This window comes from Elgaria multicarinata, chromosome 4 (assembly GCF_023053635.1).
Source record: "Elgaria multicarinata webbii isolate HBS135686 ecotype San Diego chromosome 4, rElgMul1.1.pri, whole genome shotgun sequence".
Lineage (NCBI taxonomy): Eukaryota > Metazoa > Chordata > Lepidosauria > Squamata > Anguidae > Elgaria > Elgaria multicarinata.
The window spans coordinates 101,306,101-101,594,458 of NC_086174.1; the positions used below are offsets into that span (position 1 = coordinate 101,306,101).

The window sequence follows — 288,358 nt, forward strand, 5'->3', positions numbered from 1 at the left end:
CAGTCTGGGGAATCTGTGCTACTCAGAAAAAAGGGCAGTCTGCTGGGGAATCCACAGGTTGGATTCATAGAAATCCAAACTCACTTAATTTCCTAAATGCCCCTGCCCCTTTCTCCCCAACCACCAATCATTTCATTGTTTCCTTGCTTTCACATATGTTTCCTCCATTCAAAAAGACTGAAATGCATCCCCTTAAGGTTTAGTTACTCACAGTAAGAGCTTTAAGTTAACCTATGTCGATAATTTGGGTAATAGGCCAAACCATTTTGCCTTTGACCCAACCTTTTTTCCCCTTTGGCCCTATCTACCCAAATGAGGCCCCCAAGAGTTCTCTGGAATTGAATTTGGACTGCAAGAGGTTCAACACTCCCAGTTTATGCTTTTAAACTACTATCTCCTGTCACATCTGGCTGTACAGTTTGCACTACTTGGGCAATATATTTGTTTATCTGAATGAACCAGCAAAGACAACTGTCAGGATCAGGCCTGTTCTCCCCAGTATGGGGTAAGGGGTTTTGGGCCCTGAATCAGACTCAGAATCTGAATCCTGGTTGTGCTTTTTATATTGTATTTTGTATTTGTTTTTAGATTGTTGGTTGTTTTTATGCTCTTCATGATTTTAATTTTTGTGAACTGCCCAGAGAGCTTCAGCTATTGGGCAGTATAAAAATGAAATAAATAAATAAATAAATAAATAAATAAATAAATAAATAAATAAATAAGAAGGAGGAACAGAAGTATACCAGCTAAAACAGGAAGCAGGAAGCAGATTTGCCAAGATTCTTTAGGAGTCAAGAAAGAATCTCCTCAGGAGCTTATTGGACAGAATGCCAAAGGCTCAGGGACCATCCTCCTCCCACCTCTGGGAAGTCCCCTCTGTAGTAGTGAGAGGGGACTTTGGAGTTAAAAGATCCCAGAGTCTGCTGCAGGATCAAGCAGGCAGAGTTGAGAAGAGGTGGGAGGCAGTCCCTAAGGATGCCTCTCCCAAAAGACCCTCCCTGAGGTAAAATGCCAATTGGACAGTGGGGAAACTGCCCAGTTTTAGTTGAAAGGCAACTGACTAGCTTTGTTAGGCTAATTAAGCTTAGAGGATAGCTCGTAGCATTCACACTCCCTTCAGGTGTGAAGAGATGTTTGTTCGTTGAATAAAGCTATGTGGGTTACACAACATACCTTTTTATTGTCTCACATCTAAGTGAGAAGGTTTGGAATCATGATTACAACCACAGGCTAAAGAAAGCACCCTCTCCTTGATACGGTGAGGATTGGATAAGCTGAAACAAAGCAACCAATCCACTAAACTAAAATTGCTGATCTAGAACCATTCTTCCTTCAATGAACAAATTATTTTAAAAGGCATGCAAAGGCATGCACTTTCAGCCTTGATACTGTTTTTTTAAAAAATGCAGCTCTAAAATGAAGTGCTCCATAAATATTTGCGACCAACAGGATGAAGAAATTTAACAAGCTGTGTTCTATAACCTCTGAAACATCAAACTTCTTCCACCACCACCCTTCACTCTGCCTCATGGTAACTCTACTTCCAGCTCATTCATGAACAAAACTACTTCCCTGTGTAAAGTAGTTCCCAAATACCTGCTCAGAAGGCATTTGTTCTCATTGGCAGGTTATAACTTCCCATCCTCGGATTTTTTACAAAATCAACTACTGAAAGATGTCCCTGGAAGTTTGGCAGTAGTGCAGAAACTATCATGTCTAACCCTACTGCCCCTGTTTTGGGAGAAGATGTTTCAGGTAATCAATCAGAATCAGATTCAGTAGAAGATGCAGCGCCAGACACCAGCCAGTTTGTACCAATGGGGGAGAAAATTCTCACGAGCGATTCCCCAGCTAGGAGTCAGCCCTCTCAGAGCTTATCTCCTCAAGGCCATATCCTACACACTCAGTGGGAAGTGAGGTTTCTTCTGGAGCTAATGTTAGGGTCCGCCGGAAGCTGAAACGCACAGTGCGGAAGGAAGGCGTGAGAAAGTCAGTTAGATTATGCCAGAACCTGGCTCTGCACCAGGTTCCCTAAAGTTAAGGGGCGTTTGTGAAGTGGCTTCCTTCTTGAATGGACAATTGTCTTGCTTAGTTTGCATAGTTTTGCCTAGGGGGATATTTCCAAGAGGTTAGACTCTATTCAGGTAGAAGAGAAGTTTGTTGCTTAATAAAAGCTTTGTGGATTACTTAGCAAGCCTCGTCATTTGCCTCCCATCGAAAGCAAGAGTGTTCTGAGAAACACGACAGAAACCAAACTACTCGTGTTATGTAAAGATTGAACACTAGAAATTATCAAAAGAAGAATTTTGTCACAGAAAAACTTCTTGAAGAAATTCTCACAGTCATATCACATTAATGTGAAGTATTAAAGGCTTGCATTATGATGAAAAGGATATAGGGTAGAGATTTTATTATATTAATCAGTACACAAGTACTACAAATAAATAAACAAACAGCAAGATACACAAACAAATCGAGAAATAATACATGCTGTTATTTAATATCATCAGACAAATTGTCTACCAATATGCTCAGAGCACAATCTTATGCATGTTTAGATACATACCCTCCAAAAAAAGTCCCTCAACTCCTAAGCACTCCCCAGCTAGTATGTTTGGGAGTTGAAGGACTTTTTTTTTCTGTCTAAACATGCATAAGAGCCTAATTTGTGACTCGGGTTAGTAGGATGCATGGAGTCCATGCATGCTTACTTAGAAGTAAGTATCTCTGTATTCCAGGTAAGTTAAGTACTGCACTGCAGCCATACAGGCCGATTCTATACACATTTTAACAGAAATAAGTCTTTTTGAGTTTAGTTGGACTTACTCCACAATAAATGTGCATTCTAAAGCTCCAATCTGTAAACTTATTAAAGTGTTATTTAAGCCAATTTAGTCCCATGAATTGTAGTTCATTCTGAGACACTTTAAATCATTCTTTTCAACTTGTACTTCTGATTTTAAAAAAAAAATCTGATTGTACAGAGTTAATTTTAAAACACTTCATTTTATCAATTCCCCATAGCAACTTAAGGGAATAATCACATTACTGTCTGTAGATAGCAGGACTTGGCGAATTGTATTTTTTTTGCTTTGACTCTCCTTCTATCCCAGTCCCTTTCCCCAGCTTTGTAACGCCCAGTTAAACAAACAATGTGTTCCCTTTCATGGTGGAAAACCTGGGCCAATGACACAGCTGAAGCTAAAACTGTTTGAAAGCAAATGAAAGCTTTTGTTGGGATCTGGCTGGAAGTCATTGCTTAGTGGAAGGCGAGAGTGCTCCGGCTTTCACCACAAATACTTTACAAGGCAAGGAACTTTAAAGATGGATGACAGCAAAAACTATTAGAAGATTAATGAGGATCCCTGCAGCCTGGTCTTTTATGGATCGCCGGCTTCTCTTTCATCAGCTATATTTACTGAGCAAGTAAATCTAATGCTAAGAAATATGAAAAGATCTCCCATAATCCTGCTTGAAGCTAAAAGAGCCTAAATAAAAACACCATTCTAGCAACAATAAAAGCCCAATGATTTTTAATTTAAAAAGAAGAAAGAGCAAAAATGAAATAACAATAACAACAACAACCTAACCAGGAAAGGTTTCCTTGTATCTATCAATTTGTTATTTTGCTATCTCCTGCCATGCAGATTTTGAGCTGTCTTTGCTCATTTGTCTATAGAAAAAAAAACATAAGGTGGCTAACCATATTGTAGCATTGATATTTTATTACACAATATGTTAAAGCTATAAGATCGTTAATAAAACTATAATGTTTTTATGATGTACAGTCTTTAACTAGAGATTTTACGATGCAAACTGCATCCTACCACCGTTGCTCAGCAGGTGAGCTGAATCTGTTAAATATATATCTTTAAACATATTAGAGAGTAATAAAAACATATTGTGGGTTTATAACACTAGTGTCTAGATAGTAATAAACCTTTTTGTGAGTAATGGATTACAATACAGGTGCAGGCAATATGTGGTCCATTTTAAAAAAATATATGAATTCCCAAAACTGTTCTGTTTAAGTGTGCTCCCTCAGGCTCACCCTGTAGTGAGATGAGCAATTATGAACAAGAGTGGGCAGAGCTTTTTTTTTTTTTTAAATGTGCTTTCCCACCCAAGAGTTCTCAATTTGTCCATAATTGCTACTACCTTCCCAGTAACCCCCAAACTCCCTTACTGGGTAGCGGCGGCTGCTGTTATAGTAAAGGGAGAACTCGCATTCTTCTTCCCTTTGCTTTGGCCGCTGCTGTAATCTTCTTCCTCTTCATTCTTTATCTTCCTTTTGTTTTTTTACCCAATGTCCACCTACTGTTCTTCCTGGCACCTGGAATTTTGGGAGTGTCATTTTCCCAAGTTAACCCCAAGAGCAAGTAGTGCCCTGGGAAAATCATATTTCCTAGAATTCCAGGTGCTAGGCTTGGGGATAAGACAAAGAAAGTAAGCAAAGCAGAAGAAGGAAGATGAAGAAACAAGAAAATTGTGGGGAGAAAAGGAGAGAGAGAGAGACTCAGGCTGTAGCTAGACCTAAGGTTTATCCCAGGATTGTCCTGAGGTCAAACCTGTTCATCTAAGTGCCACACAGGGCATCCAGCACTCAGGCAGGGATGAACCCGGGATGATCCTGGGATAAACCTTAGGTCTAGCTACGGCCTAATTTCCCTTTCTCTCTCCCTGCTGATAGGATCTGTCTGATCACCAAATCTAGTGCAACAGCAGTAAAAATACTACCTGGAGAAAAACTCAGGGCTTATAATACTTACGTTATTTTAAAGTGAGCATTGCAAGTTTACAATACCTGTATACTGAACAAAAGAATCATGTAATTCAGCTATGTCTCTAATTTTGTTGCACTATCAAGTGTTTCCTTGGTAATCTAGAGCTGAAAACAGAATATAAAAATGGGGTTTGATGCACTATGTACCCTTTTGCATTATGACCATCTTTGGCCTTAAGCCTTTCGGTGCATAAAATGAAGCAATATGTGTCTTGATTGTTACTGAGAAGCTCAGCCACAATGCCTTTTTGAACGCAGGTAGGGAAGTACTTTAGCTTTTGTATTTATGGAACTAGTGGTAGTGGGCCCACTAATTTTTTGTTAAGTCTAGGGACTGAGATCAGTGATTTGTGATGGCTTGAAGAATTGAGCTCATCAGAAAAAAGAAGGGCAGAAAAGCCTATTCATCCAAGATATATAATTTAAGGCATTGGGGAGATGGCTGGCATCAGGATATTTCTGTTGGGGGTGGGGTGGAGGGAAGATCTTCCTCTTGCTTTCTTGGAAACTGGCCTGAAAAGAAGGCCACCCCAGGGGGTGGGGTTGTTGGTCAGTTGGCAACATTTCCAGTGAGTGTCTTAGACTAACTATTGCAGATGTGACTGGTTGTTGTTTTTTGCTGAGAATAAGCCAGTTTTCTTGCCTAGGGGAGGCAAGAATAGATCAAGGAATAGAGCCACAAATTCTGGATTTAATATTGCTCCTCTGTTCATCAGTGTTTAGTTTTGAACCTCATATACATCCCATAGGAGTGTATATTCTCTATGAGAAATTCTCTCCTACAGAGCATAGCTTTCAGTTGATGTGCAGTGATACAAAATTACCAAACAGTGCACTTGTGTGAAAAAAGAAAAGCCTCCTGATATGCTGAAACAAAAATGAAGCCACAATGGGAGAACATTATAATTCAACACACACAACAGGAAAGAGTTACTTCTTTATTCCCACCATCATATACAACATCCATAACCCAAGTTTATCATGTCATCAATACTGAGTTATAGCTTGGATCTCCTACAAGCCCATAAGTATACAACAGTGGGAATGAGGGATCAGATACTTTGCCATTCATATCCAGTAGCTTTTATAACTTTCCCGAACGTGTAACTTTTGGCCCAAGAGTAATAATGCCATCAATAATATCAGCCTTGAAAGCAACATATTTTAAACTTTCTAGCAACAAAAGTTGTTCAAAGGAAGGGAGTTGTTTCCTTGCTTGATTTTCATCAGATTGCATACTATCTTCTTATTATAAAAGGTATAGGTTTATTTGTTTTATAAAAATTAAGAGCTGGTTCTCACACATACACAAATCATAAAGTACAGAATTCCTGAGTCTAAATACACCCCATAAAAAAGAATACCCTGTAAATGTAAAAAACTAGTAATGTGCCTTCAACTCAACTTCGACTTAGAGCGACCCTATCAATCAGTGACATCCAATTACGTTTGTTGTAAACCACCCTATTCAGATCTTGTAACTTCATGTCCATATCTTCCTTTATGGAGTCAATCCATCTCTTGGAGTCAATCCATCTCCTCTTTTCCTCCTACCTTCTACTTTCCCTAGCATTCTTGTCTTTTCTAATGAGTCATTTCTTCTCATTATGTGCAAAGTATGATAGTATCAGTTTCAGCATTTTCGCTTCTAGTGAGAGTTCTGGCATAATTTGTTCTAGAACCCACTTATTCATCTTTTTCACGGTCCACAGTATCCACAAAACTCTCCTCCAACACCAGATTTCAAAGGAGTTGATCTTCCTGCTATCCACCTTTTTATTGTCCAACTTTCACATCCATACATGGAGATTGGAAATACTATGGTCTGAATTATCCTGACTTTGGTTTCCAATGTTGTTTTTACTTTTAAGGATTTTCTCGAGATCTCTCATAGCTGCCCTTCCCAAACCTAACCTTCTTCTGATTTCTTGACTATTGTCTCCATTTTGTTTAATGACTGTGGCAAGATATTGATAATCCTTGACTGCATTGATTTCCTCAATCTCAACTTTAAAATTCAGGAAGAAGGAAATACTAAAATCAAGGGTCTCCAACCTTTTTGGATCCATGGGAACCTTTGGGAATTTGGGAAAGTGCTGAGAGCACCACCACAAAATGACTCCCATGGTGGATGTGGCTAGTCACATAGTGGTTGATGTGGGGGCCTGGCTAGTCAAAAGTGAGCTAAAGACATGGTGGTGGAGGTGGTGGTGGAGAGAAATAGTGAGGCTAGAGGCTGGGAGGAAGGGGGAATATTAAGGCAAAGAGGTAGAAGAAAGAGCCTAGAAGCTAGAAAGGGAAAGAAAACTGCAATAACATTGTCAAAGTTCTTCTTAAAACATTTTAAAGGGGGCAGGAAATGTGGGTGTCATGCAAATCCTGTGGCTGCCATGGTGCCCTTGGCTGCCAATTTGGAGAACCTGACCTAAAACCTCACTCTAACATATTAGCTTTCCATGAATGGGAAGATTTTCTACATTCCAGCATGCTATTCTATACCAGCCATACAAAATTAATTCTGTTCCTTATGAATATATAGGTTCAATGTAAATTTCATTTTATACTACAAGATGTGGTGATGGTGCTAACTTGGACAGCTTTCAAACAGGGTTAGATACATTTGCGTATAATAAGGCTATCCATGTCTACTACTCAGGAAGGTTGTATATAACCTCCAATATCTGAAGCAGTATGCTTCCCCATAGCAGTTGCTGGGGGACACAAGCAGGAAAGCAAAAATGGGACAAGAGAAGCGTTCAAGAAAGGTGCAAAAAGGGGAGAAACGAGTTCTCAAGATGCTGAACTCAGTCGCCACTAATAATCAGTGAAAGACATTTTTGTTGTTAAGAAGAACTCTGCAGACTACTTCCTACAACTCCCTGAGGAAGGCCTAGCAAAAATACAGGCTGAAACGCACCAGGCTTCTCAACCTAATATAAAAAAATTAAAAGTTCAGCATCTTGAGGACACAAGCAGGAAACTGCTATCAGGTTGGCCACTGTGTGTGAACAGAATGGTGGTCTAGATAGGCCTTCAGTCTGATCAGCACACTTTTCTTATGGTATGGAAATGCATACAGCAACTATAACAATAACATCTTTGTTGGACTAGGGCAACTGAGTCATGAGTCTGAACAAAACAAGATCAGTACAAAGCATGCATTATCTGCTATTAATTTGGACCTGAAGTAGAAGGACCATAGTACTTAAACACACCTTTGGTCTTACTGCTAACTTCTATTTTGCTTAGCTCCTCCAGAGTGCAAATCCATGCCCACTTTCATTCAACTGATCCAAATAATCACACTGTTCTGTATTTGTAACACCCCTATTTTCACACCATAGATCACTGCCCCCCACCCTATCACCATTACAATTTGCTGAAAGTTCTGAGGGCTGTACTGTGCACTGCTGTATTCATTTACCATGCAAATGTCTGCCTCCACTGTCTTCCAAAGCATGACATTTTAGTAAACTGACCATAACAGTTTCCTTCGTAGAAACTTTAAGAACTTTAAAGTTAACAAAATATTAGATTTCACGATGGATCTGGTTCTTTTCTTTACAGTACAGCTGCAATTCAAATGCGCAGAAATATTTTCTACTATCAAGATAAGTAGTTTTCAGCAGTTGTGTGCTTATGTATGTGTAGAAGAGTAGCTAGTGCACTCTAGTGCATGTCTGATTATACTAACACATTTTTAAAGACATCCCACCAAAGGCAAAAAAGCCATTAACCAGGGACAGATACCAAAAAATAATAAGAACAGTCCCTGATAAATGGAAATGGGGGAGGGGAAACCTTTTGCCAATATGTCCTAAAGAATCTCTCATTAATAATGGGGGCATTCATTTAATTTTTACTCCCAGTATCCCTAGGCTTCAGGGGACTCAAACAATATGTAGGAACCCAGAAGAAGACATACCAGCTGAAACCCAGGAGGTACACAATGCTTGTTTCAAACAGTCCCCTTCCTGCTCAAGCTGATATAGTCCAAATTTATGTATTTTATAAAAGGCCATCAGCAGCAGCTATATAGAAGTTTTCAGTTTGCTCAATGTATAAGAAAAATCTCAGTTTCTTCTGGTTATTTATTGTTTATAGAGCAGGCTCTTATCAACATGAGGGACTCTGGTTTTAAAATACTAGTTAATCCAGTGATTTGTCCATGTTCTTTTCTTTTGTATTTTCTTTCCCTACATTTCCAGCTACCTCAATATTCATGGGAAGCTGCAGGAGTAGTTGTTTGTTTTTAATATGCACTTAATTGTTGTATTTAAGCAAACTAGCATCCTTCCTTGTTCGGGACCAAATAAAAAAAAAATCCTCATCTAGGTAAAGCCTTGCAATGTAAGATTCTGACTGCTATTAATCACATAATCACTTCTAAGGCCAGCAAATTAACAGTAACACCCTTTAATGTGCAAAGCACATAAAACCAATTAATACACAGCAGTGCAAGTAAATTATTCAGGGGGGCGGGAATCTTCTTCCTTTACAATGTTTTACAGAACCCTGGACAAGGGAAATCTTATACATGTTTACTCAAAATCAAGTCCTACTATGTTCAGTTGGGCTTACTCTCAGGTAATGTCTATAGGATTGGATTCTTACAGTGTATCCTCTGCATGTTTACTCATAGGTATTTCCCAAAATGGGGCTTACTCCCATGTAAGTAAGTATAGAAGTGCAGGGATTTATAACATTCATTTACATACTGATATTCCTATTGAGTTGTTATTATTATACTGCAAAGAATGCTGGGGCAAGAAGGTGGAGGTCCAGGGCTAGAACAGACACTACTGTAAATGTGTGTCTAGCAAATATGCCTTCCATCCATCATCCACCACCCCACCCCTGCCCTTTTTACTCTAAGTATGTGCAGGCCCCCGGTCTGGTTTGGGATCTTAGTGTGGGGTGGGTGGGGGGAGGCTTTTAAGGTCTAAACTGGACCCCTGAACCTACTCTAAGTAAAAATGGAAATACTATATAGCTGCTGGCCACATATTTAAAGTAATGTCGGCTTTGGTCCTTAGTTCTTTTCTCGCCCTGATCTAAATACCTCATGACAATCTTTGCTTCCAATGGCCCCTTCCAAACAACTTGACAAATAAAAAGGACTACAGGTATACACCCTTGCATATAATGTGTAGTTTAGCCCCAACCCTTCATATTAGCCACATTCACACATAACACTAAGTTAGGATTTAGCATGACATGCATGAGCATCTGCAACCCCAAGCAAAGCCTTGGACTTGCCCGTACCTGCTAAGGATGGGCAAATCTGTCAGTTTCGCTTTCTCTTGAATTTGAATTTTTAAAACCTGAAATCCTTTCTCACCTAGATGTAGGGGGGAAATGAAGAAAAATGCTTTTCAAAAATGAAACAAAAGTTTTACCCATTTGCCACCAGCTAAATTCAATAGTGCAGGTATTGCCATCATGGAGATGACCATGATATACCTACCTACCAAATAGCTGTTAAAGAGGAGTCTGGCAGAAAAGAAGTGACAATCCTAATTCAGCTCTAACATGGCTTGAGTACATAGGGATTCAAGACCAGACCTTTAAGAATGAAGTACTCAAAGCCCTGGGCCTGGGTAGATGAATGAACCTGTCACTTTTGGTATCTCCCACAATTTTTTTAAATGTCAGTGGGGAAGTTTATTTCTTTCTTTTGTTATTCACAACATTTATATACCGCTCTGTTATCTAACACAGATTCCAGAGCGGTGAACATAAATATAAACAGTAAAAGAAAGAAGATTTTAAAAAGCAATGTAAAATTATTCAATTTAAAAACAAAGGAGCAGGCTATTCAGTTGGGGAAGGGTTCTCAAAACAGAGATGTTTTCAGGAGGCAACAGATGCAGCCTAGCATTGGTGCCTGCCTGACCTCAAGGGGCAGAGTGTTCCACAAAGTTTGCAAATTTTGGTAATTCTTCATAAATGGAATAAAACACACCCATCTCTACTGCCTGACCCCTATCCTCTTCCCTCAAGGCTGGAAGGACTCCTGCCAAGTTTAGTTTCACTTTCTACAATTCGTGGCTTGTTGTTACATACAAACCAGGTGGTTTAAAACAAATTGCAATCTTAAACAAGACATTGAAAGCCAGTGTAGTTGCCTTGTTTAGTAATTGACTAGAGTTAGATTTAAGCCAGGGTGACTAACACCAAGCCAGGAATCAGGAAAAGTGAAACAAATGTCAACTAGGACCCCACCCATGGCTGCTGGCTGCATAGGAAGACAAGAGAGAGGGGGGTGTTAGACTCATGCACATAATACTAAATCCTGGCTTAGTGTTACATGTAAATTGGCCTGTTAGATCAAACATTACAACATGTCTGTTTCATTTTTTGAAGAGCAATCTTAATGATGAATAACTAATTTCAGCTAATAATTAACTTTTACTTTACAGTAATAAGCTATGGGCATGTAGACAGATTTTTAAGTATAGGGGAAGATTTATGCAAATGCTTCTGTGATTTAAGACCCTCTTAAAACATCCTTTCTAAACACTTCACTTTCTTGTTCACTTTAAATTACCAAAGCACTATATTGTAAAAGTAAGTTGCTTGATTTTATCAGGAATGAGGCATTAGCAGCTATTCCAATTTCCAAAACATAACAATTTTCTACATGTCACTCTCATCAAACTGAATTTCTGTGGGGTGGGGGGCAGGGGATACTAAATGCAAGGATGGCTTAATATGCCACCCTATTGCTAATGTAGAAGACAGTCCCAAACTCAATATAGTTGATTGTATAATGAATATAAATTCTGAAATACACTGGTTGTCTGAAGAAATAAAATGTTATTCATGCAGAGTAAATACTGCTTTTATGGTAGAATTAGTCTGCCTTAATATATTATATTTAGTGATTTATTTCCTTTATATTTATCTCATTCATCTGTCAAGTCATTCAATGCAGAAGCGAGAAAGATAATTTTATACAACTAATGTCAATTCTAACCCTACATGGCTTGAAAGTAAGTCCCTTTAAAACAATGCAATGTACTTCCAAGTAAATCTGTATAAACTGTGCTCTTTTTTAAAACAACAACATGAGTTTGTAGTTTTTGCTGCTGCTTCTTTTTATTAGTGATGTGGGATGCTTATTAATCAGTGTTTAACAATGTAATTACAGCTGTTTTTAGTCACACTAGATAACACAGATGAATAAATGATCCAAAAGTAGTGGTGTGTGTAAAAAGGGTAATGAATTCTTTTCAGAAGCCCATTAATTTAGTAGTAATAAATAAAGAGTATGATGAATTAGAAAAAATTGTGTACTTCCTGAATATCACAATAAAAGTTTCCAAGCATTTAATCATTCTGTTTTCCTTCATTTAGTTCTCTTCCTGTGTCATCATGGGTTGAAAGATGCCTTTCTGATCTGAATTAAGCAGTCCATTTGAAGTTTTATAGCAATTTGTAGATTTACATTGGTACAACTGGTACTGTTGTACAACAGCTTTGCCTACCCCCGATTGTGGCACCACTTTGATGCAAACGAATTACATGTGTTCTGTTAAGGACACCAGCTTCAATGCAGCTCAGCCAAGCCCTGCGCAATTAGCCTTCCCCGTCTCTCTCAACCTCCCTTAACTATGTTGGATTCAATTTGAAAATGACACCATTTCTAGGAAGAAGGAAGCTGCATGAGAAGTAGCCTGATTAATGTGACCCATTGTAGATTGCTAAGTGGGGTTATCACACACATCTGACTTCTTCAATGATGAAAACATCTGCCTCCAAAGGAAAAACTTGTTTTTAAAATGTTGTTGTGGATCCTTTCGACGAACCCCATTCCCATGCAGACCATTAAGCCTTCAAGTATAGCCGGATGCCTACGCTATTAAAACTGCATGGGAGCTCATGTAGCCCATAATACATTCACAAATGAGCAGAAACAGTTTACTTTTAAAATGATGATTCATTTTAATTAAAAGAGGCATTAGGATTCAAGCCTGCTTGCAAGTGTTGTTTTGATTTATCTGTCAATGGATTTATACACCAACTTTCATCAAAAGATTCCAGGGCAGTTTACAAAACTAAAAACAAAATACAATTAACAACAATTCAACATATGGCAGCAATAAAGGAGGAGGAAAACCAAACTTCTGAAAAATTATAAAGCTTTAAAAGGCCAGAGTGAATTAATAGGTCCTCATCTGGCACCAAAATAGTAGCAATGTAGAAGCCAGGCAAGCCTACTGAAGAATGTCTCAGACAGGGTGTCATAGCTGGATGTTCTCTCTCCAGTTGCTATGACAGCATTAGCAGTAACCCCTCTTTTTTCCCCTAATTCTCGATGGATGGTAGGTAACAAATAATGGTTACTTTCTAGTTTCAGGTAGGCACGGTGCACATCTCAAAGGAGCTCTTTATTATTCATTCTTCCATTGTATGACCAAATTTTGGATTTAGGCATGGAAGAAGTGAAACCTGCTGAGTCTTGGCTCAAAGTTAGTCCTATATAATATGTTAGGCTTAGAACAAAAAGTGTGTCCCATAGTCCATAGGTGCTCCCTCCCACAAATCCCAGCATCTGCCACTACCAAACAAGGGATGGAAAAGGGAGGGAAACACTCTAAATATAAGCCCTATGCTTCCTGTCAGAGAAGCCTCATTCCTAGAGTGTCCCTGGAGGGTTGTAGGAAGCCCTGCTTTCTAAAAAGAAAAAAAACATCATTTTTATTGTGAAATTTAAACAATAAAATTTATAAAAAGAATATATATGCTAGAAAGTTGTATTTTCCTGTGTTTGCATTTCATATGTATTCACTGGTATGGATACACAAAAATCTATGTAATGCTTGAAGGTTCCTGCTAGCTTCCTAAGACACTCTGTGTATGCTCTAGGAACCATAGAGCCCATTTTAGAGCATTTTGCCCTCTTCTGAGAGGCAATAGGGTAGGGGTGCTTCAACACCTTGATGCTGTGAAATGGAACAAATGCTTTTGCTACAAGACCAAGATCTGTTGCTGCTGAGGTGAGTGTGGATGGTGTTTGTGGGTTTGCAAGTGTGTGGATTGTTAATAATCTAGAGTTTGCACACATGTGGATTGTCCACACTGGCTTATTAATCACCCATGCTGGTGCCTGACATGTGCTGCCCAATTTCCCTAATTGGGCATGGGTTGTTGTTATGTGCAACCAAGCGAGGGGGGTTCTAGGTGTATGTAACCCTTGTCAGGTAACAGCAAGCTGACTGGTGAGGGTAATTAGGGATATGAGGTGGCATACAGCCTGCACATGCAAAGTTGGTAAACCATGGCTTACTAACCACTGTCATGTCATGTGAATCTACACTGTAAATCTACACAGAGAGATAATGTGTGTGCGTGGTGATTGCCTGAATATGCACATGTGCAGTCCCTGCTACCCCAGTGTGGCCCATGGGGCAGAAAAGGTTGTGCACAGCTGGTTTAGAATATGACAATAGATTATCTTTTTGAAGCTTTTTTTCCCAAAGGCATAGTTCTCTCTCTTGACAGTTAATATAGCTCACTAAAATACCTCCTCAAATATAGATATGCAAAAGAATCAGTGAAACTTAGGCCTTAGCTAGACCTAAGGTTTATCCCGGGATCATCCCAGGGTCATCCCTGTTCATGCAAATGACACACAGGATATCCTGGGAGCAGGCAGGGACAATCCCGGGATAAATGTTAGGTCTAGCTAAGGCCTTAGAAACATTATTAGACTGTTTTTAATCATGAAGTGTAACTGAATACTACTATCTCAGAGAGCACCATCTTACCTTCGTTTTGTCCCCCCACTCTCAACTTGTCTCTCAATCTCAATCTTGTATGTGATGGTTAAGCAAGATGTAGCTATCTGGACAGGGTATTTTGCCAGTCACCACCATATACTGCATCCTGGCCCTCTTTGCCTCAGGCTAAGTAGTTCTTGGATGCACAGACCCCAAAGAACGCCTACATCCTGATAAAATCAAGACCATACCTTATTAAATGGCTATTGAGAGCTCTGAGTCCTTTTGAGACCTCTAATTAGCACAAAACACACCAATCCAGAGACAAGTACATCTCTGTTCAGAAAAGGACTAGAAATTCCCCTCATCACTTGCTACCCTGATTTTTATGTTCTAAGGCTATCATTGGGTTTGGAGGCCTGAACTCTGTTTTCATGACAGTTGCTGTCATGCCAGAGAGGGCTCCTGCTGGCCCCTATTCTGTCCACAACCTCCAGGTTAGGCACTTGCATACCTTTTTCTGGACTTTCCCCTGCTCCTTGAGAGTGGTCAGGTAGCATCTACCATTCTTCTTGACCCTTTCCTTGAGGCCTAGGGTTGGCTGTCTGCTTCTACCATGACCTGTCACAATCTGATTTGATAATGCCCCCCTCAGGCCCTGAAATGTTGGCTCCCCACCATCCTTTTGAATTTACCCTGACACTATGAGACCTGCTTCCTCTGATATGTTTTTGACATATCATGAAGGATAGGTTTTCTCTCTCTCTCTCTCTCTCTCTCTCTCCACCCCCTGCTCTGGGACAGCTTTCAGCAATTTGCCATGCAATTTGCCCGCTATTTCACTTTATTAATAAAGGTTATTTTTGTGGAAAAGATATGACTTTGTCCCTGTAACTTCCTCCAGGATACCTTGCAGGGGCACTCTGCCACCTAGAACGAAGTTCCTAATGGAACCCAAACTGTGAACATGTGTATTTTGTAAAAGAAAAAGTCCTAGTTTCCAGGACAGTCCTTCTTGACTGACACCCACCTGCCCTCTGGCATCAAAGCCATGGCAGCAGAGGAAAGACAGACATTGGAGGACCTAAAAGGCTTATTTCCTGAATGCAGAAAAGTAGGTTTCAAGACATGCATCGAGATGTATGTCCTGAGGAAGCATGTAACAATACAGTTGCATGATGGTTTTAAATTGAGTGCTTTTAAAGATGACCTATAAAGGGTGTTGACAACGTAGTTGCATAAACCCCCACAAACTAGGGCTGGGTGGATGTGTCGAAAATAAACAAAAATACACTTGTTTCTATTGGGATGATGTTGATGTATTGGTGATACATTAAAACTTCAGCAAACCTATTCCCACACCGATGTATTAATGTTACTCCTAGGAGAAGAGATTGGCTTTATGTGTTTTCTTCTTCTTTAGCTCAACCTTGGATTTATTTGGAGTTCCTTCAGCTTCTTCCCCCTTCTAGGGAAGGACCCTAGCTCACTGGATGTGGCCCTTGCAACCAAAAAGGCTGTGCATCCCTGCACTAGATGTCAAAGAGATTATAAATTAATGTCATAAAGTAATGACTAGATCTGAAATACTTCCTGCTATATACAGTACAAAGAGAGCAAGATTCCTTATACAATTCTGCTGTAATTTTCTCCTCCCTTATATTGTAGCCTTTCTGCAGTGTCCAACTCCTCTTCTGAGTGTCCACTGTGATATGGAGAAGGGGGTAGTGATGTTATTTGAGGGGTCCTACACCTTACCACTTGCCATGCAAAATTCAACAGCCTTCTCATCCAGGCCCCTGTGTGCAAGCTATTCATATTCAACTCATTCCCCTTCCCCATTTCATGGAGCCCCATGAGGAGCTGAACCACGTCCTGCTCCCCACTCACATGCTGTGTAATATTTTGGCCTAGGTATTCACAAACATCATAAAGTATAGCACAATGCAAAATGGCTTAAAAAATATCCCATGACCCCACAGCCTCCAATATATGTTATGTAGTCATCTCCAGCACATATCTGAATACCTGTAATGTACAACTGCAAAGGCAAATGGAAGTTAATATGAAGACATTGGAAGAAATTGAAAGCAAGGAAATATATCATATATAAAGAAGTAATAATGCACAAAAATATTGTGCTGGAGAATTGAACAGATGAGTGTGACATCATATTTCAGCTATTTCCCATCTGGGGGCCTTGCTAGACCTGCCGGCTTATGCCGACAGGGAGGCGGGGCCGAGGCGCGCTGATGTTGGCGCGCCTCCCCCAGGCTACCAGATGGCGGACGCGTAGCGACGTCACGTCCCTGCTAGCGTCCGCCATTTTTTATTTTTTTTTAAAGGGGCCGGGTGCGGCCCGAAGACGGCGGACAAGGTAAGTGGTTTTTTTAATTTTTTTTACAGGGGGGGGCAAAGGATCACAGGGTGGGTGGCAGGGTGAGTGGCACGGGGGAAGGCCGGGTGCGATCGCGCCGCGCGTTGCCCGAGCCCGGGCAATGCCTGCGTGCCACCCACCCTGCCACCCACCCTGTGATCCTTCGCCCCCCCCGCCTATGTGCCCGGTATGCGCTGTGCCCGGTCCACAGCTTTTCGCGGCTCCTTGCGAGGAGCCGCGAAAAGCTGCGGAAGTCCCTAGACGTTCCCCAGCTCCGGCCTGAGGCCGGAGCTGGGGAAAAGGCGCGCCATAAGCGAATTTGCTTATGGCGCGTTGGAGGAGGCCAAAGCGCGGCCTGTCTCCGGATTCCCCATCTGGACGCACAGTAGGGAAGCCGGGACAGAAGGCGCGCTAAGGCCTCGTCTAGGAAGGCCCATGGTCACAACAAACTGCCATAACTTTGCTAGCATGTTCCTTCCCCATGATGCTATTATAAGCAACCCCACAGCTGTGTTGCATTCTGGTATATTCTCAATTTGCACTAACAGCATAAACTGTACCTATACTGTCTTGCTTGGGAATTGGATATGACTATTTTGCAAATGTGTACTGAATGCTTAAAACTTAAGAAAAGATAGCACATGCAAAGTAAAGGTATGGCAATATTATTTATTCTGATTATGAAAAGGTACTGCTTTCTGCACTGTAAGCAAAGCTGCATTTTGAAGTTTATCTTTAAAAATTATTGGACGGCAAGTTTGCCATTCCCAAATAGAAGCAGTTCTTATTAAGCTTTCTAAATGCAGTACTATGAGCCCTTTATTTACTTAACACAGACCAAACACCCACACCACACACCCACATATATATGTATATTTGAGAATATATATATATATATATATATATATATATATATATACTGCTGGATGGTGAGGGATAGAATAATTTGAGAGATATAATAACTAATCGCTTTAAAATATATAAAGACAAACTTATATGGAACAGATGCCCTGATGTACAATTGTAGTATATGTATCTAACCAAAAATGAATATATATTTGGAGGAAGGAATAGGAATTGGTTTTGTGGAGGAGGACAGAGCTCACTGTGTGTGGCTTCTGTAGGAGTGATTTGAAGAAAGGGAATGAAGGAGATGTGTAATGGGATGATTTGCTTGGGGAACCTCATTCACAAATCATTACTAAGAAAGGAAGAGTGGGGGGAGGATTTGCTTTAGCATGCAGCAGAAAGAGAATTACAGGAGCAGGGGACATACAGTGTAAGCGAGGAGAAGCAAATGGAGAGGAATGACTCATCTATGAGGAAGCAAAGCTATATGCCAAATGTAAATATGATGTAAACCATTTGTAAATTAGCCCATAGATTATTTTTTAGGTGGGTTAATATAGCCAGGGCAAGTACAGAGAGCAACACGTGGAATGAACATATCAAAGGAATATAATGAATTCATAAATGTATATATCAAATAATGGAAGGAGTTCCATGAAGTAATACAGCACAGTATATGAGGAAGGAATTTTGACTTTTTGTTCTTCAAACTAGCAACATTTTCTGACACATTTTAGTGATGCAAAGGAAGACCATTCTACAAGTATTTCATTCTATCATGTCTGCCTGCCTGCATCTTTATCTTTTAAGTTCAAGTTTTCAGATTGTTTTTTCTGCCATTGACTTAGTAACATTTGCTTTTACTTTAAAATATTTATTTTTATTAATAACTGTCCATACAGATGCACATAAAAATAAAAGCCAGCATGGAGCTTTATTTCTGCAGGTTAAACCTTAGTTTCCCACACACCCACTTTTGCTCTTCAAATGACACAGCAAACATTGATTTCTTGACAGACTACTTTTTCTTTCCCTTTGATTCAATTATAGTTTGTGAAATTATATATTTAAACAACCAGAAGTCCTCTGTTTTCTTTGTTCCAATCATTTGCTTCAAATTCTCAATATTTGCTGTGCAAAGGGGTAAAGGTTGTTTGGTGATGCCACAAGTGTCCAGCCAGTCTGTATGTTCCACAGCCCAAATTCCTAGAACCTGTTCCCTTAAGCCAAACCCTCTGTTGGATTGTACACATGACAACACAATGAGAGAGTGTGGAGAGGCTACTGGTTTTGACTCTTCCTTCATGATTTTTGTGAATCAGCCTGAGAGCTTTGGCTGGGACCATGCTGAGAGTTGTAGGCCCTTTTCCTCTCTAAACATACATAAGATTGCACCTAAGCAACTATAAGTTCTGCTGGTAGAGGGCTTCCGGGAGCCATTTTTATAAGTCACAAATAGCAGTCAGTGTCATTGATTCACTCATCTGTCGCGAGGATGTTCGACTAATAGGTTAGGATAAACATCTGAATGCCCACTGGAGTAATTTGGGAAGCAATCAATCTCTTGAAAGCCAGATTTTCTGTGACTCACTCAATGTAAAAGACTGGACTTGAACTTAATTCCTATCAAAGGTCTGTGTGTATGGTTACTCAGACGTAAGCCCCTTTGTGTTCAGTGAGGCTTTGTGTTCAAGTAAGTATTTGCTTTTTATTTATTCATTTTAATTTATAAATAAATATAATTTAAAATAAAAGGTGTTTTTTTTAAAAAAAACACCCCAAAACAACTCCCATTCTGTGCTAAAATGCCTAGATTTAAAATGCCTGTTGTAAACCGTCCAGAGAGCTTCAGCCATGGGGCGGTATATAAATGTAATAAAATAAATAAATAAATAAATAAAATTGCAATTTACATTACATATTGTCAAAAAAGAGAAATTGCACCAACAAAAAGAGAATGAAAGAAGATAAGCGATTTGTGTTAAATTTGCATGTGCACATTTTATATGTATAGATTTAAATTTAGAAATTCCTATAATATAAATAGAAATACATCTCATCTTAGTGGGTAAGACTGTGGTCATCAGGTGACCTGTGTGCCTTCTCAGTCTGTTGCCCAAATGATAACTGTTCACATTGTAGCCTCTCCGTATTTGGCAGACTACTCCTATTCTGGGTGTGCACTGTGATGTTGTGGGATAGTTACTTTATACCACTTACCATGCAAATTTCAACAGGCCCTTGTGTTGCAAGCTATACATATTCAGTTCACTTCCCTTGCCAATTTGTTTCAATTCATGTTCATGGAGCCCCCATGAAGAGTTGAACCACATCCTGCTTTTCTTTCTTCTGGTTATCTTCAAAACCAGACTTGGACTGGATAGCCCTTCAAATAGAGGACTGTCCCCTGTAAAGTAGGGTGCATGGCCACCCTAAATTACAGGGAAGTGGCAGCCATGTTGTTCTGTTAAGATTTGGATTTGGAGGGATTCAGTCTAGAGGGATTATGGGCTCCATCACACCAGCAATTTAGTGCACTCTTGCCATGCCTGGTGTGCGGATTTGCAGCACGGTACTCACGTGAGGCTGTCTGTCCTGCTACACCCCACCTTTTCCCCAGGCTTTTCCATCTTTTTCTTTTTCTAGAATGCCTAAAATCTGGATTATTTTCCCTAATCTCATTTAATGTGTCCGTGTAGTGCTGTACTCTCACATTTTCCTTTGTTGGGTGTGTGTGCTGTGCTGTGAGTCTTACTGTTGGCTTGAATGGATTGCATCAGGTCCTGGCAGGGAAAAGCAATCTCTTCTAGCAGCTGGCTCCAAGCCTCAATATAAAACTCAAACCTTGCATCCCAGGCTTGAAAGTGTTTGTTTTTTTAATTGTACAATGCCTGAATCTCTGCAGAGACAGGATTGTACTCCCTCGATGCCTCCAAAAAGCCAGACTAAAGGGTCATTCCATTTTTTCCTTGCAGAAAGGCATTGCGGTTGAAGTACACATCTGACAGGACCTGCTTGTATAGCTAATGGAGGGGGGGAGCAACCAATGAACTGGAGGGAGAAAGGGTGGGGTGGGGTGGAGTGGAGTAGAAGAGCAAACAAGTGAAAGAGCAGCATATTCAGGTGAAAGGGACCATAAGCTTGATGCGCTTAAGCATCGGAGGTTTTTTTTTAAAAAGCAGATGCAAAGCAGGGGGAAAATTACGTGTGATGGAGCTCTATATGTGTCAGGCCGTCTTGGGATGAATTCACACACTAAAGGTGCCATCAGTCGGAAAGTTATCAATCCAAATCCTGTGAATGATTTATATTGGCAGATTCTGCTTTTGAATTGCTTTCATACTACAAGAGATATTGGCAGTTTGGAGGTTATCCTCTGAAGAACACAGTTTAGCAAGTGTTTCACATGCATAACATATTGTCCCTTTGTTTCTCATAGGATTTCAATCAAGAGCATTGGGAAAGATTCCTTGAGTGGAAAATGTTACGTGTGAATCTACCCTGTGTCACTGTTAACAATATTCATCTGGATTCTGGCCATTTTAACTGTGCAGAAACTTGCCTAGTGAGAGTAAATGTTCACTTACTAAAAATATCAGTTTCCAAAAGCAGCTTTATGATTTTATTGTTGCGGTTAAACTTTTAATTTGATGGTTTCTGAGCTGTAACCTACAGAGTTATATGGAGCTTCCAGTGGCTTTTTGGCAGGGAATTTTATGGGGAAATTGATGGTTATGGTTTGTTCCCCTTAGGTGTTTGAGTTTACTTGTAAGTAACATTTTCTTTTTTCTGTCTGTTCTTCTTCACAGAAGGTAAATAGCAACTACCCAGCAGGATGAGTCAGGATACATTCTCAAACTTACTGAAAACAAACAAAAAGTGTTAAGAGTATCAATACATATTGGAAATAAAATACTAGAGTCACTCACTGAAAAGGATTTCAAGTTACATGTATATCCCAGAAAGATATGCAAATATGCCAGAACCAGAATTAATTAGATTCCATTTTATCCTTATATCCATAAGACCAAAAACAACAGGAGAAATAAAGTAAATCTTTCAGATTTTGGGCTACACGGTATTATAGTTGTTTGTTGTAATGGTCCTCTTTTTAAAATGTAAATTGTTTTATGTGTTTTAACTTCAGTCCAAGTCATGCTGTGTCTGTGTTTTTGTGTGTTCAGAACAAAATAAGCAAATAATATTTTAGGATCTGGTTCGCACATAACACTAACCTATGTTTCCTTGGAAGGAAATTCTACTACGTCCAATGGAGTTTACTCTTAATTAATATGCAGAGGACTACAATCTTTGGAATGTTAATGAAACTGTATAATAGACATAGATTTATTTATTTATTACATTTCTATACTGCCCAATAGCCAAAGCTCTTGAGCTGTATAGAAATATAGATACAGATATATAATAGGCAATGTTTTGTTATGTTGAAACAAAACCTAAAAGTCTTTAGCCCCACCAGTAGTCCAGTGATGGGAGCCTGTCATGATGGACAGTTGGCTGTAGCTAAGCTAACACAGACCTGATCGGTAACCTAAACAGGTGATCACTAGCACCAGGGTATAAGTATTATAAATAAATGTTTGGGGAGAGGGAAGCATTTAGTTCAATCAGGCTTTTAGAATTAAATAATCAGAAAACACATACAGCATGTGGATCACTGAATTACAAACACACCTAGGTACAGCTTGAGTAACCCCAAAGTCCCCCCTTTTTCTTTTATATATTTTGTGTGATTAACATTACTAAGGACATAAATAAATTAGTAATTACTGAATAAATTACTAGGCCCATGAGTGCTATGCACAGCTTATTAAAGTCAATAGCACCCCGCATCACTATATGGTTTGTAAAGTAAATATTTTGAAATAGAGCTCTATTATTAGGATACAGCACATAAGGAATGAATCTGGTTGCATTTCATTTCAATTAAAAGAAATTATACTTTGCTGGAATAGTGTTTCTCACATTTTGAACTTCCAGATCCCTTCTAAAGTAACCTTCTGAATCAATACCCCAGCATCAGCCAGCTCTTTGATCTGTGAGTACATAGAATCTTTGCACACAGCTGCATGTATGGATTCCACGGCTGTGTGCATAAGGATCTGTGGGCTAGGACATGAATCCGGCACTACAATAAGAAGAGAACTGGAATAGCCTAATCCTGGATATCCTCCCCAACCTGCCAGCATGGGGAGGATCCAAGAATGGAGCAGTTGTGGCTACAAAGTCACCTTTTCTGTGGCTTCCATGGTTGCATAGCAGTTTGGATGCCTGCCATGCTGCTACCTGGAGGGAAGTGTCTCTGGCTCCTGGTGCAATATCATCTGCCCGCTCCACTGTGAGAACCATTGTTCTAACAGAACAAAACCCATATGAGAAAAACCCATGGAAAAGGTGTAGAATAACAACTTGCAAAGTAACCTTTAAATAGTTCTAATTAATTACACCATTGCAGAAACAAGGACACTGGTTTCACTGGGACTTGCTTGGTAGTAAGTATATTTAAGACAGCATTGATAATAATAGTTCAGACCTATTTTCCCTCCCTCATACTTGCATATATATACACACAGAGAAGAGGAAGTGCATGCAGCATAATCAGTAATTGCACTCATACCTGTTATATCAATTGTGCTGTCTATTATATGTTGTAGTCTTGAATTTACTGGGGAAAATGTTTATCTTCTCCTAAATGCATATTAGTTATCCAGCAGCTGAAAGGTAGATATAGCACTTAATTTTAAACCTTCCCTAGGAATTCATTGAAGTCACGTTCGAACTAATTGGAATGCTTGTGTACCTGGAGATTTTGGTTGAAATCTATTATGCCTCAATGCATATTATATATGACACACTAATAGATAAAACATTTTGTGTGTGTATGTTTACATGTTTTATAAATATAAAATCTTTATTTTGCTATTACTTTGATCTTTATTCGAGGAGTCTGTCTATATCTATAAAGAACAAGCACTTTATAAATTTCAGTTATACCATGCCTACATAGAATAATAAAAATACAATGTAACTGCATTCATATACAGATTTCTATTCCCAGCTATGCGAAGGGTTTTAAAAATATTATAGTATATAAACTGGAATTGCAGTTTTCTCTGAGTAACTTCATTTATTTCAAAGATGTAAACAGATATGCCATTTCCAGTATTTCAGTATCACTTAAAAGAGAACCATCTGAAGGTCTGCTTTCATAGAAAAATTCAAAATACATTTTAGAACAAATCCTCTCAAATGTATATGCTAAAATAAATATTACTATGGATTATATTTCAGATAAAGGTAATTTCATATCCCAAGGCTTCAGGCCTTTTTCTTTAAAGTAAGAAACAACAGTTCTTTAACAGCACAACTCTGCCTTGAAGTTGTTGACAAAAATTAGATTTGTTGTGTATTGTATTCAAAACAAAGGGCATTGCTAAGATGCCCAGCACAATCAACTTTAAGATGTTGCTCCCCTTTCTGTTGCTGAGCAAGCATGCTTTGCATCAATGGGCTGAACTTTAAAAAACTGACAACTTTCTTTACTAAAGAAAACAAAATTACTTTTATCTGATTAGATCTTGTTGCTGGTTGTTTCTAAGGTTGGGGAGGGAGAGATGCTGAAGAGCAACGAGACTGATGTTATCATTAAACAGTTTCTTCATAACTCTTGTGGGTGGGCATAGAGGAGAAAATGCTAAAACTGAAAATGTTGCTAATGTTAATATTTTTTACTTTAAAAAAAAAGAATTGAAAAGTAAACAAAAGTTTTAAATTACAACCATCCAAAGGAGATTGTTTCATATTTATAATGGTTGATTCAGAAGCAGAACCAAATGTTTTATTGCAGATGTTTGTAGTCGGCAGAAGATCAAATAGATGGAGCATAGTTTTTATTACATAGTTTTTAATACACAACAATGATATTTCCTTTGTATATTCTTGATGTTTTGTACTCCACCAAGTTTACAATTGCAAAATTCTTTGGGATATTGGTGTGTGGCTATGTTTTGTTTTAAGTTCATGCATGTGCTACACACACTGTAAAATAATTCCCAACTACCATCCAATGTGACTAGGAAAATAATGCATAGAAAAGCAAGAGGCAAGAGGAGATTTGAGGTCAGTATGCTGAATACAAATCCTTCAAGTGTGTGTGTCTGTGTGAATTTTGGGGAAAGTGTGTGTGCGTGTGTGTAGAATGAGGGCAAGAGATAGGGAACAGTTTGTATATACAAAGATAACCCACAGTTTGATTTCAAGGCATTTCAATTCCTCTGACATGGAAACAAAAACTATAAAACCCCACATCACTTTAAAAGATGTGGATTAGATTCTATACTTAAGATAGTTCCTTCAATGTTTGCTGATGCCGCTGAAACTATACATGAACTTAAGCATTTTTTTTAAAAAAAAGTGTGCTTAATACTGAACTTTTATTTTGAAGGAAAAGTAGCCGATCAGCAGCTGTTGCTGATGAGGATAGGAGACCAACAGGAAGGAACTGCTCCCTCCCGCTGCCTTACACCAGACGCTATGGGCGAGGAGGGCTCTCCTGCAAGTCAGGAAGCCTCCTGGAGGAGATGCGCCCTACTCTGAGAGCTGCTGGGGTGGGAAAGGGGGTTGCTTGGTAGGCAACATGCAAGCAAAGGAGGACGGTGGCTGCTCCCACAAATTCTCTTTTGCTCTCCCTCTCTGGGTCTCGTGGCAGGGAGGGTTGGGCCCACAGCGCTTCCTAGATCGAAGAGCAACGAGCCACCTCTGCCTGTTCTTTGTGGGCGGTGCGGACAAGGACTTGGAAGGGCCGGTCACCTCCGCCCCCCTCACTCGCGCAAGTGGGTCTCCCCTCCAGGACGGTACACTGGTGCGAAGCAAACCCATCCCTCCCTGCTGTGCCAGCTGAGGGGGAAAGAGGCAGCGGCAAGGGAGAGGGAGTCGCAGTTGCGGCTGCTTTTTGCAGGAGTTGCTTCCACCTCTGCTCTGCCGTCCTTTCTCTTGGCAGTAAAGGTTGGGCGAGGGGACGATTTCTTCTGCCCCTTGCTCCCTCCATCCCTCTGGAAGGCGCTCCTTGCCAGCGCAGCACAGCGCACCACCACCCCTCTCTCTTTGGGCGGCAAGCGGGGAGGGACTGGGTCCAACAGGACCATTCAGAGACAGCAACTGGAAGGTGCCCCACCTTTGTCTTCTCCTTGGTGGCATAGTGGGAAGGATGAGGCCCCTCACCTCATCCACTCGCTCCCTGGGCCGGATGGTTTGAAGGACTGGGATCATTGGGCCCAGTTCTGATCTCCGTAGAACCCGGAGGGAGAGCACAGGTGAGAGGATGTTGTGATTACTCTTTCCATGACCAACTCGCTAGAGTGCAACACCCGGAGGGAGCGGGCAGGCGGAGAGAGCGGCTTGCACTTTCTCTGTGGAGAGCAGCAGCCCAGTCCTCCCTTTCACTGTGCCCAGAAAGGGTGGGTAAAAGAGCGCGGGGGGACCAGCCAGCGGCTCCTCTTGCTTGCATTCCGTCTCCGGCCAGGGCTCAGAAGAGGAAGTGCCCACTAGCCTGCGGGGTGGCTTCTCGGCTCGGCGGTGGGAGGGTGCTGTGCTGTGCTGAAGGAGAGAGGCAGAGTGACTGATCTCCACATCAGCAACAGCTGGTGATCGGCCGCGTTGCCTTCAAAATAAAAGTAGCTGGACTAACCGCACGTTCTGCGTTTTGCATTTTGACCCTCAGATAGTTCCACTTTGCCTCCTGCAAGCGAGCTCTAAGAAGAATAGAACAACCTGAAGGGGAATCCAGGACCAGCTGCAACCCGACACCTTTCGCCATTCATTGGATAGGATTCTTAGCCCCGCCTCCGGTGCCGGAGCGATTCGTCGCCAAGCCGAGCCTCCAGAATCTGTATTCAGCTTTCTCTTAGGCTGGGCTTATCTGCCAATCATTCTGAAGGACGGTCTGTTCTCCGATGCTTTGGTCCTGCCCCCTGCCCCCCGCCTCCCCCCGCGTCTATCGATATTATTGGAGTGTGGAGCAAGCGGCCGGTCTGCAGTCGGAGACTCGCAGGCAGCAAATACAGAGAGAGAAAAAGCGAATAAGGAAAAGAAGAAAGCAGCCGGGAAGAGCTCTGTGTAAGAGCACTGCGAAATAAAACACAGTGCAGGACAAGCCTTTAAATACCCACCGAGTGGCAGCAGCGGCAGAAGCAGCAACTGCACAGTCTCTCTCTCTGAATATATCTATACCTATATATATATATATATATACACACACACATATATATATATATATATATATATATATGTATGTATATGTAATTAGATATATTTAAACATCTCCAGCTCATGCACCATGGTTTTTCAAAGTAGGCTCCCTTCTTGGATTATTTTATGTTGTATCTGGCTGCTTCGCTTTGTACACACGGGGGAGGCACAGGCTGCAAAAGAAGGTAAGGTGATACCGAAAACAAAGTTTATCTCTCGCTTTCTCGGTTGCAAGGGCTTTTCTTTTTCTTTTTAAAGTGCGTGTGTGTGTGTGTGTTCGAGATTGCAACTGCATGCAGCCTTCCACCCTCTTCCTCCTAACCCAGCAGAGATGGAAGGAGAACGATTGGCACCCTCAGCCGTGATCCGAGTGTCTCCATCTACTTCCTATTGAAGTGAATGAGCACCCATTCAAAGGTGATAACGGATCAGAATTGCGCCCGGATTGTGTCTGTAAGGACGGTGCATTTCGTGTAGAGATTTAGGTTTGCAAGAGACTGCACGTGATGCAAAGACCTGAGATGGTTTAAAGTCTGTGTGTGTGTGTGTGGGGGGGTGATATTCGTAAGGATCACCAGAGGTTGCATATGATTAGGTTGCAACTCATAGCGTTGCTGATATGAGCGATGCAACAGTCCCCCCTTCCCCCCACCTCACAAAATAAAAATGAAAATACCTCCGTGCCGACACTACTGGAGGGGGGGGGCGGGGGAATGAAACGAGCAACCTACTCTAGGACTGCAAAGGAGTTTGGAGACTGACGATGTATCCCAAAGGACAAGATGGGAAGGGGGGCATCCTGTTAGTCATCCATGTCACCTATAACTGCTAATAATAAAGTCTACTTGTTCATTTCGTGCTGGTGGCGTGATCTGCAGTTCTCAAAAGGGCATTCAGTCAGAAAGCAAGAAGTGGAGCAGAGCACATTCGTGTAGAACTATTGGCATCACACATACGGATGTGTATAATGTCGCGTTCTTGTGTGTATACAGTATGCATATATATGCAGAATGTAAATTACCACCACCACCCCGCCACACACTGCTCTCTTTCTCGTGTGTGTGTGTGTGTGTGTGTGTGTGTGTGTGTGTGTGTGTGTAATAGTAATATGTTTCTGTGTAAAGAAAGGAGCTAACATTTCATCGACGTTTTCCTTGAATGGCAATAGAGGATTCGAAAAGCTCATCAATCCAAGATTCATTTTAGAATGCACAGTGATATTCACGAGATGTTTCTCGCTGGGGGTGGTGGGATCTGAGATGCTGTTAATATCTGGGATATGAATTTTAGGGAGAAGATGCCCCCCCCACACACACACTCACTCACTACATACGTCAGGGCTTTTCTCTTTCTGAGCTATTGGCAGGATGAAGTAAAACATGTTTCTGAGCCTCCAGCCGGAATGGTCAGAGAAGGGGGGTCGCTCTCAATTAAAATATCCCCTGTACTTAAGAGAGGAGGGGAAGGGAGGGGAATAGAGATCAAGCGCTCTCCCTCAGTAGGGAATGAAAAGTTTATCCGAAAGGCTAAAACACCGAACAATATGGTGAAAGGTTGAGTCGGGCTAAGCCGAGCACTGCAGGGGGGGCGAGATCTGGGCTGGAAAGCAGCCTGCCTTTTCCATCCGTGGCCCTTACGGAGTGCGTATGGGTGAGGGAGACGGTCTGGAGGAACTGAACCTGTGTGGCACTTGGGTGTACTGCTTATCTGGAGTCGTGCAGTAATTTGTGGATTGACTTTAGATTTCCTTGAGCTGACCGGGGGCGGGGAAGGCGTGCGGATAGCGGGGAATTCTGAGCTCTTGAGTCTGTCGCGTTTGCCTGCGGGCAGGCTGAGAAAACTCGAGCAACTTTTGAAGAAGTCGTCGCCCGTCTCCCCTCCAGGAGCAAGCAATCGCCCCTTCTTCCTGCCCACTTCCTGCTTTCATTCTCCTCGAGGCTATAGGGAGAGTTTGGGCATTTTTTTTTTTTTTTAAAAAAGATGGGTAGCCAACTCATGTGGCAGATAAAGCACGTGTGTGTGAGAGCGAGAAAAAAGAGGCACCCTGTTCTTTCAGTCATCCTGCTGACCTTTGAAAGAGGGCTCGGGTTAAGCGGAGGGTCTCGTGGAAAATTCAGGCTCGCGTCTTTTATTTCAGGGGGCGGTTTTTTCCCCTCACCGGTTGACCGTTTCCCTAATCTAAACGCGAACCCCCCACCCACCGCGGCTGGCCCGGTGATACTCGCGAACAATAAAGGGAAAGGCGCGGAGCTCGTGGGTCTGTGGCGGGACTTGTGAGGGCTCGTTTAGCTGCTTAGCAAGGAGAAGCGCGGGAACCGGCTGCTCCCGCGGTGTCAGCCAGGCAAGAGGGTTCATTAAGCGAGCCGAGAAGGCAGAGGGGAGAAGAGGCTTCAGCGCGCCTCGGTGGAGAAGGGCGGGCGGAGAGGTACCTTGGAGGCGAGATGCCTCTGTGTCTTCCACTCTCCTGCCATACCAAACGCTTTCTCCATGCTATTAGCTGGAAAAGTAGCCAACTGAGGAAGGGAGCCTGAGGGAGGTTCTCGCCCATTTACCCCCCCCCCCTTGGATTAAGGGCAAAGGAGCCTCTTTGATTGGGTTTCTATAGATTTCTCCTTAAATTGCATCACCCCCCCCCCCCCTCCTCCGCCCGTCACTATGTACGGAGCATAGCTCTCAGTGTGTGTGCAAGGCTTCCTTTGGGGTTGAGGCCTGGGCCCTGAAAACTAGTAATAAAGTACCTCTGGCCATGTGCAGAGTGCTACTTCCTCACCACTGACAAATTCCAAAAGGGCAGCCCTATTGGTCTGTTAAAGCACCAGAGTTTTGTGGCACATTAAGACTGCAGTCCTGTACATCGTTTCCTGAGAGGGAGTACAATTGAACTCAGTGTGGCATACTTCTGAATAGATATGTGTAAGATTGCACTTTAAGGTTTCCTGAGGCTTCTTTTTTGTCCTCACTACTGACCACAGTTAGTCCCTGCATAGGGCTAGGGCTTGTATGATCAAAATCAGATGGTATAGCTCACCCTCAAGTTTGGACCAGTCAGATCTGAGTTCCAAACTGGACATAATCATGGGGAGGGAGAATGTGTGCATTTTAGGGGGACATGAGTCACACAACTATTTAGATATTGATATCTATCAAAGGTGTTTTTAGCCTTGTTGTGATTGTGAGATAGTCAGGAGAGAGGAGCTTGGATCTCGTCCGCAGAAATAAAGCATGATAAGCCATAATGGACGAGGCTGCTTTTTACTGCGTGAAAAATCTGAAGTCCCTTATGGGACAAACACCAAAGGTTACTATGGACCAAAAAAAAACACACCCCATGTACCTTAAGAACTAGCTAGTGCTACTTTGATATAGTAGCACTTGCTTTCAAAGGCAAAAGACTGTCTGTCTTACCGTGTCTTTTATTTTTGAGATGCTGATCAATAGGGGTCTGTTTTTTGCAGACAAGTTTGGATTGGCCAATGTGTGTACTATAGATTTCATTAGAGGCCTTTTTAAACAGATTCTTAAAAAAAAAATTCTGTTATCAACCTGGTTTGAGCTGGTTGTTGATTGAAGGCACTTGTTCCTTCAAAAAGTAAAATCTAAACAGACTACTTGGGGAAAAAAGTCCAGAGAAGTTTACATGTGAAGTATAGAATAAAAGTGTTTATCAGCACCTCTGAAATTCTCCCCCTCCCCCCCAAAAAAACCCATTTGCTGTTTATTTAGAACTCTGAATCATAAGTGAGGAGTATTCTCATAATTTTCAAAAAATCAAATTAGCACACACATTAAACTTTATATTTTGCATACTCAAACACAGAATAAAAGTTCTTTTTCACTTTAATTTTGTGTGCAGTATGTTAAAGATTTGAGCACCACTGGGAATGTTTAGGGCAATTAAAGAATTACAACTGCTTTTCAATAGATGCATTGAGATAGACATGCAGGGGTTAAACATGCACTATGGCTTTTTTTAGTTAAGCTTATCAGCATGGACTTTAATTAGCAACCCAATACACAGCACTCTATCAACTCCTGGTTAGGTCCCATTAATAGCTGAAGTCCCTTAGATACTCGGATTAATTAAATAATTAAACGAGAAATGAAGCTATTTCAAATTTGAAAAGAACTTGAACTTCTTCAGTGAGAAAGCACACTGTAAAAGTACAGAAAAATATTGTTTTAAATGATGCTTCTTCAATATGTTTAAGTCCAGGGTTGCAATCCTTTATGCACATGTATTTGGGAGTAAGTGCTATTGAAACTGACAAGACTTTAAATTTGCATACATAGGCATCAGGCTGTATGACTGCAATCCACTTTAGTTAGTTACACTGAAATTAGACATGGTTAGGAGGCTGGTTTGTAAAATTAGGCAACACCTGAAAAATATCCCCCCCCCCAACAGTTCTAAATGTGTTTTTAAAATATATTATATATATGGGGAAGTTTAACCTTGGTTCATGCAAAATATGTGTGCGAGTGTATATTAAGGATCAGTTTCAAATGTTACTGATGGCAATAAATTAATATTTTTTACATCTATGACTATGATCATCCACATACTTGTGCAGAGATTTCAATGGAATTTACTGCTAAGCAACTGTTTAAAGAACTGCAGGCTGTATATTGAGTTATATTAATTAGTTATTTTAAATTGTAAGGTGTTTGCAAAATGTACAGCTGGTTGGCAAAATGTACACTTGTGTAAAACATGTCAAAATAAAAGGATTATATCTGGTTACACTGTTTGGAATAATGATTTAAGTGATTATTTATCTAACTGCTTACAGTTTCAACATTGACCACTAATTTAAGAGGTATTGTGAAAGTATATAATGTGTCAGCAGAGCTTTATGATCATGTTTAATGGTAACCTTATTCAGCAAAATGAGAAAAAAATATTCCCATCCTTCTGTAATTATTGTTTTGTTTATTGGAGTAAGAGAGGGACAAGACTTCTGTTAATGGTAGTACAATACTAGTTTATGTTTATTCCAGTAATTGTGATTTCTTATCAATCTAAAATATGGGAGTATAATCTGTGTTTTGCTGAAGTGGCAGAAAACTCCCATTTAGTTTACTGTCTTAGATATTTTACATCTTAGATATTTTAGAAGATATTTCCTGGGATTAAAGATACATAGCTATTTTAATATTTTATTACATGGTGATGTAATAATGTCTCAATCTAATATGTCTAATATGTGCGTATATTGTTAATAAAAAATAAGTTAATTCAATATATAGTTTTATGAAATCTTCTTTTACATATAATGCTTTGTTTTAGATATACATAAATGTTACTGTTTTTCACATTCCCTAAACTACTTCTCTTACATATCATAATAGTTTGCTATGTATTAAAGGATAAGATAAGTGTATTTAAATGTTAATGTGTTTACATTTTTATTGCGTATGAATTTTCACTTTCATGAAAATGAAAAAGATTTATTAAAAATCATTGCTATTATAAAGAAATTACAGAACACAGATCCCTGTCATTTTCTCATATATATTTTTGCCTTCTATTACATACTAAAATATACTTGAAAAATAAAAGTCATTAGCATTTCACTCTGTTCAATCAGTTGCCTGTGTTAAATTCTTCTTGTATAATTTTTTAAGGAGAAATAATGTAATGCATTTTTTTCCTTATTCAAGTTCATCATGACTCTTTTAATTCTTAAAATAGTTTAACAAAAGGTTTTGTTTTTGTTGTTGTTCTCTTTCAGTAATATTGTTGGACTCTAAAGCACAACAGACAGAGTTGGAATGGATTTCTTCTCCTCCCAATGGGGTAAGCATACCATAAAAATCAATTGAGATAAAGTAAACCCCACAACAATATTAGTAGTTAAAATTAATCCAGTTGCCCACATTTTTTCTAGCAAATTTTACCAGCTATGTAACTTTTAAAATGTTTGAAATTTCTGTTGTGAAAAGTAGCATAGCTCAAATGAAAACTAATTAAAAGGGAACACTCAGTTACTTACCTAACTATCATCCTTTGTGATGAACCCTCAACTTCATATTTTTATTTAAAATCATGTCACTTCTGATGTCTTTATTCTTAGAAGGAGCCTTGCAGCCTGTAATTATTTTGGAAGATGGACTTTGCCTTCATGATTCTGAAAATTTGTATCATATAATACAGTGTTGTGATGTACAATTACAAATGCTGTAATTAAAATGTTTTCAAAACATCTGAAAATTATGTGCATACACTAAATCAAAATTTTAGGCATTTAAAAGCTCTTGTAAATATTGTGGAGCTAAATACAAAATTTGTTGCCACTAAGCATAAATTTGCACACTTATTTTTACTTCTCTTAACAAACTTACCCTAGTACATTTTGAGATCGTACTGATAAATATATTTATTTCATTTTAGAATTAAGCCACTGCCCTTCTGGCTGGAATTTCATATATATATATATATATATATATATATATATATATATTCATGTTTGAAAATGTGAAAAATGCCCATCACATACCTTTTTAGAATCAACACAATGAAAGAATACTGTCATTCTTTTTACATAGGATTCTTTTTTAAGTTGTTCAAACACCCGTAAGCTGGGTTTAAACATTGAAATGAAGTAAGTAATACATCCTCTAAATACTCTCCCTGATGTAGTTTGATTAATTTAAATGGAGTTTATGCTTCCAGAGCACTTTGAGGATAGGATTGCCCATGATTTAGAGTAGTTCTTACTCACACAGGTATTCTCTTTGAATGTCTGTGAATAAAAGTTTGCGCAATCAAGCCTTTAATCCATAGCTTTATACAGAAATCTGGAACCAAAAGAGCGTGAACTGTGAGTGCGGATACAAAAGTGTAACAAATCCTGTAAATAAGAAGAATGAAAACCTGAAAGTATCTTAGTTAAAAAGCGAGATCATAAAATCAAACCAGGCACATGGTGGAGGCAAGTCTAAAGGCTTTCGAAATGTACATAACATGAGCTGAATGCTTAAGATTAGTAATAACTTCAGTATTAGCAATTCACATTGATGGTAGTATTTTAAGAGGAGTGTTGGAAAGAACTATTAGAATTGGAGAGCAGTACATCCTTGAGAATACTACAAGCATGCCCATGTATTATAGAGAGAGAGAAATAAAATGTTGATGAAAATTGGTGAGAATCCATGTGAATGATGGATAGTGCTGTAAAATCCATTGGTAAGTATTGCCTCTATAAAAATTACTTGCATGATCTACCAAATAAAAACATACTTTCTAGATTTATTATGTTTATTTGCTCTATATGTTGGTATCCATAAATTGTCAAAAGCACTGAGAACAAATTTTCAAACATTTCTAGACAACATTTAAGAAAAAAGAGATAGTTTGGGAAGGCTTACTGAAGCTTCTGAAATGTTACCTGAAGAAGCATAAGTGACATTCATTGAAGTTCGAAAGAAGACATTCATATAAACATTTATTTCTATACTTAGAAAATACCTAGCACACTTCTGTAGTAGTTTATATTAATGTCAGAGGTCTTTTGTGTATAATATTTCGAAACTTTTTATCACAAAATAGTTGCTATCCATCCCTACCTTGTGTTACAGGCAGGCAGCAGTTTCTGATTGATTAAATACATCCTGCAAATATGTAAAGGTAAATGCAGTAGTTATTTACTAGTACTCAAACTGAGGGATGGAATTCAACATGTACACAAATATTGTAACTTTTTTGAAGTTTCACTATGAGAATATCTTGGGTATTGTTCTCTCCACCTTCTAATGGCAATGCTGATATTGTGTACTGTTGTAAGCTATGAAATAGTTGAATGCATCCCATGTTAATTCAGTTGGCATATAGGCATCTCATCCCCAAACCAGCTAAGTTGTACTTGGATTTAATTCTGTTCATTCCTATCAACTTCCACTCTGTAGGATAAATCTCAAATTAAAGGGAAGACCAGGAAATGGGATCACTTTAAGGTCACTGAATTTAATTTCACTCTGCTTTAGTGTGTGTTGCCACAGTAGTTCCGTAAGAAGACAGTAAGGATTTAAGTTCTCTTACTTATTTTGCACCTGTGTGAGTATTCAGTGTAGCTGGAAATATACTAACATTTTCTTAATTGTAGATACAAGATTTGTAAGGGGAGTGACCATTGTTCTGTGGAAGAACACATGCTTGCATACTGAAGTTTCAAGGCTGCGTCTAATATCTCCAGTTGAGCAGATCTCATTTAGCAAGGATGGGAAAGACATTTGGCTGCCATTCAGTAGACTGCATTGTGCTAGATAGACCAATGGTCTGATTTGGTATAATGCAGCTTCATATGCTTTCCTTTTTAAAAGGGAATATTATGTTTCAATGGGCAATTAGTTCAGCTCACTAAAGAAACTGTCTGTATATTTCATTAAGCAAACAGGTTGTATCATACATATTGTAACATAAATACTGCAGTACTTTGAAAATTCATTTTTATATTTACAGCTTCTGTGCATTTCAGCATTTACAACCGTAATATATTTTGTGGTAATAAGTTCCAGCATCAGTTCATCGATGTCTGCTTTTCTTAGAGCAGTGGACCAACTCTAAAATGATCTCATTTGCTGTCAAATAGCCTTGTGAACTATTGCGTGCTATATGGCTTTGAGCTAGGTTTCAATCAGAACTAGTCAGAACTCTAAAGGAGCTATCCGAAGTGCTGAACCCTATCCCCATCGGCAAACATATAAGTACTAGTTAATGCTCAGCCGGTCTAAAGGTGGTTAAGCAAGAATCCAGTTTAGTGTTAATCACTGTTCATGTTAATTGTGATGTCAGTGGGGCTATTCATACTAGACAGAAGAAAAGACAGGGAGTGTGTGATCCTGCAACCTGCTCATGATCACTAGTGTTATAGATTGGTCTTTTACAATGAAATGATCTCTCCAGATGTTAAATATTATGGGTCCAGGCTGATCTACACTCAGTGTGAATGTCCACACTTCGTTAATATAGTTAGGCTACAATCATATACAAAATTTCCTGAGAGTAAGTTCCATTAAACTCAGTAGGTCTTACTTCTCAGTAGATATGTATAGAATTGCACTATTAAAAGGTTTGCAGAATCATAGTGAAAACTTTCTAAAATATAATTGAGCTCTAGATGCATATGACTATACTAACTTTTAAATATTTAAAAGTTAAATATTTAACTTCAGGAACAAAACCTGATTATGTGGTTTGTTTACGTTTAGTGTAAAACATTTGTTATTTATTAATAGCAAAGAATTCATGTTCTACCTGGGCAAATTTGAAATACAGACCAAAGCCTTACCTACTTTCCATTTAAATTATTACACTTAATTTAAAAATGAATTATTTTGCTCCAAGTAGTATTAACTCATTTTATGTTGTTGACTTAATAATTGTAGTATAACTTTAACTCAAATAATACTACAAAGTGATGAGTGATCAGAGATAATTGTCTATCATGTCATGCAATTCCAGGAACAAAATTATAAGGAGTTAAGTCTGTCATAGATGAGTTGTCCATTACATGATCTTTCCAATGTGGAATGTGCAAATTTATCATACTCATTTATTACAATCAAAGAACTACCAACCACATTCAGTCAGCTAATTCTTCGCTACTTCTGTGCCAAGTCTCTTCTACTAACACTCAAAATAACTTTATTCTGAAACTGGACACATTAATCACACAAATACTTCTTCCTTTAGAAGAAGTGGAGCTAAATTTTATGATGGTTTTAATTTTTGTGAACCGCCCAGAGAGCTTCGGCTATTGGGCGGTATAAAAATGTAATAAATAAATAAATAAATAAATAATCTGGACTAGGACAGTTGAATGACTCATGTCATGTCATTGGCTTGTAAATGAGAGTACTTATGACCCTAGGTGAATTATAAGTTTAAATCAGAAACTGTTACCTTTGTGGCTTTTTCAATTTATGTAAAACATACCGCTGTTAGGCAGGAATAGTAATGACTCTTTCTATTCATTAGGGTTGAGGACTGTTCGTAGACTTTCCAGTATGCAAAGAAGTAGAACTCTAAGGCTGCAGTCCCAAATAACTAGAAATACATGCTTTGGCCTTCACTTGCTAGCATATATGTACTCTGCATCATACAAAGCCTCACTAAGGCATTGTATTCTTGTGTTGCTGTGGCTTTTTTCCATATGAAGGAACATGCTCTTTATATCTATTAGAAATTCTCCCTGGTACTTCCACTTTGAGCGCTTCTTTACTCATAGTTGGCTGTGGGGAAGCTGCATAGCAGATTACATCTGCAGTATCACAGCTCCCTCTTGTATATTGGTATTATTCTGAAGCCACACAACCAAAATTCCTGTTGACTTGGTGGATTGGAAAGCTCATTAATTCAGGAGTCATTTCATTGACTTGCATGTAATTTCTCTGTATCAAATGGGTTGTGAATCTGTGTCTTCCTTAAATAATATTGTTCCGAGACTATGGCTGGGATCCAGTTAACGGTGCGGGAAGCTTTTGTACACTCAGCAGGGCTTCTAATGGCAGACTTCCTGCTCTGTCTGAGAAACTGATATAGAAAATCAGGGAAACTTGCACATGCCAAACATGCTATTTTTGGAACTTGGCCTGTAGAATGTAATCATAGTTTTCTCTACATGAATGCTTAGGATTCACCCTACAATGGCAAAATTCTGACAGATCTAGATTAGTCATTTAATACAAATGTTTTAAAAACATGTATAGTGTGTTTGAAGTGCTTCACATGCATTACCTTGCAATCTTTAAAACAACCTTGTAAGGTGGGTCAGTATTAATATCACCATATTACAGATAGAGGCTGAGAGAGAGAAAGAATGGCTTGCCCAAGGCTAGCTACTGGGTTTCCAGCAGAGGTGAGATTCAAACCAGGATGCTTAGTCTTTTCCACTAAACTACACCAGTTCTCTGTCTAAAATTGTTTGATTTGACTAGGGTTTGGATCAGAGTGACAATGATTCACTATAGTTTAAAAGTCTTAATATTTTAAAGTTAAAATATAAGTTATTGAGAAATATGTTTTTTTTTAATTTAGCATGCTAAAAGATTCTATATTAATATGGTTAACTATTTCTTTATGTTTTAGTGGGAAGAAATTAGTGGACTGGATGAAAACTACACGCCTATAAGAACATACCAGGTATGCCAAGTCATGGAACCTAATCAGAATAACTGGCTTCGGACTAACTGGATCGCAAAAGGCAATGCACAAAGGATTTTTGTAGAACTAAAATTTACTCTGAGGGACTGTAATAGCCTTCCTGGAGTCCTGGGGACATGTAAAGAAACTTTCAACTTGCATTATTATGAAACAGACTATGACACTGGCAGAAGTATCAGAGAAAACCAGTATGTAAAAATAGATACTATTGCAGCTGATGAAAGCTTTACCCAAGGTGACCTTGGGGAAAGAAAAATGAAACTTAATACAGAGGTGAGAGAAATTGGACCTCTGTCCAAAAAAGGATTCTACCTTGCATTTCAAGATGTAGGTGCCTGCATTGCTTTGGTTTCTGTCAAAGTGTACTACAAGAAGTGCTGGTCCATTATTGAGAACTTAGCTATTTTTCCAGATACAGTGACTGGGTCTGAGTTCTCCTCCCTAGTTGAGGTCCGGGGAACTTGTGTCAGCAGTGCAGAAGAAGAGGCTGAAAACTCTCCGAGAATGCACTGTAGTGCAGAGGGAGAATGGTTAGTACCTATTGGGAAGTGTATCTGCAAAGCTGGTTTCCAGCAAAAAGGGGACACATGCGAACGTAAGTAGAAAATATATTTTATGTATTTTCCTACTGAATATTTTATTTTGTATTCTCACTTTTTTTAAAAAAAGCCTTTTGAATGAAAGTGTTGTATTATTTGTTCCAAATACAATGAGCCTTGGAATTTGTATGCTTCACACTAGCTAGCGTAAATCAATTGCATTCAGGGATAGAAGTCAAGAATTGGATGTTGCATTTTGAAAGGCTATTAAACTGACTACGCAGAGTACAGTTTACCTTTCCTAATGGTGTTGCATGCACAGTGTAAATGCAGTTACAGAATTATATCTTACAAGAAATAGGCCAAAGAGGACATTCTCTACTTAACAGTTCTTCAGAATACCCTTGAGGAAATCATAGCTTGTATGGAAGATACCATTAACAGTTACTTGCTGCTTATTCTGTAGCTTATTTATGGGAAACTATACATAAAGTTTCTAAAACGAGTATGATGCATTTGTGATCAGCAGCTGAAAAGCAGTTTGAGATGTAGCACAGGGTTGGCAAGTGTGGGTGTAGGAGAAGCTGAGGTTTAGAAATAAAATGTCTCACCATACATAGTTTCATCTACACTGGATCTGAGACCTTTATCTATAAAAGAACTATAGGGTTTGATTTAATGTACAAGTTTCCAGAAAGCAAACACATTGCATTTTCTTTCTGCAAGTTTTACACAGATAGCTTTTGTACAGTGTTGAAGTGATACTGACTTTGGAACTTTACAGGACAGAACAAGTCTTTCAGCATTGAAGAATAAAAGAAAGAGCTTGTGCGTTAACTAGGGAAAACTCATTAAAAATTGTAATGTGAAAATTACTCATGCAAATCAGTCCAATGTACTATGCCATGGTTCTGATAGAAATATTAAAGTGCTTTATGTCTATCAAATCATTATCCATTGATTTTTTTGATTTTTTAAAAATGACTTTATAATAGTACTAACTTTCTTCAGAAGCATTGGAGAAAATAAAATGTTAAAAACTAAAGCTTGTTGAGAGAGGCCTGTGTTGAATAATTAGAACTCAAATAAATTGTTTATTAAACAGGCTTCTTAATTTCAGACCTCAGTAATGTTGACAGAGGCTTTTAATGATAACTTGCACTTGAGTGTCTCTCTGTGTTCATTTTGCAAGAATGCTTCTCAGGACTGGCCTTCTGCCAAAGGAACTGCTAAGAGAATATGCTATGTTGGAAGTGATCCAGGTTTTCATTTTATATGGTTTTATTTTTCTTCCTCCCCACCTCTTCTTTTTAAAAATGATCTAGGTAAAAGTTTCAAAATAAAGCATTACTCCATATTACAATTATCTACATTTGAGGAAGCCTAAGACATGATAGCTAGCTGGGTACTAACCATATTAAAAATGTAAGATGTTTGATGTAAAAGGACATGTTTTACTTCAGTTTACTTCAGTGCTTCAGTCTGATACTAGTAAGATTTTTCTGCTGTAAAAGCTGGAGTGATCAACTATTCAGTGACTTAAAATATAGTTGGAATAGTGATATGTTCACTTTGACAGAAACTGAACACTGTGTCATTAATACAATTAGCTATTTTGTTACTGTCAGACTTTGTAGCATGACGAACAGAAGCAGACTTGATATGTGATGCTTTAGCCTGTGGCTTTAATTGTTCTGTCTTTGTGTGTGTTATTGACTATAACTTCATAATGGATTTGATTCAGGGATAAATCCCTAAAAATGAGTGTTTGCACTGCAATCCAGACTCTGGTATACAGAATACACTGGCCCTGATCCATAGACCTTTAAGTTCAGGAAGATCTGACACCAAGATGGGCATGGTCAGCACTAACTACACAAATCACCTGTTTTGGCGAACAAGTCTGGGGTTTGGATTTAGTCTCTTCCCCTCTCTTGTAATGGCTAATTGATGCCATAGGTTTGATGCTGTGAAATGTGCAAATAGTCCCAGACGAGGGGATCTAGCTATGGGAACTTGCTTTGGGCATGTGGTTGGTGGTCTGTTTGGGTTTTTGGCATACATGGATTCACATAAGGGATCTTGCTTTAGTGTGTAACTTCCCCTTGCTGAATTGGGCTAATTATGTAAATAGAAGTCTGATTTCAGTGGAATTTAAGTTAATATTGTGCTTAGGAACACTGCACAATAACTCATATTTAAGAAAATAAAGAATCCTGCTGGATCAGACCAAAGGCCTACCTAGCCAACATTCTGTTCCCACAGTTGCCAGCTGGTTTCTGCAACTGGCATTCAGAGGCATAATGCCTCTGATAGTGAGTAATTAACATCTTGACATTATAATCATAAACACACTTTCTGGAGAGTAAGTCCAATTGAACACAGTTAGATTTACTTCTGAGTAAGTATGCTTAATATTCTGTAAAGGCCAAATGACAACAATTCTTGTCAACAGAAATGATATTTTCTATTAAATCAAAATCTTTAAGCAAAATATATATTACTTATACCTTGTGAGTTGTTTGTTCCTCTGCACTTTTTGCACTATACTCATTAAGCCTTTAGGAATTAGTTCTTTGCATAGCCAAATCTGTGTAAGCTAAATCGAGGCAGATATTTAGATGAGCACCAAATAGCTGGGGTGGAGGGGTAAAAATAAAAATATCTCTGGTCCTGTAAATTTTGAGGAGGGGTTGGCTCTTCCTACTTTACAAAGTTGCCGAGAATAGGTTTCTTAAAAGTTTTTTAAAACATGGGTATTGAACCTGAGGCATATGGAACAAATCTACCCCACGTGTGATCCCAATATCAGCCATACGAGGTTCCCCAGATGGCCACACACCCTTTCTCCTGACTGTCAATTGTTAAATATTTTTCTGGCTTTTGCACACTTTCCCCCATTCTAAAAGGTCAAAATGCCTTTCTTAAGGCTCTGTTACTGGAATCAAGATACTTAAGATAAAATGTGCTGGTATTTTGGGCCCCACCCTTTGTCTCTGGCCTTACCTCTTTTTTTGCCTTCAGCCTTACACACCATTGGAATATGGCCCCAGAGAGCTTCTCTGAAGTAGAGCTTTGATCCCTGGGCTGAAAGTCATTTTAAACAAACAAAAAACAAAAAACACCTGGTGTAAAAAAACTTCAAACTTGCCAACCATGATCAGCCGTTAGTGAGCCTTATGAATTCCTTTTGGTGGTGGTGGTGGTTTTTCCTTTGCCTGATCATCATCATCATTATGACTTTGCATGGTGATCTCATACAGGAAGGAGAACAGAGCTGGAAGAATGTCAAGTGGTTGCAATGATGCTCACTGGCCGCTGATCAAGGCTAGTGAGAACTAGTGAGGCATTTTAAAGTATGTATTAAAAACCCTACTCTGAACCACCTCATCTGTGTCGTTCGGTAATCCAACCCTTCCCCAGTTTATTAGACATTTGCCTGCCCAACACAAAACATCAACTATTCTCTCTATTTTACCTGTGGGTGGGGGAGAATGGCCCCATGAAAATGGAGAGAGAAAATTGGCCCAGTACTACATAAATGCCTGATGACAGCAGACAATAGTTTTTTTGTGGATGATTATTTTGACTTGAATCGATCTATTAATTGGAGCAAACAATTTGCATATTATCAATATAGGTCCCTTTGTGGGTACTTCCATGCATATACCTCTGCTGTATAATAAAGAAACAAATTCAGACTTGGAGGAACACCCTAAGAGAGACTTTCTCACTGGCTAAATTCTCATTCTGATATACAAATAATGTATGTTTCTTCTTTAAACAGAAACTATTTTCAGGTTAAAATGAATGAGGGTTTTTTGGTGGGGGGGGGCATTAAGAAGTGCCGATATAATCTATATTCCATATGTTCTGTGTTATTTAAAAAGGGAAATAATATCCATTTGCTCACACATAGCTATATAATATTTCATGTGCTAGGAAATGGTTCACAGTGTGTATGAAATATATATGAAAATTAATCTGGCATTGTGTTTGAAACTTCAGACTTCTAGTGCAAGCAAAACTAGCCCACTCTTCTATTTAACTGTTTCATATTACTATAAAACCATCATCCAAAACATTTAAAATAAGAGTAATAGGAGTCTTTGTGTCATATGGCTGTGCGTGATGTGTGTGAGACTTAATTAATTTGCTGTACAGTACCCAGTCAATGTGACATTCTGGTGTTTTGATCTGAACTATTACAATTACAGATCATACTGTTAAATCCTGACTTACAGAACCATCCTAAGTGCCAGATCTGCTGGCTGGTGTGTATTAGGATGGGGTCCAGCTGCCTTCCTGCTGGTGAAGAGGCGTTTTGCTGACAGGGAGTGTCTGTCCATCTCAATATCTGAGTTCTGCCTGCAGAAAGTTTGCAGAAAGCTACTGTGAACTGTTCCCATCAGCAGTTGCTGGCATAAAGCCCCCAAATGGGCTATTTCAGAAACAGATGTAGCTGCATCTGGAGTCCCGGAGAGGTCCCAGGAATGGGCTCCTCAGTTATGTCAGCCTCGAGTTTTAAATTTTCCCTCCATTGTTTTCAATGGGGAATTTGTTTTTGTTTTTTAGAAAAGAAAAGAAACTATACTAGGCAGAAAAGCATGGGAAAGCCTCCTACCACTACATTCCTGACCTGATTGTCCCAAGCTGGCAGGGTTTGGGCACCAGCTTGATTTCCTGTCCATTTAGGATTACCCTATTATACACCTTTCAATTTAAATATGGCTTAGCAGATTCTAGCTAATGTAGATATTAGTGTTAAACTGAGACCTGCTAGATATTTCAGGCAAAAAAGTAATTAATTTGTTTAAGATGATACTATACTTCATCTCACACATTTAAGGGCTAGCATTGTAATTCGGATGGAGAAGCAGGTGAAACCGCATTCCCTGCTCAACACATATATATATATGAGGTGGACAGTCCAACTGGAGGATACATGGAGGTGGTTCTTTCCAATCAAGAAGTGGAAGGCTCTGCATATATGTGGTAGAGGGGAAGCACAAGTGCCCAATCCTTGACATGTAAATTGCAGTGCTTGGCTCAGTCAATGTGTAAACAATGTCTATGGCTCTAAATAAGATGCATGGGACTAATTTTACAGATCTGGAAATCTCTTCACCTGATATAGAATCACAGAATAGCAGAGTTGGAAGGGGCCTGCAAGGCCATCGAGTCCAACCCCCTGCTCAATGCAGGAATCCACCCTAAAGCATCCCTGACAGATGGTTGTCCAGCTGCCTCTTGAAGGCCTCTAGTGTGAGAGAGCCCACAACCTCCCTAGGTAACTGATATGGATGACTAGGTAACAGATCTTCTAGATCTGACATCTTAAGAGAAAGTGACATATACAAAGAATACCTTGAACAAATTTAATGTCATATGAGATGTCTTTCTGGAGTATGTTGACTTGTCAATATTGTCCCCCAAACACCAGTTGCTATGAGCTGGTAATCTGCCCATCATTTTGCCATCCCCTCTTTCCTTTCATCTGGTTACTTAACCTCCTTGTTACCTAATTGAAAATCGAACACTGGATTTTCAATAATTTCTCAGAGTTCTGGTTTTGTAATGACAGTCACATAATTTTATCAAACGCCTTTTTTCCTCCCTAATAATTGCACACCACTCAGAAGAACAGTGTATCTGCCCTTCAAAAAACTAGGTTTCTGTTATAAGTTCAATAATAATAATATAAAATAGTAAAATATGTTGCATTATTACAATAGTATCTAAAATCTTCCTTTACTATTGTTCGTTGTTGATAACAATCTTAATAAAATATTGATTTAAAAACCTTCTCTATACCTCTGAGGTCAGAACTGCATGTACCTTGGCAATAACAAAGCCAAACGTGTTTTTGCTGAGATAACGTCTGTATGTGTGGAAGGGAGAGGCTGCTTGTAGAGGATTGGTAGGCAGGAGGAGGATTTAGACTCTTCTGCATCTGCCAATACTCTGTAATACTGACCTGCCTTATAGATGTTATAAGGATTATTAAGATAATGCATGTAAAGCACTTTTGTTTAAAGTGAATGCTAAATAACTGAATTGGAATATATTAATGCATTGTCTCATATCATGACCATGAAACTTGATTGCTCGTTTCAGTATTGAAATTTGATTCAACAGGCATTAATCTAGAAGTGAATGATATATGGGAGCTTCAGAGACCGGCGATATCTACCAATGACTGTTTATCATGCCAGAATCTGTATCATTTACATGTACTGCATTTCCCACTACACAGAGAAATGTCCAGAATGTATATTTCCAACTAAAGAAGGGACTTTTTAAAATTTTATTTGCAATGATAACAAAACAATGATAACAAAACAAAATAGGTGGGGAGAGAACAACAAACAACAAAGTAAATAAATCACAAAACAGCATATCTATTCACAATAACTTTTCAAACACCATTATTTTAAAAGAAAAGATGAAAAAAAAGATTTGACACTTCTGTTTCGAATATACTTTATTTATTTATTTATTTATTTATTACATTTTTATACCGCCCAATAGCCAAAACTCTCTGGGCGGTTCACAAAAATTAAAACCATGAAAAGCATAAAATATACAGGAATCTTTATATTTAAGCATTCAGATGAAACTGATGACTATAGGATATACATTAAAATGCAGCAAGTTCAGTATTGACTTAAGAGCATTGAAAGAAAGGTGGTGGGTATCCTTCCAAGCTTGAAGTATGAGTCTCTTTGCTACTTTCAGGGCTCTCAAAGTCCACTTTGGCTGACCATCTGTTAATCTCTGCATTGTATAAATATAATTTTAAAACCATATGGACCTCTGCAATTATCACAGATTTTTTTTCCAACAAAATTTATAGAGGCAGTAATTTCCAACTAGAAATTACACAAGTCATATGTGTCAACGATGCACTGTCCACAATACAATACCACCATTCAGCAAAGCTAGCCAGCTTCTTTTTAACAAACCTCTGAGGTATCCAGTAAACTAATTTTTGTTGGATCAGCCTCAGTTTTTAATCTACATAAATAGGGATGGGTGAACTCACCCGCATCTGATTCGGCGGATGCTCACCCTGTTGGCCTTGCTCGCCAGGCTGCACAAACTTCTTTTGAGGCTCTGCTCGGCCTGGCAAGCGCTCAGCGGCTCGCCGCCCTCACTGCTGAAATCCTACACTCTCCCCGCCCGCTGTGACAATGGCAGCTGCCATTGATGCAGTGGGAATGTTCAAAAATTTCGGAAGATGGTGTTTTTGGAGATTGAAGAAATTGTGGAAATGAAGATAGAACGAACACCAAAAGTTGCATTACTGTCACTATTTGAAGATTTAAAATGTAAAAAGGAAATCAAGGAATTGATAACGAATTTGCTGACTGCAGCAAGATTGATTGTAGCTAGGAACTGGAAGATTCAAGGGGAATATTCTATTGAAGAATGGTATAAAGAAGTATGGGATATAGCTATTAATGATAAATTGACATGTAATATTAAATGGAGAAGAGGTTTAGCTAAATCAAATGATTTTGAAGGAATTTGGAAACAGTTCCTAATATTTGTGTTTTCTAAAGGAAGTGGGAAACCACCAGCAGAAGAAAGTATGAGATTTTGGAATCAGGAATGAGATCCCGAGGTGGGGGGTGCACTTGTATGTTAATTTTGATTATGTTATTTAGATAAGATATTATGTATTCAACATTTCAATATTATGTAGTATGTTATGTTTTTTTTTATTTCTTTTTGTGATAATGTAAATGTGTATGTTTAAGTATTGTAGGAAAAAAATAAAAATTTATAAAAAATAAAAAATAAAAATTGATGCAGTGGGGGGGAAGTGCACAATTTGTGGAGCCTCCATTGTGCTCCACTGTTTCCACTGCAGCCATAATGGCCCCAATTATGCAAAGGTAAAGGTGCAAATGCTCCGTTTGCACCTTTATCGTTGCGTAAATGAGGCCACCATTGATACAGCAGGGGGAATGTGCAATTTCGACAGTGTCAAATGCACTTGACTGGGTCGGTGGGGGTCCGACTTGGGAGTCCATCAGATTCCCGGATTCAGTCGGGTGCTCGCGACATTCCTATACATACGGAAGCTAAGGGAAAAGAAGGGGATTTTCAGTGCTTCGTTAAGAGAAATGCCTGAAAACATACATTTGGAATTGCATTCACATCTGATGCAAGCGCATTGTGTCCTGGCACTGGGAGAAACAGGAAGTTTGCAGGAGCTAAAGCTGCTGTGAAAGAACAGAGACCCCCGGGAGCAAGGCTGGCTCAAGTATTGAAGGAACTAAATTTACATATATCACTATCACACTGCTTTAAAGGTTCTCGTAAGATAGTGAAAAATGTTGGGTGCTTTGTATGTATGGTTCTATATCTCTGCATGCGTGTGTATATCTCTGCGTGTATAAAGAATGGTGAAGGCATATAGAAATGCCAGAACACATACACTCAAAAGCAGAAAGGAAGGTAGAAAGAGAAGCTGGGGGAGGGAGCAGAGAAAACCAAGGTAGGACACTCTAAGTATTCAATGCATGAAACGAGTGGACAATAAAAGATTTATGAGACGAATATTTGCATGATTGGGCGAAACATTCCAAACCTCATGTGCCAGTGAGAGATGGAATCATGCACTCGCTTTCACCCAGCTGTCAGTCCATTTGTATTGATTAGCTCAGGAATTCTAATACAGTCTCCTTTTACCTGAGAAACCATGGAAATCGTGCTCTCTTTGATCTTTATCTGGGCCTGAAGCTACTCTTATATTTATTGCCACTTAAGACTATAGTGTAAAAATCAATTATTGCTCCGTCACTTTTAGCATTAATAATGCATGTTCTTAATGTTTTCCCTCCATTGTGAAAGCCCTCATCTAGAATGGTAGCCTAGTTGATTAAAACCAATAAGATGTTCATAGAATGTGGACATGTAGTCATTAAGCTTGAAAAGTTATGAATTAAACTATTTCAAATTAATGTGCTGAAATGAGACAAAATTGAATTTCTCTAAGTGGCTTACTGAATGGTTGTAGCTGCTTCTCAGAAATTGAGACTATTTTTATTTTATATTTGACATCAGCTTTTATTCCCTAAACACTGAAGCTTATTTTTACATCTTTTCTATGGGACTTTTTGTTATTTAATTAGACAAACACAAACTGAAATTACAGTGAAAATTCAAGTAAAACATAAAAGTTTTTTTTAAAGTTATTTCACAGAATTTAAAGTAGCCATCTGCTGTAAGCGGTATGAAAATTCTTCAGTTATAATTTTGTTACATTCAAGGAATGGGTAAAATTATATACAGATCACAGCATTTCTAGTACTATAGCCTCAAAGAGATGCAGTAGTATTTACTGTTTTTTGTGAAGCAATTATTTGTTTTTGTGAACCGCCCAGAGAACTTTGGCTATTGGGTGGTATAGAAATGCAATAAATAAATAAATAAATAAATATTTATTGCATTTTTCTGCTAGTGCAGCTCAGTTCTTATAGATACATAGGGTCTAGTCAGCCCTGTTTTTAACATGATACTCTGATTATGGGCCCATTCAGAAGAAACCTTAAACCATGGCTTTAACTATGGTGTTTAAGCCAGAAAGCCAGGCTGTGTTCAGAAGACACTTTAAACCATAACTTCAACCACTATGAAGAAGGCTTTTTGCTTTATTCACCGTGGTTAAAACCATAGTTTAAGGTGTCTTCTGAACATGCCATAGTAGCAGACCATGTCAGGGCTCGCCGCTCTGACCAAGTTACTCCACTTCTGAAATCTCTTCATTGGCTTCCAATTCACCTCAGAGTACAATATAAACTTCTCCTGTTGACCTACAAAGCTTTTCACAGTCTACCTCCTTCCTATCTTTCCTCTCTCATCTCACACTATTGCCCGGCTCGTGCTCTTCGCTTTTCAGATGCCATGTTTCTTACCTGCCCAAGGGTCTCTACTTCTCTTGCTCAGCTTCGTCCATTTTCTTCTGCTGCCCCTTATGCCTGGAATGCTCTTCCAGAACATTTGCAAACTACAAGTTCAATCACAGTTTTTAAAGCTCAGCTAAAAACTTTTCTTTTTTCTAAAGCTTTTAGAACTTGATTTTGATCTTACTTTCATACTGTAAGTTTTACTCTACCCTGTGCCTGTTTGGTGTATTCTCTTCCCCTTCTTATTGTTTTATTACGCTTCTATTAGAATGTAAGCCTATGCGGCAGGGTTTTGCTATTTTATTGTTTTACTCTGTACAGCACCATGTACACTGTTGGTGCTATATAAATAATAATAATAATAATAATCTTACCTACATTATCCAAAATTCTGATTCACAAGCTACTTAAATCAAAGTACACTGATGTAATAATCGGATAGAATCTTTGGAGTGGGAAAGGAGCCATAACTGGATTTAACAAGCTGTGGCTTGCAGAAGGTAGGCTACAAGTTTGATACTGCAATGCTAACTAGAGGGCAGCATCCAGTGGGGCTGCTCCGCCTCTGCTGGTTCTGTTGCGCTTGTGGGATGTCGTGTAATGGGGCTTTTGTGTGTCTAAAAATAATTCTAGAAATGAGTGAAAACACCCATTTCTGGATAGTACAAATCAACAGAGCTCCCTTCTGTGAGCTTTGGTGACCTGCCCCATTCTGGAAATGAGTGTGTCTGCTCATTTCAGAATTTTAAAAAATAATAATCCGAAAGCTCTGTTGTGTGAATGGACACTCAGGCATAATAAGATGCTACATTTACTAGTGATTAAAACCTATTGAACACAGTGGGACTAGGATTGCACTGCATATCTAATTCCTTAGATGGACAAGTGGTCTAAACAATCTGTAGTTTAATAGGCATCATTGCTACATGAGCTATTTGAAACCACCGTAAAGTTGGAGGAGCAATAAACCCTGCCCTGGTAGATAGCAGGTGCAAGGCAGACATCAGCAATTGTGGCATGGTACTAGGTTTCTTGTTTTCAGCTGTGATGCCCGTATGCCTTTAAGAAAACACAAAGCATTCATTAAAATTCAGTAGGTGTGATACTGCTTGTTGCCAGTCAAAAATGGAGTCTAGGTGAATACTGAGTTGATTGATGGTCATATTCTGAGAAAATATACACAAACAAGCTGCTTAGGTAACTTGAGCACATGAAACCAATGTAGCATAAGCTCAAAGATCCTCTCTGCAAGATCTTATTCTTAATCTAATAAAGTTGCAGCCCATTAAACCTCATTTTATGATCTCTACATCTTCTTTCTGACTCCTGGGGCAAAATGCAGAAGCCATTTGATAATTTTTGTTCAGCAACCATCAAGAACAAATGAAGCAGCTACTACAAAGGCCAAGCACTCTAAGATACCACAATATCATTAAAAAAAACATTACCAGTATCTTTAGAATCATGGGACTAATGTGCACGTCTTAAAAGTACACCTTCAAAAAAGAAGCCCCACTTAACAGAAAGCAAATTTAGCATTCCATTGTGCCAGCTAATAATTAACTGGCTGATGGGATTTATAGCCATATTCCACCTGCATGCTTGATGTCTAAATTCTTAAGTGAGATATCAAATATCATCCCAGTCTCCTCTGTTATGGATCAAATATTCCTTTCTCAAACATTTAATCCTTGTACTCTGCATAGTATTTGCTCTTAGTCATGTATGGGTTTTTGTTTGTGCAGAGAAAGGACTCTTATTTGTCTGCTTGATACCTATCAGTTTCTCCAGAGGTCCTCAAATTGTAGCTGGCCTTGGTTGCTAAGCATTAATAGCCAGCACAAATATGTTAAAAGCGTATGTTAGCATATACAGAGTGGCTTTCTTTTACTGCTGAACAACTAAACTTCTCCCCACACAGATTTAAGTAGCAGGTCTTATATGATGAGTATGGCTTCCAAGTAGGCCTATTTGATTCTCTTTCCTCAAGAAATTAAATATTTTGCTTTTGTTACTTCAAGAGATAGCTATGCATGGTACCCATGACGAGCCATTTTTTATGAGATATTAAAAAACGATTACACTGGATTAATTCTCAAATGTTATATCTGCAACAGCTTTAGAGGAAACTGTTGTACAATGAATACAATATGACTGATAACATACTCTGTGTGACTAATGCAGATTATTTCCCCCCTTTAAAACTTTAATCATCCGCCATGCACTGGGGTATACTAATAGATAGGAATGTATGAGAAATTAGTTTCAGTACATTTTTTTTAATCAGGATTGACCAAATACACACCTTCCAGACCAAACATGGACTCAAACACCATGCATGGTCAAGGTCTATATTTCCAACTTCGTAATGTGATTTGTGGAACCCTCCAACAATGTATTTGACAGCATGAGTACATTTGAAAAATGTGCATGAAAGAAGGTTTACTTTTGAAAATGTGCACAAGCATGCTTTAATCAATAGAAGAAAAAGAATGCATACATTTCAAAGATGTTCATATTTGGAAATATGCATGAAGTCTCATGCAAAAAGAAAATAACAAAGATCACAATTTGATACGAACACGAGATGAAACAAGCTTCAGTGTTGAATATGGAGAACTTTTGACAAACTCAAGTTCTTTTTGTTTACATATCCCTTACTACTACTACTACTATATTTATTTGTTACCTGCCTCTCCCTCTGGATCAAGGTGGGGTACAACACAAATAATAAAGTAGACAGTATCTTTTGAGAGCATACAGGTACCTTGTTCTTATGATCAAGGTCAACTTGTCCATCTTCCATATGATTAAGATTTTTTTTTCTTTGGTTAACATTAAGAACATAAGTTGAACCCTGCTAAGTTAGACTGGGCCTATCTCTTGGGTGGGCAAAATGCAGCCTATGGGCTGTAAGCAGCTCCCGCCACTAAAATTGCTGTGGCCGAAGTATAAAAGAAAATAACCAGTAGTTTGCTGTTTAAATTTGGTGGTGCAAAATTTTGTTGGCAAAAAAGGGTCTATTTAACTTTAAAAGAAAGTTCAACAAGCCCTTGTTTGCTGTTGCATTTCAACAGCAAACTGCTGGTACTTTTCGTGTCCCTGTAGCTGCACAGAGTTTAGCAGCACAGGACAGGAGTGCAGCATGTGGTGAGTGTCTGGGGGCAAAATTGCCCCTCCTCATCCCTGGAAATTGCCCACCCTTGGCCTATCTAGTCAAGTGTTTTGTTTCTAGAATAGCCAACAAGATGCCTATCAGAAGACCACAAGCAGGACGTGAGTGCAATAGAACCATTGCTGCTGTGCAGGGAGGAGTTCCAGGCACTTAAGATGGATTGGGGTGTAAATTCCATTTGATAGAAAACAGGATGGGTTGGATCCAGTAAAAGCCTGTGGGTGCAAAGGGTCCTTCTGTCAGTGGGAGATTTTTAATTCAGTGGAGCCTTTACACTGGCTAAACAGGGGAGACATGGTGCGAGTTCATACTTCACATGAAGCCAACCTGTAAGTAGATCGGTTGATCGCTTGCTGTCCTAACAAACCATCGGGCACTCTGTGGCTTGCCATGGCTTGTTCCCCCCTCCTCAGTCCCCTTGCAGCTCCTAGCATGTATCCCAGAAGCCTTTGTGGCAGAACTCCTTGTTTCTTTGATCCATATGTCAGCATCCATTCTGCAGTTGGTTTGCTGGGGTTGCTGGGTTACAAGGGAAACTTCACCTGACAGCCAATGATATTATCTGTTTTGAGCTCTTATGAATGTGGTAATGTGTGTATTTGTTTTCCTTTTATTTTTCGTGTTGTGCAGGAATGCTAGACCACCTGTCCTCTTGGCAATGACCTTGTCAATGTTCAAGCACATCTGCCCCAAAAGATCCTTATCCTGCAGTAAGGATATGGTAGGAGGAAACTGCAGTACGATTTCACAATATCCCACCCTACTAAGACCTGTGTTGTATTTCCTGGTTCTGTCATGATAGACATTTGCTGCTGCTGAATGAATGAATGAATAGGCAGCTGCCTGTTTAGAGTTCAAAAGGAAATGGGTGGGAGAAGGGAAGAAAACAGATAAGTGCGTCTGAGCTCAGTAGCTAAGTTCCTTTTGGGACTGGGGTAAGAGATGGACAGAACCTGATTCTTAGCAGCAGTTAGCAGCTTGGAGTATTTGAGAAACAAAGAAGGAAAGATCCCTACAGTCAACAAAGCGACTGGACTCTCTGGGTGAGGAGAAAAAGAAAGTAAGGTCAGAAAAGGGCTAGCAAATTTCAACTAAAACTAAGCTAGCATATAATAACTCTCTGTACATAATTTGAACAAGTTTTAGAATGTGAATCCAAAAGCTGCAGTCATGCCAGCAAAATATCAGGGAAATGTCAGGATACGCAACTGCCTTAGTTACCCCAAGAAAGCTGTTTCAGTCTTTAGACCACCTACCTATTTTATACTTATTTAAAATACTCCCTCAGAAGGAAAGCATGTAAAGTGTTGTGAAATACTCAGAAACGATAGAAATGGCAAAGATGCAGTTTTGATTGCGAGATTTAAATGTATAGTTGCCATGGTGACAGTGCTTGTGGTACACCTGAGTTTATTGGCATGAGTTGTCTGATGTAAAAAATGTATTTGTAATTAGATTGCTAATGAATTAATAATAATTTGTTACCCCGGTCTAGCAGTGAAGATAACAACTTCTGCACATGGTTTCCCCTGCTGAATCAGGAACTGTGCATGCAGATTGGAAGCAGGTGCCCCACCCCATGGTAATACACATTTGGATGTGAAGCTTTCAATGCAGCCACCATTTGCATCACATACATTCACATTCCCTTCCACATTGTGGTGCTGATAAATGTCACCAAAGATTGACTTGGGTTGCATGTTGTTGTTCGTGAATATGTCTGTATGTGATCCAGTGTTTGATAAAGCACCTTTTCCTAGTGTTCAAAGCCCTTTATGACCCTGTTCAGACAACATGCTAAACCATGGTGGTTAAGCACTTTGAGCTAAACATTATGGCTTAGTGTGTGGTGTAAACCATGAATTAGTGTGTTGTGTGAACCATGCCTAACTATTGTGGCTACATAACCACGGTTTAAACATGCTCACTAACCATTGTTGTAAAAGGATTAGCACCCTAACCATGCCTTAGCATGTTGTTTGGACAGGCCCTGTCAGTGTTCCTTACAACAACCGTGTAAGGAGGACCAGTACTATTAAATTCATGTTAAGAAGGTCACTGAAGCATAAGGGGGATGCCTAAAGCCAGTGAGTTTATGGTCAAGTGGAGATTTGAATCTTTGACCATGAGTTTAGAATTCATAATCTTAACCACTACATTACACCAACAATCACTTATGGCAAAAACGGGAAAGAAATCAGTGACCCTGTTGAAATGACATGTTAAGCCATGGTAGTTAAGCATTATGAGCTAAACGTGTCTTAGTGTGTTATATGCACTATGACTTAGTGTGTCATGTAACCATTCCTAACCTGGGGGCTACATAACCATGGCTTAAACATGCTTACTTACCATTTGTTGCAAAAGGGTTAGTGGCCTAACCATGGTTTAGTTTGTTGTCTGAACAGGCCCAGTGGGACATAAACAAATATATCTTCAAAGTACTTAACTTTGCATTATCAAGGCCATAGTTTTTATTATTTATATAGCACTGTCAATTTACATAATTTTAATAGTGGGGTTGTATCTCATAGGAAGAACCATACCCCAGTAGTCCTACATACATTGCATACAGAAGGTCTTAGGTTCAAATTGTGTCATCTCTAGTTCATTTTAAGTTAGCAGGGCTTGAAAATTCTCTACCTTGTGCATGCTTAACTAGCAAGGACTTCTAAAGGGGAAAAAAATTAAACTACACAGTAGTATGTTGTTGTTGTTGTTATTATTATTATTATTATTATTATTATTATTATTAAATACTTGAACATACATCAATACAATAAAACAACAACAACACAATACATAAGTTTTAGATAACCTTAATAACATATATTCTAACTTAATCTGTTAACATAATCATACTTAACATAAAAGTGCACCCCCCACCACGGGATCTTATTCCTGTTTCCAAAATCTCATTGTTTCTTCTGGAGGTGCTTTCCCACGTGCATTTTCTGTGTGTGTACATGTGTGTGTCACACATGCACACACACATTCTCTCTCTCTCTCTCTCTCTCTCTCTCTCTCACACACACACACACACACACACACACACTCTTTGTGTATGTGTATGTGTAGAGTCACATTCCATGACATTAAGAAGCCTACACTGAGTGACAGAAAATCTTGGAATTCTGATAATACCAGTGCAGGGAAGTGTTATATTCAAGCTTCACGCAAGAAGCATCATGAACTCTAACAAAATGTATGGCTCATCTGGGGGCAGGAGGCTACTGTTACAAGCCACAATAGATTGAACTGGGCTCAATGGACCAGAGGTGTGACTCAGTATAATACCACTTTCTGTGTTCTACATTAGTAAAAATACTGGATTGGATACAAACTAAATTAATTGAACTTACTGTAGTTCCCATTGAAATCAAAGGGTCTTATGTCATGACTGATTTGTCCCATTGATTTTTTAATGAAACTGAAGTTCAATTAAATCTAGACTCAACTTACTCTTTTCTGTTCCAAGGTTCTTATAAACAGATTTTGACAGTACGATAGATTAACGAAGGGAAGGAAGGGAGAGACAACTATTATAAGGGTTAATATACAGAAATGCAGCTATACATATTTAGATACCAGTTTGGTTGGAGGTAAGGACTAAGGGAAGTATGCATGGTAGGAGATCTGAGAGCCAAATGATATCTTTAATCATTTATGGGTTTTTTTTTAAAAAAAAGCTACTTAAATGGGACACTTGTGTGTTGTTGTTTTTTTGGTGTTTTTTTTAAAAAGAAGCTGTTGGGCCCCAATTTGGGCTCCTGTGTTGTGTTTACTGCCAAAAATCACAAACCCAGCTGCTTTTTGCCATCAAAACTGCTATTTTCAGAGAACAGAGTCTTTGGGGACAAATAGCATCTGGGAAAGGCAGCTTTTATCAGGAAACTGGCCTGGCTCCCCAATCTGGATAAGGAACTTATTTTTCTTCAAAATAAATGGGGTGAATTTAAAAATGCATTTGAAAAAGTGTGAATAATGTAATGGTAGTTTTGCTTTGACTGAGACAGATTGCTTAAGTACCATTAAAGTTAGAGAGACTGAAGTGGCATAACTTGGTAGAGGATTGCAACCAGGATCCACAATGTTTTGTTGTATGTATTTAACAGCATGGATTCATTGCTGTGTGTTAGAATTACAAACAGTTGCACACTGAGGATCATGTCACACAGATGGCATAGTTTGAGCAGAGTTTGTAAGGAACAGACATTGATTTTCAATGGGCATTCAAACTTGGCTGAGAACATTATTTTTATAAGATTTTTTTCTAGCGTATAGTATACATGGAAAGAAAAAGCACATTTCCATTTTCACATCAGATCTTGACAATTCTATAATGTAAGAATAATTAATTATTTGTATTTAATCTTAGGAAAGAAATTCCATTCATTATTCATTAACATTGAGTAGATAGCATACTACTAGATGCCAGTCAGAAATGGAGTCTAGGAGAATATTGACATTGATTGATGGACATGCTCTGAGACTAAGCACATACAGTTTATTTAGGTCATTTGAGCATGAGGCCAGTGCAGCATAGCTCCGAAGATTAGAAAATAATCCTTTGCCTGAGCTATCCCAGGATATGTGAAATTTGCTTGAAACTAGAGTTGGCTAAAACCATTCTCATCCATTAAGAAGAGTGTCTGCCTTGATCTACTAAATATAATTAGGGTTATTTTTCCACGAACTTAGTATTTACACAGAAAATGTAATGTTTGAGTGTTAGAGGCATATTACTTAACAACAGACTTTTTCATACTCGTGCTATACCTTTCTAAAGCAGAAAAAGATTGGAATCAGATACTGGTAATATGCACAGCACATATTTTATTATGGTTTATATTTAAGCAGCAAATTGATCTACTGGCAGGCAACTTTCTTTCCACCGTTGCCTTTGGAAAGAGATAAAGTCTGTGAGCACCCTGCTGTCATCACGGAACTTTCCTTTCCATACATCATTGTAGGTGGCTTTGGGCATACTAACCTATCAATTAAGGATCCCTCAGGATCAGTTTATTGTGCCTTGAATGAAGTTGCACCTCTTGAGACAGCCTCTACTGTGCTTTGGGGCTGATCACTCTGTGAACATCGGTAGAAATCACCCAGTGACAGGCTACAGCTGGTCATTCATTTCCATGCTCATCAAGGAGCAAATACTTTCATATATCAGGCATGGACCACAGAACCCCTCCTGGGCTGCTTTGGGATTGAAATTCCTCACTGCCACAAATTCCTGATTTAGAAACATTGCTTTGTCATAGTAGATCAAGAACTATGTTATGAACATGCTAGAGATTTATAGGCTATAATTTAGTCCATCTATTCTTATGTGGATAATTAATCTTCAGTAACTCTCTACGTAGCCTAGATTACTTTTGTCTTTCCCAATTAATTCCGTTCTTCTGCATCATGCATTCAGCAATGGAAATGGAACAGTTTGCTGGTGTAATAATTTCAAAACCTTTCCTTTTGTTTTTAAAATAATTTCCTGGCAGAACGTTAACAGTGTTACTGCTTTAGAATGTGTCGGTTCCCCCACCCCACCCTGTTCTGTCCCAGCTACTAATGTAGCAGTATACCGAACAGTCTAAGCCAACAGCTTCTCCCCCCCCCTCTTAGAAATTTCTTGGAATCCATTGGTATGCTTTGATCTACCATTTGGGAATCATTGTGCTAAAGTTTAAGGAAGGCATGTAATAGTAGCCCCATGATGTCACCTTTTTCTGGTAATTTCGATATTCTTCTCCGTTAGGATAAAGTTATAATAATAAGAGTGAAAGTCAACCTCACATTCCAAGAGTTGGATCTCAGTTGACATAGTCTCATTTTAATTTATTTTTTATGTGAATATGGTTGGGATCCAAAAGTAGACTAGACTTGGGCAAGAGACTTGTGCTCGTTTATTTGGATTTTTTAAATGTTTTTCTTTGAACAGCTGATGCCCAATGCTGTTATCACAAACTCCTTTTAAAACTCCCCTCAGTTCCAGAATGAGGGGAGCCAAGAGTCTACAGTCATCTGGGAGTCACAGAACGGGTTTTCCTTACTCTTTGGATCCTGACCATGGGCATTGTCCCTGCATTAGCATTTATGTAAATTAACCAAGTGAACTAATAGCTTATGGATGCCATCAATGGCATTATTTTTGATTTTTTTTTAGTATTATATAAAACTGTAGATTTTATTAAAGAAAGAACGAAAACCTGCTTAATATAGGGTCAATCAATCTTATTTATTCCGTTTATTATTGTCCATGCTGACTGGTGGGAGCTTCTTTGGGTCTTAGGGGTACAGCCTTTTCTAGCCATGCTATCCAAGACCTTTTTTGAAGTGATGTTAGGATTTAATCTGTGTCCTTATATGCAAAGCATACACTCTAACCCAGAGTTACCACCCTTCCTTTTTATTACCTTTGAGTAAGTAATGCTTATGAATTGCTTGCCTCCCTTGGACAGCTTGCATTATTCATACAAATGATAATCCTTTAGTTTAGTGGAGAGTTGGCACATTTATAATAATTATCTGTCAGAAGGTAAAAGTGCAAGGACCTGATCTTGCAACCTTTCCTCAGACAAAAATTCCAACAAGCTTAAATGACAGATTGCCTGAAAGGTGCCGCATTAGCGTGTTTTTAAGTGCCCCAGAGAGTTTTAAAATATATTTTTATGTTTGTATTTTGCATTTCATTCTCTGAAGAGTGTACATATTTTAGGTTACACTCACATTGATTATGGTATATACTAACTAAACTACAGATTATTTACAGTGGCTAAACTGCATGTAGTTTGAGAAAATGGTTCTAATCGAAGTAAAGGATTAATTTCATTGTGATTTTTTCTTTCATACTCATCTGCCAATGGTATGGATATATACATATATGTTGTTATGCATTAACACACTGCTAATGAATAACGTGGGGGGTGAGAAGGAAGAGATTTTGAGGGTTGGAAAAGTGATTAGATCCTGTTACACATCCAGTTGGGGGTATGATGAGATCTGTATTGATTAAGAATTGAGCTATTCCCCAATTTAGGGGGCCAGTAGTTTGGTATTAGCCAATCTAAACCAATTGAGCAAGCGGTGGGGGAGCTCACCCATCATTATGTTTATGCGTTTACTTGTTCTCCCTAACACTTTATGACCACTTTAGTTACCTGCCACTCTACAGTTCTTCCGATGTGTCTGCATTTACTACGTCGCCACCATATGTTTCTATAGTGGCAACATAGATAAGGACATTTGTCGACATATACTCCAAATCAAAGCACAGTTGATGATCAAGGGCTGCATATGTATACTACAGTGAAATGTATGTATGGCAACAAGGAATTGCAGTATCTTTAGTTGGGATAATGATTTAAGTGTGTTTTCTGTCATTTGCAGCCACATATTATTTGATCTCTTTGAGTTCTCATATCTTGATTACTTCTGTAACAACAGGGTACCTGAATAGGATCAAGAGGAATATTTTGTGTGTTTAGATATTGACATCTCAACATCTCCCTTTACAAAGTGGAACCTTTTGGTGAATCAATAGGCAAGTGCAGGAAAACAAGACTACCACCATCATTTTTTAAAGCTGTCTTATGTGTGAGCTGTACAGTTCCTAAGGTAGCCCAAGATATTCAGGATCCTGAACCTGCCAGTTCCTGGGTTAATGCTAAATGACCAACCCTAGAAAACAGCAGGAGAAAGCTATTTCAGCTGCCCTGGAAATGGTTTTGAAAAAGGATGCATATTAAAAATGAAATTAATTTAGAAATGTAGCAAAACATATTGTAAAGGTGGTTTTTTTAATGTAGCAAGAATCATACCCGAACTGTATAGCTCAGTAGTTAAGCCGCGGCCCCATTCCTGAATGCCTCATTTTCATTTTACCATGTTTATCATAATTTAATATTCTCAGCACACAGATATTTGAATCCAGCTTTCATTTCCTAATTTATCATGGATATGATTGAGTTCCTCCACTGAATTAAATGCTGTATCAAAGCAGTGTTTTAGTATTTCATGGGAATGTTTCCTTGCCTGAACAAGCAAATAATATTATTGTTCTGTGTTGATAAAACTGATGACAATCCTGAACTCTCTGGGTGAAATCCAGAATTGATAGAACTGTACCCACAAGTGGAATGGATAATCCTTCCCCCTGCAGCCCTAAAGCCCCCACCCTCAAAAAACCCTGCCTTAGAAAGATAGGGGATCCTCAGGCAATTTAGGAGGGGGGTGTATGCGAGACTACAGGGAAGGAGAGGACAGGAAAAATCTGTTGCATGAACATAAGTACACTCATAAAGTATTGAATGTAGCTTTCTTATCCAGTCCCTGTCTGTTGTGGAACAACTGGGTTTGGGTTACATAAATAAAAGTTCGTTACTTGCTGCTGCTTCTACTTTTTCTTTAAAAACAAAATCTTTCAGCATAGTAAATCTCTTTTGGGGTTACCCCTGATACACATTGAGTAGTGTTTGCTTCTCGTTTTTTTTTGGGGGGGGGAGGGGGAATGCTCTTCAGTTGAGAAACATTAGATGAGCTACAAAAGGGCTAAATTCTGCAGTCAAGCCACATATTAGTTTCCTCAAAATGCCATTGGGAAACTGAGATAAATGGTGCAGCATTTTCTGTGTTGACATGATGTTCGCCTGTCCGATTGCATCCTTCCCAACAGACAGCGGTGAAGCAATTACAAAATAAAAAGACATCTGTGCCAAGGTTTGGCTAGCCAAAGAGGGCAAACTCTTGTGTTTAAAAGGTATAGAATCCAATCGATGAAAATGTCTGGACCTGTTAGTACCAATAAAGCTGAAGGCCACTGGGAAACTCAGAGAGGGTCTTTTGTTGTAGAGATAGAAAAGAGGCCCAAACGGTGACACTTAGGGAGGAATGGGGTCAGCCAGTACGATCATCCATCTTCCTCAGTGGCAGCTTTCTGTCAGCTTCTAACCCTGCTCAGCAGAGGATCTAAACCTCTATTGTTGACACCAGCCAATTCTCAGCCAAGTGTAAATGAAGTTAATATTCACTGACCTTATGCATAGCCAATGAAGGCCCTCAGTGTCATCTTGGAAATAATGTTATCTGACACTTCAAAAGCAAACGCTGGCAGGTTGTTTGTGTATTTTTTTTTCTTTGAGTGTATTTTTTCTTCTTCTTCTTTTTTGGTGCCCGTGCAGAGCTCCATTGTTCAGCTATCACACTATTCCCCACCTACACCCCCCAGATTTATATTATCCGCCAAGAGGATATTTTTACTTTAGATCAACATAAGTACTTTTGGCCAGTTATGTTACAAAGACATATGTTACTAAATGATCAGTGTGAGTTGACTTTATTTAGATTAGCTACATATATAAAAAGAAGACACATCCTTTCCACCTTTTGTTGAACTAACAACATTTTTCAATGAAAAAACAACCTGGTTTAAAATGCCAGAAATAAACAAAAGCATCAAATTTGGGAGAGGAAAGTTGTTTAGGCGACAATGCTATGTATACATCATAGGGAGAAAGCTTCATTGAACACAATGGGACTTACTTTGAGAGAAAAGATGCATGGGATGACACTATAAATAAAGTGAAGGTGCAGTCCTATGGGTTGTGCACTCATGATGCAGAAGACTCTAAACTTGTTGGCTTCAATATATCCAATACTCTGCTGAGCTGCTGCTGGAGCAATGAAAGCCATTTTCCCCTCTCCGTCCTCTTGTGGTGAGGAGTTGGACTAAGGCTGGAGAGGCCATAGAACTCCTCATATTATGTCTGCTCCCTGCCCATCAGCATGCCACTTTCTGATCTCTCTGAAGTTGGTTTTCCAAACTTCTGAAGCACCTGGTGCAGTTCTTCTGAGGAAGCTACAAGAGGAAGGAGGTAGGATTGGATTCCAGAGTTCTGAGGCGGTTTCTAGGCCTTAGAGAAGGGGAGCTCTGAAGATCCCTCGCATGCTCTCTAGGGATTATCTGACTGCTATAAACCAAATAGGGCAATTTCCAGGCACTATTCAAAGTGTTTCAGAACCCTTCTCTGGGTTCCTTCACCATTGGAAGGGAGGTGTGTGGTGATTTGAGATAGGGCTTTTTGGTGGTACTGCTCTGCCTTTGGAATTCACTCCCTAGGGTGGCACTAAACTTGATCTCTTTCCAGCACCAGATAAAAGTCTTTTTATTTTCACAGGTCTTTTATAGTTCTTGGTTTAACTTTGTTTTATGCTGGTTGTTGGTTGCTCTGCTGCCTACTTGTGTGTGTGGAGGTTTTTTTTGGTAAGACAGAAAAACGTTGATTATCCACCTTGGAGATTGCATAGCCACTTGGACAATTGCAATTTACATTAAACCAACAATAGGTTAAATTCACTCACTTTTTTATTATTGTTTTCTTGGTGTTATTGTAGATGTGATTTTCACTGTAAATCACTCCGGGATTCATTTTGGGATTGAAGATATAAAATTGAATAATTTTATTGTATAAGCTGAAATAAGAAATAATCCTTGTGGTGTTAGGATAAATCTCAGCTGTGCTTTAGAAGCAGTTGGCAGCACGCCTTCGTAGAAGAGATGAACACTGCTGTCACTTACTACATTCATTTTCAATAAATGTCTCTAACCAACCACTCTCCTGTGTCAGACATATTTACCTTATGAGAGGCTATAAGTCACTCCTTATAGACCCTTATACAGTTTATCTGAGTGGCCTTAGTCACTAAGGGATTGGAGACTGACCAGAATCCTTATATATGCTACCTGGAAATCCCCAGTAGAAAGGCAGAACATAAATGTAATAAACTAAAGGAATCAGGTTTACATATAAGCATGAGCACTAATTTAATGAGTTTCTGTTAACATTGAACTGTATGGGAAGAATCAGAAAATTTGGATATCTGAAGCTTGATCAGGTAATGGGAACTGGGGAGCAGTTTCAAGATGATTTATCATTATATAGTGTCTTATCAGTAAGCAAAAATCAAGTTGACCAAACTTATCACAGCTACCCATGATTTTTTATATATATATGGAGCTGTACAAACTGATGGATAGTTTTGGCATGGAGTAAGGTATAATTGTTGATTTGGGAGTGACAGAAGTGAACTTGTAAGGTGGATGATGTGATTATTTGACATGTTGGATAATATGCTGAGAATGACCAGAACAGATCTGCATCTAATTCACATCACTCATACTAGATGTGAATATAAACAGCCCATAGAAATTTTGGAAAGTCTATATTGATTTTTCTTCACTTCATCAGACTTGTTTATTTGTACTTATTAAAGGCATGAACATGTTTTCTGTAACTACAGATTTATTCAGACAGCAGATAATCAGATACATTTTTTCATTATATTAATTCAAGTCAGATGTGATAGAGTGGGTCTGATCAAGTTTCTGAATGTAAAGATATGAAATAAATGAACGATTAAAAACAAAGAAAATATTTATAGCTGCATTAATATTAGTTAAACATGTACAGATAATAATGAAACAATTAAAAATCCCACAATTAAAAGGCATTCAGGGATTTTGCATAATAACAAGATTAACAAAAGCAACACAAAAATAATAAATGATAGTGTAGTATCAGCAACAGTATTTGTGTAGCCCTTGTTTTAAGACTAAGACTACATGCAAGTCATGTGGAGTTGCATGCATCTTTTAAAAATTATAAATAACAGCTGCTGGGGGTCTGCTTAGCATCAAGACTATGGTGCTTAGGGAACAGATTTTAAACTTTTCTTTTTGTGTTACAATCCCAACAAAATATTTTGCCATATTTTCCAAAACAGCACTATGCTATCCACAGCCACTGTGATTGATCTTTGTGCAGCCATGCCTCAGTTTGATGTGAAATAACTCCTGGAAAATGCAGGAATAGTTTAAGCATCTTGGGGAAACAGTGGTAAACATGTAGTGAAAATAATTCCGAGATAAAGAAGTACTAGTTCTTTATTTGATAGAATAGTTGGGTAGAACTCTCTGTTCAAAGGCAGTGTATTCCATTATCAACAGAGGGGATTGCAGTACCCTAAAGACTAATTGGTATAAGCTATCGTAGACCATACTCTGTTATGTGGTACAAAGGTAAATGCAGATGCAACAACAATTATTGTGGCCCAAACTTTACTATATCACTAAGTCCACTAAGAATAATAGGAGATAGTCCAAATAATGGAACTAGTTACAGATAGACAGGACACTTTATTTCTGGTCTGTGTCAGTTTCACATACATTCAATCCTATGTCCATTCCATTCTGTTTTCTTTGCTTCTTTTTAGACTGCATGACAATTCATATTTAAAGGAGCACACATGTTCTCCCCTAAAATATACATTTTGTAGAAATTTCTCCTCTAAAAGTAGACATTTCTTATACACCTTTTTTGAGCAAAGGAATGCACTGATAAAAATCAGAAGGATAACTGTGTTGTCTTTTATTTGTTTATTTATTTGTTACATTTCTGCCCAATAGATGTAGCTCTCTGGGCAATTAAAACTATAAAATACAGCATAACATATTCAATAAAATTTTAAACATTTAAAACTACAATATAAAATAGAAGTAAAAAAAAACCCACCAAAATAAAACCTAGCAGCAATATAAATATTTCAAATACAGTAACCTGTTGATTGTCTTACTATGATTTTAATTTTTGTGAACCGCCCAGAGAGCTTCGGCTATTGGGCGGTATAGAAATGTAATAAATAAATAAATAAATAAATAGATTTAAAACAACAGAAACTGAAAGATTAAAATGTGTGGGACAATTTACCTGGCGCCAGAAATTACAACAGGTGAGCCTGTGGGAAGCTCATTCCACAATCAGGGTGCTACAACAGAAAAGGCCCTCATTTATTAACCCGGACATTCAAATTAGTTTAGTCCTCTTATAAAAATATGGACTGAATGAAATTATCCAGCATCTCTTTACAAATAAAAGTATTTAGGATTTCGGTACCAGCTTAAAATCCCATATAGCATGATTGTTCTCCACATTGTTGATGCTAAATACACATTAAATAGCAGTCTGTTAAGATCCTGTTCATTAGGCCAGTGGTTTCAATTAATAGGTAATATGACAGACAAGAACTGTCACATAGACGATGGAGGAAATTTGTATTTTTTGTTTCTCAAGAGGCTAGGAGTTAAACCAATGGATTAAAATTTCAAGAAAGGGGATTTCAACTAGACATAAGAAGCACTTCTTGATGGTTTGAGCCGTTTGACAGTAGAACACGCTGCCTTGGAAGGTGGTGGACTCTCTTTTATTGGAGGTTTTGAAACAGAAGTTGGATGGGCATCTAACAGAAAATGGATATCCTGGACTAGTCCTTTGAGATCCCTTTTAACTATATGATTTCACATTTCATTTTTATTTATTTATTTTATATAATAAATTGTTACCCCTCCATAGAAGAAAACATTCAAATCAGCTTACAAAATATAAAAACAATAAGTAATAATTAAAACACATTAACAAATTAAAAGGAGCAGAAAAACAAACAGACAGAAACAAAAGTCAGTAAATAAAATTAAGCTACAGCGGAGTCAAATACTTGTTGAAAGAAAAATGTTTTCATTTGCAAGCAGAATACAGATAAAAAGAAAAAGAGGATCTAACTGCTTGGGGCAGGGAGGTCCACATACCCAGCTCTGCCACCAAGAAAGCCCTCTTTGGCATTACCATGAACCATGTCCCTGAAGGCAGTGGTACATGCAAGAAGGTCACAGGCACAGATCTTTAAGGAGGGGCAAGTACAGATGAGAGGAGATGGTCTTTCAAGTAAACTAGTTAGGGCTTTAAAGGTAAATGCCAGCACCTTGCACTTGGAAACAAACTGGCAGCCAATCCAGCTGATACAATAAAATGTTTATGTGGTCCCAGCACTTCATCCCAGTCAAAATTCTAACAGCATCATTCTGCACTACTTGGAAAGCTCATTAGAGTAATCCAATAGTGAAGTAACGAATACTTGAAGGGTTCTGGCCAGGTCTGACCCTGCCAGGAACCAACACAGTAGCATACCAGCCGAAGCTGAGTAAAAGGATTTCTGGCACATTGATTTACCTCTTTACGAACCACTATATATTGTAGAAAAATTCTAGAACTGTTATAGGGTGCCCACCTAATTCATGCAGGGTGATAGGCCTGTTGAGCCTCACTGTTGCTGTAGATAACAAGTGGGGAATGTCTTTTCTATGAAGGGCTGCTGACCCATGGGAAAAGTCTATTGGAGGCTGGAGTAGAGGGTGGATGGAGCCGCAGACCCCCCACCCCCCTACTGGGCCTCCTGCCTTCTGCTTTTTTCTCCTCTCCCTTCTCAGGTACCAAGGCAAGCCATGGGGATGCCTGTCTGACTGGAAGAGAATATAGTAGCAAACAAGGAGTGCCTTGTCATCAGTGCTGTTGTCAGGGCCATCCTGGATAGCCTGCCTCATTTTCTGGTGGAAGGTTCTAAGATTCCTGAGCATGCCAATGCTGCAAGCTGAATCCCAGCCTCAGGCTGGAAGTTCCCCACCCCAGCCATACACTAAGACTGACCTAGAACAGAGCCAACACACACGTGTGGCTGCCCATTGCAGGAGAAGATTGATGCAAGTTGAGGGAAGGTTGTCCACTATTACCAATCTTCTAATTAATGAGCATCTAGCCTCTCATCCATCAACCTAGAATGGATGAAGATGGAATTGTGGCAATGAGACTTGCTGGTAAGTGACCTAAGAGAATTGGGAAAGGTATTTTTGCCTGCCATGTGTTCCTAATCCTCATAGTGGCCATCTTAAAACCTAGCTGCTGACTAGAGCATTATGGTGCACTATAAAGGCATAGAATATTGTTTTATATCTGAAGATTGCTTTTGTCAGTGTTTCTGAAAAGGGGAAAAAGTTATTGAATTCCATCACAGAGTACTTGATTCATTTCCTGCTTTCAATATTGAATAGGTATTTTGCTTTTTGTGTTCATGTTTACAAAATGTTACTCTTTTTGATAGGCCAGGAACCAAACAAGTGATCCTCAAATAATCTAAATGGAAAGTGTTTGGTTAAAGGTACACCTCTATTTGTTTTCCCTGTAAAGAAAAGTCAGCAGACAGGTTCTTTGTACTAAATGTCAGCAGAAGATTCATTACACCAGTAGTGACATCTCTAGCTGTGAATTGTGGGTTTCTGAGGAGGTGGCTGCTTTTTCTTTGTAGCTGTCGAAGGGAAAAAAATAAGCCTGGCATTATCAACAGCTGTTTTAGTATTGTCACTCTGTCCAGCTTTAACATTGTCATTCTGTCCAGTGCAGAGTCAAGCAAAAGATCATGGAGGGAATGGGAAGATAAAACCTCATGTAGAGTTAGCATGACTTTTCTCCTGATTAATCTCATTTGTAGTGGGGCAAGATTGTAGGAGGAAAACTTTGACCCACTTCTGTTATTCAGAACAATAGATAATTTTCACCTCCTCTTCATCTGGGTCTCTGTAGAAAAAGTCTGTATGGATTGGAGTTCATGGGTATTGCATTGTCAGCATAGCTGTGATCTTCTCTGACAGTTACATCAGTGGGGATCAGGAAGGGGGAAAATGAAATTAAAGCATGAAAAATTGCTTTGTTCTCTAGAGTTCTAGAAAACGGATTTTGAAACTCTTCTGTGCAATCTTCAGCACATCTGCAGATAATTAAATTTATAAAGAATAAACATCAAAATTGTATTTGAAAAATTTAATATTGCAGGGAGAAAAGGCAAAACAAAATCAATTGAAAGTGTAGATAGAATATTTTATGGTGAGTAGCCTGCATCATTCAATAAAAAGGCAGATTACGTGACTAATAAAGAATCACCTTGGAGCCAGCAATTAAGCTGTGTGTGTACACCAGTTTGCTATAGGGATTAGAGTTGAACAGATAGCCCATCAATAACGTAACTGAAATAAGTTAAACCAAAGATATGGAAAACAGAAAAGTACTTTGATGGATATTAGTGTTAAAAGGTAGGCCTTAACTTTTAATTCTTGTTTACATGCATTCACCCTGTTTCGTAACTATAATTAAATTATGATGCTTTGATAATTTTCTGCACTTTCAGGGATTCTAACATTTCTATTCAAAACATATTACTTGGAACCTGGTCCCATTAATTTCTATAAGATTTGCTTCCCAGAAATAAATTAGAATGTTCAGGTACATTTAGAGGATCACTACCCTCTATGAATTACTACTGTGTCCTACTATAGGCATTATTTGTTAGTCATATCTCCAAAGCAGTTGATGATGAAAGCCATACGCTAGTTTGTGTTAATTTAGAAAGGTTGTGTTAATTTAGAGAGGTTATGGTCGTTCTCTGTAGCCTGATTTAAATATGCCAAGAGTGCAAACAGCCTTAGTTGTGTAGCATTAAATTTGCCTAGAATTAGGTCTAAAATGGGCTCTTGGCGCATATGTGAGCAGTATTAGCAGATCATTTCTCAGATAGTAATGTTGCTGAAATTCTAATTATCTGGTTTAGTAAACACATTTTATCAACTTGTGGTCTAAGTTCTTCCCTGATTCAGAACATTAAATGAAATTCTGTGTATGTGTGGTCAGCATTCAACAGACCGGGCACCCGAAGCCAAATTATCATATAAGAAGCTCTCATTTATTTTTGTAGAACTACATGATGTTCAACAGCAGTCCCCAACCTTTTTGACACCAGGGATCAGTTTCGTGGAAGACAATTTTTCAGCGGACCGGGTGGAAGGTGTTGAGGGGATGGTTTTGGAATGATTCAAGCACATTACATTTATTGTGCACTTTATTTCTATTCTCATTACATTGTAATATATAATGAAATAATTTTACAACTCACCATAATACAGAATCAGTGGGAGCCCTGAGCTTGTTTTCCTGCAACTAGACGGTCCCATCTGGGGGTGATGGGAGACAGTGACACCTGAAGTGTGTTGCTTATGTTCAGTCTACCCCATAATCTCGTTTTGGTTGTTGTCAATGCAGAAATCGCATTGTTGTCAATGAGAATGTGGCCCAGTTCCTAACAGGTCACGGACCGGTAACGGTCCGTGGCTCAAGGACCCCTGATGTACAAAGCCAGCTGAACTGAAGGCACAGGCACAGAAGTTCTTTAATTCCAATGCCTTACTTTTGATAAAAGTTCTGTTGATTGCTGTGACCTTGCAGCCCTTTGTTTAGTTCTTCTCTATTTCAACCAGTTCTCTTGAACGTTTCTTGTAAATATTTTATGCAGTTGCTGCCTCCCATACAGATTTTAAAGTGTTTGTTTTTCTGGGTGAGTTTATTTAAGAGGAGGCAGATGAAGTAACGCTCTACTATGGATGATATTGTAGAATGGATATATGGCAATTGAAACCAAACTACAATCCCAGGGCACAATTCAATAATGCACATGCGTGTGACCATCAGCATGCATGCACATGCTGGAAGAAAACTCTGAGAAACATATGAGCTTTTCCTGGAAAGCATTGAAAGTACCTAATAAATAAATATTAAACAGATTCTGTATTGAGCTGGGAGGAGTTTGTCCATCACTACATAAGATCATGTATCACTAGGCTAATCCTGCAGGTGAGGCAACCCTGAAAATAATGGAACAACTGTACACCAGCTTCAGTGTGATTTGGTTGGGTTAAACTGTTAATTGTCTGCAACTGTAGGGAGCAATCCTATATATACATACCTGGAAATAAGTCCTGTTGAACTCCATGGGGCTTACCTCTGAATAGACCTGTATACCATTGTGTGGTTAGATGATTATTTATAGAACACTTTAAGTGTTTTTGCTTTCACAAATTTTGCAGCTTCAGGACAGTTTCTGACGAAGTAAATCACAGCACTGAAATCTGGGCATAATGTTGCCCAGTTCATTGTCTGGGTGAAAGGAGTTTATTATTATTTATTATTATTATTTATTTATATAGCACCATCAATGTACATTGTGCTGCACAGCGTAAAACAGTAAATAGCAAGACCCTGCCGCAGAGGAGCACATGTAGCTACTCTCTGGTTTTAAAGTTACGAGGACAGTGGACCTCAATGCTCATAAGAAATCATTCGGTCAGGGCAATACTTTCATCTGAATCTTTTTGGGAGCGGGTTAAATAAGGGGGAACAAACAGTTTTGGATTCTTGTGTATCACAGCATTTCTGTAAATCAAATGAGCTACCTTGATTTCTCTTTCTGTATATCATACAGAATTTATGGGAATATATCCTGCAATCTTCCCATCTACGTATTTTGTTTAGAGGTAAGTAGGATCAATGTGACCAAAGCTCTCTGCTTGCTTTGATCCTGCAATCTGGCATTGTGTCCCAGAAACTTAACCTAGGGAAAAAGGTTAAATTCGGAAAAAGGAAACAATAGTGGGCAATTCCAGGAGCCAGAGAAGGTTTTCCAACAGGGGATTGAGACTGAGTGTACTGACTCTCTCGTGGGAAACTTGATGTGTGGTATCTGAGTTCCAGGCCTACTTCCAGTGTCCCATGAGATATGACACTCTACCAGGGCATTGAACTGCCTACCTCTGCCTTCCCCCACCCTGCCCAAGATGGGTTTCTAGACCTTAGGCTATGGAAATGGAAATATATTCAGGGATTGTGCTTTGTGAAGGCCTTAAGCTATTTTGGTGAGCACACTCATCAGGATTCGAATATTCACAAAGGCTCAACCTATTTCAGAGGGAGCAGCAATATGCTTGTGGAGCCATAGAGATTTTTTGCCCTAAAAATGAAGGGTACAACGTTCCTTGTCACCTGAAATCAGGTTCTCCACAGTACACATCATTTGATCCAGTAAAATGTCTGTTTTGTTTCTGTATTCTAAACCTGTGTCTGACAATTGGAGATAAATCCTCTGTTGTACAGAAAGGATAACAAATCTCCAACAAAAGGACATTTATAGATGTGCTGTAGTTTTCCCCCCCTTGATTAAGCAAGACAGTAGCTTTGTCTTCATTTTAGTAAAGTAGAACTTGGAGAGGATTCTATCAATTATTTTTCACTGCACGTTCCTCATGTAATTTGAGTAGCTGTCTTGTGACTATCACTTATTATTTTTCTATGTACACTTTCATAATATTTCTAGGTTTAGAGGCTGAAACTTGTATGGAAAACCATTTCCCCCCTTTTAATTTCCAACATGTTTTGTGTGGTTTATTATTGTTAGAATTGCACTGTTTTACATTTTATCTTACTGATAATGAAACAGATGTATGTCTACAGAAATATGAGGCACTTTTTCATTACACCAAAACCCTGCATATAAGGAGCGAAGCGGTATGCAGCTTTCATTGCAAACATGGAAATAAAGTAACTTGTTTTACAATTGAATCCACAACCTTAATTGTCAGGTTCTACGTTATGAATACAGTGCTTGAAATTGTATTCATTGCTCTAAAAATAATATCCCTTCTACCTGGTAAGATTTGTGTGTGTGTCTAAGACATAGATGTTTTTAATATGCTTGATCCTTTCCTCTTTTTTTTTATTGTACATACCAAAGAGTAAGAAGAAGAGTCTATTAAATATGATTCATTGTCCACATAGGGAAAATGAGAAATTCACTCCGTTGAGATTTTTTTTTTTAGCTTTACCCAATTTGTATTTCCTGGACCCGAGTACAGATCTAAACAGAGTTTGTGGACAGAAATCTCCACATTTCTGAACTGAATGAATTCTACCAAACAAAAATGCATTCAATAGCGTGCACAGTCAAATAATGCACACAAATATATTTCCAAAATGTTCACAAACATGCTTCAGTCAGTGGATACATGCATCCAAAACTTAATAAGTTTAAAATACATTCAAAATGTATATGCTAATGTGTACGTCAATGTGTATATTACAACAAATGTTATGAATTTCCATATGGATTTAATAAAAAATAGCACAAGCATGTTTGAAAATGGGACAGTGACCAAAAACTGATATTCTCAGTAAAGCCAAGATTAAGTATCTATATAAATGTTTACACAAACATTTTGAAAAATCATTAAGAATTTGGGTTTTACTTACATTGGTGCTTTCAAATATAGCAGGGTACTACTTTGGAGTAATAGAAGCTCCCTCAAGACCCTCAAATTTTAAACATAGCCATAGCTGTGATTAAACGATGAACTTGAAAATATATTAGAGTTAGCAGCTAACAGATTTACTTCGTCTGGATGTATAACAAAAAGAAGTCTCTCTCACACACACACACACTCACACACACTCACACTCTAAAGCCAAAATGAGGGACTAGCCTATCCTTTCCCAAACTTGAGTGTCCAGATGTTGTTGGCTGCAAAATGGTACAAGAATGTGTGCTGAGGACAGAATATAGGATGGGTGGTTTGCAAGGGGAGTTCAGTAGTTGCAACATAATGGCTTTTGGCTACTTTGTGAGACTGTGGCCCTTTCTACACTTAAAGATTATCCCAAGAAAATAGAGGGATCATCCCTGTGTGCTCCTGGAATCCTCTGTGTGTTATTTGCATGCATAGGGATGATCCTGGGACAATCTCGGGGGAAAAGGCAGGTGTAGAAATTCCCCCCCGTTTTTGGAGAAGCAGCAAGGACATAACTAGATGTGACATTAGCAATTCAATTAGGAAGCCTGTCGTTTTTCAAATAAAATACCTAGTGCAGGGCATCCCAATAGTAATCAGCACCACAGCATGTGGGGAGGGGAGATTTCCCTCCCTAGCCACTTTCAGTATAATATTCTCCCATATGGAAATTAGCATTAGGAAAAAAATTCCCATGGGTGTTGATGAAATGTTGGTTTACATGATTGTGCCATATGCAGAGTTTATTGCCACAGTGTGTATTCTATTTACACATGTGAGGGCCAGACTAAACATTTCACTCAGGAACTTGTATGGCTTCTCCAGCATTGGGAAAAGTGGAGAATAAGTGGAAAGGTTTGGAGAACAAAGTAGGTACCTAATCATATTATTATTATTATTATTATTATTATTATTATTATTATTATTATTATTACTCTCCAAGACTGGCTCCATATCATCCAGATATATGTACTTGGGAATAACCTCCCTACCACCCCACAGAATAATAGCTAGTGGGCAAAGTGTCAAACACCTGTCTTTTGTCCATTGAGATCTTTCAGAGACTGTGTTTTGGTTTTTGAGAGTAAACTGGATGTTTTACTCATCAGTGTATAATGTCTATTTTGGCCCTGAGTCATTTGCACATCTGAGTTCCTGTGTTTTAAATGTAACCCCCACACATTAGTCCCTCTTTCGGATAAATGGCAATTAATTTCATATTGTTCTTTAAGTATTAATACATAGATCTGATTTGCATGACATAGCAGGTATTAACCACAGTGCAGCCACCATTTTGAATATGGAACCTTCAATTGGGGAAATCATGGGTTGCAGTGTGTCCTGCAAACCAAGCTATTGGGGGTTAAACAACCCACACTTAATCCTTAATTAATAGTTGGGTGAAGTGTCAGTTGTTTAACCCTTGATTAACCTACGATGGCCAGTTTCACATGACATGCCACAACCCATAATAGCATAATGGTGGCTACAGGTATTGGGGCTAATCATGGGTTAATTAACCCATCATAAGCCTCCATGTCATGTGAACTGGTCCATAGGCAACAAGATAATTAGCTCAGATCTGTGTGAGGATACTGGGACTTCAATTTTTCTAGGGAAAAAAATCCTAGAATTTTAAAGCAAAGAATCTAAAAGTCACCTTAAAGATTAGTGTGCAAAGTAGATGGTTAGCTATGGATAAATCCATGGCCACAAGGAGTGGGAGAAATGAATAGCAACTGAGGTTGAGCCACATTTTAATGGTTGTGACTTCACACAAATTAGGGGATTTATGAAATTAGGAGAAATTAGAGATTCTAGGAAAATTAAGATTAAGAGGTATTATGTATTTCATGGCATGCCAAGCAAAATTCCAAGGGAGTTTTATGTACCTTGGAAAACATGTTTAGGTTTTATAACTTTTTTGAAATGGGAAACAAAGAATTTTTTTGAGCTGTTTTCCGTAATGGATTTTGTCTTATTTGCTTACACACACACACACACGCACACACACATTTGCTTGCCACAGGATGGAGAAAAATGGATGAGGAAGCAATCTTTAATTTAATTATTAAAACAGCAAATAACTTTTTTTAATGTACTTTCTCTCTGAGTGAAAAAGCATTCCTGATGCTGCAGAAAGGTAACCCATTTTAAACTCATTAAAAACACATTGTATGTTTATTCTCACTACGATGTGCTAATAGCACTTTGAGCTATTAGTGAGCGTCTGTTGTGCATTTGCAATAAGTTGCGTTGCTGGGTCAGCATGTGCATTGCTGTCTTGTGATAAATGAGTGGTATTAACATACTAGAGCATAAGTAAATTAAAAATAGCTTAGGATATCAGCTTTTTATTGTATATTTCAGCTATTTCCTCCTCTGGCTAAAATTATGAGCCAAGTGTTAAATAATTTATGACTTCACATTTACAAATAGGGTTACATTATATCGATCTGGTTGCAATCTGGAGCCTTAATGTGGATACATTCTTAGTCCTTCAGGGTGTTTTGAAATAGTACTGACATACCTGAGAATCAGACCCTGTTTCTGTTGCATAAATCTAGTATAGATCTATATAGGCTTGAGGTGGGGGTGGGGGTGGGAATGAGAGAACCCCTGCCCCCTGAGATCTCAAATGAATAATTGGAAATTCAGGGGAAATTGGAAAACGACATAATCAATGTCGACTGTTGTAATCTGGAGCCCAATGCACTTCCTCTTTACGTTTCACAACAACAACAACAAACCTATAAAACTATTTTGCCTTTTAGAATGACGAGAGAAATAATGTCAAAAGCAATGTTACAATATATAGTGATTGCAAGTCTTAGAAGATTCTAAGGAAGTAATATTATTGATGATACACTTATTGTGCAGCTGAATTGTTGAACAAGCAACAGTGTTGGGACTTGAAATTGGAAAATACTTTCAGCATTGCTGAAATATTCAGGTATTTTGGGCAGGATTGAATCTTTGGCCTTAGCTAGACCTAAGGTTTATCCTGGAATTGTCCCGGGGTCATTCCTGTTCATGTAGATGACACACAGGATATCCCGGGAGCAGACAGGGATGATTCCGGGATAAACCTTAGGTCTAGCTAAGGCCTGAGAGTCTCCCAAGCATATTGTCCCTGCAATGTGGTAATAAGGCCTCTTTCTTTTCACTTGCCTCAATCTTCAGTATCAGGTGAAAGTAACTGTTAAATGTTTGAAAATTTTGAAAGTATACACATAAAACCAAACAAAGAACTAAGTTAAGGAAATTCACTAAAGAATTGCTGTATTATTTAAGTAATTCAGGGTGCAGCAACCCCACCGGGTGTATTGTTCTACTAAAACAAAATTCTTTGTACATTTTGATTTAATGAATATACCTAAATCATACAAGCTCATGTATTTAAGTTCTATGTACTGTAGTAGGTATGATACAGTGATTTCACATTCTTGTACATGCTGCTTGATCGCTCTCACTTGGCTCTACCTAGAAGCAGGAGTGGCTAAATGAAATGTGGACCTTCCATCTGTGGTTTGTTTATTGTGACATGCAAACCAGGAACTCTGGCTTGTCTCTCCCCAGGTATGTCAGAGTTATGAGTCATAGTGTATTCTTGGCTTATGACTCCGGCTTGCATAGAAGAGACAAACCAGAGCTCCTGGTACATATATTACAAAACCCAGAAGATTTTAGAATTGTTTAGAATTATGGCTAATTGTGACCTGTGATTGCAGTCAATGTCTTAGAGTCAGAGAAAGTCATGCATAAGTTCCATTGACTTCAGTAGGGATGGTAAGTCATATCTAGCTCTTCCTGGAATGAGGCAATTATGTTTCATTACATATCTCCTGTTTATTAATGGTAGGCATTCACATGTTCCCATTTCAGTAGTTCAAAGCTTCAGTTTGATTCCAGTTGTATGGCTGTGTTAACCCCCCTTTCTTTTTTAAGGAAAAGAGCAATCTTGTTGATTGTTTCACAGTTGGACAGGCTATTTTTCTTGTAACCTCATAAAATTCTTCAACAACAAATTGTAATGCCAGAAGCAGATCATGACTTAAGGTGTTGAGTAACAGCATGGTAAAAAAACTTCCAAGTGTTTTAATCCTGTTTATGCAAATTTATTTATTCTAATGCATCATTGAAGGTGTGTGTTAAAAGTTTTTTTAAAAAAATGAACTAGTTTTAACTTTTGCAAAATATTAAGTGCTGTTAAAGGAAAACATGCACAACGTAATTTGCCATGTCAAATTTTGTAGACATGAACAATGCATAGAACACTTGCCAATACGTTCATGAGTCAGCCTTTCTTTACTTCCAAAGTGTTTTCCATAGAAACAGGAGAAGCGAACTTAATAAGAGGCATAGCTTTACTTAGCTGCCGTGCAGAAGGTTATCTATTGTGAAGGATGGACTTCTGAATGAAACATTTGTCTCCAGCTTCCTTGTAATCTGCAGTACGGCTGAGCTTCTTAGTTAGGTTGGAATAATGTGCCGATTTTTGTGAGGATAAAGAGAAATTTACCCCTCCCCCTCCCTTTTCACTTCTTGATGCTGTGTTTCCTTAGATTTCACAATACCTGGCTGGTTTTAGCAGCTCTGATTTCAGCATATCACTTTCCTTGGCTGAAGTATAAAAACTGATATGCTCTACACACTGATCAAGAATACTTAGGAAACATGGTCCAAGGGTGAGCGCTGTTTAACTAGTAGCACATGATGCTTCCTTCACATCACTTTTTATTTCAGTGTCTTTTTAGGCACTATGTATGTGTCCTCGTATGGCTTTGTAAGTCTCTATGCTAGCCAAATACAGGGACAAATCCAGTAGGCAAGGTAGTTAAGCAGGCAAATGGTCAAACAGAAAGATCTGGTATGAGATCAGGCTAAGGCAGGAGTGTCAAGGTACAGACAGTGGTTAAACACAGTATTACCAGGCAAGTAGGTGGTTTCCAGAAGAGAGGTCTGAGACACAGTCAAGGTTGAAACATGGGAGAGTAGTCGAGTAGAAGCACAACCCAAAAAGCAGAGTCAAGCAAGAGTTCAGAGGACAGTAGCACAGCCCGGTCAGGGAAACTGAATACAAGGCACTAGGACCTGAGATAAAATGTTGTTCCAGCAGCCATTAGATAGCCATGCTGGACCTTCCAGAGCCCAGGACTAAGCTGTATCATGTCAGAGGCTTGCATAAGAAGTCCTGCATGAGGATGGCTCTACTAATGAGGAGCCCTTTTCAACAAGCAGGCACTCCTTCGCCTGACTACTGTCCTATTCTGAATCTTAAGGCACCTGCATTCTCAATAGCTAAGTGGTGGCTCAGCACCACCTTCAGCCTCAGAACCTGAGCTCTTCCATGTCTGTTTCTGTTTCAAGCTTCACCATCACCTGTCCCCTTTTTAGGCACTAGAATTCAATATTGAAGTCAGTGTGGTGTAGTGGCTAGAATGTTGGACTGGGAGTCGGGAGATCCAGGTTCTAGACCCCACTCAGCCGTGGAAGCTCACTGGGTGACTTTGGGCCAGTCACAGACTCTCAGCCCAGCCTACCTCACAGGGTTGTTGTTGTGAGGATAGAAATGGAGAGAAGGATTATGTACGCCGCCTTGGGTTCCTTGAAGGAAAAAAGGTGGGATATAAATGCAATAAATAAATAAATATGCCTTCAGGCCTCACCCCTGAGAGGCCAGGGCTATCTTGGTCTTCTGGGGCAACCTGTTCCCTGAGGACATCTGGGCTGAAGCTCTTCCTTTGATAATCCTCCAGAAGATTAATGACAGTATGTAAGGTTGCACAGGAAATAGATGTTAGGGAGGGGACAGTGCTTCTGTTTTTCTTTAAAATGCATGCTGTTATACATGGATTGGAGGTAATATTTTAACTTTCTGCCTGGTGATGTTTGCCCTGTCCTGGACGGGGTTGCACTCTCCCTAAAGTATCGGGTCCATAGTTTGGGGGTGCTCTTGGATCCAGAACTGTCACTTGAGGCACAGGTGAACTCAGTGGCAAAGAGCACCTTTTATCAGCTTAGGCTGATATACCAACTGCGCCCTTATCTGGACAAAGATAGCCTAGCTACAGTTATCCATGCTCTGATAGCCTCTCGTTTGGATTACTGCAATGCACTATACGTGGGGCTGCTGAAAACGGTCTGGAAACTTCAACTGGTACAAAACAGGGCAGCCCGTTTACTAACAGGGAGTGGCCAACGAGACCACATCACGCCAGTCCTTTTCCAGCTTCATTGGCTGCCAGTCCAGGTCCGATTCAAAGTGCTGGCATTAACATTTAAAGCCCTAAATGGCTTGGGGCCAGGCTATCTGAAGGAATGCCTCCTCCTGTATGTACCTGCCCGGACCCTAAGGTCATCCTCAGGGGTCCTTCTCCGCAAGCCCCTGCCAAAGGAAGTGAGGCAGGTGGCTACCAGGAGGAGGGCCTTCTCTGCTGTGGCACCCCGGCTGTGGAATGAGCTCCCTGAGGAGGTTCGTTTGGCATCTACGTTATATGCTTTTAGACGCCAGGTGACGACCTTTTTATTCTCCCAGCATTTTAACAGTCTATAAATAAATTTTAACTTGGTGTTTTAAATTTGTAACTTTGCATTGCTGCCGTTTTTATCTGGTTGAGCTTTTATATTGTATTTTATATTATGGCTTTATACTGTTGTTTTATACTTGTTTTTAATTTTTGTGAACCGCCCAGAGAGCTCCGGCTATTGGGCGGTATAGAAATGTAATAAATAAATAAATAAATAAATAAATAAAATAAATCATTCAGGTTTTACATACTATTTGTATGTTATCCTTTGAAAACTCCATTGCTAATTTCAAGCCTTGAACAAATCACAGTGGGTTCTATCTAGTGATCTGCCAGCAGAACAGATGGCGCTACTGGGATGGGTTCTGCAGCACCCTGTGTCCTTTCTAATCTTTCCAGTAGGGTTGGAGACCCCCCCCCCCAGAGCAGATTTGGGGGCTACATGGGGCAGGATCCAACAGTGGCCCTGTGCATGTGGCCAGCTCTGTCATTTCTGGTCCACATGCTCCTACTGCTTGCGGCAGCAATGTAGCAGTTGTGGGCAGTAACCCCTGAAATGAATGGAAATGTTCATTTGTGGAAGGGGTAGGTTCTGCTTGTGTTGTAGGGGCCATTTGCAGACTGGTAATGGTGGGGCTGCCTGCATGTGGACTGGGATTATCAGAGCTGGCTGTGCTCTTAAGGCTACCATTGGATCCTGCTCATGGTGTGCAGGCGTAAGGAGAACATGGGGAATGCTTGATGCCCAAGTGGAAGTCCGTTCGTGTGATGTTGGATGTAGCTCAATATTGTGTAATAATGGTATATAAGCATAAAAGTGCTCTTTCCCTCCTCCCCACCCCCAGATATGTACCGAATCTGATAAATAAATATGCAAGGGCAACGCTAAGGCCAGTCAATACAATAAGCAGGAAAATATTTCTACTGAATAAAGCTTAAATCGTTTTAGAAGCTTTTAGTAGGCAAAGGGAAAATGTGTATTTGTGAGATCTCCTCCCAAGTTATTGCGCATATCAAGATTTATACATATAATAAACATATGGGACAGACAGATTCTTGTGGTAGTTAGGGACACGTTGAGATTCTGTTTTTAAGTTGACATTGCGACAGTGAAATATCCAGCTGTAAATTAGAGTGGAATGTGATTCAAGCCTAGTAAAGAATGTCTTCCAAGTACTTCTATCTTCTCCTATGTAAAGAGTAAGGCTGGATCTACAGTAGCAGCAGAATGATGGCAGTGTACTCGGGTGGTATGTATCACTTCAAAACGCAAGTTGGGATGTCCTCTCTTTGAATGCTTCCCTTTGTGAAAAGCTCCCTGCAAGTAGAAAAATAAGGAGCAGGCTCAGCTTGCTTCTTGGTGTGGTTGTTTTCTATACAGTGGAAGTTTCTGAGATTAGTGAACATTAAATAATGGTACCAATACAATGGTTCTTTGTTCAATATATAGACTGAGCAAAAATTCTATTTCAGTTTGGCTATCCTATATTGTATGGCAGAGACTGAATGTACTACTCTGCCACTACAGATAGGTGATTTTTGCTGTTATTATTAGATGGTGTCATTTAATAGCATCACCAGGTAGAAGGTTGGCTGGGCCAACATGGTCCACTTGGTGCAGGTGTTGCACCTGGATAGTGCCCAATATTGGCAGATTAAGTTGCTGTTGGTGTGGCAACATAAGCAGAGGTGGTAGTTATTTTCATGTAGCATTAAAATTAGATGCCTGGGTGTGTTTTTTTTGCTGCCTATGTATGATCAACAGAGTTTGCAGCAGGGAGTAGTCATTTCTAAAAAAACATAGTTATGTTACCTGAGTGATGTGATCACATTTTCTTTCCACGCCACTCTAGTAATATTTGAATATTTGAAGCAGGCAAATGATTTGCATGTCATTCGAGAGCCACCCTTTGCTGGAAGCCAGATCATCCCCCCCACCCCACATAAATATATATTCTCCCTGTTTCAGACTCTGATAGAACAAGCAGAACTGGCAACTATTGTTCCTGTAGCTTAAGAACTGGTCTTCATACAAGAAACATGGATCATAAGGAGCATGGAAATTATGTCTTTGTAAATGGAAGGAAAAAGACTTTCTTAGAAATACAGCGAAATTTTGGAGATGTGTTATGAAATGTTGGTGGAAATCCAGAAAATTTCAAACTTCATTTGACACAGAAGCTAGAAAATTTATATCAGAAACAGTCTATGTGCTTTTGTTTTGTCGGTTACTATTTTTGAGAAAGTGGTCTCTAGAAAAAATGGAAGATATTGTGCTTGAATTAATTCAATCTTACTATTTATTTCTTAGTTTTTCTTGTCAAACATATGTAACATTCAGATCAAATATGAAAATGATGACATATGCCACTCTGTTTAGAAAGACAGTGGGAGTAAATAATGCTTTATTGCAGTTACTGCAAGAATTCTTCTTTCCTGACAGGCTTCTTCTTTTCAGTGGTGTAGATGACTAGAAAGAAAGAAAGAAAGAAAGAAAGAACCCCTCCAAGAAGTTGTGCTCATATGTTTTTAACCTTAAGTCATTTCACTTGTTCCGATGTTAACACCAGAGTAAGATTCTGGTAGATAGTTCCTCTGCTGGGTGTTCTTTTACCTCTAATGAATTAATTGTACTTAGTTTTTCTTTGTGATAGTCTTGTTCCCAGTTAAGAGATGAATGCAGCAGGCACCTCTCAGTGTAACAACTAAGGGGTAAAGCACAGTATGAACATGGAGTGAATATCCTTTCAAGCTATCTGGATCTAAATCAAAGTGACAGGGAGCTGAAGGTGCACCTTTTGAAAGAATATGTCTTTCCTTTCTTATAAGGTATTAAGATATTCAAAGAAGTTGCAAAGCAGTTTCCAAAAAAAAAAAAAGTGCTTAAAAGCTTTCTTCAGCAACTAAATGTCGAGCATCGGCTGGCCACTGTTGGAATGCTACACTAGATAGATCTTTGATCCGATCCAGCAGGGCTCTTCTTATGTTTTGAAAGTAATGGAATGTACGCAAGTAAAGTAGGCCAGCAGAATTCGTGAACTATCTAGTTGAATGCAGACTTCCATCCAAGCTCGATCCCTGCCCATCCGGAACGGCTTGGGGAGGGGTTGCGAGGGGGAAAAGGAGCCACAAATAGGAGCGTACGCACGGCACGCGTTCAGCATTGTGTGGGGGTGGAGCCAAGGCTACAAAAGGCTCACCTCACGCGGCTCTCAGACTCTTCATTTTCTGGCCCCACCCTCCCTCCCTATCCACTAGTATGGGAATAGCCAGTTACCTTCTTTGAAGTGTGGGGCAGAGTAGGAATTTTCCCTGTTATTTACTAATGTTCAGGTTTTCGCCTACTCCATACTGGATTTAATCATAAAATGGAGGATAAATAGGTCAATTGCTGAGTGGAAGGCTTGTGCAGGAATTTTGGGAATTGAGAATAGGGACAGTGAACACTCCGGCATCTTTATGGTGATTGGCAATCCAGAGATCCTGCTCCTCAGGGGCTCTGCAGCTTTCGTGTTAGGATGGTTTTCCTTTGGGTAGGCTGACCATATTTTGGAAACCAAAAAGGAGGACAATATGGCCCCCTCAAGGAGGGGTGCCCACCCCAACATGCCCACCCCCAAGGCGGGGTCACCTTGACATGCCTGGCCTCCTTGGTCACATGTCTAATGCTAATGCTAATGCTAATACACCTTACAATTAAAACAAAACTGTTCTACATAATACGTTAATATTAAAATCACTGAAATAAAGAACAAGTAAGGCATTCAATGTATCAGAAATTAACATTTATTTTTAGTTGCTGTACAAATTTTATGACTTTTCTTTCTCCCAATGTGCCCTAGAATAGTGACTGGGACTTAAGTTAATCCTGACTAGCTTAAGTCACATTAATTCCTTATCACTCACATTAAAAGCTCAGAAACTGCTCTCTAGTTTGAAGTAGAAGAAACAGCTTCTTCTTCTTCTTCTTTTTTTAAAGGTTCTTAATTAAGGGTGCAATCTGATGTATGTTTAGACAGAAAGGCATCCTACAACTCCCAATATACCCCAAGAAGTCATGTTGGCTGAGGATGCTGGGAGTTGTAGGCTTTTCGTCTGTCTAAACATACATAGAATTGAACCTTAGTTATCTTACATGTTCAAAGAGATCTTTCTGAATAAATGTTTCCGAAATAATTTAGAGAAGCTATGAGGTGTCTGTTCCTAACAGAAAAGGGAGATGATAGATTTCTTTTTAAGACACTTAAAACAATATATAAAAATTAAAAACCAGAAAAAAACACAGTTCTGGTCATCGCTTCTAAAATGTTATTGTAGAGATGGAAAAGAAGCAAACAATCAAGGGGCTGGAGCAACTCCTCTATGAGGGAAGGTTACAACATTTGGGACTGTTTAACTTAGAGATAGAGATGTATAAAATGATGCCAGGTATGGAAAAAGTGGATAGGAGACTTTCTCTCTCTCTTTCATAATACTAGAATACAATGGATTCAGTGGGGCTACACTGAAGCCAGCCTCACACGACCCCCCCCCTTACACAAGGGGACAACTCTGAAGCCCCTGAACAGAGAACCAGGGAGGCCAGGCTGGGAGGGGTCCTACGTCCACCGACTCCCGAGTCACCCCAGCACCACTGCAAGCCGAACGGGGCTGCAAAGGCTGGAGAATCCCACCCACGCTGCCGAGAGGGAAGAAGCCCTTTTGCTTTCAGTGGGAAGAGTGGTCTGATCTTGAGTGCGGCCCCGATTCTACATAGAAATGAGCTCGGCTGCCTTTGTGTGCATGTGGGGAGGTGGCGCTGGAGTCAAGGGGGCTGCAGCCACTCGGCCCGATCCTAGTGTCCAGTGGGGCTTCCAGGTAGAGAGTGGGGGAGCTAGTTAAGGGGATATTTAGAGTCACGTAATGAGGGCAGGGGACTCCACATGTACAAGAAAGCCCTGCCGGGAGGCCCTGCCCCCCAAAAAAGAGAAGGGAAGCAAGCCCGCAGAGACCCAAGCTCGTGTGGGCTGCAATGCAACTCGGCCGGGAGGGAGGGAGGGAGGGAGCAAGTGGGCCCGCAACCCGGCTGCCACCTTGCCTACTATTTCGTGCCCCAATGGCCTCCTCCTTCTCCTCCGATGCTTCTGCTGCCTCCTCATCCATCCGCATCGTCTTCAAAGAAGCTGCCTCCACCCGCCGCTTCTTCGAGGCCGAAGCTGAAGTCACAGCCTCATCCTCCTTCTCCTTCTCGCTGAAGCCGCTGCCTGCTCGCCTCTGCCACGCACACAGGACTGGAGTGAACGCGCCCCCCGCCTTCCCTGTTGTCTCAGATCTTGCGAGACTCATGAGAGTTGGGACTTCCTTGGGAATGACAAGCCAGAACGATGCTTGTGAGGCCAGAATGACTCTTGTGAGCTGGAAAAACAAACGGACATGAGCTGCGGGGGAGTCCATTTCCCAGTAAATAGACCCTGAGCCCCAGTTGCTCCAGACTTGCACCGTTTCGGAGGAGGTCTCCGGAATTTTCCTGGCAGTCTGGTCACCATACCTTTGGGGGACCTTCTTGTCTCATCTACCCAGAGCTTTGCATCCCTGAGTGGGGATGATGCTGGTCTCACTAAACACTCAAGTGTAGTTGGGAAAAGGCGCTGGGTCACCCGACCACTGTATTCAACTCAGTGGCTCACGCTGATTGGCAGGCTAGTTACCTGGAGACAAACAAGCTAGATTCTTGCACGTTCATGCACAGACCCATGGAGGGGTGAATTTCCTGGTTTAAATAAAGAGACCCTAGTTTTATACCAAAGCTCTGGTGTCTGCGTTTTATTTCTATGGCTTCCTTCTCCACTTGCAAATATGACTGCCACATGGTTTCGTTGCTTCCTCGCAACTGAAAAAGCAACAGGAAAGGTGTGAGGCACCTGGTAGTCATGTGTTTTGCTTGTTGGCTCATCAGTTGTGCAGGGCAGGACTTGGATAAAAACTATAATTAGGTCTATGATGGTGTAATACTTGTGATATTATAAATAGGGATTTGTATGCTAAGTGAGTAAGTGTTTTGACCACAGAATAACCCTTTGCCACTCAGAGCACACATGCAAAAATATGTGGAGATGTGTAGGACAGTGTTAGCTCTCTAGTATGCAAAATGAAAACCCAGGAGAAACATCCACAACAGAGAAGATACTCACCAGAAATAGCTGGTTGGTTAGTTGGTTGAAGATTGGCTGCTTACTTTGGTCAGTGGAACACCTGAATGTTTTCTCTCTCTCTTAAATATAAACATGCAAACGAACAAAACACATGTTACAAAACCAGTCACAAATAAAACAAACAAACAAACATAGACATGGAAGTTTGTCTTAACAACTAGCATTTCTTTCCTTAAGGATAGCCCCTTCTCCTCCAGTCAAAAACCAGGCCAAGGTCTTGCTGGTCTCCAGTAGGGGGGAAGGTAGCCCAGATCTTTCAGAATGGCTCTGCCTCCTGGCAGACAAAATGGGGCTTTGGTGAGCTCTGTGCTCACTGCATTTTTCATTACATGTTTGCTGGTTTTCTCACCCCCATCTGACATGGATTAGTTTAGGGTGGGGTGGGTGCCTTCACATAGTGAACACAGGGAGCACAGGATCAGCCATGTCTCCAGTCCCAAACCTCACTGGGCCTTGTGGGGGCACATTTTTGCACCATCTTTCGATTGGGCCTATTGCTGCAGTTCCATTGCTGCAGTCCAGCCTGAGGACACTGGGGCCCTAACGCCTCCTCTTCTTGAGGGATGGGTGAGTAGAGGCCACCACAGCAAGTAATGATGCTCTCTTAACCACCCAGTGGGATGGTCATAGAGCAGGAACTCCAGGAGCTGCGTTGGGAAGAGAAATGGCAAGTATGACAATGGGGGTGGTGGTGGTAAGTTGCTGCTTTGCCGCAACAAACCCAGTAATGCCAATTTAAGTGAGGAAACGGCCTACCTGGAGTTTCTCCAGTGGATGAAAGCCCTGATTGCCAAGGAGGTGAGGGGAGCCTTCTGTACAGGAGCCAGAGAAGGAACCAGAAATCTAAGTGCATTAACAGCCTCTCTAAAGTTGGTTTAAGCCAAAACACTGAAGAATCCAAGAGCAAACTCCTACACTTAGCACAGAAGATGACACAGGAGGAACAAATGGAACTAATGTTTCTTGCACAGCTATAAGAGCTCATGGTGTCATGTCAGGTCAGGAGACTGCAATGACTTTTGCTTCATTTTCAGTCATAGATCACTAGATGCAAGCAATGTGAACACTCAGTGCTGATCCAGATACTGAGTTAGCTAAGTTGGAGGTATTGTGGTGGCTGGACCTGATCAGTTGGCCAGAGGAGTGCTCATCCCAGCAGGGTCACCATTATAGTAGACACCAGTCTCTGAATGGGGTGCACACACAGAGTACAAAGTGATACAGGGAACCTGACCAAAAATAGAGTCAAAGAGGAGCATCAACCTGTTGGAAGTTTGGGCCATCAAATTGGTGCTATTAGCCTTCTAAGGACACATAAGGGGGCTACACATATTAAAAAAGGTGGACAACATGTCAGAAAAGACCTTCACGAATAATCAAGGGGAGGGCAAAATTGAGTACCTTACTCAAGGAACCTGTGGAAATCGTGACATGGACAGATGAAAATTTGACCTAGATTAAAGCTGAACTTGGATTAGGGGAAATTGAATCATGTAGCTGACTGGTTAGTTGAACGGCAATTCAGGAAGTGGCATGGAGACCCCACCCACAAGTGTTTCATCAGCTAGTCAGTCACTTCATAATCCTGAAGGTAGACTGTTCGCTGCCCCTCAAAACACAAAGCTGCCTTTGTTCATGACATGGCAACTGGAGTGGTGGGACTGATATATGTTTTTCCACCATAGCATCTCCTAATGAAGCTTCTCCAGAGGATCAAGGATCTACAGGCCACAGTAGTTGTAGTGGTTCCATTTTGGCAGCACTGCCCCTGTTTAACATGTCAATAGAGGAGCACTAGAGACTCCTGTACAGGGAGGATCTGTTATTTCAGGGACCAGTGTTTCATCCACAACCTCACGTTATACCTGACAGCCTGGCGGCTGAGTAGCAATGTCTCTGGGCCCTAGACTATTCGGAAGGTGTTCTTAAGACCTTATTAGTTTCCCATAGAAAAAAAGTGGGTTGTCAGGTATTTCGTAGGTAACAATACATGGCTAGCAGCATGCATTCATCTTGGTGGTTAACAAATCATGGAGGCTGTTGTGCAATTTGCTTTCATGAAATTGCCTATGCCTTGCATTGATTAAGTCTTACACCAATTATAGATGGTCCTGTATTTGTTTTAATTTCATTCTCTGAGGTAAACATGGTGTCTTGCTGTATAACACTGCACATTTAAATCTCTCTTTGTCAATATGACTATAAATTCCTCTGCCCTCTGATGTATTTTCTTTATCAATAGGTTATTTCATTTAGTCATTGACTAGAAGAATCACAATTTGTACAGTTTATTGCAATGTACACCTCCTCTTTCACCCCAACGTTCCTCTAGAAAGTACCAAAGTAGCCCTTTAAAGAAATCCCGAAATAGGAAAGCCAGTGCGATGTAGCCATCAGTCTACTGGAATCTAATTATGGAAATATGGGTTCAAATTCCCTCGCTGTCATGGAGCTTGCCAGGTAACCATGGGGCAGTCAATTTTTCCCAGCCTAGCTTTTGCAGGGATATTATGAGAATAAAATGAGACAACCCAAGTGTCCTGAATTCATGGAGGAAGGATAGGATATTAGCAAGTGTGATGATATTTTTTTAAAAAATGGCTGACCATTGGGCACAATGGTATTTACTTCTGAATAAACATGCATAGAATTCTACAGCACAATATGCAAACATAATCACTGTAAAAAGGATGGTAAGGAGTGGAAGTTCTTACATTATTACCCCCAAACCATCTGGCCCCATCCCATAAAAATGGGAAAAGCAAATGTTCATCTAACTGTAGTATAATTATTTTTTTCCACTGTAACTATATTAAAGACAATTGCTTCTGATGCGCTGTCTGGAATATTTCCAGTTATTCAACTCCAGAACTTTATGTTAGTATTATTTTTAATCACTTGAGAAAGATGTGGCTATGCTTATTTATCTTTCCTAACCATGCACATTATGCCTTGGTTATTTATGGCTAAGCCCTTCTTATAGATGTTTTGAGTATAAAATGTTTTGCTTATTCAGACACATTTACAAATACATTTTTCTTATCAGATTCTTGTTGAACACACCAGGGTACGTACGGTTTAAGTATGAAAATAAGCAAAATTTGAAAATCTTATTTGACCTATTCCACCTGGACTCCATCTGTGATTGTTCTGTCTTCACAATCTGTCATCTGTTTTTCCTCCGTGTGTTCTTCATCATTTCAGATGGGTGCTTTACTACGCCACCCCTTCCCCCTCCGTGTTATACTTAGTGGAAAGTGACATTGCCAAATCCTCAAGTTCAGCCAGGCAGATTTGATACACTATCAGCTGAGATACAGTTCTGATGATCAGGGTGTGCAATTAGCAGAGACAGCTTCATTTCACAGTGCAGTGACTCTTGCTTTACTACTTGGAACTGCAGAGTTATGAGATTCGGGGAGTATCCCCTCCTAGAAAAACTTCCAGCAAATAAACCTGTCATACAGATATCAACATTTCCCTTACCTCAACCATACAGAACCTCCTCTTGTTCAGGCTTTATTTAACCTCTTTTTTCCAGTACTATATTAAACTATTTTATTTCAGCATCTTTTTAAACAGGAAGTAAATAAATTTAATACCCACCCACCCCATTTCTCATTGAACTACATTATGGATTTCTTCTCACATTTTTCAGTTTATACTCTGTTTACAGTCTTTAAATTTAGTGAAATAATGGAGCTCTTGTTTTTTTAATAGACAGTGAGCACTGGTGGCATAGTGGCTGGCATAGTTACCTTTCATATAATTGCCTGACTGTCAGCCCATACTATCCCTCTTTTTTTGAGAGCTGTTCTGGTGTAGCAAGTAAGAAGGTGATGCAGGATTCTGGGAAGTCCTTCACTGAAATTTTGCTTTAGCCATGAAGCCCCAGGGTGACTTCAGGCAAGCCACCAAATCTCGGTTTCGCATCCCACCTGAAACATAATCATAATAATACTGAGATAATGCCTGGTGAACACTCTAAAATGTATAATATAGCAGTAGTAGTATTTTATTGACGATCTAATAAAAGAGGAAATTGTTTTAAAACTTCATTTAACTTGGAATAAATTATAAAGAGCTGTTACTCTAGGAATAGGCAGATATGTCGTCCCTTTCCCCAGACTTCCTTCTTTTTTCACTTACATTTCTGTTCTGTTTTCATGGAGGTTTCCTTTACAGAAGAAAAAATTGTGTATTTTTTTTCTTTTTGCACATTTTTCAAATTTCTCCCATAGACTAAAGTGTATTTGTGTGCATTTTAGAAAATGCATAGTGGTTTCCTCCCACATTTTTCAAATGTGTGCATGTTGTGGATAGAGCAAGAAGTGAGAAAATAATGACACAGACACCAGAGCTTGGGGATAACTAGGGCCTCTTTATTTAAATTGGGTAACTCACCCCTCCCTGGATCTGCATGAGAGTGCAGGAATCCTGTGTACTCCTGTGTCCAGGCTACTAGCCTGCTTTTTAACAAAACCTTTGATGGCTATATTCATCAAGCCTGTATATAGTTTTAATTGTTTTAATTGGTTTTACTGTTTTTAAATTCTGTACTGGTTTTAGCTTATTAATGGTTTAATTTGTTTTTAGCTGTTTATATTTATTGTTATGATTTTATTTGTACACCAGATGAAACCTGACTCCTTTCTTAAGCTACATGTGTGTGTTTGTGGGGAACCCGTGTCACCCCTGCCTGGAGCCAAATAACTCCAAGTAGGTGAGACAGTGAGGTCTCCAAAGGGAAGCCATATCCTGGGTCGAGAGCCCCACAGCCCCCGATGACCAGGCCTCTGAACCTGCCAATCACTATAAAGGTGCCCAACGAGTGCTCACCAACCTCATCTAATATCCTAAGATTTCCGCACAACCCTGCCAACGAATCAACCCACCGTCAACTAATTTAAGTTCCAGTATGGAGTAGGCAAAAAACCTGTAAACTGGCACCAATCTGTGGCAGGTAAAATTCCTACTCAGCCCCTTCCCCCCCACACACACACACACATAAAGGGGGTGACTGGCTAATCCCATACTAGATAAGGGTGGGAGTCAGAAAATGAAAGAGGCTTGTCTTTATAGGCTAACCCCGTCCATGCTTCACGTTGCATACATGTGCCAGAAGGCACGTGTATCATCCATTCCTCTCTCCCCCCCACCTGCCTGTAACAGCCTGCTCCCACCATAGCTATACTGGCAGGGCAGGAAAAAGTCTTGTCAAGTGTATTTCTTCCCTTCATGGATCACATCACAAGTCAGAAAATGTATAGATTTCCAGCTACAAATTGCATACACTTTCGGTCCCTGCAGATCAGGTAAATCCAATAATAATAATAATAATAATAATAATAATAATAATAATAATAATATAACTTGGTTGAGTGAATTTCTCACCCATCGTTATGTAACCCACATTGTTTTACATAAGTTCATTATGTAAATGAACTCCTCCTCCTCCCTCCCAATCCTCTTTCCTTTTGTGTCATGTCTTTTAGATTGTAAGCCTGTGGGCAGGGACTGTCAAGAAATACTTTTGTAAGCCGCCATGAGAGCCTTTTTTGGCTGAATGGCGGCATAAAAATCCTTAAATAAATAAATAAAATAAATTATCCCTAGAAATCCCACAGAAACATGTTCTCATGCTTAACTTTCAGTATGTGAAGACTTCATTTGAAGCCAGTGACACACATACATGCACAATGGAATGGTGTTGTTGTTTTTAATGACCTTATAACTGTACTATATCTGATTGTCATTTCGTACAGTTTCATTGACAGCTATATATAATATATCAGCTCCAAGTCTGAGATTGTCTTCAAATGAAGTGAGGTGGGTACATGCAAAGATGGAGGTCTTTTCTGTTGTGGCACCCTGGTATGGATTAACCTCTCCAGAGAAGCTTGGTTGGCACTTTCAGTGCCAGGTGAGGATGTTATTTTCCCATGTATTATAGACTAAGAGAGTACCTATGGGTTGTGCCTAGGGTACTTGTAAGCTCCAAACTGAGGGAATTATGAGTATCTAATGCATAGAGGAACTCCAAACTGGGAGAATTATGAATATCCAGTCCTCATAAGTCTTCCACTTTGGCCACCCTGCAGTTGTTCCTAAATGCTCAGTTTTGAGCGTCTACCTTGGCAGCTTCAGAGTGGGAGGTGGAAGGCCATGCATCGCATAGGAAGCTATCTAAAGCAACTTCTGGGTCTCCTCCTCTCCCCACCCCCAGGAACGCCCTGTGTTTGCTCTCTCCGTACTCAGTTTTATGAGCATGGAGAGGCAGCCACTGTTGTTCACTCCGCACTGGCTGCGAAGGGGAAATTGCTGGGAGCATGGTTTCCTAGCTCCAAGCTCAGAGTGCTGTCTGTGAGCTGGGAGCCAGAAAATCCTATGTCCCCCAGATTCCTCCCTATGTTTCTGTTGTTTTTAAATCTATTACTGTATTTGAATTGTTTATACTGCTGCTGGGTTTTATTTTTGTTTTTATTTTGGTTTTATACTATAGTTTTAAACTTGTAAAATTTATATTATGTTTTATGTTGTTGTACTTTATGGTTTTATTGTTATGGACTGCCCAGAGGGCTTGGGCTATTGGGCAGGATAGAGATGTAATAAATAAATAAGTAAATGAAACATACAATGAAATTTTGGGTTATATTTTTCTTTTCTACCTTTTGGATAAAAGCTTGTTGGAGCAGCTAGAGCAAATCAGTATCCAAAGGAAACACATATCTGATATTAAATTATTCTAATTAAATTTCAGTCGGAAAGCCTATATAGATGTCAATTTCTGTCTAATATTACGCATAAGCCCTCCAGATTTATTTCTTGCTGGGTTGCCATTACATATCTCTAGAGAATTTTTTATTTTTTTAAAAAAAACTAATTCAAATATATTACAATATCTCTTAAAACATTGTTTTACCCTACTGATTTTTATTCAACAGGCCACTTTAGGACTGAATTACACTTATCATGTTCTTACTAGTTTACATGAAATAGTTGTCTTCCTGCCATGTATGGGGCCCAGTTCAGATGTAATGGTCATACCTTTGTTTACCTCTTAGAGATGAACTTTGAGCTCATAGTTTTAAAGTGTGTTTCTAATCCTGGTTTGGAGGCAAACCGTTGTTTGGTTGTTACATGTGAGCTGATCCTTAGTTTAGTTGAGTCATATGGTCTCTGTCCACCACTCTGCTGCTAAGATCAGGGTCTTGCTATTTACTGTTTTACTCTGTACAGCACCATGTACATTGATGGTGCTATATAAATTAATAATAATAATAATAATAATAATAATAATAATAATAATAATTGGCCTGCCGCTCTGACCATGTCACTCCACTTCTGAAATCTCTTCATTGGCTTCCAATCCACTCCAGAATCCAATATAAACTTCTCCTGTTGACCTTCAAAGCTTTTCACGGTCTAGCTCCTGCCTATCTTTCCTCTCTCATCTCACACTATTGCCCCGCTCGTGCTCTCCGCTCCTCTGATGCCATGCTTCTCGCCTGCCCAAGGACCTCCACTTCCCTTACTCGGCTTCGTCCTTTTTCTGCTGCTGCCCCTTACGCCTGGAACGCTCTTCCAGAACACTTGAGAACTACCAACTCAATCACAGCTTTTAAAACTCAGCTAAAAACTTTTCTTTTCCCTATAGCTTTTAAATATTGAGTTTGTTCTGACTCTATACTGTTAGCTTCACCCTACCCGGTGCCTGTTTACCCTACCCTGTGCCTGTTTGCATTCTCTTTCCCTCCTTATTGTTTACTACAACTTTATTAGATTGTAAGCCTATGCGGCAGGGTCTTGCTATTTACTGTGTAATCTGTACAGCACCATGTACATTGATGGTGCTATATAAATAAATAAATAAATAAATAATAATAATAATAATAATAATAATATGGGCTTTCAGGTGAACCAAGTTCTGTCATGGAGAAAAAAAGATTGGCATATCCTAATTTTCTCTTTTGTTCATGTATTACATATGTCTGTGTGTTTGCGCTAGCGACCACTTGTGCAACGGTCAGGTTAGTGGAGCTTGCAGAAGAGAACTCTATAAGCCTGTCCGGTTTCTGCTCATTCCTGGAGTTATTTTTAGCAGTGGAAAAGCCCTGTTGCTTATGTGGTTGTTCCCGCAAGTAGAGCAGAATGAGCAGAGGCGGAACAGTCCTGTTGGATGCTAGCCTTGGTGATTTGAATTTAACCATGTTGGTTTGCATGATTTGGTAGATGATCAAACTAAAAGGTAATATTTAATGAAATGAATTGAGATAGGAGTAGCACATAAGCACTGTAGAAGGAGATTTCTCGATCCGGAGGGAGAGGCGGGTAACAAATGAAATGATGATGATGATGTTTCAAATTAAAAGTAAAATGAGGCTTCTTTAAGTTTGGGCACTTTTCCTTTGTGTGAACAATAGAGAGTGAGCAAATCTTGAGAAACTTTAGGAATACATATGACAGTCAGGGTATTATTGGGTGGGGAAAGTAACAAATCTGAGAGATTCTTGACAGGCAACAGCAGACATTGAGCTGGTGATGGTATGCAAGCAGAGGACAGTCCTATTTGAAGATGTCATTCACACTATTGCTGCAGAACCATTAAAAGTCTTGTGTTTACTTTGGCTAACCACACAATGTAATTCTTTGATGGAAGCACACATAGTCTTTAGACACTATTGCAGTTTAAAAGAAACATTTGCAAGATAAAGTAAATATATTTTAAAGCTAGGCATTTATCACTGCATAGTAGTTAGACAAATAAAACACAGCAGTCTGAAACCCTTATACATACCACAACTATATATTAGGTGCCATGGAATATGTAACAGATGTCATCTTTGACTGTAGAAAAATATTATATTGTCCAACGTAGTCATGTTCACTGAGAATTATAATATAAAAGGTGGTGTAGGATCATGAAAGCTCTGTTTCCACCTGCATTTTCCCCTAGTTCTTTCTACCCAATGTTGAAATTTGATCTTAGACTTTTTTGATATAATATTCTCTTTTCATTATAACCAAATCTTGAATCTGTGCTGGTTCTAAAAATGTCCATGCTAGTGTATAATTTTATGGATTAATCTATGTATTCACTTTATCAATAACCTTTCCTTAAAAATATCTTAAAGTAACAGAATATAATTAAAAATGTGTCAAATGAAAGTCAGATATGTAAGGTTCTTAAAGAAAAGATCCATCAGTAAGTACAGAAAAATCAACATGAAGAACATCATTAAAATCAGACTATAGCTAATACAATAATTAAACCAGTGAATGCTCTTCCCCTGCCTCCCACAATGTGCTTTAAAACAGAATATCTGCTAGAATCGTGTGTTCTACAGCTAATCAAAAATTTGCATTCCTGGTTTCTCCTTAATGCATTATAATACTCACAAATCTTTAATCATTGCACCATCTTTTCCATCCACTGTGTATGTTTATTTTAAGTGTGAAAAATGTTACATATCAATGATGGGAGGTCTGGATTTGAGGCTGTCGTAATTATTCCCACTGAGACACTGTCAGTAGGATTAAAATGAAGATTCTGGATCTGTCCATCCAAGATGAGGTCAGCAACATTAGCAATGGGAGAACTGTTTCTGCGAACTGTGCTTTCAGTTCTGAATTACAAAACTTTAGGCATTAATATGATACAGATATCTAAAAGCTGCCATGGCAAAAAAACAAAACAAAAAGCCCAGACTCTTCCAAATGAGCTAAAATGTCCAATGGCAGTAGAAAATATTATAATAAAATTGAAGGCCCAGCAATATCTGACCTGTCTTAAGCTATTTTTTTGGATTAATCATCTAAATCAGCAGGCACATAGACTTATAGGTACACAACAATCTATTTACATTTTATTATTACTAAGTTCTTTGCAGCTGTATAACTGTATCAATGAAACAACTGCACAAGCACCCAAGTCATTCCTGAGGAGTACTGTCTTCAATATCTAAATTAGGCACCCTAGCAAGAAAAATTAAGGCAACATCCACTGTTTAGCCACTGCCTACAGGGGGTGGGGAGAATATTAGCTCAACTCAGAAATGCTCACATGAAATAATTTCTCTAATTCAGACATGGATACCCAGGTTCGTAATATCATGATGAGCAACTGGCCATGTTACACCACAACTTACTTTTCAGTTGCTCGTGCAATTGTTTTTAGTTATTCAGATTTGTTCAGAAATGCACACATATGTAGCTTTCTTTCTCCAGTAGTACGCTGTCTGCAGTATTTTATTTATTTATTTATTTATTACATTTTTATACCGCCCAATAGCCGAAGTTCTCTGGGCGGTTCACAAAAATTAAAACCATAATAAAACAACCAACAGGTTAAAAACACAAATACAAAATACAGTATAAAAAGCACAACCAGGATAAAACCACGCAGCAAAAATTGATATAAGATTAAAATGCAGAGTTAGAACAGTAAAATTTAAATTTAAGTTAAAATTAAGTGTTAAAATACTGAGGGAATAAAAAGGTCTTCAGCTGGCGACGAAAGGAGTACAGTGTAGGCGCAAGGCAGACCTCTCTGGGGAGCTCATTCCACAGCCGGGGTGCCACAGTGGAGAACGCCCTCCTCCTAGTAGCCATCTGCCTCACTTCCTTTGGCAGGGGCTCACGGAGAAGGACCCCTGTAGATGATCTTAAGGTCCGGGCAGGTACATATGGGAGGAGGAGTTCCTTGTATACTACCAGGTCATCTTCACTCAAAACCCTTTGCGGGCAGGGAGTTGGAGCAAGTGGGAAGGCAGCTTTGTGTGCTGTGTACAGAGTCACAACTCTATCTCTCTATCTCTTTTCCCCCACCCCCTCAGTTTGGCACTTCCATTTGACTAAATGTCAAGCATCACAAAGAGATGGAAATGGGGAACTGGCTTGTGTATGTATGTATATGTATGTATGTGTATGTATGTATACACACACACACACACAAGCAGAGATTTGTGAAATGCAGAGAAGATATTGCCTCCTTGAATTCCTTTCAGAGGGAAGGGAGATTGAGACCCCAACTACTGGTTGAAGTGTGTGTGTGTAAATTTGACTTTCAGTTTACTGCAGACTTGCCCGTTCTTACTAGTGGTATTTTAAACTTGAACAGGAAGCCTCATTGTCCTTCTTAAAGGATTTTTGCTGTGTATGTGTATTACCATAGATTCAAGGAAGGTGCACATTCTCTAAGAAATATTCTTTGTCCTTGAGATCCTTTCAGTGGTAAAGGAACAATCCCTGTTTCCTGTGGGGATAAAAGATTTAGGTTCTTCTTTTACAAAAGATTATTGTCTCAGTAATGCAAGGGGATCCCAAAAAGTTTCCAATGAAAAGGGAGCGATCCTTTTAAGAAGACAGGCATTCAGAACCTGTTCTCCTTTTCACGAGTCTCGTCTTGCGTAGGCTGATCAGGACATCAGTCTGGAGTCCCGGTCAGCCTACATAATTCTTCCTGAGAGTTTATGCTCAATTTCTCAGGATCAAAGGCTTATGCTCATGTAGATAGGACAATTTGCTAGGGGGGAAAGAGAAATGTGCCCATATAATGCTCATCCTAGGTAGTTTACTTCCACCCCCAGTTATTTGTGGGCAAAGATAGATGCTCTACCATTTGTATAGATTCTTTTTCTGCCCAACTGCCAGATTCCCCATCTTTTATGTCCACATGCTTGTGTCCACAAGAGGCCACCATGCAAATGGGCCTGAGCCTATCCCCTGCCCCTGATAATGCCTGTGTCTGAGGTGAGGGTCAGGCTCCCTCTTCAGCTGTTTTCCAGATTACATTGCATTTGCTTTTTTCCATATAGTACTCAACAGGAGCCTGTGAGATCCGATCCAACCCTTTCCTGCATACCCCATTTGCATATTTCTGCCCATAATTCTATTTCTTGGAGTTTATTAAACTTACAGCTTGGGTGCCTCTTCCAGCCACAGTCTATTATAGCTTGAGAATTTGACATGAGTATAATCCAGGGATATGTAATCCAGAAGTAATCCATTGATGGATATAAAATAAATGAGTTGAATAGAATACATCACTTCAGACTGCAAGTAAAGGAACCATATTTTTAATGCTCCTACTTAAAAGTTTTCCTGCAAATAGAAACTTGCACAAGAGACATGTGGAGGATCGGTGGATGAGCTAGAATCTCATAAGGTCATAGGAATCTGCTTTATACCGAGCCAGACCATTGGCCACGTAGTTCAGTATTGTTTACTGTACGATGACAGGCAGTGGTTTTTCAGCATTTTGGACAGGAGCATTCCCCAACCCTCCCTGGATGAGCTTTCAAAAATGTTATTACCCACCTTCATTCTGAAGTAGGATGGGACACTCTGTCACCTGAAGATGCATCCCAAGGCAAGTACAGATCCCGCTTGAAGAAATAGTTACCCCGAACAAGGAGGAATAAATTCAAATCCTCTGCACCCATCTTTTTTTTAAAGCAAGTGATAGGCATTTACGTTGACAGTGATTTGCATTGTAAATGTGTTGTGTTATGTGTTCACCACATGAAATTGTGTTGTGCACCTTGATCTTGACTTTACATTTTTCTTTGCAAGAAAGCAAGCAGTTTGATAATCATAAACTCACTAGTCCTAAGGGTCATATTCTCAGATGTATTAAACATATATCTCTCTGGAGACTTTGAATGTACAATAGCCATCTAAATGGTGGTTTTGCCTTTGCTAATCTAACCCAGGGGTGCTTTCACACTCTGCATTTGAAATCAGGTCAAAATAACCCGACCTGTCACATGAAAGGGCTAAGTGAGCTGTTTACATATGGTTCCATTGAGCTTGCTGAACAGAGCGTTTTAGTGAGAATTGTTGATACAGTCAGTGGTTCTGGATGTGAAACATGTAATGTGACAAGAAGCATGTAATCTTCTCTCTGAACCGTGTCCCTCTTCACTCATTGTTCCTCAAACTACACTTAAATCAAAATCACATCCTCCTGGCTCGCCACATACATGTAAAATAACAGACTATTTACTTTACCTCAGTGTCAGTTCATAGAGCACAGCAAGATGGTTTCTGATTTGGATTCAAAGAATGGCTTATTTTTAGGTGACGCAAAGATCTGACTCGGTTTCATATGAAGGCTGTTACATAGAAGCTACACGAAGGGTTGTGGTATAGAAGAGCACAAAGCGTTTTCTCTACTGCTGCAGAGTTCAGGACTAGACCTAATGGGTTTAAGTTACGAGAAAGTGGGTAACGTAAACCCATTCTCACTTGAGCATTGGGAGAAAAGTGAGATTGCTGTAGCTCTGGATTTTCTGCACTGAGCAAGGGTTTGGACTAGATGGCCTACAAGGCCCCCTCCAACTCTGCGATTCTTTGCTGACTGTTTGGGTTGGGGCTAAAACAGTCATTACTAAGTCCTAGGGTTAGGATGAGTCCATTGTGTGAGAAAATTTGCCTCATAAGTGGCAAGTTGCTAGCGCAAATAAAGTCTTTAGCACTGTTGAAAACCAATTATCCTTTGCTTCCCTAGGTACAAGCCTTAGGCACAAGTTTGTTTCCTTAGGCACAAGCCCCATTAAAGTTCTTGAAGATGTATGTTTAGGATAAATATTTGTAGAGACTTCTTATTGCTTATGTTAGTTTGGGGTGTGCAAATTGATGTGTTACTGGAATGAAATAACTTGAAGTTATGCAGGCAGTGCAGAATATGTCTAAACAAATGTTCAGAATATTGGTGTCACTTACCTTAGGACAGCTGTAATTCCTGAAAACACTTGAATACATTCTAAAGGACTAGGACATTTGGTGGATAAAAACAACCATCATATTCAAGGAACTATTTGTTATAGCCCTCCATACTATGCAGTGAATTACAGGGGTATTGTTGTGAAATATTCTCTTAGAAAATGCCTATGAACGTTATAACTAGTCCACTCACTGGAGCAGATGCTGTATATCTTTCTTTAGTGATATTTTTGTACACGAAAGACAACTGTCCATGGGCTTTGAAATGGAATAAAGGCGAGATCTACACCGAGCAGGATATGACACTTTGAAAATGGTTTGAAAACTGTATATGGAGGGTGTCCCGGGCCCCAAAAGTTGTCACTACTGTTATAAACCATTTTAAAGTAGTAGTGTCGATCCTGCCAAAGTTAGATTCTTACTCTGGTTGCATTTTTCTTTACAGTCAGTAAAGGACAAGACTGTCCTTAAAATGAAGAGAGCTGAACCCTACTTGTTATTTCATAATTTCAGGCATCCTTCTGCTGTGATTCACTTGCAATTTGCTGGGCTTACATAAATTATGTATTCACAGTGCGCATAACACTGGGTTTGTTTTACAATTTGATTTAACAACTTAAATGATTGCAACATTTTCAGACTTCAGTCAGAAGCAGATTTTCTATTTAAAGTGAAGAGTGTAATTTCCAAGCACACTTTGACAAAAGTTTCATCTACTGACCCAGAGTAATGGATCTTATGCGTCTTCATTCAGAAGTAGGTCCCACTTTCTTCAATAGGATTTTTTTTCAAAGGAAGTAACCCTAGGCTGTTGCTTTAATGTGGAAGTCCTTTAAAAATGAATGGCTTCTACACAATTTGTGTATAAGCCAACCACTTTTGTGGTCCTTTCTGTCAATAGGTTCCATAGAAATAAATTCATTTGGGATTCCTGAAGACTGTTGCAATAGGATTTTCAGCAAGGAAATGTATAAATATACATTTTAGGGCCTATGGATTGGACTGGAATCCAGATGAGCACTTTTACTCCATCTTCCATTGTAAATTAACTTTGGAAAAAAAGTTCCTCTTAGACGTGCATGAGGCAAAAAAAAGAGTCTGTGTGTTTTACATAATCTGAAATTAGCCCTTTATCTGGGCATTTCTAGCATACCCTATGTAGTTTTAAACAGAGAAATCTTGTGTATGTCTATTCAGCTGTAAGTCCCATTGGGGCCCCTTTACAAAATGTTGCAGTATATCTCTGGAGTGTGTGTGTTATCTGAGCCTCTAGCTGGCTGACAATATTAACAGTAGACTGCATTGCAGGGCTGTTCCATGCTACTGTCTCAAAACACAGTCTTAAAACAGTGACCTACAGTGCATACTTTCTTTAGCATTATCTATCTTAGTAAAGTGTCTGTCTTACATGCAGACACTCAGGGAATCTAAATGGAGAGAGGGAAGGTAGGAAAAGCTTACTGTCATTTCCCCCCATTAACTTGCAGTTTCTCCCCAGCCACCCACCCCGCCATCCTTATCCCAAACTCTGTTTCAGTCATGACTGGCATGTACATACTCCTTTTGCCAAGAGCCAAAAATATGCCCATCTCTAAAGGACAGTGTACAAGTGCTAGCCGTGACGAGGTGTGCAAGTGTGGGAAACTGTTTGTGTTGGTTGAGTCAACACAAGAAGAGACAATTCACTTTCTGCACAGGCTGATTACCTTGAGGTGAGCTCTCATTTCCCTTCCAAAACAACCTCGGGAAAGGAAAGGATTAAAAGGCAGTGCACTGTCTCTAACTTCAATTCTTAACCCCATTGGTAAATTCCCCTGGAAGCTCTCCTGAATGGTAATATATAAATATTTTACATAAATACATACATACGTGTTTGCCTCAGGGGCACCAGGAAGATGAACTCCTTTCCCTTCTGTGGAAACAATGGGAGCAGGGGGGAAACAAACCATTCAAAATTTATGGGAGGAGTAGTGCATCTCTGTGTGTCTCCCTGTGTGTATGAATACATATATGGGTGTATATCTTTATTTGTATTTATGCACATATCCTAATGGATATGTGAAGCTTCCTGAAATATATAACACTGGATGTGAATATTTCTGTATATATTTATTGAATGTGCACTCCTTGTTTCAGTTAAAGTTTCCATGGTGGCTAACAAAAACATAATACTGAAATCAATAAAATCAAAACTCTAACTCTATATTAAAACAACATAAAAATAAAGCAACATAATAAAACAACAGTAATAAAAACAGCTGTAGTCAAACAGGAATAATCAAAAAAGATAATAAAACAGCAATGATAGCATTAATAGCTGCACTTGTCTATTATATATTAATATTAGTATCCTGGATTCAGGAAGGGCAAGAGGAAAGGGTACTAACTATCAGATTCAGATTTAAATATTAGTAAATATTTGAAAAACTGAAAGAGATACTAGTGAGTATTTGTCAGTGTCCTGGGTGTGATTGTCAGCATGGACTTTGCATAGCTGAAAAGTAGGGAAATATATCTGTTTATACACATTTGTTTATACACATTTATACACATTCACAAAATTAATTTTGGATTATCAGCATTGCCGTATGAAATCTGACATTCACGACGATTTGGGCAGTCACGGTTGAATGACTCCATAAAAAAGGAAGGCATTACTGTGGCTATTTAGGCAACTTAGGTAACAATATATTCCTGTCTGCCTAGTATAGTTCCCCATACAGATGCATTTAGGGGAGGGGATACTGTACAGTGGAAGAACTGCTGCTTATTATTAAGTATTATTTAGTTATTAAGTATTATCGCATGTAATAATATCCTGGGAGTTGTAGGACTTTTTTCTATCGAATCATGCATAGGATTTCACACTCATAGTAGCAGGATACAATGAATGCCAGAACTTCTTACGATGCATATTATCATGGAATAGTGGTCTTTTCATTCAGCGTAGGAAGACAGCAGACTAAAGAAAGCTCCAAATATAGAGTGCTGGATATACGAAACATTTCGTAAATAGACGTGAAACCCTAGATAAGAGCTGACTTGCAAGAAATTTTCAAAGTAATGATGCTACAGTCTTAGACTGTGATAGTTGCTTAGCTACACATTCCAGATTCACTTCCTTTCATAACCTTAAAACCAAACCTACTTTTTTAAATAAAAAAAGGAAAGAAAATAAACAAAAGGCATTGGGTTAAGGTAGGCTATCTATATGTGGTTTATTTATGAAAGGATATGGTGGGATATCTTTATGTTAGCATCTATCATTCTTTTCTTATTGTATTGCAAACTTAAAAATTAAAATCATACAATTTGCAAATAGGAAAAATAACCCATAACCCTAATCTCTTTCCTTTGAACAAGAAAAATAAGGGAAAGTAACAGGTGACCGGATCTACACTACGACTTTAAAGTGCTTTAAAGCGCTTTATAACAGTTTTGAAAATGGTATATGGAGTGTGTCCTGGGCCCCAATAGTTGGGCTCAACGCCGGAGCAGCCTGTGCATTTCTCTTGCACTTTTCTTATAACCTAATAACCTAAGCTATAACAGAAGACAATTGTTTTGTCACTCACCTGTTGTTTTGATTGCTTTGTAATTAATTAATGTATATATGTAATATTATTTCAACTAGCTAGCACTGTTGACCTAACAGCAAATGCTAACTGCAGAAATGTCAACTACAGATTAGTTAGACACATTTCATAGAAGAACCACTCTGTTTCAGAACACAGAATGATAATATTCTTACAACCTAAGCGTAATATGATGACAGTAGTTAACTCTATTTGGTAGAACAGCTAGAGAACCATCCCTTGTGTGCTGACATTTGATGCTCCCTATTACAACAGCAGCAGCGAGCTCTTACTAAAAGCCCAGTCCTGTCCCAGCACAGATCTACTCAAGATAGGATGTGTTCCTAGTGATACTACCTAGTATTTTTATATGTCAGTTTTGCCAAATGCACAAAGCATTTAATGTACATTATTTTGGTCCTTACAGAAACGTCATAAGCTAGTATATTATGAGAAGGAATCATGTGATATTCCTATATTATGATCAGGAAACAGTTTAAGAAAGGGTAGCTTGCCTAAGGAGAGCTGTAGTTCACTGCAGAGCTGACATTTGAGCCAGAGACTTCCAGTTCATAGTTCATGCCCTTAATAGCTACTTTTACTGGAGTAAAATCTTTCAAGATATGAATGACTACTAAAGTTCATATTCAGAACATTTATTATATGTTTTGTACATACCTGAAATCAAGATCCCCTTAAAACACAGCCATGTTGAAAAACAGTATCTGTTTGTTTCATTTTCCCTTAGCCTGTGGCCGTGGATTCTATAAATCATCTTCTCAAGATTTGCAGTGCTCCCGCTGTCCTATGCACAGTTTTTCAGACAGGGAAGGATCTTCGCGATGTGATTGTGAAGACAGCTACTACAGAGCACCTACTGATCCACCATATGTCGCATGTACAAGTGAGTTATTCATGAATATAATCACAAAGTATGTTGTTTCGGCAGTCACAGGCGCAGCCATTCGTAAGGTGTGCACTCTCTCTCTCTCTAATACCCTATGTATAAGTGTAGAAGTGTTTGCAAATGGAAGTTATCACCGAGCAGCAAAGTAAGCAGAAAATATGGAATCTACATAAACATAATTTCTATGTTCCCCAACATACCCAGGAGAAGAGACTGAGTAAACACATCACCAGTAACAATTGAAGGAATTAGAATATGGTTCTCCTACGGTTATTTGCATTGTCACGTGGCTAATGTGATTCAGCAACAAATGAATAATGTGAAATGAATTTTAAAAAATTGTCTTAGTATGGAGTCGGATTGAAATGTAATGGGATCTGGCATAGTATTCCATCTGTAAATAGAATCACCTGTATAGATTGGTGGTTCAAATAATGACTTTTTGCAACTCCCCCAAAGCCAAAGCTCTTCTCAAATACATTTATAAATCACATCAAAACTGATTATGGAATATCTAAAAGCATTCTGTTGCATGTATTTTAGAAAGGCACAAAAATCCAACTGGAAGTATTCTGTATGAGTCAGCATTAGAGGTGCATTAACTTAGCCCTTTAATTGCACAGAAGAAAAGCTGCTAAAACTAGGTGTAGTAAATACACAGAGAATGGCTATCCTTTTTCTTTAATGGAATATAAATAAAGCTTAGTGTCAAGTGAGTTCAAGTAGGCTTTTGGTAGCTTGTAGTAAATATAATGAAAAGTTTATGTCTTGGCAAGGTAATTTGCCTAGGTAATTAAAATGTGCTAAATTTTCCCTGCTGATTTTTCTTTCAATCTCCACCCCCACCCTGTTTTTGTGTTTGTGTTTAACAAAGGACCTCCATCTGCACCACAGAACCTTATTTTTAATATTAACCAAACTACTGTGAGTTTGGAATGGAGCCCTCCTGCTGATAATGGAGGAAGAACCGACGTGACCTACAGGGTATTGTGCAAGAGGTGCAGCTGGGAACAGGGCGAATGTGTTCCCTGTGGGAGCAATGTTGGATATATGCCCCAGCAAACTGGATTAGCAGACAACTATGTCACCATCATGGACCTGTTAGCGCATGCTAACTATACTTTTGAAGTTGAAGCTGTAAATGGCGTTTCTGACTTAAGCCGCTCCCAGAGGCTTTTTGCAGCTGTTACTGTTACCACTGGTCAAGCAGGTAAGTAATCAAATTCTAGGATTTTGGACTCCATGCAACAGAGGTGTTGCAAACTATATTTGTCAACAGGCTAAAGTGAGGCACAGCTTACCACACATGCCTGTAATAGCCCTTTCAACACCTCCTTTCAACAGTCTTTTCTTAGTGCAACATTGTGGTGATGCTGGTGGTACCGGTGTCCTTTAGAATGGAACATGTAGAGCTATGGTTAGCTTCCCTGTAGGTTGTCGCAAGATCATCAATGGCTTCTGCTACTGTCGTACTTCAGATAGTGAGGCTGGATTGCAGTGCCAGCACAAAAGCGAGAACTGTTCTATGGCGCTGCACAATATAGGACTGAGCTGTTGCATACTATATAGATACAAACACAAGCACTTTGAAACCCCATTGATTTTAATGTGTGAGTTAAGGATATGCTTAAATCTCCCGCAATTGGACGTCAGTGTGCTTTATGTTCGTTGGATTGTCTTCTTTTTTTATAGTGCCAATAACCTAGTATTTTCAAACTCTAACATGGAAAATTCCTACGTGTCTACATTTAATTTGGAAGCGGTTTAAATTCTCTGTTGGAATATTGAGTTACTTAGTGCCTTCAGTAGTCACATCCATCTCCCAAGTTTATGCTTTCAAGCTATTTAATGTTTTGAGATACTTGATGATGAGATTTAGTGAGAATGTGACAATTATTCTTTGTTTCTTATATTTATGATAATCTGACAGGTGAAATGTCAGGGAAAATAAAATCAAACTAGCATATTACCCAAGGGGGAAAATGTGTTTTAGTAATTTTGCATGTTGAAGTAGGAAGTTTGCCATTCAGGAATGTGAAATGATGAATTGCTTGTTGATAAAACGATGGTCTGGCAGGTTTGTGCTACATTTTGCATTGTATTGTTGGTACCAAAGAGGCTAGTAACTGCAACAGGCCACCTGAGTTTTAAGCAAAATCCTTTAAACAGTGAAGTATTAAATGTTTCTGGGATTCAGGTGAATAACTCTTGGCTGGGGAAATTAGAGAATGCTCAGCGGTTGTTTTCAAAATGCTGATTATTAAGGGACATATACAATAAGCACAACCATGCATGAACGTCTGTAGAGGTCTCGGCTATGTTCTTTTTCTTCCTTCCCCATTTCTCATCAGCCTGTGGTCAGGCACATGTGCATTGCAATATACCAGGTATTGCTGGCTGGAATATCACATATGCAACTCACATATTTAGACTGAAATGGCCTACTGCTCCACAAGGCCACATGTGCAGGAAATGGATTGTGCTCAATGTTGTTAATACTTCTGTATTTTTGTATCACATGATATGACTGCTTAGAATGAATATTTTTACTGCAAATATTTATTCTAGTAAATGAAAACGTTCATGATACCGCTGTCACTAAACAGTTTATTCAAAGTATAAGCAAACATCGTTGTTTATTTCTCAGATGTAGGAACAGACATGGAGGGTTGATGCACATTGATACTTTACAGACTTTCCAACAATTTTGGGATAAAAATCCCACACTTCTTCACAGACATTAGAATGAAGAATATTAGAAAAATGTTATTAGACAGATATGTCAACTTAAACTAGAATCTGTTTATTCATAGTAGTTGTATGTTTAAAATGTCCTTTTGTTTTAGCTTTTTAAAAATTAAGGACTATATCCAGGAGGAGGAGCATGTATCATGCCTGAATGTTCTAGTCCTGGACTTCTTAAAAAAATGAAATGCTCAGTGTAGTGTTTTATCTATTTACCAAACACAGTTTCTCAGTATATTGGTGAAGAGAGCGAAACTATTTTCTTTCAGCTGTGCCTAGGCTGTCCACGTAAGAAACATTGCACCTGAACTATTTATTTATCACTATGGGCAGTATCCAATGATGATACACAGCACAAAACAATGCTAGCATACTGTCATCAGCACTTCCTATGCAAAGGGGGAAAACAGTGATTTGCCATGAAATGCAGTGGCAAAGTGTTGCTTTCCCCCTTTGTCTAGCAAGCACTAACGTTGCGTGAGTGGAGTGCGTAAATAAAGAGACGACACACAGAAAATGGATTTAAAATAAGGGTCACTTTTATTGAACATTCTGCAAGAGGTGGAGGCCTAAGTGGGCATCCTATCTTGGCCATCCATCTGGCTTTAAAGGGATCCGGCGAGACATTCGTAGCCAGAGAGGTGTGGCCTCTATTCCACCACCCCTCTGGCTTCCCCATAATGGGGTTGGTAGGCCTTCCGGTGTCGCTCCCCCCGTGTTACAAAACTCCTGGTGAATAAGAAAGGTTGGCCTCAGGGGTAAGCCTTATCTCATCAGCTGTTGCCACAAGGCTCCCAGCTGTGAGCCTCAGGCGTTACCCCTCACCACTAATGGTGCCAAAGAATGCTCACCATTCCTATGCTCGCCCACAATGCCTGCAAATAACCTCCAAATCAAAATTGTGACCAGAAACAGCAGATTTACCTAATTATTACTCCCCTGTTGTCTCGCAGTGTGAAGTAGGCGAAAAAACTCATAGCCAACTTAGGATATGAGCAAAAAATTCCTACTTGGCCCCCAAACAGGCAACCGGTGAACCCACATTGCCTACAAGGGTGGGAGGGAGGGAAACTTGCGCCGAAGAGAGCTTGGGAGGGGCAGAGTGCTTTATATCCTTGTGCTGCCTCCTCCCCCGTCGAGTGGCCCCACTAGGGATGCTCCAATGGCTTGCCTCCATGCCGCGTCTCTCCGCCCCCACCCGCAACGGCCCCCGCACATCCATGTGCCAGGGTGTGGTGGATAGGCAAACGTTGCACTACTGTTGCTTTACGCTAGTGCAATGTCATTAGTGCTAGTGCTGTGACAACATTGGATATTGCCTAATATTTAAAAATTGCTTTTGTGCCCAAAAGACCCCACAGCGATGTACAACTTTAAACAAAACCATAAAATAAAGAATAGAATAAGCCATCCATAAAACATCCTGAGAGTGGAATAAGGGCTTAAAACAGATCCATGCCCAACTTAAATAAGAACAGCCATGCTGAATCAGACCAAGGGTCCATCTAGTGCCGTATTCTGTTCAACCAGCTGTCGATCAGGGACCCACAAGCAGGACACGGTGCAACAACAGCCACCCCACAATCCATGTTCCCCAGCACCTGGTGTATATATGCTTACTGCTTCTGATACTGATAGCCTTCTCCTCCAGACTTTACAGGCTCCCTAAAGTTAACCAAATATTGGCACAGAAAAAGGCCCTGCATTTTGTTCTCTTCTTCTGCTATGATTCCCTGCTGGCATCCCTGATCAATATAAAAGATAAATTAACAGTGCAATAATATGCACGTCTTCTCAGAAGTAAGGCCATTAAATTTAATAGGGCTTATTCGTGTGTGTGTGGCGGGGGCTGGGTGGACCTGTACCAAACATAAGATAAAGAGCTTGATTATTTGAGATAAAATTTGCAGACTTTAATACACGTTTTGCACAAACAGGTACCAGTCTCAGAAACAGAGGTGTGTGTAGAATAATATATATATATTAAAACTAATAACAGTTCTATATTGCCTTCCAGCTTTTAGTCACCAGTATTGAAATTTAAGATAGGCAACTGGCATTATATATATATATATATATATATATATATATATATATATATATATAATGCTGGAGAGCTTAGTCGTTGTGTACAAAGCATTCTAAGCCAGGATTATTAATTTTTTTAAAATCTCTGACGGAATCAAAGGCAAGAGTCAGAATATTTGTCTACATTTGCATGAGCCTCACTTACCAACCTTTTCCTTATAGTCAGTAGGCTCACCCACACTTATGGAGTAAATAACATACTAATTTCTTGGCGAATTGCACAACTGAAGATCAGCTGCAAAAAGCCAGCTTGTTTTATGTTTTTTCATCCTGCCACCAGTTTCACTATAGCTAATGCTAATGTGGAAGTTTATAATTCTGCCAAAATGTTTAGAGTATATCATGTCCAATTCTTTTTCTAGGGATTATGAATAAGTCTAGATTTATAAGAAGAAGTTACTGCTTTTGTTAATAAGAAAATATTTCACAGAGAAGTTTTAACCTTAGTGTGGAGGGCGGGGTAGGGGTAGGGGTGTGTATGGACCTGTACCAAACATAAGATAATGATATTGATTATGATATTGATTATGATTATGATATTGGATATATTGGATATTGGATATGATTATGATATTGGATATATTTTCTAATTCTTCACCCACTAATTCAAGATTGTTCCTACAGTAAATACAAATCCTCCGGTATCTATCATTATATGGAAATTATTAATATCGTGAACTGCATTGACAGACTAGAAGTTTTACTGTGTAGTCGCCACACAATTCAGACGTCTTGTTTTTACTGACTATAATTTAGAACTCGAACACTACAGGTCCCACTGTACAAACAAAGCACAGTGTAGAGCTGCTTGCCTGATGTTATTTCCATTCCCTAGGTCAACTGCCTTCCGCAGCCTGGTGCCCTCCAGATGTATTGGACTACAACTCGCATCACCCCAGCCAACATGGCAGAACACCAGTTTGCAGAAGGCTGCTCTACACAGTATAGCATCAGCCACAACTGTGGTATTTTAATTCAGACACCTCTTACGCCATAGATAGGACAAATCATGGTTTTTGAATCTGCTTTATGCCATAGTTTCTGATTCTGGTTTGCCAGCCGGTCACAAACATTAAGGCATAGTTAAGCTTCCTTAAGCATGGCTCTGTACGAGTCTTCCCCCCACCTTTTCCTTTGCCAATTGACACTACTTTAATTAAATGGCTAGCAAATAGATGGACAGCACTGAGAGGCTTACATAAATCCATGCTGTCAGTGCCTCAGACTGCCATATGGTGAAAATAATTTGACTCCTCAATGAACTAAGCTAATCAAGTGGACTTGATGATACAGCCATTCTGTGGCATGCACGTTGATACCTAGAGACAGTGGGCCTGTTCAGACGACATGCTAAACCATGGTTAGGCCACTAACCCTTTTGTACAAATAGTTAGTGAGTGTATTTAAACCGGGGTTATGTAGCCACCATGGTTAGGAACCACTAAGTCATGGTTCACACAACATGCTAAGCCATAATGTTTAGCTCAAAATGCTTAGTGTGTCGTCTGAATAGGGTCAGTGTGGCCTGAGAAGTACAGAGGAATCCTAAGTGAGGTGGGAGAGTTGGCTGCTTCCAGAGTGTGTCCTGCTCCATTAAGGGGACTTACGCCACCTACTCTTGGTGGGAACATTGCCACTGGTAGCTTTCTGCAAGTGGAATTGGGCCACAGAGCAGATGGAGCTCTTTTCTTGCTTGTGGCGTTCCTCTTTGCCATTGGAGCACATCCTAATCATACACTCCAGATAGGAGATCTGTGTGTGTTAGGATTGTTCTGCTTGACATGATAGAGACTGGGGATTCTTCACTTTCTTTTTACTGTTTGGTTTACTGTTTGTGCTACAGGAAACTCTTTTCATCCCTTTCAGGAGACATGAGAAGTAGTAATAATGTTCCAGGAAGCCTTTCCTTAGTGACCAGCCACAGTTCACTTTGCTTCTTTAAAATCTATTTTAAAGTGTTTTATTCTGTTTTTATTTTATTTTATCTTGTACACCGCTCCAAAACTTTGAATGGGGAGCGGTATGTAAAGATTGTAAATAAATTAATTAAATAAATAATGTGAGGTTGTCTGGGAGGGGGGCGGAAATCAGCTGTGACTAATTTACCACAAACCCAAAGACATATCTTGCCAGAGTAGCACAGAGGTTACAGACTACCTACCACATTTCTTTTCTGGTGTTGCTCCAAGAGATGCAGCTTGTCTGCACTTTGTATCTTCCATCCTGCTCAAGGCCAATGCAGTCTATATGGAAGTCCAGCAGTAATTTCAGCTGTGTGTGGATGGGCTAGAAATTGTTCACTCCTGGTCACCTGTTGAGGCATGTGAATGGAGGTTTTGTGAGGATTTCTGTCAGTCTAGTGTGCTTGTTAAACTTGTTTTTAGGTATGCAAGGACAGGGTGCTAAAGAAAATTACAGCCATTTGTAAATTCTGTACTGCTTCTCAGCTTTCTAGCCTGTTCTATTAAAATACTGCTTCCCTGGGAAAAAGACATTGAACATTTCTGGTAAGTCTTTTGCTCAATATAAAAATGCAATTGACCCCTGAATTCTTTTTTAAAAAATAAATAAATAAAAATAAATACAAGATTGGAAGTGTTTTCCTTTAAAGAACATAAAGACCTCAAGAATGAAAACTATTTTTTGTGTTATTATGTAGCACAAAACAGTTTTGTCATATAATTGGTAGCCTCTACAGCTAAGAGAAGAGGAAATGCTTTAGGAGAAATGATTGATGACTATAATTGAGTATAAAAAGACTGGGAATTCAATAGAGAGCCTTGCTTCTTTTCTTTTCTTTTTAAAATAAAGTTTACTGTAGAGGAGAGAAATTTTAGCCTTATTTATAGCTGTGTAAACTGGAGTTCATGTTGTTCTTATTTGTGACTATGTTCTGTGCAAAAATGGTTATTTTATGTAGTCAGACATTTTAGATGTGTGTGGATGTGAGTGACCATATTCTGTACTGGATCAGTCATCTTGCAGTGAAGTTTTTCTAGGTTCTGTTTCAGTGTATTCATTCTTTGAGGTTGCATTCATAAAATGCAAATCATTGTGTAAAGATAGCATCAAATTATTTAGATAAAAAGGGGAAGGGCTATAGAGTATGCATGATTCATTCATCCTCTTTTGTTCTGCCTACACAACATCAAACCCTAAGAAGGCAAAGAAACCAAATCAGAAAAGGGAAAAATAATGCCAAATCATCTGAGAATTGGAGGGCAGATGGCAGATTATTAAGATCAAATCATTTGTCATTTTGGAATAAAATGGGGGAGGAGATGTATGTAACACAATAATTAACACAGCAGGGCCACATTGCCAGGCTTCATAATATAATTATTTATTGTTGTGCTATAATTGAAGTTGAAATTAGTATGTAACATTGCACAGGTTGTAGCAAAAGTTCATGTCAATTTTGTTCATTTATTTAGTCACCTATACACCAACATTTGAAAGGAAGTGGTCAGAAGTGCAAATTACACATTATGTTAAGGGTAATTTTACAACTTCCTAAGATTATTATTATTATTATTATTATTTATTTATATAGCACCATCAATGTACATGGTGCTGTACAGATAACACAGTAAATAACAAGACCCTGCCGCATAGGCTTACAATCTAATAAGTTGTAGTAAACAATAAAGAGGGAAGGAGAATGCAAACAGGCACAGGGAAGTGTAAACAGGCACAGGGTAGGGCAAAACCAACAGTGTAAAGTCAGAACAAACTCAATATTTGAAGGCTATAGGGAAAAGAAAAGTTTTGAGCTGAGTCTTAAAAGCAGTGATTGAGTTTGTAGTTCTCAAGTGTTCTGGAAGAGCGTTCCAGGCGTAAGGGGCAGCAGAAGAAAAAGGACGAAGCCGAGTAAGGGAAGTGGAGGTCCTTGGGCAGGCGAGAAGCGCTTGCCATGGATAGTAAGCCACTTGATATCCAATGTAAATGCTAGTTCAGAACTTCCTATATGCAGTTTGCTTAAGAATTTTATTCTCCCTCTCCAATTGTACAATTGCGAGAGAACTGATAAATGTATCTGGTGTTAAAAGCAAGAGAGATTTTAGAGACTTTTGTACAGGGTGGTCATGTGTCCTTTTTTATTTTATTTTACAAAGTACGTTCTTCTATTTGAAGGTTTGTCAGTCATCTCTTTGAAGGTTCCCTTTGTTTGCAGAGTTGTCATCCAAGCCTGGTTTAAAGGTGAAGAATTATTAAGAAGGTAGAGTAGGGTTCTTGAAGTTGCACATCAACACCTGGGCCAGATCTACACCAAGCAGGATACGACACTTTGAAAATGGTTTGAAAACTGTATTCGTCACTACTATTATAAACCATTTTAAAGCAGTGGATAAGATCCTGCCCTGGACTGCAGACTGAGCAAGCACACAGGTGACAAACTGGTCACAAATTTTCCTCTCTATGATAAGATATACTGTGTTTCTGTTGAAATTACATGGTTTCTCCCCCTGAATTTGCTTCGATTGTTACATGCAATTTTTATGCCAATCTGTCCTCTTTTGTCTTTTTTTTATGATGCACTTCCCTTTCTTTGGCAATGTGTAACTGGCCACCTTAACTTGATAGGAAAATATGAAAGGAATTTTAATACCATTTCTGAATTGAAAACAACTTATGCCATCAGTCAGTGATTTCTTAAACTTGTACAAAACAAAATAAGCATATATAATGGTGCGAGCAATCACCATTCAACAACCTAACTGGGTATTAATACTCAGTTACTGTGATACTGTGATGGCAACTAGTAGACAGATATGGGTGTTTATGTGTGGATCAATCTTTTTTGCCACCATATGTCCAGAAATAAGGTTGCAGAAGCGAAGGGGGGCTACATCCAGCAGTAGTAGTAATCAGTGCTTTTGTGTTGCGTACGCACCACTAAGGTCCAACACTGTCAATAATAAAGTGTTTATAAACAACCTATAATATCACAGCAGTTCATTCAGTTGGAGGGCATACATTTAGGTGACTTGGAAACATTATTAACACTATAAAATTCAGAAAGAAAGTTAAAAAAATTCAAAGGAAGTAAAGAGCTATAAAATGGGTTTGAATAATGTATCAAAGTCGGCCAGCTTTTCCCACCCTTTTATTTCTGCATTTCCACATATGTCTCTCAAGGCTGAAGGTTGTACAGAGTATGTCTGCGTATTATATGCAAAAATCTTCAGTTTCAAAAGCAAACAACAATATTTTTGTGAACCACTGAGAGAGCTTCCGCTGTAGAAGAGGTATTGAAATGTAATAAATAAATACTTGCCAGAAACTTTTTTTATTTTACTGTATACTATTAACCATTTCCACATTTTAAAATACTAGAAATAAATAAAAGTATTTCCACATCAATGGATGGAGCTCCGGTTATTGGGCAGTATAAAAATGTAATAAATAAATATATAAATAAATATATTATACAGAGTGTTTTTTGTTGAGCCTATTCTATCACTTGATTCATAGACTGTTTTATACTAGTATAGACCAAATAAAGTTATTTGCCCCCTATGTCAGATTAATATATAAGGTATCAGACAGGTTTTATACCTGAGTTAAATCTGAATCTAAATACAGTCACTGTTTTGTCTCCATGAAACAAGCATCACATAAAAAATAAGTGTGTTCATTTAAGCAGTTATAGGAACACTTTAAGATTCAGCAATATAGGTTATATTGCTTGGTCTGTAAAGAAGAAAAGTGTACATCATATAGGAATGAACACATCTGTCGATTTTGGTTTCTTTCAGTTTCTCCTTTTTCAGATCTTTAGTTCTTTTTGTCACAAACATTGAGGTTTTTTTAGGTCTACATGAACATTTGTACTCCTTTTCAAATGCATTCTCCTAATGACATATATTTTCATATGCGATCTTGCCTAACACACCTTTTCTTCAAGCAATTTTATTAATATAATGTGTTTTGAAATTTATTTCCCCCGATACATGCACATTAATGTGCACTTCTCCCTAATATACACATTTTTAAAACATTTTTAATTGGTGAACTCCATTTCTCCAGTTTGGAGAAGTGAAAAATTGGAAGGATAAATGTGTTTCATTTCATGTATTGGTTTGAAAGTGCAAAATTAATTTCTCCTTCATTCCTAATGCCATGAAAGAAATGCGTTTCAAACCATGTTCAGCTGTCTTTTAAAAATGTCTTTCTTTTGCCTTCTATACTGAGACAGACACATCTATCAAAGATACTTTCTTTTTAAAAAAACCCACTTTACAACTAAGACTGGGAGTCTGCATGACCACAACAAGAACTGTGTGATACACAGATTTAACTGTGTGAATCAAAATGCTAGTAATTAGACTTGTATTCATTTGAGTATTTTTTATAAAAATGTTCTACTCATCATGGTTCAGAGGAAACACATTTAAAATAAAGAAATATCTATATGGAAAGGAAAGTCAAAATCACCTTTCTGTGTTTGTGTGACTTTCATTTATGATCTGTTATAAATAGTATAAGCCCATTTTAATTTTCATGATTTAGGCTGTAATCCTACACATTCTTTCCTGGGAATGCATCCAACTGAGCATTGGGTTGCATGGTTAAAGCGGCATTTTGAGAAGCTGTTTTTCTTTCTTTCTTGAGCAGTAACAATGCAACATGGGAGAATAGCTCTTTCTGAAATGCAACATATCCCACTATGTTGGACCTGCTGGAGAAATTTGAGACATACTAAAAGGAGTTCGGATTTCTAGGAATCTGACCTGCAGAATCTGCTGCAGGCTGGCCCCCTCAAGAATCTGTGGACTTTTGGATATATTTATTTATTTTACTTTCCCCCAAATCACAGAAATCTATTCATAGGAAAATATGCAAATTTTCCTGGATATATGCCATCCTGGAAAATATACGCAGGTTAAAGTTGAATGGAATGGAGGACAATACGCTAAATGTTATATACTAACGTTAATTAAATTCTTACAAACCTTCTTATGAACTTATTTATGTATTTATCTCCATAACGGGGGTGGGGGGGAATCAAATCCATATGTGAATGGATGCCAGAACAAATGACACTGCACAATCCACAAAACTCATGCTGGATGGATTTCACAAAATACTTATTTATTTATTACATTTCTATACCACCCAATAGCCGGAGCTCTCTGGGTGGTTCACAAATATTAAAAACATTAAAAGTATAAAACAACAGTATAAAACCATAATATAAAATACAATATAAAAGCTCAACCATATAAAAACAGCAGCAATGCAAAATTACAAATTTAAAACACCAAGTTAATTTTTTTTATAGACTGTTAAAATGCTGGGAGAATTAAAAGGTCTTCACCTGGTGTCTAAAAGCATATAATGTAGGTGCCAAGCGAACCTCCTTAGGGAGCTCATTCCACAGCCGGGGTGCCACAGCAGAGAAGGCCCTCCTCCTGGTAGCCACCTGCCTCACCTCCTTTGGCAGGGGCTCGCGGAGAAGGACCCCTGAGGATGACCTTAGGGCCCGGGCAGGTACATACGGGAAGAGGCGTTCCTTCAGATAGCCTGGCCCCAAGCCATTTAGGGCTTTAAATGTTAATACCAGCACTTTGAATTAGGCCCTAAAAGCACTAAAATATTTTTCAACTCTGGGTTGCTGACTGATTTTTTAAAAAAACAAAACTGAATCTGTTTGTAATAACACAGCAAAAAGATAATGTTTTTACTCGTCCCTGTTACTGTAAGGTTATATAAAATCCTCAGTATTATTCTGTATAATTTGATAAAAAGCTCACAGCTGCTTTTTGATAAGCAAATGGGCAATATTGAAGTGAAATTTATTTCAGTATGTGCATTAAGTTCTCTGATATCTACATAGCTCCTCCTAAGCATTTTTTTTAAAATTATCATATACGTTGGAGAGGAGCATGCAATGACATTTTTAATATAGGGCCATGAAAGAGAGTTACGTAAAAAACACACATTTAAACATATTTGGATATTCTAGAAAAAATATATTTAGAGTCAGTCTCAGCTCCTAAAATGCTGAGGGGGCCATCTGCAGAAAGGGTGTTGACGTCAGACTAAGGAAATGGTTTCTTCCACAAAGGCACCTGGGATATGTCCCAGTGGCCAGCAGGAGGACTGAGGGGAACTGAAGGAGGAAGCAAGCCATGCAAGCCACAGAGTGCCCACTCATCTATGGGGTTAGCAACCAACCCATGATGTCTTTGAACTTGTCCTAACCCTGCATAGTTATTCTGTTCTTTTAAAAGTATTTCTTTCCTTCCCCTCACTCCCATTTGTGTTTCCTTCATTAGTCCTTATAAAATTCATCTTTTCTCCATTACACAAAACAATATACCTGTTAGTTTCCAGAGAGTTAAATTAGAGTAGTATAGTATAGCACGCAGGAGATATATTTAGGTCCGCTCAGAAGGGCTTGTCAGCCTTTGAAATGCATACTTTATTGGACAATGCTGTGAGGTCTGTGTTTTAAAATGTCTATTTCTGTGCACTGTACCATATTAATCACCTATTGATAAAGTCACAAAGTATATCAATATGGCATACTTCTGCAGCAGACTGCTCCCACGCTCTGAAGAAAAAAATAACAACAACCAACTCTGTGAACAATTTGCTGAGGTAGCTGTAAATTGTCAGTAGTATTTGGTATCCTGTGTTCCGTATTTAATGCTAACATAGTAAATGTTGATTATCTTATTTTTTGCTTCATTAGTGATGAATGAGAGCAGATTTGATGTAGACAAGCAGTCTGGTGGAATGATGCAAAGCCGTCTATGAAAACATCTGTACAACTCCACCAGTGCAGTAAATTATTGCTACAAGCAAAAGACATTGATCCAAGAGGATCATTAACAGCTTTAGCCAACTGATCCAAGTAATAGGGTAAATGAAAGAGCATTATCAAGTTCTAAACTTTTAAAAGCTGTCAGTTATAATTGCTAAATCATTGTCACTACTATGTATCCATATGCTACATTATACTTAAATCCACTTTCTTCTACTGTAAGCACGAAATAAATAAATAAATATCAATTAAGTAGTAAAATCCACGGTGTGGAGGGATATCCAATGACCCTGCACTCCATTTACTAGGAGGTCAGTCACAAAGGGAGAGATAATTGCTGCAAGGCAGCAAAATTAATCCAGTATGAGCAAGAAAGGATGATATATGTCCTGTGACAAAGTACGTGACAGAGATGTACGTACAAACTAGTAGGTTCTTTTCTTGGAAAGGATACAAGGACAAGAGAAGGAGACCTGTGCAAAACAATTAGCATGGCTTCAGAGTGAGCAGTTCTTAATTATCCATAGCATGTCGACATGAGATAATTAGAGTTTCAATTTTAACAATATTTGGTGATTAACTATAGTAGAACACGAAAGAGCAAGCATAAAGTGAATTGTTTGGTCTAAGTGTTACATAATGGCAGTTGTATATTAACACTAATCATAAGAACATAAAAAAAGAGCCATGCTGGATCTAGGCCAGTGTTCCACTCACACGGTGGTGAACTGATTGCCTGTGGGAAACTCACAAGTAGGACAGTAGCGCAATAGCACCTTCCCCTTGAACTGTTATTTATTTATTGCATTTCTATACTGCCCAATACCCAAAGCTCTCTGGGCGGTTCACAAAAATTAAAACAATTCAAAGAATAAAACAACAATATAAAAACATAATATAAAATAAAATATAATAGCAAAACCAGGAGGTATTCAAAGGTATTGGTACTGGAGGTAGTATATAGCCATCATGACTAGTAACCCTTGATAACCTTATTCTCCAATTCACAGTAATAATATGCCACGATGGCAATCCTGCTGACCTTCGAAATACTCAAATGTATAGAAGTGAAGTTGTAAGAAATATCTTTACCAATAATCCAAAGTAACATTTTCACAAATTCATTTCTGTTGTCCATCAGGAAGTGTGCATGTGAAACATGGTTATCTGACATCTTTTCTAGTAGCATCTGTGTTTCATGGATTGCTATCCCAGAAGATCCACCAACCTTCAGTCTGTGTAGTCACTATAATCAAAGATTGAATAATTTGCTTGAACATATGGTTATTTGGTTTCCAGACTACATATCTTTTATTTAGGCTGGTCGGATTAAGCATGAGGTGAAGCGAAGGGAAATTCTGACAGTGCATCTAAAGCTATGTGTAATGGAATTAAAGGAATTCTTCAGCAAAAACAAATTTACATCTTTTATATTGTCCTTTTCATGTGAATTTCTAGAAAATATTTGGGCACTTATACAAGTTTGGATTCAGTGAATAAATATTTGCTCATATTGTCATCTTGTTTTGAAATTATTGTTGTCAGTAGTTTAGAATTCCTGAAAGTAAACAACCAGAAAGGAGAAAGCTTGTAAGGTTTTTCTCTTGGAAAGGATGTACTGTAATGTTAGTGTAAAGGGTCTTTGCAGACTTAATATCTTTCTTTGGTCAAACTCTCAAAATAGCTGAAGTGATAAATATAATTTAACACAGTTGGCTATTCTATGACAACTGAACAAATTGACTATAAAGTTCAGTGACACACAAGAATTTATACTGAAATATTTATTGTCCAGTTTGTTAAAGGTAATGTTGTTGTGTCCTTTCCAGCATACAACAAATAACAGCCACCAAGTAACATGTTTTATTGGTTCACAAGATGTCGAGGCTTATTTCAGAGCTTGATTGTGGTTGCTTTTCTGAATAAGTAATTCTTTGTACAGGATTGATGCCTCCATGGTAGAGATCAGGAGTGTAGTGGAATTGTGTATATCACATCAGCATAATCTCATTTCTCTCTCTTCAGCATAAATTCCCCTCATATCTTAAACATGCTATGGGATAGAATTATAGAATAGTAGAGTTGGAAGGGGCCTATAAGGCCATCGAGTCCAACCCCTCGCTCAATGCAGGAATCCACCCTAAAGCATACCTGACAGATGGCTCTTGAATGCCTCTAGTGTGGGAGAGCCCACAACCTCCCTAGGGAACTGGTTCCATTGTCATACTGCTCTAAAGGTCAGGAAGTTTTTCCTGATGTGCAGCTGGAATTTGGCTTCCTATAACTTGAGCCCATTATTCCGTGTCCTGCACTCTGGGAGGATTGAGAAGAGGTCCTGGCCCTTTTCTGTGTGACATCCTATGTCATCACTGATGATGACCATGGTGCAACAGCAGTTACCTGAGTTACACTCCCTTGGAACTCCATAGAAAGTAGCTCTTCATTCTTTTCTGTACCTGGCAAATTGACATGTCATGGGTATAACTAGTTTCAATGCACTATCTCTTTATGCGTGCATGTATGTGTGTGTTAATGTTAAAGAGGGGGGAAATGACAACATAGATATGAAGCAATCTGAAAGACACAGATATTCATCTAAAAGAGATAAAGCAATTTTCTGTTAGCAGGACCTGTAACAGAAATGCTGCACTGTGGACCCCTTCTATTGAACCTTCCAGACAGGCAGGCAGGCCTTCTCTCAGAACACTACATTCTGTCCCCAATCCTGAAATGGTCAGTGTTCTGTGGCTGCTGGTCATGCTCAGTCTTCATGGGGCCATTGGGGGCTTTTCCTTTCTGTTTCTGCTTCTGCAAACTTTCTGCTAACTCTGGGCATGCTGAGACTTTCCTCTTCTTTCTCAGTAGCTCAGTTTTGGTTTCATAGCTGTCTTAACTCAGCACCTAAGTTCACTATTAGTATATAGGATTTTCAACCTGACCCTAAGCTCTGATGTCCAACGTAATGTAGGTTTAGGCTTGATGCTACATGTGACCCTGATTCTACATTCAGGCAATAGGAAGCAGTGGGTTAAACCCAACATCATACCAGTGGATGTCCACTACTGCAACAGGTTTTCCTCTGTTCTGCCCCATGCAGCCCTTTCTGTACCATCTGAAAATCAGCTCTGGCATGTTTCCCAGCTGTGCGGAGGAGAATTTGAAGATGTGCAGGGGTTTATGGAGGGGAGGGGGATTTCCTCTCCCCATTTTACTGATTGCTTTGGATATAACCCAGTGGCATTCTGAGGATTTAAACTGTGTTGTTCAAATATTATACTTTGTTTTTAAAGGATGTGTGTATGTGTCATTTTAATTGGATATTCATCCTTGAAGTATATGTATTAAATGGTGGCCTATAATGTATTGCATAAATATATTTTAGGAAGAGTTTTATGAGCAAGAGAATAGGTTTACAGTGGGATCATGATGGACAGCTGTTGGTTCCTTTTGCAAAATTATAGGGTCAGTTAGAAGAACATAATTTCCATAGTGCATTTTTTATGCAGAGCAAAACCAATATATTGTTTTATACTGTTGTTTTTATATTTTTGATGGTTTTAAAGTTCATATACTTTTTAACGTTCACTGTTTTTAACTTCTGTAAATCACCCAGAGAGCTTCAGCTGTAGGACGGTATATAATTGTTCAAGTGTAGCACAGGTGCATGATTGTCACTGAAGATGATTCTGAAATTCTCCACATCTTAAGTTCTCAGATTTAAACGTAAGAAACAGACCTTGTCACACGACTGGTGCATCTAGCTGATTAGTCCATCTAGCTCTGTATTATCTATGTTGACGTCAGCAGCTCTTCAGGATTTCAATTTGGTCCTTCCCAGCCTTGTAGAAACCAAAAATTGCACCTGGTCATCCTCCTTTCAAAGCATGTGCGCTACTACTTAAATATAGTCCTTTCCTATTGATTTTAAATATCTGATATAGTTTTTGAGTGATTCTGCTACATTAGTAATCCTCAATTCCTCTGTTTTTGATTTCAGACTGCTTTGTGAGGGAGTCATAGTTTTTACTGCATGTTTTGTTTTGTGTCTCTCACCGGTAACCAGTGTGCACCAACTTACATAAGCACTGATTTTACCATAGTGCAAAAGGCATTTTGACATAATTGCATCAGACTTCCTTTCATTTTGAAATATAATCAATTTAACCATTTGCTCGTGTGCTGATTAAATCGCAGTGAATTCCTATGGGACTTCAGTGGGACTTATCTCCAGGTTAAGTGTGTATAGAATTGCAGCCATAATGGGGTTACTCTTCAGAGCATAAAAAGGAATCACAGCACAGTAGTGCAATCTAGGCAGCTCTTAGCACTACTAATCAAAAGACATTCTGCAACTATTGTGGTGAGTGGAGGCAAGACAGCGTTGTTTGCTCCAGTCCCCTCCCAGCCCTGTGGCACCACCCTTAACTGGCCTATAACAGGCTAACATGTCTCCCTCTTGGCCCCACCCACAATGGGCCCCCCATGCCCAGGCTATGCCGGGCGTGGCAGGATGGCATTTTCATCTTTTCCTCTTCAACATTTTTTTTTTGTTTCTTTTTTGTGGAAAGAAAAAAGATGTAAAAAGTGGTGGGAAACACAGAAGGGTAATAGTTGTTGTCTGGACCCCCATAACATTTTGTGAATGGGGCAAGGGGACTGCACAATAAAAGCCTTGCCTCAAAACACCTCAGGATTGGATTTTTGTTTTTTGGTGGGTTTTTTTTTTTTGCACTAATGTAATCAAATTGGTTAATTTTTAAAAGAAAAAATGACATGTTACCCTGCAGTCAGCATTTATTAAAATAGTGTAGAGTGAAACAGAAGAGCAGGGTCTTCTTCAGAGCCAGTGTGATTTGCAATCTCATTCGTCTGAAATGATTGAATTTGCTCACATCTTGACTGCCATTCCTGAGGAAATTCCGGCTGTTCTCATCTGGTGTCATTTCATGTCCACCTAGTCACGACAACTATGAGGACTATGGAAAATGGCTTCTTCCTGCCTTGTTTTTCTCATACAGTGCCATAGTAAGTTTTGAAGGCATGCTAATTGAGGTTTCTCAGGCCTATCTTGAAATGCTGTTAACTATGCCTGTATCTCATTATTCCCCATCACTCTCTAATGCCATGACATCACTGAGTATGACAAAGCAGTGCATAGAGGTTCCTAGCTTCCAGTTTCCCAATTTATCAAAATTTTAATGAAATTTGGAGCAGGGTGAATCCAAGTTCAAAACTCTAATGGGAGGTTTAAAAGCAGCCCTAACATCTACTTATTGTGTTTACTCAAGTTGGCTTTTTTGCTGCTAAGCTAAGGCTTGATTGACAGCCCACTGAAATCAGATTCCCTAAGAATGTTTTGTTGTTTAAGACCTGTCTGCCATATACCCAAATGGTATACTATTGTTACTGCTGTGACAGTTTTAATTTTAGATGGAATTATTGTGATCCAAACAGGTAAAAACAAGATACCCATCAAATGAAACCAAAACCAGAAACAACTGGAACAATTGACTGTTTTACACTGGCTTTTTTCTTCACACAGTCTGCTGTTGTTACTGTCATAAGGAGGAAACACTCTCTGTGCTGCAACCTGTGAGCTATCATGGCTTGCAATTACAGAAGTTGTGTATTGTAGGGTGACCATATGAAAAGGAGGACAGGGCTCCTGTATCTTTAACAGTTATATTGAAAAGGGAATTTCAGCAGGTGCTAATTGTATATATGGAGAACCTGGTGAAATTTCCTCTTCATCATAGCATTTAAAGCTGCAGGTGCCCTGCCCTCTTTTAAATCTGGTCACTCTAGTATAGCTCCTGCAACTTTAACTGTTGTGATGAAGAGGGAATTTCACCAGGTTCTCCATATATACAAATGACACCTGATGAAATTCCCTTGTCTATACAACAAAGATACAGGAGCCCTGTCCTCCTTTTCATATAGTCACCCTATGTATTGTCCACTTCAGTATCCTTCAATACTAAACCATTTAAAAAGGCATATTTCCACTAACATACCCATTTACCTAAATGTTTCAGACTTTATCATCTTCTAGACAAAACTAAACACATGGTTACTTCAAGATCCCAGAACTTAGCTAGTTCACAGACCAGAAAACCAGGTATTTTTTAAAAAAACCGTCCCTAAGTGCAGCCTCCTTTTCCCATAAGCCGCAATATAAAATGTACTGAATTGGCATATGAGTGTCTAAGTGCATTAATGCCAAGAAGTATCTACTAGGACCTCAATTAATCTTGTAACTTAAATTCATGGAGGAGAGGGCAAGTTTATATATGGGAATTTTCAGAAGTTTTTTTCGTGCCCATCAAGAAGCTAAAATGAAGTTATATTAAAAATAACAATTCTGCAACTAGGGATATATGGAATATACTACATTTTAAATTACTTTTCCCAAAACGTTTTCCTTTGGATGCAATGGAGCTTAATTTTGAGTGGACATGTCTAGGATTGCACTGTTAAAGATATTAGTCTGACATTTAATTTGATCTGAAACACATATATGCTTCAGTATGTTGTTTGTATGATAATTCATAATTTGACTCCTCCCTCCACAGTCTATACCACTTGTTTCATACATTTAATAAATTAATTAATTTCTAACATATTCAGATGGTGTTGTAATTCATTTTAAATGCCAGCTGACATAGTGACCATTGCCAACACAACATGCAGCAATGAATTAATAATACATTTAAGTCAATTAGCAATGAATAAGATAATTATGGATGTACGAAGAAGTGATCTCTGAAGCATTGCTTTAAGAGGGTGCGTGGATTTCTTTTTCCATTGTCTCTTCAAGCCTGTTATAATAGGGGTAGGGAGAGGAGCAATTCAGCACATGGTATACCATGGCATTTCAGCAAAGTTTGGCCCAGGAATTGCATTTTTGAAGACTTTGGTGATTGGTGTTCACCTCATCTCTCCTCTGCACTCATACCTGTACTGCTTCTCTGATTGATATATTATAGTTTCCATTCTTTTCCCAAACAATTTCAACAATGCACCCAAATTTTTGAGTTTGCCCACTATTTGATTCTGTTTGTGTTAAATTTAATGAAATTTGATCTGCATAAAGGGAATCCGCTATCTGTTCCCTCCTCCCAAAATTCCCTTGCTTAGGAGATAAAGTTAAAACTTTAAGGCTGTTAAAAGTTTTGGGTTAGGAACATAAGCCTCTTAAAACATTAAAATGATTACTTGTAGAAATACTTTTAAAGAAATTACCCCAGGGGCCAAAGTTGAATAAATATCTGTTGACCTTACTCTGCTTTGGAATGGGCAAAATACTGCAATCTCCTGGACTGCTTATTCACTCAAGGTTTGGCATTTAAAACAAATAAATGAATGAATAAAATGCTTTTAATGATTAAACAAAGATTTACACAAACCCATTATTCAAGGTGCTGGTCTTAACCTATAAAGCCTTACACGGCTTGGGACCACAATACCTGATGGAATGCCTCTTCTTACATGAACCTACCCGTACACTGCGCTCAACATCTAAGGTCCTCCTCTGAGTGCCTTCTCCGAGGGAAGCTTGGAGGATGGCAACAAGGGAGAGGGCCTTTTCAATGGGGGCCCCTCAATTATGGAGTGATCTCCTCGACGAGGCTCACCTGGCACCAACATTGTAATCTTTTCGGTGCCAGGTCAAGCCTTTTCTCTTCTCCCAGGCATTTAACAACATATTCTGAGTTTGTTTTTAACGGCCCCCAGAACTGTTGTTTTTATGCTTTTAATGGTTTAAAATTTTGTATACTTTTTAATGTTCACTGTTTTTAACTTTTGTAAACCGCCCAGAGAACTTTGGCTATGGGGCGGTATATAAATATAATAAATATATAAATACAAATATAATCATACGTCTGAACACCAAATAATTAAATTAGAGCAGTCAAAATATAAAATAGGTTTTTCACACAAATTATATCATCAGTCCACAGGCACAAAATTAACAATGCTGTTTGGCACTGCCCAATTCCACTGCCTTGTTTTCTCTAGATTAAATAGCTTGCTGTGCCATGACCATTAGAACTCCCAGTTGGGCACAGTTACTGCTCAGAGATAGACAGGTGCTCCAGCAGCGAAAGACAGCTTGCCCAGTCCCTCCCTTGTACTCAGCTTGTGGTCTCGGGAAAGCCACTTTTCTCTTAGTTGAACTATTTTGCTTTCTGCAAAATGGATGTTACATAGTTTGTGATCTTCAGCTCTATCTCATTCAGTGCTCTTTTCTGACTAGCCATCCAAACGTTACTAAAAATCTTAGAATCAAGGCATGAACACATCAATATGCCCCTGTATCTGATATTCCCACTAAATTGGTTTCCAGTATCTGGCATTTTGAAGGTCTGTTTCTGAATGTCAATATGTTGGATCCATTTAGCTATGTCTGTAAGAGGGTTTATCTGGATAAAGCTGGAATAAGGCAGGTAGGTTGAGGAGCATAGAATGGATGAAAAGAACTAGTGGGAATGCCTTGACAAGATGGAGCTGTAGCCTCTGCCTTTTGTATTGCACCACCTGCCCCTGGAGTCTATAAGGAATTCACACTGAATTTAGGAAGGTATTCTCAGTAATAATGATAATGTGAAGTTCTTCTGCCCCTTTTAACCCAATGCATGACCCTTATGGATTACTAAATGCCATAATACCATTATGGCATTTTTAAAAACAAACAAATGAGGAGGCAAGTCTGAAATCTACAAGCCAATTTCTTCCACCTTAGATGCCTTTTTGTTTTGTAGGCATTGTCTCTCTCTTGGAAGTAAAATGACAATCTTTTATTTTGCCTTCCAATACTGCAAAGGGAGTAAGATAGAAACACAGCATTCATAGCTATAGTTACTATAGTCTCTAAAGAGGTAAGTCCTGCCTGAAGTTAACCTGTGACTTTTTTTTAAGCCTTTTGATTTATCTGTCACCTGATCCATCAGCAATGAATAATTTTCATGGAAGGTGCACTTTAATTACATTCCCATTTGACTTGCATTATCATGCCTATCTAGGTAATTAATCTCACCAAGTATCCAATTTCGGCCTTTATTGCTGGCAGGCCAGCCTCTTGAATTATGTGTGCTTGAATGGGTATTTGGTCTATTTTAAGCTAAACACACCATGAGACAATTTTTAGGGTCTCCAGTTCCCCCTCCCTGACACACACACACACACACATTAAAATGTGACCCTTACTTTAGAGTGATGTGGTTGATTACCTTATTTTGTTTGACTACCCAGCATTTTTAGAATATGTGGTTAAGGGCAGAAGTTCACAAAGTTACTGAAACAGATAAATTGCAAAAGTAGCAAAAAGTGGTATATGGCTTGAAGAAGTAGCTGGAAGACAACCATGAGTCAAGTTACTAGTGGAAGGGGGATATTTGTTGTGTGAATTTAGTGTTTGCAAAAACACTAGTGTTTTTTAGTGTTTGCAATATGACTCAAGAAAAGCATAATCTGCCTTTTGTTTCAATGGGTCTTGTGCAGGAGAAATTCTCAGAGAAGCGTGCCCCTAGTATGATGCGAGTTACATTATCATTCCTGCTACCACTCTGAAATTATAAGTCACAAGTATGTTGAATTTAGAGTTTCACTTACTCTGTGGGGATTAAAAAATAGCATTAAAAATGTAGAGTTGAAGCCGCATATTAGCTCACATGTTAAGAATCTTGTAGAGAAGATTATTATTCTTTCTTATTCTGTAGTCTTTTAAAGGATTCCAGCTAAGGTCGTCAATAATTAAGCTTATGACAAGGAGAACACTGTGGAGGAAATAAAGAACTGTATGGGAGAAAAATTAGAAACATAATTAGAGCCTTCATGTACTTTAAGAGAAGAAAAATATATATGTGCATTGAAATAAAGTGTTTGCTTCCTTGGAAATAATAAAAGAGTGACTTAAACTACTTAGCTTAAACTGAGTTCCTTGCTTCTGAAAGACTTAGTTTTCTTTTGTGTCAGCATTGCTGCCAGATCCTGCAAGTATTTTTTTAACAGTGTAATCTAATACATGCCTACTCAAAAGTAAGTCCAACTGTGTTTAATGGTACTTACTGCCAGGTAAGTGATATAGGATTGCAGCCTAATTATTTTACTTTTTTTTTTAAAGAAAGCATTTTAGGTTTGAATATATATTTTAAAACTAAAGTTCACTTCATCACATATAAGGTAAGATGAGGACAAAATAACTGTTCTATAGGTTCTCAGAGGCAGAACCTGCACTACTGCTTTAAAATAGTTTATAACAGCAGTGACAACTGTTGGGGCCCAGGACACACTCCGTATAATACAGTTTCCAAACCGTTTTCAAAGTGTCATATCCTGTTTGGTGTAGATCTGACCATATCAACTTTACCTATTCTAGCATTCTCTTTCCAGCAGTAACTAATCAGTTAGTTCTGAGAAATATTGTAAGCAGGACCTGAAGATAAAGTCTCTCTTTTGTTGTTTGTCCCATGCTCCGAAATACTACCTCTGAATATGGAGAGACAACTTAGTAGTCTTAGCTAATAACTGCTCATAGTTGTATGGTCTATAGATATGTCTAATTGTATTTAAAAACCTATATAAGCTAGTAGTTATTACCATATCTTGGAACAATGAATCTTATAAGTTAATTGTCTTTCATGTGAAATATTATCCTTATTCATAAGTTCAAGAGAACATGTGAGGCTCCAAGTGTGTACTTGGATGTAACCTTACACACTGCCTCTGCTCCCTATGTTTCCGTGTACACGCTCCCCATGTCTGTACAGTCCTTACTGTGTTGAATAGTAAGGTCTTCTCAAGCGTTCCAGTTGTGTTCTCTTGAACACAAGTAGAACTTTCACCATGATTGGGAACCCTGATGAAGAAGAATTCCTGATCACAGAGAGTTCTACTTTCATGCAAGATCATGAGTTCTACTTGCAGTTATGAAAGATGGGGTGGGGGAGAATAGTTTGAAGTTCTTCTTCTACAACAGTCATAATTTTGAAAACTACTAACTACTAACTAATATGTACACATTTTGTAATGTACACATTTTATAATGATTAAACTATAAAGGAGCATAATTGGAAGTTAATAGATCATGGCGATAACCATGAAGAGATTAAATGCTTTGATTATGATTTAACATTTATTACTAAACGTTATATACCACTTTCTACAGAGGTGTCATATAGCGAATGTAAAATATATCACTCAACAATAAGTTATAATATGAAACAACACAATAATAGAAATGTTAATCAATGGTAAAACTGTACTGTGTGCTACAGACCTGGCTGGGCTACACTTCAGGGAAAGTCTGTATGAAGAGATGGGTCTTAAGAAGATGCCTAAACGTGAGAAGAGTAGAGGCCTGCCTGATGTGGTAAAGCATTTCAGAGGGTGGGTTCTGCGAAAGCCTTAACAAGAAACTTAAGGAAGCTCAGCCATTATGTTTCTAAAACATTTTGTCCACAGTAAGCTAAATTCCTGTCCCTTATCTGAAAATATCAGATAGCTTCAGAAACAAAACATAAATGCTGGTGGGAACCATGATGCCATGGATACTGCAATGCAGACAAGCTGTATAGGAAGGGAAAAGGAACAATGGTGTAGTCTCTATAGCCTGGCTCAGATGTAACATTAAACCATGTGTTAACGTTAGGGGAATGAGTCTTGATCTCACATGCCCTCCCCTCCTTTCTTGTCCTTAATGCATACAAGGAGGGGGGTTGAAAGCTTCCACTTCACTTTAGAAATAACCATATTTATCTGTGATGTTAAAATTCAGGAAACTGTGGTTTGTTCTAATGGTGGTTATTTTACCATATTTAGAACAATCAATGGGGTTGAAAGCTTCCACTTCACTTTAGAACTAACCATATTTATCTGTGATGTTAAAATTCAGGAAACTGTGGTTTGTTCTAATGGTGGTTATTTTACCATATTTAGAACAATCAATGGTTCTTTGCTTTCAGGTTTCATGGGGAATTGTTGTTAGTTCCAGAGTGAAAGCTTTTGACTGGATCCTCTTCCACATGAAGGAGGAAGTGGAATGAGGGGAAAGTGTACAAGCATGTTCCCATTTGAATAAGACCTATCTGTGATCCTGTGCTGTTTTCCTTACCATATTTAGCTTTTAACCAGAATTTATATACATGATGAAACTGCTTTGCAATTTCTGGCTAGAGCTTGTTGAGATACATGTTTATTATTTAGTATTCACACATAACTCTAGTCTATGGTTAATTGAAGAAAAGGAAAGGGGAGCTTGATCAGGAAGGAAGAAGCCTGACCAATAGGTGTTTTTCCCCCTTTAAGGAGTAGCAGGACCACCACCCCCTGCACACATTACACACATATACCATAAACTGTTTTTGAAAATTCACCTTTTCAAGAGACTATACACTGTTCCAGAAGCACAAAATTTAGAGACATAACTTGAAGCTAATTGCGTGAGTCTTTGGATTAAACCATAGCACCCAGATCAGCATATAGTTTTGCTAGAGGACCACATTAACAAAGGAATAAGGAGGTGACAGGTTATGCATTTATGTCCACTATTGAACTGCTGCCGTGGGTTATGGCTACAGATAAAACTTCTTCACGCCTTTCTCTTACCTATGAGTTAACAACTTGTTAGGGTAGCCATCAGGGAAGGAGACAGATTTGGCTCAGGAATCATCAGTTGCTTACACCTAGCCTAGGAGTCTATTATCTTTGTCCCACACTTCAGAGTCTTTGCGCAATAATGCAACTTTTAAAGGTCACATCAGTGGTGGTTTCTGTGGATTGATGCAGGAGATGGAAACTTCATATCTTCGCGTCTTCATATCTGCTGATCTTGTTTTAAATCCCAGCTTGCAAAAATACCTATTTAAGCAACTGCAACATTTGAGTTCAGTTTTGTGAACATTGTTTTGTAGGAAGCCCCATCAAAGGAAGTTGTAATGCCACCAACAGATGCTGAGAAAATCAAACTTAATATGCAGCTGAACAGCACTGTGTTCACAAAATCTTAGTATTTGCTCAATAACTGAGTGAAGCATATGTTAATGCAGCGAGCCCTAAAAGTAATGGCAGGAGAAAACAACAACAACAATGAACAAACAACTAACAACAACCAGAACTTCATAGCATACCTTATGCCATTGTCATAGGCACAGTGGATGGTGCAGAGCCAGGCACAGATGGAGGCTAAGCTGACTTGCTGAATAGTTTAAAACAAATGTATAGTTTTCCAAATTTGAACAATTTTCAGTAATGAGCACTGAGAAATGAATGAGAAGCATTGCTCCATCTAGTTGATGATAAGGAAAAGGCATGACATAGGGCAAGTTGCTCTTGTTCAAATCTCTCCTTCCCGAAATTCTCCATATATTTGTGGTGCTATTTGGAAGGGTTGCATTTTCCATTTGTGAAAGAAGAAACCTCCACGGTATGAAATTTTACCTACTTCTTTAGTTATAGAAGTAATAAGCCATTCCCAGGGTCTTGTTATTTCAAGCATCTTGAAATTGAAAAGAGACATTGAAATAACAATTGAACCCATTTACACACACACACACACATACAAATTTGTACACGTACTTTTTTGGAGTTTGAAAAAAAATGTTCAGCACTGCTAGTAAATGTTCTTCCAATTCTCTCTTTAAGACACAACAGTCTTTCATCCTCGACAAATGTTCTTGTCTGAGGTTTATTATCTTCATTTCTTGTAGTCATATTTACATGTATTTTGATTGTTCATTTTGCAACCCATGTTCTTCCAAGATTTGTTAGTTACGTTATCACAGTATTAGTCCCCTATTATCATGTTATATTTTTAATACTACCTATTTAATTTATGTTATTCTAAATACCTAACTGCTACAAGCATGTAACCCCAACTTTTTATTTATATGACTACAATATTAATATATATTACCTCGCAGGGAACATAAACTGAAACCTTCACTGCTACCAAACCCACAATTTAGTAATTGTGTTATGTAAAAGTCATTAGACTTCAATTAAATGAAAAGCAAAAAAAAATCATTCAGTATTTTTTTAAAAAGAAAACCCAGCAACATCAAAATACTGCCACTCTGCTAAATATGGTGAATTAGATTACAAGTACTTGGTGTGAAAAGATGTTGTATATTTTTATTAATTTTACACCGTATCACAACGTGGCTTCATTGTATCCTATGTAACAGAGCAATATTTTGCATTCTTTTATACTGAGAAGCACTGCTGAACTGTCAGTTTTCTAGCTTCAAACCATACATCACAGCTGAGGAGAACAATGCACTTTGTACTGTTACAGTGTTTACTAGTGAAGGTGGGAATATTTTAATCCCAGATGGATCATCAGGGAGCACTATGAATTCACATTAGGTTTTTCACCTTGAATGCCATGCTTTAATATCAGTCCTTCCATTTTGCCCAATTTTATTAACCAACAAACATTATTAAAAAATTTAAAAGACTGAAAATGTTTCAAGATATTAAAAATTCATCATAAACATTCTGATTACGTTAACTAGAAGTGAAGAAAAGGGCAACTAACATGATCAACGGGCTGTAGCATCTCCCCTGTGAGGGACATTTACAAATGCTCAGATTGTTTAGCTTGGAAAAAAGGAGGCTAAGGAGAGTCTTGATAGAGGTGTGCAAAATTATGCATGGTGTGGAGAATCTGGATAAGGGGATATTTTTCTCCTTCTCCCAAAATACTAGAACCCGGGGTCATCCCATGAAACTGAGTGGTGAGAGATTTGGGTCAGATAAAAGGAAGTACTTCTCCACATAGTGCATAGTTAAACTATGGAATTCACTACCACAAGATGTAGTGATGGCCACCAATTTAGATGGCTTTAAAAGCGACTTGGATAAATTTCTGGAGTAGAAGGCTATCAATGGCTACTAGTCCTAATGGCTATGTGCTACGTGCAGTATGAGGCAGTGAGCCTATATACACCAGTTGCTGAGGAATATGGGCAGGAGGGTGCTGTTGCACAGTGACTGCTTGTTGGTCCCTGGTTGACATTTGGTTGACTACTATGTTGGCCTGGATGGACCTTTGGTCTGATTCAGCATGACTGTTCTTATGTTCTTAACTATTCTAATATACAATGAGATTCTTTTAAATCACTTTCTAAACTTTATCAAATGTGTGTTTAACCTTAAAGTATCCAAGGCTGTCTTTAACCTGCCCTCAGTTTAGTGCCCCAATGGACTTTTGATTTGTAACACCAGGGATGTTGGACCTCTTTCATCCTGATGGCTGAATTCCAATTTAGAGAAGCTCTTGGAGGCCTCATTCCAGTGGTGGGTGTGGCTGAAGGCAAAAAGGGGTGGGGTCAAAGGCAAAAGGGCAGGGCAATTTTTTTAAGCATATTTCTTAACTTACTGCAAGCTTTTACTGCAAGTAACTATGCCTTGGGGGAGAGATTCCAACCTTTAAGAATGGGGGGGGGGGGGAACTGCACAACAGCCAAGAAATCACCAAACAATCTGGAAAAAAAACTGGATTTCGCCCCCATGCTTGGGGTGAATTTTGGAATTCACACCCACTCACACATGCACACAATAAATAAATGTGTGGATATAGTATGTATTTATTTTATTTTTTAAAAAAATGCCTTTCTATTTGAGAGCATTCATGATGTATTTTTCTTATTGTCAGTAAAGTTATGAAAATAAGAGGTCTTTAGAACTAAGAGCACATTCAGACTATATGTACTTACCATTCTAATAATTTATGAAAGCTTCTTTGTGAGATTTGCCTGAAAAACAGTAAATAAATACCCTGAATAAATTAAATAATAAATAAATATGAATGAATGAATCTTTATTGCTTGTTAGCCAACTAGGCCATTCCCAAACAAATAAAATAGTGGCAAAATAACATATTAACATAATAACATAATAGCATATCCATACTCCATCACACCACAATCAGATGAATAATACAAGCTAATAATATGAAACTGATAGTAGGCTCAATTGCAGTACCAGTGCAATTGATGGTGCTATATAAATAAATAATAATAATAATAATAATACCAGTACTGGCCCGCAAGTAATCTCAGATTGGTAAAATTTAATCCTATATGGCAAACAGAAGCTTCCGTACCTCCAGCGCCCGCTGTACAAATGTTTGTCTTGCAGTTCTTTCAAAGATTCTTACCACATACATTTTAGCTTAAGAAGCAAACAAGGATTGTAGCTGGAGAGCTATGATGCACCCAAAGACTGCCAAGTACTTATGGAATGTCCCATTCTCTTCATCTCTCTTTAAGAAAAATAGGGCTAAGTGAATGGAATGCTGTCCGACATGGATTGTAAGGTCCAAACTGGGAGACACCACATTTATTTTAATGTGGGAGTCCCTGTACACAGCATTTGGATCGCAGGGTCAGAGAGATTCCACATTCAAATAAATTCCCCAGTTCAGTATATGACTCCACAAAAAAAGGGGCTGCTTTCTTGCTGTGCGTGGTATGTGTGTATATGTTTATGATGACTAGGGAACAAGCATGTCATCCCAAGACCATCTACCAGTCTCGCAGGCGCTGGGTACAAGCATCCCTTCAACAGGTCCTTTATATGTGGCACACAAATCTCCAGAAAGTATATTAAGAAACAATTTTAGATTTATATTAACCTTTTTCTAGATTATAATGTCATCATTTCATATCAAAGCATATGAAATCACATTGATAAAATCCAAGGAATCAAAGCTTGATTATTACAATGGAAAAAACCATTGTGTTTAATTTTTATATAGGAGTTTGAAAGCATGACTTACACTCTAGGAAGTTTGCAGCAAAATTTAGAAATAGCTTGCCTGGTAACAGATTGTGCATTAAACTAGAGCCTTTTGATTGTCCACAGTACAGTGAACTACTATATATTACAAAAAGTTTCAAAATAAATATAAGTTGGGTATAAATGTTGCATATTCAATACCGTATTTCTTCGATTGTAAGACACCATCGATTGTAAGACGCACATTAATTTCAGTACCACCAACAGAAAAAAATCCCTAAGAAACACCCGCGATTCTAAGACGCACCCCATTTTTAGAGATGTTTATATGGGGGAAAAAGTGCATCTTAGAATCGAAGAAATAGGGTAGTTGTAGATTGGCCAGAGTAAAAGGGGCTGTGTCTCATACATGACCTTGATAAGATGTATATGCAATTGGCAGGTGTATTGTTCATGTGATCTATGGCTAGTCTTTTAAAAATGGATTATTTTGAGCTAACAAAGGGGATCTTGAGATTAGGGATTCATATCATCATCATATAACTTACTCTGTAGCAGAACTAAGTTACCAGATCATTTTTAAAGATACTGACCTTGATTTCAATTGTCATCATGGATAAGTCGTATTATAGTCGTGACTTCATAACCTTTTGCAATTGTTTTAATCCTCCATCTACCACTGTTGATTATAAAAGTGTGATGAGCATAATAAGTGATACTTCCATGCAGATGCTACTTTATCTGCATACTGATCTGGTAAGTTTCCAGATAATAACATCAATAAACACCAGGGGACATATTATAATTATGTTGTATGAGTTTCTCACTAGCAGCTTTTACTGATATTGAGTGGGGATAGGGAAACTCACAACGTGATGACACTGCATCACATGGTGTTTGTAAATGCAAAGTTTGAAATGTATTAGATCCAAGCAGCTGAGACGCAGGTAAAGTAATTCTGGACCAGCTCTCCATAATGCCTTTGATGTGCCAGGGCTGCACTTGCTGATCATTTATAATACACTGCTAGTGAAAGGGTAACTTGTGGTTGCATAACTACTAAACCTCTACATGCTCTCCATCCTTCATTTTTAGCTGACACAAGCCAATTGTTTGATGACATTTTTCTTAAAGCCTACGCTCCAGGAGAGAAGATGGAAGAAGATACTTTTACAGTTACTGTGCATTTTATGGAGCTGCAGTGTTTTGAAATTAAGTTCACCAAATTATCTTTCCTGCTGCCAGACATGTGAGCTCTACATAGTCTAACTTTTATAGGCCAGCTGTTGAACAACTACAGCTTCTTGTTTGAGTGGATCTACAGAGCCATGCAACAGCAAGGCTGCTTCCTTCTGATCTGCCACACACACCAGCCCCATTTATTCTTCTCTTAGGCCTTAGCTAGACCTAAGGTTTATCCCAGGATCGTCCCTGTTCATGTAAATGACACACAGGATATCCCGGGAGCAGGCAGGGACGACTCTGGGATGATCCTGGGATAAACCTTAGGTCTAGCTAAGGCCTTAGAGTCCTCAGGTATGTTAAGGAGAAATACTTAGAATTCCTGTGTCTCCAGTTTAGCACATATGACATGTCTCCAGTATGATGAGAAAAGTTTGCAACAGCTTGAAAATATTGAGCTCATGCCATTTGAGTGACCTGTTACGTTAAGAGAGGCGATAGACCTAGAAGATAATTTGACATGTGTGCCGGTTTTGTACATGTAAAAAAGATCAGTGTGGTGAACGGGGAGAGATAGTATGCAGTGAGAAACATAAAGCAAACAATAGAAGCTTGATGCAGAATACTTCCCCCACCCTCAATTGGTTCTATTAATACTAGGAAATCTCCCACGAGGAAGAGAAATATCTGTCAGAAATAACTTCACCTGCCCTGCGTAAAGCATTTATAAGTCTACATTTTCAGACAATGAAAACCAAATTTAGAGAGGGAAGACACAAAAATATCCTCAGAGAACACCGTCTTTGTATCTGCAGCTGCCAGGTAATAGAGGATACTATACACTTATATTGTAAGCTTTACAAAATCCCCAGAGATAAACACCTAACAAGATACCCGGCCTCGATTGCTAATTTCACAGATATGGATAAAATAATATACCTTCTCTCTAATACAACCAAGTCCATCATGCTAAATCTGGCAAGGTTCGCTGCCAAAGCAGCAAGAATCAGGGAAGCTCTAGAGCAGTGGTTCTCAACCTTCCTAATGCCGCGACCCTTTAATACAGTTCCTCATGTTGTGGTGACCCCCAACCATAAAATTATTTTCGTTCTTCTCTACACAATCCATTGTCATGGGATGGTTTGCTAATAATGAGAATAATACATAACAATAGCTTTAATAATGCAAAAGATGATACATGACATAGTTCAGTCAATACAGTTTCCTAAGACCATCGGAAATATGTGTTTTCCGATGGTCTTAGGCGACCCCTGTGAAAGGGTCGTTCGACCCCCAAAGGGGTCCCGACCCACAGGTTGAGAACCGCTGCTCTAGAGGGTTTGGACGATACCGGAGAAAGGAGGTTTATAATCCCATAAATTACTTTGGTTATGTATATGTCTTCTATTCTGCTCTATTATGTAAGATGTAATTACGAACTTTGGCTAAAACCTACTTTGGTTGCCTCAATAAACTTTGATTGTTAATACTAGGAAATCTCACCTTGTAGAAGTTTATGTTCCCAGCTCCTGGTAAGGTTTCAATTGTGTGTTTGAAGAGAGTTGGGAATAGGGAACTGGCAGGGATGAAAGGGATTGAGTATTTATTTTTCATTTCCCAGTTCCCCCTTCCCAAACTACTTTTCCAAGCACAAAAATGGCTGTTAGGCTACTGGTACATGTGTTTGATTATACATGCATATGTATTTATCCTAGGATTGGATAATGAGCTCATGCTTATGCCAACTAATTATCAAATGGTTATGACAGTGGGGCCAGAACTGGTGCTCTGGCTAAATGACCCCAAATGCAGTTTTTTCTGTGTTTCATTCTGTCTTGTTTTCCACATGCTACTAGTTTGGTGCTAAAGCAGCAAGCAAGGGACAAAATCCCCTTGCAGATGTATTCTGAACCAATATTGTGTTTAATTATAGTTATTAATTACATCCTTCCCTCACTCTTTCTTTCTTTCTTTCTTTCTTTCTTTCTTTCTTTCTTTCTTTTCTGTACCACCCAGCAACTGAAGCTCTCTGGGCAGTTGACAACAATTCAAACCACAAAATACATCATAAAATAAAGTACAAAATATGACCATTTAAAACTACAGTATAAAATACAACCCAGAATAAAGTCTAGGAGCAATGCAGAGATTTAAAATGCAATATCAGATTGAAAACAACAGAGCTAAAAGACTAATCTGGGAAAATAAAAAGATCTTCACCTTTGACAGGGGTTCATGGAGAAGGACCATTGAAGATCATCTTACAGTCCGGGCTGTTACATATGGGAGGAGACAATCCCGCAGGTAACCTGGCCCCAAGCTGTTTAGTGCTTTGCATGTTAATACTAGCATTTTGAATTGGGCCCTGGAATGGACTGGTGACCAGTGCAGATGCAAAAATACTAGAATAATATGATCACAGTTAACAGTCTTGCTGCTCTGTTTTGGACCAGCTGAAGTTTCTGGACAGTTTTCAAAGGCAATCCCATGTATAACATATTTCAATAACGCAGATGAAAGGTTATTAGAGCATGGATAACTGTAGCTAGCCTACCTCTGTCCAGATAAGGGTATAGTTGGTATATCAGCCTAAGGTGCTCTGTGCCACCGAGTCTACCTGTGCCTCGAGTTCTAGTTCTAGATCCAACTACGAACCTGATCCTTTAGGGGGGAATGCAACCCCCTCTAGAACAGGTTGATCAGGACTCAGCCAGGCAGATGAACCACCTACTAACAGTACCTCTGTCTTGTCTGGATTGAGTTTCAGTTTATTGGCCCTCATCCAGTCCATTACCATGCCCAGGCACTGATTTGTCTTTAAAACAGAATGGAATTTTAAAATCGATTGACTTGAGTTAGTGTTTTTATTATTATTAACCATAACTATTACAATCAAAGGGCACAGGGGTGGGGGTGGGGAAGAATCACAAAAATCAAGGTAGATGAAACAGTAATGATAAGTTTACTGATATCATTCAAATTACTATAAATCTTTCTTTGACATTGTTTGGTCTTGATGATTTATTATTTCCTCTTCCCACCCCATTAATAAGAGATATTTTCTGGTGTACATAGCCATAAATAAAAGAAGGTCTACATGAAAGTGAAACAATACTTCTTTAGTATTGCCAATATTATGACAGAGAACATTTTAGTTTAATATTACTTACATTTTAGTCTTAAGATGAAAGAGTACCTGCAACATTGGCAATTCAGGCCTGGTCTGCACATGTCGCATGTATTACTTGATTTCTCTACTCCAAGGGTGGGGAACCTATGGCTCTCCAGATGTTATTGGACTCTGTCTTCTATCATCCATGACCATGCTGGCTAGGATTGATTGGAGTTTGAGTGCAACAACATTTGGAGGGCCTCAGATTTCCCCATTCCTAATCTACCCTGATGACTGGCAGTGGAATATGTGACCTAACTCCACTGGAAAGTTTCACATTGTGTTTAAGGTGCTGTGATACAATAATAATAATAATAATAATAATAATAGTAATAATAATAATAATAATAATAATAATAATAATAATAATTTATTTATTTATTTATTGCATTTTTATACCTCCCAATAGCTGAAGCTCTGTGATTACTTATTCATGTATGTACATCATCACTTGACCTTTCAGTCATTAGGTGATGAATAAGCTTGTGTAAATCAGTCTTAGTTTTGTGGGATTTACAATTTTTGCTAAGCTTTCAGTTAAAAAAAGTGTATATACTTGCTGATGATATAACACTCATGTTGTTCCTCTGGCTTTGTTCACAAATATAGATCTCTCAAAATGTAGAATCAATTGAACCTTTTGACTTCTTCTTCTTACAAATATGAAAAGAAAAACACTTGCCTTTCAGGCAGAAGTATGTTTAACCGTTTACAATAAGACTTCAGACAAGAACAACTGTTGAATACCAATGTGTTTAACAATAACTCCTTTGTTAGTGTATACTAGAAGTGTTCAGTTTAATCTTGTAATGTTAAAAAAATATTGGACAACGTTCCTTTTCTAGCAGTCTCAAGGCTTATTCTCACTGATGTCTCAGCAGGCAGCACTTGTGGTATTGAATAAATCTGGATGGGCTTCCAGCCATGTGTGCCATGTGCCGATGTCACGTGAAGCCTGAATGCACTTGCAAACTGAGTGTAGATTGGCCTTATGCATAGAGTTGCAGGAGTAGTTTTTGACTGCTTACAGTGACATATATGTAATATATGTAATACATAAAATACATGCAAAAAGTCGATCTGTACTACATTTTGTGTATGACATCAATATTCATGTAATTGTTCATTATTTGGCACTCCTGTCTTAAAGTTAACACAGATCAGTGCCAGAGGATACACACACAATTACACACAGCGACATCCACACCCACACCCACATGTATTGAAATAGACAAGCTTTCCTTGACAGGCAGGAGGCATTTTTTCCAGTTGTGATGTTTTGAGAGTGTTTTTTAATGAGAGGGCTGTAGGATATATAAGTAGAGAACCTCCGTTTCTTAAGGCACAAACGAGAGGATGGCTTTTTCATTCCCTGCAGCAACTGGGTTCTCACCAGGGCACATGTTCTGTGATTCAATGTACTTTTAAACTGGCCAATGAAGTTCTCTGAGCAGTGTACAATACGTTAAATGTGACCTAGATCTCACTGAGATGATAAAGCTGTGTCTGGAGGTGCAGACTCTCGTTATTAAATGCTCCTTTTACAAATAAATAATTTATGCCAATAAATAAATGAAAATTATCATGTCAGAGAAATGGCTAGGTTAGAATCCCTCTTTCTAAGTTTGCATTTTCTTTCAGCATTTTCTGTATTGAGGAGCATTCAGTCATGTGTACCTCTAGTCTGAAATGGTGTAGTCCAGACACTTTTTTGCCATCCCAAAATCTGAGATAAGTATCTCCACAGTCAAAATGAAATCTTCATGTTCTGTATGTCATGTAACAGTCACTGATGATGGTATATTCCCTCTTGAGGGCACTAGTGGGACACACTGCTTTGCTGATGGCAATGAAGAAATTTAAGTCAAGATGGGCCTGAAGCTTTGTATGGTGTGTTCATCTGTCCATTCAAACCTAAGAAAGTACTACTCATGCTTTGATTCCTTTCCCCTGCATCATTCAAAACAGCCATTTACCCTCCCCATCTATCTCAATTTTTCCTATGGATTTATGGCAACAATAGATTTGACCAAGTATTTCACAGTTGATTGCTGTTTGATTCAACACACTTATCCTTTGACCTATTCTTGGCCGTGAAGGCTGCAGTGAAGCAACAATGACCCTATGGCTTCGGCCCTCAGCTGAGCATGTTTTCCACTCTGGAGTTAAACTGGCACATTCCTAAAAGAGGAGTGCTACAGCCGTTTTTGTGACAAAGACATGGCAAAGGAGAAGGCATAATTACTATTTATGACATTGAAATAAAATCAGCATACATTCTGGCCACAGCTAGACCTAAGGTTTATCCTGGGATCATCCAGGGTTCGCCCCTGCCTGAGCACTGGATCCCCTGTGTGTCACCTAGATGAACAGGTTGGACCCCTGGATGATCCAGGGATAAACCTTAGGTCTAGCTATGGCCATAAAATGTATGTACATTTGGTCCCCAAAACCATGAGATTGGTATAGTTATAATGTTATAATAACTGATAGTTTTAATCAATTATAGTGGTGCTGCTAGCCATAGACCTTGAGACAGATGTGTGGGAGGGCAGTGTTTGTATGTTGCTACCTCCGATTGCCCACCCCTTGCCCAAGAAAGCTGGGTGCCTTCCCCGAGATTGCCTCCCCTTTTCCCTCTCATCTCGCTTGCCCATGGTGTGGCATTATAAGAGGTAGGCCTAAAAACTCACCTATTTCCTGATAACAGTAATTCTCCTCAGGTAGAGGAGCTGGTTTTGCTCAGAAACTTTTGCTTTTTTTGTGGCTGCAAAACCTTTCTTTTGGGCAATTACTGAGTCTTATGCAATTTAAATTGACTCTGGCGCAGTAGCCTGGGTCATCACTCCAGTCTTCAGTAGCTTTTCTTTTGTTTGCTGTTACTACTTTAAAGGAAATCAGTATTAGTTAAAGGAGGAGGAGTGTTCTCCGACACCCAGACATAGCTGGAAAGACCATCTCTTCACAAAGGGGGAGGAATTGTGAAAAAGGTAAGGAAAGGACATGTTCACTTTATCCTGCAACTATTCTTATTCTTCCAGTTACTGTTCCTGGCCCTTGTTCCTGACCCGTGCATTCTTAGTTAAGATTCAATAGGAAAAAAAGCATTCTACCATTATATAAAGGGTAATCGGGTGTGTGTGTGTTGGTCATTCTAACATTCATAAAATCAAAAATGTTTCAGACATCTTCCTGAAATTGACATGTGCCAGAAAGAAATGCCTATTTTACATCACCTGAACATTTCAACAAGATTGGTTAAAGACTGAGGGAGAAAGGGCTGTTAACAGGGGGGGGGGGGGGAACCACTTGGTCACACAAAAGTATTTCTGAAAAAGTATTGGCAACCATTTCCGCTCACCTCTGGCCGGGCCAGGATAGCCACCACGTGTTAACCATTGCCATTTCCGGACTCCCTTTCTACTCTACCAGGTGGAATGGATTTTTCTTTTTAAAAAATTCAATTTAGTGTTTGTTTTTTTTAAAAAATGTTATTGTTAATGAAAGCCTATTGAAACTCATAACACAACACTCAGAATGTTGAGGATGAGGATATAGAACACTGTTCCCCATCCTGCTGCCCTCCAGATATTTGAGATTACAAGTCCCAGCATTCCTGACCATGGAAACATACTGACTTGCAATGATGGGAGTTGTAGTCCAACACCTTTGGAGGGCACCAGCTTGGGGAAGGGCTACTCTAAACAAAAAAAGAGAAGTAGGTGGCCCTAAGTTATTCATCATCACTTTTCCACAACCCCACAGTTACCTCTACATATCATATTCTCCATCCTGCCCTCGTGGTTTATCTGCTTTGGGAGAATGAGAATTTCACTTGCACTTTCTGCCTCCTTAGGGAGGATGTGGTGTTAAAGACTTGTGAGCCTTAACTCCCAGTTTCCCTGCTTTTTGGTGCTTGGTTGAAAGCTCTAGAGCCTTAACATTGTTTTGTAAACCATAGGTTTTTTGTTTAATAAATATATTTATTCTCTCCCTACTCCAAGTGGAAGTTGCCTTTTTGAACAGTTCCCCAGTTTTGTTTTTAAGGAACATTCCTTCCAAAACTATGCTCCATCTCTTTCCTCATTGTTTTCTTTCTGCACTAAAAGTACAACTAAGATTAAAATAAAAGATGATGAAGGAAAGCTTTTATTTGGGAGAAAACTAAAACCAAAATAAGGAAACAAAACAACAACACACCTTTCTTTTAGATTTATTAGTTTTGTCCTTTCTTTTTTAGAAGAATGTCCCTTCATGGAGTGTGCTGCTGTTTCTAGATGCGGGAGGCATACACATACAAACAAAAAGTGTGACATCTTACACATCTTTCTGGATGCTTTCTTATTTTACAGTTGTGCAGGGAGTTGTTGCAAATTTTGTGGTGGTGCTCAGAAGCCAGCAGAATGTTGGTGCAAACATGTATGTGTGACATGAGGGAAGAAGTAATCTTGTTTACAGCAGCTATGGGAGCAGATACTTATTGGCTATTTGCTAATTGTGAAATTCTCCAGGAAACATCATGAGGATTAGGGCCCTCTTTCTCCCCCACCCTCATCCCTCCCCAATCCTGTCTCACACAGAAGACATGTTCATCCTGTTGTGCCATATTTTGTTCCAGCTCCTGCTTGCTCAGTTAGCATGAAGTTCCCTTATGCCTAATGGAGATCATGAGATCCTTCCAAAGAGGTAGGAGTAATGGTTTGGAGCAGCAGCAGTGGATTACTTCATGCTATCTAAAGATGGGTGGGGGAGACCATATATAACTCCTCCACTGATCAATAATCAGGATTTTGTTTTATCTGCCATTGGCTATTTTAGTCTAAGGGATACATCTTGAAGATTTTCATGTACTTTGATCTAGAGAGACATGGAGCTATAGCACAGAGGTGGGCAACTTGCAGAGAACTGGGGGTCAATTTCTTTCCCCCTAGAAGCCACCTGAGGCCACACCCTACTGCCAGATGGAAGCTCTGTGGATTGGTGGTTCCCGAGTCCAGGAATAGGGTAAGCGACCGATCCTGAATGGGGTTGCACCCCCTCTGAAGGAGCAGGTGCATCGCTTGGGAGTAGTACTAGATCTGTCCTTGTCTTTGGAAGCCCAGGTAGACTCCAGGGCCTGGAGTACTTGGGGCCAGCTTGAGCTGATCCACTTGCTATGGCCTTTCCTGGACAAGGACAACCTAGCCACAGTAGTGCATGCTCTGGTAACTTTCCAATTAGACTACTGCAATGCACTCTATGTGGGGCTTCCCTCGAAGACAACTCAGAAGTTGCAGTTAGTGCAAAATGAAGCAGCTAGATTGCTGTCCAGAACATCATGTAAAGACTGTATTACACCAGTCTTAAAGGAATTGCACTGGCTGACTATACACTTCCGATTGGAATTCAAGGTGTTAGTGATGACATTTAAAGCCCTAAACAGTTTGGGAACTCGAGGGAGCGCTTCTACCTATATATGCCTGCCCGAGATTTGAGATCTTTTGGAGGAGTCCTCATCTGCATCCCACCAACAAGAGACATACATTATGGTGGGACATGGGAGAGGGCTTTCTCTGTTGTGGCACCCCGGTTGTCAAATGCCTTCCCCCTGGAGGCCTGACTAGCACCAACATTGGCCTTGGTTTGGCGCTGAGTTAAAACATGGCTTTATCAAAGCTTTTGAGGGCTAAATTTGCCTAAAAGCTGCACATAGTTTTAATTGTTTTATTGCTTTTAAATTTTCTACTGGTTTTAGCTTGTTAATAATTTAGCACATTTTTAACTATATTTATTATTTTTTGTTTTGTTTTATACTGTATAAATTGATCTTATGTGTATGCCGCACTAAGATCCCGATGATATGGGATGGGATACAACTGTATAAATATATAAATAAATAAATAAAATTGTGCTGCCGCATTGGCATGTTGACCATCCCAACTACAGAAGCTGAGAGATATTTTGCCCCAAAGCCACAATTTTCAGAAAAGTTTCGAAGTTTTTGTGTGCCATGATAAAACTGTTTAAATCTGTAGACAACTACTTGGAACAAGAGATTCCTTGAATGTATTCCTTCTCACTGAACACTCCTGCAGATGGGAGGGAGAAAGGTCATTTTATTTTATTTTTGGCCAATTCCCACTGCATATGCACACAACTTTTTCTATTATTATTTTCTAATGTTTAACTTCTGTCTTTTGACTCTGATATCTTCTCTATTTCAGCTCTGTGTCTATTTTTTTTTAATTTAAGGTAAGCTACAGAAATAATTAGATAGATTTTTAAAATACTTTTTTTTTAAGGAACAGAATTCTCCAAGAATACCTGAGGGTTTATATTTCATTTGCTGAAAGCCACCTAAAACAAACCCTTTCCCCCCACCCCCTTTCCCCAGTAGATTTGGTGTGAAAATATTTAGTTGGACAGATGGAGCTACATCTGGCAATGTATATGTTTAACACGTTAGCTGGCATTTAGCTACATAAAAAAATCAAAAACAAACCACCAGACTTGAAACATGCTAAAGAGCAGCTATCGTTGCAGACTGAGGTAACTTTATTTGATCATTCAGAAAGATTTTTTTTTAAAAAAAAATCAAAGTAAAAGTAATTAAAAGTATAATAGATAACTCCTGCTTTTACTGTATAGAAATGTGTACAATTAAAATCTTGAAAAGGGGATCATTACTCACTTTCCCTTAAAGATGCACAAAGTGAAGGCACAGCATAAAGTTATTTTTTTTACCAGCAGCCATTCCAGAAGACTCTATGGAGGAACATGAGGGAGAAGCAGGGCCATCCCATCCTCCCTGCCTAAAGAAGTATTTTCCTCTCTTCCCTCCTTATTTCTTGTTCCTTGTGTGTCATACCTTTTAATATGGTAAGCTTGTGGGCAGGGAACACCTTGTTTAATTGATTATATGTAAGCCTCTCTGGAGCCGTTTTGGCTGAGGTGCAGTCTAAAAATACCTCAAACAAAAGAGGAATATTATCCACTTTCTCTTAAAGATCCACATATGCTATTATCATAGCAAATAATATTAATGGATTTTTTTTAAAAAAAAAAGTTTGGACAAAATATGTTTGTAAAAATATCTCTCTTTTTTTAAAAAGACATTGTTTCTCCATGGAGCTCACAGTAGCATTCAATCTCCCAATCAGATTCTGGTTAGGCCTGGAGTAGACTTATTTAGACTACAGTCTTATATACACTTAAATACTTATCTGAGTGTTGTTAATTTCTCAGGTAGAATTACATCATGAACTAGCTGATTGTTATTTTGTTGTTGTTGTTGTTGTTGTTGTTGTTGTTGTTGTTGTTGTTATATATACCCCAACTTTCTATAAAATATTAATTATTTCTTTGGAGGTAGCAAAATGCCCATCGAAAAAGAAAGTGGAACCTCCATTTTCAGAGACAGTACTCTGAGAGTACTGGAGAATTAATCACATGAGATAGCTACATCAGAGGTTTCGTTGCCTGAGGCAGAAAATCCATATAGTGCTCTCCCTGCTGATAAAAATATAGCAGCTGCCTTTCAAAGGTACCATAAATGTACTGCTGGAGGCACTACACTTTAGCCTGCCTGATAATAGGTCCTGGCTGTCATCACCTGTTTGTGAACCTGCTTGCAACATCTGTTTAAGTTGGTTGAGCAAACCCTTAGAAGGAAGCACCCAATATCAGGGGCTGCTGAGTATCCAATGCCCTCTTGAGCTGTAGTCAGCAGGGCAGGAGGAGTAACGGAAGTGATTTTCAGCTCTCTGTCCTCCTTTGTCTGCTTCCCTCCCTCTAGACAGACCTCTCAGCATGTCTAGAGGAGGTGTGCTGCCAGGGATGGGGGAGTGACTGGAAGTGCCATAGGATTTTTTACATCCTGGCCTCTCCCTTCCCCGTTTAGCAGAATTCCCCCTTGAAGACTTCTCCCAGATACTCCAAGGCCGCATCTGAGACCTCGGAAAGCAGCTTCTGGTGGTAATTTTGCAGCAGCTCCAAGGGGGCAGGGGGGACAATGGGTTTGTGTAGTCCCCCTCCCAAAGTCATAACAGTGTCTATGACTTTGGGAGGGGGGATCCAAACAATCCTATGATCCCTGGGATGCTCTCCAGGGACCATGGGATTTCTCTCTTCATATGACAGATCTGTTGCATAAACAGCACGTGGAAGGGGCAAGAGAATCACACACACTCCCATCCTAAACCTTCATGAGTTCAGCCTATCCCCTGAATATAACCTGTGTGGAGTCAGGAGTGCTGCAAAACACTATTTTCCCTCCTTATGTTTAGTGCACTCAGATCTGCCGTGTGAAGTAGTGTACAATATTGAACAATTTTGATTTGACTCTGCATAGAAATTTTTATTTTCTTATGTATGTTGTTCTTTGCCTGGTGTTCTAGAGTTAGGCTTATATTTATGGATTGGAATTGAAGTTCCATTTCCAATATATCTTCTTAATTCGTTTAGATTATTTGTTTATTTAGATATTTCTTTTACCCTTCACAGTGTCAAGCAGACATAAAGCACCCATTCCCATAAAAAGAACTAAGAAAAAAAGGGGGGCAAGATTCAATGAATATGCATGAATCGGACTCATTTTCTGAGCTATAGCTATCACTATCAGGGCCTTGATAGACCTACCTGGGAATCCGTGCTGGAGGAGGGGTAAAAGCGGGCTATCCTGCAGAGGCCCCACCCCTCACGGTCCATACATCCTGCGGCCCATCCTGGCTCTGAAGGGGGGGCGGTGCGCGAGATTGTTGCGGATGTGGTGCTGTCGGCACGAGCACAGGACGCGGTGCAACACCGGCCGCATTTCCGGGATTTTTTTCTTCCGTGGTGCGATTTGCGCAAGTGTGAAAGACTGCAATCCGCGGTGGTTTGGCGGCGGCCACACACTTTTCCGTTCATCCATTCGTGCGCAAAGCGGTGCAGTTGGTTTTTTTAAAAAAGACCCAGCGCCACGCCACTCTCACAGCTGTGGACAGGGTGCTAATGGCGGAGTAGGTCCGGCTGAAAATGCTGGCCACTCCCCTTAGCATGCCTTCTGCCTGACTGCTGACCTCACCGGGAACCATGCTGACCTCAAATCTCACCACACCTCCACCACCTGTATCGACATTAGCGTGCGCCGGCAGGAAATACTGGGCTTAAAGGGGTTTCGGAAAAACCGCCACAACAGAGGTTTCAGCTCACAATGAGCACGGATGGTGGTGAACATCATGTGGCCCTCTAACGATGACGCCGGTATGTATCGCACAATAAAGCCTCATCTAGCAAGGCCCTCAGTTTCAGTCTCTGCTTCAGTGGCAGTGCCCCCTGGAGGCAGTAATACATCTTGCTCTTGCATTTGAGAGTTGTAGTCTCAATTTGAAACCTAGGACTTGCTAGTCCTCGGTGCACAGAAATTGTAATAATTTGATACTATACATAGTTTTTAGAAATCATTTGGAGAAGTAAATATATGAACACGTTATCTTAAATATTTAATTCATCATGCTAAAATAAAACATTCTTAACTTTTTGGCACCAGGTCAAGACTTTTCTCCCAGGCTTTTAACAATATGTGATGAGCCTGGGTCTGATTTTTTAGGCTCATAGTTTTTTTTTAAGTTGTTATAGCAGTTTTAAATGTATGTGTATATTGTATGTTTTTGTAGTTTTAATATTTATATTTTATTTTTAAGTGTCTTAATTTAATTTAAACCACACAGAGAGCTTCGGCTATGGGGCAGTATACAAATGCAATAAATAAATAGCACTTTTTTCAATTTTTTTTGGGGGGAGAACCCCAAAAAAGATTTCAGGAAAAATCGGGAAAAACATTTCCCCCTGAATTTTTCCAGTTTTATCTGGGCCTTCACATCTCTAGTTACAGGGAAGTGGTTACTCATCTACTGCCACAGAGTGTCTTCCAGTGCCCCAAAAGAACCTCTGATATGAGGTCTAATCTATGTTCTGTTGCGTTTATCCCTAATCTTTTTCCATTTCCCCTCTAGCCATCGTTCCATCTGTTTTATCTCCATATAACAATGACATGGGCTTTTGCACATGGGATTTAGAATTGCCAAGTGTGCCAATCATTGGGGTGAGCTCACCATTCCAGAAACACATTAGGGTGTTTACAGAGTCACCAGTAATACCAGCCAATGAATTCACGAGGATAATCTAGAAACAAATAGGATCCATTAGTACTGAGGATCAGACCGTACAAACATATCTTTCTATCCTTGCAGGAATCAAAGACCACACAATTTTTTTAACTTAATTAAAGATAAAAGAACAATTGCCATGACAAAATAATAAATTTAAACTTGTCCTCAACCTAGGGGTGCACAAGGAATTTGTTTAGTATAAATTCCAAAGAAAACTCACCTAATCAGCACCTCCTACACTAATATACAGATTGGAATGTAGCTCTCTGCAATTCACACTTGAATGAATTTTACAAGGTGGTCTGAGGGCTGACTTGGGAAAAATGTATTTTCCTCCCACAGATAATAGCCACTCCAAGTGGTTAAAAAGCCTGGCTGCTGCCATGCAGCTCAAAAATGGGAACTGCAAATGTCCCTGGAAGAAATTGAATGTGGTGATGTTCTATCCCTCCTAGAGACATTGTACAGAAAAACAGATGGCTGCCCAAGTCCCTGGGAAGAACAGCACATCAACACGTAACATGGATATTGAAGTCCCTAAGTATCAATAAACTTGGGGTCTCCAACTCCAAACCCCAAACCACTTCTGTCTGCTCAGTCAGAGACTTTCCTATGTAGCACTTGGAAGATATGCTACACTTACTCATTCTCAGAGGCAAGGAATTTGTGCATTCATTTGTGTAATGTCCACTGCAGGTCTAAGGGGGCGTTTATTCAGAGGTTCAATGTGCAGTCAGAGAATCTGTTCCAAAGTGAAGAATAGCTGCTTCTTAAATGAGGAAATTACCTCAAATGCTCATTAAAGTCCAAAACCATAGATGCCATTCCCCCCACTCAAAAAACATGCAGAAACTTTTGTTATGGCTTGGTTATTATACCCACTCCCTAGCACATGGGCCAGTCTACTAATTCTCATAAAATGAACTAAAAGATAAAGAAAGACAGAGATTGGGGAAATTAGCATTTGCCAAATTTGAAGCGGGAAGTGGCACTATGGAAATATGAGAGCAGGAGATTAGACGGCTGTGGGACCAAAGGAGCTCAGGCGGTCATGCCAATGGTGAACCATTGGGACGGAAATGGATAGATTTAGGAGGAAGGGAGAATAAATCAAGTAGGAACATCTATAATTACTTTACTTCAGAAGGCAGGGAATCCAGAGGACTTCATTTCCTGGCTGGTTCCCAAAAGTTAGAAAAGTACTGTGGCACAGGTTACTGTCAGGTTTTCAGCTTTAGTAGAAAAAAAGGGGGGGAAGGACCATAAGCCTTTCTATACTTAGTTGCTCTGAACATAACCTATATGAAATCAGGAACACTGCAAAACACCACTTTCTCATGCCCATTCCCATTTGCGATCGCTGCTCACTTTGTGCAAAAGGAAAACTTGCACAAACCGAACAGCAATCAAACTTGCCAAATTTCCTAATTTGAGAAAATTCCCTCCATCGACTAAAGCAAGACTGATTCTCAGTCTATTGAGGAAATTTGCATGAATTCAGAAATTTGGCAAGCAAAAATGAAATTCTCATTCATCTCTAATAATGTCAAAGCCAACCAGACTCTTGGTTATTCTCAGGCCTCAAGCACACGAGTAGGAGGGATACCCAAGCAGAACTGCTTCCTGAACTCCAAGTCAGTTTTAGTATTTGAAAAAAGGGATTCAGTAGTCAGAGCCATGTTGGAACAGAACAACGGCAATAATAGTTTCGTTCTGGAGAAGTTCAGGGAGGTTCTTTGTGCCTTGATTGATTTTAAACCAGCTAGCTATACAGAGCAGCACAGAGCAGCACAGTATTCAAAACAAAGGTGCTCAGGTGGTGTTTGATCTTGCTTGCATGTTTTGAACACTTCATGATTGTTTCAGTTTTTCAGGCCAGGTTCTGGACTGGCTGATTCAAAGGTATCTACGTGGGTCAGTCACCTGGGTGGTGGCATGGTGATTAGGGAAACATTTGCGTATATTTATGTTACAGGGAGCAATTCCCTTTAAACAAGGAGGAAACATGTACACACTGTGGCTCCTGTGTGTCTGGACATCCAGAACCTTACTCATGATGTTCATGGGAGCTTTCCATCCTACTCCTTCCAGAACCAAAATGGATTCTTGAACCAAGTTGTTGGGATAATGCAAATTGAATACGTAAAATGCAATATATGTATGAAAAAGCCAGCATGTATGAATCCTCTTCGTAAGAAATGAAGACATACATCCCAGTTTTTCTCTAAAGACTCATATGTGCTCAAGATGTTTGAACAGTTTGCATCTTTTTGGAAAATGTTAATAGAATGTTTCAAAATGTTCAGCAACATTTTTGAACAGTAGAAACTGGAGGAAAAAATGAAAAAGAGTAAAACATTTCTCTCTCAGTGGGTTCCAGCCTAGCAATTCTTATATTATCCTCATTTTATAAGACTATTGTAGGAAGTACGGTATCCCAGCAGTTCCCACAGTGGATTAGGTATTACACAGACTATGAAAAATACAGGATGAGTGCTGGGAAAACGACGTATCCATGCAACTGAAGTGCTTCCTTGAAGGAAGATTCTGGGTCCCCCGTAACTAATGACTAACCATTGTACATTTATTGTGATAAAAATGATAATCTGGAGGTGCCCCCAAGCCTTGTTCAATTTGTAATGCTTTCCTTTGTGGTCTGTTGTACAAAGCACAGGTGTCTTCCTTCTATACCAACGCATGCCAATACAACTCAACTTGATGTAAAAGTCTGAAGATTATCTTCATGGAAAGCTATAGTCAAACCTAGGCAGGGATATTGATTTAACCACAGTTACCTGCCTGTGTCTTGTCTTTACTACAATGGTATATCATGAGACTTATCTTCGGTGAACTATGTCTTTCCCCATTGTAGATCTTCCACTTGTTGCCACAAATACAAGAGACAGAGACAAGTGACTCTCCAGGCACCTACAAAGGCAACATCATAAATGGCGGGGTTTAAATCAGATATACAGCTTGAAGTTGGATGACCAAACAATTCCTTTTCCATTCTGACACTGTATAAATTACACCCTGTGTCGCGGGTGTAATTCAAGCACACTGAGACTTTAACCTCTCCTATTCCCCCCACTCCTCAATAAAAAGACACATGTACAAAATACACACTAAAGTTCTGAAAGACTTGCATCATGATCCTCAGATGAACTAATTGACTTTAAATCCCATTTTAAAACTCCCTTAGCAAGGCTTCAGTGTGGCGGCCAGGATCTCTTACAATTTTAATCTAACTGTACCACATTTAGAAAGAAATGTCTTTTTTCATCCTCTAACAGTTTACTTTTTGAGTTTCCGGCTGCTTTGTATTTATTACATCTGTATCCCAACCAGAGAGCTCTGAATAGCACTTTTTATCTTCATAACAATAATATGTGGTAGGTTAGACTGAGACACAGTGAGTTCTCTAGGCCCACCCAGTAAGCTACAAACCTACATTTTCACATCCAAGTCCAACAGAGTAGACACTATGCACCACACTGGCTTTTGCATGTAGCAAGCTTCTTCATTTCCTTGTATAATAAACCACATTTTTACAGTTTCCTGCAAAAATGAATGTACTGTTTGCCCTTGAGTACAGTCTTGTTTATCTAAGTGGCCTTAGGATATCCAGTTTTAATAGGGTTCTATTGACATAAAACTTCATCTCGCAGGCACACCATGAATTTGGGTAACAACTAGGATTTTTAACATGAATTGTTGCAAGTCTTGGCTTGCTTCCCATTAGGAACTATCTACTTCCTGTTCAAGTTAATGTAAAATCTCTTATTCATTTTATTGGTTCTGGCAGCTGCCCTGTCACTAACTCACTGAGAAGAAGATCCACTAGGAAGGCAGGGAGTAGAGAAGGGAGGGAAAGCTATGATGAAATGAGAAAGGAACAGAAGTCTGCTTCATGATCCCTAACATTTACCCCTTTTCTTTCTTCTACTATGGAGAAGAAGGTCAACATTAAAAAAAAAGAGGTTCGACACTGGAATTTAAAAAAAATATACATTAAATGTATTTATGATGAATATGAAATCTGTGCCTCTGAGCATGTGCAGTGTCTCACTGTTAAGTAACTAGATCTCAACCATCCATATTTAGGAGCAAGGCTTTTAGGTAAGAGCTGTTCTATTGTTGTGCAGGGTATTGTTGCAGCTGTTTCTGTTGTTGTTTCTGTTGCAGGCATATTTGCAGGCCTCTTCTTTTTCTTCATCATGACATTTCTCTCTAGTACTGAATAAACTGTGGGTTGTTGGGTGGTTTTTTTGGTAAAATATGGTGTCACAAACAAATGTCATTCTCTGTTAAATCTTTAGAACACAATTATTTTTAACAATATCACGTGGAATGTTTTCAAAGCACTACTCTGTTCTTCAGGAACTTTTTGGACTCTTATGTTTAATTTTTGTTCATCAAGCCTATATTCCTATATTTGTCTTTTAGCTATTAATTGCAATGTCAGGATTGATTACTAGTTTTAGGCCATGCCGGTTCCAGAGCACTAAACATTTATGCAACCATGGGCACAATCCCATTGATTGTACTCCTCATAGATGGAAGCCTCCAATCTCAGAGGCCTCCAAAAATATTATGACTGCTGCTAGAAGGGCAAGATGACCAATGAAGGTGATTTCACCTCTCTTTCCTCCTCCCTCACCACCCCACTCAGTAGACGGGTTTTGAGCCTCTCTAGCTCACTTCCTCATGGTGGGTGTTTACAGGCGATGGAGAGGACATAGGATTCTGTGGATCCTGGCCTCTCTTTTCCCGCTCTCTTCTCTGCCCATAGGAACTCTCCTTTTTTAATCTCCATGAGGTCATCCAAGGTCATTATTGGAAAGTTCTTTAAGTGGAAGATGCAAGAGGTGGGAGAGAAGCTGGGGGAAAGATCTGATGTTGGATTCCCCTTTTTGAAGTTGGTGAAAAGTCTACAGCCCTTGGGAAGGAGGATCCAAAATATCCTATGGTCCCTGGGACAGTTTAAGATTTTGTACAATTTTGTTTTCAAATTAATGTGTATATAGTTATTTAGCATATTGTTAGATAAGCATGATGTGAAAAGGGTTGTATTTTTAAAAGATTTTTTCTGCGTATATCAATAATTGAACTACTGTAGAAAAATCTAGAAAACCTCTACATGTGTACCTGATAAAGCCCTGTATTATGAAGCCTGGTAAATTCTAAAATATATTTGTAGAATGTGAACGAGAATTTCTCCCCAACGCTGTGAAATTGCAGTTGACTGCTTTGTGTTATAATAGCTGTGCTGTTTTAATGTAAACCAATAAAACTGCTCTTCAACCAGTTTGTATACCATGGTGAGGTAATGTTCACGTTCCAAAATACTTTCATCAAATGAGAGAAAAGAAGTGTTTTATTAGTGAATGCACAATAATTATTTTTAGTGAGCTGCCATTTATTATAGACATATTTGTTTCTCTTCTATCATTCTATAAGTCATCAGCACAGAAACAGGTAATAATGCAAGTATGGCCAGATATATTTTGTCCACTCCAACTGCATTGTTGTCATATTTTGTGAATGTCAACCAATTACACTAAAGATTTTAGGTATCAGGTCAAAATCCTTTAATCAAATGGAGGAATGATCAGATGGTAGCTGATGGGCAGTGATAGCTTGTGCAGAGATTTGCTGGCAAAGTATCATAATCCACTGCTGAGAACTACTATATGGTGGAGGCAACCTGATGGCCTTACAACAGTGGGCACAAGATAGTGGCAGTGACTCAGTTGCTGCTACTTCAGTTTTGTGCAAGTCTGTGACTGTTGAGTAGACAGAAAGACATCTATGCAGATGTTTTTCTGAATCCATGCAGCATAGAAACATTGTTGAGAAGTTCCATAATACTGATAAGATAAAGACTTTATGATCTTTCTTGCACTTCCAAGTCTGATGTTTGGAAGAACTGTGCTAAGTATTATTAATTCCTGGGAGCAAATGAGATAAATTTTGGCCAAAAAAAAAAATTGGGACATTGGCCAGGTTTTGACAGTGAGGCAATGGCTGAATAGGAATTAAATCTGAGATTAACCCAGTTTCTTAATTCTTGAACTGTTCGGTCAGTTTTAGATAGTACTTGAACCTGCTGTTGCATGTAGTGGAAGAACTTGGGCAAGGAAACCCCTAGTCCTGTATTGGTTGCCATTTGTATCCAGTCTTAAAGGAAGCACTGTTTTCTCATTCATATGTGTGCTTTGCTTTCAAGATGGCAACTAGAAATGTTCTATGTCTTCTTTAGAAGAGCATCACTGAATTTCCTATTTTTCTTGTTCAAATAGTTTAAACCTCATTTGTTCTTTCGTCTGTTCGACTTTCTTGTCACACCTTTGTGTCAAGAGACGTGAAATAAGGAAGAGAATGGAGTCAAAGCAGCAACTTCTCAACCTCAGTGTATTCACAGAGTATGAATGTTTGTTCTGTGCCTATGAGACATCTCTATTTCTTTCCAGTTGGAATTTAGCATAACCCATCAGATACTTTTATTGTCTCTTCTAAGCAGCAGGCAAGTATGGCTGGCACACTCTCCCTCTGTCTCTTGGGGAATGTTGAGTAGACAGATCCCATAATAATCACCTCCCTCTCAATTATTTCTAATGCAAGCCAAGGAATCGAAGACTTACACATGAATATCTGAAAAAATCAATCTTATACTCATAGTTGAAATTTCATTCCTTTTACAGTCTTAATTCCCCTATTTGCAATCATGACCATTGCTGTGGATTTCCTGAAGTACACTTGCCTAAAGTTCTATCTAGCTTTCTATATTTGAAAAGCAAAAGGTGAATGTTTTTCACAGCACTGTGGTGTTTTGCAGCTCTGAATAGATTTCTGTTAAAGTTACACCCAGTGTGGTTTCTTGAGTAGACTAGGACTCAGGAGGTCCAGATTCTAGTCAACACTTGGCCATGAAATTCACTGGGTGACTTTGGGCCAGTCACTGACTCTTTGCTTAACCTTCATTTAACTTAACAGGGTTGATGTGAAGATGAAATGGACAGGAGGAGAACCATGTAAGCCACCTTAGGTTCCTTCCAAGAAGGGAAAAGGTGGGATATAATCATCATCATCATCATCATCATCATCATCATCATCATCGCAAAAAGAATACAATGATCTTGCATGGGAAATGGATCCCAAACTCCAAAAAGTGGTTTTTCAGGCTTGTACTGTATGCAGCAGAAGAATCAGCAGGTGGAGGAGAAACTTAAATTATCCTCACCCAGCTGTTACCCTATCAAAAGCTGTGGCACCAGGTTCCTCTGGGTAAACAGGTTTTGCTTTGGAGAAGGGTTAGTACCGGTTCTTCAATGCCTGAGGTCTTCTCCATTCCCAGGTTGATTAATCCCACCTTCACCCCCAAGATAGACTCTAAATCCATTAATAAAACTGACAGGGGGGAAGCAACAGGGGGAGCATTTGAAGGAGAGAATAAGATACATGCATGGGAAAGATTGATATGAAAGTGAAGTAAAGTTCACTTTACTTCAATAAATGCAGATTTGAGAACACAGATTTGGCAGCGTAGCAATGGATGTCCAAACAGAAGCTTCCTATGGTCATGATGGGGTGTCATCATTTGCATGAAAAAAGTGAACCAAGTGTCCTGAGGAGATACTAACTCCTCACAATACTCCCAGGCCATGAGGAGCCATAGATTCATTGGCAACATTATTATGGCTTCAAACATATTACCTGAAGAAACAATATAAGTTGTGAAGTATGTCATTTTAACTAGGGCTGTTATTAGGAATGTGTGAATCAGGAAAGCCCGATCTCATTGATTTTCTCCATTTTCTAAGTCCATATTAGGTTGTAAACCTCCCTGCCCCCTCCTGCCTCACAAAAATTTCTACATATCTCAGTAGACATTTTTCTCCCAATGACTAAACCGTGTATACATGTATTTTTAAAATGTACACTTTCTTCAAACACAATTTTTTGTTGCCCTAATTGCATTACAAACTCAAAAATGTATGGACTTTTGATCCCAAATTGTGCTTGAATCCACATTTGGTTTTGGGAAATGCATATTGGATAAATTCTGGTCAAAAGAGAACTTAAATGAACTTCTTCCCTATGTGTAACCATTTTAGTTGGTAGCTTAATCAATGAAAACTTCAATTGATTCATTTCGGAATACACATTTTAAGCTGTGATTATGTAAATTAATGAAACAAGTGCCTATTCTTTATATCCTATTTTGGTTCTAGTGTATTAAGAAATAAGAACATAAGAGCCCTGCTGGATCAGACTGAAGTTCCATCTAGTCCAGCACTTTGTTTACACAGTGGCCAACCAGTTGTTGACCAGGGACCAACAAAGCAGGACATGGTGCAACAGCACCCTCCCACCCATGTTCCCCAGCAAGTGGTTCACACAGGCTTACTGCCTCGGATACTGGAGGTTGCACATAACCATCAGGGGTAGTAGCCATTGATAGCCTTCTCCTCCAGGAATTTATCGAAGCCCCTTTTAAAGCCACCCAAACTGGTGGCCATCACTACATCTTGTAGTGAATTCCATAATTTAACTATGTGCTGTGTGAAGAATCATAGAATCATAGAATAGGGGCCTACAAGGCCATCGAGTCCAACCCTCTGCTCAATGCAGGAATCCACCCTAAAGCATCCCTGACAGATGCTTGTCCAGCTGCCTCTTGAAGGCCTCTAGTGTGGGAGAGCCCTCAACCTCCCTAGGTAACTGATTCCATTGTCGTACTGCTCTAACAGTCAGGAAGTTTTTCCTGATGTCCAGCTGGAATCTGGCTTCCTTTAACTTGAGCCCATTATTCCGTGTCCTGCACTCTGGGTGGATTGAGAAGAGTTCCTGGCCCTCCTCTGTGTTCCTTGTATTAGTACCTGTATAAGTACTTCCTTGTATAAGTACTTCCTTGTATTTGTCCTGAATCTCCCACCAATCAGCTTCATGGGATGACCCCGGGTTCTATTAATAGAGAATGAATGGGACAGTATTAAGACTGGGCTGAAATACCCATTTCACTGGACATTCACTCTTCATGAAGGCAGGGATTCCTGCTTTTGGGGAGAGAGGAGGGGGTTGGCTTACCTTATTTTTACCAGGTGGCCTTATTTGTGGTCTTTTGTTTATTTCCTCTTTAATATGTTTTTAAAAATGTTTCACTGCTCATAGTGGCAAAAGGGCTTCCTGGAGCTCCTCCCAATGTTTTACCCAGGCAAGAAGGCCCATGGGAGGGAAGGCACCTGTTTTTTACAAGTTAAAGAGAAAATAAACCAAATAACTTGAAGCTACCTCATAAAAATGAGGCAAGTGATCTTCATCCTCTAAACAATTAAAATGTGAGAGAAATTCTCCTATGTCCAATGTTCAGGATCATTCCACTCCTATTCCTCAAACTGCTGAAAAAAGCTGCATTGAAATTTTCAGCCCAATTCTAAAAAAACGAATCAGCTTTTCTTGGTAGCTTTTTTTTATTAAATTGGGAGATACTTTACACTTTCTTTAGTATTTCAGAATGAGTGTTACACTGAGTTTTGGAGAATATGTAAATACACTTAAATTTTATTATTTATTTATTCATTTATTTATAATACTTAGATTGCATTTAATATAATAAAATTCCTAAGTGGTTCGCATATAATTTTAAAATTCTACATTTTTAAAAAGCTTTCAGATACCTTGTACTGATTGTAAAGGAGTTTAATTAGTTGTGAGCCATGCTTGTCTCTCCAGATGAATTCCTTCCAAATGACAATTATTTAAAGATTTTTTTAAAAAAAAATCTGCTGCATTATTATTGTTTATGTGAGAAAAGAACACCACCAAACATATTATTTATATATCCTTTTTCTTACTGTAATGTGTTTAACAGGCTTTTTACTGTACATCACACATTCTTCAATGTATAATTTTTCCCCCATTAAACATTCACTGCAAACTAATTTTATATACAACAATATCTGGCATTTACTGTTCAGAAATACCATAGTTATAATCAAAACAATTTTGCCTTTATACTCATTTGTCCATCATTCCTAGGCAAATATAGCAATTTAATGGGCGGAACAGCATGATTACTTCTCAAATTGTTTGCAATATGTCAAACTTTCCATTATAAAAGGGCCTTTCCTCCTGTTAAATTAACTGAACATTCAGTAAACTTTCACAGCTTGTGTTCTGTATACTCTCTTGGACCTCCATGCCAAAGTATCTGTGCACTACTTCATAGATTACAATTTCATACGACAGCCCACCAATCTGTGTGATTGCAAGAGGGGAAATATGTCACATATGTTAATCTCCATGTAGGAAAGTATAAAATGGCCCCAGCTTATTATTCAGAAGTATTCTTCCAGTTTTACAGACTGAAAAAAAAGATTGGGAAGTTTCCAATACTGTCCCTGATCCTCCACTGTTTCTCTTACATCTGCAGGACCCCCCCCCCATGCATCAGTAACTAGCACTTCCTAAAGTAACCCTGGAAATGATTTGAAACACATGTTTCTGAAACAGGAATGGTCAGTGGATTTCCCTTCTGCGAGCTCTGCTGGCATCCCCCATTCAAGAAACAAGTGTTTTGGATCATTTCCAATTGTTTTGGAAACTGCTAGCTTGCTGCCGTGCTATTGGTGGATTTTGTTGGTGCGTGGGCGGCATTGGATACTGCCCAATGCATCCGGTATAAATGTACAATGGAAATTCTACTTACCTTGGTGTCAAGTTTTGGGGAGTTCCTTTTAAAAAGTTCTAGTAGAAATCACTGATGAGGGGGAATGCACAGTGCTACTCCAAGAAGAAAGTTTGGAAGAAGGAGGGCAACAAGGAAAGCTGTTGTTCCTTTCAGAATTCGACATACTTGAGTTCTAGGGATCCATTGGTAATAGACCAGTATGAATCAGAGAGCAGATAACATGTTAATTAAGGGCCAGAAGTAAAATAGCCAGTCCTGCTTAGGAAAGTTCAATCCTATTAACTGCCTTGCTGATGAGCAACGGTGGGCCATGGCTGTCTCCTGCCACCAAAATTGGGACAGTTTTCCTGATTCAGTGTTTCTACGACAACAAGCTGCTAGTGAAACAAGTGTTGATAAGAAGGTTCATATTAGAATAGGGATGGTATTATTATCTGGTTATACCTAGACTTTATGGGCTTATAATGAACCCAGCAGGCTGATTTTAAGCAAAATAGGAGTGCCTGTAATGCATTTCTACTGGCTAAAATAAATTGGTTTCAAGTCACACCTTCAAGCTTCTGCAACTGTGCATCTTAACAAGCCTTTAATGGTTTGAATAGTTCATTAGAGTCAATAGCATATCATCTTTCTGATTATGTAGCTCATAAAATACACTGGGAAGCTCGGAATTTGAAGTAATAAGTATTTGAATATAGATAGAACATTAATTTTGGTGCCATTTCAGAAAATCACTCCTATTCAGAAGGCACAGAAGTATTTGCTTAACATTAAGTGTTTCCCCCCTCCATAGGGAATAGATTAAACACAAGCACAAGTGATTTGCTGAACTGGCACATTTAAATGCCAGGTTGGCAGCTCAAACCAAGTCAGTTCCATTGAAATCAGGGGGTGGGGAGTAGGTTTTACCCACGTGTGTGTGCTTGTGTGTATATACAGGATAACATGTTATAATTAAATATACTTTGTGTTTTGTTTCCATGCCTCTAAGTTACATTGCATTCATATTTTTGAAGTCTTGTGGGACTGAAGGAGGTTCTAGTGGCTACGTAGGCAGGGAGCTGATGTTTACTTAGACCAGGTCTGGCCAAAGATTTTAAACATAAGAAACACATATTTAACACTGACATGGTTCAGATGATTATCATAGGCTAAACAAGCCTGCATTGTTTATCATAGGCTAAACAAGCCTGCATTGTGGATTCCTGCATTGAGCAGGGGGTTGGACTCGATGGCCTTTTAGCCCCCTTCCAACTCTACTATTCTATGATTCTATGATTCTAAGCCACTGTGGCTTTTGAGGCCATGGCATGTGTGTGGTGTAATTTGCATAATCACCTGCCTAGCCACAGCTTCTCATGTCATCCAAACCCAGGCGGCAAGGCTTATTTGAGGGGGAAACAACCCTCATATAATCCATGGGCTGTTGTTATTAATTCCCTCCGCAATCATATCCACAAATCTCCTCAGCTCCTGCTTCTTTTCAGTACCACTAATTCTGGTCTAACTCCTCAAGAAACTGTTGCTCTATCTCTCTGTCTCTCAGCCCTAGGCCTTGAAACATATGTACTTCCTTATTTCAAGTTCCTACAGGCCATGCTCTAGTTTGGATCTTCATGGGGGGGTGTTATTATAAGGATGTAACTGAATAAGAGACGGGAAGGGAAAACCTTCGTTGCTACCTTAGCAGACATGTTCAAAGGGACTTCTTTTTTAAATCTGGAATTGCTCTGGAGACACATTTTGGTCATTACCCCTATCTCTGTCACCTGTCATCTCTGTCAAGAGGTAGTCCCTGTGAAATATACAGTACCATGCAAGTAATGAAGTCTTCAGGACGCCAACGTAAAATGTTGTACAAGCAATTGGTTCAAATTTTATGGATCCAAAACATTTACACGGGTCTTTACCTGATGAGATAACTCTGCAACTATGAATGTAGAGCTTTTTTATTTCTATGTTTTAATGATTGATATTTGGAGTTTGTGCTTTAAAATGACAATGATTAAATTAAAAGCTTAAAGATACCCCCCTTTTCTTTTTTTTAGCAAAACAGATTTACCTAGGTCAGAGGGCAAAATGGAAATAAGATAAAAGTTTGGTGTGGAAAAGTGGGTAAGAATCTCTAAACGGATTTTTTTGCAAGTTATATACTTATAGGAAGAACTTTTTTTTCTATAGCTATTAAATTTGTAGAGGTCAGCCATAACCTCTCCTAATTTCATTCATAGTGCTGCACATATATTCACAGTAAGCCTCATATCCTCATCAGTCAGCTCTGTATATCCACAAAAAGTGTCCTTGATTTTAACAGTTGTAGTCAAACACTCCTTTATAAATCAGCTCTCTCAATTTTGCAATTAGCATTTCAGTGAAAGTTATGTAATTAGCTTCATGCAGAAAATGGTGTTTCCAGAAATAATCTTTCAGAAACTACATCTTCTTTCACTTTATTCATACTTTTAAACTCTCACTTATATATCTATATCTATAAAATTGAAGCTTTGCTAATTGTAATCTCTAGCAAGGGAAAACGAGGAAAATGATCTTGCCAAGTGTTCCTCTTGTGGAATGGTGACTGAGTTATAAAGCTACTTTCAAACTGACTTCATTGATGAATTTGGAGCAGATCACATTCTTCTGAATTTATTGCAGATTAGACTTGATTAATCCGCAGCCCAGCATTCTACCGGCTATAAGCTTTATGGCTTGCAGGCAGATTAGTTTTGGCTTAGTTTTGAGGGGAATGGAAGTCACATTTTTCTTTCTAAAACACACTGTTAATAAATGGCAGTCCTTTGACAGGTCTTTTGCAGGCTTTATTGAAACCTCTCACACTCGCCAGAACAGGTGATAAAGGGAATCTTTTGAGTGCAGTTATGAAAGCTACTGAGAAGGTACTTTTCAGCTGCATTAAAAGCTCGGTTGGGTTAGATCCTGAGCTGGAGCTTTGAGTTATCAGGTAGCACATCACTCAATCGTGATTAATCCTCAAAGACTTCGACATGGTGACCATTTTCATGTGAAATAAAGAGTACTTTGTCTGTATGGTACCCCTTCAACTTTGTGTGTGTGTCGCCAAACCTACTTTCTCATCTGTCTACTAAAACAATGCAATTAGAAGACTTCTGTCTCTGTCTCTTTTTTTAGAAGAACAAATGGTGATAGGCAACAAAAAAGAGGTCATCCACATTTATAAGAAATTCAAGAGCAAAGTAGAGGCTCATTTTCATAAAGATACAAATGGCTCTCTCCTGCTTTCTGAAATGCTTAACTATAACTGCTTTTCAAAATGCATAAATCAGCACTCCAGACAGGATCTTGTACAGGATAAGGTCTGTGGATTAGCATGAATGAGCCCAAAGAGACAAATTCATTAAAGGGGCACAGAAGTGCCTTTTTCGTTAAGTCAAGGGTAGGGTAGGGTAGGGGGGGGGGAAGGTTCTGCCATTATAATCCACAAAAACTATGAGTTTATAAAACTGACCCCTGTTGAGCTAGTAACTTAGATCTAAGAATCCTTAATCTACATGGTAAAGTTTACAATTGTGCTGAATTTTGAACTGATCCAATAAATACTGGTACAGGTATAGGTAGTGTTACTAAATTTTGTGTGGGTAAACCATTTACTCTGATATTTGTTTTAATACTTGATACCTGGCACTGACTGTTCAGTAGCAGATGGAGCTGTTGCCTTGTCCCTGCGGTCTGCCCATTTCCTTGAATCCCTAGGCTATGATATAATGAGTCCCAATGTTTAATTCAAGGGAGTTTGGAAAACCTTTGTAGCAAAGTTAGGTAAAGAATGAATTGGGTCTTCGAAGAAGGCTTCTCAGAATAAATTTTGAATAAAAATACTAGTGAAAAGTTTCAAACACTCACCCAACAATTAGATCAAATTCCTAGCCTTTCTTTGGCCGTGACAAAATTCTTCTTGGTGGCAAAGAAGACTGGCTGAGTGATAAATTGATATTACTGTCTCAAGTATTTCCCTTGTGAGGGTTATCATGGGTTGTTGATGTTATCTAGTATTGTTTTGTATTGCATCTGTACTTTTGCTCCTTTATACTGCAACAATAACTGAATCTGTAACACTTTTCATTTGGGTCTATTCAGCATAAAATAAAATAAATACAAATGCTGAAAAATAGTCATAGTTGCTTCAAGTTGCAACTATGTTATCAAGTTATCAAGTTGCTTCTCCATCTCCACTGTTTCTCTTTCCAAAACCAACAGGGCAAAATTTCATTTAGTGCTCATAAACTTGGATGCATAGGGTATTGCAGGAATGGAAGGTGAAATAAGGAGATGAGACAAGAAGTTGGATTTAAATAGGGTCACATTTATTCACTTTGGCAAAGGAAGATGGAGGCCTAGGTGGGCATCCTCTCTTGGCCAACATCTTGGCCATAATTGGAATCGGGAGAGCCATTCATATCCTGTCAGGTGACATGTGTATATTGCCACCAGCCAGGATTCCTCTTGAGGGGTAGGTAGGCCTTCCGATGTCACTCCCCATCAGGTTGCAAAACTCTGAGTGAGTAAAGTCGGCCTCAGAAGCAAACTTTATCCCATTATCTGGCGCCGCAAGACTTCCAGATGAGGGCCTCAGGTGTTATCAATCACCACAATGGTGCCTAAGAATGTTCACCAGCCTTATCCTTGCTCCTGATGCCCACACACCTGCCCCGATTAAATGCGACCAAATTCAAACAATTAGCCTACTTAATATTCCCCATTGTCTTACAATGTGAAGTACAAAGAAAGTACACCCTCTTGGAATTGTATGATTTTATATAACAGGACATAATAACAATCATCTGTTCCTTAGCAGGTCTAAAAATTAAGTAAATACAACCTCAGATAAACAACAACACATGACATATTACACCGTGTCATGATTTATTTAACAGAAATAAAGCCAAAATGGAGAAGCCATGTGTGAAAAAGTAAGTACACCCTTACTGCTTCCATAGGAATTAAGATGCTAAGTAGCAGACAGGTGCTGCTAACCAAATGCCCATAATTAATTGATCATCAGCAAGTATGACCACCTCTATAAAAGCCAAAGTTTTTTTCAGTTTGCTGGTCTGGAGCATCCAGGTGTGTGTTAACATAATGCAAGGAGGAAAGACATCAGCAATGATCTTAGAGAAGCAATTGCTGCTGCCCATCAATCTGGGAAGGGTTATAAGGCCATTTCCAAACAATTTAAAGTCCACCATTCTACAGTGAGAAAGATTATTCAAAAGTGGAAAACATTCAAGACTGTTGCCAATCTTCCCAGGAGAGGATGTCCCAGCAAAATCACTCCAAGGTCAGACCGTGCAATGCTCAGAGAAATTGCAAAAAACCCAAGAGTTACATCTCAAACTCTATAGGTGTCAGTGAGCATGTTAAATGTTAAAGTTCATGACAGTACAATTAGAAAAAGACTAAACAAGTATGGTTTGTTTGGAAGGGTTGCCAGGAGAAAGCCTCTTCTCTCTAAAAAGAACGTGGCAGCACGGCTTAGGTTTGCAAAATTGCATCTGAACAAACTGCAAGACTTCTGGAACAATGTCCTTTGGACAGACGAGACCAAAGTGGAGATGTTTGGCCATAATGCACAGCGCCACATTTGGCGAAAATCAAACACAGCATATCAGCACAAAAACCTCATACCAACTGTCAAGCACGGTGGTGGAAGGATGATGATTTGGGCTTGTTTTGCAGCCACAGGACCTGGGAACCTTGCAGTCATTGAGTCGACCATGAACTCCTCTGCATACCAAAGTATTCTAGAGTCAAATGTGAGGCCATCTGCCCGACAGCTAAAGCTTGGCCGAAATTGGGTCATGCAACAGGACAATGATCCCAAGCACACCAGCAAATCTACAACAGAATGGCTGAAAAAGAAAGAATCAAGGTGTTGCAATGGCCCAGTCAAAGTCCAGACCTCAACCCGATTGAAATGCTGTGGCGGGACCTTAAGAGAGCTGTGCATGAACAAATGCCCTCAAACCTCAATGAACTGAAGCAACGTTGTAAAGAAGAGTGGGCCAAAATTCCTCCACAGCGATGTGAGAGACTGATAAAGTCATACAGAAAACGATTACTTCAAGTTATTGCTGCTAAAGGTGGTTCTACAAGCTATTGAAGCATAAGGTGTACTTACTTTTTCACACATGGCTTCTCCATTTTGGCTTTATTTCTGTTAAATAAATCATGACACGGTGTAATATGTCATGTGTTGTTGTTCATCTGAAGTTGTATTTACCTAATTTTTAGACCTGCTAAGGAACAGATGATTGTTATTATGTCCTAATATGTAAAATCATACAATTCCAATAGGGTGTACTTTCTTTTTCACACGACTGTAGGGGCGGGGGGGAACCCAATCGTAAGTGATTGGGAGCGAAAAAAATCCTACTTAGCCCCCCTAAGGGCAACCAGCAAACCCACACTATCTACATGGGGGAGGGAGAGAGCTGCAAAGCGAAGAAAAGACCAGGAGGGGCGACAACCCTTAAGTAGGTTATTAGCCCCTCCCAACCCCCAGTGGCACCACCGGGAGGCCACCAATGGTGAGCCACCACGCGTCCCTTCGCCCACACCTGCAATTGCCTCCACACACCCAGGCAAGCCGGGTGTAGTCATAAGGCCTGTATCTAGAGTTGAATGGAGGCACCTCATGGAACTCTGCTGAAGCAAGCAGTGGAGAGGGTTGAGAAAGTCCTGTTTCATGCCCTGCCTTTTGTTCATGCAGCTCTGGATACCAGCTATAGTACATGTATTCACTAGCATTGATAGCTGCATGATCTGCCTTTCTTCCCCTCTCTCTAAGGACATCTTCTTGTTGCCCTCAGTACCTGGTCTCTACGACAGCAGTGCTGCTGAGCCTTTTTCAGCCGAAGGATTGAATCCTGTTTTGGAGATTCTCTTGGGAGTTGCATTCCAGGGATGGGCAGGGCCGAAGGCAAAAGGAGTGGAGCCCAAAATACTGGCACATTTTAGCTTAGAACGCTTACTGCCGTCAACTAAGCCTTAGGAGAAACATTTTCATTATTAGAATGGAGAGAAAACTGCTGCAACAACAACAACAACAACAACAACAACAACAAAAGCCAGGAAATAACCAAACAATTGGTGTCTGGGGAGTAGTGTCAGGGAAAAGGGGATGGGCCCATGGAAAGGGGTGGTGGTCCCCATCTGGGCAACCCTGAAGAACCAGATTGGGACACCAGGTGGGCCAGATTTGACTTTAGGGCCTAAGGTTCAGCAATGCTGTTCTACAAGTTCCCTTTAAAAAAATATTTTAGAGGGGGAAATGCATTTGTAATTAAATATTACCCTCCTGAACACAATTTAGAATAACAGAGTATATAAATTATCAAATAAACATCAAGGAAATAAATTGCAATGACCCGGAACAGTAGATGGTATCATGAAGGTTTGTTTGGGTGCATGCACAATGGAATTCAGTACATAATATATATCCTGTAAACAGTAGAGTATTTTGTATTTCTAGTTAGCTGAGTCGACTGCATTTAGAATTGAGAGCCATTTAAAATCATAATTAAATCTGGGATTAGCTGTAGCTTTTAAAAGATAAAATACTTGTTCCATACTTTATATTTCCAAAAGATAGTCATCATACTCATATAGCGGAAGGCTATTTCTCTCCTCCACCACCCCTACACACACACACACACACACACACACACACACACACATTTTGCTATGGTTTGGAACTTCACCAGTATTAAAATAAGGTCAGTCAGTGCCCTCCTTATCTGTGCTATTGTTTCTGGTCTATGACACTCAACAAGTCTGTCATGGGGTCAAAGTGCCTTAAATATTCTCCACACTTATTAATGTGTGCAAGTATCCTTGCCCAATATCTTTGTATCTTAGGTCTGCTTCACCAGCAGTGAATATACAAGTCTGTGACACCACAACTTTGGAGCAACAGATTGTGAGTTGCTTGTTTATAAATTAATTTTTATGAGCTGTTAGATGCCATCTTGTTACCAATTTAAAAGTGAGCTCCCTAATATTCAGGGCTGTGGTTTAGAAAATCCTCTTGTTTTACATCACATCACAGGCTTCTTATTCCACATCAGTCTATAAATCTCTATGCCATTTTTCTATGCAAGAGTTCCTTCAAGTTTGAAATTTCAGGGAAATTAATATGCTTAGGGTATCCAGCTGTATTTTCTAAAGTGCTTGAAAACTGGTTAATTGATGGATACCATCTTCCCAGATGAAAGGACCAACTGCTATACTTGCAAATGTAAACCCTTCTCTTTATCTTGCAATCTCTGTGCAGACATCATCCCAGCTTTGTTCACAACATCACAGAATCTAGTGAGATGAGCTTGTATCCATATCCTAAATGACTCGGGATCTTTCCCTGGAGAGAAGAAAGCTTCAGTTTGTAGATCATATCATTATGATCCCAACATGGTAAATGTTATATCCCTTTGGCGCATTTATAGCTCGTAGGACACACAATGACATTAGTTGCGGTATTGTGGATATTGTGGAATAAAAAGCAGGAAATTACACTACATTAGTGGTATATAGAATGTGCAATGTGCACAAATCAGTCGTGTAGATCTAGCCTGGATATATAATTTGGGGCTAGAAAATTGCAAAACTTGTCAGAAATTATCAATGAGATTTTTAAGTGGGTCTCAATTTCTTTGTCATCCATATCAGTTATTCTAATGTGTGACTTATTCACAAACATTCGTTTTATATTTGATCAGCTGTTTGACTGAATAGATTCTACATAATGAAGTATTCTCTGTAAGTAAGAAGCCTTTTAATGTACATCTGCAAATCTGGAGCTCTCCTTCATAACAGTGAAATTTCTGATTCTTAGAAGGTAATCTGGAGCATTTGTTATTCCAAATAAAGATATATGTTTTTTTAAAAAAAACACCTGCCACCTATGGATTGTATAGCAGGAATGCATCGTGGGCAAGGTTTGAAAATAGAATAAAACCTTTGGAAAGATATCCTCATGACATTGACTTGTACAAACCACAACAGGTTTAGTTTGCTCCAACCTTGTAAATCGTGGTTAGTACATCAGAACAGTTTATCATAAATGTATCAGAATAGTTCATCCATATTAGATATAAAATAAAAATAGGGTTTGGATGTATTGCTGTTCTTGTTTAGTGATAGGCACAAACTCTGATTTTGATTGATTTACCTTAAAACAAGATATTTTGCCTTAATGGTCTATTACCTCCTGGAGAGCCAATCAGGTGATGCTAGGTGAAGTCAAATAGTGTCATTGGAAAAACAGTCCTATTTGATGCTAGGTACCACTGGTAGCAGGTCTTCTCCAAAAGGGTCAATAGAGTGGGGAGTCAGGGAGAAAGAGAAAAGCCCTGTTGAATTTCTCATTTAAATGGAAATTCATCTGGCTTAAAATTATTTATTTTAAGCTGGAGCTAAAGGTCATAGGCCCAGTAGAGCCTTGATTGCCCAGTGGAAGCCTAGTCTAAACAGCATGCCTTGTACCAGTTTATGGAGATGGGCTCCCTTCATGTGATCAGTGGCCTGGTCTGCACTGGATGATAACACTGCTTAATGAAAGACTTTGAATTTTGCAATAATGCTTTATATTTACAGTTCTGTGAACATTGGCAGTTATATAGGTCCCTGAGATGAAGCAATCATGGGCCGAATCTACACTACTGCTTTAAAGCGCTTTATAACAGTTATAAAGCGCTTTAACTGCTTTAAAGCGCTATAAAACTGTTATAAAGCGCTTTAAAGCAATAGTGTAGATCCGTCCATGGACATACTTGGCAGAAGCACTAATAATATTAGTTAATCTAGAACATGAGAAGACCTTAGAATCTTTGTTTTAAAAAGAGGTAGGGCGGTAGGAATCCACTAGTGTGCTATCTCTCAGGCTTAGGTATTATCACCACATACTCTTCTCATCAAGCAGGGAGTAATTCCTTCCTACAAGACTGTTAAAAACAGCTGCAGGTATTATTTTTGGAATGCTGTTTTATGTACCTTGACAAGCAGATTAGATTACACCTTCCATTTGGCAGGATAAATAATATAGCATATGGAATAAACCTTAGTTACAAATTGCCTCAGTTGAATTATCAATTTCAGGCCTCATGTAAAAGATTTAACCTCTATCATAAATGGATATACACAAAGTGGCTGACTAAGAGGATCCACCTATGAGCCATTCGGCTGGTTCACACAACCCGTGACTTGTTAACCACCCTGTGCATGCCAGTCACATCCCATCCCAATTTACATAATTACCCTCACTGGGCATAGCTTCTCATGTTGTCTGAACCCAGCAAGGGTGGCTCGTTGTGGTGGTTAACTAACCACACAGAACCCATGGCCTGCTGTAGGGTTGTGGTGGGGCTTGCAAACCACCCCAACAAGCCATCCTCGCTGGTTTCAGATGATAGGAGGCTTGAATTGACAACCTGGCACCCACAGGTGCCACAATCCACCATGTGGTGATCATGTGAATCAGGTTATTGTAAATGCTTTCCAGCATCCATGGAACAATATTTTAATTCAGTACTGCACTGCTAGGGCTACAGTCCTGCACATAGTCAGACATACAGTAACTGTATTCTAAGTCAATAGAATTATGCCCTTATGATGCTGAGCAGGACAGTAGCCCTGGGCCAGATAAACACCTCATGCCATAGCAATATAATCACTTCATGGTGCTGCTGTATCACCCTTGTGCATTTATACTTCGTAGCTCACACAATGACATCTCTTGCAGTATTTTGGATAGTGCGGAATAAAACACAGTAAATAACACTAGGAAAGCAGTATACAGGATGCATAGGGCTCATCTACACCAAGCAGGATATTACACTATGAAAGCGGTATAAAGCAGTAGTGTGGCTCCTGCCTTTTATATACTGCTTTCATAGTGCAATATCCTGCTTGGTCTAGATAAGCCCATAATGTGCCCCAACAGTTAGTGCACTTCAATACTGATGAAAAGCACTGGTGTAGATCCTGGGATTATAATATTGATGTGATTACTGGCTAATCAGCTGTTTTTTGACTTGGTGGGTCACAAACTATGAAAGACTGATTTAAATTAAAAGCAGGACTATACCTTTAGGCACAGGCCTGCTGTACATTAGAGGAATACTATGATGACATTACAACCCATAGTCAACCAGGAAAAATTACCCCACTTACTATACTGTATAAACCACTTAGTTTCCTGGCATTATTCTGTACCTACCTCCAGGATCACAGTATATCATTTGTCCATGTTTGTGCCTAAAGGTATAGTCCTGCTTTTAATTTAAATCAGGCTTCCATAGTTTGTGACCCACCAAGTCAAAAACAGCTGATTAGCCAGCAATCACATCAATATTATAATTCATATTTAGTAGGGAAGAATCTCTGATTTCCCTCTCCCCACTATTTTGTGGCTGGTTTTTTAATACAGTCTGACTGATTGTAAAATAATATGCAGCAAAAAATTATACAAGTAAGATAACATAAGGCGGCCCATGCACATTTAGGTTGTTCCAATACACACAGAAATTGTGTGTATTGGAATCCCAGGATGCAGTATCATTAACAACTTGATCCAAAACCCTGAACTGAAACAGATCTGTGCTGTTTCTAGGGCTGACGGAAATGCAGGGAGATTCACTGCACTGCGTGGGTATATATGTGAACCAATTAGTGTTGCAACTGGAACACTGATCTTAGGAGACTTTTCTTTTTCTGAATTTATTTTAGCTAGATGTTTGCTTAGGTGAAATACTAGGGCTGTGCAAGCTTCAGCTTCAGCTTTGGATTTCTGAAGCTTTGGCAGCCATTTTATGAAGAATCCGTCATTTAGAACACAGCCCCAGTCCGAAGTGGGGAAACAGCCAGCAACTCCCAACATGCATTACTAGGGAGGGCTGGACTTACTGGGGTCTAGAAACGGTGGGCACTTGTGGCCTCGCCACTGCCCTCATGATTGTCCACCTGCGCAAGTCCCTGGATGGGTCACCACATGTTCCTCCTGCTTCTCCTAAGAGCTGCCCACTTCTCCTTGCTGCTAGTAAAGGCTGGACTCCCAAAAGCGGGAGACTGAGTGTATTTTCCCTATTATAGACATCTTTGTGTGCATTTGCTGGATTTGTGAACTGAATTGCAAAATTCTGAAAAGACATATCACTGTGTGCCAGTCTGGAAATACGAAACGGCTAAATTCACATTCAAATGCAAACCAAACCAATTTCTCACCCATCCCAACTGATGGAAGCCTTCCGTCAGCAAAGGGCCACTTGTTGGATTTCATTGTCACCTTTGTTCTTATTGGAGCAGAAGCCGATCCCAAAAGAGTTAACATTTTCTGCAGCGGCAAAATTCCATTTCCAAACAGCTGTAGTGATCACATATCACTGATGTGAAGCTTTGGGGTCAGAAAAGCTTTATTTTATATGATCCCTAGAGTAGCTGCAGTATGTTATTCGGAGCCTTAAACTGATTATATGTGCATTTAGGAGGCTGGGGGCATAACAGCTTCTTACGGTAGACCACAGAAATAATCTTGGACTCCTTTTTCTGGTCAAGTCACCAATGTTTATTGCAGAAGTAATTACCAATGGAATATTCTCACAATAATAGCTCATTGTTTTCCTCCAAACAATCACTGCTCATACCTATACTTTTTGGCAACAACAAGAGAACCAGGAGGAATTTAAGCAGAAACATGTTTTGAAATGAAGTTTTTTGGCTCTTGATAATCTCGATGGTTGATTATAGTGTTGCAGAACTGTATAACTGCAGTATATTTCATATTTTAAACTGTAGCTGAATGTATTATTTAACACATCTTTAAAAAGCTGTTTTGTTGCCTTCATGATTGCAGTCATGATTGTATCCTGTAGTAGAAAGATAATGACTATCCCCATAGTTCAATGATTTATTACAAGCAATATGGCCACAATCCAGTTTCAGTTAAAAAATTTTTTTAAAAAAAATGCTTAATCCTTCCATTGTAATCCATGCGGTCCTCAAATTTAAAAGGATCCCACCTTCTCTGTACAGATGAATGAAACACATTATAGGTGTGCAGAGCTCTCTGACATTCTTGCAGACAACTTTCATGGTCAGTTATGCAGGACTGAGCATGAGTCCTGCATAACTCCTGAACTCACTTCAGCCTCTGATTTGTTTGCATGCTCAGGAACTGAATTGCAAGTCAAAGTAAATTAAAAGACAGCTAACCTGTGGCATGACAATGTGTGTTCAAATTGCCTCTTTTTACTCCCAGGATGCATACTATGTTGTAGCAGGATTATTCTGTCTGGAGTTTACAATTCCATAGACAAAAGTAATGACCTGTGAGAGCCAAACTACATGCTGTCTTAGTTCAGTAAAAGCAAATTATATGCTTTTTTGAATATTTAAATAGCAAGGTGGGTGGGTGTGGAATAAAGATCAGGTCCACTGCAGAGAGGGTGAGAATAGAATAAACATCTCTGATCCTAATTCCACCCCCCCCCAGCTACTATTTAAACTTTAAAAATTAACCATGTTGATTTCATTCACCCAATGTATGTAAGATCAGAAGGGTTTATGGCTCAAATAGTCTTCCATTTTACTTTAGGGAGGGAAGTTCACAAAGTGCATAGTTAAACTGTAGAATACCGTGCTTAATGTTGTTTAATATGGTTTTACTGCTTTCTTGACTTCACGTATTATTATTTCTATATTGTTGTACATTGCCTTGGTAACATTTGTGGAAAGGAGATATATAAATAGTATAAATAAATAAATTCTGTACCACAAGATGTAGTAATAGCTGACAATTGGGACAGCTTTTGAAGGGCATTAGAAAAAAAAATCATGGAGTTTAAGGCCATCAGTGGCTACTAGTTATGAGGGCTGTAGATTACCTGCAGTATCAGACTCAGTATGCCTAGTTGCTGGGAGTGGGAGTTGCTATTGCATTTGTGGCCTGCTTGTGACTTTCCATTAGGGCATCTGGTTGGCTACTGCGAGAACAGAATGCTGCACTAGATAGGCCTTTTGTTGATACAGAATGCCTCTTCTTCTTCTTCTTCTTCTTCTTCTTCTTCTTCTTCTTCTTCTTCTTCTTCTTCTTCTTCTTCTTCTTCTTCCTTTTTTCTGTATTTCTCTTTATGGGTTCTTTCAGTGCAGGTTGACTTTGCTCATAGATCTTTTTACGTAGCCACCTGAACTGAATCTAGATTTTTACAACTTCTCTTTAAAATCTCAGAGCAATCTATAACTGGCCTCCATTTAAGGGGGCTATCTGTGTGCTATGCTCTGTGTGACCTTTCTTCCCTTTTTTGTTGTTTTTCTGGTAAAAGATTATTTGAATCCCTGACTGGAGGAATCTCTGGGGACTCACGAGTCACAGCAACTGGCTCATTGCTTACTGTGCCATGGGAACTCATGCAGTGGAGGTGCTGTGGTGTTGTTGTGTGTGGGGTGGGACTGGAATTGCCCCAAATCGGTTAAGATCTGTGCACCTGATTCCCCCTTCTTCAACACAAATTCTCACACTATTTGGTATTTCTCTCTTAACCCCTAGAGAAACATTTAAGGGTGAATACAAGGGGCTGCAGAGAGAAGGAACTAAAGGTAAAGGTCAGTTGCACAAAGCTGTTTTCTGCTAGCACGGTATTGGATACAACCCTTAAACTTTGCTTTACTTTACTACTTGCTTGTATTTTCTATTGCAAAACTTCATTGAGGGTAGAATCAAAGGAAATAATCATTCAATCGCAATTCATGCTTTTTCCTCTTCAGACAAACTGGCACAAACTAGGTAGAGTTCCACTTTGTTCTAGCCACTTGAGAGGTATCCGTTTCAGGGGTAGGAAAACTGGTGCTCTTCAAATGTTTTAGACTACGACTCCCATAATCCCGTACCATTCGCCATGTTAACTGGGGTGGTAAGAAATGTAGTCCAAAACTTTTGGAGGGCAGAGTATCTACGCCAAATCATGGAATTCAGTGGAGACTCAGGGGAACATTTATATGTGCATTTATTTATTTATTTATTTGTAATATAAGAAGGGCCAAAGGTCTCTTCTTCAGTACTGTAGTTCTATATTCTCTGATGTTGCAATTCACATTATGGGAGGGCAGGATTTTTGTTATGGCAGATAAATTTGACATGGTTGCTGACTTTTTTGGTCAAGTAACTGATATATTGAATTTGGAATATTTCCAGGTTTTCCCCTGGGGAAAAATGCCTGTACTGTGAAACAAAGCTACACAACTTCCCAAAGTATATAATTATTTTTAGCCAAGCAAGTTCATCTCTGGTTTTGTATTTCTTTGTTCATCCTATTTCCTGCTTTTCAAATGTTAGCAATGTATGTGTCACAACAAATATGCACAATTTAGTGAATGTTGATATTTGTATATGAATACTGACAATCCCAAGTGAATGTTGCAAAGGCCTAGAAAGAGATAAATATTTCTTACTTTTTGTGCATACACAAGCAAAAGTTGACAGTGAAATTAAGATGACTCAATATTCATTAGGTTGTTTGTTGTTTTGGCATTCACAAGATTAATCTAAAGTTGCCACATTCATATGTGAATGTAATATTCAGCAGATTTCTAACATTCAGTATCACATATATAACCCTAGTCTTGTAAGAAATGTCTTCTCATTATATTAATAAATATGTGAAAGCTTTGTGGTCAATAATTTTAAACCTTCATTGTTCCATGTGTCTCCAAAGCACACCACATTAGTTGTGATTGTTTTTTGTTAGAAAAACATTTTAGAACAAAATGGATGAAAAACATTCCATTCATGGCTGAATTTTATCAGATTGGCAAACAAACAAGGTCTAAAACAAAATGAGCCAATATGTACTGCATAGGAGCACATTTCACTATCACCACCGCACAGGATGTCTGGATTAAATAATATGCCAGTACTCCTGTGGTTTTTGTCAGACAAGGCTTGAGCTATTGAAAATCCAGACACAAAACAGGGATAAAACAGAACCTTTTTAAAATAAGAAAGCTGGACTGGCTAATTCCATACAAAAAGATAGGTTTTAAAGAAACAGATAAAAGGTGAGGTGGGGTGGGGTGGGGTTTGGGGAAAAGCATGCTATTTAAAAGTTTTGAGTTGTTAAAGAAAGGAGAGAAAGACAGACTGACTGCCGGACAGAGAATACAGACTTAAAAGAACAACTGCCATAGGAAGTAACGAAACAAAGTTAAACAGATTGATAAAGGGGATTCTCAAAAAGTAATGAAGAATGCAAAATACATGTTGCTAAAGTATTATGGCTGAAATCATAGTGCATCAAGCACTTCTAAGTTATGGTTTAATCAGTGGGAAACATAAACAGTTGATTACATATTTCTCATTTAAATCAATTGGACTTAAGTGCTTAACTATGAGTGGATCATATAATTCAGGGGAGAAGGTAGAACAGTATCTTCTGGTAGTTTGTTGGAAGATTTGCAGTAGATCATGAAAGGGTTCCAACTCCCTATCGTTTAGTAGCAGCAGCAGCAGCAGCAGCAGCAACAAAAAGGTGGGGCTTTGTGAATTAGGCTGCCGGGATCTAGATAGCCTGGGAGGAATACCAAGAGTGGATTGGCGTATGAAAGACTACAAGGGCTGTTCAGTACTAGAGCAAATACCCTGTTCCTTAACTCTTAAGGGAATCTCCTTTCCTTTCCAGAACCTGAACCCATGCCAAAGCCATTACTTTACCCCTGGTGGACCTCAGGGTTCTAATTAATTAATTAATTAATTAAATAAATAAATATTAGATCTAGTAAGCCTCAATTTGCCCATCTCTTATTTAAATGATCCTATCTCAATCTAGTTCTTCCTTTCTTATGATTAAAAATGTGTATTACATGGTTTGCCATGTTTCTGGCAAGTTATTAGTATGAATCATCTTTTTCCTTTAATTTTTTTGAATACACTTTATTAACAACACAGGAAAAAATATATACATGAACACTCGGAACTCGTTTTAGAACTTAATAAGAAGTTTCTATTGTGATTGACACAAATGGACCTTTCTACCATTAATGGTGCAATCTCTTACTTACTCAGAGTCCCATGAAGTTGAATCCTCTAGTATTTAGGATTCACCACATATGATGTTATCCCAGAACTACAGCGCTGAAGGGAAGCATGCTGTGGCCTCTGCCATTGGCCAAGGGACCAAGGACTTTTGGAAGTCTGCTCCTGTTGCTTCTCTTTCTTCCCTTTTCATTTTGTGTTCTGTCTTTTAAAGTGTAAGTTGGGGACAGGGACTGTTTGCTAGACCAGGCTACATCCTGGGCTGAAACCTGGAATCACCCCTGTGCGTCCAGATGACGCACAGCGGATCCCGGGCTCAGGGAGGGATCAACCCTCCCTGACCCCGGGATATAGCCTACCCCTTTAAGCCCACTTTTTCCCACAGTCTCGGGATGAGCCCGAGACCATGAGCGTGTAGCCCATTCCACAACTTTTCCCAGCTCCGCGTAATTACTCGTGCATAGCCAGGAGAAGCCACGCATGGGGCACAGCGCTCCCCAGGAGTGCTGCACCCATCAAGGGCAGGGTGGGGGGAGTGAGGAAATCTATTTGTAAAAACAAAAAACAAAAAACTTACCTTTCGTCGTTCGTGCGTTCCTGTGCAGCCAGCCCTTTAAACCTAAAAAAAAATGGCGGACATGACAAGTCTTTCCTTTAGTTCATCGTGCCTGACATGTAGACTAGGGTGACAGCCCGCGATAGTCGCATCGCGGGCTCTCCCCTCCTCTCACCTGGATTTTAAGGTAGGTCTAGCAAAGGCCTAAGTTACTATTGATCTTTGTAAACCAATTTGGGAGCCCCTCCCCTTTTTTTGGTCAAAAAGCCGATGATGATGATGATGAAATGCTGGCATTGAAACAAAATAAGTTCATCTCAATACATTTATTTATTTTCAGGTTCAATTCAATGCATCACTATTGCTTATAACTGGTTGGGAGCTAGGGTATCTAAATGACTTCTTTCTTCCACATGAAACTGCCCACACATTGCACTTGTCATCAGGGGCCTTGTTTCACATCCTGTTGGTGTAGCAGGTTTGTTGGCAAGGATTTGGAGAAGGGCCCTTTCACTTGTGGCGTCATCTTTCCTGTACCTTTTTATTTGAAGGAGAAGGAAGTTTTTCACAGGGTAGAAGCCTGTCTTTCTTACTACTGGAGCATTTATCTTCTCCGTTAAATGGTTGGACTAAGACTAATGTAGTTAAGTAATGGGACACATGATATAGTGAAGAAAATGAACCACTGGTCTTATAGGAATCACAAGAATGGGGAAAAGGCAGCAAGAACCAGACAGGTCATTCAGCATATCTTGTTTTCATTTGAAAGAAAGAGAAATCCTGAACAGATCCTTCATCCAGCTTTCACAGAAAGACTCCCACTGCATTACGACTGGATTTAGATCAGACATTTTTCAGTAATGACGTTCAAAAGATTGATTATTTACCCTGAAACACTCCTTCAGTGTGTTGTAGCCCCATTTTCTAGGACTCTGAAAAGAGTAAAGGAGATTTAGTGGTTGGATTAGAAAGAGTGGTGCAACTTTAATCGAAAATAGAATTGCTGCCACAGCATGGATAACTAGTGAGACTTTGGCAGTGATGAGTTCCTTCCTTCTTAAGAAATTGTAACCCTTTTGAGCCTCCCTTCACTTTCATGATTAATGGACTCATTAGAAGAGTGGTTTGTTCTATTTGTTATATCTAAGATTTACAGAGTTGTGGTGCAAAAGTGTCATTAAATAGATTATTCTCCATTCCAGCTTTTAAAACCGCATTACTAGATTTTTTTTAAAAAAAGAATTTGAAATAGTGTTTGCATTTGCTTTATTGATATTTTCTTCCAGTAGCTTATATCTCTTTGTGGAAAGGCTTTAAAATTTAACTGTCTAAGGTGTTACATACTTTCCCTAATTAGAAGTTCATAGGAAGCCTAACAACACCTGACATTTCTGAATATAAAAGCTATTTTTTAAATATTTTTTTTAATGAGGTAGGATTTGGGGGGGATGTTCACAGAAAAAGGCAAAAAAGTAACTGTGAACTGAAATAAAAATATAGAATTTATAAAGCTGGATGCTAAGTAACAGATGTCTTGGATGCTTGCTTATTTATTTTTGCCTACAATGCCATCAATGTACTAGGTTTCACTTTAGCCTCATTCTTTTATGTTTCATAAGCAAAAAAAGACAGATAACTTCTCCCAAGAACTTTAGAATTCACATTTCACTGGAGAAAGACAGCAGAGAGTTAATACTATCAAAGAATAAATATAAGCAAATGTAGTTGCATATCTTAAACTTGGTTACAGATTAGAGATGAGGTTTAAGGAATTAAACCAAAGGTTTAATGATAAACCTAAGATGTTTATACCAGTATTAATACCTCCTTCCGGTGAAATACATACAACAAGCTCTCTGTTCTTACTAGCACTTAAGGCATTAAATAGAACTAGTGCTTTAAAAAAAATCTTTAGGCACTAATCATATAATTTCTTAAATGCTTAGATTATAAACAAGGATCAATGTGATAAATATAAAAATAGACTTGTAAAGAGGATGTTGGCACTTTCATGTACCTCGATACATGCATGTACAACGTGCACTGACATTCCATGTAACCATTGTGATGGTGATTTTTTTTATGGCATTATGTCTCAGAAAGCTTCGACAATCCGAATAGTTGTGAGATTGTGATGGTGGTGGTTATATAGAAGGGCACTTTTAAAAGAGAAGTGTTTGAGATGGAGAGACAGAAACTAGTCACCCAATAAAGACATATGAACACAACAAATTGTAAAGCAGTTGGAACCTGATTTACTAGGCCTCTTTCCCCACAAGCAAAAAGACATTTCTGTTTCTCCACAAAGACTATTAGTCATTGCTAGTGCTCTACAGAAATAGCCCACCGAGTATCATGGCTGTTTTTCTTCACAGGTTGTGAAAATGGAGGTCATATTTCCAGTGTTGGGGAGAGGATGTGCAGTGGAATTCAACCCTTGCTTTAAGTGATGGTGGTGGGAGCAGCTTCCTCTGGCTCTTTCAAACCTGATTTCGCCACTTCCTCTACCTGCAGTAGCAGCAAAGTAGTTCAACCTTTGACAGCCACTATTTTCTTTACCTCAAAATGGCTCTGATGCAAAATGATCCTAATGGGCCTTCAGGGCCACTTGGGGAGCGAAATTTGGTGGCCACCACAAAACATGGAGAATGTCATTACCACCCACCAGCCCAGAATGCTGCAGAATAACACTACATCTAGATCATTTGAGGGTTAAGTAAATGGCAGTTAGGCCACCAAAAGCAAAGCATTCAGCATAGCTTTTTACCAGCACATTCAGAACGTTGTGGGGGGAGAACACCACACAACGATTTTAAATGTTTGCAGGAAAGTGCAAATGAGCACACTTTTAGGGCGATAGTACTTATTTTTAATGAGGTGGCAAGGGTGGTTGATCCTTTTTCTCAGTACTAGAAAAAGCTAAGGTGCGGCTGCTGATCACTATAAAAATCTGGGCAGAATGTCTCTGGAAATAACTATACATGATAATACCATTCCTGGAGGGATTTCTGTACAGATTTTTATAGTGACTAGCAATGAGCTGCTGAGCACAGCTGAGCGGCCATTGGACTAGCTGCTTAGGGTTCCCCCCTCCAGTACAATAAAAGGAGGGGGGAGAACAACCATTGTTGTCTCCTAATTGTTAAAAGTAAGTGCCACCCCTCCAAAAGTATGTAGACTTTTGCCGCCACCTCAATAGTTGCAACATCCCCCCACTTCACAATGAAGGTTAGGGGGAGTGTTTCTCAGTTGTAAAATAAAGGTGTTAAACAACAACAACAACAACCGGAAGCCACTCATTCCACCGCAGCTTAAGATACAAGTTTGATGCAAGCCCACCTCAATTTTGGGATCATAAGTTCACTGCTGCAAGGATTGTCCAAATGATACATTGTGGCAGTGCTTAAGCCACTCTTAGAGCTTTTCCATATGGGGCTTATATCGTGGGACCAATACTGTTTGTTAATTGGATCTATTGGCTGCATGGAATGACAGTATTGCAATATAATTGCACCCCTCCTAGCTTGGGGGTTCTTTTAGAACCATCATTGTCACTTGAGGCTCAGGTGACCTCAGTGGCCCAGCTACGCCCCTATCTAGACAGGGATAACCTGGCTTCAGTTGTCCATGCTCTGGTAACCTCCAAGTTAGATTACTGCAATGTGCTCTACGTAGGGCTGCCTTTGAAGACGGTTCGGAAGCTGCAGCTCGTGCAAAATGCAGCAGCCAGACTGATTTCAGGAACCAGAAGGTTTAACCATATAACGCCTGCTCTGGTCCGCTTGCACTGGCTGCCTGTATGTTTCCGAGCCCAATTCAAGGTGCTGGTCTTGACCTATAAAGCCTTACACGGCTTGGGACCACAATACCTGACGGAACGCCTCTCCCGACGTGAATATACCCAGTCACTATGTTCAACATCTAAGGTCCTCCTCCGGGTGCCTACTCCGAGAGAGGCTCGGAGTGTGGCAATGAGGGATAGGGCCTTTTCGGTGGTGGCCCCCAGACTGTGGAATGATCTCCCTGATGAGGCTCACCTGGCACCAACACTACTATCTTTCCGGCGCCAGGTTAAGACTTTCCTCTTTGCCCGGGCATATGGCGGCACATCCTAATTACCCACATGTTTAGTTTTTAATCGGTTTTTAATGCTTTATGTGTGTATGTACTGTGTTTTAGAGTTTTAAATTTTGTATTCTTGTTTTTATCTCAATTTTAGAATTTCTGTGAACCGCCCAGAGAGCCCTGGCTATGGGAGCGGTATATAAGTATAATAAATAAATAAATAAATAAATAATCATAGTGCAGTCTAGTGGCTGTAAAATGAAACATATAGAAACATATAGAACTTGCTGAGAAAGGGGTTTCCTTGATTCAAACCATGTGTATGCCCATGTAAAGGAGCTGATCTTAATCCTGCAAAGAATCCAGAAGCAGAAAGCCTTGGTTAAGATGTGGGATTTCAGCCTCGTGAGATAAACTCCAGTATCACTAGAGGTTTACTGCTTTGAAATGTGTCTGGAATTATGCATACTGGTCCAACTAGTCCAACTAGGTCCAACTGTGGCCTTAGCTAGACCTAAGGGTTTATCCCGGGATTGTCCCAGGGTCATCCCTGTTCATGTAAATGACACACAGGATATCCCGGGAGCAGGCAGACGATCCCAGGATAAACCTTAGGTCTAGCTAAGGCCAGTGTTTAGCAAGGAATAAATCCGGCACAAACAGGAATATGAGGGCAAAGAAGATAGTTTCTCAGTACTTTCCATTTACAAGCTGCCACTGTGAACCCTATAAAACTGGAAGGAAGGATTTCAAATTAATTCTCTCTTTTTCTTTACCAGGGTGTCAGTTTCCTTGATACTGAATAAAGGCTTATGGTTTAATGCTGTGCCTGTACTTAGCTCTAGCATTCATTTATTATTATTATTATTATTATTATTATTATTATTATTATTAATTATTTATTTATTTATTTATTTAAATGAATTCAGTCAATCCATCCCTGAACATATTAGTATATACTTTTAAAAGCTGACAATATCAATTGTTTTGCAATAATAATGTATTTAACATTAACTATCAGAGTTTAGGAGTAGCCCAAAGAACTGTTTTGTTTCTTAGCTTCACATCGTTGAAAGCTAATACTCCGGATCTTTAAAAACACACACACACACACACACACACAAAACCACCTAATAGTACTAATCTCTTTAGACAAAAGAAGGAAATTGCTGTTTAAATTTCTTTTCCTTTTTGGAGTATGAAACTAATTAAAAACAGAATGGCTGGTTAAACACATGGATAAACATGACACGTTCGTGAACAATCAATATGGGTTTTGTAAAGGGACATTTATAAAGGAAATACATATTAAAAGATTCATCAATAGTATTTCAGTGAAACTCTGGTCCAATGTCTCCAAATTAGATAATCTCTAGACAAGGATGTAATTTTATTTGAATTTTAAAAAAGTATGACAAAGCATATTGCTCCAGACTTCTTTGTGGAATAAATATTTTTGAGTTTAATCCTTAGACCAGATTGTAATTGCAGTTGTATAAAAAATGTGATACTTTTTTTTGTACGCATCATGCTTATTAGATAGATGCTAAATAGTTTCTTAGTACAGACCTATAAGTGGACCATAAGATTCATAAACAATATGTGTAAAGAAAAATCATTTAACCACTAATTGAGTACTATAAAATTGAACTCACGCAGCCCTTAGAATTCAATTCAGATATTAAAAAGCACTGAGCACGGTCTACACATTGCAACTTCTCTGATAATCCCCTTCTCCCAGTACAGCTGCATCAGTGATAGGATGACTCATGCCCTAAAATAAGTAATTAGGGAGTGGAAAGGACTAAATCAGAAGAGAATGTAGCAAATACCGTTCGAACACCTCCATGGTATGTCTCAAACCTAGCAAAGTGCCCTTTATGGATATTTGAGGAAGTCTGATTTTCTTCTGTCCTAACTCAAATCTAAGGACTAATATTGTAGAGCTTGAACATTAGCATAGTTTATTTTGTTTAAATAGAGGTTTAGTTGAATTGATACTAGTATGTCAAGTAGCTGCTGAAAAGTATGTCATTTGAATTGGCATACCTACGGGCTGCATATCTTAATTTTATATCAAAATATGGTCCACACATATCTGTGGTGAATTTTTAAATACTTTTCGATATTGAGATATTTTATGGAACTGATTGTAATTGCTGTGACGACAATTATGGCAGCCTTTGCTCTCGATTTTGCTTTGGAACTGTATTACGGGATCTTACCCTTTTCTACTTATCATCGGCTCCAATAGATAAGGTGATCAGTAAAATAAGAATTCTGTAAGGTTAAATGGAAACCAGGGGTGTGTGTTGTTCTAAACTTAATAAAATCGGGACTGAAAGACCAAGGAAAAGCGTAGGTGCATGGAAGGCATCAGCCCTAGCTTCCGATTTCCTGGCTTTTTGGAGGTTGGTCCAAGGAGAGAAAGCCTACTGGTCTTTTAAAGCGGCAGGTTTTTTGATGATGGATAGAGATAGAGATCTAGAGCAGTGGTTCTCAACCTGGGGCGCTCCAGATGTGTTGGACTGCATCTCCCAGAATGCCCCAGCCAGAGCTGGCTGGGGCATTCTGGGAGTTGTAGTCCAACACATCTGGAGCGCCCCAGGTTGAGAAAGGCTGATCTAGAGGAATGTGCACGTAGGAGCAGACTGCTCTTGAGCTGCAATGCGTAAGAGTAAATGTGACTCTGCGTCCGTGTGCATACCCATATCTAGCCAAGCAGTGTATGTTAGAAATTGTTAGCTTTGGCAACACTTACTCTTGCTGGTTCATCCCTGGCCGATGGCTGGTTGGCCACTGTGTGAACAGAGTGCTGGACTAGATGGACCCTTGGTCTGATCCAGCATGGCAATTCTTATGTTCTTACTCTGTTTTTGTGCTTAGGATAAAGTATTATTGCAGCACATGCACACTCATACACCTAAACTTAGTTGGAGCTGTCAGAGGTGATTACACTATTTGTTCAGTGCAGTGCCAAAGATAAAGCATCCAGAGATTCAACCCTGAAAACTGCACATGAAGTACTTTTTTGTACTCTGTTTCTAATCCAGCAGGAGATCTACACATGAAAGTCTTCTGTGAACTCATGATTGGACTAAAAAAACCCACAAACCTGGATTCAGGGCAGATGCTACTTCATTTGCTGCTTGCCCACTTCCCTTCTGCAGTCACTCAATGTGTCAGCATAATAATTTCTTTTCACATATTGCCCTTTGCTTTTTTATTCATATTTAAGAACATGAAGAATTAATTTTGAAGTGCTTCAGTGTCTGGAACATTGAGAACAGTGGGTCTGTGTGGGAGGTAAACCAAGACTGTTTAAACTAGTTATCATTTCTGTCTTTCATACTTGTGAATTCTAGGCAATCTGTGAAAGTTGTAGACAAAATTACTTACAAAAATAACATAATCATTCCCTGATAAAAAATTAATATGATTTTGAAAAATGGTTGAGTAGGAGTATTAATGATGAGCGCTTTGTGATTGGTTACAATAATTAAATTTTTTAATGATGTGGAAATGCTTCACAAGTCATGCATTAGTGAGAAGTGAAACAACGTATGAAAATAGCATTTTGTATGTCAGATTCTATACTGATATGTAGCTGTGACTGCACAGAAGTCAATGGCGTTACCTGATGTAACACAGAAAATCAGAATCAACCCCTTTTCTTTTAGGGAACTAATCAGAAAACAAAATGGTTTTTTAATGCGTCCAATTGACGCTTTCTTTAATAATGCTTATAATGGCAGCTTTGATATAAAGTACTTACCCAATAAATTAACCTTTGGGTAGACGTTTTGTAGTTGTCATCATATCTATGTTAGGCTACATTACTGCAACCAATAAGATGTGGGTATAATTTCCAAGTAGGCCAAATCGCTTTGATAACAATCCAATACACGGTCAGATGTATTTAAAGCTGTAATCCTAAACAGATTTTTAAATCATTCTGATTGGACTCAGTAGGACTTGATGAGGAGCAAACTGACTAGTCTGACTGAAATTAACAGGATTTGGAACCCTGTCCTAAGATGCTAAACTTTGCTTTCAACATGTCCTAGGAAGGTCCACATCCCTGGGCTAGGTTCAGCTGTCATAACAGCATGATGGTTTCTGGGATAGGAAGGACGCAGGACCCTGGCCAGCCTCAACTGAGGGCCCAACAAAACGTTCCTTTAATAACGTGTAGCTGAGCTGTGTGTAATTGTCTCCCCTATTCTTCTGCAAGCACACATGGCGACAATTAAGATCAGGGCCATGATGCTTGAGGAGAAGAGGGTTTGAGCTTCCTCCCCACCCAGCCCCATTTTCATCTCAAAATTTCATTTGATCCTCAAAGCATAAGATTGTTTCAGATGCTTTGTTGAGCCAGTTGAAGGTCTAGCATAATGTTACAAAATAAGATGAGAGGCTTGAGGCAGAAACAACCAAAAGTTTTAAATAATACCTTTACTTAATATTAACAGGCATCTTCTTGTTACAGCTAAAGCAGAGACAGTAAGTAGAAAAAGTAAAACCAAAACCATACAGAAAGGGCTACACAGGAAAAGAGAGGTTGCGGGAGAGAAACAAATAGGGATCCCAGTTCCCTATTCCCACATATATTAATGTGAAAATTAATATATTTTCTCTTTGAAACCACTTATTTTCTCTCCATACAATGGGTTTTAACTGTTGCTTATTTCAACACCATGAACAGAAGGGCTACCAAGATCCAGCAGTGACTTTATGCTGCAGGAAGAGGGTAGGGTGGTGATTTTCTCCAGTTCTCCTGCCCCTCAGTGCCACCTCCCCGGCTATTCCAGACGGTCTCCCACTCCCTGGAACAAATTGGAAGGTGGCCATGGGAGCTTTGGTGGAAAGCGGGAAACTGAGAAAATGACCAACCTGTCACCTTCCTCCTGTGCCAACAGATACCCCCCTTGATCCAATCTTGTGATTATATCCACTATCATCCTGTTGCCTCTAGATGTTTGTAAGCAAGGTCTGAAGGTGATGGTCAGGCCATGTTGTTTTCATGAGAATCTGCTATTCAGAGATATATCACCCCAATACGTGGAATTTCCATTTAATTTTTATGACTGTTGTATTTAGGACTACCCTGGCAGGCAACACCAGATAGTCCTCTGCTTCCCTTGCACAAGCCAGTCTGCTTGTAGATGTGATACGTAGGAGCCATAGGATCAGCTTTTTAAGGTGATAGCAGTAACATTACAAATGTGGTAACAAGATTGCGACCTGACTTAAGTTTTCCCTGCTTAATTTGTTTCTGTTTAAAAGAGTAAGTACATTTTACAAACTAATATATATGGTTCAATAATGAGCAGAGATCGTTACGTACAAGTTCATTGTAAGCATTCAGAATAAGACAATTGTGTACACGAGTGCTTTCTTAGTCTTCTTGCATAATAAATATTATTTATTTAAATTTTTTTAAAAAACAACTTTTTGAAAATTATCCTACAAACGCTTAGGGCTTTTGCTTAATATCTTTTTGATGATACCATTATAATAACTATTTCCTTAATGATAACTACTTTTGATAGCTATTTCCTGTCCTGGTGGAGAGAGCCGTACAGTAACAGACTGATGCTGATTGTTGTGAACAGGGTAGCATGGTCAATACATACATCAACGTCTAGGAGGTACAGCCAGCCAACATGTTCTTAGAAGCTCCTTCATGCATTCAGTGATCTGGTTCGCACAAACAACCCATGGTTTGCTAACCATGGGTTGTTTGTGAGTGTGCTGGAGTGAGCGAGCATGCTGGTTCCTGCCAGCTCGCCCACCTCCACCTGCAATTAACAACCTACTTTGTTCCTGTATTGTTTTGTGATGTTCAGACTCAGAAACCCTAGGCTTTTTAGGGGTTAAACAACTCAAGTTAGCCCATGGTTCGTTGTTGGGTGCTTTTGTGTCCACCCGCCAATTACTGGGTTAACAACAGTTAACTGTGATGGGCAAAGTGGTTCAGTATCTACAGGTATTGAATGACTGAAGAGAGTTTAATTGTCCCCTTGATCGCAGCTATAAGAACAATTTGCATACTTCTTATTCAGACACATAAGCAATAGTAACAGGACAAATTTTGTTACTACTGAAATCAGAATGATTATTCCTATAATAAACGTTTCATTCTTGGAGGTAATTGTCTCACTGTCTGGCACCTAATATCAAATTCATCCTATTTATTTTGATTTGTCTTGTATTAGGGAGGAAGGGTGAGACAAACCAATTGGTGTAAACTTTGAAGTTGTTTATGCGTTACAGTGTCTTCAGGAGTTCCACATGAAGGTGTTACAGGCAGCTATCAGCACTATTACAGGGCAATAAAGAACTTGATCCAGCAGCATAGTGAGCACATAGGCCTTGATCCTTACACAGAAGTTGAGATTAAAAACATTTGAGTAATCTCACTGATTTTTATGCCATTTCTCAGCAAGGTTCGGGCATGTGCTGATTTGCCTTGTGAGATTTGTGGCAAGTGTTGCATCTGCAAAGCTCTGATTAAATTTCACAGTTATTTGGAAACAATTTAGAAGTGTTCATACTAATTGATATTGTAGTTCCTGCCAAAAAAATATAACCTTGAACATGGCAATTTCAGCAACTCTCTTGCATAGCACTAATTATTACTTTTTGTTGACACCTGGATGGGCTATTTATACAACTTGCACTTAATATTTGAGTGTATATTTGTCTTGCTGTTAATTTGCTTTTCCTGTCATTCAGATCTAGTTTATTTCAGGCCCAGCCAAGAATAAATAAATGAATATACTTTCTTAGGAGGCTGAAATTTATTGAAGCATCCCTTGGGCATCTTTCTGTAATAAACCTAATCACTGCGCTGTGCAGCTTGTAAAAGCTGTGGTTTTATTCACCAAGAGTCATATTTCAGTGCAGCAAATACCGATCATGTTGGTAGACAAGTTTAAGACTGGGTGGTAACACAGCACAGTGAAATAGTGGCATGTATTAAGTCCCCCCCCCACATGACTAACATCCTTAAAGTTGACATCATCTTGTAACTGTGTAGATAGGAGCAACAAATTCAATTACAGAAAGCTGTCTCTGTCATTACACCTGTCCACTTCCGCAGGAAAAGATTTGTAAATTGTGCTTTATCTTTCCATCCCATAAATCTTGTGACCATAATTGACACTTGTCATGGAAGATGGATGGTGAAAGAAAAAGGATGGAACGTAAATGAGTAAACTCACCAGGGCAAAGTAGATCTGCTTGGGGGCAGGCAGGTAGTTAGAATCTTCAGCTCTTATGGGATAGAATTTGAATTCTGAGAGATCTCATTTGAAGAGCTCTAAATTGGACACATACCCATGTGCACAAGAGAATTGCTGGGTAAGTTAATTTTTACCATTCTTCACACATTTGAAAGTACTGGGTTTGTGCCTGACACGTCAGGATGAATTTAAGTTTCTGATGCATGAGCTGTCAATGTCATCAGAGTTAATATTGTCACTTCTGATGTGATTCAAGATCAGTTCACTGCTGATACCCCTGTTGACTGGTTTGGAAGAAGCAGAGCACAGAAATGACAATAACATCTGTATCAAGTGCCAAGCAAAAAACAAACAACGCTTTTCTAAAATGTTTCTAGGTATTTGCTGTAACTGAAAACATGATAGCTGTTTCTTTCACGCAAAAATACTTTTACTTCTTCCTTCCTTTCTTTTTGTAATATTTTCTCCCAAACTTTTGTAATTGATTCATACTTCCCACTTCTAGAGCTGTTAAACACAAACTGGAAATGAATGTGACAGAGAGAATATACAGTGGAGTAAATTAGCATATATTTTAAAAAATTCAATATTGAGTAAGGTCTTTACATGCACATTTTAATAAGGTTTATGCTAAAATGATCCAGTTACCCAAATGAAATGGAAAAGTAGAAGTGCTTTTTGTGTGTGTTCAGATTCTACAAGCCTTCAGTTCTAACCTTGTATTTCCCCGCACTTGATTTGAAATATATTCAAGCAGCTAGTGTCACCAATCCTCCCCTAGGAAATGCAGGTAATTTAAGAGCTTTCCAACCACAAAAACAATGACAGAAAGCTGTATTGAGTAGTGCAGTCAAGTATTCCTGGAGTAGCTCACTTTTTGCCACTTAGTGCTTCAGTCCCTAAGTAGTTCACAGTATGCTGGTCACTTCTCTCACCAAATCTTACAGTGCATTTGAAGCAGTGTAAGGTTTATGAGCCAGAAAATAAAGTTTGCATAAAAGAAAGTTATCTCTTTTTTAGGAAGTTAGTGGTAGAACTACCAACTCATTTGGGTCTGTTTCTGGCATGCTATAGATCAGGGTTGGGCAGAAAGTAGATTTCCAGATGTTTGGGATTTCAACTCCCAGCATTGGCCATGCTGGCAAGGGGCTTCTAGCAATTGAAATCCAAAACATCTGGAGATGTATGTTTTCTCCACCTCCACTGTAGCTCATAAACCTTGTGGGGAATTTCTTCACCACTGATCTAGACCAATAGATTTATTACTTCTTAATAACCTTTAATCATAGGATTCTTTGACATGTGGTAACTTAAACAAAATGCATTTTAGTGACACAGAGAGACCTACACATTTTTCCAGCTGTGTAAAAATAATTCACTTTGAGAACTTTTGCCACTTCTCCTGCCATCATTTTTTTTATGGATTGTTGAAACCGATCCTGTCACCTTAAACTAAACATTTCAAATGAATCCAGTTGCAATGTAGTAAACACATGGTTTTGTTTGTCACCACATGTTCTAGGATATTACTTTTTTAAAAAAAAAAAAACCTTGAAGAGGTGGGTCTTTTCCATGGACCTTCACTGGTTGGGAATCATAGGGTATATCTCAAATAAGACTTGCACTGGTTTAAGAATGGGAAGCCTTGGGAAGATCATTCCCAATAACTCACCACACTACAATTCAAAGAATTTATGGGTGAAGCTATGATAGTTAATCTGGCCTGATTGATAAAGAATGTATAGGCCATACTGATTTTTCTCTCTCCATTGGGTCCAGCTTCATCCTGCTATTGCAATGTAAATGAAAGATATGCCTATCTGTGAATCACCCCCATATGTTTCACCTCCATCACATTTCGGCTTTCTGTCTTTTTGCAGTTTTATAACACTACATAATATGTGTTTATTAATTGTAGTGTTCATCCATCACTTCTTTTTAAAATCAATTTTAAAGTGTTGCAAAACCATTCCAGGATGGGCAGGGGCTGAAATGTGGGAGAAAACGGCTGAGGAACTGTCTTTTGCGGACTCCTTTTATGTAAGGTTGCATTATGCTTCTTTAGCACCAGAAACAGCTCTGCACTCTTGCTGATATATAGGAAACTCCCCCTTCTCCACTTTCAATTTTCTAGCTTTCATTGTTTTGTTTTATTCTGGACTTGGCTTAAATGAAAGTGGAAAGCATTTCATTTTGCATCAGTCTCTGTGCTTCGTAAATTTCATTTTGCACTGAGAGAAATTATGGGGCTCTCAGTTCCATTATGCACCTTGCACTTTTTGCTTTGTTCCCCCCGCCCCAGTGAGTATATCAGTTAAAAGCAAGATTGGCTAATGTGAAATTTATTTATTTATTTATTTATTTAAATGAAAAGCTCACAACATTTCATAGAAAACTAAGTTCAAATTCCACCCGTTTTCTGGGTATTCCTGTTTATTCTTCATAGCTAATACTATTATGAGTATTTTTGTATGTGACTAGTGTAAAGAACATGCTGTTTTTTCCTAATACCTTGCTATTACACTTTTTATTTTGATCCTTCAGTTTTAATTTTGCTTTCAGCTTGAACTGAAAATGATGACAAGTTGGGAAACCATACAATATGAAGCTGTTATCAGTAAAGTTCAGCAGAATCATATTTACCTATGGTTAAGATGCTTAAACAATTCTCCACATACGGAATTGTGTTTAAAAAACAAAAGAAATAATTACCATGTCTGGTCATTTGCATTATATCTAGGGCTGATGGCTTTCCTCACTGTGTAGCGCATGATCCTGTCTGTAGCTGCTTAGAAGAGGGACCTATGCCCTTCTCCCCCTAAGGAAGCATTATGGTAGAAGAAGCTGCATCCGCCAAAAGTCTCACCATTAAAAACATAAGCACCATCTATGTCAAAATTAGAGGCTTCCCGTTCCTGGCATCAGGAATGTATGGTCCTCATATTTATGAGAGGCTTATATAAGACAAAAGATGACATCAAGGAAAGGTATAGAATACGTTTGATTTGTACACTGCAGGCAGAGTTCACATGTCATCTGTATGCATAATATGTTTAATAACACATCCTGTGTTGTAAATAAAGAGAGATGTCCCTGCACTGAAGTACTGTCCTTTCCCTAGATACTAGAAATCTTTTTCAGCAATCCCTGTGGCTTCTGATATTTCATCAGACATTGCACATGTACTATCTAGCTTAAGTCCATAGTTGTAACTGCAAAAAAATCCTTGCTCTTTGGGAAAAAAGGAAAAGAGAGCTGAGATTCTCAGGAATCTGAATTCTGTACTTGATACCACATTCCTTTTTGCTGACTGGAAGACTGGAGTGGCAGCAGCTACACAATTTGACAATTCCTGCATTTTCTCAGATATGCTCTTTCCCTCTCTCTCTCACACACCCACACACACCCACACACCCACCCACACACACACAATTAATGTAATCCTTTGGTCAAGCTTGGTTGTGTGTACTGTGAAAGTTAGCCTTGAAAAGGAACATTCTGCCCACTGCTGGAAAGAGTTTCCTTCTGGTCTCTTAAGTACTAGAGAGATTTGCTGAGGTTTTGTCACTTGAAATGCCTGCTAGAATTACATTTAGAGAGACATACATAAGATGGATGGTTGCTGCTATTGCATTAGGCTGCAGCTGGGTTACATACCTGAAGCTCAGTCTGATTCCCTTCAGTATCAGGGTGAAGCTAGATGTGATGGTGGCAGGCAGCACCACGTGCTTGAAACATAGAAGTCTCCCAGCCATATAGAAAACAGGGTGCTGGAGGTCAAGTTTCAATAATGCAATATGCTTAACCTTCCTCTTCCCAAGTGACTTTTTGCAAGCTGAGCTCACTTCAGGTATCAGGGCTTAGTTTAAAAATGTAGTGCCTTGGAAGACAGACTGCATGAAGGTAAGCTATAGTGGAGGTTTTCACCCGCACAAACCTTTAGCTGCCATAAGCAGACAAACATCACACCTTGCCTTTCCAAGTGCCTGGGCCAGTTCCAAATTTTAAACACAGTGGGAAGTGTCTAAAAGGGCCGCTGTGCTTACAGTATTGACGTAGTATTATCGTAAGCGATCTCTAGCACAGCAACAATCATGTAAGCGGGCATGACGGGTTTCCCCAAATACTGCCCACTGGATTGACACGTTTTGTTCATGTCAGCCCCCTGTTCAGAGCCATAGGTACAGCCTGGGTTTTGGGGGATGTGTGTGTTTTACTTGTGGTTCGTGGATGTTTATTGGAAAATGAGAGTCATCTTTTTAATTTCATTCCCAAAGGAGCCGTTAATTTTGTTTTCTTCTTATTTGAAAATAATACTTGATGGAACATTTGGAAGAGATGGTGGCCCCATTCAGAAGACACCACGGTTTAAACACACTCACTAACCATTTACTTCAAAAAAAGGTTAGAGGCCGAACCATGGCCTAGTTGTCTGAACAGGCCGTATATATCAGAATGCACAGCTCAAATTGTGGCAATATGGAACCAGTACAAACACTGGTAACCTAACCTCATTAGGAAATGGGCCTGTTTGGAAGCTAACCTGTGATGTAGGGCTTCAACTTTGTTTGCATTGAATAGATGGCATAAAGCATCTATTCAAGCATCATAAACAACAGTTTCCTATCTAAATAGGGATTTTTACAAAATAGTTTTAAAAAACAATGCCTTTGCTAACATGATTGTCCTGTTTGGGGCTGCAGTCCTTAGCACTCTTAGGCCTTAGCTAGACCAGGCTATATCCCAGGGCGAACCCCGGGATCATCCCTGTGTGTCCAGATGACGCACAGGGGATCCCGGGATCAGGAAAGGATCATCCCTCCCTTTCCCGGGATATAGCCCTCCCCTTTGGGCCTGCTTTTTCCACGGTCTTGGGCTGAGCCTGACACCGCAGAACGTCTGGCCCATTTACACGGCTTGACCCCGCTCCACGTGATTACTTATGCAGCATGGGGGCGCTGCACCCATCAAGTTTAGGGTGGGGGGAGCAGGGAAACCAAATTAAATTTAAAAAAAGACTTACCTTTAGTGCACGAGCGTGTGTGTGCTACGTCCTCTTTAAAAAATTAAAAAATGGCAGGCGCGACGCCTCTCTTCCTGAGGTCATCGCGCCTTACGTGTAAACAGGGCAGAGATCTCACGTTAATCCCAACATGAGATCTCCCCTCCTCTGCTCTGGAACAAAAGGTAGGTCTAGCTAAGGCCTTAGTTGGAACTGTGCTTCTTTGAAACCAATGTGAATTATTGCCAAATTAACCTAGAAGTGGAGTACCACAGTGATATTTTGAGAGCTTTCAATTTAGAGGGAATAATTTAAAAAAGGCAGGGGCCAAAGCTCAGTGGTAGAACACACACTTTGCAGGCAGTAGGGCCTACGATTTCAAGTACATGGGCAGGGAGAAATCTTTGCCTGAAATCTTGAAAGACAACCATTTGGAGTACACCCCAATGCTAAGCATACTTCCTTGTGAGACTGTCACATTTATTTCAGATAAACCTACTTACAAATAACCATGCTTATGATCTCAGTCTACACTGCGGTAAGATACAAATAAGGCAAACTGAATTCAGGGGTGATGTTTTCCAGTTTGGAAGAGGGATAGGGTATGGTTGTTCTTTCCTTTGTGTTAACGTTAAGAATTATGTATTGGTCTTCATGAAGCAGCCTGTCAAATATCAGCCAGTCTATTTAAACTATTCTAATCCATAGAGGAAGTGTGAAGTTTTCTCATGTTGTTTGGCAATCACATCCAAGGACAGTATAATCCTCCAGACTTCCATTTGCCAGATGGATTAAATTATTCCATTTGTTGAGTGAAGAAACCAGCCAAGTGGGAGTTTCCTTTGCAATTGTGGGCTGTATTATCACAGCAATACTTGTGGTGGGGTATGAGGAAGAAGAAAATTCAGAGCAAATTATAAATGTGTGCCTCGTTTCTGAGCACACATTTTTCTGTCCTTTTCATAAACACTCATACACACCCACCCACCCACACACCAAAGAATACTTCCTTCAGTGCAGTGACTCCTTAATGATGTATCACTTCAAGTAAAATCCGCTCATTATAACAAAGATCTGTAAAAGACTTAGAGGTTTATAGATCATGCAAGGTCCTGCAATAGCAAATCTTTGGGGATAGTCCTCATAGGAGGAAGTTATCAGAATGGAAAGGGGGCAGATCTTTCCTTTCCTTCTTGTATCTTTTCATGGCAAAGTAGAGGTAATGCTTATGAAACCAGGAGGTAATTCTTGTTCTGGTGGGTAATACTTGTTACTCCTGAAGAAAGAGATTCCTTTGTTACAGGAGTTGTTGAACACTGACAATACTGTGCATTTGTAAAAAAAAAAGAAAGCAAATTGGGCAGGTCTCATGACTTCCCTTAATCTCCAACTGCGAAAAATGAAGACTTTTGCTATGTTTTCTAATTTCTGATAAAAGCATGACTCTGTTTTTTGTTATCTTCTTACAAGGGTCTCTGGCGAGCCAATTCATCATAATAAATGCTTTTACCTAAAGCTTTCCACCCTGACTTCATAAAATGCAATAAAATCACAAAAAATACACTTTAAAAGTAACTTGTTTAAAAGGTGCAAACTTATTCCTCTAAAAGCACATGAACCATTAAAAAAAATCAGGAGAATGTTGAAGGTGAACAAGAAGAAGCGAGAGAGAGAGAGAGAGAGAGATTTTATATACAATATTTATAAACTGCTCCCATCCAAAAGATTTCAGAGTGAGGAGCAACATATAGAATAAAAGAATCAAAATAGAATAAAAAAGACCACATTAAAAATTACATTTGTGAAAGAATAAAGTTGTTATAAAACAGAAAGAGGGAGAAAGCCCTACCGTGAAAATGGCCCTTCTATTTGCCAGTTTAAGGAACAATGTCAGGATCTCAAGAAGGACTAAGAATCTGAGCACCAATAGTCTCAAGGTGATTTCCACCAACTCCCCGCAGGACTCAGGCTGGAACTATATATTACAAGAACAAGAGGGGATAATCTATCTATCTATCTATAATATTTTTATTATTTGGATTTTATAACACATACAATAATAATGCTACATCAACTTAATATACCACAATAATGAAATTAAAAAATAACTTATTGAAATAATATAATACTGTCTTGTGCACCCCACCCCTGGGACCCTTATTCTCCTTTCCAAAATTGTAATGTATCCTAAGACAGTTTACTCCCTTTCCCTTTTTCTAATACAAATTTAACAAATGGACTCCAAACCTCATCAAAGTCATTTCGCTTCAGTAATCCTCTCTTAACTTTAATACTGCTCGTGAGTCTGTCATTAATAGCTATATCTCAAACTTCTTTATACCAGTCTTCTATTTGATAATCCCTTTGTTCCTTTATATACAGATATAAAGTAAAAATAATAAAATGAGATCTGTCCCCTGAATATGAAAATGCCCATGCCAGTCTAGGTGCTGATGCCAGGCCTGTTTGCCACTGCCCTGATCACTTGTCACTCTCCGGGTGGTCATTTGAGGATTACCTGGGCTGTGGGGTTCTGGACCTTGGCCCCAAGGTTCAGTTCCAGCTGCATCACTGGTCTGAATCCTTTGAGATTCAGTCAGTCTTTGAGTAATCAGTCAGGGTAAGCAGTACTTAGCTAGATGGACCCAGTTGTTTATCCAGGAATAAGATAGCGTCAAGTAACAGACACATGCCCATCACCAAAACAGCAGCCCAGCTTCTCCTCTAGTAGCCCCCAGTAATGCAAAACACATGACACAGCATTCACAGAAAACAATAAATCAGAATTACAAAGTGAGCCCCAGTTCGGAACCAGCACTTCGCATTTTTTTGCTGATGAGTTCATCGCTGGTGAGTTCCTGGCTTCTTTAGCCACTCCCACTGGTGGGAGGAGCCAAATGGGAGTGATTGGGCAGCATCCACATTGCTTGTGAATGATAAGCCAGGAATTCTCCAGAATTCTGTTTTAGTGTTTTGTGTGAACACAGCCAATGACTTAGTACTTTGAGTTTTCTCACCTCTGCTTCAATACATCATCTCCTGCCTGTGGAACTGAGGAAATACACAGGTCACATCACGTATTTGATGCAGGGTGTCTGTTTTCAGTGGCAGCTGTATAGTTCCCATAATATTTGTCCCTGGTCTCTCGAGAATTTGGAGAGATTCCAGCCTAGTTCTCACAAACAGTGGACTGTCTGGACTGTGAACTGCTTGAGATAGCGAGTGAAGAATCTCATGACTGAATACTCCTTCAGTTAAAAAAAAAGAAAGAAAAATGTTCCCTCTATGTAGAAAGCTAACATGTCAATGGATAGGGCCATTGTCCTTGTTAATTCGTTTTCTACCTGCATGGAAGATTTTTCTTTGGTTTTTGTTTCTTCTTCTTCTACTACTACTACTACTACTACTATGAAGGAGCATTCAATAATGTGAAGTGTTGTGCAGACCAGGCATAGATTTATCACTGCATTTGCTGTTTGTGGCAGCTAAACATTCATCATTTTTGAGTAAAAGACAGGTTTAAATAGTGGGATAGAACCTTTAATTGATTGATTAGTTATATGGCTCAGTTAAAAAAACCTTTTTATTGACTAAAAGGCATTCTTGATTAATTGGGAAACACTTTAAAAATGATAATTGGTTTTACTCTAACTACTTAAAAACTGCAAATTGCAGGCCCCGTCTTAGAATAGGCATTTCCCCTTGACTGTCACAAGCTCCTTTTCAGACTTTTGCTCTGCATGTTACCACTTTAGCTGTATTACAGGTGAACACTTGCACTGCGTTATAACCCAGATGCCAGTTTATTGGCATCTGGAATGTCCTCATATTTTAACTAGTACTGAGGCAAACATGATCATTAAAAGAAAAATGCAAGTAGGTTTGCAGCTAAAGCAGCTTTCAATTTTTCGGCGCAGTGTACGCTTTGCTTTCAAACATGCATTATTGGCAGTACATGAGGGATATGAGTTTGAGGTGGGATTAGACATGATATGGGTCTGAAGGATAACGTTATTTTTGTCTCCTTACACGTTCATTTTTCTTTTAAGTGTTGTTGAAACATGTGTAATAAATATTTGGTCTACTAGTTTACCGCAGGAGATAAATCTGAAAGCATATTTTCCTGGTTTAATTAGAATTCATTTGCTTAATTGTCATTCTGATCCCATCAATTGCTGTTTTGCACTAACTTGAACAATGCTGCCTTTTGCTGTTTGCACTTTAATTTAGATTTCTATTATGGTTTATGAGCAGTAATAAGGCCCTGCTTGAATATTCATTAGCTTTTGAATGGTGGACTAAGGGAAAGGTGCTTTCTCTTACCTTAATAGCAGTGGCACAGCGTGAAACTGATCAGTAGTGACACTTGATTGGTGACATCCAGCACATTTGCTCGTTGTTTATTGACACCTCTTCTCCAAACAGCTCCCTCGCAAGTGAGCGGCGTAATGAAAGAGAAAGTGTTGCAAAGGAGTGTGGAGCTTTCCTGGCAGGAACCCGAACATCCCAATGGAGTCATCACGGAATATGAAATCAAGTATTATGAGAAAGTAAGCACTACTACTTCTTCCCATCATATCATTCTACTCTGCAATGGGCAACACTGTGTGCAGACTGGATGCTTTCCTTTTGGGCTGCATCATTTCTTGCCTTTTTTTCTTTTTCTATCCTTCCTATTTGTTTCCTTTCTTCTCATAATATAGATCCTGTGGATCTTGATATAGACATTAGGATTATGAAGTTAGAACCCCAGATTAATCAACTAAAGCATCCAGTCGGATTAATCAATTGCAGCTTCAATTGAGTAATCAGTTCAAATGTGGGCGATTAATCCACTAAAATATTTAATTGGTGACAGTCCTAATTATATCATATGGACTTTATTAGCACCTAGCTACTAGATCAAGAGATTTAGGATTAATCCTGATGCAATGGTTTTCCAATAAACTCTATGGAAGAAAACCCATAGAAAATTCTTGCGCAGAAAAAAGTCTTGTTGGCTAGTGACTAGATTCCTGCCTTCTCTTTCTCATAGATGTTTCCTGCAAAATCATTTGTGTTTGTTGCCTGTATTCCTTGATGTATAGCACTTAGAACAGTTCTTTATTAGGGCTGTGCAAGGTTTGGGCCTCAGATTCGAAGTTTGAATCATGGAGGCCATGTTCTGGTGGATCCACATCCATCCTTCTTCCCGGCGCAATTGCATCCTTCCCGGCTTCCCTGCGAGATCGCTAATCCACGAGAGTGCCGGCCACACTACTGCTTTATAGTGGTATTGAAGTGCATTGACAACTGTTGGGGCCCATTGACACGTATCATATACCGCTTTCATACCGCTTTCATAGAGTTATAGCCTGCTTGGTATGTCTCCTGCCTCTTATATACCGCTTTCATACTGCTTTCATAGTGCTGTATCCTGCTTGGTGTAGATCGGGCCCACAATAGCTTTTCTACATACCTTCCAGTTTGAATGGAATTTCTTTTCAAGTTATTTTTGCCCATTCTGTATTTTCAGAACTGTTCTCCTAAGTCATTATGGAGTATCTGATACATTTACTTCACAGGATTCTAAGCTGCTTAATAAATTGCAGCATAAACATGCATGTGTATACTTGCAAATATGTCTCAATGTTGGAGTGAAATTACTATAATATTTCGCACAGGGCTTTAGTTGTAGCATGTCACATTATTTGCACTCACATAAACAACCTGGGGACCTCCAGATGTTTAGGACTACTATTCCCATAATATCTGACCATGTTATCTGGGGCTTATGGTAGTTGGGAGTTCAAAACATCTGGAGTGCATCACGTTGCCTACCCCTGAATTACAGTAGAACAGTAAGTGTTATTAAATAAAACCTTTGGGCTGAAAGAGTGTTTTGTAAATTAATATACTGTAATTTTGACAAGAGGAAATGAATATGTAAAAATCCCTTTTAAATGTCCCCATTGTGGAGGATTCTTGCCCAGTTTGGAAACTTGAGAGGGCTTGCACATCACTTTTGCTATGAAGTCGTTCATAGCCAAATTACAATAGATTATTTCCCACTAATTACTGGTAGTTTTTCCTTTACTTTCCCCTTATTCTTTTCATTTTTTCTGCATTTTGAAATATTTGGTTAATTAAGAAACGTACAACAAATTGTTCTTTAACATCCTAACACAAAACACAATTTGACTCACAGTGTCTTAAAATAAAAATGCAGTTAGCCAAATCTATGTCGTTTTAAACAACCGGTGTCTATTGTTGTCAGCTCTTAACAGAATAAAAATGTTATGTGAGCAATTAAGTTTGTAACAGTTTGTTGTTAGATATTTTGTAAGAATAAATTAGTGTCTAAATAGGACACTATGTAGGACATGTTTTAATTTCCCATCCACTACTAATATTGAAGCATTTCTTCTAGAGAAGATCTATACTTCAAAGTTTTATAACACCTTGTCATAGCTTTCCCTAACAAATCTTCAGAATTATAGTTGATGGGATTCTAAGAATTTTCCATTAGACTAGAGATTAGGGATGGTCAAATCTGTCAATTAAATTTCTCATCCCCACCCCCAATCTTAAATCCTTTCCACCCTATTACCACATTAATTTGTGATTTATTTATTTTTAAAAAACTGTACAAGATTTGTTTGCCATTTTCATGCACATTTCTCCTGTATGCATTTTTGTACATATTTTTGCAAGTTAATTTTCTCCATAACAAATGCATTTTTGTATGTTATTTCTCCTAATGTACACATGTATTTCCCCCTAATTTATTTATTATATTTATATTCCACCTTTTTTCCTCCAGGGAACCCAAGATGGTGTACATAACCCCCTTCCTCCTCTCCATTCTATCCTCACAACAACAACCCTGTGAGGGAGATTGGGCTGAGAGTCTGTGACTGGCCCAAAGACACCCAGTGAGCTTCCATACCCCAACGGGGACTAGAACCCGGATCTCCCAACTCTTAGTCAAACACTGTAGTCACTACACCACACTGGCACGCTGTGTAAAGTTTTTGATTGGAGAACTGTAGGGTAAAAATTGGAGAACTGCAAACACAAAGGATTTATTTATTTATTTATTTATTACATTTTAGCTCTCTGGGCGGTTCACAAATCACAGAGGATAACTGCAGTTTGGTTCACATACTGGTTTGTGAAGTGAAAATTAGATTCACATTAAAATGTGAACCAGACCGATATTTCCCCATCCCTGCTAGAGATACTTTCACACACACATACACAGAATTGCAATTCCCAGGGATCCCTGAAAAGAGAGAATGGTAGTAAACCAGTTTCAATATACAGCGTGGATATGGTTTGAGTTTCTGTACCCAGTGAATGGTTTAATTTAGACAGAATAAAGCATGAGCAAAATCTGATAACTTCAGGCAAAGTTCACTGTGAAGTTCGTCTTTGCAAGCCCCATTGAAATGAATGGAAGTACTCTTGTGTAATTTCCATTCATTTCAGCCAGCGTGCAGAGCATCACTTCCCAGAGAATTTGTTCCTAGAATTTGCTTAAGTAATTTGTGATTTAGCCCTCTATTAATTTTATTTCGTATGTAATTGTTATGGAAGATTAAAATAGTCACCTTTCACCAGTCTGTAAATCACATTGACATACATAGCCAAATGCACGCAGAGCTCGTCTCCTTTTCAGTTGCCCTATTCACAGGAATGCGCACAAGTATCTGCTGTTTCTGCAGCTGTTGGTGTCAGAGGACAGGGTTGGGGAAGAAATTCATTTGGTTCGCATTTTGAACTTACCTAATTTTGTGCTTTTAAAACAATAGGTGAGCTAAAAAAATCAATTATTCTTCAAAATTCCCTTTAAATTATTCCCTGAATTTTGCAAGGGAGTGTTCTACTTTAAAAAAAATGTGTACAAAAATGCATAGATTGATGAAAACTGCACACAAAAGTGAGAATATTAGTAAAAATAACATCAATAATGTTTTATATTAGGAAAATTGCTAGAAAATGTATATTAGGGGAAATTGGGCACAAAAAAATGCATTTATTGGGACAAGCACTCACAAAAATGCGTATAGAATTTCCTTTAAAAATAATTCAGAATTTAGGGCAAACCAAATTTAAGATTGGAAAACGAGAAACAAATGTGCAATGAAGTTCCAGAATCCAGAAAGAACAGGGTCATATAGAATGAGCTTTATTTTATTTCTATTCTGCTTAGCTGAAAAAAACAAACAATTGCTATGATCTTACGAAAGAGCCTCTTTGAGAGAGAGAGAGAGAGAGAGAAGGAATAAGGGAAATAAATTTCTAGATATGACTTACTATGTTATTCATAAACTGAAATAATACAATATTTGCACCAATTGATAATCAAGCATCAAGCAGCAGAAGCTGAGGTATAAGACAATCAAACACAAAAAGGCAATGACTTTTACCTCCTGAATTTTACGAGCAGCACCATGTGCTTCCCATTTACATTTTATGTTATTTTAAGAACCCCTCAATGAAATGACATTACATTGTAATGCTCCACAGAGTATGCTACATTCTTTTATGTGGGGGTGAGGGGAAACTACCCTTCATAGCAAATGGAAACAGAATGCCAAGAGCAGTTGTCAAGTGCTGATATAGAGCAAAACTGAAATCTGAATTTTAAACATAGCCAATTATTTATATTTGTGTTTCTAGGACCAAAGGGAGAGGACATATTCAACAGTGAAAACAAAGGCCACCTCTGCTTCGGTGAATAATCTGAAACCAGGAACTGTATATGTTTTCCAGATTCGTGCATTTACTGCCGCCGGCTATGGAAATTATAGCCCTAGACTAGATGTTGCTACACTAGAGGAAGCCACAGGTAAACTTTGCTTATATCTTATTGTAATTAATATCATCAATGAAAATGAAAGCACTATAGCAAGGCATATTTTCATAAGGAGACTTGGGAAGGTGCTTGGGGAGTCCCCTGATCAAGTTTTTATGCGTCTCATTTACATGTGCATCTTATTTCTTAGGCAACTCTTCCCTTTTTAGATAGAGCAACAGTGACATTTGTGAGCTTCTCGTTTAAATCAGCTGACAGTGGAGGGAAGTGGAGTAAGTGGGTTATTTGGGGCCTTTCCAGATAGTTTTGTTTCTTTAATGTCCCTCTCTCATAACCTTTAAAGCACATTCTGGCTCTTGCTTCTCTTCCTCTTTGATATATTTGCGCCCACAGAGCAATACGATTGACTGAGCCATTGTTAAAGTCTCAGTTGAGCTGGAATTATCTGTTATGGTTGCTTTATTGTCATCAATGAAACCAGTGGTCCCTAGTCATGTTTTCTTCTTCCTTAAGAGGGAAGGGCCATCACTCAGTAATAAAGCATATATGCTTTGTGATCACAAGACTTCTGGATCAATCTCTGGCATCTGCAGTACAAAAGAATTTAAGAACATAAGAAAAGCCATTCTGGATCAGACCAAGGGCGTTACTAGACGAGGCCTTAGCGCGCTTTCTGACCCGGTTTCCCTGCTGTGCGTCCAGATGACGCACAGGGGAATCCGGAGGCAGGCCGCGCTGAGGCCTGGTCTAATGCACCAGGTGCGCTTTTTCCCCAGCTCCGGCCTCAGGCCGGGGCTGGGGGAAGTGTGGTGACTTCCGCAGCTTTTCGCGGCTCCTCGCTTTGCAAGGAGCCGCGAAAAGCCACGGACCTGCCTGGCACAGCGCTCATAGGAGTGCTGTGCCCATCGGCGGGGGGGGGGGGGAAGAGACGGGAGGGCGAAGGATGGCAGGGTGGGTGGCACGGGGCAGGGCGGGTGAGATCGCGCCGCCCAAGCAAGCAGCCGAGCGGTTGCTTGCTTAGGCTGCACGCGGCGCGATCTAACCCGCCCTCCCCCATGCCACCCACCCAGCCATCCTTCCCCCCCCCCCGGTAAAAATAACCAAAACAACCGGACTTACCAGTCCGACGTCTTCGGGCCGCACCCGGCCCCTTTAACAACAACAACAACAAATGGCGGACGCCGCAGGGACGCGACGTCCCTGCGTGTCGTGCGTCAGGAAGCCTGGGGGAGATGCGCTAACGGAAGCCGGCAGGTCTAGCAAAGCCCCAAGAGTTCATCTAGTCCAGCACTCTGTTCACACAGCGGCCAACCAGCTGTCGAACCAGGGACCAACAAGCAGGACATAGTACAACAGCTCCCTCCCACCCATGTTCCCCAGCAACTAATGTATATAGGCTAGGCTTTCTACCTCTGATACTGGAGGTAACACATAGCCATCCAAACTAGTAGCCATTTATAACTTTCTCGTCCAGGAATCTATCCAACTTCTTTTTAAAGCCATCCAAATTGGTGGCCATCACTACATCCTGTGGTAGTGAATTCCATAGTTCAATTATGCATTGCTTGACAACTTGGACAACAGCTGCTAGTTAAGATAGACAATACTGAACTAGATGGACCAATATTCTGAGCAGTATGACACAAACTAATCACTTATTTCTGTGTAAACATCACTAAGCATTTATAGAACTTTCCTTAGGAACAGCTGAGGCTTCCTCGAAAGTATGTACCAATTGCACCAATTGGGCTGACAAAATCATAAAACACTGCCTTAATCCTCTTCAGTTTCAGGACAGTTATTGCAATATCTAATGTAACAACGTTTTACTAGTATTGGGCAATTCTGGTAATGGTAAGAGTTGACACTGAACACAGATTTGACCTCTTCCATTATATTTGTGTTCATGTGTGAACATTGTTAATGTAGGAGCAGAAGAATCTATTTTCAAATGCAATGTACATGCCATGCAATGCAGGTTTTGCATTTGAATTGCTGATATGGGAAATAACGAAAACTGCTTTAAGCATCATGTGTGACAAAAAGCCTAAGAATGTGCAGACATCAGGACACAGAAGGACCATCTGTGGAACAGGGAAATGAATAAAGAACAGACACAGATGTTAGAAATTTAGAATTAAAATAGACCATAACTTTAATTAACAAGAATGGCATGTATTCAACAGGCTTAAAACTAAGACCTGTTGAATACATGCCATTCAACAGGTGGAGGGCAGAAATGACATTCTCTAGGGAAAGTGGCCTGGCTAGCCAGCTACATTGTTTCCCTTGCAACTATGGCTCAAGCCTGAGCTACCTACTGAGTTGGTAGTCCTCTTGTTCAACAGTGATGAACCGGTGAGCAACTGGGTGAGACAGCAACCCCTCTCTAGAACCTCTCAGCTTTGAGTATTTGTCTCTTGCTAACCTTTTTCTATGTGGACATGAATTTCCTGGATACCTTCCCAAGCCACATGGGGACTTTTTCCATGTCCACACTGGTCTATCTGCCCAAGTTGTGACATAGGGCTCATCTACATCAAGCAGGATATTCCACTATGAAAGCAGTATGAAAGTGGTATATAAAAGGCTGGAGCCACACTACTGCTTTATAGCGGTATTGAAGTGCAGTGACAACTGTTGGAGCTCATTGATACATACCACATACTGCTTTCATAACACTTTCTTAGCTTTATATTCTGTTTGGTGTAGATGTGTCATGGGCCCCAACAGTTTGTCAGTGCACTTCAGTACGACTGTAAAGCAGTAGTGTAGATCCTGCAATGCACTTCAATACCACTATAAAGCAGTAGTGTGGCTCCGGCCTTTTATATACTGCTTTCTTCGTGGAATATCCTGCTTGGTGTAGATGAGCCCATATACAACAGTTAAATATAGCTACTTCGCCTAAATTGAGCCAGATGTATGATATATCCGCTAAGAAAAGGCATCCCAGGGAAGGTAAAAAAACATACCCAACCTTCTATCAAGGTTGATAGAAAAATTTCTCCCCCAACCCTGCACAGAGTAACCAGGCAGAGGCCAGGGTGACTGAATTGCAGAGGGTGCTGGGCTGCTTGCACTGCCTGACTTGCTGAACTGGCCTTATACAAAGGGAGGAACAGGCCGTACGTAGGCCTGTTTTCCACCTCTTGCCAGAGGTCTCTCGATTTAAGAGCCATGTGGATCCATCTAGTCCAGCATTCCGTTCACACAGTGAACGATCAGCTGCTTATCAGGAATCCATAAGCAGGACACAAGTGCAGCAGCATCCTCACCACACATTTTCCCACGCAGCTGGTGTACATAGGCTTACTGCCTCTGCTACTTTTTCTACGCTCCTGGGCTATTGCAAGGTTTCAGGCCAGCTGATTCCTTAAGCATCACAAGCAAGGCCAAAATGAGTGCTTCCTTTTCACTGCAATCACCCACACTAGAAACTAATCTGTAACAACAAGATTCAATTCTTCACTGGAAATCTGCGTAAACTTTATTTATTTTTAATTATACCAATACAGTGCAAAATAACAACTTTTCTGGAAGCTTTTTATTTTAACACTCCTCTTTGTTCTCATATGAATCATGCATCATGAGTTATTTCGCCTGACGTCAGTAACACGGCTTCTGGGTCCAGAACCTTAGCTATTATATCTTAGCATAGTAAATAATGTACAGATACTGGAGATATTCAAGCATAGTTTTCATAATTTATTTATTTAACTCCATCATGTTCCAGACTTTTCAATAATGAAAAAATTCAGAGTGGAAAAGCAAAATTCTGTTTAGAATGTTTTTATATGTGGCTAACATGTGGGTTAGGAAAAAAAGGCTTACCCACATTTAGCACGTCTGTCTTCAACTTCTGTTAATACGTAATATATTTATGAACACAATATATTAATATGTACGTTATTCTAGGATTGTCTTGAGTTTATATAATCCACTGTAGCTCCTAATGGGAACAGAATGTAAGCAATAGCAAAAGTTACAATGTTAAAGGTGATAAAAAGAAATCAACATTCTTGCATGCAGAGAGAGATATTTTTTGTGACTTGAAGAATTGGGAAGTAATTAATAACTACTTTTAAAAAAGAGAAGAAAGTAAACTTATACTTTAATCCTCTGTGTCTCGCTCAGAAATAAGTCCCGTTGAGTTCAGTGGGTCTTACCTAGGATTGCCTAGGATTATTACCTAGGATTCTGACTTTTATACTGTTAGTTTTACTCTACCCTGTGCCTGTTTGGTGCATTCTCTTCCCCTCCTTATTGTTTTATTATGATTTTATTAGAATGTAAGCCAAGTCTTGCTATTTTATTGTTTTACTCTGTACAGCACCATGTACATTGATGGCGCTATATAAATAAATAATAATAATAATAATTGCAGCTTTAATGTGTACCTGTTCACCCATATAAATACTTTTACTGTTCTTGAAACCTATGCTAAGATAGCTACCTTTTTCGTGTGCCTTTAACAGTTGCAGTGGCTGGCAAAGAGCCAGTAGGCACTGTTTCCTGACATGAAAGTGCAGTGATGTGATGGCAATGTTACACATGTTGAATTTGTGTGCTTGTCATACAGTAGTTAGGCACGCAACTTTCGTCAGGATAAAGCAGCAAATCTGGTTCTTGTTTACTGATATTTAATATGTATCCTGCATTTTCAGTAAGAAAAGGTGGAACCTGTATACCAAAGGTGCGAAACTGATGGCCTTCCAAATTGTCTGGCCAACAACTCCCATCAGCCCTAGTGAGACTAGCCAGTGGTGAGGGGATCATGGGAGTTGTAGGCCAAAACATCCGGAAAGCCACACATTTCCCACCCCTGTTGTGAATATATCCAACAGTTTCTAAATGATTACAAGCTTCTGTTTAAGAATTATATGTTAAAATTGGTCTTTAACATTTCTCTAATTCTCTTTTCTTTTTTCTCTGTTGACAGCCACTGCCGTCTCCAGTGAACAGAATCCAGTAATAATCATAGCTGTGGTAGCTGTGGCAGGCACTATCATTCTGGTCTTCATGGTCTTTGGCTTTATCATCGGACGAAGGTACTGTTTTCAAGCATCAAGACAGTTTAAACCTATGGGGTGTTTTTTTACATTGAAAACCATATTATTGGCTTTTTGACTCTGAACAATGTCTGATTAAAAGCTTCTAACTTTTTATATTACATTATATTATATTTATTACATTTCTAATCCATCCAATAATTAATGTTCTTTATATAGATTACAAACAATTAAAAACCATAGAACAGTTAAGACTATAAAGTACAATAAAATATTTAAAGAATAAAATACAGAATAATATAATACAATACAAAACAACAAACTGCACAGGAATTGATAAACAGCCATAAAAATCCAGAACTAATAGCCATATTCTTCGTTTTATCGATAGTGATATTACTAAAATATGGCACGGATAGTCAGTGAACCTTATGCCAGTGGAGGCATTGCTTATTTAAACTGTTTCACGGACTCCATAATAATATTGATGAATAAGGCCGGGGTCTAAACAGTCATGTACAGTATTGTGCAAGTGCACCAGGGCTTTTCTGGTGCAGACCGTCTTTCCCCTCCTCAAGGAAGCTTCTGAGAATCCAAGGACCTCTGTATAGGCATAATATAGGTCATGGCTAGGCCAGGCCTATATCCTGGGATTGCCCCTATTCATTTAAATGACACACAAGGGATCCAGGGACGACCCCTGGATGATCCCAGGATATAGGCCTGGTTTTGCCATGGCCTTAGTGCAGGACATGCTGGAGGGGATGGGGGAAGGTCAGCACTTCCCCATGTGCACATGGAATACTTTCTTCTTGTGGATTGGAAGTAGACTAACACATAAGTAGTTGCTGAAATGCGCTGTTCTTCACCCACACAGACAAAACCCTCCTGAGAGATTCTCTTTCACCATTTGTTAATGGACTGTAACCACAGTGAATTAAAACTTACAGGGAATTTAGGCATATACCTAACATTCATTTCATATTTATAATAGTAGAGCTTTCACTATATGTTTGCGTGTTGGGGTTGGGCGTTATTTTCATTTTTAGTAAAACTGTCCTTTTTTTATTTCTTTTTTTTTGTTCTCTCTCTCTCTCTTTTGCAGGCATTGTGGCTATAGCAAAGCTGATCAAGAAGGAGATGAAGAACTTTACTTTCATTGTAAGTGTTTTGCTGTTATTTCCCCCAGGAATTTCCAGACCAATTATAATGCATTGGGACTGGCAGTAATAGAATAGAGACAATACTAAAACAACATTCTTGGAGAGGAACAACTATAATAAATTTTAAAATGCTGTGTAAACAGCAAGTGTGAAGTTAAAAACTGTAAAAGAAGTATGACCTCTTCCAAAAGGACACAGAATAAAATCAACATTGTTCACACCACAGATTTTATTGCTGTACATTTGTGTGATATATGGTTGTTTTCCAACCCCCAACCCCCATTTTCCTTTGGTTGCTTTTGAATAAGTGTTTCACAATATCCTAATGGTCCCTCATGAGATATTATGATGGATAGTTGTTGGCCCAATTGCAAGTCTCTGAGTTTGAAAGTTCCTTAGTCCTGAGGGTTCCACAGTCACCTAGGCTTAACATAATTCAGTAGAAAAAAGCCCTACCTTTCATAATTTGTTTCAGTGACTAGCCAATCTGATATTTATAAGAATATATGGTATAGGAAATCATTCAGTCACTCAATTAAAATTTTATTGAAGTCTTGCGATTTATCAATCAGATTTTTTAGTGGATAAAACCAGCATTATATTATATAAAAAGAGATATTTGTGAACATATTTAAAGAAGATAACAGAAATAATGTACATCCTGAATGTGATCCTTTGTAGTTACTCATGCATTTTCTGTATCACATTAAATGAATCTCATTCAGATATAACTGTGGACAGAACTTGTAGTTATTGAGTACATAGGGGGACACAATTACAGACATGTAACTGAAACTGAAGAGTTGTGAATGCCAATATGTGTGCAGCTATTGAAATCAGTGGGAACATTCTTACTGATGTGTACATCCTCGTATTGCACCACAGGCCAGAAATAGTTGCATACAACATCAGGCTTGCACTCCAAATGCTATGCTCAGTGAACTCAGCTATGCCAGTTCAGCAGAGGAGGCAAGGAGGATGGGCAGCCCCAATCCAGGTCCTCTTTCACCCTGAAGTTGATCACTACTCATGGTGTCAATTCTCTTTTATCTTGAATTCACCTCTATGTGCTTAATTAGGGTTCCCTCTCCCACTGTGGTCTTAGATTTTCTCAAAAAACACTCTGCATGTAAAAACCTGTTTCTGCATACAGATCCCCTTGGCTTGATTACAGTAATTGGCTCAGAAATCAGAATGTGTTATTGAATGAAGGGTCTGGTTTTCTCCAATTAAAAAAAATCCAAACTTAAATGCTGTGGACAATAATCCCGCAAGACATGCCTTAAGTGCAAACATGCCTTCGTTTCCTTTTTGCATTTTTTCTATTTTTGGTTCCAGCAGGTCCCACAGCACTTTCTGATGCTAATCTGATTCAATAAAAAAATCATTGCAAATGCCATTCACAAGGATTTCAATTTAAATCAATTCAGATCTACTCTTTAAATGTGGTTAATTAATTAACTGATCGATTAATACACATTATTCAAACAACACTTGGTAAAAACAAACACACAAAAATCTTTAAAATCCCCATTGTGCCTCCAAAGAAGAATGTGTCCACTAGTTAAAAGAAGTTCATCTAATCATTATGGGCAGTACCTAATGTTGCTGTTGCCCTCCCGCTGGTTCCGTTGCGCTTGCAGGACTCACTGCTTGCACAATAGGATATAGCACCTCCAACATTAATCATGGACACTGGTGGAAATGCTCATTTCCAGAACAGCACAGGTCAGCGGAGCGTCCTTCTGCTTTTTGCTCATTTACAGTTGCTACAGGTTGTACTGTGGGTGGCGGGTCCCGTTAGCAAAGAGACAGGCTTATAAATTACCCTGTGAGTTTAATCTAGCTTCTTTCTGGAAGCCAGAACATTCTGTGAGTGGAGTTCCACTCACAATGCTCTTACTGGCAGAAAAGGAGGAAAGCCAATCCTCATCTATTCCCCTCTCTCTCTGCAGCTTCTGGTGCCTCTCCAGAGCAGAATGCGGGAGATGGGGGATGTAGGGGACTGCAGGAGGAGGGAGGAATTGAAGAAGACCTGTGTCTCCTCCATTCCATAGTGGGAATCCTCTATTGGATCAGAAGCCCCCTATGAGCTGAAGGAGATACGGTGATTTAAGGTTTCAGCTGGAGATCCTTAGATTGCTTTGAATTTCACTACAGAGGGTCCCGTGGCTTTCTTGAGTGGCCTTTTAGGGATGTACTAGAAACCGGAGACCTGAAACGTGGGTGCACCAAAATTCACTCCCTACCCTTTGGATTGCTATTCCTTCCTTACCTGTAGTTAGTTTTACTGTTAAGTTCCTCATAATGCACTTATGACCTGGGTGTCATGAATCTAAGCTTTTCATTGTTGCTCACTGAACAAAATGACTGAATTGTCAAATGAAATGCAGTGGATCTGAGAACCTGCTTGACTGATAATACCAGTGTCAGGTTTCATACAATGCCATGTCACGATGTAACAGGAAAGCCATTCAATACACTCAAGGGAAAGTTCTCACGAAGGCTAAATACAGCCTTATCAATTTAGTGTGGCGTGCAATTGGATGCCTTCTGTCCCTTCAGTGACAGAAGGCATCCATGAGTGGAATGGGAACAATTTTTGGTGATTACCCTTCCTATCTCCCCCAGTTCGCAGCACCTAAATCTGCTCCAGAATGTTAGGAGATCTTCCAGAAGAGTTTGTGAGGTGATATTGGGGGGAGGGGCCCGCATGCAGGACAGACAACTGCAGAAAATGGTTTCTTCCCTGTTCCTTTGGCAGGTGCCTTCCACCAGCAGAGGGGAAAAACACAAATTGCACATTTAATATCAGTAGAGTATACCAGGGAATATTTCTTGCCATACAGGCAATAACAGTCTTTGCCACCATATCGTCATAGTAGTTTTAGTGGCCAGATCTATACTACTAATTTAAAGCGCTTTATAACAATTTTGACAACTGTATACGGAGTATGTTTGGGGCCCCAACAGTTGTCAAAACTGTTATAAAGTGCTTTAAATCAGTAGTGTAGATCCTGCCAAAGTCACTGGTTATCAGTATTCTGTTTTTAATCCAGTAAATTTTATTCTTGTATTAAAAACAGTATTTTTAATCATAGAAGTTTTATTCTAGTGGTTCCTCCATGTTCCTCTGTGTTAAGTCATAGCAAGAGTTTTAGGTTTGACTTTTCCTACTCTCAGAAATAAAAACAGCCTGAGTTCATTTATTTTCCCCAAGTTAGGCATGCCAGTACTTAAATCACGGGATGGAATCCATTTGGTTTCCTTCCACTGATAGAAGGCATCCATCACATTTTTTAGTGATTGCTTGCCTCCATGCAGCCTCGGCACTACCACCACTTAAAAAAAATGCCCTGGAAGACTGGGGCACGTCTAGAGCAGACCGCCGGGGTGGGGGGGGGGGGGGAGAGAATTACTGAAACGCCTGCCCTTCCCTGTTCCACTGACGGAAGCCAACCATCCTTGGAGGGAAACCACTTGGATTCTGTCCATTGCATTCAAGTATGGCTTGAAAGCATTCCTCTTTAGTCTAGCCTTGCAGAACAAATAGCAAATCGTAATGGGAATCAGGATGATCACATTATGAGTGTTGCTTGTTTTCAAAATAAAGCAATTGCAAATATCCCACTATAGAAATGGAGCTGCTCAGAGGGAGTGGGAGCCTTTATAACATGGTCTCATTTTAGTTATAGCGAGGATCTTCACATCTTTAAAATACTTTTAAGTTCTTTTAAACATTCCCTGCCGGGTAATGTCTGAGAAGGAAATGAAATTAATTGTTTTTCCTTTTACGCTTGTCTATAGGGAAAGGGAAAGTGCTAGCTGAAGAATGCCTCTCCCCAGCATGATGTATTTTTAGATGATACGTTTCAGGGAAAATGTAAATAGGTTAACAGCCTAGCCTTAATAGTCAGAAACTGAAATTGAAAATAACACTTCATTCCTTCATTGTATTCCTTTCGAGAAATCTAGTTATCCAATATCGAGGGAAGTTTAAAATCTGTCAGAAAAGATTACCTACCATGAAGCCTACCACAAAGTCTTATGATTTTTTCCTTTTTATCAGACTGTTTCCCCCCAGAACTCTTAGATAGAAAGCATAGCATTTAATTTGATATGATCATTGTTTCCAGGGAGAAATTAAACACCGTGCTATAGTCACCAGCTATTTCCAATTTTGCATCCTTTTGTTCCTGTGATGTAGAGGCAATTTTTTTATATGCTAAAAATGTTAGACTGGATTTTCACAATAACCTGAAAGAGCAACCTTTTAACTAGCTCCCAGAGCAATAGATTTAACAGAATGTCCAGTCTTCCCTTTCAATTCCCTTCAACTTTCAATAACCCCAAGTGCTACATCTTTAAAGGTATAAACACAATGGAAGAGTTTAGTCAACCAATTACAATTTACATTTTGTTTCCTCCTACCATTTTCTTTTAACAATGTATTTGAATCTGAGGCAGCACTACTTTATGTTAGTATGCCAAGAAAGCTTTGGCCTGTCAAAATGTTTTATGACAGCTTGAATAAAGTAACATCAGAGACCCATTTGAGATTCACAAGGTTACCTCCAATCCAGGCCCCTTATCACAAGCGCAAGAAGATGGCTCATTCTCCATCTGCTTGCTTGAAAGCACAATATAGAGGTTAACCTATTGTTTTCAGCTCTCTTTCCCTTCTGGTTATGGACGTAAATAAAAAATGAGCACTTATCAGCTCCAGAAGCTGAGCCATTATCATTACGATTAGCACTGAATCTATTGAAAAGTGCAGTGCAGCAAAATTAACCTCTGGGGAAGATCTGAAATAATTTCTTACAGATCCTGAGTATGCCCATTCAGCTCAGAGGACGACTTCCCATAGCAGTATTTTGAAAAACAACAGTTACTGCATTTGCAATGCATGAAATACCAGCTTAATATGTCAGATGTGACTATTCCATTAAGAGCTTACTGGAAAGTGATGGAAGCTGTGTCTCAAATCAGCTTCTTGTTTGCCCTGCGCCTTCCTGATCTGGCGGGTGTGTTGTCTGATACACAACACGCTTTGTAGTGCTGCTTCTCACATTCTATTTTTTTCCCCCAAATACAAGCATACTTACAAGTAGGTATATTGTGAATGTACATTCCCCCCCACACACTTCTCTAGATACATAAATAACAGCCCAATTTCTCATCAGACTAATGTGCATGCCTGGGAAGGACGGCAGAATTTCGTTCAGAACTTGCCAAATTCACACTTCCCAAATCAATATGAACCAGAACGCAGTTAGCCTTCAGTATTTGTACTTCTCAAAATTTAGTGAGGCAGTTCTCCAAACAACAACAAAATGCATAAAAAGATGTGTATATAAAGGGAAAGTGCATTTGCTACATTTGGGGGAAATACACATGTACACAAGTGTATATTAGTGGTTAAAAGGCACAAACCACATTATATTAATAAAATCTACTTGAAAAAAGTACATACATTAGACCAAATTAAAGTATTAGACAAAAATACATATATTAGATAAACCTGAGTACAAAAGTTTAGGGAAATGCACACAAAAGTGTCTACTATTTTTTATCCAGACTTAAAAAGAAAACGACACAATGAATTTAAAATGAGATACTGAAAGAAATTGAAATTAGCAGATTGTCCATGCCTAAACTCCACCAGTTGACAGATGGGGAAGCTTGCATAGATTCCCTACAGTATTGGTTTGCACATTTCCCTATTCACTAGTGCACTCACAGTTACATAAGATACGATTGAATTTTGTGGCTCAACAATAAAGCAAACAAAAGAGAGAAATTCCAAAGCCCAATACATGGCTATATATCTTATTTGGCTGTCAGAGACAAATACAGACTATTTGTATACATCTCCTTAATACTCCTATCATGTTTAGGGTACACAACTGTTGGTGTGTAATTTGTTGGATATTGAAGAAGTTGATAATGTACAGAAAGTCAAACAATGGTATGATTAGAAACAGTGTTTCCATTGAGGCAGGACTATGAAATAACATAAGGCAGTGATCAGCAACTGGAACATCCAGGCCGCCAAATCAGTATCACCTGTTGGCCCTCCCAGTTGCCAACCTAGGGGAAATGGAAATGTGTAGTGTGTGGTGAATATGGCAACAGAACTTATTCTGGGGAAGGAGGAAGTTGGGGCCTTTATTATTCATTCCTCATCAGACTGGTCAACCTGTTGACTAATTCCAGACCATGAAAGAAAGGGAATGTGTAAATGTATCCTGAGGAATACCAGATTGCCTTATTCAACTGGGGTGCTTTCAGATGAGTCTTCCACTATGCAATTGCCCTGTCTCACTTATGGAATTTTATGGGAGCGTCCAGACGACAACATCTTCCATTTGTAATGATCCAGGGCTTTCCCACCACTTCTTTCGTCCTTTTTCCTACCATGGAAAAACTGTTAAGGAGGAAAAGAAGAAATAGCTTCACAATGCCTTTTGATTGGTAATGCTTGGAGCCAGCCATTGAAAGCCAGCCATGGTTTGGTGGGAGCTTCACTGATCTAGGGAGTACTGTGCGTAATGAAATTCCGGGGCTGGCTGCACAATAAGTGCTTTGCTTCATCACAGTCATGCTTTCTTACATCATTACAGTTAAATTTCCAGGCACCAAAACCTACATTGACCCTGAAACCTACGAGGATCCAAATAGAGCTGTCCATCAATTCGCCAAGGAGTTAGATGCCTCCTGTATTAAAATAGAACGTGTGATTGGTGCAGGTAAGCTGGCTATGGCTTCCTTATACAATTCTTCCATTTAGTCAGGATCGAAACTCATATATCATGATGACAGGCAAATAATTATATCTCGCGCATGGAGCTTTTTGCCTGTACCAGCATGGTTAGAAGCAATGAATCTTCACTTGCTCATAAATGTAAAATAAATAAATAAGCAACCCAGTGGTCCCAAACGTGTGTGCGTGTGTATGTGTGTGTTTCCACTTAGGAAAATTAAAATGTTACTGCATTTTATAAATGCAAATATTTGTTTTCCTTCTTACATATTATTGAGAGAAGGAAGTGCATTTGAGTTTAAATCCTGAACGTGATATATTTGTGTAAATATTTCTGTTAAACGCCAATGGTGGGGTTACTTATGTGTAAGTGTAAAGGATCAACCATTGAAGTCAGGTCACGTTTGTTATAACTAGGAGTTGTTTTTATAGAGCAAGCTTTTCATAGGGACTATTCTTATGCCATTTTAACATATTTCATTGCTACAAGAAGTCCTTGTCTCGGCATTTGTGTGTGATGGTAATTGTCCTGTCATTACATTGCTTTTCTTCCTTTTTCCGCATACTTAGGCAGTGGGGTTGGTGCTCTGGAAACTTGTTTCCATTTGTTTGCATTAATAAGATACGTGACATTTTTATTACACTACTTCATGTAGTGAAATTAAGTATCCATGGGCAAGAAAAATATCAAGTACCTGTGACTCCTGGTGGAAACATTCTGTGATTTCCTGTTTTATGTTGTGCTTTTAGAGTCCTATTTTTCTTTAAATCACCCTTACAACAGTGTGACAAGTGCTGCAAATTATGCACAATAGTTCTTCATTAAAAAGAAGATTAGATTGTAAGCCTATGCGGCAGGGCCTTGCTATTTACTGTTTTACTCTGTACAGCACCATGTACATTGATGGTGCTATATAAATAAATAATAATAAGAAGAAGTGGCAATCACTATTTAAAAGCTGACGTGAAACACTTACAGATCAATCTTATGTGTGTTTACCTGGAAGTAATTTCTTGTCAATTCAATGGGGCTTATTCTGAAGTCAGTGACCTGGTTTCCACATCACCCTAAGTCACAGTGGGTTGTTCTCGTGGGGAATTGCAGGGTGACCTAGACATCTGAACCCAGATCAGTTTTTCTGTTGTGCATTGTTTTTGCAAGCAAGCCACCTTGAGAACCCATGGCGTGCAGTGGGGTTGTTTAAGGTGGCTTGTTTTCAGGGTGGCTTGTTGTGACTTCTGAACCTGGCAAGGGGATTTCATCATTGGTTGTCAAGAACGGTTAGAGAGCCGCCAGGCAAGAACAGCAAATTCCCCTGTCAGTCCTCACTATCTCGTTACTGCTGCCACCATTCTTCCTCATCCCTTCTTAATGCCCTTTGCCCCAGGATGATTTTTTAATTATTTTTTGTAGAAAACATGAAGGAAGGACCCTAGAGAGTGTCCCAATCACGTTCGCAATTCCCCCCCCCCTTTTTGCAATTTTGTGTAATTTCCCTCAGAATTTTACTGCTCTGCCTTGAAATTTACGTACTTTCCCCCTCCATTTTATTACTCTGTCATGAAATAGGAATACATTTAGCAATCCACTTCATTTGTCAGTCTTGAAATTCGCATATCTTTACACGGTCAGTGCCACTCTGTCTTGAAATTTGCATCTGATTAGTGATCCCACTCTCTGCACTGTAACCCTCATGTACATCTGACAGCTTGCAATGGAGAAGAGTGAAGGAAAGGGACAAGCAGGAACGGAACTGAAAGCAGCTGGTGGCTGCAGGGTAGAAGGAGCTTTAAGGGTGGGTGTTATTACTTCAGTAGAATGTGAAGCAGTCTTTTAGAGAGAGAGAGAAAGAGTTCTCTAGCAATGGAAGTGCCAGGTGGAAGATGAAATTGACAAGGACATCGACAAAAAGTGGATATGGCTGTGCTGGCCTCAGTGGTGGACAGGCACAGTCTTGCATTCCTGCACAAGACCCCTAATAGTTTGCAAACACATTCTCAAGTTCATAAGGGCTCAGAAACTGAAATCCCTTTGGCAATCTGATGCAGGGGCGGTGAGGTTTCGCTCGTGAAACAGTAATCCCAATGGACCAATTGCAGAAAGGGTGCTTATGTAGGGAATGGGGAAATGAGGGTTTCTGCCACAAAGGGCTCTGGGATACATGCTGGTAGGGACTAAAGGGGGAAAAAGCCACAGCAACCCACCTACCATAGCTTATTCTCAGAGTGTATAGGCTTGCAGCCTGAGCAAATATGAATGATGCACTAACACTAAATTTGATGCACTAACTCATACAGAATCCTCTTGTAACATTTATTTAACTTTGGCTATTGGGCAGCAGAGAAATGAAATAAATAAATATTGATTACATTTCTATACCACTCAATAACCGAAGCTCTCTGGCCAGTTCACAAAAATTAAAACCACAAAATACAGCACGAACTACAATATAAAGTATAATGGCTTAAAACTGCAGCATAAAAATGCAACCAAAGTAAAAACCTAGCAGCAGTGCAGAGATTTAAAATGCAATAACAAGTTTAAAACAGCAAAGATAAAAACTGAGATACTAGAAATGTTTGGGAAAATAAAAACCTCTTCACCTGGCGATCCTCTCTAGGAAGCTCATTCCATAAACGGGGTGCCACAGCAGAAAAGGCCATTTGCCTTACATCTTTTGGCAGGAGTTTATGGTCTTTCCATTGAAATTAGTGGAGTTTCTTATTGATGCCCCAGTCCTACATTTGAACGAGGATATCTGCCTACAGTGCTAGCGTACCACCATGCTGTGTGATGCTGTGCTGGAATCATATTTTAAATTCCCCATCTAGGCGTTTATGTGCAGGAGCAATTTAAAGAAAGCTCAGGGTATCACAGATATTCAGAGTCTGAACCTTTAAGCCTTGCTACGTACATTCACCAAAGGCCAGGATTATAATAGTTCACCATGCAGGTAAACTTCCGATGTGAGTTGGACTCTCCATGGAAACAGGAGACATAAAGGCCGTTCCATTGTTGTTTTGAAGGACGGTTGCTGGGAAAGTGGAGATGTGGTTCCCCGGTGGAGGGTTGGTTTTTGCCCAGCAGTTTTACAGGGGAAGTTCTTCAAAGCAGCCCACTGTACAGAGAAATGCAAACAGGTCTCTACTGCTTGAAAGGTTGCCCTTGAGAAAAGTGAGCAAATTGAGATTGCTTCAGAAATTGACCAGAAAACTTCCCAATTTGGTGTGGGGGAATGGCTTGGATCATTTCTGAGCCAATCTGACATGAGCCAGGGGGATTTGCCCCTATGTAGTCGATAGTAAACAATACCACCTTGGTAGGCGAAGATTGTGCAAAATCCTCAAATCACAGCAAGTGTTCACAGGCTTAGAACTTCACTGAGATAATAGGTGTGTGTGCATGGTTAAAGCAGTTGGAGGCCGCATGAGACAACAGCCTTATATTAACAACCTCAGTTTCCTCTTCTTTTGAAAACTGACCTAAATTCAGATTTAGTTGGATTTTTAAAAACAAAATTAATTTTCCAATTGGGTAAATGAAAGTAAACTCAGGACACTGTGGCAAACAGACAGTCAAATCTAGATGTACCAGTGCCTTTGATGATGCAGCATAAGTGTTCATAGTGGGCTTATTTCTGGTTCAGTTCAGGGATCATATTTACCAAAGCAGTTAGAGAACAAAGTGGCCCAGGCTGACAAAGAGAAAAAGTAATATCTGTACCACAGTTTTCTATCAAATATAAAATATCTGTGTAACTGACAGACAGACAAGTGCATCAAAATATTCCTCTGCTATTGTGGTGCAATTGGCTGTGGAGTAAAAAAGCCCTCAGTTCTTTGAATGGTTGATGTGCATGTTTGATGAAGGCACTGTAATTTTGTTCTTTTTCTGCTGACATGTTCATGATACCACCTATTTTGCACAGCTGTTGCTATCTGTCTTCCTAACTATTGTCTCTGTTAGGTGCATGCCTAAGGTTTTTATAGCGTTCTCAGCTTGCTGCAGAATAGGCTAAAATGTGATCATTTTGGACCCGAGATTGCCAAAGTTAAGTACTTCTATATTCCTTTGATTTCAGTGGACAATGCTAACAAAGCACTTGCTTAAATATTTTCCATTAAAATCACTGGAACTTTTGCAACACTATCTTATCCATGTCTACTCAGAAGTAAGTAGAATATACCGAGAATTATTCCCAGGTACATTGGTATAAGATTGTAGCCGTAAGGTGCTTCACTTTCATTGGGTTTTGCATGGGGTGGGGAGCGAGATTGGTGGCAATTGGTGGGTGGATTTCCACCCAGGACAGTTCCAATGGGCCAGATGTTGTCAGGCGGTGGGTGCATCTCTTCTGAAGCCCCTTCTCCTGAAACCCTGCTCTCTGACATATTTCTGACCCTTTCCCCTACCTCTGTGACAGAGAAGCCCAGACCAATTGTTTCATCCATGGAGACAGCCACAAAGCAATGGCTCAATACCCCTCTCTACATGGAGAAAACAATTTAGCTAGCATCTGGAGGAGCACCTCTTCCAGGTACTGGCTGAATGCACAGCCAGTTTCATTTCTCCACCTTCTTCCAAACACCTGCTGAGTAGCTTCTCGAGACACCATCTGAATGCACAGCCTGCTTAGCTTCTGCCTCACCTTCCTGGATCAAGGGAAGGTGAAGGAGGAGTGAAGCAGTCCTTGGTGTTCCTTGAGACACCAACTGGGTCCCAAGTTAGTTCATGGCTTCCCCCGCCCCTTCCCCAATCAGAGAAGGTGAGAGAAGAATGAACCCAACTGATCTGCGGACTTGAGTTGCTCCTTGAGGCTGCCGCACAGTTGCTGTCCCCCCTCATCTCCCTTCTCAGAGTGGAGAGGGCCTCACGTCCTCTGTGGGCCAAATGGAGTGGCCTGGTGGGCCAAATTTGTCCCGTGGCCTAGAGGCTCACCCTCCAGGGCTTTTAACCTTCTTGATTTGATCCACATCTAGCATAGGAATAACTGGTAGCAGTCAGTTGTCATAGAAATGTATAAGGCTGGATTCTGGTGTTATATCAGTGTGAACTACCGTACTTAGTAAGCCATATGTTTTCCATTCCAGGAGAGTTTGGTGAAGTATGCAGTGGGCGCCTAAAGCTTCCAGGGAAAAGAGATGTTGCAGTGGCCATTAAAACCTTAAAAGTGGGCTATACCGAAAAGCAAAGGAGGGATTTTCTTTGTGAAGCAAGCATCATGGGACAATTTGACCACCCCAATGTTGTTCATTTAGAAGGGGTTGTTACCAGAGGTAAGTCAGTACCAAATCTGACCTTCAGACAACATTCTAAACGATTGTAAACTGCTATAAAGTTTCCATAGTCAGAGATTCAAAAGAGATAGATGCGCTCTGGAGATTAATGGATTTTTCTCCTGATGCGTAACTAACTAAAGCAATGTTTAGTTTATGCTACAACTTGAGAGTCATGCATGATGAAAAGATGAAGAATTTTACAATATAGAGAGAGATATTCCTAGTTCCATTTAGTCTCAGATACTATGTAGGAAGATAAGGTTTCTTATGGCCTTTCGTATTATCGGAAGTGTCATTTTCCCAGAGACCCAGGCCTTAGCTAGACCTAAGGTTTATCCCGGGATCATCCCGGGGTCAAATCTGTTCATCTAAGTGACACACAGGGGATCCAGGGATCAGGCAGGGACGACTCCTGGACGATCCTGGGATAAATCTTAGGTCTAGCTAAGGCCCTACTCACACAGCAGGAGTCTGCAGAACACATTGACATTTTGATTTCTATTGTTTAATTTTGTGAATCATGACCATATTCTGCACACAGACATTTAAGGACTTATTAGATCTCAGTCACTATGTTGGGAGCTTCAGGAGTACTCAATCCTCAGCCCTTCAAAGGAACAACATATGTTTTACTAGGGACGGGGAGACCTAGTCTGTACAGATTATGATTTCTTTAAACAAAATGTGCCTCCTTTTTTTTCTTATTCTTTCTTTTTCTTTTCCGCCTCCTCCTTCCTCTTTTTCTTCTTTTTTTAGGGAAACCAGTCATGATTGTAATAGAATACATGGAGAATGGAGCACTGGATGCATTTCTCAGGGTGAGTGAGTGCCGGAGGGAAACATATATAGCACTTCAAAAATAATATATATATGCTACCAATTTAGCATAATAAAACATTTTCAGTGTAAAATGAGAGCACGCCAAACATTAAGAGATCTCTGAATGGTCTCAGTAAAATCAGATTAAAAATTAGAAGACCAGACGGGATCAAACAAAAACATCTTTGGCCATCTAAGTGGTCCAATGTGGGACAGATATTGTGGTTTTGATTACCATCATAGACTGAGACCTGAAGCCATATTGCAGGCACACATGCTTCAAAATCGTATTTGTATCTTTTCAGCGTTGTAGAAAAGAAAGTTTCCATAAATTAAGTGCAGCAGTAATTCAGAAATGAAGGAAGCCCTTTAAGAAAAAAGTCCCTACATTAGCTTTTGCTAAAGGTTTTTTTTACAACTTTTTGTGTCAATTTACCGCTTTTGGTAGACAACTTGCAAAACACTACCAATGCAAAAAAGGGCAATAATTATATTAGGATCTGTAAGCTAAATCTACTTCATGGATCCCAAAAGTATAATATTGGCAGCATATCTTCTTTTCCCTGTATCCCTCCATCTGCTGCTTCCTTGGAATGTGATCCTACACTTCTGGAGTGTGTCTGTGGGCATGCACATGTATGAATAAGTGAATGGGGTTGGTTTTGTAGATCCCTATGGTTTCATCCCTATGATTAGAATATCCCTAGCATCACGGGACACTGCCATGGGGAAGTGGCTTCCAGTCCCATACCACATGGGGTGCCAATACAGGAAAGGGGACAGACATATATTGGGTTGTTGAATATGAGACAGACTTTAGCTGCACCACAGCAAATCACAACCACACTGATGGGGTATGGATTCCAGGGGGTTGAAATTAGCCATAGAGCCCCTAAAGTTGACCAGTTCTGATTTTAAAAGGAAACATAGGGCATGTCTACACCCTGCCTATATCCCGGAAGCAGGCTGGGACGATCCCTCCATTTGCCTGGGATAATCCTTAAGTGTAGAAAGGGCCAATTATCCCAGGAAAATGGAGGGATCGTCCCCGCCTGCTCCTAGGATCCCCTGTGTGTCATTTGGATGCACAGCAATGATCCCTGGACAATCCCTGGAAAAAAGGCAGGTGTCGAAATGGCCATAGAATTTTCTGCCCTTTCCCTCCCCCATATCTTGTTGCATGTAAACTCTGTCTCTTTCTAGTTTTAGACAGTTCTTCAGGTTTGCAAAACCATATGTGTTTCTGTCATTCATGGGTGGGTGGGTGGGTGGATGGATACATGCACATTGTTTATATAGACATCTTTTGTCCTTAATGCTTTCCATAATGCTAATAGCCACTATATTGATTGCTCCAGCAGGGGCATTCTACCATCAAGCTGGCACATTTCTTCACCCTTATGGAAGCCATTTAGTGTGAACTAGGATTTACCCATATGCAATCATACACAAATTTGCCTGCTCATATCCATCTGCTGAAAAAAGAAGAAGTGGTGTACAGATTACAAGGGGGAGGACTACAGATGGATGTGTCTAAGCCCTGATGGGCAAGTCCTACATGGATTGTGGGAGGAGATTCATGCATGAGACTGAGGTTTAGGCCAATGCCATGCTGCAAGTGGAATATATAGGTCAGGCTCTGTGTGGACCCTAAACTGCAGAGAAATTAAAAATGTTTAATTCCTTCCTTCTTAACTGCTCCAAGAAGTATTCATCCCCTTCTGTCTTCACTTCAGAAACATGATGGACAATTTACAGTAATTCAACTGGTGGGAATGTTGAGAGGAATTGCTGCAGGAATGAGATACCTGGCTGATATGGGATATGTGCACAGGGACTTAGCAGCACGAAACATTCTAGTCAACAGCAATCTTGTTTGTAAAGTATCAGACTTTGGCCTCTCCAGAGTTATAGAAGATGACCCAGAAGCTGTCTACACTACAACAGTAAGTTGTATATGAAAAAAGACACACTCCACTCAAGTACATTGTTGCACACTTCTGACTTTCCTGAGCGGTGAGAGGTTCCAGGACTTTAGAAAAGGGAGCACTGAGTTTTATGACATTTATTTGTAATATTTGCTCTTTTAGAAACATAGAAGTAAAGTAGAACAACTGAATATATTCGCATGTCAAGCTACTTGTAGAGCATAAATGGAGGCATGCAGCATGCACAATCCTGCCATGCTACATCTCAGATCTGAAGAGGAAGGTACACTGCAACCCAAGGTGTCTTCAGTCAACTGTCACCTCTTTCTCACACTGCTGTGGAATTGATGGAAGGGGAAGCAAACTGTTTTTAAAATAGCTTTTCTTTGCGTATTCTACATTATCCAACGATGTTTTTGCACTTGCACATTCTTGCAATGCTGGTTGGAACCTGTAGTGTTGGGGGCAGGCAAGAGTGCATTGCCTAAGATCTTGTTTTTGAGCATCTTGAGTCCAAATGCTGGAAAGTGGAGGCAGCTATGGAAGTATCGCCACCAGGCAGCGGGAACAGCGGCATGTAATCTCCATTCACACACCTCCAAAGTTTTTTATTTTTTATTTTATTACATTTATATCCTGCCTTTTTTCCTCTAAGGATCCCAAGGCAGCATACATAACCCTCCTCGTCTCCATGTTATCCTCACAACAACAACCTTGTGAAGTAGGTTGGGCTGAGAGTCGGTGACTGGCCCAAAGTCACCCAGAAGGTTTCCATGGCCATGTGGGAACTAGAACCTGGATCTCCCAACTCCCAGTCCAACACCTTAGCCACTACACCATGTGAAAAGAGAACCTAATGTTGGGGAGTGGTATAATAAATGGGAATTAACGATATAAAAATGGGAATTATAGAAGACATGGGGCATTGGAAAGCTACCCTGCAGTCACCGCCTGAAGCAATAGGGATACTAAGACTGGACTAGAATACAGCTATCAGAAGAAAAAAGACATCCTTTCATTGAGACTGAATGAGAGGTTAAAGTAATCAAGTTCTGAGCAGGTGCCAACAGCAGCTCCTGGCCTTGCTAGTGTCTGACTGCTCAATCTCAAAATTAGGACAATTGGGTTGGAATATTTCCTTATAAACTAAGTAAGAGTTTCAGGGCAAAGATGCCTGAGTCATAATAAAAATGAGTATTACGAGAATTGAACATTCACATTGCATGCCTGTTATTTGCAAATTTTGTTAGGAAGCTCATCACTGCACAATACAACATCTGGAGAATGTTCAGCAGTGCTCAGTGAAGGTTGATAATGTCATTGGCCCACATCTGCACTGATTACTGCTGGCTGCTCTCCAAGTGCTACGACATGGCACAGGCACAACACAATCCCAGCCTACTTCCTCAGTGCTGACTGTATTTTCACATGCTTTCTGGGCTGCAGAAAACTAGCATGCGAAGGCTAAGACTAAACTACAACCTTCTCCCTGACATGCTACTTTTTGATGCACAGGAGAGAAAGAAATGTTTAAATATGTGATCACTGAAGTGGTACAATCCTGTAATAGCTTTACCATGTGATTCTACAGATCTTATAGCTTGACTTTGCAGAAATATAACTGGTGAGAACGTGCGAAGTGTAAAGGAAAAACGTAGTTACAGAATAATTCCTCACTTTTAATGTTCCTTCACGATTGCAAGATGAACATCTAGCATTCACACTATCCATTCACACTTTCATGTGCAGATTTTTTATTTATTTGTTGTTACATTTCTAATCCGTCTAGTAAATAATATTCTCTAGGTGGATTACAATTTTTTTTTAAAAAAAACTAAAATACCACAGAACTGTTAAAATATAACATATAATACAAATATTTAAAAGAATAAAATATAATGCAAAACAAGAAACAGCACAGGAATTGAGATGATGATCATGATCATAGAATCATAGAATAGCAGAGTCGGAAGGGGCCTACAAGGCCATCGAGTCCAACCCCCTGCTCAATGCAGGAATCCACCCTAAAGCATCCCTGACAGATGGTTGTCCAGCTGCCTCTTCAAGGCCTCTAGTGTGGGAGAGCCCACAACCTCCCTAGGTAACTGGTTCCATTGTATTACTGCTCTAACAGTCAGGAAGTGATGATGATGATGAAAGTTTGATTCAGAAACTTTGTTTCTCTAGGGTGGCAAAATACCAGTAAGATGGACAGCTCCAGAGGCCATACAGTATCGCAAGTTTACATCAGCAAGTGATGTATGGAGTTACGGAATAGTTATGTGGGAAGTAATGTCTTATGGAGAAAGGCCTTACTGGGACATGTCAAATCAAGATGTAAGTTCTAAAAATACAATGATTATCTCCTTATTGTGTATAATGTACAGATCTGAATATGCAGAATGTATGAATAAAATGGATTGGGTATTTTCCCCCTGTAGGAATACATCTGAATACCTTAAGCAGAACTAATACTTTGCATTATAAAAGAATATATATATATATATATATATATATATATGACAGTGTATACTGATTATTAATCCAAATGCACAAAATCTGGGTATTTAAAATATGCTCTTGTAATAAGTACTGGCCCTGCCACTTTTCTGATCTTTAATTGCTTAGTAACTGGCTAGAGCAAATTCATGAAAAAGCATACACAGGTGATTTAAAAAATAAATTAGTATACAAAGAGCTGTGTGGTCTGTGTATATAGTGGGGCTTTTCAGCTCTTCTTCATATATGCTTTAAAAAGTCACACCTGAAAGAGTGATACCAAATCAGTCTTATGGCTGATCCATGTCACCTTGAAGTGTGTTCATTCGTAAATCTATGCTATCCTACTTCTGCATTATTCTGCAATTTTAAAAACTCCACATGAAACTTCATCTTTAAATATATATTCATAGACATATTTTATCTCACTAAGCATTTAAAAATGTATTTTATCTGAAAATATGCATTGCTCAAGCTAATAACTGCATCACAAAATTTGGAGAAGGGTGAAATCTGAAGAACTATGTACAGGAGTTACTGTTCCTCAAGCATCCCTGTCATGGAGGTTAGAGGACCTCTGAAGCAGTACAGGGGGCTTCAGCTGGGAAGGCAGCTCAACAATGGCATGTGAAGAAGCACTTCACGCTTTGTCCATAGGTCATTTTGGATCCCTACCGTTGTACAAAAGCCCACATATTCTCCTTAATACCTAATATAATTACAAAACTCTGAAAAAACAAGCACATGAATCACAATAACTTTGCTGAAAAGTTAAAAGAGAGAGGGCATGTCTATACCATGCATATATCCCAGGGTCATCTCTAGGTTGTTCCTGTGCATCCAAATGACGCACAGGGGATCCCGGGTTCAACCAGGATGACCAGAGACTTTCCCCAGGATAACTGGGACCGTGGATTTCGTGGTTTTTCTGTGGTCCCAGTACAACCCCTGTTGTTACATATTATCTTTAAACAAAATAATATAATCCTCCTACTGAAGGCAGGGTAGAAGGGTGGGGGATACTTTCAAAAGATAACATATAACATGGTGTGCATGTTCATTCTAGGTGTTAAGCTCAGTCTGTCATTTTCTTCTTACAAAATGGAAGGGGGAAAACATGTTGTCATCCCCCTGCTCTTGCTTTCGGCCTCAGACTTGTCAGGTGCAGAATGAGAGTTGGTTTTATGGCACCCAATCTAGCTCTTACAAAAGCATATGTAAGCTCTGTCTTGTGCATGGATGTCCCGTGCACAAGACAGATTTGTTAACCCTTAACAAATCCCTGAGAACAAATGGTGTGTATTTGTTGAGTAGATTTATCCCTCTAGAACAGTTCTCAATTTTGGCTCAATAAACCCTCAAATCTATAGACAAAATAGTTTATTGTCACTTAGAACTGTAACTGCAGGCTGTCACACAATATTTCTTTCATGTTGAAAGGTCATCATAAGTTTAGTTTTCCTACAGTTTTAGCGTGGTCTTGTGAAAGACCTACTATGTAGTAAAATCACTGCTTGCCATATGAGCTTTTTTGTTTTCCTTTTGCCAAGACATGGTAAGTAGCAGTTTACTTTGTGTTCACAGGATAGCTTCAACATGAGAGAATTCTAGGAATTAGGAAGGTGACTCTTCCTATGTCAGAAATTATTTTTTGAATCAGCCCTATGGCAACTCTCCCCTACCCCACATCCACACTTTGAATGGCATTGCTCATTTTCACCAGTGTGTAATAGTCTGGGACGTGGGCAGCTGGGAGCGCAGACTGAGTGCCAGGACCCAGGAGAGCAAAGGTGTACAAAGGTGTACAAAAGCTGTTAGAATAGAGTGGTTTACTGGTATAACCACAACATGACAGGAGCAATAGGCAGGGGCAAGGTTCTGTAGGCAATCCAGTGGCAGAGACCAGAGTCCAACAGGGCCCATGGTAGATACAAGTGCAGGGCTGATCAAGGGTAAGGTCAAACTTGGTCCAGAAGCCAGGGCACAGTCCAAGGTTCTAATAGTAAGGCATGGCAGAGGCAAGAGTATAGTCCACAGTCAGGAACAAACAAGGAACCAAGCACCACAGGAACAATGTTGCTGTGGCAAATGCTGGAGTCACAATGTGGGTCTTAAATAGTCCTGACTCTAGCTGCTCCCAGCTGCACCAAATTACCCAATCATGAACTGCTGCTGGCCAGGGCCTGAGTTCTGCCCTGAGCACTCTGCAGTAGAGCAGCCCTTTGAGCTCCGGCCTGGATCCTGAAAGCACTCATCACTAGTACCTGATCCTGACACAGTGGGACAATTGAGTTGGGGTCTTTGTTTCTCATAGTATACATTGTGATGACCATAACAGAATTCCCTGTTTCCACAGGGAAACAAACCAAAATATTGATTGATTGATTGATTGATTGATTGCATTTCTATACTGCCCAATAGCCGAAGCTATTAACTCTGGCCTCATTTGGTCAATTGGTTTCAGGGAATCTAGTCAGCAAAGGGAAGGCAAGCTATTCTCCATATTACAGAATAGGGATTTATTTATTACATTTTTATACCGCCCAATAGCCAAAGCTACGGTGAAGGGAGGTCCATACTCTATTACAGTGGCCCAGACAAATCAAATACTATGGGGAATGGAGTTAGAGAGTTATGTAGTTCTCTTAGTTAGTAGTTTTATTTGTTTGTTTGTTTATTAACTTTATATACTGCCCCATAGCCGAAGCTCTCTGGGCAGTTTACAAAAGTTATAAACAGTGAACATTAAAAAGTATACAAAACTTAAAACCATCAAAAATAGAAAAACAACAGTATAAAACAACAGTATCCATTTAAACAGTTGCTCAAATTCTATATTGTGGCCTACCTTATACTGCAAAACCTAAAATCTAGGGTTTAAGGATACATTTCCATCAATCTATAACATAGATTAAATTCCGTTCACACAATGGCCAATCAGCTGCCCATGGGAAAGTCACAACTGGGACATGAGTACAACAGCACTCTCCCAGCCAATTTCTCCAGTATGCCTTATAAAGGCATACTGCCTCAGATACTGAAGGTAAGGTTTAGCTATTGATAGCCTTATCAGCTTCATCGTGTGACCAAAGGTTCTAGTATTATTCTAGAATTCTACTATTTTGCATTTCATGCAAAATGAAAAGTATTATAAAAACACATAATGACTTAAATTATGAAGTCAAATAATAAATATATTATTCAGTATTGGGCTGAACCTAAATACTTTTGTGTCAGTGGAGCAAAGTTGTTTTTGTATATTATAAGAACTTGCATCATCATAGTTGCAGCTGAGTTCCACATGGAATCTACATTGTACATTGTAGATGTATACTGTGGAATTACCACAAAATGAAGGTGATTGCTTTTGACATAACTATCTATAAATTACCTTCCGTGTTTCTCCCTATGACTTTTCATATTTAGAGAGTCCTTGAATTGTTTCAGGAAGGATGGGAAACATGGGCTTATTTGTGGCACAGGGATGTTATTCAATAACTTTCCCACTGTTTAACCAACAACATTGGCAAATATTTATTCACTCATTTGCCTCTGACTTCCACCCATTAGAGGGGTAGTATATGATTAGGGCAATTACTTGATAAACTTTGGGCCTGGGTTCCTCTGCCCCACGCACCTCACTATACATAGGCAATTTCGGTGTAATTTGTGCGTTTACCCTTAGTGTGGAATAATGTCTATTTTGGTTCCCATTTTTCTGTCATTTTATAATATGTGGAAATCAAAATGTAGTTACCAAGTGAAATTTTATTTCCTTCTGAACATGTCTTTGTGTGCAAATAACTACTTGGGAAAATAATGCCATTTCTCTGTAAATATTCTTAAGATTGAGTGATGGACATTGAAGGATGGGGTGTGTGTGTGTGTGCGTGCGCGCATGTTTTAAATCTACTATATAAAATCTAAATGATGAGTCAGTTTGGCAGAGTGCAAAGTTGTTAATATTTGACAGGTCTCAGTGTCAGAGATTTCATGGACTGTCAAAATATGGGCAAACAAGTCCTTGGGGCAGAGAAAGAGAAATATTTACATTCCCTAGACACCCAGTAGAGTTTCATTCCTTTTGACACCTTCCTTCTGTACTAAATTCAAACATAAAAGGTGTCTGACAGGAATATAAGATGCCTCAAAGCAACACTTACCTATCTTTCAAAAAATGCTAAGGAAAGAACTATTAGAAAGGGGCAACTCTGACAAAATCAGTATTTTCATATTTCTTGCTGAAGTTTTGCATTGCACTTAAGGTATTTGCTTGTCCCGTAAATAGATAAATAGAGAAGATAGTTTTGTTTTCAGATTCTATTTCTTACAGCAACATGGAGAACAATAGACCAGTTATATTCTAATAAGCACATAAATAAAGCATTTTCTACTTGCTGAAAAAGAGCTTTAATTATTTTAGTGTACAGTGCATGTTTATCTACTGCTTTGCAAAACAAACAAACAAAAGACAAATCAGAAAACAAATGAAAAACAAGTGAAGATAACCACAAGGCACAACAGACATTGAACTTATGGGGGTTCATACCTGTTCTGTTTTAAAACCCAAAATCTGCACGTGAAATCGTTTACAGTTAAAATGAACTTGAAGTAATATACACGTCTTACTGTTAGCTGGGTTGAAAATTTCTAGCTAGGTAATAGACAGGTAGATTACATTGGCTTTCACAAAAATAATTTCTTGAAGGGAAAAACTAAACCTGTTCAATTAGCAGAAACAAATTGAAACATTATTTTCTCTTTTCTTAAGTCTTTGAAGGTTTGTAATTTAAAAGAACATTTTCTTAAGTCTTTGAAGGTTTGTAATTTAAAAGAACATATTGAACCCTTAGCTTTTAACATTTTAAATTTATTGTATGCTTATTGTATTTTTATGGTTTTAACTGTGCACTGCCCAGAGAACATTGCTATCGTGCAGTATAAAAATATAATGAATAAATAAATAAATCCTCAGCATTTCCTAATAATATAAATTTTGCTCATGTAAGTCCACTAAAGATTTAATGAAGCGGTTTGCACTGGAATATGTAGTGTTATTAACTCAGGCCTTTGCTAGACCAGGCTATATCCCGGGCTGATACCTGGAATCATCCCTGTGCATCCAGATGACACACAGGGGATCCCGGGATCAGGGAGAGATAATTCCTCCCTTGCCCTGGGATACAGGCCTACCCTTTGGCCCTGGTTTTTCCTGTGGTCTCTGGCTGAGCCCAAGACCGCGAACATGTGGCCCTTTTCTGCGGCTTTACCCGGCTCCTCATGATTACTCGCGCGGAGCTGGGAGCCGCGCACGGGGTGCAGTGCTACTCAGGAGCACTGCGCTCCTCAGGGTTAGGGGGGAGTGGGGAAATCTTTTCTTTTTTTAAAAAAAAAAAGACTCACTGTTTGTCGCTGGAGCGCTCCTGTCCCTTTAAAAATAAAAAATGGCGGGCGCAACGCCACTCTTCTTGAGGTTGTCGCACCTTGCGTGTAAACGAGGTCTCCCCTCCTCTCCCCAGAACAACAGGTAGGTCTAGCTAAGGCCTCAGACGTAAACTATGTTCTTTCAATCAAAACCCAGTATTGGCTTAGCACAATAATATTAGCTGCAATTTGGATCATTTGTATTCACCAATATATACCAAGTAGCAAATGGAGTGAATCGGTAGAAGTGAATAGGATAGAAATTCATCAGCTATAGGAAAGCTTTATCTGTGCTAGGTGCATGAAAGATAAGAGCAGCCTTTCTAAACCATACCACTGCCAAATCCTAAGGGGGTTAAACAGAAGGAATGTTCTAAATCCCGATCATTTTATTGTATTCTTGCTTTATTGTATCAAATGTTTTTCTGTGTTATACTTGTGTGCTTTGTGTTTCTATTGTGATGACCATTGGCTATAAACAATAAAAACTTGAGTTGAACTATAGATATCTACCTATGTGAACCTGATGTGATGTTTAACATAGACTAGAGAGATCTATGTTCAGTTCTTCTGCTGCACTTGCTTGAGTTTTTATCCAATCCGCACGCACACCTAAGAGGCTTCACTTTTATTTAAAAATATTCTTAAAATACATTCACTCCTTAATGCAGAGTATTTTCTCGAATAAAATCAAATGATGTGAAAAGTGAAGCTCCAGATCGTTTCTTCATTTCCTCTGTAGTTGTTGCCTGTCTCCATCGTTTGGCTTTGATATTAAATGTTAGGACATTGCAGTCATACCTAAACCTGCCCATTTGAAAGTCTGTTTTGATGTTACAAGTTGGGGGACACTTGGCTCAGCAAACCTACAAGCAAGAAGAATCTTGAAATTGTTGTAGATCATAAGCTGAATACGACCCAATAGTGTGATGTGGCTGTAAAAAAAGCAAACGCTATTTTGGGCTGTATTAATAGAAGTATAGCTTCCAAATTGCGTGAAGTACTGGTTCCCCTCTATTCTGCACTGGTTAAGCCTCATCTTGAGTATTGTGTCCAGTTCTGGGCTCCACAATTCAAGAAGGATTCAGACAAGCTGGAGAGATTCAGAGGAGGGCAATGAGGATGATCAGGGTTCTGGAAACAAAGCACTATCAAGAGAGCCCTATCACTGAAAGAACTGGGCAAGTTTAGCCTTGAGAAGAGAAGGCTGAAGGGAGGCATGATAGCACTCTTCAAATACTTGAAAGGTTGTCACACAGAGGAGGACCAGGATCTCTTCTTGATCATGATTTGATTGGATTTATTACATTTATATACCGCCCCATAGCTGAAGCTCTCTGGGCAGTTTACAAAAGTTAAAACCAGTGAATATTAAAAATTATACAAAATTTAAAACCATCAAAAACATAAAACAGTGTAAAAACAACGGTATCCATTAAAAAACAACAGTTCTGGGGTCCGTTAAACAAACAAACTTAGTGTTGTTAAATCCCAGAGTGCAGGACACAGACTAATGGGCTCAAGTTACAGAAAGCCAGATCCTGGCCCGAACGTCAGGAAAAACTTCCTGACTGTAGGATTAGTAGGACAATAGAACCAATTACCTAGAGGCATTCAAGATGCAGCTGGACAACCATCTGTCAGGGATGCTTTAAGGTGGATTCCTGCATTGAGCAGGGGGTTGAACTCAATGGCCTTATAGGCCCCTTCCAACTCTACTATTCTATGATGCTATGTGTTTGGAGCCTAGGTTTGAAAGCCGTCTAAAACTTTTTTTCTTTTTCTTTTATTTATTTTTTATTTTATTATTTAATTACATTTATATACCGCCCCACAGCCGAAGCTCTCTGGGCGGTTTACAACATTTAAAAATAGTAAACATTAAAAGTATACAATTTAAACACACACACACACACACACACACACATAAAAACAGTATAAAAACAACAGTATCCATTTAAAAACAACAATTGTGGGGTCCATTAAAACCAAACTTAACGTTGTTAAATGCTGTTAAAATGCTGTTAAAAATGCCTGGGAGAAGAGAAAAGTCTTGACCTGGCGCCGAAAAGATAACAATGTTGGCGCCAGGCGAGCCTCATCGGGGAGATCATTCCACAGTCGGGGGGCCACCACTGAAAAGGCCCTCTCCCTTGTTGCCATCCTCCGAGCTTCCCTCGGAGTAGGCACTCGGAGGAGGACCTTAGATGTTGAGCGCAGTGTACGGGTAGGTTCATGTCGGGAGAGGTGTTCCATCAGGTATTGTGGTCCCAAGCCATGTAGGGCTTTATAGGTTAAGACCAGCACCTTGAATTGGGCTCGGAAGCATATAGGCAGCCAATGCAAGCGGGCCAGAATCGGTGTTACATGCTCAAACCTCCCTGTTCCAGCTATCAATCTGGCCGCCGCATTTTGCACAAGCTGCAGTTTCCGGACCGTCTTCAAAGGCAGCCCCATGTAGAGGGCATTGCAGTAATCTAATTTGGAAGTTACCAGAGTATGGACAACTGAAGCTAGGTTATCCCTGTCCAGATAGGGGCGTAGCTGGGCCACCAACCGAAGTTGGTAGAAAGCACTCCGTGCCACCGAGGCCACCTGAGCCTCAAGTGACAAAGATGGTTCTAGGAGAACCCCCAAGCTACGAACCTGCTCCTTCAGGGGGAGTGCAACCCCATCCAGAACCGGTTGAACACCCCCCATCCGATCAGAGGAACCACCCACCAGCAGCATCTCAGTCTTGTCTGGATTGAGCCTCAGTTTATTAGCCCTCATCCAGTCCATTGTCGCAGCCAAGCACCGGTTCAGCACATCCACAGCCACACCTGATGAGGATGAAAAGGAGCAGTAGAGCTGCGTGTTGTCAGCGTACTGATGACAGGCACTATTATCCTTGGCCCTTTTCTTTTTTGTTCTGTTTGGGTTTTGATACCAAGATGAGATATTCTTCCAGCGTCAACTTTCTTGTGGACATATTTTGGATTTTTAATCGTTTGAGACCAATCAGTCAAATAATTGCTTTACAATTAGGCATTTCATTTTTTATTTTTTTTGCTCTGGTGTGTAATTTCTGTAGTAATTCTGTGGAGCGTTCACATTTTATTGATAAGTGTCTGAGTTTAAATTTCACTGTAATAATACTCTCTTTTTTGGACTGATGAACAGTTGTGTTGATTGTATCTTATAGTGGCTTTATTTATTTTAAATAACAAGAATTTATTACTCACAAGAATCAATAAGGCTGCTTACAATGAGATAAAGATATCAATACAAAATTAATCTTTTTTCACCATCTATTTTGCAATACCTGCTCTAACATGAATTCCCAAGCAATTTATACTAGTACCACTCCATGCTCCCCCTTTTGTGTGAGTGGGTTTGTGTTTCAATCCTATTAACCCCACTTACAATTTTGTTTAAAATACAAAAAAAAAAAAACACTCATCTTTAAATCTGGGTCTGTCTGTTTTTATTCTTGTTGTCTGCTATCGAAAATTCAAGTTCCTTGACCGACCCACCCACCCCTTTGTTGGTTGGTGTGTGTGTGTGTTTAAAGTCTACTCTCTCTCTCTCTCTCTCTCTCTCTCTCTCTCTCTCTCTCTATATATATATATATATATATATATATATGGAGTAGACGATAGAGAGAGAGAGAGAGAGAGAATGGAATTGGTGCTGCTCCTGGCTCTGGCTGTTGAGGGAGAGGTGTTTTTAGTCCCCACCCCCAAATTAGGTTCAGACTATTCTCTGCTGTCGCCGCTGCTGCTGGTCCTTCCGGATCATGTTCACAATTGCCATTGATGATAATGGAGTGGTTTCCCCACAAGTAATCCGGTGGTGTAGAGAGACAGACCCCCTCCAAAAATTGAGGTGGGGAATCACCTCATTGGAGGGCTGCTCCAAATTTCGGGGTGAAGACCCGCTCTGCCCACCCCTAGTATGTATTATAATCATATAACACACACTCACACCAAATTGCTACCAGCTATTATTTAACATGGCAGCTTTATTTCCTATGACTAATCGAAGAAGAAGAAGAAGAAGAAGAAGAAGAAGAAGAAGAAGAAGAAGAAGAAGAAGAAGAAGAAGAAGAAGAAGAAGAAGACGACTGATGGTGGTTTTTTCTACAAACTGCTGTGAAAGAGAGTGTCCTGTGCTACCCTTTAGGAACAAGCACTCTTCCATAGCAATTCTAGTGATGATATTTTCTGTCAATGTCGGTATACTTCAAATCCCCACCCCCATCCTCAATGTTTTAAGACTTTATTAGCACATTTCTCCCCAATGTGTTTTCTTAGTCTGTCCTAGGGGTTAGAGCAGTTTCCTATTATTTTTCTCACTCCATGTTCCTATCTTTTACTTCAATCCCAAATGGGCTCTGTTAGGAAGTGAAACAGTGGGTGTAATTCTTCCTACATACATTGGGTCCTCCTGCCCCATATCACAACATTCCACCTTTTCTTGTTAATATCAGACTTTCTTTCTACTGATTCAGTCAGATATGACCCAGCCAAACGGTGCTTACTCGTGTCACATTGCATTCAAGTTTAGTTTTGCTTGTTGTCAGGTTGAATATTATGGGAGGGTGATTTTCTTTTCTTCTTCTTTTAAGTACCTTTATGTTGTCCACACACTTTCAGTTAATTTTTCTTGCATAGAATGCACAAATAAATGCCTAAACCTCTGTCAATTTAAAGGCTGCTTGTTTCCCTGTTTAAAAAAAAAAAGGTGGGGCGGAATCCTATTGGGCAAAGAGCAACTCATGTATCAATTTATCAGTTGCACCCTTGGTGAATTTAATTGCTGTTCCCTGCTGCTGATTTGACTAGGTAATGCAACCATGTTCTCAGCATACACCACAAAATAATCTGTTTAATAAGCATGGAAAATAAAAACAAGTTTATTATGCAGCAACATGAATGCACGTGTCAAAACAACAGGTTCTGTTTGAAAGATACATTTCATAAAGCTTTGATTGCTTAATTTGGCTGCTTGATTCTTCATGGGCTGTAAGAATTCAAAACAATGTTGTTTTGGCTATTAGGTTATAAAAGCAATCGAAGAAGGCTATCGCTTGCCAGCACCCATGGACTGCCCAGCAGGCCTTCACCAGCTGATGCTAGACTGCTGGCAGAAAGAGCGTGCAGAAAGGCCAAAGTTTGAACAGATAGTGGGCATTTTGGACAAGATGATTCGGAACCCAAACAGCTTGAAAACTCCTTTGGGAACCTGTAGCAGGTAAGTTACTGATTATATTTCTAAGTTGTAGACTAAATTTCTAGGCTGTATTTTCTTTTCCATCCAGCTGCTGTTATCTGTCATGGGGAGGGGTGTGTGTACAGGCATCCTGTGTTTTAAGATGTTTATACAAAGGTAAAACAGAAGATAATCTATGCTGCGTTGTACGTAGTTTGTCATATAGCCAAAAGGAACTGTGAAGGAAATCTAAACAGGGTCCGTGTTTTGAAAGAAATAATTAGAAGTGACCACTCCTACTTAAGAATTTGCCAGAGTTATTTGTTCTTATTTGTTCTTTAGCCCAAAGCAGCATACATTAAAAACAATGCATGCAAATCATTACCATCCAATAAAAGAAGTTATAAATATTTCAATTGCCTTAAAATGCAAGTGATTAAAGAAGAGGTAGATGTGCTAAAATAAGCTTGGATGATACTGATCACTTGCAATCTTTCCAATGTGCTTCTATCCTGGCTTTGGACAGAAGCTGCCATGATTACTCCAGCGCATAATCTACGTCGGGAGATGGACAAGGGACTATATCCTTGACGATGGTTCTCACCCTCTCAGTAGCTTTTGAAATAATCAGCCATGGAATCCTTATGGGCCTAGTTGGGCTGTGGCTGTGGCAAGCACTGTGCTGTGTTGGCTCTGGTCCTGTCTAGAGGCAAGGCCCTAGCAATGCTGGAAGACTACTTGTCCTTTCCTCGTGGCATTTGGTTTACAATGTGCCACCTGGATCAAGGCTGTTTGGATCAAGGCTCATCTCTTATGTGAATGACTATAGATTCAAGCCTATTCTGCAGGGATAAGAAACGGCACACTGGTTCAAACAAGATACAATTATCTTTATTTCATTGCCAATATATAGCAAGTACTCTGTTTTCCCAAGCCTTTTCATTGTTTAAAGCAGTGTACTAATTGATAGGGTCCCCCCTCCTTGTTCTAAGACAGCCTTCCCCAACCTGGTGCCTTCCAAATGTGTTGGACTTCAATCCCCATGCTGGCTGGGGGTGATGGGATTTGTAGTCCAGCACATATGGAGAACACCACATTGGAGAAAGCTGTTCTAAAAGCTGAAGGATGTTTTAAAACCCTTAAGGTGCTTGCAATTGCAGACTGTTGTGTCCTATTCCTTTCAGGAAATAAAAATGCTCTCCAGTGTATTATTATTATTGTTGTTGTTGTTGTTGTTGTTGTTGTTATTATTATATAACAGGTTCGTGTTTCCCTCCAAATCTAGACCAATCAGCCCTCTTCTGGACCAAAACACCCCTGATTTCACAACGTTTTGCTCAGTAGGAGAATGGTTGCAAGCTATCAAGATGGAAAGATATAAGGATAACTTTTCAGCTGCAGGTTACAATAACCTTGAGACAGTGGCCAGGATGACTATTGAGTAAGTGAACTGTGGGCCTGTGATTTTAAAACAGAATGCAACACCTAGCATCCTGATCTTTTAAATATAAGTAACTTAAATGATACTCAAAATGATACTCAACAGCAAGTATAGGAGGTGGTGGGCACTGATAGTAGAAGAGCAATCATGTTTTTATTTTTGTTTTAGAGGCTCTGTGGTAACCAGCAATTTATAAAACAAACCATAAATGAGTACTCTGGAAAATTACACAAAATGGATGTGTCCAGTGGAGGGTTTGGCTGAGTGGAAAGTGCTTCTGCTCACACAAGTCAAGGCACATAATTATCACCAGTTGCCCTTAAGTCTTCTGCACTATACCCCATTCTGTTCTGCAGGGTCCCCTGACACTCAGCACTTGGGGGCGGGATTGTGAGATCAGCCAAAACCAGGTGCTCTAACATGCATGAGCAGATGTGCTTTTTGCAACGGCAAGGCTATCATTCCAATTAGATACAACCCAATATTAAAATTCATGGAACTTCCGTATCCTCTGCTCCCCACTGCAGAGGACTTTTTGGAGATTTGGAGGGCATACAGGAGGCTTTAGCAGAAAAGGAGATGACGTGGAAGTCCTATTCCAGTAGCAGAATCTTTCCATGGGCAGAGAAATGATTCTGGATCCAACCCACTGGGTTTGAATACACACTTGCTCCTCTGCAAATCCTTCTATTTGCAGAATGAACTAAGATCCAGGGGAGGCTTACCTCTGGAAGTGGGCAGGTGGCTTCCCAACACCACCACTCCAATTTCCTCTTCTCCCTGCAGCCTCAGAACAAATGTCTGGAATACTGTGGATGCTCATACTGGGGGCTACAGGGAGAAGGGGCAACTGGAGAAGATCACCCCCCAGGCCCTTCCTCAAGCTCCAGTTGAACTGCGCTGAGCACAAGTCTTGATCCAATCCATTGTTTAAAAATAAGGGAAAGTAGATGCACCAAAAAGGAACCAAGAAGAGCCTTACAAACCTCTTGTAGCAGGGTCCTCTCTAGACCTGCACAAAATCATCAGGAGTGCCAGTCCTGTCCATACTCCTTAGCAGCAGAGAAGTTACCAGAATTTAGGGTTGCTCTCAACGCCAGTACCTCTCTAACAGATAATTGCTAAGGATTATGCTCCCTAATCTGCTTCTCCCATGCGACAGCCACACACATCACAGGGGACCTGCAATTTAAAATGACCTGACCTGAGGGTCCTGAGTTATCCCAGGCTTCAATCCTATACCCACTTACTTGAGAGTAAGCCTCATTGAAATCAGCGGGACTTACCGTCTGAGTAGACATGTCTAGGATTGTGCTGCCAGTCTCTCAGACAAACTATAAATGGACCACTACCTTAAGTGGCATCATTCCCTCAGGGCAAAATTCATATGATCTCCTTTGAGGTCTCCTGTGACACACCTGAACACCTATGACACTTTCTGAACCAATAGTAGCAATTCTAAATGATGTTTTCATCCATTTGGCCTCACTATGCTCTACATCCACAGAGAGGATGAAGCATTTTAAATCATAAAACGGCTGCCGGTAAAACCAGACATACCCATACCTGACATCCCAGGTGTGCAAAATGTCGCCTGTTCTACAAATTTTGCTGTGATTTCTTTTCAGTTCCTGAACACTGTCTGTCAAATGCCTAAACTTGGACCTTTTTTTCTTCCCCCCTTTCCCCCTCCCTAGTGATATCATGAGCTTAGGCATCACATTGGTTGGCCACCAAAAGAAAATCATGAGCAGCATTCAGACTATGAGAGCACAAATGTTACATTTGCACGGCACTGGCATCCAAGTGTGATAGACGTTTCTCCCTTATGAGGGAGGTGACAGACTCCAGAGAACAGTGCCGGCCTTCGTCTACATGAAGTGCTGCTGGAAAACACATGGATTTTCTGGGTCCTTCCTGCAGACAACAGAAGGCCCACAAGAAGCACCTACAGACTTGAACTCCTAAGTGCCACCAGAAAGTTACTTAAAAAGGGAAAATGGATCCACCGATGGCGGCAACGAAAGCAGTGACAATAAACAAAGTACTACCTGAAACACCTATGAACACCTTGAACTCTCTAACCTCCTTTTTATCTAATGGACTTTTTAAAATGTACATAAGGGATTTTAAAAATAAAGAAAGAATATATTTGTCAGAAAAAAAATCATGATATTATTGTTAAAGACAACAAAATATTTTCCTTAAACCTTTGATTTCAAACTCCCTTTTGTTTTTGTTTTTAAAGAAATCAGTTGTGTTTCTTCTCCATTAGACCTTCTTTTAGTGTGACATTTATATCTTTGGACCTTCTTAGTGCTAAGCATAAGACACATGATTACACTGGGGGCTTTTGAAAGATTGTATGAGTTTCTAAAGACACTAGAAGTGTAACTGCAAAATGTGTGTGAGGCTGGCTACTGGGTCGGGGTGAAGCAGGGTTAGGGTAGGGTTTTCTTTATGAAGTTTACTTTAGTCTGTTAATTCCACACCACATTGATGTGGTTTGCTAATTGGCAGAAAATCAGGAAAAAAAGATGTTGCCAAGAGTTCTGATATTTTTGAAAATAATTTTATATGACTAATCATATGATCTCTTTAAACAGGAAATGAATAAAATGGAGAACCTAGCAATAATGTTCCCTAAACAAACAAAAAATCCTAGGCACTTTTAAAGAAATGGTTTGAAAGATGACTTTAGTAGTTTGCCTGGGTTAAATGGAAGCTGTACATCTGCAACTTTAAACTTGTTTAAACCCCTTTCACTGATTGATTGTAGGTGTATCAAAAAAACAGGTACAGTACTGTAGTGTTGCCTAGCCTTTTAATCAGAGCACATTGGGTGTTTATTGGTGTGTGTGTGTGTGTGTATGTGTGTGTGTGTGTGTGAGAGAGAGTGTGTTTCAATATTTCATATTAGAAGGTCTAGGAGAAATAACTGGCAAGTGGTCAATATGAGATTAAATTGAATGTAGTCCCTCTTGCAAAAATAAAGCTATAGGAGTGCAATCCAGAGAAAGGTAGGCATACCTACATCTCACTTACATTAAAAAGAAATTAGCATTTGACTGTGCTTAAATTCCACTCATTTCAACGGAGACTTCATCCCAGTTCATATGTTGCCACTTTCTGGTAGAGTCGCGAGCATGCAGATTTATCTGACATCCTTTCATCATACGGATTACCTTACATATGGTGGCACCTGGGCCCAAAAACCCAGTTGAACCTGCAGCCAGTTTACATAATTTCCCTTCTCTTTTCCAAAACAAAATAACTGTGTTCATTGTGGGAACCTACTTTGTATGTGAGGTTGTTTGCTGGAGTCGTTAGCTCTTCTATGACCTGAACTGGAGCACTGCCACCACTAACATATGATGTGGTATAAACTAACTAACTTTCTCTGGATTGCACCTTTGGGGGCCCTGCCCAGTCCAAACAGAGAAAGTAAAGCCCACTTTGGATTCGCTGAAATCAATGTTATTTGAGAGCTTAATTATGCTAGGAAGCCCCAGTGATTTTATTGGGACCAAGTAGGCCTAACTTTCTTTGGATTGCATTCCTCCTGTTCAAGCCCTAGTAACATGACTGAGAGGTGAGCAACAGCTGTGGGGCTTGCACAGAAGATGTTCCTATCAGATGGTGCCTTTGGATTTTCTATTAGAGCTATAGAGTGTAAGGCAAGTGGCAATTCAGAATTTCAATGTTGTTTTGGGGTTTTTTTACAAGCTGCTCTAGACACACGCGTTCATTCAAGACTTCTGACTGAAAAAGTAGCTATTGCGTGAGAGAACTCTTTTTAAAAAAAAAAAAAAAAAAAGCAAAACGGTTTTAATTTAATATATGCATACTTGAGTTGAGTGAAATGTAGAACTACCATAAGCAATAACGAAGTGTGTTGCAGGAATATATACAAAACAGGTGATTAATGCTGTCAAAAATATCATGAAAATCGTGAGCTACCCCAGCAGTGAATAGCTGTACTTCCAAAGAGAACTGGGCGGCTCCTTTTGGTTTTCATAGAGAAAGATCCCAGGGATCATTCATATAAATTAAGTCTTGTTTGATAATGTGGGCATCCACAATATATATAGATATATAAATAATCCTGTAAATATTCCTTTGTAAAACTTGTACATTTTATTTATACTGTCTTGTTTTGTACACACATTCCTGTGCAGTGAGCTCTGAATACATTGAAAATGCACTATATTTTTCTATTTTACTTACAGAGCATCACACACGCACACACACACACAAGAACATTTTTCAGCACTACATAATGTGTTTTCCCACATTTAGGACCAAAGATAGCGAGAGAAAACTCAAATAGATCATTTGCCCTCCCTCCATTTTTTTTCCTTTTAGAGCACTGTACAGTGTTATATTTGTCATTTTATTTATTTGTTTGGTTAGAAAAATCATTTTGATTATACTAATTTTTCTTCTTTTCCCCTTTGTAAAAGAAATCTGTAAAAAAAGGCAAACAAACAAAAAAACTTTGAATTAACATAATCCCATTATATAGACACTTCCATTTGTAATCTTTGTAATAGACTGTAAATATATTTTTGGAAATATAACAGTGTGAATAAGGGTTATTTTTCATTGTCTGTCTATATAGCAGTCACAGCACTTTATAGTCACAATTCCTCCATAATCCTTGGAAGTATTTAAATTTTAGGCAAATCTGTTGATTTATTATTAAATTGTGAGTAGAAATTGGGCTCCTGTACACAGTTGAATTGTAAAATCAGTTAGCTCAAAGTGTTTGTATCAAAATAACATTCTGTAGACGTGTCACATGGAAATTAAGTACCACTTAAGTGCCACAGCAGATTCATACTTGGACCCATCTAGGACAATGCACTCACGGAATCTGCACAGGTATCCCTGACTACATGAGAAAGCACATGTGATGTGATGTGGTGTGGTGTATGCTTTCCTTGAATCTGAAAAAAGAAAAACTATTCAGATGACAGCTGCACATAGTGCACCCAGTCAGATTGCCAGCAGTAATGCCAATCACATGTTTGGGAGCAGAAATAGAGAAGTGGATAGGGAGGAGCCATAGTTCAGTGGCAGAGTACATGCTTTGCAGGTTCAATGCCAGCATCTCCAGGTAAGGCTAGGAAAAACTCCTTCCCGAAACCCTGGAGAGCCACTGCCAGTCAGTGTCAACAATGCTGGGCTAGGTGGACCAGTGGTCTGACTCAGTAGAAGGCTGCTTCCTGTATTCCTATGTAATGCGGCTTTCCATTCTCCCCATGCCACAGAGATGATTGGTGCTATTGTTGACAGCTGGACGGGTCCTGAATGGAGCATTTCAGGCAGAGGAAAACATGCTCAGAAGCTCACGGTTTTGCTCACAGATAGTTGGACTGGTGCCTAAGGCTGTAGCTCTAATCTCGCTGAATTTGATTGCAACACTTCCAATGACTTTAATTGGTTTAGCTTGTGCCATTAACTTTCAGATTCATGTCCCTAGTTATCTCTCTATAACCTCATACAGAGATTTAGAAGCTAATAGGTTTTGCTTTTTGTGTGTTTGTGCAAAAGAAAATCACATGGGTGCAATGCAGCTTGGTGAAAATAAGTACATTTACTGGAAATGAACAAATATATAAGCTTGAACGTTATGCGTATTATAATGCTTCATCTTCTGGATCTAGGGAGAGTACGTACAAATGAGATTGAGCTTCTGCATGGACATCCCCTACTTGATTGGGAACTGAACTCCCAAATGGGTGCTATGAACAGTGTATATCTGCTCAGAACCCAGAGGGGATCTACACAGAGTCGTCGGGGCGCCCTGAAAGCACTTGCGTGCGTCTCCAGGGCGACCTGAAACTCCTAGTGTAGATACCTGTAGATACCTGTCCAGAAGAGGAGGAGGAGGAGGAGGAGGAGGAGGAGGAGGAGGCGAAAAGTTCCCAGGGCTCCTGTCAGATGCGAGGGTGCCTAGAGCGTCCTTGCTGCCACCACTCACCTCCCCGCCGGCCTCCTCCTCCTCCTCCTCCTCCTCCTCCTCCTCCGCCTCTTCTGGACAGGTATCTACAGGTATCTGCACTAGGAGTTTTGGGGTGCCCTGGAGACGCACGCAAGCGCCTTCAGGGTGCCCTGACGACTCTGTGTAGATCCCCTCCCAGTCTCCCTAAACGGGTTACAAGTCCTTTAGTGTGTGGCTCAGCATACCTAACAAATCTCTGGGGCAGCATGAGAGGTCATAACTATATACTCAAATGGTCAACATTTAAGCATTCCTTTTTCTTTAAAAACACTTTAAAGTATGCAATAATTTAGCCTAAAATCTCAATGTGGAATCTTTAAGAGAATTTCCCCAAAGGCCTGGTAGCTATGTATGCCAGAATTCCAATGAATATTAGGAAGATATGGAGGCCTATTGTTATGATGTGTTTGTTTTTAAATTCCAAATGTGAGAGTGCTTCACATACACAGTTTCCTCCATAGTTAATAGGAGCTTTGAAGCACAAGGGATGGCATATGACTCAGAATTCCTGGAGAAAGGATAGAACATGCTTTATTTCTAACATTTATAAGCTGCTCTTCATCCACAAGGGATTCCAGGGTAATGTACATAAGATTTTAAAAAATTTAATATGTATACCATACATATTAGAAGACAAATTAAAATAATAATTCTATTTGCAACACTTTCTTCTGACTGGATTGCATCTAATGCACAGTTTGTAATCTTGTATACCTTCCACGTGGCCAGGCATGGGATGAGGTTATGCCTAGGTATCATGAACCCTGTGAGCTAAACACTCCTGTGAAAGTCTCTTGCTGTGCCTTGAAAACACATTGCCACCAGGTGTTCAAATGTATTGGTGTATAAACAAGAGCTGGGTGCTTATGTTGAGAACATCATAGTTACTATTCTCAGGGCACTTGAGCGAACATACAAACCAGGTAACCTGTTGTGAGTCCACTCCAGAACTTGAATGAAGCAAGGGCCTGAAAACAACAGGAAAAGTACATGTAGAGAACATACATTTTGCACAACGTCAGAATAAAGAGAAGGTTGAAGCATGTATTTGTAGACCCCCATCCCCACAAATTGACCTAGGGTTGACATTGCTCAGAATTGAATGATTTCCATGTTTACATTGGAAAATGAAATATGATATAGCTCTTGCTGCTAACTTCATTTCTTCCCCACCCTACCTCTTTTTTGTTGCACAGGAGTCTTCAGAACTGAAAGTCTTACATTTATCGTATTAAGTTCTATTTATTCCTTTGTTACATATAAATCCTGCCCTTATTCTAAGGAGAAATGTTTTAACTGGGACTGTGCTGGATTTTTCTATATATTTATATTTATTTTCGACCACAAAAAGAAATGTTATCCCAAAATTGTGGGAAGGGGTGAGAAGTTTGCAGAAATTCCTCAGTGTTTAGGGCTTCCATGCTTACCTCGCTGTAAGGAGATGGTGGGGGGAGGGACACTCTAAGCGTAGATACATCCGTTGCTGGGGAACATGGGTGGGAGGATGCTGTTGCGCTGTAAGTTCCTGGTCAACAGCTGGTTGGCCACTGTGCGAACAGACTGCTGGACTAGAATGTCCCTTGGTCTGATCCAGCAGGGCTTCTCTTATGGTCTTATTTTACCACTTTTCTCCCATTATGTGCTTTGCAGCCCCCTGGCTGCTTGTGCTTCCTGGAAAGCCCCTGGAGCGGAGGTGGCAGAAGTTAGCTCTCCAGATGTTTTGAACCTCAACTTCCAGAAAATCCTCCCTGAAGCTGGAAGTTGAAGCCCAAAGCATCTGGAGAACTATTTTCTGCTCACCCATGCCCTAGAAGACTTAACCATAACTTTCTCCCTTGGGGAGGATACAGTGTTGCTGCCTGATGGGTGCCTGAAAGCTGCGTGAAAAGGAGGAGTTGTTGTTAAAAGGACTTCCAACAACAACAAAACGAAATAAAAATATCCCACTCAGCTTTTCAGGTAGTCAACAGGCAGCAGCAATGGAAAGCCCTAAGGAAGGAAGTCCTGTTTAAGTTCTCTAAGGCAATGGTCTTCAACTGGTCCAGGCCTGAGACCCACCTCAGACTCCCAATATGCAACATGGGATCTACTTTCACAATTGCCCAAGATGGCAGCAACATCTTTGCCATGAACCATCTGGCCTGATCTTGCACCTCACTTACTGTCTGCTCTCGCAACCCACTGGTTGAAGAGCACTGCTCTAGTGGAGTTTTCAGAATGCTTAAACAGAAGGAGATGCTGCAAGGACAGAACGGGATAAACACTGTAAACTAGTAAAGAGCATCCACCTCTTTAGACTAATGTAAGCACTGAAGCCCTACATACTAAGAAATACCTCTGATATTCTCAAAATCCCTATGAAAGAGCAGAGAAAGGACTTCCTCTTTCACAGGAAAACAAAGGGGCTGTGAAAGGGCAGGTTGGATTTCAGCACAGCACTAGTTTTAACCTCACAAAATAGATAGGCTAAGAGCTAGTGATTTGTCGAAGGCCTGTCTATATTATTTATTTAAAATGTTTTTATGCCATGCTTCAGTTCATAATTTCCTTGGTCTAATAATAAAAAACACAATAATAACTAATAAAGGGGGGGGGGGACAAGAAACTGCTTAAGTCCAAACATTTAAAAGAGGGGAGTTGGAACCAAAGCTCATAAATAAAATTCATCAGCTTGCCGTCTTTAGCATTTTGTTATTAAGATTTCTTCAATGTGTGTGCTATTTTGCTTTTGAATTATCGGCTGTCTTTGGACTATCCATTGCCCCTCAGTTTCCAAGTTTGTATTTACAATTATGGGTTCTTAATCAGTTTTTGGTTGTTGTTATTTTTAAAAACATATTGTCAATATGCTAACTTTTGCATTCGAATGACCAACATGACTTGATGGACAGGTCATAAGAGATACATATAGTATTTGCCATGACAAGTCTTATTAAGGCCGCTAAGAGAATTTTGATAAGACTGTGAACCACCCTGACATATTCCACTTATATTTTGCTCTGTCACAGTGACTTGTGATTCCTGGTCACAAGCAGCCAGTTAAAACAGATCTTACAATATTTCTGAAATATGTTTGTGTCTGGACTTGGGCAAATCTCTAGGCAACGGATATGCCAATACGTCCTTGTTCTAACCAGAAATATAGACAGTAAAGTTAAGAGAGCACTTTTAATGAACCTCAAGATCAAGGAATTTTTACAGTAGTCTAGCCAAAGGTGTTACGTGTACTAGCTAATGCACATGTGCCCAATTGGCTGGCACCCTGAATACATTAAAGGAACTTTTAACTAAGCTTCTATACAACACTTGAAAGTGGACACCCCTGATGATAGAAGAATTTGGAAGTCTAAGGCTCTAGGCTAGACCAGGCCTATATCCCAGGATTGTCCCGGGATCATCCCTGTGTATCCGAATGACACACAGGAGATCCCGGGAGCAGGCAGGGATGACCCCTCTATTTGCCTGGGATAATCCTTAGGTCTAACTAAGGCCTAAGGCAAGGGCTTTGAAATAATAATGTACTATTAATTAGGTATTATAACACAGGAAAAGTTACAGTTAATCATAGAATCATAGAATAGCAGAGTTGGAAGGGGCCTACAAGGCCATCGAGTCCAACCCCCTGCTCAATGCAGGAATCCACCCTAAAGCATCCCTGACAGATGTTAGTCCAGCTGCCTCTTGAATGCCTCAAGTTTGGGAGAGCCCACAACCTCCCTAGGTTGAAAGGTAAAAAGGTACTTAAAAGGTATTTGAATACCTTTTAAGGTATTCAAATCAGAACTGGCATTTACAGGGCTAACAACAGAATACCATTGATGTTAGTAGTCCTAGCAAGTATAGCTACATCAGTGGCTAACAGAACAGGTACTCTATGATTTCCTGGACAGGGTCTACACTACAGCTTTAATACTGTTCATAGCAGTAGTGACAACTGTTGGGTCCCAGGACACACTCCATACGCAGTTTCCAAAACGTTTTCAAAGTGTCATATCCTGCTTGATGTTGATCTGGCCCTAATGAGAGGGTGCGTTAATATGTCCAAAGATGGGAAAGAGGAGGGGATGAAAGGAAAAAAATGGACATAGTTATGATCCAATCGGGTGATTTTTGTGAGGCGATGTTGTAAATGAGGGAGTTGTGGGGTGATATAGATAGTGGGATAAAAGTGGGTTTTAGAGTGTGAAAAGTTCACAGCTTGATGTGAGAGGGGAAGAGATTTGAGGGTGTGGGGAAAGGAGTAATAGGTGGGGGGAAGTATCAGTCGCAGTAAAGAGAAACATGGGGAGACAGTGGGTTTATTTAAGCTTCAAATTCAGAGTGTGCACAAGCCTATATTTTTGAGAGCCTTTATGTTCAGGTTACTGAGAAAGGAGATGCTGCACCAAAGGATTTGGGACTGAGATGTTAGGCTCAAAGTAGTCAAATCTCCCATGGAAGCAACAAAAGTCTAGTAGAGGAGGCTGTGACAAGGTCGGGGGGTGGGGGAAGCAGAGTAGCCAACTTCCATCTGGTCAACTGACCAGCTGAGCTTGGTCAACACTGTGCTTTTTATTGGTATTGAAGTGTACTGATAATTGGAGCACATTACATTCCATATGCTGCTTTTCTAGCATTATTCCCTGCGTTTTATTCTATAATATTCAAGATACCACAACAGAAGTCATTGTGTGTGCAACAAGGTATCAGTGCACAAGAGGGACGTAGCGTCATCATAATGGGATTGTATCTCTGGCTCCACTCTGTATCCATAATACAGACAAATGCGTATTATTCCTATCTTAATTTAAGTAAAGGCAATGAAGATGTCCCCATTCCCAGTATCTATTCTGTCCGGTGATTAGAATGCTATGAGTTTTAAACCGTGGCAGTCAAGGATGACACTACTGGATGCCTAGTGGCAAGTTTTGATGGGAAGGAAAAGAATGGTCTTGAACGTAGTCCCAGTCAAACACCTGAGATTACAGGGAGGCAGGATCTCAGAAGTTACCTCAAGGAAACAAAGCCAGGAATGAGGGAAAGATTTTTCCATAGAGAAAAGTGTTCGAAAAACTGGGCTAAGTTTCTCTGTAGCTCTCTCTTTCTGAAGCTAAAATAGAACCCTTTCATGGCAGTCCAGTTCTGATACCATATTGGGATTTGAGCACTTGGCAACAAAGTGTTATGAAGGCATGAATGACAATAACTAGGCCTAAATCTGAGAGGAGAGGCTACAAGTGGAATTTAATGTTAATGCCTATACTCCAGGCATCTAAGAAAACAAATGTGGAAGAAGTAGAAACCTGGAGCATTCAGTTGTAGTAAAGGTGCTGTGGGGGAGAGGCAAGGATAGGTCAGCCTCAGTATTTTTCCCACTAAATGGGGAAAAAAAATATTTATAGCCCCATCAAACATTTAGGATCTCAGTGTCTGAAGGATTTCATCACATGCATGCTTGACTGCTAGACGATATAATTGGATGCAGGAAGGAAAGAAATAATATATAGGGTTTTATGTGAAACCTTCAATACCTTGCATGATTTTCTTTTAAATAAATAAATAAAGGCCTTTGAAGAAGAATCCAAGGTTTCAGTAATTCTGTGACATGAGTTGCAATCCCCCCGCCCAAAAAAGTAAGCAAACCTCAGTCCCATGGAAATCCCTAACTGAAGTCCCATTGGCTTCTGGGGGACTGAAATGCATTTTAAATTCTGTAGATAATATCCATCCTCATCATCCAGTAGCCCCATTGTTAGTTTTCAGTGCTATACACAAGTGTAATGGATAATCCTGGAGAGACTGGAGTGCCTAGTAGCTCCCCAGGCTATTCATACACTGTGAAGGTCATGTCAAGTAGTACTTCACTTTTTTTCCTTCACAAGGAACAAAGAGCAACAAACCTGGCAGCATACTGTGAGAAATTGTCATCAGGTTCAATTTATATTTTTCTTTATTTAAAATTACTTTTTCTTGGGCTTCTCAAGCAGAGGCATTCAATGTTGTTGTTGGCTGGTTGTTCCTTTTTATTACTGTCCCCCCGCCACCCACCCACCACCAAAAAAACACCACCAAAAAATCCTGGTCCATTCTTTTCTTATGTGTTTGATTGCCTATATATTCACTGAGGACATTCATGATCACTACTGTAAAATAAATACATAAACAATGAAAGCATTTAATCAGTCTACTGAAAACCAGGGTCTAATGCATGCATGAACCAGCATTGATCCAATGAATTAATTTGGTGAAGTCCAAAGAAAGCATTCCTACGTCCCATTTGTTATGCGATGAAAGCTATAGCCCTCTGGGACCAGGCTAGTTAAGTTTTTCTAAAAACAACAACAACAACAACACAAAACTTCTATTTTCCCAACCCTAATGTCTCTCACCAGCAATCCAGTATTAGATTAGGCAGGTACATTTGGCAGGATACACTTTGGCAGGCAACTGCACAGAAACCTAGCAAAATGTGCAGCCTACTGCACTGTATCTGTAAGGACATGTTGGGAGGAGGATCACTAATCCAGTACTGGAATTAACAGAGCATAAAACATAGCCAGTCACTGGAGCCTGCAGGGAACTTTTGTGGCCAAGAGTTTCCCTGTGTTCCTTAGGTTAGATCCATGATTGTGCTATTGCAAATGGAGACTACTGCTTTAGGAATGGGATTTCTGTGTTCCCTCCTTCACCCCTACACCCTCCAGCCCCCCCACTCCAAATCTGACATGATGCTGAATCCAACCCTTGTCTCTTCTGCAACTTCGATGGTATAAGTTTGGTTGCTGTAGTGGTAAATCTCTCCTGCTTGATAAAATGATGTATCTGGCTCTGGGTGCTGCATGGTCCTCTCCATGCCTGGAATTTTCCCTACCACTCATGAGGGTATATGAGAGGGTGGAGGGGGATGATCTCACGGTTTTATGATTGTGAGATCATCCCCCTCGTCTACACCCGGCGTGCGATATCCCAGGAGGAAGAGGACGTCGCGCCCACCATTTTGGACTTCTTTTAACTCAAGATGAGGCTCCACGGGAAAAAAACCAAAACACCTCTCGCTCCCCCCACACCCCAAATGGGCACGGAGCTCCTGAAGAACTTTGTGCCTGGGTCCTTGCAGTTACTCGCAAGGAGCCGGGACCAAACCGTGATGGTGGGCCACACGTCCCACAGTCTCATGATTATCCCAAGACCACAGGAAAAATTGGAACTAAAGGATAGGGCAATATCCCGGGGCAAGGGAGGGATCATTCCTCCCTGCTCCCAGGATGCCCTGTGCATCATGTGGATGCACAGGGATGATCCCCAGGATATCGCCCCATCTAGACATGCTTCTAGAATGATTGTCAGCTCAATGTGTGAATTGTCGCCATAGAAAAAGACTGTGATTGAGCTGCCACCTGGTGATATGAGAAAGGGCTGTGGCTCAGTGTTAGAGCACATGCTTTGCGTATAGAAGGTCTCCATTCAATCCCTGGCATCCCCAGGGACATCCCCAGGAGAAAACTCTAGTCTGAAACCCTGGAAAGCTACTGCTTGTCAGTGAAGACAATACTGAGCTACATGGACCAGCTTCTCATGTTCCTATGAAAAAATGGTGGTTAATCTTTGATGGTCCATTCACATAGGCAGTCATCATCACTTGATGCAAATCAACTAGTGATTTGGAAAAGGATTTGCAAACAACAGAACTCTCTCTCTTGTTTGCAAATGAATGCTGAAAGGACTTTGGTGAATGTCCAATTCTGTTCAGAAAGCTCCAAGTGCAATTTATTGCATTTGTGCATTGCATTTACTGGTGAAATTAAATGGTTACTTGCAGCATCTGACAAACTGGCCATTGCCTAAATTAATGGAATGAGCTCAGCAAAATACATATTTGATGTAGACTGAAAATGAATTTAATTCTTCACATTTTAAAATCAGAATCAACACATGAGAGAGAGAGAGAGAGAGAGAGAGACAGAGAGAGGCCAATGCTGACTATTCATAGCACTGCTGGCAGTTCTTTGTCTTCTGAACTGTTCAGTGTCCCAGCCTTAGACAAGCCTGAGGTTTGCAGGGTCATGGCTGTCTCCAGCAGCATGGAAGAGAGAGGAGGGGTGGGTGGGAGGAGGGTTGCATCAGTGCAATCCCATTCCCACCCATCACATATGCACTCTACATCCTGTTGGTGTTCTAAACAGCTCTTTTGTCCTCCCTCATCCACTTCCTTTCCCTCTTCCTCCCTCCTTCTCTTGCATGCTCTGCTTTCACTTTTGCACAAACCACAGTTTGCCATCTCATTGCAAGCCAACAAACTATGACTTGAGCTTTGCCTCCAAAACAGAATTGCAAACCATAATTTGATGATGGCTTGCAATATTTGTTTGGAAGGCAAGGACAAACCATAGTTTGCCAGTTTGATGCGAAAGAGGAAATAATGAATTGAGATGAGGTGGAGACAAAGGGGGAATTAGGTGAAAAGGGGAGGGAAGGAAGAAGCACATGAGCACATGGCTCCTTCCTGAAAACCCCAGACCATGGTTTGGTATTATGTGAATCCAGTGCAATGTAATGGAGTAGGACTACAACTACTATAATCCCTGACTATTGGTCATGCTGGCTCAGACTGAGAGGAGTTATTGTCCAAATCCCTGAAGGGCACCACATTGCCTTACTCTAAGGTATGGGAACATGCTAAGGCAATGAGCATTACTACTACTACTACTACTACTACTACTAACAACAACAACATATTTATTTGTTACCTGCCTCTCCCTCCGGATCGAGGCAGGGTACAACACAAATGCAAACACCATAAAATACATATAATTAAAACATTTAAAACTAATACATTATTAAAAGCAGCACATTATTAAAAGGCATCTGAAAATTTGATCTATTAAATTAGTATACACAGCCACTAACAACTATAATCCGGACTCCTTATTTCCATGTGGTAATAAGTTGTATACTCGTTGACAAGCAAGTCCTTGTTTCTTTCAGTGACACGTTGGAGGGTATGAAACGTTCTGTTGCAATGGGTACACTGAGAGATAGCAACTGGCTCAAGGCCACAATGAGTTCCATGACTGAGTAGGGAGATTTAGGTGTCCTGCAAAAACCCTCACTACTAAACACTGGGCCAGAACATCAAAGGATAGAACAGCATCAAGCATATAGAGCTTATATAGAGCATATATAGTTGGTACTGAAGCACACATTGCAGATTAAGAATTTATTTCTAATAAATCAGATTCCACTAGGAATTAGTTAACAGCATGAGTATTCTGGTGAACTTAAAGTTAACCAGAGAGTGGTAAATCTTAGAAGCAATTCTGGGCACTTGCATATTTTTGGACTGAGAAGAAGTCATAAAAAGCCAGCCAACGATTACTTTCAAACAAGAATAGTTGTTTGCCTTGTGCAGTCTTGCATTCAGCTCAGAATATAAGCATGTGTAATGACATTTCCTTTGGAAAACAATAGCTTGGCCAGGGGTCTTTTGCTCTCATTTTTTTCTTTTTAATGAGTCTGATGAAAGTTGAAAGAGTTTGGAAAAATCCACAGCATATAGAGTAAGCGAATTATATAAGAAACAAAGACAATCATCCAACTTCTGCCCTTAGTAGTAAAATTTTGTAACGAGCACAATAAGGTGAATGGAAAAAGAAATCTGAAACAGAACTGAATGGCATTTGGGGCTGCAACTCTATACCTACTTACCTAGTAGTAAACCTCATTGAACTCAACGGGTCACTCTGAATAGACATATGTAGGCTTGTACTGTTAATATAATAACAATTTAATGGTGTTTTAAGATTTATTGTAATCCATCCTGATAATGTATTTGAACTGTTGAGTATAAATCTAAATAAGAGTAATACATCAATCAATTGCTAACTTCACATTTCACACAAACAGAAGTACATAAGGACAGAAGAAGAGCCCTGCTGTATCAGACCATGGGTCCATCTGGTCCACCATTCTGTTCACACAGTGGCCAACCACCTGCCCACGGGAAAACCACAAGCAAGACAGGATTGCATCAGCACCCTTCTGATCATGTCCCCCAGGAACTGGTGTACATAGGTTTACTTTCTCTGATACCGGAGTTACTATATTTACTTTTGTGTAATTAAGCCCCAGTGTTATTTTTTTCATGTAAAGTTTCTCTGAGAACGGAGTAAAGAAGAGGGCAGAACAGAGCACCTGAACTTTTCCTTGCTCTCTGATTCTCTAATCCAAATCACCCCTAAAGGGTAAGCTATATGTTATCTTTAATAGGTAGCTTGCAGTTACACCAGTGTTTCTTCCCCCCCTTTCTCAAATGTAAGTGGAGACAAAGCCCACAGGGGACCCAATCCAGGAGAGGTCAAAGGGTAGAAGCCGGATTTGGCTCAGTTCACCCACACTTGGATTTGAATAAGTAAAAAGCTACCTATTGCTATCGTGTGAAGAACAGAACTGACTTCAGTTCTGTAAGATTGAGGCCGTAGCTAGACCTACATTTTATCCCAGGATCATCCCAGGGTCATCCCTGTTCACGTAAATGACACACAGGGGATCCCGGGAGCAGGCAGGACAACCCCGGGATGATCTTGGGATAAACCTTAGGTCTAGCTAAGGCCTGAGAGGCTATGTCGTAGCTGATTTGGTGTGGAGAAATCGCTGGCAGAGAAAGGGTTAAGCACCACCTCTCTCCTCTGCTGCTGCTATCCGCTAAATTTCCTGTTCCAGAAACAGCTTTTCATTTGAAAACACAACATCAGAACTGAGTTAAATTCATCCCAGAACTGTTTGCAACCTGCTTGGCTTTTTAAAATGCAAGCATAAATGTAAAATTGTGAATTCAGGGTTGCACTCAAAAGCTTTTTATAACTGGAGAGGCAAAGTAGCAAATATTTCACAGGCAGGGAACACTAGGTGGGCTTTTAGCACACATAAAATGTACACCTTCCAAAAGTGAAGGGCATAATTTTGAAGGTTATGAGATGGCAAGACCTTCTAGCCAATATCACAGAACGTCTTAAAAACTTGAAAAGTGAAAACATTAAGCTTAGCGAATTGCACGAGTAAGAGCCAATAAAGTACGCAGGATTTGGGAAGAGAATGTGAAGGTATTTCTAACGTCAAGCTCTCCATTACAGAATCTTATCAGGCAGAGCTTTTAAAACTTGTAGTGAGATCAGAAAGTTCCAAGAGTTTGGGGTGGAGGAAAGAGGGAGCACAGGGAAGGTGTTAAACAAAGAGACATTATTAATAAAATCTGGCTAATTACTTATAAGTGAAGTTGATTTGGTATTATGATTTTATTCCTCATGCCAGAATGTGACTTGTCGAAGAGACTAAGGGCCTTGCTAGACCTACCGGGTGTTCCGTCGTTGAGGAGCGGTGAAAGCGGATTTTCCCGTTCAGCCGTGACGCCTCATGATCCACACCTGCCTTCGATTTGTGGCAGAAGTTTGCGCCGGTTGTGCTGCTGCCGCCGCGAGCACGGTTGCGCAGCCACACCGGCCTGATTGCCGCGGCTTTTTTTTTCGCTCGCTGCACGGTTTGCGCACGTCCGAAAGACCGCAAACTTGCGCAGCCGTCAGCGATGCCGCCGCCAGCCCTGGCGGCGGCAGCGGCGGCAGTGCCAGTGCCAGCTGAAGTGCTCCTGGTGCTGTTGAGGGTCAACATTGATGCGCTCACTTGCTGATGGGGGTCGTGGCGGGTGTCATATGACCCGAGGTCAATCGTCTGCATGGGCACTCTGTGCCTACATCTCCCATCATGCCTCTGAGGTGTCGGCGGCGATGACCGCCTCTGTGCCCTGTGCCCCATCCCAAGGAGCCAACCCACATCTGGCCGTAGCCATGGCAGCAGCCCACAAACAGCTCTGCCCTCTGCCAGCCTGGTACCCACACTAACAGGCAGCGTACAGCACCGCCATTATGCGGCCACGGTAGCTGCCCACCGCAAGGATTCACCAGCCACTTTTCCGGTCCTCCGGTCCTGCGCAAACTGTCACTGGGGAAATAAAAAAAACCCCACTAGAACAGGCGCACATCCCCCACCCATCCCCCACACACCCCAGCAGCACACTAGCCACTTTTCCATTCCTCCGTTCCTGCGCAAACTGTCACTGGGGGAATAAAAAAAAAAAGCCGCTCCGCCGCGCTGCCCCAGCTGGCGGACTGCGCGCAAATGGCGGAGGCGGCTTGACCGAAGCCGCTGACCACTCCCCCTTAGCACGCCTTTTCCTGCCCAGTGCGGACCGCAGTGACCTCACATCCTCCCACACGTACTCCGAATTACCGCGGGACGGCAGGAAAAGGCGCCCTAAAACTCACTTTTTTAAAGTCGGGAGAAAGAGGCTTCACCGCAGGATAACGGCGGATCCTCGTGAACGTCATCTGGAAGCCTCGACGTGACTGCGGAAGGTAACGCGCGCTAGAGCCTCGTCTAGTAACGCCCTAAATTGAGACAGATGGGAGAGCAACTTATTCAAGTAGATTTGAAAAGACATGAAAGGGAAATAGTTGTGTGTGTGTTTTACAGTAAAAGGCATGAAAGTAAAATGCCAGCCTTGATGCTATTTGCTCTCAGTGGAGTATAGATGGGATTCCAGAGACTTGTCTAATGAGAGCAGATTTCCTTGCTAATGGTATGCGGAGCGAGCACAGCAACAGCTTGATTAGGATGGTCAGAAGTTCAAAACGATATGGAGTATCGTGCTTTATAGGCAGCAAAATAAGAGGGAGGGTTTTGATAGGGCTGGGTTCGATGCACATAGCGAAATACGCAGGAGATAAACAAAACTGAGTGGGCCTAAAATACTGTCAGCTAAATAATACAGATGATGCTTTTTCATGAATCAAAGTGTGTGGATCACCCTGAGCTGAAGGCCTGGCTGAAGAAAGAGATTAGCCCTGGGGCAAATCATACCTCACTCTTTGCAGGGAAAGAGTCACCATTTGGAGGCTTTTGCCTTCACTTTTTTTTTTAAAAAATAAAAAATAGGAAAGCAATCCTGACCTGTATTCGTGTCTGCAAGCTGTGGTAAATTAGGGTGCAGACAAAGACATTGAAATGGAATCATAGGTGATGCTGTTGAGTTGCCCCTAGGCCTTGCAAGGAGGTAGTTTGGCCTATATCATTTCAACAAGATTTTCTTTGAATCTGCACTGCTTTTTTTCTTTTTTAATAAAGGGATAGCTACAGTAGTGTCTGTCCCTTGTAATTTATTTCTATTTTTCACAGGCTCCACCACTTCCCAGAGAGAGGGCACCTTATCACACTGATCATGCTTTTGTCACTTAAAAGCTTGACTACTGTAACATCTTCTATGTTGGGACCACAGTTCCGTGTGAATCCTCAGCCAGTGGTATTTAAATCAGGCTCTGTTCACATTCCATCTGTGTGGGAGATAGAACTATAGCTGACAAAAGCATGGCCTTTTCAAGGATGTCTCTGAGATTTTTGGGATCACCCCGCCCCACCTCATGTGGAGATTAACCTCCTTACTTGCCTTCAGATAGGGCTATAAAGCATGGATCATATCTCTTTTGGCTCCTTTGTTTTTAAAGGTTGAAAAGGCAGGGCCCATAAAGGGCCCATGCCCAACATTTCTTCTTCAAGGCATATCCAGTTTTTATTTGCCTTCATACTGATAAAGTGGAACTGTCGTAACTGAAAGGCTTCATGATATGATGCAAGGTGTGGGAGTCCCCAGCCTCCTGCTTTTGGTTTTTTGACATTTAGTTTTAGTGCCAGGCGAGGGGCTTTTGCTTGGAAGACAAATGTATTGATTTGACTTTGGCAGGACTTCAGTATTTTTGGCTGGAGGAGGATAGGGAGGACTTGAAATAAGAATAGAAACCTGGGAATGAAGGACATTTGTATTGCAGCAATTCACCCTAAAATTGACAAATTCAATTTATTCAATTTCTTCAGATTTGTAGTCATAGTTTTAATAAAGGGGGGGGCATAATTTATTTTAAATAATTTGTTAATTTTCCTGGGAATGTAAATTCACAGGTATCTAAAAGAAGTTCTACAAATTGGTGTCCCCAAGGTATGGCTAATATAGTGTTGATTGTATGTCATACATTGTATGACATGATGGTAGATTTTTCATAATTGACTTTTAATCCTGCCACTCGTCGAAAATTTTCAAGGAGCTAAACAATATCCAAAATCCATACAGTGAGACTATTTGTACAATCTGGAAAAAGTGGCAATCCAAGTTGTCTCCAGTGTGGTCTCCCCTCACCCGGTTACAAATATATCCAGGTAATTTAGATACAACTATCATTACTAAAATCTTTGAATGGGTAGAAAAGGGATATTTTCGATTGAGAGATTTTTATGCCCAGGATAAACCAAAAACAATAGAACAACTTGGAGCTGATCTAGGAGACTTAGGCCTAGCATGGCTACAAGCCATACAATTATCCCACCTCCTTAGAAACCCCAACATAAAGACACGTGCACTCAGAATCTTAACAGGATTAGAATGAGCAATATTAACGGTAGGGGTAGGAGGGAAGAGAATTGTATCTTCATTTTATGCTATCCTAATAGACACCCAGATGGGTTTGATGATGGGCTTGAAGAAAGTGTGGGAAGAAGATTTTGGAGGGGAATTAGGTGACACTAGCTGGAATAAATTAAGGAACAATACACCATTCAAATCAATATCAGCTTCTATTCGAGAAACTTCTCTGAAAATACTGCATAGATGGTATCATACACCAATACAGCTAGCACATATTACTTCAACATATAGCCCCCTCTGTTGGAGAGGCTGTGGGGTAAAAGGTCCATTTATGGTGGACTTGTCCATATATACAGGGATTCTGGAGGTTAGTATACAGGGGTTCTGGAGGTTAGTACATAGAAAATTGGTAGTTATTACTAGAGAAAGGATTGTATATGATCCAGAATTATTTTTATTATCAATATACAAAGGAAATATAAAATTTGAAATAGAAAGAATTATTATTATTTTTACTAACTACCACTCGCCAAGCAATTATACAGCAGTGGAAAAAATTGGACAATTTGAACTTATTGGCATGGTACCATAATATATGGTCAGTGGCAATATCAGAAAAAATAACTCATGACTTGCTTCTAATCCAAGGAAAAACAGAACTGCTAGCATTTTACGCTATTTGGTGGAGATTTATTCAACATACATCACAACCGGACATACAACAATATATGCCCACTTCAGCTTTGAGCATTTGGACATTACAACAACAAATGAAGATTATACAGCAATTGTTAGGGAACTGATCACTTGTTGATTACATTAAAATATTTTTTTTAAAAAAACCAACACCCTCTTTTGGCTAACTTTTGGATTAGTTGGACATTTCTTCATGCAATTAATGTTTTTAATGTTTTGCAATGCAATCCAATGCATGTTTACTCAGAAGTAAGACCCACTATGTCCAATGCAAGTTATTTTGTTGCAGAGAGAGCTTCGGCTATGGGGCGGTATATAAATTTAATAAATAAATAAATAAATAAATAAATAAATAAATATTTAAAGTAAGAGCAAAGATGCTAATATCTTTTGGAACTACTTTGTGCAATCCTTTGCATATCTGCTTGGCAGCAAGTCCCATTTCGTTTTAGGTAAGTGTGTGTAGGGTTGCAGCTTTAAAAAATGGAAATAAATCCATAAAATTGGAAGAAGGGACACCACTACCTAACCTATAATTTATTTATTTATTTATTTATTTATTTATTTATTGCATTTATAGCCTGCCTTTTTTCCTCCAAGGAACCCAAGGCGGCATACATAACAATCCTCTCCATTTCTATCCTTACAACAACCCTGTGAAGTAGATTGAGCTGAGAGTCTGTTACTGGCCCAAAGTCATGGAATGAGTTTCCATGGCTGAGTGGGGAATAGAACCTGGATCTCCCAACTCCTAGTCCAACACTTTAGCCACTACACCACACTGGCTCTATTTATCATTTATTCAGTATATGTGGTAATTTCAAAATGAACATGGGGTCCCTTTCACAAGACCGGCTTGCTTCAGAATCCTTGCTGCCATGGCAATGGGAGTGAGTCCAAGGTTAAACAGTCAACAAAATAAAAACAGTGGGGGTGGGGGGTTGCAAAATAACATGTCTAAGTATATCACAATTTGATGGTTTAAAAGCAAAGCATTATGCCCCAATAAATGGATCACTTTTAAAACACAACTGTTGGCTTTTTTCTAATGATTATTTTAAACCAGGCTTATGCCTTATGATTCCTCATTTAAAATAACCATTAGAAAAAGCCAGCAGTTGTGTTTTAAAAGTGGTTTATTAATTGGGACATCTTAGCAATTCACTACTTTGCTATAAACTCCCAAATTGTGGAATACGTGGAATCTATCTGACCTTTACTGCTACTTCAAAATGGTCTGCAACAGAGATTGCGTTCCGGTGTCGAGTCTCTGTTCCGGATCATTTTTGAGTAGCAATAAAGGCCACTGATTCTGGACATATGCAGCACATCTTGTCATAAGTCCATTCACATTCTGATACTTCTGGGCTGAATGGTTTTAGGTCAGAGTACATTGAAGATGGCGCTCTCACAGTTCCCTGTTCAGACATTTCACTACAGATGTTACTTTTCCAATGAAAATTGACCCATGCAGAACTTGAAAAGCAGTTTCCTGGTTTATGGAAATGGAGGTAGGCTATGAAATGTCTCTGTCTATCCCTATAGAAGATTCTGGAGGGGCCGGTTGGCGGGGAAGAACCCTTACTGTACATGCAGAGTTTAGTATTAGGGATTTTAAAGTTTAGCAGCAGTTCATTGACTTCTGAACATTTCCCCATACTAATGTAGTTTTCTGGTAACTTCCCCCTTATTTCTCCCCCCCCCTTTTTTCATTTTTATTTACTAAATTAAAAAAGAGAATGAAAGAAGTCGAGGACAGGAATATGTGGGATACTGAATGATAGGGAAAACTAAAAAGAGAATAATCTGCTACACACAGCACCACTGATAAATGACCAAGCTGACATTTTGGAAATCATTCTCCCCATTTCCCTTTAAGTAAATCTAATGTTTAAAATGGTGCAGTAAGTAAAATTAGATGGTCATAGCAAGCCTATGAGACAGGACAGGGAGAATCCATGGCTCGCCACAGGACAGGCAGAAAGTGTGTGTGTGGGGGGGGGGGAGAACTGGCTTTTCGTCCCCCATCACTCTGCATGGAGGATTTTTCTGCCATCATTTCTCTTGAATTGACTCCAGTGGGAGGCAAATTAACTACTCCAGCTCCAGGGCTGGTGTAGTTCTTAGCCCTTACGTTGGGAAAATATTCGGGGAATAAGATTGTGCGGATCCCTGGGGCAGTATCCAGTACTCCCATTAGGCACTTACTCAGTTTGTTGCACAAGCAGGACCCAGTGTGTGTGCAACATAAAACTAAAAGCAATCCCGGAAACAAGTGGAAACGCTTGTTTCTAGATCAGGACAGGTCAGTGAAGCTTCCTTCTGCAAGCTGTGCTGATGTGCTCTGTTGCAGAAATGAATGTTTTTGCTGATATCAGGTCGCTTTTAGAACTGCCAGCTCCCTGTTGCGCTTGTGGTGGGTACCGCTGACATGTGTATGGGCTTGGATCGTGCTCATGGCTTCCTCTGACAGCAACCCCCCGCCCCCCAAACCCTGCTCCTGGCCCACCACTATCAGAACAGCAGCGGTAGACTAGTGATGGTGTCAGAGCTTTCCACGACTACACTGTGGAAGTCTTGGCTTGTGGGCCCCCTTCTCCACCCATCCTCAGCCAACCTGCCAGTGACCTCCCCAAATGAAGAGAAAATATGTTAAATGACAGAAGTGGAGAGATATTAACTTTATATTCCTCTTTCCCCTGCACACCCGAGTGCTATCAAGTTTGCTTTTCAACAACAAATAACCCTTTTATTTTAAAATATTTATTTTTCCCAAGCGCCCCCCTCAATTTGCTTAACTCAACTGTTTATGTATATTATAATTTCAAAGAATAGATTATTAATAATAAAAACTCCAAGGAAAAGAACTCTCTCGCTGTATTATCTAAATTACATTTCTAGCTAGGAAGGAAATGTTTACAAGCTGTATAATACCACATCTTTGTCAATGTATCCCAGCAGCTAATCCACAACCAATGTATCTGTTTAGAACCAATTTAGCCTCACTGTAGAGAAAGGAGGTATAAAGAAGCTTAAATCAAATACACTGGGCTGTGGATCAGACTATAAAAAATGATAAAGGCAATAAATAATCACCATCAAGTCTATGAGCTACCTATTATTGTTTCATGTTTCAAAGTGTAGAACAAAAACACAGAACTGTTTCTATGTAGAGGGGTTTGGGGTGGGAGAGAGGAAAGAAGGATATTACCTATAGCAAAAGAAATATTTTCTCAGAGAGATGTATAGTTTATATTTTGTCCTCTTTGTTGTATTACATTTCAAGCTGGTATTAGTGCTTCCCTTCACCCATTAACCGGGAAATCGTTTGTCATTATATTAGCCTGTGTGGTATGGTGTGCAGACTGGGTTTAAACTTTTCTGCCTGCAAACATTTATGCTGAGTTAAGCATTCATATGCGTTCTTTTATAGATGGGCTATGGATGGCCATGGGCTTTTTAAAAGGAAAAGAAAAGATCCATCATACTTTTCTGCTAAGGCAACCAAATTCTTTGCCCACCAGTCATTTTGATGTGCACTCCAGCAGATTTCTAAGGATTAAAATGAATGGACCCTCTCTCGGAGTTTATGGAGGCAATGCTGGTGTCATCACACAGGGGGAAATCATGTTTGCTTACCATCGCTTCTCCATGTGCACATTTGTCCCTCATTACTTACTTTTTTGAAGGAGGAAGTAAACAACTTGCACGTGGCCCATTCAGTGGGCCATTTTGGTCTCGCTGCTTCTCCTGCACATAGCAGGAGATAGCAGCAACTTACGTCTTTAAAAATAAGTCAGACTTAATGGGTTGTTGTTGTTTTTTGGTCACGTGAAGAAGGCTAAAAAGGGCACGCAGGAGGCTGATGACGTTGTGAGAGGGATCCATGAAAATCTGTGAGTGCCCAGTAAAGAGCGTGCAATAACATGCTCGTCTGATGGAGCTCTGAGGCAGGATCTACGCTACTGCTTTATAATGGTTTATAATGGTATTGACAACTGTTGTGGCCCTAGACACACTCCATATACTGTTTTCAAACCATTTTCCAAGTGTCATATCCTGCTTGGTGTAGATCTGGCCTTAAAACTAGAAAGCCATGACAATAAGCCCAAATGGGGTGGGGATGAAACATACGGGGGTGATTCACTAATAGGCATTTCTGTCATTTACATTGCAATGGCAAGACGAAGCCATTGAGATACGGGGGTCTTGAGATATGGGGGAAGGACCAAAAGTTGGGATGGATTTCAAATATCTGCCCTGTTTTTCCCTTACCTGACATGTCCAACCCTCAACGCCATGATACTTGCCACTGAGCTGCTGGAGGGATTCTTCTCCCAGGTCTTAGGTTTTCAGATGGTACACTGACCCATTGGGCTATAAGGTAAGTCCCCAAATATGCTATGGGTTATATATGATTTGATTGGCGAACAGAAGAGTGGGGGAGTGCTATTGCAGTCATGTACTACTTGTGGGTTTCCCATGGTCAGCTGGCTGGCCGTTGTGTGAACAGAATTTTGAACTAGATGGGCCTTTGTTCTTCTTATTCAGCATTATTCAAATGGAATGGATAGAAGAACTCCCACAAGATAAAGAAACATGAGGTGCCAATTTATAAAAAATAATTTCTTAAAAATCTATATCTTTTTACCTTTCTTCAAGTAACTTTTTAAGTGGTTTGGACTTACTTGTTTTGTTCATTTTAGAGAGAACTTAGTCAAATTTATTCTACTCTGTCTTTATGCCATACCCTTTGGCTGTGGTATCGGTGCCACATTGAGGCTTTATGTCACTGACTTCTTCAGCTATTTCTAGATGACTTGCATTTGATTTGTTTGGTGTGCTTTTCTCTCCCACATGTCCTGATAATCACTAAGTCTTCGAAGGAAGGAGTGGGGCGGGGGGCGGGGGGAGAATCATAACAGATGAAGAGTTGAGCTAAACTTGAACATTCTATGGATGTTAAGCTAGTTAATGTCAGACCACGGGGGGATAAGAATGACTCTTTCTCTTTGGCAAATAACTTCCTACAACTCCACCTAAATCTCAAGCATATATGGCTACTATTAATTCTGCTCTCTTCCGAATCTGTAATAAAACATCTGCTCTGATTTGTCCAGCGTGGTGATGGAGATGTATGCCATGTTCTAAAGCATTAATAATGTTCTTTTCTGTTTTGAGGAAAGATCTCTACCCTTTGATTCACACCATTAAATAATCTTCTAATCTGTGCACCAGAACGATAACCAATACTTTGAGATCAGCCTTAAGGATATTGGTGGGTCGAATGGGCAGGCAGCTAAGACACATTCCTTTGTGAGTTTATTTTTCTTAAGGATTAGTTTTACATTGGCTCGTCTCAGTGTCTGTAGTAAATTGCTTTTCTCTCAGGAATTTGTAGATAATTTAGCCAGGGGATTGCTAACCATATGTGTAATTTTTTTCTATTAACTCCTGGCTCCAAGCCAGCAGTCATACAGCTATATTGTTTTAGATATTTCATAAAGCTGACCTGTCACTGAAAATAGAATAAAATTTGCTTCTCTTTTGGCCCGTGTTTCCTTTGGCAATTTGAGCAGTTGGAACATGGTTCTCTGAATGCCTGATATTATGTAATGACAGAGAAAAGTCAGTCATTAAAGGTTTATGATAGCACTTTTTCCATGATTCCAGGATATAGATATTATCATTAGACCTATGGAAATTCTGCTCTTTTAGAAAGTTGTGCCAACAGACATCTATCTCATGTGCAATTTATAATTAAAGTTTCATTTAAATTAAAACACACACGCACACACATACACACATTCAGATAGGAGTTTACCAATGGAAACTGTCTTGGGTCTCATTTTCTATGATTAAATTTGATGATTACAGATTTTGGAAGTATCATCTACATACATGCAGATTTGAAATGGTATTTGAGATTAATTTCAATGGCCTTGTGGCTGGAGTAATAGAAATGCGCTGGGATTTCCTAGTAAAAACTTTAAAATCAAACACTTGGATAATGATAAGAAATACTTGCTTCATCTGACGGGGAATCATCAGTAGAAAACGACAAAGGAAAGGTTTCTAAGTGTTGGGCAAGGGGTAATGTTTTTCTTTGTTTTGTTTTGTTTTTAAAAGGAAGATCCAGAAGCAATTATGCCTTATTTTTTTTTAATGGTTCAGGCATCCAGAAGAGTGAAATTAAAGTGAAGCAAGTGCAAAGAGCTTGAAAGATAACAAAGCAATGGAGAGGAGAGCCAATTATGAGTTGATATTGGAAGAGGTGTGCCCCTTTAGGTTACCCAAAAGCAAGCTGAAAGGATATAATATTGTTCTCTAGAAATAAATCAGAGTATGTGTTCAGATCAGGGCAGGAAAGAGTGGTATTAAAGGAGAACATGAATACAAAAACAGATGTATGCATCTTATGACTCAACACATTTTTGCTGAAGATCAGAAAATTTCATACAAGTAGAGAATATTCACCCAAGAATAATCAAAGGATCAGACAACCTGTGTACTTTAAAGCTGAGCCGGATGCATTTACATAAGATACTGTATGATGAAGTGGTTATTAGATCCTTGTAATATTAACTTCAGCAAGCACCGGACTTCCTTGTTCCCCCTCGTTATTCAACATGGATGCAGGAGGATCAGAAGCAACTGCTTTTGCTTTAAAACTAGACACATTTTCTTGTTATATCTGATCTGTCAGCAAGCCAGGATAATAATAAACTATGGTTTGATCCTGGCTTATTTGAACTAGCCCTAGTTCCTCTAAATTCCGATGATTTTCCAGAGAAGAGGAACATTGAATGTTATAACAGAGGAGAGTAGGGATAGCACGCTCCCTTTCTTCGCATGTTTATTAGCTCCAGATATAGACTGAAAGCGACTGACTGCTTTGCTCCTTTCTGATCCTTAGTGAAGATCCAATTCAAGGTTTCCCCTTCTTTGGATTAGGACTATAAAGGACTACAGGACTCAACCAGCTTCCAGCTTCTTGCCTCCACTTCAGAGAGGGGAGCTGTGGATAAGGCAGAAGGATCCAGATGAAAGGTGCAAGGCCCTCGGACATCCCTACCTGCTTGGGTGGGGTCATCAGGGCAGCTAGAGCAGGATGTTCTTAGGGGTTGGGGTTCCTCAAGAACCCTGTAGGTGCCTGTGGCTACTGCAGTTTCCTGCTTTCTTTTCCCATCTGGGAGGTGCAACTGGTTTTTGACAGTTAGCCAGGCCAACATATTTTCCTGTATAGTCACACACACAATCAAATAAGAAGGAATTTAGCCAGCCTTCCACAGAATATTCAAGCTTCCCATTCCAGAATGGGGAGCTTGATAAATAGGATGTATAACCTAGCAATGCCTTTAATTCTCTAATGCTACAATATTCACTTCAGCCAAATAGTGAACAGTCCCTCTTGCTTGCTGGACTCTTCATGTCTCATTTAGAGATGCCATGGAAAGCACCACCACAGTGTTAGCACGATGTGACTGTTGCCTACGCATGTGCTCTACCACTAAACTACATTTCATCCTGTTATGTAATGCGATGTCATTCCTGCTTTGCATTCACAAATAGAGATGGGAGAGAAATTTGTCCAGTTTGCATTTTTATAAAATGCGCAAACCAAAACTCACTTGTCCTTCAAAAAGGTCATTTCTGGAAATGGCCTTTTCTGGCCACCATAGCTTGCAACAGTAGATCTATGGCAGTTCAGAGTGACTATCCTGGAGGATGTGAGATAAGTCCCATGGGTGGGTGGCAGCTGCTAACTGGTCTCAGGGAGCAAGCAGGAGGGGGACTTGTGTCCAGATGTCCAATTCCAAAGTGGACTGGGACAATTTTGAGATGTCCTGAGCTGAGTCAGGATCATTTTGGAAGCTCCAAATTGGCCTCTGAGGCTAGTGGGGAGTCTGGCCACAGCCCTAGTAATGAATATATGGGTTAGAAATAGAGAAATGTAATCAGGGAGTAGAGAAGAGTTAAGGTCTGAGAGTGGAGAGCTAGAGCTATCCCTTCACTCCAAACCATCACCCACACACACAGAGAGAGACCCCGTTCAGACGATATGCTAAGCCACAGTGGTTAAGCATTTTGAGCTAAACATTATGGCTTAGCGTGTCATGTGAACACATGACATGAGTTAGCATGTAATGTGAACAATTCTTAACCATGGTGGCTACATAACCACAGTTTAAACATGCTCACTAACCGTTTGCTGCAAAAGGGTTAGCCTAATCATGGCTTACTGTGTCATCTGAACAGGCCCAGTATGGCTTAGCATGTCATATGAACCATTCTTAACTATGGTGGCTACCATGGTTTAAACACACTCACTATCTGCTGTAAAAGGGTTAATGGCCTAACCATGGCTTAGCGTGTTGTTTGAACGGGGAGAGAGAGAGAGAGAGAGATTTCATGAGCTTTTCCTTAGACGACAATAATTTCTCTCGTCAGTGAACTTTGGCCTTACTGATTTGGCAACCTCTTTCGGGGATCCCAGGAAAAGCAACAGAGATGTTTCCTTTGACAGCAGGATGTGTAATGATTACTAAAGGTTGGCCTCATGCTTCATCAGATACTTGATCACCTGTGTCCATTCCAGGGAATTCAGTCCTGCCGGCCAAAATTAGCATTAGTGTAGCTAAGTCACTGGAACACTTTCCACCCATGCTGTTGAAAGATTCATTTTAGGGTGAGCTTTCAGTGATAAGGGCTTTCCGGCAGAAGGCTTAGGATATATATTCACCACCATTCACCTCCGACCCATATCCAGAATCTTGAAATTTGCTGTGATGTTTCCAAATAAGCTGTGAAATATATGAAGTTCAGAACAGATCTACATATATTTTGGGAACCTTGTATTACAATACTTTAAAACTTCTGCCACAATTTCATCATTTAATGTACATAAGCAGAACTTGCAGAGTGTTAAAACGAAAACAACGTTGGATCATTTATTTTGAAGGAAAAATGAAGTTCAGCTGAGAGCCAAAACCATGATGGGACATACAAACCTTAAAAAAAAAAGTACTTTGAGATATCAGCAAGAGGCCCTAGTTTTGATTGGAGCAGTGGGGCTGATGGAGAGCATGTTTAATCTTTGCCCCCATGCCATTTTCCCAATCTAAATCACCCTGCTGACAGTAGAAAATATATAGATACATGTATTGTGCCTGTCAACCACCCCCCGCCCAAGAAGTTAATAGCACCTTCAGATGATTTGGATCAGGAAAATGGTGTGGATAAAGGGTTGAACAGCTTCTTTTCCATCACCAGTGCCTTAATAAAAAATGAACACACACACACACACACACACACACACACACACACACACACACACAAACCCCTATAAAATAGCAACAACATCAACCCTTAAGAAATCTCCTGCACCTCATCTGCTTCAGCCCTGCAAATCTGATGTTGTACTAGGTCAGGGGTGGGAAACCTCAGCCTGGGGACCAAGGCTGGCCCACTTGGGCTCCTGTGTTCCCCTGGAAGGCCATGCCACCTCCTTCCCCTAGCCCCACCCCTTTCTCTGACCACCAATTGTGCTGTGGTTTCCCAGGTTTTGAATGTTCTTTTCCTATTTTCAAAGATTGAAATGTTTCTCCTAAGGCTTAGTTATTGGCAGTAAGAACTCTAAGCTCAAATGCGCTGGTACATTTAGTATTTTGGTCCACCCACCACTGGAAAGTGGTTCCTGAGAGTTTATCTGAAATTAAATTCAGTGCTCAGGCTGAAAGAGGTTCCTCTGCCCTGAGCTAGGTGATAAACAATTAAAAACAAGGGCATGTGGGAGATTGTGGGAGAACAGGGACCATAATTCAGTGTGATAGAACACACGCTGGGTATGCAGAAGATTCCAGGTTCAATCCCTGGCTTCTCCAGGTAGGACAAAGAAAAAAAAATCCTGCCTGAAACCCTAGTGAGCTTCTACCAGTCAGTGTCAACAATACTGGGCTAGATGGACCAATGGTTTGACTCAGTATAAGACAGATGCCTAAGGGGCAGAAGGTGGAAGAGGAGGGATAACAGATCACTAGTCATGGTGCTGTCTTGGGAATACTTGATGGGGTTATGCTGGGGATGGCAGAGATTTTCAGACTTGGCACCTTCTTCTTTTTAATGCCATGAATGAAATAAACAGAAATGGGGAGCAGATGACAATTTAGCTGGAGTATTATACCAAAATGGAACCTATGTGCAAAAGCAGTACTATACATCCAAATATGGATGCTTTGCAGGAACCAGTAAAGACCAATGAATTCAATGGGACATGCTCAGGTAAGGGTGTATAGGATGCTGCCAGAGAGCTGTGTAAAATGTTTACTTAAATACAACTTTTTTCTCTTTTTTTATTGTGAATAGTAACAAAACAGAACACAAAAAACATGAAAAACAAAAACATTACATTTATAGGAATATTAGGGGTGTGCAGAGTGGGTTTGCTCCTTCCTGAAATTTGGGGTGCCTCTGTCTCCCCACACCACTCGATTATTCATAGGAAAACCGCTCCATTTTCGGAGAACTGCACTATTAGCATCAATGGGAATTAACAAAAATACATACATCTCCATCACGTTTGAAGAAGACAAGATGAAACTTGGCATCTTGGTAACTCTTAAGTAGGGCTTTATCCATGCCAAGTTTAAAGCAGTTCCCTTCATTCCTTGATTTTTAGGATTTTTTTAAAAAATTCCCCTTTCAACCTCACTTCCTGGACAACTCATTTACCTGGAATGTTTTTCCTTTCAGCCAACATCAATAGTGCATATGGAGAGTGGAACTTGGACTCTTTCTCGCTACATGAGGTAGCAAATGAATGGGCAGGGAAAAATGGGTTACATCATGTGCAATCCCTCTCTCTAAGTACTGTGATTGAAGGCGGGCTATTGGAGACTGTGGCTATTGGTTAGCCACAGATGTCAATCTCAAAACTTCCCCTCTTCACCCCTTGATGTCTTCCTAATATGGAAGTGTGTTCAGTTATCCATCCACATGAAACATGCCCTCACGTCACCTAAAAAACCTTCAGACCTATGGATCCATTCGGGGCTCCGAACAATCTAACTGCACCACAGGTTTCTGACAGTTTTAAAACTGCCCCCTAACCACAACGTGATTTCAAAGGTTTGTCAGAGGTCTAGTGGACCCCTGGATTTTCATTGCGGAGTGCACACTTCTAAAGAATACCAATATTTTCCAATCAGTTATACCATTCATATGTATGTATATGTGTATACACACACACACACACACACACACACACACACACACACACACACATATAGGGAGCTATGCATAGGTTTCAAAAAAGCAGGCTATATATCCATGTATTTATCCACTTGCAAGTTGCACTTATATAACACCCATTCAAATGTTGATAGTGTTGTTAAGTTCTCAATCCATTGCATTATGGGAGATGAGCATTTGCCTTTCCAACATGATAGTATAAGTCTTTTAGCTGTCATAAGGGCTCTGAAAATCCATTTGCGCTGACCAAGTGCTAGCTTCCAAGAAGCCAGTAGGTAGTTTAGGAGGACATGCACATCATTCCATATTAAAGATTGTTTCAGTATAAAGTTTATCCTTATCATAACCTCCTCCCAAAAGGGGGCAACTACTGGGCATTGCCAAACCATCTGAATTAAACAAACATTAGGTGCATTATATCTCCAACAGATAAGTAAGTTAGACATATTGAAAAGGCGTTGTGGAGTCCAATAAACCCAAAACAACATTTTTTTGTTGAATAAGACGTAGCCTAAGATCCATAGAAGCTTCAGATACAGACTCTAAGGCAACAATCCATTGATTAAGCAAAATAGGACACTCCAATTCTCTATTCCAATCCTTTCTTAAAGCATGGGTATCATATTTATTTACTACTACTAAATTCATTGTCTGGGCCTATTAAAATTATCTTATTTTACTTAAATAAAATGTAAAGTTGATTCGGAAAGCAGCCTGGCAATTTCCAAATGTATTTGACTACAATTCCAAGCATGCATGGAGAAATTGACAATGGATTTTATTTATTTATTTATTACATTTCTATACCGCCCAATAGCCAGAGCTCTCTGGGCGGTTCACAAAAATTAAAAACATTCAAAGTATAAAATGATTCAATGTATAAAATGATTCAATAAAATGATTCAAATGAGTTTGGATTTCTACGATTCCATCCTGTGGATTCTGCAGACGGATTCCACAGACTTGCATACGGTTTTCATTTTGGGGTGGAGTTGTGGTCATTCGCATCACCACTAATCCTCATTAATGCAGGTCAAATGACATTCTAGTTTTTTTAAAAATTAAGTTCTTTCAATGAGTGGATAATGGAATGAAAGATGCCCGACAATGCATGAAACAAAGATGGAACAGATTTAACAAAATCTATCTATTCCTAGTTCAAATTATCCAGACGGCACCAAGTTGAGGAAGCTATCCCACAATTTCTGTACACAATCTCACAATCTTGAAATAGAGCTGGCTTCTCTTAGCAACAGGATCCTGGACTAGATGGGACTTTCTGGTCTGATTCAGCAAGATTTTATTACAGCTGTGAACCTGTTCCCTCCTCCTTCACACACACACACCCATTCCCCATGGAGATCAGTGGTACAATGCATTGACTTCAAAAGTTTTCCTTCAGGCTCATAAGATTTTGTTTCCATCTTGGTGACTGCAAGCTGGGTTGGTATGACAACTGCTATCAATTTGACTGTGCCTTGTTTTCCAGGAACTGAGGGCCAGGTTGCACAAAGAGGAGGTCGCATGGTAAAATTGTTTTTGGACAGTTTTTCAGATGGAGTGTGTGTGTCTAAGGCATGATTAAATAGCTAAGGGGCAAGTTCTGCCCAAGCCTTCTCTCAGCTGAGCTACTTTCCTTCTTAAAGTAAGTTGTTTATGTAGGAGATAAATTGACACATTTCCCACATCTCTCACAGGTAGGGCTTCATAGGCATGCGTAAGGGGTGTGTCAGGTGTGCCCAGGCACACCCTTAATGTCTCAAAGAATAAGCACTGAATTGAGGGGGGCATTGAGTAGGGATCTAGGTGCAGTGGGGATGGCTCTCTGGCTGCTCCACCTGTGCATGGAGAAGAACTGCTGCTTATGAGAGAGAACCATTGCTCCCAGCAGCAGGAGTGAAAAGTAATCACTCTGCTGGGAGCCTCTCTGCCTGGAGCCATGGCCCCTCGACTTCTAGGCCTTTGCTGGAGTGGCTGTGCTGACTGACCTCAGGCCAACAGAGGTGTATGCAAATGATACCGGCACATGCCATGCTGAAATGTCACCCACACAGTAGGAACAGCCCTCCAGCTGCTCCACTGCTGCCACCCCCAAACGTGCACTGTTGCTCCCAGCAGCAGAAGTGGAAAGGAATTGCTCTGCTGGGAGCTGCACTTCAAAGAGTCCAGGAGGAGGGCCTCCAAAGGCTAAAATTGCCTCAGAAGCGCCTCCCGTGGCCAGTGTCACCACAAAGCCCCACCAATGCTGGGGCTTGAGGAGTGTCTCTTCATTACCCTCCCTCACCTGCAATGGCTCTCCCACAGTCAGGCAAGCTGACTGTGGAGTAAGGCATCAGTGCCTACAGCGTTTAATAAATAAATGAACTAAAATAATGTCTTGTATGACTGAGTATTCAATAAAATGTTCACCTTTAAAGAAAATATCCCTGGGAACACACCTGAATGAAATGTGTTGTACATGCCTATGTAGAGCTTACTATTGGCTCACGATTGGCAATGGTTGTATCACAGCTTCTCTCTATTTTCCTATTTTGGGTTTTTCGCACCGTCATTGCAAGTGGCAACAACATCGACTGTTTTGGCAGTGTTGTGTCTCACTCCAGGGAGGAAGTGGAACTACTGCTGTGTCAAACTCCATCCTCCAATTTCCTGAAAGTTTTCTTCCCCCTTGAAAGAGGCTTCCATTGTTCTGCCTCATTCTCAGGCCATTTTATATTTCCTTTTGCATTTGTTCGGGTGGTGTTTTTGAGGTTCCCTAATCATTGCGAGGTGGCCAAAGGTTGCGAGGTTGTGTTTGTGTTTCTTTCTATTATACGTTTCTCCATTGCTCTGCAACCTCCCAGGTTGCCTGTCCTTCCTGTTGTGAAACAAAGCCTTTTGGGAGGAATTACCTCATGATGTCTTCCCTCCCACTTAACTGAAGTGCAGGAAGCCAAGGAGGCTACAGGCTGCCAGAGAGTTGATTGTACAAAGAAAGAAAGGAAACTCATACAGACTCCTCAGCAATCTCATAAGTAAGGTCAGCACGAGAACTTCAAACCCAGCCTGTGAGAATTTCTCTGAATTTTTCATCTCCTTTGGATTTCTTTTTGAAAGCAATTTTTTTCCTATCAAATTGAATTAGAATGGTCAAAATATATGCGGAAGAAATTTTCAGCAAGCACTAATTTAAACCCATCTCTCCCTGTTCCAAGTCCATCACTCTAACCATTATATCACAGGACCTGTTAGTTCACGAGCTATCTCAAACTTTAACAGGGCACACTACATAGAAGCAGCATTATGGAAAAAGCTAAACCTTCACACACAGTCATATGTGCAAGACAGGAACTGAATCAAGCACCACATTTTAGCATTAGCAACTGCAATATAGTAAATTTCCAAATATTAATCTCTAGTGTGTGCGATGGGTGGATCTGTCAAGCTTGATTTCATTCAAGTTCTCATTTTTCCCCACTGCTAAGTTTGTTCTCTCTTGTTTCTGAATTAGATTGTGATTTCTTTTTAGTCCAAGAAAGAAAACACCTGAGGGTAGTTTATATATTTTAGTTACCTGCTGTTTCCTAAAGACAATACTAGAAATAAATTTGGTGGCGGTTTTAATTAAGCAAATTGTCCTGAAACAGAAATTGCGTAGCCATCAGAGAAACTGAAGTAAACCAAGAAATTGGTTGTTGTTTTTTGGTCTCCTCTTTCTTCAAAATGAAAACATGAGGGGACAAAAACCAAACCAAACAAAAACACCCTGCAGGTTATGTGCAGTCGCCCTGAGTGGATTTAACACAGTAGTGGATCAGATTTCCCTAAACCTTCTCATTCCCGATAAGAGCCACCTCTGTGAGGTGACACACCAAACAGCATAAATTACCTTAAGCTGCAGATAAGCAAAAGGCCATTTGGGGGTTCTCTGAGTGCCATACATGGAGATGCAAAACAGCTAACAGTAGGGGAATTGGCACTCATCTGGAACCTCCCAAGGATTAGCAGGGAAAGCTCTGATTTCCTCGCTGTTCTGAATCAGGATTTATCATCAGACAGTGACTGGGAACAAGACGGAGCCTTTGATAATGTCACGGTTTAAATGGCTGTCCCTTTATCTGGAGGTCATAATTAAATGTGTTTGATCAGGGCCTTAACAAGCACCTAACATGTGTTTTTAGCATTTCTTGTAGGTTTACCCCCTTCTGCTGAGGGAGCTAATTATTGGGCACTGATTATTAACAACAACAGGCAGTGATTAGCAATAATGAGGATATTAGTATTACTAAATGAGATTAGGATTCAGAGAGAAAGCCAAGTTGGGAGGGAAATCAACACATTAAATTTAAATAAATGGCAGGCAATTTAGGAGGGCCCCCAATTCTGGCTTCAAAATTTTATTTCTGCATGATCTATTGCAAGGGTTGTGAAACTTTTCCAGTTCAAATTCCAGTCTGGGAAAGGGCTCTGGAGTACCTTCCATCTGAGGGTGGACAAAAGGGAGAGTGAGGAAAGCCGAAACACGATTCTTGCCATTTTTAAGCCTTCTCGGAAGTATGTAGTACAAGCTCCTTCATACTTATGCAGAAGTAAGCAAGACTGACTCCCTCAGCAGCATCCCACATAACAAGCCTCTTCAGGACTACTCAGAAGTAAGCTTGATCAAAGCATGTGTTCTACTACCAATGAGCTATGGGCCCTTTCACATGTTATTTCATCCCATAGATCAGGCATGGAGAACCTCCCTGTGTTCTCTTGAATTCCCATTGATTTGAATGCTTGCTGGATCCTGAATCAAAAGGGATTCTCAAGTTAAACTGATGGTAAAACTTCAGAAATCTCTCCAGTGCCATGGCAGAAAGAAGCCTATTTTTCCACACTGGTGGGAATTTCTTGCCAACTCTCTAAATCCCATGCACAGTGTTTCACTCACTGAGTCAGTGCCCACTTCCCACAACTACCTCATCTGGGACGTCTTGTTTTCTCTGCTTCCTCTCTCCAGCTTGTGTGTGTGTGTGTGTGTGTGAGAACTGTGTGTATTTGTATGCATGAATGTTTGTGAGGGAGTGTGGATGAGGCAGAGTGTGGATGGAGGGCTCATTATGAATGGAGTGTGTATTGATGTACAAATATTTGTGAATGGGACATATATTGATACATTGATGTGTGGGGATAGATGTGAGTGAATGTGGCTTTAGCCCCACCCACTCTGACATACTACTCCTGGAAGGATATGCATGAGGGTTGGAATAAGGGTGGGAAAAGCTACCTTCCCCACATGTAATTTACAACTTCAACAGTACAACAATAGAGCCCTTCCTCCCCATTCCTGCTTCACTGCTCTTCAGTTGTTTCACCCTGGTTTACTCATGTCTACCCAGCATTCTGCTGCCAAAGTCATTTACCTCTTTTATCATTAGGATAAAACCATCTGTCAGGGATGCTTTAGGGTGGATTTCTGCATTGAGCAGGGGGTTGGACTCGATGGCCTTGTAGGCCCCTTCCAACTCTGCTATTCTATGATTCTAGGATGACAGCCCTCCTTAAACCCTTACATTGGCTTCCCGTCCTCTTCTGGATCTACCACAGTCTCCTTGTCCTTGTTGGAGTAAAGCAATACTGTTTGTTATAAGTTGTCTGAACCTGTGTATGTGTGTGAGAGAGCGAGAGAGAGCAATAGACAACAGGGAACTCTCTTTTTTTCCTCCACTAATTTCTTCTTGTAACTACTCTTTGATGTAGACTGGAACTCTCAAGCTTCCTTCCTCCCTCCCTCATTGGTAATAAGTGTTTCTTTGTCTGAACAGTGCACCCACAGTGGCTGCACTCAACCAATCACAGTTAGTGAGTTAAGCTCAACAAATCATGGCTTAGTGTTATGTACAAACATGGTCACTGGCTAGAAAAACAACCAGCCAAACTAAGAGTATCCAAACATGTATTGAAGAAATATTCCTTGTACCGATAAGACTGTGTGTGACAAATTGGGTCAATTTATTCCCCCCTCCCATCACTGGAACAAATTGGGCAGGACTGATAAAACATGAATCCTTGCCCAGTGAGAACAAAGACAGTGTCATGTAGTCTGTACCGTGCTGTGTTGTCAGCTGCGTTCCGACTGTTGCCAAATGTAATAGAGCCGTATAAATCTGAAAGAATGAAAAACATCATCAAACTCCTAATAGTCTGTTCAGCTTTTGTTGTTGACACGCACCCCAGCCGCAGCCTGAGTTTGCGCATTGTTCTTCAAAGGTCAGAGCTATTTGGGTGAAGCATGCATAGGCTATACTCAGGGGGTAAGAGATGCACACCCTTTCCATGGAACAGTAATTGGATGGATGTAATAAAATGTACAACAGTTATAAGCAGCAGGCATTGGCAATTAGGCTAATGAAGGATGTTTGGGTAGGAACAAAGGGGGTTGCAAAACATAACAGGCAGATAAGTGAAAGAGGTTAGTGGTTCAAATAGCAATGGTCTCATTTGTTAGGGATAGGCCATAGCTGAGCAGAGAAGCACATGATTTTCATGTAAAAGCCCCACCCTCGACCAGTCCCTGACTTCTTCACCATGGGTGTGAAAGCGCCCCATTCTAGGTGGAGAGCTGCTCCCAGTTTGAGTACACAATACTGGAGTATATGGACTAATTATCTGACACAGCATATGGGAGCTGTATATATTGATTTGGCTAAGCGTGAATTCTGCAAGGACATTTTTGTGGGGGACAGGCCATAGCTCAGTGATAGAGATGAGCATATGTATCACCTGCAGAAAGCCCCAGGATCAGTCCCTGGCACCTACACCTAAGAATCTCAGGTAAAAAGGCTGAGAAGCACCTCTTCTTTGCTTGAGAACTTAAAGATGTGCTGACAGCTGGAATAGTCAACACTGAGCAAGATGGACCATTGGCCTGATTCAGTACAAACCAAGTCCAGATATATGTAATATTTGTTTACCGTTCTTTCGGATTGGCTATGGCACTGCACTGTGCCTTTGTATGTGTTGCTTCTCCCCCACTATTGCTACTGGGAAACAGCATCCATGGTTTGAGGCCTTATACCTCATGGGTGCTAACTTGGTACCGTTCCACTGGGCTACTGCACCATACAAAGCCCGATTAGTACTGATTCGTATGGCTGGGTTCATATAGAAGGAATGGGGAACATTTTGGGAAGGACCCCTGGGAACCTCTTGCCTATGTGGTGATACAGTTAGAAAATTCTTCTGTAGAGTAAGAGATTGGGATTCTAGTCCTGTTGTCCACTTCTTGCATAGGATACTATTGTTCCTCCAGAAGGCCCAGAAATCATGCTTCGCCCCACAGTGGCTATTTCAACATCTCTCTATGGTACAATTTGTTTTCTGTGGTCGTTCTCTTTCCCATTGAGGGCTGTATTAATGTTCACTTAATACATAGCATGTAGCTACTTGTCTTGTTTTTACTTTAATTAATTGCAAGTGCTGGAGGGGGCATCCTTATGGGGAAAGCAGCAAACGAAGGAAGGAGGTTCATCTCTTCCCTCTCGACACAATTGGAATGAAAATCCCCCCCACTTCAAATGGCTACGGGTGGGGCTTAGAAAAAGGTTTGTAGTCATCTCAATGATTAGTTGGCAGGGGTGAGGAATTCATTTGGTTTGCAATTCAGTATCAGCAGACCACATTTGCAGCTTCCAAACCTAAACACAAACCAGAATGCAGTTAGATGTCAAAATCCATGCTCTTTGAAGTTTGTGATGCAATTTGCAAAGACAACTACACGCACACAAAGAAAATACAAAAATGGGTACATTTGAAGAAATGCACCCCCAAAGTACATTTCAAATGGTGTGTACCCGTTTGTATATATTTTGAAAAATGTGTCTGAAAATGCATTCAACTTTTCATACACATTTTAAAAAATGCATCTGATTTAGAAGTAGGAAAGAATGAACTAGCAGTGGAGAAACAAGAACCTGAATGAAATTAAGCTTGGCAGATTCTCCTGTCCTGACTATTCATTTAAGTTGGCTTCATTCACACAGTTACAATGTGGATTTTGATGCAATGTGCTGCAATTCCCACATGTTGTGAAGAACTGGAACTAGGTGATCCAAACATCTTCTAAGAAATCACTATAATTGCTATGATGTGAATGTTCACATGGAATCCTGGCAACACAAGGGTACCTTATGGGCAAGCACAGGCATCACTGAACATGAGGGCCAACCCATTTCACTGTCATCACCGTGTTTGCCCCATAGCACCACATACCAATAGATAACAGGTTTCATACTAAGAATGATTGTGATCATCATCATCATCATCATCATCATCATCATCATCATCCTACGAATGCTATAAAGCCAGAGCTCAGAATCTCTGGTTTAGGGGGCTAATCTGGCTCTCTTCAGCTCCCAATCTGACCTTGTGGGGTAACCTAGAATGCCACTCCCCTTCCCCTGGCCCCACCCCCTTCCCACCATCACCAACTGTTTGGTGGTTCCCCATCCTTTGAGCAGTTTTTCCCCATTCCAAAAGGTTGAAAGGCCTCTCCTAAGGCTTTGCTATTGGCAGTAAGAGGCTGGTGGTTCAAACACCAGTGAGCCAGTGAATCCACTTCGGGTGTCAGTCAGAACTCTAAAGGAGCTTTGGATAGTTCCTTTTGAGTTCTGACTGAATCTGGAGTGGATTCATTGGCCCACTGACATTGGAGCCAACCGTGGCTGGTTAGAGCTTTAAGCTATAATAAGGCGGTGTTTGGGGGGTTTCTTTGCCCCACACCTTTCACCTTTGGTCCCACCCACCTCTGGAAAGCACCCACCCCTGAGCTCCTCTGAAGTGGCATTCAGCCCTTGGGTTAAAAGATGGATTTAAGGTGGATTCCTGCATTCAGCAGGGGATTGGACTCGATGGCCTCATAGGCCCCTTCCAACTCTACTGTTCTATGATTCTATGTTCTGCACTCCTGTTATAAGGATTTCAACTGGTTGGGGAAACCCTATCAGTGATGGCCAAGACTCCCACTTTCATAGGTGGAGAGGAGGAAGGTTTTATCTCACTGCAACAGCATTCTCAAGTACAACATTGATTTTCCCAACACCATTTATACTAACAGCAAGAACAATAAGGGCAATACTTCAAATATCTCATGTTCAGTTGAATGCACACCAAGACTCCCCTGTGCTTGTGTAGGGGCTTCCTCATGACAGGAATCCCAATTCTGCAGGGTTCCCAGTCATCTGGAAGCCTATGTGTGCCTGTTTAGGTGATCCTTGCACATCATCAACTGACTGCACTGGTAACATTTATTTATATTTATTTACTGCATTTGTATACCGCCCCATAGCTGAAGTTCTCTGGGCAGTTCACAAAGGATTGTAGCAAATGTCTCAGGCATGGCTAGTTTGCATGGTCCCATTTCCCCCTCATCTGCTCAGTGAATGCATGAGAGATTTCATGTGGCAAAAGTTAGATTCTGTCATCACTGTTCACCCAATTGTAATCAGTCCAGAGGTCTGCAGAACACAATATTAACATATCCTGGACATCATTTGGACAGGGCACAATGACTGTTAAGTTTTCCTCCAGCTGGAAATGTGACTCATGCATTCTTCTTCTAGGGTGGCAGAACAGTCAGCTACTATGTTGTCAGCTGCACAGAAATGTTAAGAACTTAAGGGACCAGAGAGACTAGGAAATTCCCCAGAATACAGAATTCCCCTAAAATACAGATACCAATTGATCTGAAGTGGTGTTTTTTGGGTGTTTTTTTTTAGAATAGTTACTGATGCTAATGTGAATAAGAACTAAGAATAATATGTTTACAGAGGTGTACTAAATTTTCTATAATTTCAGTTTTTAGGCAGAAATTAGCTGGTGGAAGGAGTGAATTATTTCTGAATAACAGTTAAATTGTGATATTTGCCTATATACAAATCATATTTGCTACCATTGTTTTCTGTAGCTGCTGTTATTTTGGCACTATTTTTTTCTTTGTTAGGGTTTCTTTTTCTTTCCTATATTACTCATGTAGGCAATCCCAGCATGGGTTGGATAATAAATGTGATGACATCATGACACATCACAGTCGATCAGATTTGGCTAAGTGCTGACTTCACAAAGGACAAAGTCAATTGAGAGTGAAGGCAATGTTTCCTAGATTTGTCACATGGGTTTTACTAGCCAATCAGGGATCTTGTAGTCAATATAATGATATCACAATATTATGTAGGTGCTGATGCTGCAAGAGCAAACAGACTTGATTCGAATTATGGCATTCTTCATTGGCCATTCGAATTACGGTATTCTTCATTGGTGATTACTTTGAAAGTAATCACCAAAAATCATCAACAAGCGGGGGAGGGGGGAGGAGTTTGATGCTGCTGAAAATGTTCACATAAAACAGTAACTATTTTTGGCTGAGCTCTAGGACTAAATAATTCAGAATCCATTCAGCTCCACATTCTCAGATATCATGTAAATTGCAGTTTTGACAAACTGGTATATTGGACCGAATAAGTAATGTTATCTGACACAATGTGAGTGGGAAGGCTATTCCAGCTTTGTGCATTGTGTTCAGACAGGCTTAAGCTGGGTATGAAGGCATCACTTTTAAGTTGCCTGGGAAAAAAAAGCCAGCAAAAGCAAATTTTGGCAGGTTCAGTGCTGACTGATCCAGCAACACACTTAATGTGAAATCCAGACCCGACTGAACTCAAGAAGAATGCAGTAGGGCTTTGCCCTAGGCAATAACAGAATAAGGTCCCTCTTGGAAAAGGCTGTCCTCCACATACGAGATAATTTGGCACAGCTAGAAGCTCTGAATCAGCTACATGAACAAATTACAAACCTGATATAATGTCTCATTGGGGAAGCCACCAGAAACCAGTACTTGTTGCAGAGAAGCATATGGAGGAGGGGGGCGGGCAGGAACCTTAGGTAAAAAGGATCTAAGCAGAAGGATTAAAAGTTTGGTGGTGGTATGTGAATTGGTACAAATGAATATCCCAGTACATTCAAGGGATAGACCCAAGTAGTTCAGTTGTTTATCATTGGTGACAGGCTTTGTATAATGGTGCTGGGTTTACTTTAACCTAAAGTAAGCAAGAGTAACTTGCAGGCAGGGATCCTGGGGAGAAGAAGGATGGCTAAATGGAAAATGTGCACAACCTTTCCATCAAAACCAAAGTCTGATGCATCCAACTGCGAACAGGGGAATGAAAAGTCTTTTGTCTGGGAGTGCCCTTGTTAACAAGGGGACATAGGTTTCTGAAAATATCTACAATTACAAAACAAAGTATTTTTAACCCTTCCTCTGAAATCTGTTGCTGTAGATATGGGCCATAGATGAGATATGAACTAAGGACCAATCTACATGTTCTACTAATTGTGCAGGTGTAGTTAAGCCTGCTATTTATTTATTTATTTTACTCAGTATGCATGCATGGTTCTGACCTAGATCAGGACCATGGCACTCCTGGAGGGAAGGATGAACTGCATATCTTGGTGTTTTGCTGGGAAAATGTCAGTATTTGGTTTTCTAGGGCCAGTGTGTGAAAAATTTTATATTAGCAGCAACGTGTAGTTGGTTCCCATACTGAAAAGCTGTGTAGAACTGAAGAACTTTTTTACTCATCCAGTCTATTAGTGAAACATGAAAACTGATACACCACTTTGGCTTTTACAAATTAAAAGTAAATGCCAGTGAAATGCTGAAAGACTATTGTTCAGAGGCCAGAATGCTGCCTTAAAAAAAAGGGGGGAAAGATAAAGTAGATAAAAATATTAATAGAGTTCATAAAAAAACAAAAGATTCCTCAGCAGTGTGATAAGAAATGATAGAGCAGAGCCATTACTGCAATGTCTTCCTTGATATTATTTAAAAGGTCATCTATAAAAGCCAACACTTCTATACACATATTATTGTTATTATATTTCCAACAGAGTTGGAACAAACTGCCCAAATTGCAGCTTCACAATTATATTAAGCTTAATGCTCAATAAATACACGATCATTCACTTTGGGTTGTGACAGCTGCCATTTTAAGAAATGTGCCAAGAACTAAACTAGAAATCTCCCACACTAAATAAAAACAAATATCTCTACAGCAGTAATGAAGGCTCCTCAGGCTCTTGGCCATTTTTGTTTCCCTTGTCCATGAGGCTTTTTGGAAGTCTACCCTGGTCTCTGTCACTTCACTGCTTCCCCCCATCTATTACAGCCTCCACATTACTATATTATCTCCGTCACTGCCGCACAATGAGAGAGGAAGAATCCCTGGTCCCTATCCCCATCTTTACAGTAGGGACAGAAGGGGTAAAACCATCTTCTACAGCTTGTGAACTCCCAAATTAAAGAACACAGCCCTGTTAGCCATGTATGGTCATCCAGCAGGGTCCTGATATACCTTTCATCTTTTACCCTGCCTCAGGGTCAAACTACACATTACATAAATTGTGTAGTGTGGAGCTGAGCGTGATAGCTTACTTACTTTAGTGTAAATGTGAGTGGGGACAATTCAGACAAGTATGCAGCAGGATTAAGCCTTCTTCCCATTTTCTGCCGACCCCATTTTCTATACCCATGGGTTAAAAAGGAATAAATAGAAAAAGTCTCCATTGACCACAGTGGAGAACTTTTTTATAATACCCCCACATACATGGGGGGGATTTCAGGGGGGAGGAACAGATGGAGAGAAGGTTTAATCCTCCCCTGCCAGTGCATGGTGTAGTTTAATCTCAGATGGCAGTAATGTGGGACTGTGGAGTGCTTGGCAGGCCCAATACAAGGTTTGGTATGTTGTATTTGGCGACTTGGACCATACATTGTATAGTTATGGTAGAAGCTATTAAAAAAGAAAAAGATGGGGCCCTTCCATTTACAAATGTCAGATATGAAATAAATTATGGCAACCCTTTCTGTATGGCATAGAAAGAGCAGTCGGTGGAAATACAGCAGAGGTAAAAAAGGGGGGAAGTTATTGCATTTCCTTTCATTTAAAATATTTGGAGTACATTTTTTTTTTAAAAAAGCACACATGTATTACAGAAACAAAAAGCAAAACTAGTAAACAAGTAAACAAGCCAAAAACAGAATTGCCACAGAAATCATTACAATGTCATTAAAATGTCAAGAAGTCATTAAAATGTCAAGAAATAATTTTAAAAGGTTGTATGACTTTTTCCTGAAACCATAACAGAAACGAGCCATTTCTTTATCCTGTCAGCAGGGTATTCCAAAGTCTGGGGGCTACCACAGTAAAGACCTTACTTTAACTGCTGCCATCCTAATCCAAAATACTGATGAAACTGCAAGAACCGCTATCTGGTCTAATATCAATTGTCATGTGGTCCCATCTCCTGGGAGAAGCAATCTTTCAAGTAAGATGGATCCAGGTCATGTCAGACCTTAACAGTTAAAAAATAGAACTTTCAATTTACTCCAGAAGGTAACTAGCAGCTGGCTTAGAATAGGCTGCATGTGAGCAGTCAAGAGAAGTGCAGCCCTATTCTCCATCACCTGCAGTTGAGTTGTCCCCAAGGGCTGCCTCACATGCACAGTAGTCAAGCCTAGGATTTTCAAAAGCATGGTTTAATGTTGCAAGGTCAGTCCTTTTTAGAAAAGGATTAGCTCCACACCTAGTGAGGGACAATAAAGGTGATTTCTAGTGAAAACACCAGTCTTCTCAAATAGCATATCTCGCCCCCTGCCCTTTACTCGAGCAGATAGGGAAACAGTAAACCCTCTTATCACTGCAAGTCAATTTCTCCAACAAACCAGGTTCATTTTTTCTTACTACTTATTTATAGGCACCCTATAACAAGATGTTATCTGGGCACCTCAAAGAAGAAAAATAAAACTCTCTCTCTCTCTCTCTCTCTCTCTCTCTCTCTCTCTCTCTCTCTCTCTCTCTCATAAAATAAATCACAGCTAGTGAACATCTTCACAAGCATCTCTTTCATCTTGCCTAGATTCAGCTTTAATCTTAACCAACTTTACTACTAGGCTGGCCGTACCATTAGGCAGATGGAGAAGTCTGCATCAGGCAGCAGATGCTTCGGGTGGTGGGGGTGGTGGCAGCAAGGTGTTAGAAGGGAGATTTGTGTCTGGCCTGCCTTGTACCTCCTGAGCTATTCTGCTATGGAGGTTGCTGTTCTATTACTTAGGTAGAACTGAGACTCAACTACAAGTCTAGTTGGTTTCTGTACCTAAATGGAGGGGAGGGCTATAAGTTGTCCACTGCCTCATGCAGTCTTGTGCCAATTGACTACAACTTACAAATCAATTCTCTATCTCTCTCTCTCTCTCTCTCTCTCTCTAAGCGTAGTTGTCACAGCTAGAGATGCTGGAGAAATCCTTAACAGATTGAAAGGCCATTGGATTCCTAAGGATCCACTCTGCGGAATCTGCAGTGGAGCACTGCCAGGGAGAAAGGGGGGTGGGTTGTGCATGGCTTATATTCTCTTTCTCTAAAAACAACAAGATATGGCTGTATTGACACACGGCAAAGTGCTTAGTTATGCATGAATTGCAGTTGCAATTTGTATATGTTGCCTTTTTTAGAGAAAAATAAATCAAGCCAAAATCCACAAACCAAGCGAGGGGTTCTGGAGAAATCTATTGAGCTCCAAGATGTTTGGATTTCCCTCTTGGGGCTCAATGGACTTTGCTTGGACCAGATATAGGCAGATTTGTAAATCTCTAGTGATATCACATTTATACACTCACTCTTGTGGAAGGGGACAAACCCAAGACAAACGTTTCTGTTAAAAATGTGCGTATGTGAATTTTTGAAGTTTTGTAGTGCTAACACTTTACATGATATTGCCTATCTCCTCTTTTTGCAGCTGAATAAATGGTTAACAAGAAGCCCATCCAAAGAAAAAAATTAGGCTGCTGTAATGTGTACTTTGGAACACTCAGAATATTGCAGTGGAATCAAACATCATAGAAGCAGAGAGGCACAGATGACTTGTAAAAAGGCCCATTTTCTGTAATTACATGGTTAGATTCATTCAGTGCCACCGATCACTTCAGATACATGTGTCGGTCTATTGATCACAAATCTGCTTCTCCCTTAAACTAACAGATGTACAGTTATTAATCTTGGAAGGGTTCCATATCCATCCTTTTGTTGTTGTTGTTGTTGAAAGATCAGAGAAGCCAATTACAGGATGATACGGCATCCTGCATGCAGGAATTTCTTCTGCACTTCTCCCAGACGGATTCAAACAATGCCAGAAAGAGGGAAAATGTGTGCTGTCTCCAGGCGCGTCTCTTCAGCGTTTCTGCCTTCCATTTTAAAATGAGAGACTTTTCAATGTTTAAGCATTTACACATCTGTGTGCTTTGTTGAGCTGGGTAAATGAACAGCACCTGTTTCTCTGTTCTCCTTTCCAACTTTCCTCAGCCAAACCCTTATCTATCCTGAGAGTTTCGTTGGGTTGAACTTGACGCTATATACTAATGCCAAAAAGGAGCAAGTAGGTCAAGCAAAAAAGCCAGGACATTATGCAATGCTCTGGGTTATTAGGGGAGGGGAGCATTTAATAAATAATGAAGGGAATACATGGAACACATTTTCCAAAGAACGTTATGGTTAAATTATTAGCAGGGCAAGTAGCTGCAAGAATTAATTTAGATATACCATGAGAGAATAGCTAGCATCCCTAGTAATAAGAACATAAGAGCCATGCTGGATCAGACCAAGCGTCCATCTAGTCCAGCACCGGTTTACACAGTGGCCAAATGGCTGTTGAGCAGGGACCAACAAAGCAGGACATGGTGCAACAACACCCTCCCACCCGTGTTCCCCAGCAACTGGTGCACACAGGCTTACTGCCTTGGATACTGGAGATAGCACATAACCATCAGGGCTAGTAGCCATTGATAGCCTTTGCCTCCAGGAATTTATCCAACCCCCTTTTAAAGCCATCCAAATTGGTGGCCATCATACAACTTATGGTAGTGGGTTCCATCATTTAACTATGTGCTGTGTGAAGAAGTGCTTCCTTTTATTCTTCCTGAATCTCCCACCAATCAGCTTCATGGGATGACCCCTGGTTCTAGTATTTTGAGAGAGGGAGAAAAATGTCTCTCTACCCACATTCTCCACATCATGCTTTTTTTTTCATTTACACAAGCTTGTATCTTTATTACAAAGAGCACAAAAAGTTAGCTTAGTCGAAGAGACCAATGTCCATGTCATCATCAGATTCTTCTGGCTCTTCTTTCTTTTCTTCTTCTTTCTTCTCCTCAGCAGGACTAGCACCACCAGCCAGTGCCCCTCCACCAGCAGGGCCTGAAGAAGCTGGAGCACCACCACCAACTCCTACGTTACAGATGAGACTTCCAATATCAATGTTGGCTAAAGCCTTTGCAGACCAGGCCAGAAAGGTTCAATGTTAACTCCAGCTGCTTTGAGAAGGGCATTGATTTTGTCCTCTGTGACGGTGATGTCATCGTCGTGGAGGATGAGGGTTGAGTAGATGCAGGTGAGCTCGGAGATGGAGGCCATGCCGGGATGGTGCGTGGTGCTGGTCGCCAGCTGGGAATTGGCCTTAGCACCTTATGCGCCACTGAGGGAGAGTGGAAAAGAAGAAGCACCATGCATAATTTTGTACACCTGTGTTATGTCTCCCCTTAGCCTCCTTTTCCCCACGCTAAACAACCCCAGTTATTGTAACCTTCCCTCATAGGGGAGATGCTCCAGCGCCTTAATCATTTTAGTTGCCCTTTTCTGCACTTCTTCCAGTTCCATAATATCCATTTTTAGGTGTGTGGTGACCAGAACTGTACACAGTATTCTAAGTGTGGTCACACCATAGATTTGTATAAAGGCAGTATGGTACTAGTATGGACCTTAAATGAAATAAATATCAAAATCAAGGCTTGCCAGACCTGTAGCCAGGGATGGGATGGGGGAGGGCTGCCCCCCAATCTGCTGTGCCCCCCTAAATGCTTTTACAAAAAAAAAATTTTTTTTAAAAAAACTTACAATTTAGTCTTTAAAAGGCCTTCAAACCATTCAATTTGTAAAAAATAGAGATCTGCTGCATTCCTTGACTGTTTGCTCTAATGGAGTGAAATGGGGTGTCTGTGTGCTCTCCCTATGAAAGATCAAACAAGAACATAAATATATATACTTTTATTTTTTAATATTTTTTCAAAGCATATAAACTTGACTCCTGTCTTCAAAACAGGAGATATTAGTACTAGCAATAGCAAACTTTTCTCTCGCTGCCCCTTATTCTCTTGACTTTATGCCCAGCCGAGTTGCATCCATGCTTGCAGTATACCGATCAGCCTTCGGCACAAGATTCTTTTCCGTATGCTAATATTGGCTTGTGAGACTGTATGGATCTACACTGCCCAGCAGCACTTCCTGGGACAACTCGACATGGAATGCCAGTGTAGTGTAGTGGCTAAAGTGTTGGACTGGGAGTTGGGATATCTGGTTTCTAGTCCCCACTTGGCCATGGAAGCTCACTGGGTGACTTTGGGCCAGTCACAGGCTCTCAGCCCAACCTACCTCACAGAGATGTTGTTATGAGGATAGAATGGGTTCCTTGGAGGAAAAAAGGCGGGATATAAATGCAATGAAATAAATAAATAAATGGAATGGTTTTCATTATTTTCATAATGTGAGCCATTTTCCCCAAATCCTTCCTTTCAGCCAACAACAATTTGTCAAGAAGTGAAGAAAATTGTTTGTAGTTTCATTCTAGTTCAGACACAGCTCCCATAATTTAAACATATGGTATATGGTACCAAGTCAACACACATGGATAGGGGACTTCAATTTTTGTAGGAGGCTCAAGTTTCTGAAAGTTCTGCAAGCCTTCTTGAGAGAAGATGAAATGCAAATGGGGAGTGGAACTCGGGACAGAGAAAACAAGAAGAATGAGCACATACAAGAACCAAAGAAAAGCAAACAGAGAGAGAGAATGTAAACCTTTGCTCCGCATCGCAGGGATCCGATGGTTTTAAAAATGGCCAATATCCACTCTGTGAGATTGAACCTCCAAAGGACCCTTGGTTTTGCAGAGCAGAGTGCACACCTCTACTATCCACCATTTCCAAAGCTCTGGCAATTCCTGCTGGCCAGAATGGGTAGGGTAGGGACACAAAGTTGCTTTTTTCCCCATTTTATTTTCCAGTAGAGGGTTGGTGGTGGTGGTGTTTGTGTGTGTGTGTGTTTAAAAAATCCCTTCTAGTAAAACTAATACAAAGCCCAACAGACACTCCACAAACCACAATAATGCCTGTATTGTTGGCATGTGTACCTAGGATAGGCCTGTTTGGGGTTTTTACATTAACCCCCCCCCCCATTAAGCATTCAAGAAATATATGTGCTTTAGAGTAATTAGAATTACTTACTTCTAATCTTAATTAAGGAAATAATGAATAAACACTTAACTGTCAGTTTACTTAAGAATGTATGAGAATTTTGTTTCCTTTCATTGAAGTCCAAAACTCATCCTTGACACCCCTGAATGAAAATGCACATGCAATTTGCGGACAAAGCTTGCCCATTTCCACACTATTGCAATATGTAAACTTTAGAAAAAGGTGCACTTTAAAAATGCACATTTTCACATTTAGTTCCATGGGGGATGATGGTGATGACGATGAGTTTAAAAAATGCACACCCAGGTTTTGAGCTTGAGCTTGGAGAACCATAACACACACAAGTATTGTTACTTCTCCCAACCCAAGGTTTACTTCCGCTTGGATCCTGAAAATGACGAATGCATGAATATGACAAAGTAGGAAGAGGAGATGGTTTTTCCCCACAGTAACTAAACAGCACCTCAGTCCATCAGCCTTATTTATTGGCAAGGTTGACCCTCTCTCCCACTCTTTCAAAATCTGTCTGTGTTGTTTTTATGACATCATGCATTCTTCTGTGGCCAGGAGCTGGTGCTGCGTATTAGTTTTGGTTTGAACAGCAATTTACATTGTAGCTCTTTGACTTAAAATAATTTCAATCTGAATTTGTATCAAACTGATATGGGGTTTGTCTTGACGTTTTTGTCTCATATTTCTCCTGTGAGGAGCAAAATATGTTTCATGTATAACATTTAAAACCAATAAATTAGAAAAGAGAGAAAACATTTCTGATAAGTGTAGCACCTATGGCCGTGGGAGAACAAGTTTTCTTCTCTGCAAGGTGAACAGTCTCTGGTGCCACCTGATACTTGTGAAACGTTCTTCGGCTCAAGTCACCTTTTGACGCTGAAGTCATTATCGACTTCCCTTTGATGTTTTCAATTACTCTACAGCAACATTATCTGCTGATATTTGTACTCTGCACTTCTAGATGGGAGGAAAAATTATTTGAAGGCCAAAACAAATTGCTCTTTCTTTACCTCAGTTATATGGAAGTGGTGGAGGGGGATGCAAAACAGAACTGAAGTGCCCAGATGTAACAGTGGGAAGGTAAACAGAAGGTGGCCAGTGTAC

At 39.7% G+C, this 288,358-nt stretch overlaps 1 protein-coding gene and 1 pseudogene across 2 annotated transcripts; one reads left to right on the plus strand and one right to left on the minus strand.

Moving 5' to 3' along the window:
• Window positions 1-27,025: 27,025 nt before the first annotated feature.
• On the plus strand, window positions 27,026-238,678 carry EPHA7 (EPH receptor A7). Of its 2 annotated transcripts, none has more exons than XM_063124868.1 (17): window positions 27,026-27,186; window positions 32,734-32,798; window positions 38,088-38,757; window positions 102,610-102,765; window positions 103,643-103,978; window positions 196,643-196,767; window positions 200,882-201,050; window positions 205,960-206,068; window positions 207,135-207,190; window positions 213,816-213,941; window positions 219,047-219,232; window positions 219,992-220,053; window positions 221,791-222,000; window positions 224,170-224,319; window positions 234,947-235,140; window positions 236,384-236,539; window positions 238,237-238,678. In XM_063124868.1, the coding sequence occupies exons 1-17, from the start codon at window positions 27,090-27,092 to the stop codon at window positions 238,349-238,351; spliced, it is 2,982 nt and encodes a 993-aa protein (XP_062980938.1). In that variant the 5' UTR covers window positions 27,026-27,089; the 3' UTR covers window positions 238,352-238,678. The 2 variants fall into 2 exon arrangements, with proteins under 2 accessions (XP_062980938.1, XP_062980939.1); XM_063124869.1 differs by having other exon boundaries at window positions 213,828-213,941.
• A 46,337-nt stretch (window positions 238,679-285,015) lies between these two features.
• Window positions 285,016-285,410, minus strand: LOC134398457 (large ribosomal subunit protein P1-like; annotated as a pseudogene).
• Between the last annotated feature and the right edge of the window lie 2,948 nt (window positions 285,411-288,358).

What these genes read in the sequence shown, in the direction of transcription:
- EPHA7 (XM_063124868.1), top strand. Translation starts at nt 27,090, where the DNA reads ATGGTTTTTCAAAGTAGGCTCCCTTCTTGGATTATTTTATGTTGTATC. An exon ending in GGCACAGGCTGCAAAAGAAG is followed by an intron (nt 27,187 to 32,733) that starts GTAAGGTGATAC and finishes GTTCTCTTTCAG; the next exon opens with TAATATTGTTGGACTCTAAA. An exon ending in AAGCTGTCTACACTACAACA is followed by an intron (nt 222,001 to 224,169) that starts GTAAGTTGTATA and finishes TTGTTTCTCTAG; the next exon opens with GGTGGCAAAATACCAGTAAG.